This window comes from Hevea brasiliensis, chromosome 11 (genome assembly GCF_030052815.1).
Source record: "Hevea brasiliensis isolate MT/VB/25A 57/8 chromosome 11, ASM3005281v1, whole genome shotgun sequence".
In the NCBI taxonomy this organism is placed as follows: domain Eukaryota; kingdom Viridiplantae; phylum Streptophyta; class Magnoliopsida; order Malpighiales; family Euphorbiaceae; genus Hevea; species Hevea brasiliensis.
In genome coordinates, this window is record NC_079503.1 from 97,530,181 (window position 1) to 97,816,971 (window position 286,791).

Sequence of the window (286,791 nt, forward strand, 5' to 3'; positions counted from 1 at the left end):
GACAAAATTCTAACTTGAAGAATCAAATAAGTGAGGATATTTGGCTCACATTTCCGATTCTGCCTCCCATGTGGCCTCACTACTTGAGTGATTATGCCACAAGACTTTGACCAAAGCCACTTCCTTAGACCGGAGTTTCCTAATTTGTCGATCTAAAATCTTTACTGGTTTCTCCTCATATGACATATCATCCCTAAATTGCATGGTTTGAGGTTGTAAAACATGAGATGGATCTGGTACATACTTCCTAAGCATAGAAATATGGAAAACTGGATGTACATGTGCAAAATCAGGTGGAAGGGCTAAACGGTAAGCAACTGCTCCAATTCTCTCCAAATTTTCAAATGGACCAACAAAACGAGGGCTAAGCTTCCCTTTCTTCCCAAACCTCATGATTCCTTTCATAGGGGAAACTCTCAGAAATACATGATCACCAATCATAAATTCTACATCTTTACGCTTAGGGTCAGCATAACTTCTCTGTCGACTTTGAGCAGTCAAAAGTCGATCACGAATTAGTCGAACCTTCTCTGAAGTTAATTGTATCAACTCTGGTCTAGTAAGCCTTCTTTCTCCAACTTCATCCCAACAAACCGGTGACCTACACCTTCGACCATATAATGCCTCATATGGAGCCATCTCTATACTTGCCTGATAACTGTTATTATAAGCAAACTTCACTAAAGGCAAATGATGATCCCAACAGCCACCAAAATCCATAACACATGCACGAAGCATGTCCTCCAATGTCTGTATGGTCCTTTCTGACTGTCCATCAGTTTGAGGGTGAAAATCAGTACTAAAGTCTACTCGTGTTCCTAAAGCTTCTTGGAATTTCTTTCAAAATCAAGAAGTAAACTGATTACAAAGATCAGAGACAATGGACACTGGAAATCCATGAAGACTAACACTCTTTTTTATATACAACTGTGCAAGTTTAGCAAAGTCATATGTAGTCTTCACAGAAGGAAATGAGCAGATTTTGTCAATCATCCACTATCACCCGATTGCATTGTAACCACCTCGTGTACTAGGTAAACCCACAACAAAGTCCATGGCAATATGCTCCCATTTCCACTCGAATAGGCAATGGTGAAGTAACCTGGATGGTCTCTCGATGTTCTCGCTTAACCTCCGACAAGTCAAACATTTAGCAACAAAGTCCGCAATATCCTCTTCATGCCACCCCACCAATAATGCTCCCTTAAATCACGGTACATTACTGTGTAAGCAGAATGGTGTGCCTCCTCCATGATTTCTCTTCTCAACTCATCAACAATGGGGACACAAAGTCTAGTGCCATAACAAAGAACACCATCATCATTTAACATGAATCCTTGAGCTTGGTCTTGATGAATATTATCTATAATCTCACACACCGAGAATCCTCTTTGAGCAAAACCTTAATTCGATCAATCAAGATAGGCCTAACTCGAAAATGTGCTAAGAATGATCCAGCTATGATTTCAAACTCTACTCCCTGATATAGCAACTCATGTAATTCACCAATCAAAGGCCTCATTTTGGTAGATATATGGGCTAAACTACCAGAAGACTTCCTGCTTAGAGCATCAGCCACTACATTAGCTTTTCCAGGATGATACTGTATAGTGCAGTCATAATCCTTCAGCAATTCTACCCATCTCCTTTGCCTAAGATTAAGATCACGTTGGTCAAATATGTATTTGAGACTTTTGTGGTCAGTGAAGATTTCACAAGTCTCACCATACAGATAGTGCCTCCAGATTTTTAAAGCAAAAATTACTGCAGCCATTTCCAAATCATGAGTTGGATAATTCTGCTCGTGGCTTTTCAACTGACGAGAAGCATATGCAATAACCCGTCCATGTTGCATCAAAACACATCCTAAACCAATCCTAGAAGCATCACAATAAACTACATAACCCCCTGATCCAGATGGAAGGGCTAACACTGGTGCTGTAGTTAAACGAGTCTTAAGCTCCTGAAAACTTTTCTCACAAGCCTCAGACCACTGAAATTTCACATTCTTCTGTGTCAACTTAGTTAAAGGTGCTGCAATACGAGAGAAGTCTTGAACAAACTATCTATAATACCCTGCTAAACCCAAGAAACTACGAATCTCTGACACAATTGTGGGTCTAGGCCAATGAAGCACTGCCTCAACTTTCTTCTTATCAACGCACACCCCATCCTTAGATACTGTATGGCCTAGGAAAGCTACACTATCTAACCAAAACTCATATTTTGAGAACTTGGCATATAGCTTGTGTTCTCGTAAGGTCTGAAGGACAATTCTCAAATGCTGTTCATGCTCCTCCTTACTCTTTGAGTACACTAGAATGTCATCGATGAACACTATAACAAATTGATCTAAGAAAGGCTTGAAAACTCTATTCATGAGATCCATAAAAGCGGCCGGAGCATTGGTAAGACCAAAAGACATTATAAGAAATTCATAGTGTCCATACCTAGTCCTAAAGGCCGTCTTGAGTATGTCTTCTTTCTTGACCCTCAATTGATGATACCCAGATTGAAGATCAATCTTGGAAAAATACTTTGCACCTTGAAGTTGGTCAAACAGGTCATCTATGCATGGAAGAGGAAACTTATTACGCACAGTTACCTTATTCAATTGCCTATAATCAATGCACATTCTCAAAGACCCATCCTTCTTCCATACAAATAACACAGGAGCACCCCATGGAGAAACACTAGGGCGAATGAACCCCTTATCTAGTAGGTCCTGTAGTTGCTCCTTCAACTCCTTAAGTTCTGCGAGTGCCATACGATAAGGTGGCATAGATATGGGCCTGGCCTGTGAACTAAGTCTATACCAAACTCTACCTCTCGCTCCGGGGGTAAACCTGATAAATCTTCTGGAAACACATAAGGAAACTCCTTAACCACTGCAACATTTTCCAAACCTGCACCTTCTACCTGAACATCTCTAACATAAGCTAGATACCCTTTACACCTCTTTCGCAATAATCGTCTAGCACTCACTACAGAGATAAGATTACTAGAGGCCATACTGCGATCTCCCTGAAATTGAAATTCTGCCTCCCCAGGAATTTTAAAGAGTACAACTTTATTATGACAATCCAATGAAACATGATAAGTGGCTAACCAATCCATGCCTAAAATCACATCAAACTCAAACATATCCAAGGAAACAAGATTTGCAGCTAATTCCCTATCTCCAATGTGAACTATACATTCCCTATACACCATATCAGTGTCTATTGCATCCCCCATAGGTGTTGATACAGATAAACGATACTCTAAGAAAGTAGGTGGTGTACTAAATCTCATGGAAAAGTATGGAGAAACAAAGGAATGGCTGGAACCAGGATCAAACAGTACTCTAGCGTCAAATGAGCAAATAAAAAGTGTACCTGTCACTACTGCATTAGATGCCTGAGCATCCTGTTGAGTCAAAGCAAAAACTCTAGCTTGACCTTTACCACCAGATGTCTGTCCCTGAGTTTGAGCAAATCCTCTACCACCAGAACCTCTACCACCTTGTCCATGACCACCAAAACCCTGACTTCTACCACTATACTGTGAAACTGGTTGAACCTGAGAGGGAGCAGAATGTGTTGCTTGACCAGCACCCTGAGTTGTTTCACTAGTAAGACAATCCTGTCTACGATGTCCCAGCTGTCCACAACCAAAGCATGCTCCAGTGACCCAATGACAAGTGCCCTTATGTGGCTTACCACAATGCTGACAAGGAGTGGTAATAGGCTCAGTGCTAATTTGGCTATACCGTGCATTCCCTGTATGTGTCCTCTGCTCACGTCCCTGACCAACTCCAGATTGATGTGCCCTATTGCCAACTGTAAACTGAGAACCCTGCTTATTATCCTGATAAGAACCCTGATGACTCTGTCCTCTGTTAAATTGATTACCTTGACTATCTTTCTTAAATCGCTTGCGCTGCTCACGAGCCCAACGTTCATCATCATACATCTCCATCTGTTTAGCCCGATCAACCACCTCCTCATATTTAGGTAGTTGTAAAGGAGCTACACGATCAATTAGCCTATCTCGTAAGCCCCTTTCAAACCTGCAAGCCTTCTTCTCCTCATTTGGAATCAAGTGTTTACCAAAACGGGATAATTTGGTAAACTTCATCTCATACTCTGTAACTGTCATTTTACCTTGCTTCAAGGTTTCAAACTCCAAGGCCTTAGCCTCTTGAACACTAGGAGGGAGAAATCGCTCCAAGAGGAGAGAGTGAAACTCATGCCAGAGGATAGAACCTTCAGGTCGCCCATTCTTCTTAGAGATATACCACTCACGAGCAACTCCCTTAAGCTGATTTCCTGTTAACATCACCATCCTAGCACTACTGCAACCCATAGTGTCATAACATCTCTCCACGTCATCTAGAAAATCTAAGGGATCAGCTAATGCATCCTCTCCAGTGAACTCTTTTGGTTTTAGCTTGAGAAAATTTGTAGAGTCAAGGAATCGAGCCCTATCCTGAGCGGGTGCTGAAGTAGAGCCAACCACTAGTTGCTGTGGTTGAGTTGTAAGGTAATCAGTTATAGTATTAACAGCACGATTTACTGCATGTAATCCTGTTGCCAGATCTGCCACAGTAACTTGACTAGCCCTAGGTGCTTGAGCTGCGGCAGCTAATTGGAATGGTTGTGCCCCAATCTTAGCCATAGGCGTCTGTTCAGATTTCTGATTAATAGTTTGAGGTGGTACCTCCCCTGTTGGATCAAGGTTTGCACCATTAAGACCCTTGGCCTTAGTTCTCCTCTTACGTCTAATAGACCCAGGCACCTATTCATTTTAATAAACAAGCATTAAATTGAAAATGTGAGCCAAATTAAGACAGGTGAAAAAGTACGAAGGACGCAGATTCTGAAGCAATGATAAACTGAAAAGACGTTAAGGATCCTATGCTCCGCAAGTTTACTAGACCTCAACCGAGCTCTGATACCAACTTTGTCACGACCCAAAATTCTGAACCGTGACCGGCGCATAATTTAAGTATTCTTAAATCATGCAAGCCTTATCAAAGTATCTTGAATGAATATATTGTCACTTACTAATCCCAAAAAAATAGACAAAATCCAAATAAACAAAATGCTGAATAAACATCATAAATATCCCATAGGTAGACTGCGGAGTCTCTACAGATTTCAAATAAAAACTTAAACTGTTCAATAAACTAAACTAATTATTAGCCCGAGAAAACATGAATTCGGGCATACTATGAGAACAAATCAAAGTTGTCCCTCTCCAGAAAATGGACTGAATATTTGGATCAACTGTAGAATTCTACTGATCTGAAACAGATAACAAACAGAGAAAACGTGGTTTGAGCTAGATGCTCAGTGAATGATAATTATAGCACACAACGGAATAGGAACAGGCAGACGCTGGATTAATTTCACAATAAATTTTCTATTCAATAAAATTATGCTCATGCTGTCAAAATCATTAATAAAATAATTTCATAAAACATATATATAAAATAAATTCATTCAATAAAAATTTTATAGTACAAAGGCACTGTGGTGATAATACCCCACATCACCAAAGGCCAGATGGTAAGCGCGCTACCAGATATTAGATACCTTCCTCCTCCTTCACAGATATCAATGCATATGATACTAATGCAAGCCATAAACTGCAATGATGCATGACTCGATAATGCAACCTAATACCGTGATAGTCCACACGGGGCGGATAACAAATGAATCGGGCACGGTACCAATTCAAAACAGAAAATCAATTTGTACAAATCAATCAAAATCAATAAAAAATTTCAGATAGCAAATAATAACTGATAGTGCAACTCCAATAGTGTATTTCAATAGTTTCAGAGAGTCAATAAAATCAAATCAATCTCAAATCAATTCAATAAAATCAAATCAATCTCAAATCAATTCAATAAAATCAAATCAATCTCAAATCAATTCAGTAACACATCGGTAAATTTTATAGTCAAATATCAATCAATATAAATACATTAATGGCCTGTTCCCAGAATCCTAATGGGTCTAATGCAGAGATAGTTGACAAAATCAATTATTTAATCAAAATGAAATAAAATTCAATAATAATATAAAACTCTAGAAAATTACATATAAAATCATTGTTAAAATATTGATTTAAAATTTCATTTAATAACAAACTTAATGTTAATAAATTTTAAAAGGGATAAAAATGGTGCCATGTACTATAATTACCACTCACCTGGAACCTCCAAGACAATAGTTATTTTCAATGGAAGAGAGACAATTTTAACTAACTGATTAAATATTTGAATCTCCTACATACCCAAAATATAAAAAAAAAAATATTAAATAATAATAAAATAAAATAACTTTTATTATATATATATATATATATTTGCGGAATTACACGAGGTGCGGATTTGGATGAACAGTTATATATATATAAACGAGAACTGACGCATGCTCGTGGGACGAATTCGGTGGTGGATGAACAGGGGACGAAGGTTTAAATATATATATATATATATATATATATATATATATATATATATATATATATATATATATATATATATATATATATATAAATTGAAGGTTATTATTGAAGGAACGGAAGCGTGAAAAACACAAGTTTATACCATTGAATTCAAAAATTTTCACCTAGGGTCACATGCACCATGCAAGATTTATTTTTATCTATTTGATTTCAATGATAAACAACATATTAAAACTCTTTTAATATGTTTTTTGGATCTGTATTTGCCATTTAAGATTTTAAAATTAATCAGATTAATTTTAGAGCCTTAGATTAAATCAAGAACGATTACACTAACCTCTTGATGTGCTGCAGCGTGTCTGCGCCTTTGAGATTCGTCTTTAGGACACCAGATGTTGTCCCTCTAGCTTGTCCACACCAAGAACACCTATGGCAGCCCTTGAACAGCTTCTAAAGCCTTTTCTATTAATTAGAAATTCAAGTTCTGCCTTTTAAGCGATTAGAGATGTAAACAGGACACTAGAAACAATTTCTAGTGTTCTTAATTCAAGAGATTGATGGCTAATCTCTTTGAATTGATGAGAGATGAAGAGAAATAGCTGGAGAGGCTCAAAGTGGCGTGACAATTGAGAGGAGAGGCTGCTGGTTATGTTTTCTTTTCATAACCACACTTAAATAGCTAGGTTAACACATTAAACCCTAGCCACATGTCACCTTTTGATTAGCTCTAGGTTTAAGTGACCCAATCACATTGTGCCAAGTGTCAAACCTATATTTAATCTTGATTTTAATCATCTTACATGATTAAAAAACATTTGGCAAGCTTATGTGTTATGCCATGTGTCACCATCTCATGGTGCCACGTGTCACACTGTGAAATGACCAAAATGCCCCTGCGTCTTAATTTTGAGTTCTTAACCCAAAATAATTATTTTCTTCTTCTAATTAATTTATATCAAATATAAATTAATTAATTAATCTCTATTAATTAATTTCTCATCAATTAAATTCATATTTAAACACTTTAAATATAAATTTAATTTATACTACACATCCAATAATCTAGATTTTATTTCAAGTCATGCTAGGGACTTTGCAATTTAATTGCAAACCAAATCTATTTAATTAATCAATTAAACTCTTTAATTAATTAATTAAATCATATTTAAATAGGTGATAACTTGTGTATGTGTGTGACTTACTAGGCTCATCACTAATTGGCAATGAGACATGATATCAACTCTTAATATCATCAGAACTCTTTCTTACCATAAATGATTTCTCTAAATCATTTTATGAACCTCATTGACCATGGTTAACACCTAGCATAGCATGCCATGGCCACCCAATTAGTAATAAGATTTACCTTAAATGAACCTATAATCATATGTTACCATGCACTAGAATCTCTCTGCATAAAATCCCAACTCAAGCCGAGTCATGGTTTATGTCAAACTCCATTTGCTATGAATATTATGTTCTCTTTAATTCCAGTTCTTGATTAAAAGATTTTTCTCATCGTAAACTCTTTCTCAATAAATCTATCTGTCTGGCCAGAACTTGAAACATCAAGAACAATTAAATGAACATAGGATTTTATCTCTATTTACTTAGAGGAATGATTCCATCTTGATCAACACCTACCTCCATATATAACTAGCAGGAGCCAACACATGCCCATATACCCATACATAGTACAAGTATGAAAGCAGATCAAACTCAAACTACCTATATACAAGATAATTGTGCTATCTCGTGTCTAAAGATTATATGCAATCGATATGATTTATGACAAAACATTGACAAGAGTAAATTCCATGTGCTTGTCATAAGTGTCACTGGTTCGGCCTACTTATCATTTATAAGTGCCTATCATGTTTGTTATATGGCATGAGACTCACCATTCCATCTTATTTATATCTCATATAAATAACTTGGGAACAAACATGAATACAATCTTTCTGGATAAGTCATGTCCTTATTATGAAGTATCCTCGATTGTGAACCTATTTATGATACTTTGTGCTAGAAATATTGTCACTCATATTCTTAACAACTTAAGAATAATATTTCTAACAAAATATCAATGGACCTTTTCTATTACACATAAATATATTAAGTAAACGGAAACGTGGAAATGCCTATATTATTAAAAATATGTACAAAATACATACTAAATGATATGCTCTAGGGCATACTACTAACAATCTCCCACTAGCACTAGAGCCATTCATTACAATATCTTAGACCTATCTTCTCAAGATGTCGGTCTAACTGAGTCTGTGACATAGGCTTAGTGAATGGATCACCGGATTTTCACCGATGCTATTTTCTGCATGGCTACATCGCCGCCCAACTATTCCTCCGATAATGTGGTAGCGCCTTTCTATGTGTTTGGATTTCTGTGAGACCTTGGTTCCTTAGCTCAGATGATCGCTCCATTATTGTCACAAATGTAATGGAACCGACTCAATGGAAGGAACTACTGTAAGTTCTGTCACGAACTTCTTTATCCAAATGACTTCTTTTGCGAGATCGATGCAGAATATACTCACCTCGATGAGTGGAATCTGCAATGTGCTCGCTTGGAACTCTTCCAACCGATCGCACCTCCATTACAAATGAACACATATCCAGAGGTAGACTTTCTATCATCGATATCCGATTGGAAATCGAATCGATAACAATCCAATTGCAAGTCACCACCTCCAAAAAACAAGAATAAATCCTTAGTACTACTAAAGTACTTAAGGATATTCTTGATACTATCCAGATGTTCCAAACTCGATTGGATTGATACCGCTAGTCAAACTAACAAGATATGCGATATCCGCATAGTACACAACATTGCATACATTAAACTTCCAATAGCCGAAGCATATGGAATCCTGGCCATCTTATCTCTTTCTTCATGTGTCTTTGGAGACATCTCTTTAGAAAGGTGGATACCATGTCTCACTGGTAACAATCCTCTCTTGGAATCAAGCATGTTAAACCTCTTTAACACCTTTTCCAAGTATAGACTTTGGGATAAACCAATTATTCTTTTCGCTCTATCTCTATAGATGCGAATCCTAAGAATATAGGTTGCCTCCCCTAAGTCTTTCATGGAGAATGTATTTGACAACCATACCTTTATAGTCTTCAACATACCTTTGTCATTACCCATCAACAGTATGTCATCCACATATAAGACAAGGAAAGTGATAGCACTGTCACTAACCTTCTTATATACACATGGCTCATCCTCATTTTTGATAAAACCAAAGGATTTAATGGCTTCATCAAAACGGATGTTCCAACTCCTCGAAGCTTGTTTCAACCCATAAATGGATCGCTTTAGCTTGCATACCTTGGAACCATCTTGGAATTCAAATCCCCTAGGTTGTTCCATGAAAATGTTTTCTTCAATGTATCCATTGAGAAAAGTCTTTGACATCCATCCGCCAAATCTCATAATCATAGTATGCACTATTGCTAATAAAATCCTAATTAATTTAAGCATGGCAACAAAGTAGAAAGTCTCCTCATAGTCTATTCCTTGCCTTTGGCGAAACCCTTTCGCTACTAGCCTTGCCTTATAGGTCTCTACCTTTCCATCAGAACCAATTTTCTTCTTGAAAACCCATTTGTTCCCTATAGGTATAATACCTTCAGGTGGGTCAACAAGATCCCAAACTTGATTCTTATACATGGAATCAATCTCGGATTTCATAGCATCAATCCATTTTGAAGAGTCTATATCTGATATAGCTTCTTCATAGGTAAGTGGATCATCTCCATGATCTACTTCTTCATGAGTAGACAACTCTTGTTCTTCTTCATGAAGAAAACCATATCTCACTAGTGGGTGAGATACCCTGGTTGTTCTACGAGGAACAGCTGTAGATGTTTCATTAATGGGTATAGGTTGACTAGATGGATCTATATCCATCTGATCTGTTGGTTGGTCAGAATTCTCCAATTCTAACTCTATTTGCCTTCCTTTGCCTCCTTCTTGAACAAACTGTTGTTCAAGAAATGTGGCATCTCTACTTATTACAACCTTTTGTGAAGTAGGCAAATAAAAATAATATCCAAAACTATCTTTTGGATATCCAATAAATCAACCTTTTTCTGATCTGGTCTCCAATTTATCAGTGTTCAGCTTTTTGATATAAGCTGGACAACCCCAAATCTTAACATGCTTAAGACTTGGTTTTCTTCCATGCCATATCTCATAAGGTGTGGAAGAAACTGATTTTGATGGAATCCTATTCAGAATATATAAAGCTGATTCTAATGCAAATCCCCAAAAGAAGATTGGCATATCAGTATAGTTCATCATACTACGTACCATATCCAATAAGGTATGATTTCTCCTTTCAGATACACCATTCAGCTGTGGCGTTCCTGGAGGAGTCAGCTGAGAAACAATGCCATGCTCTCTCAAGTATTTATCAAATTCAGTACTCAAATATTCACCTCCACGATCTGATCGAAGAGCTTTAATACTTTTTCCTGTTTGATTTTCTACTTCAGATTTAAATTCCTTAAACTTTTCAAAGGATTCATGTTTGTATTTCATCAAATACAAATACCCAAACCTTGATTTATCATCAGTAAAGGTAATAAAATAATGAAAACCCCCTCTAGCCATTTCTTTAAACGGACCACATACATCACTATGTATTAGTTTCAAAATATTTTCAGCTCTTAGCCCTTGTCCAACAGAGGGTGATCTAGTCATTTTGCCTTGAAGGCAAGATTCACAAGTTGGAGTAGGCTTAGAGCCCAATGAGGATAGAATCCCCATTTTCTCCAATTTTGCAATCCTATCTTCTGCAACATGACATAACCTTAAGTGCCAAATATATTTTGAACTTGAGTTGGTTTTCACCATGGCATTGTATTCTTTTAGATCACTTGCATTCAATTTGTGTTTGTCATTATTATCCAAATAATAAAAACCATCATTCATATAACCCGAACCAACATATTTATTTCCAAAATAAATATTGCAAACATCATCTGTGAACTGAAATTCATAGCCATTTCTAGTCAAACTAGATATAGAAATGATGTTCTTAAAAGCATCAGGTACATATAAAATATTATCCAAACACAAAACATGTCCAAACATGTAAAAAGATTTAGATCCTATGGCTAAAGCTTCAACAGTTGAGCCATTGCCAATCCAGGACTCTAATATCTTGAGAACGCAAGTCGCCATCTTGTTGCTAGTTCCTGCATATCATTAGAAATGTGAGAACCAGCACCAGTATCTAAAACCCAAGCTGTAGATGAACTATGAGTATCATCAGAATCTAAATAACAAGATATGGACATACCTTCCGAAGGTGTATCCTTCTTGTCCTTCAGAGAAGCAAGATACTCTGCGCAGTTCCTTTTCCAAAGGCCCATCCTTTTGGCAAGTGGAAACACTTTCCTTTGCCTCCATCACCTTTAGTCTTCCTTTCTGCTTAGCTATTTTCTTGGAAGGACCAGAATCGAGGTTTCTTTTCTTATTGCCCTTCTTCTTGTTGGACTTTCCAAAGAAAAGAAGATGCAACCAAAGCTACCTCTTTTCCTTTATTGCACAGCATATTCTTTTGGGCAATAACCAAACATGTTGAGTAATTCAGCTAAGGTGCATTCTGTTTAGTCATATGGAAATTTGTCACAAAATTCCCAAAAGACTCAAGAAGGGACTGAAGGATCAAATCCGTTTGTAGTTGGAAATCCATGTTGAAGTCAAGATGTTCCAACTGCTCAATCAGCCGAATCATCTTGTGGACATGATCCCCAACATTCTGTCCCTCAGACATCCTCATACGGAATAACTGTCTAGATATCTCATACCTAGCATTCCTGCTGTGCTCACCATACAACTCTTGTAGGTGAAGGAGGATCTCACTCGCACTCTGCATGTTCTCATGTTGCTTCTGTAACTCATTACTCATAGAAGCAAGCATGTAACACTTAGCTCTCATATCATGCTCCTTCCACTTGTCCAAAGTTTCATGTTCCTCTTGTGTGGCCTCTGGAGGTAAGGGACCAGGAACATTTGAATCTAGAACATATCCTATATGTTCAAGGTTCAGGACAAGTTTCAAATTTCTTAGCCAATCAGACAGATTAGGTCCTGTCAACCTGTTGTGATCAAGTATGCTTGCAAGGATATTGGATGGTGGTGGTTGTTTTGTTCTCATTTTTATCAGAAAATTAACTGCAGAAAATAACCAGATTAATTAGTAAATGTATCATGTAATTAACCAAAATGATTATGGTCTTTTAATCAAATTGGTCCTCCCACTAACTTAGCGAATCCTACACTTCCAAAGTAGAAAACGGAAATCCTAGTTGGATGGATTTCTAGTGGGTGATTGAATTCTTATAATTCTATTGATCATCCTCAGGTACATCCATTATTGGAATTACAATAAACTATAAGTGAGCAACTCCTTGCTCATCACATCTCATGTGAGGTTCAATCCTTTACCTAGCCCCTAATGCTCAAAATCTCAGGTACATCCATTATTGACTTATCTTGCATTAGTTAAGTTGATCCCATTGAGCCAGTAATTATGCAAATAATTTTAATGTCCTCAGGTACATCCAATATTGGCCACCAAACCATTTACATATTTACAACATCTCATGCTTAACAATTATTCTTAAGAAAATCTCTTAAATTAATTGCATCTCATGCAACTATTTAAAATTTCTTAAAATAATTGCCCCAATGGAGGGCTTATGTTATAATTACTTTAATTATACCATTTCCAACTTAATCATTTGTTTGGAAGATTTTATAGCCATCCTAATTACTATTAAGGTCTCACTTTGCACATTATCCATTTGGCATGCAAATATCATATAATTGCATACATTCCCATACATCTCATGCATTGATGGATAAGCAGTAAATATGGTATGATCATGGACTTTCTAAGGGATTCAATTCTGAGCCACCAAGAATTGAATCAGGGCATTCCTAGGTGCATTTCATTCATTCATTTTACAAGAGTTGCTGAAGGAGTACATAATCAACACTTGATCTTGAATTCCTCCCACTGGTCCCACCAATGCTCTTGACCTCCTTGAACTTCTTGCAATCCAATATTACATAGTAATCCTTGGCATACCAAGGTGAATTTACAAGAACTTAAATAAATGAAATTACAATCCAAAAATTATTACAAACTTAATAATACATGCCCAAAAAAAAATTTAAAATAAATTAATTAATTTACAATCCCAAAGAAACATAAAAAAAAATAAATCCAATCACATTGGTCTTTATAGTCCATGATCATCCATCATGCATATCACTATTTAACAATTAAATAAAAAATACATACTTAAATTAAATTGAATATCTCATATTCAACTTAAAAATCCAGATTTGAATATGATTCAAATAAATTTAAAAATTCAGATTTGAATCTCATTCAAACAAATTTAAAAATTCAGATTTGAATCACATTCAAACAACTTCAAAAATTCAGATTTGAATCACATTCAAACATTTTTTAAAAAATCAGATTTGAATCACATTCAAACATTTTTTAAAAAATCAGATCTGAATTTTATTCAATCAATTTTAAAAAATCAGATTTAAATATGATTCAAACAACTTTAAAAATTCAGATTTGAATCACATTCAAACAACTTTTAAAATTCAGATTTGAATCACATTCAAACAATTTTTAAAATTCTGATTTGAATCATAATTTAATTGTGTGATTAAAACAACTAATTAAACACTTTAATTAGTCAAAGAATAGGCCTTAGATCATACAACAATTGCATAATTAAAAGCCAAACCTTGAACCACCCATGGAACCATTGTTGCCGCCACCAATGGTGGCTTCACCATGTGTGCCGCCACACCTCATGATCCAACCAGCAATGAATCTCTTGATCTCATGATCAATCACACAATTAAATTATATAATCAACAATCTAAATGGCAAATATAGTGGCTCTGATACCAATTGAAGGAACGGAAGAGTGAAAAACACAAGTTTATACCATTGAATTCAAAAATTTTCACCTAGGGTCACATGCACCATGCAAGATTTATTTTTATCTATTTGATTTCAATGATAAACAACATATTAAAACTCTTTTAATATGTTTTTTGGATCTGTATTTGCCATTTAAGATTTTAAAATTAATCAGATTAATTTTAGAGCCTTAGATTAAATCAAGAACGATTACACTAACCTCTTGATGTGCTGCAGCGTGTCTGCGCCTTTGAGATTCGTCTTTAGGACACCAGATGTTGTCCCTCTAGCTTGTCCACACACCAAGAACACCTATGGCAGCCCTTGAACAGCTTCTAAAGCCTTTTCTATTAATTAGAAATTCAAGTTCTGCCTTTTAAGCGATTAGAGATGTAAACAGGACACTAGAAACAATTTCTAGTGTTCTTAATTCAAGAGATTGATGGCTAATCTCTTTGAATTGATGAGAGATGAAGAGAAATAGCTGGAGAGGCTCAAAGTGGCGTGACAATTGAGAGGAGAGGCTGCTGGTTATGTTTTCTTTTCATAACCACACTTAAATAGCTAGGTTAAAACATTAAACCCTAGCCACATGTCACCTTTTGATTAGCTCTAGGTTTAAGTGACCCAATCACATTGTGCCAAGTGTCAAACCTATATTTAATCTTGATTTTAATCATCTTACATGATTAAAAAACATTTGGCAAGCTTATGTGTTATGCCATGTGTCACCATCTCATGGTGCCACGTGTCACACGTGAAATGACCAAAATGCCCTCGTCTTAATATTGAGTTCTTAACCCAAAATAATTATTTTCTTCTTCTAATTAATTTATATCAAATATAAATTAATTAATTAATCTCTATTAATTAATTTCTCATCAATTAAATTCATATTTAAACACTTTAAATATAAATTTAATTTATACTACACATCCAATAATCTAGATTTTGTTTCAAGTCATGCTAGGGACTTTGCAATTTAATTGCAAACCAAATCTATTTAATTAATCAATTAAACTCTTTAATTAATTAATTAAATCATATTTAAATAGGTGATAACTTGTGTATGTGTGTGACTTACTAGGCTCATCACTAATTGGCAATGAGACATGATATCAACTCTTAATATCATCAGAACTCTTTCTTACCATAAATGATTTCTCTAAATCATTTTATGAACCTCATTGACCATGGTTAACACCTAGCATAGCATGCCATGGCCACCCAATTAGTAATAAGATTTACCTTAAATGAACCTATAATCATATGTTACCATGCACTAGAATCTCTCTGTTACAAAATCCCAACTCAAGCTGGAGTCATGGTTTATGTCAAACTCCATTTGCTATGAATATTATGTTCTCTTTTAATTCCAGTTCTTGATTAAAAGATTTTTCTCATCAGAAACTCTTTTCTGAATAAATCTATCTGTCTCCTGCCAGAAGTTGAAACATCAAGAACAATTAAATGAACATAGGATTTTATCTCTATTTACTTAGAGGAACAGATTCCATCTTGATCAACACCTACCTCCATATATAACTAGCAGGAGACAACACATGCCCATATACCCATACATAGTACAAGTATGAAAGCAGTATCAAACTCAAACTACCTATATACAAGATAACTGTGCTATCTCAGGTCTAAAGATTATATGCACTGATATGATTTATGACAAAACATTGACAAGAGTAAATTCCATGTGCTTGTCATAAGTGTCACTGGTTCGGCCTACTTATCATTTATAAGTGCCTATCATGTTTGTTATATGGCATGAGACTCACCATTCCATCTTATTTATATCTCATATAAATAACTTGGGAACAAACATGAATACAATCTTTCTAGATAAGTCATGTCCTTATTATGAAGTATCCTCGATTGTGAACCTATTTATGATACTTTGTGCTAGAAATATTGTTACTCATATTCTTAACAACTTAAGAATAATATTTCTAACAAAATATCAATGGACCTTTTCTATTACACATAAATATATTATGTAAACGGAAAAGTGGAAATGCCTTTTATTATTAAAAATATGTACAAAATACATACTAAATGATATGCTCTAGGGCATACTACTAACAATTATTTCACAGTAATCATGATCAACCCAATTCAATACCAATGATCAAAGAAAAAAATAAATTTCTAGAGTAGTTGTAACAAATCGAAGAAAGAAAATAAAATCAAATTCACCCATTATTAAATAAGAAATGAGAATTTTTACCTTGAAAACAAAATTGAATGTGATGAATAGAGAAGTAAAAATTTAGGGATTCTCTGTTGAGAGTATTTGATAGAAAAAGGAGGTGACAAATAGGTTTTGAGAGCAAAGTTTAGCAGAAGAGATGATTAGGGTATATATATATTTCAAGAGTTCTATTAGGTATGAAATGGGTTAAGAGTTATTATTGAACTGGGTTGTTCAGATTATAGATATATATTTAATTTCAAATATATATATATATCTAAAAATAAATAAGCAGACCATCTAATAATATATATATATATATTTATAAATATATTAAATTATTGTTAGCTAATTAAAATAAAATAATAATAAATAATAAATGTATATGGGTTTTCACAACCAAACTTGAACAAGGTTGATTGAAACAAAGTGAGAACTCCTGGATTGTATACTCCTGGGTTGTATTTAGATCATCGGCTTTGATGGTTATCTGTGCTTTAGTTGATGATGTGTTGATTTTACAGTCTACAAGATAGGTTGATGACTTCCACTTTCTGAGCAAAGAAGAAAAACTTGAAATTGGGCGATTGACCACCTGATGCAAAAAATAAATAAGCAGACCATCTAATAAAATATATATATATATATATTTTTATAAATATATTAAATTATTGTTAGCTAATTAAAATAAAATAATTATAAATAATAAATATATATGGGTTTTCACAACCAAACTTGGACAAAGTTGATTGAAACAAAGTGAGAACTCCTGGGTTGTATACTCCTGGGTTGTATTTTGATCATCGGCTTTGATGGTTATCTGTGCTTTAGTTGATGATGTGTTGATTTTACAGTCTACAAGATAGGTTGATGACTTCTACTTTCTGAGCAAAGAAGAAAAACTTGAAATTGGGCGATTGACCACCTGATGCAAAAAATAATTAAGCAGACCATCTAATAAAATATATATATATTTTTATAAATATATTAAATTATTGTTAGCTAATTAAAATAAAATAATAATAAATAATAAATGTATATGGGTTTTCACAACGATAAGGTTGATTGAAACAAAGTGAGAACTCCAGGGTTGTATACTCCTGGGTTGTATTTTGATCATCGGCTTTGATGGTTATCTGTGCTTTAGTTGATGATGTGTTGATTTTACAGTCTACAACATAGGTTGATGACTTCCACTTTCTGAGCAAAGAAGAAAAACTTGAAATTGGGCGATTGACCACCTGATGCAAAAAATTGAATCGAATGGGATTGCATGTGACGGAGGAGGGCTTGAGGTATTGTTGATGCTGTAGCTCCTTGAGGATTTATGGAGAGAGAGAGAAATATATATGAATTTTTTTGCTCCTTATATGATTTGATAATGAGAGAGATTTTTTTTTTTTAATTTTAAGTGATGTGGCACTATTTAATAGTAAAAAAAGACAGTTGACATGCCACATGGAATGGAGTACATGCCCCCAAATTCAATTTGAAATTTGGATACAATTTCTTCAATTTATGAAGATTTGGTCAATTGAATCAAAATTGAAATCATTGGATTAAAATGCAGAATGTCCAAAAGGTTTAGATTTTTAATATGATTAGGCCTATATAATTCAGGTCTTAAACATCTTTCTAAGCCGGCCATAATCGAATGAAATTATGAGAAACATTGCTAGTTTTGGCTTCAAAGTGACTTTGATTTGAGCTTGCAAATGGGGTCATTGTGTGACGTTAACGAGTCAATTTTACGAGATACCAACCAAATCAATCTTTCTGTAAATGCAGTGCCAGTTCATGAGTGAATAGAACCCCAAATGATCCGAAAATGGACCTGTAACCACAGCTGGAACCACATTTTTAGGTATCATCTGTTGCGAGTGGAAGAAGCACTTGGCCACCCTCATACAAAGATATATGCTTTCTGTTAATTGTCACTGCAACTGAAAACAAAGTGAAACTGCTTACTATGATAAACTACATTAGTTGGCTGACATAATTGGACAGTGACCTCGTACCTAATCTAAGAACTGGCCTTCAAAACATCTTTTTCTTTTTACAATTAATCCATTAACCCACCATTGTTCTTGTTTTCTTGTTAATCATTTTCAATAGCAAGAATTGGGTTTATGTTGAATGAAGCACTTCTTCTTTTCTTTTTATTTTATTTTTTTCCCCTATAGACAATACTTAATAACTGGAATCTTTGAACTAATAAAGAAATTACATAAGGATATATATATAATATGATTCCATTGTTGAAAAAGATTTAATCTTTATGAATGATATGAATTCAGGTATTCCCCACAAGGCTTTCACATTATGGGGGTAATGTCAAGAATAGCAAAGTTAAGCTCTTTCTGTGAATAAGCACATGCATGGCATGGTAACTATGAAAGTGTAGTAAAAAGAACCCATTTGTGGCTTTGGGTGGTAGCTTCAATTTTCAAGGACATGCATATATAATATAAATGGGCCAATCTGAAAGCAACGATTCCAAACGGGAATCAATAGAAATGGAGAGTGTTTAACCTGTAGTGCACAAAAGATAGAAAGGATATCCAACCGCCAGTGCTGCCACCACTAATATTGTTCCAGAATTTGCATTGAAAGCCAGTATTGGTGGAGGACTCTACTCTTCGTCTTTTTCATAATCTGATTGTGACTCTCCTTGTAAGGCTCTCTAGGAAAGAGAAAATTCTGTTTCCACCCATGAATATTGAATAGTATTGCAATACAGAGATACTTACAAGTTAAGATATACATCATTAGAATTCTTCTTACAAGTTAATATTGAACCTAAGACACCGACACGACATAAAATGTACAGTGAGATTCAATAAAAAATTACCAATCTATCATCGGATTTAAAAAAAAAAAAATTGAAAAGAAGGGATTCAGAAAAATAGAGGTATTAATTGAGAATTATTATAGGAAAAGCTACAGCAATCAAACCATGTTGCCGAAAAGGTTAAAGGGCACCTGGAGTACAACCCAATAGAAATTGATAACTTCAATGCAAAAGCCAGTCTGCACATGTGTGACTTTTCATTTTTATAATCGTTCACATTGCACTGTATTTCAATTTTAATTTATTATAAATGTTCCTACCTTTAATCACTTCAAATTATTCGAAAATATCTTTTAAAAAATTCGAAATTGATAAATAGAATAATTTATTATTCGTTATTATATATTAACATTTTATCTTTATATTTTAAAGTATAAATTACTTAATTTTTTAATTTTGCTTCTGCTATACAGTTGTATCTTTTTATTTATTTTGTCCATAATATTTAAGGCTACATTTGTTTTTCTCTATTTATCTTTACTCTTTCCATCTATTTCCCTCCCTTATTTCTCTCTTTTTATTTTTTTTTCCCGTGTTGTTTCTACATTTTTTCCTTATTTCTCTATTCTTCTCTGTCTCCTCATCATTTATTTCTCCCCTTCTCTATCCCATTAAAGAGAGGCAAATATTAGAAATGACAATAAAAAGAATATCCACAAAAAATCACTATTTCTGAACTCGAAACCGATTAATATTCTCAAAATTTGAACCCATCTTGAATCTGATTAAAATTTATTCTTAACTGATCGAACTCATTACAAATCCGATTATTATTACTCAAAAAAACTTGAACTTATCCTAAACTCAATTATTATTGTCCGAAAAAACTCAAGCTTATTTAATTTTATATATTTTAATTAATATTCTAAAAAAAAATTATTTTGATTAATAATTTATATTTTAAAATTTTAATAATTTGATAAAATATTTAAATTTTATTTTATATAAAATAAAATATATAAAAATTTATAAATATTATTATAAAAAATATATATTTTATATTTAATTAAATATTTATATAAATGGATTTGGATAACTGTGGAAACCCATATATATTTATTATTTATTATTATTTTATTTTAATTAGCTAATAATAATTTAATATATTTATAAAAAATATATATATTTTATTAGATGGTCTGCTTATTTATTTTTAGATATATATATATATATATATATATATATATATATATATATATATATATATATATTATTTTTGAAATTAAATATATATCTGCAATCTGAACAACCCAGTTCAATAATAACTCTATTTCAATTATACACCTAATAGAATTCTTGAAATATATATATATACCCTAATCATCTCTTCTGCTAAATTTTGCTTTCAAAACCTGTTTGTCACCTCCTTTTTCTATCAAATACTCTCAATAGAGAATCCCTAAATTTTTACTTCTCTATGCATCACGTTCAATTCTATTTTCAAGGTAAAAATTCTCATTCTTTATTTAATAATGGGTGAATTTGATTTTATTTTCTTTTTTCGATTTGTAACAACTACTCTAAAATTTTTTTTTTTTTTCTTTGATCATTGGTATTGAATTGGGTTGATCATAATTACTGTAAGATAGTAACCTTCAATTTAGATTATATATATATATATATATATATATATATATATATATATATATATATATATATATATATAAATCTTTGTACTTCGTCCACGTCCGTATATATATGTTCGTCCCTTTATTCTCTGTTCGTCCACATTCTTCTACCCAATATATATATATATATATATATATATATATATATATATATATATATATATATATATATATATATATATCTATATATATATATATATATCTATATATATATATATTAAAATTATTTTATTTTATTATTATTTAATATTTTTATTTTATATTTTGAGTATGTAGGAGATTCAAATATTCATTCTGTCAGCTGAAATTGTCTCTCGTCCATTGAAAATAACTATTGTCTCGGAGATTCCAGGTGAGTGGTAATTATAGTACATGACACCGTTTTTGTCCATTTTAAAATTTCTTAGCATTAAGTTTGTTATTAAATGAAATTTTAAATCAATATTTTAACAATGATTTTATATGTGATTTTTTAGAGTTTTATTTTATTATTGAATTTTATCTCGATTTTGATTAAATAATTGATTTTGCCAACTATCTCTGCATTAGACCCATTAGAATTCCGGGAACAGGCCTTTAATGTATTTATATTGATTGATATTTGACTATAAAATTTACTGATGTGTTACTGAATTGATTTGAGATTGATTTGATTTTATTGATTTGATTTGAGATTGATTTGATTTTATTGAATTGATTTGAGAGTGATTTGATTTTATTGACTCTCTGAAACTATTGAAATACACCATTGGAATTGCACTATCAGTTATTATTTGCTATCTGAAATTTTTTTATTGATTTTGATTGATTTGTACAAATTGATTTTCTGTTTTGAATTGGTACTGCACCCGATTCACATTTACATTATCCGCCCCGCCGTGTGGACTATCACGGTATTAGGTTGCATTGTCGAGTCATGCATCATTGCGGTTTATGGTTTGCATTAGTATCATATGCATTGATATCGTGAAGGAGGAGGAAGGTATTCGATATCCGTAGCGCGCTTACCATCCGGCCTTTGGTGATGTGGGGTATCATCATCTGGTGCCTTCGTACCATAAAATTTTTATTGAATGAATTTCTTTTATATTTTTATTTTTATGAAGTTATTTTATTAATGATTTTTGATAGCATGAGCATGATTTTATTGAATAGAAAATTTATTGTGAAATAAATCAAGCGTCTGCACTGTTCTATTCCGTTGTGTGCTATAATTATCATTCATCGAGCATCTAGCTCAAACCACGTTTTCTGCATATCCTGCTTTATCATCGGTAGAATTTCGCAATGATCCAAATATTCAGTCCATTTTTTGGAGAGGGACAACTTTGATTTATTTTCATGGTATGCCCGAATTCATGTTTTTCGGGCTATTAATTAGTTTAGTTTATTGAGCAGTTTAAGTTTTTATTGAAATCAGAGAGACTCATGATTTACCTATGGGATATTTATGATGTTTATTCAGCATTTTGTTTATTTGAATTTTGTCTATTTTTGGGATTAGTAAGTGACAATATATTCATTCAAGATACTCTGATAAGGCTTGTATGATTTAAGAATAATTAAATTATGCGCCGATCACGATTCAGAATTTTGGGTCGTGACAATAACGAATATCTAATATGTAAAACCCAAACTTAGCTCGAACCCATCACGAATATTATTCTTCAAACTCAAACTCGTCTCAAACCCGATTATATATCATCCAAACCATTCCTATTAGGATTCAATCGGATCGGATATCCACAAAAATTAGATCCATTGCCATCTATTACAGAGATTGAGAGAGAGAGTAAAGAGAAATATAAATTAAAGAGAGAGAGACAGAGATGGAAAGAAGCTATAAATAACTACAATAACTATATTAAATACTAATTTATCTTAAATATTAACGGTCAAAATAGATGGTATTGTCCAAGTGTGTGACAAAAGCAAATTTAATTATGAACTAAAAGTTTATTTTTTAAAATATAAAGATCAAAGTGTTAATAATATTAACAATAATCTATTGTATTGTAAATTATTCATTTTAATTTGATTTGAGCTTATATAAATGATTGAGTTACTTTACATATCAAAATAACTAGTCAAATCAATGTTGCAACATAATCACTTATATTCATCCTTTAATTTTTGTTTATTCCCGATGTGGGACTTATATTTCCAACAATGATCTATTTACATTACTCATTTTTGTTGGGACAAACACTGAATAAAAATAAACCTACTATTAATTTTGAGGCATGAGAATACTTTCTTTAAAGTGATGTTTGCCTCATATTTTACTGCAAAGTTATGGCAAATCACTTCTAGTATACAACAAAATCAACCAAAACCTACAGTCAGCAATTCTTGAAGATTTTCTTATTGATATTTCTTGAAATAAAAAGATTGCAGAAATAAGAAAGAGAAGAAAAGAAAAATTATTTAATCCAAAGAACCTATATTATATATATATAAGATAGAAAATATAGCCGTTAGCATTGTGAACCAACACAACTAATCATAACTAATATGACTGTTGTGAACCAATACAACTGATCATAATTAATATGACTTTTAAAAGCTAATGGTAAAAACTTTTGTTTCATAATTATTTTCCTTATATGTGGATAAACAGAATAGAGTTCTATCAACTTGTATTACAATTTACTCTTATAATCCCCCACTTAGATCGTAATATAAGTTAGTAGTGCAAATATCAATAGCTTCATACTTTCAAGAAGGTGTTTTTCAACTTAAACCTCAAGTTAATGTAGAAAATTCTAAATTCTAAAAAATCACGAGTGACATCAATGTTTAAACTCATATTTGTATTTTAGAACTGGAATTACCCTACATATAAAAGTATAACATTTTCAAGAAATATCCATAAAAGACATTAGCACTATGATGGCCTTGTGCTACACCCTGTTTCATGAACATTTACAAAGTTAATCCTAAAATTTTGTTAGGAGCAGCACCACTCCTTATGTTCACATAGGTAAAGATTAAGTTAATATTAAACTTCACTAAGAGTAAATTACTCATCCTTTCTAAATGGATCCACTGAAAATATATATAGAAGTCTTAACCAAATTGTTTTCAGTGTTCAATTACTCAATAACTTATTGTTACCCATTAAACCTTTAGTTAATAGGTATACTAAATGAAGGTTGGGTTTGTGTTATTGGTAAATTTAAATGAATGGTTTTAAACTGTAATACCCCTCACCCGTCTACAGTATAGTCAAGCAAGGTATACTACATTTGGTGCCGGAGCACCCTATTCTATCTTATCGTGTACAATATTAATTTAATGTCTATTTAATTATATTATCTTACGTGTAGAAATTTTTTTTTAATCCCATTTCATTTTTATGGAGACCCTGACAGAGTCTCCTCTGTTTTATTAGTGCATGGCGGGTTTCCTTATTTACCTGGTAAAAAGAATTTATATCCATTCATCATATCATTTCTCATTGCTTACATCAATTTTCAAGAAATAAATTTCACTTCATTGATATAATATTTACATATAATAATGTACAAATTAAATACAATCTAAAATTTTAATTACATGTCACAAAACAATTTACAACATTTACTTATGTATAATAATTAAAATGCAACATTTAACATATATATATATATATATATATATATATATATATATATACACACATGAGCCCTACCAAAATGACTGATGAGGTGACCAACACTCTAGCAAATCTTATCACTCTCTATCTGTGCTCTACTACTACTGCTGGTGGTCTCCTGTACCTACACAAGGAAACAATCCATCGCACTAAGCATTTCTGCTTAGTGGTGCGATAATTGAAAAAAAAACTAATAATTGAAATAATTATTTCATATAAAATTTTACTAAATTTTTGAAGTAATTACATATTTATGAAACTTTGGGAGCAAACAATTTATCGGGATCTTTTTATTCATATATTACATATTCAGTCTTATTATACCCATATTGGTACTTTCTTCATGTATTTATTTAAATTTAAAGTGTATTACACATATCTGTGCCTAAGTAACCTATGACAGACTATAAAGACTGGATACACAGGAGTATACTAATTAAACATCCGTATGTCTAACATGTATACATCTATCATGTTAGGCACAAGGCCAGCGGGCAAGCATAAAGCCAGAAATTAAATCAGGCACAATGGCCAACGGGCAAGCATAAAACCAGTAGAACAACCATCTTAGACATATATTGTCTATTAATGATTATTCCTGTGGGCAGTACTGCAATCTGCAGTCCCTAATTGGTATACCAATCGATCCATGCTATATAAATAAGTCTAGGTATACTTTGGGCAAATTAATGTTATTAAGTATTTATAGTTTCATATTTTGTGCTAGTTGTATTTAATAACATTTTCATGTTACTTATGATGGGAACATAAGTCCCACATGCATATTCATGTCACCTTTATGTTTAACAATTCATTTTGATTAACTTCACATCATATAATAAGTCATTTTATAAACTTTTCTCAATGTCCAAATTTAATGTCTTAAGTTCACCTAATAAATTGGTCAAGGTACAGCCACTGTTTGGCCACACTTCCTTCATGGAAGTTATTCTTCTATATCTTGTCTTTGTTTTCCTTTTTGATTCATGTCATTTGAAGTTTTAGAACTCAAGTTGTGGTCAAATAACCACAACTGATTCATGGTCTCATTCTAGGTCCAGATCCAGGCAGATTCAGGAGTTTATCTTTATTTAATTAATTGGACATATTACAGCCACTTTTAAGTCTAATGTTCTTCATAGAAGTTATTACCCTATGTCTTATGATTACTTAGAATTTTGAATTACAATTTTTCATATCTTGTAGAATTAATTATAGAAAATTAACTGGCCTGGACTCAGGTATCCTACGTTTACGAGATTCTCGATTCAAGTCAGTGGTTTTGACGCCCATTTTAGTTTTCTTACACTCAAATTTTGAGAAAGGTTTCTAAATCAAAGTTGAAGCCCTATCTCTTAAGTTTCCATAATAGTTTAGCTCATCCCATTTGGGATTTCCTAGTGGGAGATATGTTATAAAAACTATTATGGGGTCAAGTGTTGGTTTAGTCAAATTCTAGGTTTTGATGTGCTTACTTGTTCTAGCAATTTGGCCTAGTTCCCTTGAGTTCTGAGTTCTGGTCAAAACATCAATATTGTAGATTTATATCTTATAGAAATTTTGGCATTGGTTTTATTGCATTTGAAAATTTGTGGACCAAGTTATGGCATTTTTGCCAAAATTGATCAGGTGAGCCTAAGTCCAGAAATTCTGGGAAGTTTGGTTCTGGACAGTTTTGTTAACCTAACTTGTGCTAGCAATTTAATTTGGTTAGAGGCATTTCTAGACTCTGTATTCTGCAAAAAAGTTGTAGTCCTTTGTCTAAGCTTTCCAATGGTATAAAATTCAAGTCATTTGGACCTGTTTAGAGAAAGTTATGGCCAAATGAATACTGTTCATTTGATCATTTTTCTGGGTTTAGGGTATGGTCAGCCGGATTGGAGCACTAGTTTGGTTAAGTTTTGAACAGAATTTGGGCATGGTTTCTATATGGAAAGTCGAGTGTTTTGGGTCTAGTTTCACCTCCAATTGGACTCATACCAATTAGAGCTACACAATTTCAATTATAAATCAAAAACCAAACTGGACTCATTGAGTCCCATAACTTGCACAAGAGAGCACTCTCAAATTTTCAATTTCCTCCAACTCCCTTCAATTGATATACATAGCACTTCTAACTATCATCAAACAATCTCAATTTTCCAATTTCAAACAATTTCACAAAAACCCTAATTTATGATCACCCTAAATCAAAATGTCAATCTCATACAAATTCTCATTCAATTTGATTTCTACCATATCCAACCTCATCAATAACACTAACAAACTAAATTATTTCATCAAAACTCATCAAATTTCTCTTATTCCTGTGGCTGCCGAAAATTCATGATGTTGATACATAGGTATTTTATTTCATTTTCCTTGCAATTTCTAACTCTAATTAAGTTCTTAACATAGAATAAAGAGAGAGAGAAGAGATACTAGCACTAACCTCTTTGGATTCAAACTTAAATTTTCCTCCACTTCTTGGCTGCCCCTATCTTTCTCAAGGTGTGGGATTAATTATTTGTGAAGGGACTTAGGATTTTGGGGTGAGAAAAAGGGAGAAATCAAGCTTGAAATCAAAAGAAAAATGGTGGAAGAAGTTGGCTCCCATGGTTCGGCCAAATGATCAAGGAAGAATAAGATAGTGGTTTTTAATTCATTTAGTCAAATTTGTCTCTATTTAAGCTCTTCCTTATCCCTTATAATTGGTTGTTAAATTCCCATTGGTCATAATGTATTAATGATGTCAATATGACATCATGCTTATGCAATTAATTTTTTTATTTCTTTTCTTTTCCCATTTCTAAGCATAATTTCATGATTTAATTTATTTTATGTATTTTAATCTCTCTTATTTTATTTGACATTTAGGTCAAAATTAACTCTGAGGTTGAAATGACCAAAATGCCCTTCACTAGGCTCATCGGGTTATTTTTTATCTATACCAATTAACTAATTTTCCTAAATTTTTCTTTAACATTTTTAATGTCATTTAATCTTCATAAATCCTCTAACTTAATCTCAAAAATTATTTCCTAGGGTTTCTCGTGGGTTTGGGGTCAGCAACTATCTTCACAGTCACTTCCCAGTACGGTTACTCATCGCCGTGACCTTGGCTTGTTTAATCGAGTTGTACTTCGCTTCTTTTACTTTTCTTTAATTTTACTTAGTTTGTATTCAGTCAATTTATGTTTCCTTACTCTAGTTTGAGTGTAGTTCGAGACATCTTGGCTGTCCAAACAGACGTTAGTCATCGGAACAGTAGAATGTACGAACTACCTAAAGTGAGGGCGTTACATAAACCCATTCCTAATGACATAGTTTTAATTTTGTCTCTTGAGAGAGCTTTAGTAAATGGATCAATCAAATTATTATAAGATCTTACATATATTATAGTAACTATGCCATTTGACAAAAGTTGTCTAATATACTCATGTCTTAAGCTAATGTGCATTGACTTTCTATTTTCAATCTTGCTTAAAGCTCGAGACATAGTAACTTCACTATGATAATGCAAAGAAATGGGTGGCATTGGTTGTGGCCACAATTTTTTATCTATCAACAAATTTTGCAACCACTTCGCTGCTTTGCCTACCGCAACTAAAGCAATAAACTCTTATTCCACTGTGGAATGAGTTATGCAGGTCTATTTCTTTGAAGCCCAAGAAACAGCCCCACTAACTAAAGTAAAAATCTAGCTAATTGTAGATTTGTTATCTCCTACACTATTAATCCAACTAGCATCTTTGTAGCCTTCTAAAACAATGAGAAAGTTACCATAATTCAAACTTAAATCTTTAGTTTTCTTTAGATATCTTAGAATTCTTCCAATTGCTTTCCAATGCTCAACTCCAAGATTGCTAGTATATCTCAAAAGTTTACACATAGCAAAGGAGATATTAGGTCTTGTACAATGCATGGCATACATTAAATAGACTATTGCATTTGTAAATTCTAATTGAGCTACAGATCTACTAGAATTTTCAATTATCTTAACTGAAATATCCAATGGAGTATTTGCTTCTTTAACTTTCAAATGATTGAACTTTCCTAAAACTTTCTCAATGTAATGAGATTAACAAAGAGCAAAATCTCCCACTATATTTCTTTACTTTAATACCTAAGATATTATCTACTTCATTCAAGTCTTTCATTTTGAATCTTAAAGACATGTACTTTTTATTATCAACCATTCCTTTCATATTAGAACTTATAATCAACATACTGTCTATGTATAAGCATATAATCACACCATAATCTTTTATGAATTTAGAATATATACATCTGTTTGCACTATTATGCACAAAACCATATTCTAAAATCACACAATCAAATTTTTCATGCCATTGCTTGAGAGCTTGTTTTAATCCATATAATGACTTAATGAGATTACATACTTTTGTCTCATTTCCTGGAAGAATAAATCTTTCAGGTTGTTCCATATATACTTCCTCATCCAAGTCTCTATTTCAAAAAGCTGTTTTAACACCCATTTGATGTACATACAAATTATAAATAGAAGCTAATGCAAGCAATAGTCTTATAGATGTTATTCTTGCCATAGGTGCATATATCAAAATAGTTTATGCCCTTTTTTTGCCTAAAGCCTTTAGCCACTAACCTTAGTTTAAAAGTTTGAATGGAGCCATTTGTATTTCTTTGTAAATACACGTTTACAACCAATCGGCTTAGATCCAAGAGGTAAGTCAATTAGGACCCAAGTATTATTAGATAGTAATGAGTCCATTTTATCATTTATTGCTTCCTTCCAAAATGCAACAGCTCTTGATGCCATGGCCTCATTATAGGTCTTCGGATCATTTCTATTGCCTTCAACTAGGAAAATAATAGCTTGAGAAGAAATAAATTTTGGACCCAAATTCTTTTCTTTTCTGACTCTTTGACTCCTAGATTCAAAAAAATGTTGAATTTCAACCATTTTATCGCCAGAAGACTTTTTAAAATTTTTATTTGACTATTGTGTTTGTATAGATCGAGAATTAGTTGAGTCTTTAATGAATTTACTTTTTAAAAATTCTACATCCCTTAACTTAACAATAACGTTAAAATCCAACTCTAACAACCTATATGCTTTAGAATTTTCTGCATAGCCTACAAACACACTTCTTAGAGTTCTTAGCCCCAACTTAGTTCTTTTTAGTTCTGGAATTCTATAGAATGCTAAATAGCCCCATACTCGAAGATAATTCAAATTAGGTTTCCTTCCTTTTCATATTTCATATGGAGAAACCTTATAATTTTTTTGGATGGAATTCTATTGTGCACATGGCATGCAGTAAGCAAAGCTTCACCCCAAAAATTTAGAGGTAAACTAGCATTAAGAAGCATTGCATTTACCATATCAATCAATGTTTTATTTTTCCTTTCTACTAATCCATTTTGTTGTGGGGTATATGGAGCACTTGATTGATGTATAATTCCTTGCTCTTCATAGTAAGAGGAGAATTCATTTGAAAAATACTCTCCACCTTTATCACTACGCAAGACTCTTATTTTCTCTTTTTTTTTTTTTTCAACTTCTATTTTGTACAATTTGAACATATTAAATACTTCATCCTTTGTTTTCATCAAATACACATAAGTATATCTTGATTGATCATCCACAAAAGTAATAAAATATTTGTTTCCACCTCTTGTTAAATTACCATCAAGTTCACATATATCAGAATGCACAGATCAAGCAATGAAGTATTTCTTTCAGCTTAGAGAAAGGTTTCTTAGTCATTTTTGCTTAAATGCAGATTGCATATTTCTCTTTATATTCATTGATATAACTTATTAATCCATCTTTGGCCATAAATTTTAATAATTTATATTCAACATGTGCTAAGCGATTATGCCATAAAGAAAAAGAACAATCAACAGTGTAAACAAAAACATGTGTATTATTATTATTATTATTATTATTATTATTATTATTATTATTATTATTATTATTATTATTATTATTATTATTATTATTATTATTACTTAACTTAAACATCCCATCACATGAATAATCCTACCAAACAAAAACTCCATTTTGAGTCAAGATTAATTTATCAGACTCAAAGACAGCCTTAATCCCTTTCTTACATAATAAATTTGCAGACACTAAATTTTTCCAAACATATGGAACATGTAACACATTAATAAGAAGAAGCTTCTTTCCAGAAGTTAAGAGCACTTCAACACTACCTTTTCTTAGCACTTTTGCAATATCATGATTGCCCATTAATACTTCATATCCATTTTTTACTTTTTTATATTCTTTAAAATAAGACTTGTTGTTACAAATATGAACAGTAGAACCAGAATCACACCACCAGTCATTCAATTTAGAAACGATAGCCATATGTAATTTTGTGACTATTCCAATATGCATTTCAGAAACCATGTCAACGATTTTTGCAAACTCCTTAACCATATTTGCATTATTTGCATTGCTGGTATAGGTAGCATTATCCTTTTTGGGCTTCTTTCTGAACCTGCAATCACATTTAAAGTACCCTTTCTTTCCACAATTATAATAAGTTTTGTCTTTCATTGATTTATTTAAGTTATTTAAGTCACTTGCTTCAAAACTCTTCCTCTTCTTTCCTTTATTGCCTTTCTGAGATTTATTATTTCCATCAATATAATTTGCCTTATTACCAAACTCAAAAGCATATTTCTTTTCACGAATACGTGATTCTTCTTCAATGCCCAAATGCTTCATGAGTTGGTCTAAAGTAAAACTCTCAGAAGTATATCACAATTTTTTTCTGTAGTCATTCCAACTAGGAGGAAGTTTAGCAATTATAGCACCAACTTGTAGTGGTTCAGAAACTTAACTAACTTGTAGTGGTTCAGAAACTTTTGCTTTCAAATCTTTAAGTTTTGAAACTAGGATTTGAAGTTCACGCACTTGATCTAAAATTGAATGACTTTCATCCATAACAAAATCAAAAAATTTAGAAATTAGGAATTTGTCAGCACCTTGTTTTTCCATATTGTACTTAGTCTCTAATGCAATACAAATCTCTTTTGGAGATGTCATAAAAGCAAATGGGTCATATGAATGATCTGTCATAAAATTGAGAAGATGGGCTTTGCACAAAAATTCATCATCCTCACATTTTTTTTCTTGCTTGTTTGGTTGCTTCAGTATTATCAGATGTTGGTGCAAGGAGTGGCATTAAGGAAGGATCAAATACATAACCAATCTTCGAAGTAGTAAGGATGAATAACATCTTATCTCTCAAACGGGTAAAATTAGTGCCATCAAATCTATTTAACTTCTGAAATTTTTAATTCATAATCTTGATTGCAAACTCTGAACTAGACTCCATTGCGAAAATCACTTTAAAATTATTGGGACAAACACTGAATAAAAATAAATCTACAGTTGATTTTGAGGCATGAGAACATTTTCTTAAAATGATGTTTGCCTCCTTATATTTTGCTACAGAGTTATGGAAAATCACTTTCAGAATAAAACAAAATCAACCAAAACCTACAGTCAGCAATTCCTAAAGGTTTTCTTATTGATATTTCTTAAAATAAAAAGATTGAAGAAATAAGAGAGAGAAGACAAAAAAAAAATTTTAATCTAGGAAACCTATATTCTATATATAATATAGGAAATATAGTCGTTAGCATTATGAATCAACACAATTAATTAAAACCAATATGACTGTTGTAAACTAACACAACTAATCATAATCAATATGACTATTGTGAATTAACACAACTAATCATAATTAAAATCAATATAACTCTTAAAAGTTAATGGTAAAAACAGTTGTTTCATAATTATTTTCCTTATATCTAAATAAATAGAATAGAATTCTATCAATTTGCATTACAATCTACTCTTATAGTTAATCTCTAAATAGTTGCTTTTCAGAAAGTAAATGTAACACCCCAAATTTTATTATTTATGAGTATTTTTGGTATTTTAATTTTATTTGAATTTTAGGAATTTTTTTGAGATTTTTCGGATTTTAAAAATCGGGTTCGATTTTCCGAAAATATAAACTTTGATGATTTTTAAAAATTAATTTAAAGACCACGTGGCAAAACTAAAAATATATTTGGAGTCTACGTATTTTTCTGAGTTTTCGAATTTTTGGAATTTTGGACCTCGTTTTGGTCCAGGCGAGTAAAAATTCAAAATTTTGTATTCGAATCGGCCGAATCGAACCGGACGGATCGGACCGGTCGAATCGAACCGGCTCCCTTTCCTTTTTCTTCTCCTTGCGTCGTCCCTCTCTTTTCTCTTTCTTTTCTCTCTCTCCTCCCTGCGCTGCCGCTCCTCCGGCCAAATCCACGATCCGCCACCGATTGGACCGGGTCTTGTGTCTAAAATCATCTACTCTGAGAGCTTTCCATAGACACCAAGAACGCCGAAATCCATCGAGCGGTTTGTTTGATTTTTGCTCGGGAAGATTTTAGCCCATTTCGACTTTTGGGCTAGATTTCTCAAAACCGTGAATCCCACGAGGAAACCGAGGCCACCAGACGCTCCATTCGTCGAGAGCTTCGCAACGACATAAATTTCGAATTTTTCGACACCGTTTTCGGTGGGTCCACGAACTTCGCAGTGTAATTTCGAGCATTAAATGAGCTTAGAAAATTCTGAAAAATTTATGTGCTAACCCCGTGTTATGGGCTTCGTGTAGGTATCCTCGATTCGCGAAATTCGGCGATTGACCAAGTGCAAATTTGGGCGAATGGACCGTGACCGAAAAGTCTCGAATTAGGCCGAGGTTTTGGCTAGCCCCATTGTCGACGTCCGAAGCGCGTCCCGAAGTCGGAATCGGCAAAGGTAAACCCAACCTAGTTTTTACGTAATTTTCTAGTGCTTAAATAGGATTAAAAATCCATAAAATATTCGTGGTAGCTTAGAAAATTACGATTCTTTTGCAATAGCTTAGTAATATTGCTAAGGACCATGAGGCAAAGTTTTATAATTTTTAGAGCTTGTTTGGGCGGTTTTGCAAAAATGATCAATAATAAGGACTAAATTGAAATTTTCGTATTGTGATGGATGATTGATTTGATGGGCCGGGAGGGCTGTGTGATATGATTGAACTGTTGATGTATGGATTGTGAGTATAGAAGTGCGTTTTTAGCCCTTTTGCAAGTTGGGTAGGTCCTAGGTATAGGGAGACTCTGGATTTTCTACGACTTAGGGCGTAATTGGTCTTTTCTTTATTTGTATTGAGTCGATTGTATTAAATAAATGTAATATGATTGTCGTGAGCCGGACCTTCTTCCTCCGCCCGGCCGCCACAAGAATTTGTCGTCAAGTCTGTGAGTAAAATATTAATTTTAATTATAATTTCGATATTATTATATGTTCAGATGCCCATGCATCACTTATATGCATATATTTATGTAGTTAAACTCTAGGCACGATTTATGTTGCATTCATAATCGTTGATGTACCATGGATGTTGTTGTGGTAATTTGGAGGCGGTGTGCGTGCGTTGGCGTGCGTGTGATGTGGTGTGGACTATGGATAGGGCGGGGTAGTCACGGCTTGAGTAATTCGGGACCGTTCCTTCGAGGGGTAGTCACGGCTTGAGTAATTATGGGACCCTCGATTTGGTTATTAAGTGGAAGTCCGAGCTTGAGTAATTCGGCACCGTGTTGGATTTAAGAGAGTGTATAGGGATCACTCCCATATGTTATGATTGATACTACAGGTGTGTGAGTGCTCCAAATTACCTTTTTGATGTTATGATGTGAAAATGTTGTGTATGTTGCATTTCACTCTACAAGTTGCATTAGTTTCAGATAGTTATAGAGATTATAGTTAAGATTGATATTTTACTCTCTGAGTCGAACGCTCACTCCTGTTCAAAAATTTTTACAGGCCACAGGAGGATATTTTGTTCTGGGTTAACCTGCCTTTTTACCTCGCAGGTTGTTTATCAATATTGTGTAATTTTAATTACTCCTAGAATTTCCGCATGTGTTAGCAGTAATTATTTGAAATTGGTCTGTAATATTATATTCATGTTGGACCTGTAAACTTAATATTTTAAGTCTGTTTGATGGATTGGATGAGGGAGCTGAGCTCCCATTTATTATTATGTTGATGAGTATGTGGAGGGTGAGCTGAGCTCCCCAATGGATTGTTTATTGTGTTTACAGGTCGGGTGAGTCGAAAACTCCCCGTTGGAAAGTCCATTTTATGGCCGGACTCTGTCCGTTTGTTTTCTTGATATTGGGCCCAAATGGGCCTTAGAGTTGGGTTAATGAATAGTTAAGGCTTACTACGGGCCTCGGGGGCTTTAGGCTGGCCCAGGTCCTAGTGCCGGTCCGGCCCATAAGTTGGGTCGTGACAGTAAAGTTTTAAAAAATAAGAGAATTTAACTAAACAAAGTCTTATTGTGCATATGATCAACTATCTCCTTCTGTGTCATCTTGTGATATGCAAATACTACCTTTAATTTGATCACTGGAAGTCAAATGCAGGAATGTGTTTTACACGCATTATAAAGATTTGAATTCATCATTTAAGAACAATTAATGGAACCCCAATCCAACATTTGATGGAGTGCAGGAATCCCATTTCATTGGCTGGCCCAACAACCCTAAACCCCTCACTTCCCGACACAGCATCCATCCTAAACGTTTATGATTCTTCCTCAATACAAGAAACCCATCTCCTTCACATTGTTTTCCCGTTTATTGAAAATATATATGATGGGTGTAAACCCCTCACTTCCCGACACAGCATCCATCCTAAACGTTTATGATTCTTCCTCAATACAAGAAACCCATCTCCTTCACATTGTTTTCCCGTTTATTGAAAATATATATGATGGGTGTCGCCAGGATAAATTTAATTTTTATTAAATTAAATATTTATATTAAAATTTAAATAAAATTAATTAAAATATATAAATTTTAATATAAATATTTAATTTAATAATTATTAAACTTACTCTTATATAAAAGTGATGCTTTATTATATGAACCCATATATAATATGTCAATTCTTTATGATGTATATAGCCAAGTACAATCATTGCCAGAACTTTGATTCAACGGATCTAATTAATTAGCATAATAAAGAATAGCCATCCAAAGGGTACTTATAAATATATAAGTACATATATTCCGATTATACAGTCTAATCAGTCACAAAATATATCTGTGCAAATTAAGATCAAACATGAAAATCTACGTTTTCTTATATTTACAACAATTTTTAATTTTAATTGAAATTTTTTTATTTTTTATATAGGTTTAATCTAAATTAAAATACAATTTTAAAAAATTAGAAAAAAATTAGTGATAATATTTGGAATACAAAAATTTTAAACAAGGAAAACACTATCTTCATGATTCCGTGAATATTAAATTATAAATAAAAATTAGTGATTAATTTGCGTCAATTTGCTAAGCTTTTATGTAAGAAAATGAACATAGGATGCTGATGGGGAATGTAGGGCCAGTAGAGTTGGGTCAGGGTCCACAACTGACGCAACTCTACAAGTAGAATCGGGCCCAACACAAGTCTGCTCCCTGCAAGAAATCTGGGACCCACTTCTGCGTTAGTTAAAAAAGGTGGAGTACTAGCCAACAAGGACAGCGTGGCAGGTACCCCACCTCCTTGGAGCAACGCGAATTTGGCATTACTGTTAAATTAATTATTGATAAAATTACTTTCTTAAATATTTTTATTAAAAAATAATTAAAAATTAAATTTAATAAATTTTAATTATAAAAATATAAAAATAATAAAATAAATTTTTTAAATTATTATTTTAATAATATTTAAAAAATAATTTTAACTTTTTAAAATCAATGCCACACAGGCTGATGTTCTTGGTTCCCATGGGCTTGGGCCTTCAATTTTTACGGTGAAATCAATGTTGATGAATGGAAGTTTTTTTTTTTTTAATTTTCTTTTTTTTTATATTTAAGAAAAGTTTTGTGGGACCCACTATACATGGACCCTACCATTTCCCACTCTCAACCGTACAATTGTGCCCATCATCTCCCGTCTCAGATCAAACGCTTGCTATAGCTTTTCAAAACCCCCTTACATTATTTGGTTAAAGCCGAGTAATAGAAGTGAATTGAAGAAATTTGATTATTTTAATAATAATAAATGGATTTGATTTAATTTCTATTAGCAACTTTAATATTTTTTATTTTCAATTCGATTAATTTTAATTTAATAATCAAATTAATTGAAATAATTAAATTTATATTAATTATATTTTTATTTATAATATATTATTTATAATTATCATTTTTATAATTTTATTAATAATATTTAATTTGTAATTATTCTTTTATTAATAATAAATCACGTTTATTATTTTTACAAGCAAAAAAATTAAAAATGTATTTTTATTAATATATTATTAATTAATTAATAATATAAAATTTATTATATTTTTTTGTTAATTGGTTAATAATAAAAAATCAACAAAATATTTTAGGTTTCGATTAGATTCAATTTTTTTTTAATTTTAATTTGATTTGGTTAATATAAATAGAATTTATTAAAATTTTAATTAATTTAAAATTTAATTTAATTTAATTCGATTCAATTAACTGAATACTCACTTTAATTTTACATCTCACGAGATTGATAATATACTAGTTAAATTGTAAAATAATATACAAATGATAATTTAATTTATATCTTCAATAAAAAAAATTAATTTTTGAAATGTATTTTTAGTTAATAATAAATTAAATAAGTCAATTTTAAATTGAAAAACTAAATTATATAAATATTAAATTTATATGAATTAATCTTTTTAAAAAATTTAAATTATCATAATTTTCAATCCACCAATAATAAATTTAAATAAAATAATTATTTTTATTAATTATATTTTATTAAAAATAAAAATTATATTTTATTTTTTTATCATATCTCAAATATTAAATTATGAGTCCTTATCATAAACAGTTTACACTTTACATCCTAAACCATCAATCGTGCAAATTTATTGTCACTCTCATTATTATTATTTTAATTTAATACATTTTAACAAGTCAATGGGTGCCCACGTGGCATGACTTTGACATGAGTTCATGGGACCCACTTGCATATAGTTTACGCGTGTTCGGTTGCAAATGAAAATGAAGAGAAAGAGAGCTTAGGAGAGTACCACGTGGAGGGCGGGTCCCTATCGAAACATTTGACGTGGTCAAATTTTCATGTCAAATCGAATTTAATAATTATTAAATTAAATATTTATATTAAAAAATATATAAAATTAATTAAAATATATATAAAAATATATATAAATTTAAATATAAATATAAATATTTATTTATTTATATTTAAATTTATATATTTTAAATCGGTAAGTGGTATAAACGCGCCTCCGAAAGCACGTGAAGCCTTTCAAATACGTGTCTTTTTAACAGTTCGGTGCTTATCTTGGCGTCACTAACTTACCATACATAAAAACCATTATTTGATAGCGAAGAAATGCAGACAAAATGAACCCCAAATTCACATGAAATGAAACTGAACATTTCTCTGCTTCTTCAGTGAAGTGCCCAATGCGATATATACATGTCTTCTCCTTCAAAGCCACCCTATGTTAGAGCCCAACCTAATGGACTCATAACTGTTATCTGCTCATTCTTTTCCAAGTGGGTTTGAGTTATCAGCTAAATTTGGCCGCTTTATGGCCAAAGGCAGGAGGCTAACAACGAGTCGCAGTGAAAGGCTACTGGGAAGCTTTGCTTACAGTAATGGCCAAGACACCGCCGTCAACGACTCGTCGGAGCTAGGCGAGGACGATGTATGGTCGATGGTTGATGATGCGGCTAATGGGAATGACCAGATTAGCAATAATTCTAAGGGAGAGTGGGTTTCGCGCGACGATGTTGAGAGTAATGGGAATATTTCTATGAGGAGCCGCCGTCGTATCCCCCGAGATGACCACCGCCACCACGTGGGGGGTTTGTCTTTGGCCTTCGAAAATTCTTCGGGCAAAGCGGCAGCGTCCAGAATCGTGCACCAGTTCCGTGGACATGAAAACGTGGCAGCAACATCTCCTCATCACATGGCCACGTCAGCTCCTGTGAACGTGCCGGACTGGAGCCAGATCCTTCGGGTCGACTCGGTTGAGTCATTGCCTGATTCGGATGACGGCTATGACGACCGTGATTCAGAGATAGTTCCCCCACACGAGTACCTAGCGCGTGAGTACGCTAGGAGCAGGAAAATGGGCTGCGCCTCTGTCTTTGAGGGCGTCGGAAGGACGCTTAAGGGCCGTGACATGAGGCGCGTGCGAGATGCAGTCTGGAGCCAAACAGGGTTCGACGGATAACCGTTCTACAACCCACACACAAGGAGACTGGTTCTATTTTATATATTTATTTTTGTCGGCAATGATTCGGAAGAGTTGACTCGGTATTGGACTGAGTCAACTCGGTAACGAGTGAGCTCAGGCACGATTCTGCTTGATGAGGTGCCACTATTTTTGTCCAAGATTGGAATTTAGGAGTTGGAATTCATGCCCAGTTTGTTAGTAGTAGTTTTTCAAAATATTTTACATATATATTCAAATTTTCAAGTCGAAATCTTTATGGTACATTTATTAATGGTGTTCAACGAAAAACAATCGAGACAATCTTTAGGTTATTACAATAATACTTTAGTCAGTCGCTAGTAATTTTTTTAGGTTTATTGGATGAATAAATCTAAATGTTTACTCTTTTAATTTTAAATAATTTAATTATAACTTTTAAAATTAAAATAATTTTATTTAAAATTTAAAAATTAATTTAAATATTTTAATTTTTTACATTTTATTTATTTTTTATTTAATTTTTATTCTTTCTCTCTCTTGTTCCTCTCCCAAAATAAAACCGTAAAAATAGAGAGAGAGAGAAAGCAAGGGAGGGGGAGGGAGAGGAGAGGAGAGAGAAAGAGAAGTAGAACTAAAGAGAGAGATAGCAAAAAGAGCGGAGAAGAAAAAAAAAAGATGAATTAAATAAAAAATTATTAAATGTTATGTAACATGACAATTTAGAAACAATAAATTAAAATCTCTAAATTGATTTTTAACTTTTAAATAAAAATTTTTTAATTTTAAAAATTATAATTAAATTATTTAAAATAAAAAAATTTTAAATATAATAATAACTAAGATATATATATATATATATATATATAAATAAATAAATAAGTGCATGGTTAGTACCAAATTGTTGGTTTCCAAGGAAGAGTGATCTCATTGCTAGTAGAATAAAAGTAATAATGGGAATGGTCTTGTTATATAAATATTCTGAAAGAATGAGTGGTTATAATGATAAAGATTTTTTTTTTTTTTTAATTAAGTTGGGAAATGGGGTTTTGAGGAATTAAGATGGAATAAAGGAAGGGGACAATCATATAAAGTAGAGAGGGGGATATCAGGGAAAAACAAGCAGCCTTTTAATGGAAGATGATAGATGGAGACACTGGCAGGTTGAGACCACAAGTTGGATAACAAATTTTAGAATAGAGTTATAGCTCCCCCTACCCTTTTTAATTTTTTTTAATTAAAAATTGTTTAAATATATTTTTAATAATAAAAATTAAATATTTATAGAATTCAATTAAATTTTTTTTTTATAAATAATCTATTCCATACAATTGGGGGCTGTAGAAGTAGAGGCAGTGTGATGAAGGCTGAAAGAAATATCAGACTTGTCTGTAGCCTTGTCACTGTGACTCACTTTTTTGAAGACAAGGACTCCACTATTTGGATTGTTGGGTTGACAACTCATAGGAGTTTACAGCCATTGGTTTCTTTTCTTTTTTAGTATATTTTGCTAAAATTTTTACAAAAATAAATTTAATTAATTTTTATATTAAATACTTTTATTATAATTGAATTGAAATCAGATCGATTAATCATAATTTCATTTGAATTTTGATTTAGACGATTTTGATTTCAATTTTACAAAATTACATAAAAGCAGTAAAATCATTCGATCTAAAGCACTCAGCTTTTACTAAATAATCTGCCAAGTAATTTGCTTCGCTCTTAATATTGGAGAAGGAGACATTAGGTAAAAGCAGCACAAAGATAATGAAGAGATTTCTTAATAAGCTCACAATTGTTCTTCACTTTTCATAATAATATGAGAGAATGCTTTTCTTAATAGTTGTTCTTCATTTTTAATAATCTTTCATTTAATTTAATTATATTTTAAATTAAAATTTTAGTAATAATAAACTGATTTAATGATAATCAAATCAAGATCTGGATAAAAAGATCAAGAGAATAATTTATTTAAGAAGATTAATTATAGGGGTTAAAAAAATAAAAGTTGAATAAGTAATAATGTGGTGGTTTTTTTTTTTTTTTTTGAATTTGTGAAGCAATGATTTTGGATTTTAATAAAGATTAGGAATGGTAACTTATCGAGTTTTTGCGAGTAATTGATCTAATCAAATCTTACACGATAATAAAATAATCAGTTTTACAACTGATTATTGCAACTGACTGAAATTGATTGTTATTAACAACTAATTTTACAATTGATTTATAATTTTATTTTTTAGTAAAATAATTAATTAAAAAAAATAACTATTGATTTAAAAATCAATTGTTAAATTGATTATTATTAGTAACTGATTTATATTTAGTTACTAATCAATATTAAAAAAACATTAAATATACTATTAGCAATCGATTAAGAAATCAGTTGCTAAAATTTATTACTAATAGCAACTAATTTTAAAATTGATTACTAGCAATAACCGATTTAGAGAATTGATTGCTAATTAAATAATTATTTTAATTGACTTTAGAGTTAGCAACCGATTTACAATCGGCTGCTAAAATCAGTTGTTTTTTGCAATAGATTCATTGTCGGTTGCTAATAGCAACTCATTTTAATAACCAATTGTAAATCAATTGCTAAATTTTTTTCCCTAAAAATTCTCGCTCAAATTTTTTTTTATTTTGCAATTGATTTTTCCCTTAAAAATTTCCTGTCCAATTTTTTTATTTTCTTTTTTTGATTTGCAGCTGAGTTTGCAATCAATTTTTTCTTTAAAAATTTCTGTCCAATTTTTTTTTTTTCATTTGCAACTAATTTGTGAATCGATTACTAATGGCAATCAATTTTTAAAAAATGATTAAAATTGGTTGCCAATAGCAATCGATTTTGCAACTAATTTTTTTTCTAAAAAATTATTGTACATTTTTTATTTTTTTATTTTTATTTACAACCAATTTACAAATCGGTTACTAATATGTCTACAACCGATTGAAACCAATTATTATTAATAACCGATTTTGTAACTAATTGTAAATCGGTTACAAAATTTTTTCCTCAAAAATTTCCACTCAATTTTTAAAAGAAATTAGCAACCGACAATCAGTTGCTAAAATCGGTTACTAATTCACTTATATAAACTATTACTCATTTTCTTTCTCAACTACTCTTTTTTTTTTACTACTCATTTTTTCTTTTTTTTCTCTCATTTTTTTCATCTTCTTTTTTATTCTCATCTTTTTTTATTTATTATCTTTTATTTTCTAACATATTTTTTTATCATTTTTTCTTTTTCATCTATTTTCTTCATCATCTTTTTATTTCTCATATTTTTTCTTCTTCATCTTATTTTTCTTTTTGACCTTTTTTACTTAATTTAATTTTCTTTTACATAAAATAAAAAGTTTTGTATAGATATATTTTTTGTTAATAGATTATTTGTAGTATTAATTTTTAGTAATTTTTTGTTATAATATATATATATATATGGTCATTTTTGTGGTAATTTGTCTTATAAATATATTTTAATATTTAATTTTTTTTAAATTAGCAACCGAAAATTAATCTCAAATAACAATCGATTTATAAAATAGTTATAAAATTACAAATAAAAGATACTAAATTTTTTGTAATTAATTATGTTAGCAATCGGTTTCGGTTGCTACTAGTAACTGATAATTTTTTACCCAAAGTATTATTTTTTAAAGTTTAATTAATTTAGCAACCAATTTGATTATCAGTTACTATTTATAACTAGGCTCATTGCAACCAACTAAATCGATTGCTAAATCGATTAGCAACTGATTTTAATGGATTAACAGCCGATTCAATCATTTGCTAATCTTACTTTTTTTTTAAGTGTTAATATAATAGATTTAGATAGTATATAATCAGATTTAAAATAATTTTCAAGAAGATTAATTATAGAGGTTAAAAAAACAAAAGTTTTAATTAGTAATAGTGCAGATTTTTTTTTTATTTTAATTTATGAACCTGTAATTTTGAATTTTAATAAAAATTAGGAATGGTAATAGATCGAGAAACGATCGATTAAAATTATTTTATATTTTAAATATATAGTTAATATACTAAAATTTATTTATTAAAGATTATGTTTATTAAATTACTATCAATATATTGATTTTTAACACTAACATTTGAGTTTACTTTTTTTTTTGGAATAATATGAATTTTTATATTTATTTAATAATTTTTATGAAATGATAATCAAAGAAAATATTCAATGAATAATGAGGTAATTGTATGCCATAATATTGTATTTTTTAGCATTAAAATTTATTTATGAAATAATAATAAAAAAGAAATATTCAATGAATTGAAATATTTAATAAATAAATACTAATTAAAGGTTTCTAAAAATATTTTTTTTATCAAAATTATTTTTATAAAATAATAATAAATGAGGAAGTCAAGAAGATTCAACGAATTCAAAAAAAATTAATAGATGACTATTTGAAAAGTATTTTTTTATTGATATTATTTTAATTTACATTTATTATTTTATAAGAAATACATTTAACAATATTTTTATTATTTAGCATTGTGCATTCTTTTTTTATAAATATTTGAGATTTGTATGTCACAATATTGTTTTTTTTTTTTAACATAAAAATACTACCAAATTTAAAAAATTCTATGTATTTATTAAAAAATAAGGTAAATAAATTAAAATTATACTTTTATAAATTACCAATTTATAATTTTTTTTACTAAAAAATTTATTAAACAATTTATCTATATAACTTTTATAATAATCTATGTATGGTGTGAAAATACGATTAATTAATTAAATAATGTACTGGTTGAATTTTAAGCGAATAATATTTTAACCCTTGCCCTTCACGTTCTTGTTGACAATTTTTTTTTTTTTTTCATAGGGTTGGGGTGGCCACTGGTTTGGGCTGCAATTTGCTTGTTTCGGCCTTTGGAATAAGAAAATGGCTGGGCCTATCATACGCTGACAAAATTGAGAAAGAAAAAGTGGAGGCTCTGTAATTTGGGAGACCTTTCTGCCACTCAAATGGCTTCAACTAGCATTAATAATGTCATCTTTGTTTCCTTCTGATTTAGCAAGAAGGATTTGTCTAAAGTCGCTATCTAAAACGATAGGCATTCTATCAAAAGGTTTGCTATCATCATTAAATAAATCTTTTCAAGTGATTTATCTAAGGCTTCAAAGCAAAATTTATAATTCCTAGGTGTCTCATTTGATAAAATAAGAGATGTTTTTTCAATCAATTTATTTAATTGGGTTCCTTTCTTGGTCTTACAAATTGAGTTTTGGTTTATCGATAAAGAAATCTTAAACCTTGAATATGCTGTTTTACCTCCAGGAAGCAATAAAGAGACTATTCCTGAAGAAGTAACAGCTAAAATAATTTTTTTATCTGACCTCACTTTTGATATAATTGTTCTCCATAAATAAGTTTTACTGGTTCATCCATGACCATACACAAAAAATAATCCTCCTCTTTTATTTTCTAATGTTGTGACAATTTTATCATATATATTTTTTTGTTCTATATTAAGATTTTGAAGTAATTGATTATGTTCAATCTTTAACTTAACAATATCATAATTCAATTCTTCTCTTAGTAGTCTATTATTTAATTCTTGAAGTAAAGATATAGAAAACAATAGAAGCTTAAAAGATGTTAATGATGTGAAACTTGTATTTAATATTTTTTAAAGCTCATAAAGAACATAATTTTGTAATTCATGTGCAGGAATTTGGAAATTAGAATTGTTATTTAGGTTTTTCAATCTAATCACTATATCATCAGACATGGAACACCAATGCTTTTCAAGGAGAGATTTGGGATTAGATACGTTACAAAATAGGAGAATTATTGTAAAAAGATATCTTAATTGAGAAGAAGTTGCCCATTCAGCTGCTTCTTTTAATCCTTCATCATATTCTCGATCATCTCCTAATAGTCCAAGTGCTTCACATGCTTCTTGAATATAATATATTATTTATTGTTCTTAAATCTTCATAACATGTGGCATCTTTAACATAGTTTAACAACATTCTTAGATAATATAACTCTTCAGCATTTGGGTGTATGTAATACATCCGACCTATGGTATTACCTCTAATTCTTGGAGTCCATTGCTTATCTCTATGATTCCAAGTCCATTTTCTTGGAAATTGACTATAGGTTAGATATCTAGCATGAGGGTAATTTCAATTTGTGTTTATCCATTCAGTTAGCATGGTTTTTTTGACGCCTGACTTATTAACAATAGAATGAAGAGATTGATTATGATCAAATATTATATTGTGCATCATTGGCAGATGAATTGACATTCTTAAAATTGCTGGATTTCTATGATGAAGAGGGCAAGCAAAAATTGGCTGAGCAGCTTCGTGTGGACAAATGTATCTATAATTTAGATAGGCCTTTATTTCATCTATGTGTCGATATGATGTTTGACCAGACTCATTAATTATGGTGTTTTATTCAATGACCATTTTAATTCTGTTCGGTCCTTTAGTTAAGTACTTAAACAAATATTTGATCAACATTGATTGGAAGCAAATTTCTATATTGATATGAGCTTGATATCTAACACACAAAGTTCTATTATATGGAATAACAAATCTATTATCTAACTTGATACCATCTCTTTGGACATAGTTGCCATTAACTCTTCTTTTATAGGAAATAAATCCATTATCCTTGTGTTAGGGTTTTTTTCATTTGTCATTGTTGAATAAGTTATATGATAAAAAATAATATTTGATTTATATGAAATGGTTCTTACCTGCGATGATGGGGCCAAAAATTGCTCTGGTTTTGATAAATTGTAACATATGGTTTAATTTCATTGCAAACATTCTAACAACCAAATCAGGTCTATCTTGAACTTTTTGAACACGAATGATATTTAAAGCTTTTGTAATTTCTGGCCATTTTGGATTACATGTAAATGTAACAAATAGATCTAGATTGCCATAATTTCTACAAATAACCATAGCATCTTAATAGTTTTTAAACGTGTACCTAGGACTGCCCATGTAATTAGAGGGAATAATAATTTTTTAACCTAATGTTTTTGCATCATTATCTCCTCTTACAATAGCATCTTGAATGCCTTTGTATATTTCAGATCGTAGGCTTTTTTTATTTTTCCTTATGAAATGGCTTTTTTGATTTTTCTTTATGAAATCTAATCTATCTTCTTCGATCGTAACATATCTATCAACCAAATATTGTTGAAATAATTTTTCACCTTTAAATATGGTATTTTCGCTTATAAGTCGTTCTTGCAACTGAAAACAGTAGAAACTTCTCATTAAAATTCTTTGTCTACGTGGTTTTTCTCCATAATAAGATTGATTCCAACTTATATCAATTGTAAAACCATCTTCTCCTGATGGAAACAATAAGGGTCATTGTAATGACATAAAAGATGGGTGTAATTTTGTGATCCTTTGTAATTGACCTGATTGAAATTCTACAATAATGTCTCCACTGTTTTGATCTTCACTAATTTCTCCAACAATTAGTGCTCCAATGTTATTAGAAGTTGGTTTTTCATATTAAGAAGAATCTTGTGTTCTACATACTAATAGTTTAAGGTTCAATGGTATTATGTCTTTACTTTTGAATTTATCTTTAACTGTTCTAAAAACCTTTACCAATTTATTACTCTCATCAAACATTTGAATCAATCTTCCAACAATATTAGGGTCCAAGTCAGAGTTAGTTTTTTTGCCTTGCAAAGCAATCATTCTATTTTGCACCTTATGTTCGGTGTCATATACATATAATTGTGCGAATCTTGGAATATCCCCTTTTGGAGGAATCAAGGAACCCATTAGGTGGTGAACTTGCCCACTTATTTTAAAAACGGGTGGTCCTCTAGAATTATTAAAATTTGTTTCGACTTTTGCACTAAATGATGTAAAAGCAAACATTGAATTATATGCTCTTATATTTTCTCTAAATTTTCTACTAATAGATCTTCCTTGATAATCTAAAAGTTCATCAAGATAATGTGGTGTCTCCCTAGGCAAGGTAATGATATTTTTCCATCTTGACAACATAAGGTATACTTTTGCTTAGATAATTTTTGAACACATTCCTCTTTCCAGTGTAAAGCACCACAATGTGTACAAATAGAGAACCTATCTCTAAAATAAATATATTCTTCGTTATTAGCTAGAACTCTAAAAGGATTTGATTCAATGGGCAAATTTGCACTTTGTGATTGAGAGATGCTTGAAGAAGCAGGCGATGGTTATTTTATAAGTTAGAGAAGGTTGCATATCTTTTAGACTTCCTTGAAGATACAGTATCATTAATAACTTTTTGTTTCATTAATGTAGTAACAGTAAAATATATTGTAGTTTCTTCCTTCCAGCTATTGTAGCTGTATTCCATATAAAATTATTAATTATTTATCACAATATTTAAAATAAATTAAAATATAAAAAAGAATAGGGGAAAGAAAATTGTGCATTAATGAGTAAATTATCACAATCATTGTCATTTTATAATTTTCCAAATTCAAAAGACACATAGACAATATAGAGAAAATTAGTATATTTATGTTGATGAAGTAGTACTTTTAACGAATATAAATTGGGATATTCAAAATTAAAAATGTTGCTAACCTGTTGTTGTGTTGCAGAAAGATTTATTGAATGTCTATAGACGAATAAACTATCTATACCAGAATCCTATATTAAATCACATAGAATTAAAAAAAATAATTGTTAATATATAATGAACTTATTTATCAAAATTTGGAGAAAATTTTGGTGTTGAAAAAAAAAATGAAAATACGAAGTTTACACAAATTAAATGCGTTATATACCTGAAAATTACAATATGCTTTGTCAGTGGATGTCAAGCTAGCATTTGAAACATAAAAATAACAAAAAGAAAAATTGGTTAGTTTAAAAAGTAAGATTAAAAGAAATCCTTGTGAACATAGAGAAAAATCAATATAATTTTTATAATTCCAAAAAAAAAAGGTTCATTTTTTTTATTAAGTAATTGCAAGCAAGATTATGAAATAATGTAAATTCACGATCCATATTATCCATAAAGCAACTATTATAGTTGACAATATGATATATATATAAATTTCCAGTGACAATATGCTTTGTCAGTGTATATCGAGCTAGCATTTGAAATATAAAAATAACAAAACGAAAAATTGGTTAGTTGAAAGTGTAAGATAAAAAACGATCCTTGTGAATATAAAGAAAAATCAATAAAATTTTTATAACTCCGAAAAGAAGGTTAATTTTTTTTAATTATATAATTGTATGCAAAATTGTGAAATAATGTAAAATCACTATCCATAGCATGTATAAATCAACAACTATATTTGATAATATGATATAAAAAAAAAAATACAGTTAACATACTTTATATATTTAGCTTGTAATCAAGCAAATATTATAGATAAGAAGCATTTATATTATTTATCTTAAAAAAATATGTTATTTAATAAAGTATTGAGAAAATAAAATATATATGTATATATATTTAAAAAATAATTTTAATAGATTGTTTAATAATTTTAGAAATCATTACTTAAAATATATTAAATATAATTTTAAATTAATTTTTTAATAATGTTTGGTTAATATTTAAAATTATTTTTTTGTTTAGGTGCATATAGTCTGCATTATTACCATTCTAATTTTAGCCAAATCCCTAAATTTACAAATACATCCTATGTTGATTGAGGAGCTTTCACCCTTAATATATTCTAGATGCAGCATGGGTATTTTAACATCATGTGTAGAATTATTGGCATGAAATTACTACTCAAGATCCCATGCCTATATGTAAAAGCTATAGGCGTATTTTTGGGGTTAGTTTATAAACACAGATAGGTGCATAGGAAATCTACCAATCTTAGGTTTCAAAATCACCTTGACATTAAAAATCAAATTGAAAAAGATATGAGCTTTTCATAAACCAATAAAACAACTTTAGAACAAATTCACTAAGTATTTTCTCCCTCCATTCAATCATTTTAAAAAATATTTGAAATTTATATTCTAATACTAAAGAATAAAAAATATCTCTCTAAAAAAATTCAAATGAGAGATAAATTAAAATATAAATAATGGACTATTAATTTACTTGATGATAAATAAATAAAGCTAAGAAAAAGAGTGAGAAAAAATACCTTGTTTTTTAGTGTTTCTTAGCAACTTATTCTCTCTCTTTTTTGTCCTAACACTTTTTTTTCCAATAAAGGTAGAAGAAAGAATGCTCCTTTTTCAATAATAATGAAGGAAGAAGAGTGTAGATGGGTTGGAGGAATAGTGTAGAAGGGTTGGCACAATAAAAGAAGAAATTTTATGAGAGAAAAAAAATAAATAGAAAGGATAAAATTAGTATTTTGTTGTTCCTTATGAACAGTGAAAATATTGTATGTTATAGTATAATATAATAATTCTGAGATTTTGGTATTTTTAGATTTTATTTGATAATATTAGCTATTTTAATAACTATTAATTATTTTAGTAACTATTAGCTATTTTACTAATTATTAGCTATTAATAATTAACTATCTATATAATGATTTAAAACTAAAGTATTTAGTAAAAATAATTATTGAATTAATTATTCAATATAAAAAATAGTGGTATATCTTATTTATTATAGTTAAAATAATATCCCAATCTCTAAAAATTAGCAAGGTAACTTTTTATAAATCATTTTCTCAACTTTTAAACACTAATATAATCATTATACTATCAAATAATATAAATAAAAGAAGTAATATTTTAACTAGATTTAAAATACTAAACGTTACACTAAAAGCTGTTGCCGAACAGTTCTTAATTCCCAACTGTCAAAAGGTGTTGGCAAGCAAAAATTGCAACAAAGAAAAAAAAATGATACATGTATGATAGATGAAAATTGACAGACTTCTACATTTTTATGAATTATAAGTATTAACTTGGTTTGTGATTGTGAAATGAGTTTTAAATGGATGATATTTAGTTAGTTGATTAATTTATTTTTATATTATGTAATATATAATTAATATCTAAAATTTATTTATTATCCTCTGTTATTTATTTATTCATTTAATTAAGTTTACACTTTTCATTGTTTTTAACATTTTAAGTTTTTTTTTTTTATCTTTTCTTTGTTTTTATAATACTATTCTTTTTTCATTTTACTAGAATGTAGTGGAAGTCAAGTCAACATAATTTTTTTTTGTTTGTAATTCTTTTTAAATAATTGACTTTAATTGAAATTTGAACAAGATAGCTTATAGTTTTAGAGGTGACTTCAATATCGCTAATATAAAGCTCATTAGTTGAATTCTTTTATATATAAGTTGCTTGAAACATATGCCTTATTTGGTTAACGGTAATTTGCTAGTAAAATTCCCTAAAAGTATAAAAATTAAGCATGTTTAGTTGTCATATCCAATTTTTCAAGAACTCATTTCCTTTATGCAGAGGAAGTAAGTTCCTTATCTCAAACTAAGTAACTCCAAGTTTCTTATCATAAATTATGTTTTTCTTACTTTAACCTTCCTCAAATATTATATTTTTATTTAGAGTAAAGATATTTATGTTGTTTCCGCTATTACTTCCTTCTACTAATACACTTTACTTAGAGAGAGATATTTTCTCTCTGGATTTTGTTTTTCTCTTTACGGTTTAGCCCTTGCAATTGCCGCCTTATTAGTTCTTTCCTACCCCTTCAGACAGGGGATGGCCTCTTTCCCCTGAATCGATCATGGGTTCTCTCCCCACTTGCGGTGTTAAGCTGTAAATACTAGATTTTGGTTTGTTTTAGCAGTTGCTTGTTGATGGTGGAGGGCTTGGTTAGTCTACTTGTCTATGTTTTGCTATGTTCTTGTTTGGGTGTGTTGTTACTTAGGTTGGTAGTCAAGCATCAGTGCGCCCCTTTAGTTTTCGATGGTGTGAGGTAGTATTTTTTTGGTAAGGATGGTATCGTAAGGTGTGTTTATTTTGCCAAGAGATTTGCCCCTCCTTTCTTTGTCGATTATATGGTACTCTGTCGTTTTTCGCTTTTCTCTTGATCTAGGGTTTTCTCAATCATCTGACACCTTGTACTTTTGGTGGCCAAACAAGTTTATAGGTCTCTTTTATTCTTCAATTGGCAAAGCCATGCATGGCATCAGTAGTGGGAGACTCTTTGTTTTTTAGCCTATTGGTTATGGAAGTCATCTCAGATGAACATTGAGTAGCTGGGTAGCAATGCAAAGAAGTAGCTTGTACTCTGTCGAGTTAAGGGTATACGAGCTGTAAACCTATTGCAGATTAGGATTCTTGTTCTTGTGTTGGGTTGACCTTTGGTGGGCTTTGTGTTCTGTATGTAATTTATTTAAAACTCTTCTAAATTTAGGGTCCCAACCTTACCTTTTTAAATCAATGTAATTATATTCCTGTTCTCTTGATCTAGGGTTTCTCAATCATCTGACACCTTGCACTTTTGGTGGCCACACTAGTTTGTAGGTCTCCTTTATTCTTCAATTGGCAAAGCCATGCATGGCATCATTAGTGGGAGACTCTTTGTTTTTTAGCCTATTGGTTATGGAAGTCATCTCAGATGAACACTGAGTAGCTGGGTAGCAATGCAGCTTGTATTTTGTCGAGTTAAGGGTATACGAGCTGTAAACCTGTTGCAGATTAGGATTCCTATTCTTGTGTTGGGCTAACCTTTGGTGGGCTTTGTGTTCCATATGTAATTTATTTAAAACTCTTCTAAATTTAGGGTCCCAACCTTACCTTTTCAAATCAATGTAATTATACTCTTGTTCTCTTGATCTAGGATTTTCTCAATCATCTGACACCTTGCACTTTTGGTGGCCACACTAGTTTATATGTCTCCTTTATTCTTCAATTGGCAAAGCCATGCATGGCATCAGTAGTGGAAGACTCTTTGTTTTTTAGCCTATTGGTTATGGAAGTCATCTCAGATGAATACTGAGTAGCTGGGTAGCAATGCAAAGAAGCAGCTTGTACTCTGTCAAGTTAAGGGTATACGAGTTGTACTCTATCGAGTCAAGGGTATACGAGCTGTAAACCTGTTGCAGATTAGGATTCCTGTTTTTGTGTTGGGCTGACCTTTGGTGGGCTTTGTGTTCCATATGTAATTTATTTAAAACTCTACTAAATTTAGAGTCGCAACCTTATCTTTTTAAATCAATGTAATTATATTTATCTATTAAAAAAAATTAATACACTTTACTTTATGAAAATTTAACATATCAACTAAACATATTTAAACCATATTCGTTTAGAAAAAACTTTTTGTAAGTTTACATTTTAGGAAGTACACTTCATTGAGAAATAGACTATTTTGAACTAAATGAGACCATATTGTGATAATTATTTAAGATAGGGTTTGGTTCACCATATAATCCACATATCACAAATGATTACGCCAAAATCACATGTGATTGTGATTACAGCATGTTAATGCACATATTAAGCCGCGAATATCTCTATTATGCAAGTGAAAGCAATGTCTTACCATGAACTTGTCCAGTTGAGACCTCTTTTCTAGTATTTTTTTTTTTTTTAATTTTTGAGATGGAATAATCAATCTTTTGTAATTAAACAATAATTTTTCAATGCCACATACACCTTTGCTCTGATTATTAACTTTTTTAATCATCAATTTTTAGTAGTATCATCAAACATGAATCACTAGTTTTTAAATTAAACTAACATTAATTAAAAGAAAAAAATGGCTGAAGTTCTTAATTAGTAGCAATTCTTTTTAAATAGGTAATTAAGAGAATACGTGTGATGATATAAATATGATAAGTGAATGATTAATTGTGTACGTTTTCTTGTACATTTAATTGTAACACAAGTGCTTATGTTCACATCTGTAATGAACGGGATTCAAGTCTTTTGATTGCGAAATTTTATCAAATCTCTGTCGTTCATACAGAATATATCTTCTCTTTCTCTCTCTCCCTCCTACCACTTTGTCTTTAAAAGAAATTCCCCTTTATCTCCTCAGTTAAGTGTCAATGTAGAAGAAAAAAATTTTATCAGTCTTTCCTCTGTCGTCTTCTCAATACATGAGTGGGTATTCTCTGCAAATTCAGCTCAAAAAGCCCAAAACTTGATCTGGGTTTCTCTGAATTGCCAAAACCAGAATCTGCCTCCTTTTTGTCCAAAGTTTCAGTCTTTATTTTTGTTCAACTCTTTCTTTGAATCACATATCCTGAGTGCAAGATGGGTTGTTGTAGCAGCAAGGAGAAGCCTTCAAAATCAGAGGCTAATAAAGGGTACAGGTCAGGAGGCACTGGTAATTTAAGGCAGAACCAACAACAACAATCTTATTATCAACAACCAGAATACCAGCAACAACAGGCCGTGCAGCACCCAAAAATGACCGTCCCTCAAACTCAAACACAAACCCCGCAAACAAGGCCCCAACAACCTCAGGCATCAACCCCCCCTCCAGTAAGAGCAGCACCTACGAACCTTACAGCAAGATCAGTTCAAACGCCACAGACCATTCTGGGCAAACCCTTGGAAGACATTAAGCAGTACTACAGTCTAGGGAAAGAACTGGGTAGAGGCCAATTTGGTGTTACTTATTTGTGCACAGAGAATTCCACTGGCCACATTTATGCCTGCAAATCCATACTGAAGAGAAAACTAATCAATAAGGGTGACAGAGAAGATATCAAGAGAGAGGTTCAGATTATGCAGCACTTGTCTGGGCAGCCAAATATTGTAGAGTTTAGGGGTTCCTATGAGGATAGGCAATCTGTTCATGTTGTGATGGAGCTTTGTGCTGGAGGGGAACTTTTTGATCGTATTATTGCTAAAGGGCATTATTCGGAGAGAGATGCCGCTAGGATTTGCAAGGATATTGTGAATGTGGTGCACGCTTGCCATTTTATGGGAGTGATGCACCGTGATCTCAAGCCGGAGAATTTCTTGCTGGCTAGCAAGGATGAGGGAGCAATGTTGAAGACCACTGATTTTGGACTGTCTGTGTTCATTGAGGAAGGTTAATTTCTTAATCCTCCCACTGTTCTTTATATCACGTATTAGTTAATATGATATAGATACTGCTGTTGCTGAAATGTTTGAGAATGGATTTGATGCCTGTGATATTGCATAGGCATTATGCTTTCTCAGTCTTTAGAATTTGGGCATTCTATTGCATAAACTTTATAGAATCATGCAAATTTAATTTTTGAATGGATTCAGAAGGTAGGAGAAACTGTTCAATTCAGCATGGAGTGATGAAATTGAACATTTTATTTTAGAATGAGTTACTGAACTAATGAGAACAGTGGTCATTTTAGCGTAATCAGGATTTATGAATTATGTACTTTATTTCTCTTGCTGATTTAAATTCTTGAATTGTAGACCCTTGTTCTGTTTGTTATAATTATGAAGTCATTCTACTTCGCACACAATTGGCTTGAGTGTAATTAATGACGTGACTCATTCTTGTGGGGCTAGTTACTGGAAATGGTCTTTCACAATCCCTTTGGACAGGCATGCTTCTTTTCTCAATTCTCAGAGAATTTTAATTCAGAGATGTGTGGCAAGCTGAGATCTGCAGAATTATTATCTTAGTGATTGGTTTTGCATTTGTTGCATTTCACTTTTGTGCCAGGACTTCATATTCTAAGAACTTTTAGACAATGGGAGTCTTAGTGAAACAGCAACAATTCTTTTATGTGATATTAGTCCACAGTCATATGCTAGACAAATACAGTATTGTAGACAAGTATATGGGTAAGTCAAACCAGGTAATATCATTAGCAGGGAAGAGTGTTAGCTATATGCTTTTGTGATATTACGAAAATATCCATATATGTATTTTCACATTGTAAAGTGCTTTGAAGGTGGTACTTGGTATCAAGATCAGGTAAGCTAGGAAATAAGAATAAGGTTACTATGAGCTTTGTTTGAGAAACTTGTATTTATCTTTTTTCTGTTCCTTGGATCAATCATACGTATATATACATATATATAAAAGGGAAAACTTGGGGGAATTTCACCTATAGAAGTAGAGCAGGATAGATGGATTTAGAGAAATGTGGTGAATTGTTTTTGCACAAATAATTGAAGTTGTGTAGATGCTACTTCTCTTAAACTCTCTTTAAGTTTATTATTTATGTAATGTAACCATATGTACTTGTGTTCAATGACCACCTCCAAAATATTTTGCAGGGAAAACATACCGTAATATAGTTGGTAGTGCTTATTATGTTGCTCCTGAAGTATTGAGGCGTAGTTATGGAAAGGAAATAGATATTTGGAGTGCAGGAGTTATTTTGTATATTCTACTCAGTGGTGTACCTCCATTTTGGGCTGGTAAAGGCAATTTTATTTATTTGTTTATTTTGCCAAATGTTCTTTATAATTTTAGAATTCTTGTTAACCACTTCTAAATGGAAATATTGATTAATGAGATCTTTTCAATTTGTATTGCAGAAACTGAAAAAGGAATATTTGATGCTATTCTAGAAGGATACATTGATTTTGAAAGTTCACCATGGCCATCAATATCTGACAGTGCCAAAGATCTGGTCAGGAGAATGCTGACTCAGGACCCAAAAAGGCGAATTACTTCAGCACAAGTTCTTGGTATAAAACTGCCTATACTTTCTTTTAGAAGTTGGTTAAAACTTGTATCCGAAACCTGGACATTTTATTTCCCTCTCATCATGAGATTTTTGTTCAATGCAATTTGTTGTATCTTCTCCTGGAGAAATTCTTCTAATTGATTTTATTAATATGAGCTGCTTGACATATATTTACATGTTATATATAGTTGTTGGTACTCTCTCTCTCTCTCTCTCTCTCTCTCTCTCTTCTGGGGTGAGTCCTATCCCTTTATTTGTTGACTGTTCTGGTATTACATCAGGCTTTCATGTTAGGCTTATGTGCTTCTGGCTAACGTATATTACTTTGTATCGCTAGACCATCCATGGATTAAAGATGGAGGTGCAGCATCAGACAAGCCAATAGATAGTGCAGTTCTCTCTAGAATGAAGCAATTCAGGGCAATGAATAAGCTCAAGAAGCTAGCATTAAAGGTAAAATTTTGAATTATTCAGGTGTCCCCTCTTCTTTTAGTAAAAGTTGCTATAAGTCACCCTTAAAAAACTGTGTGATGATCCTTATCCTGTGAATATTTGCTTTTGCAAACAAGACATATAGAGAGACATGGTTGGATGTCCTTTACTATCTATATTTTGTGGAACTAAATCCATCAAAAAGAGATTCTGTGGCTTATAGAACTTGATTTAGGAGGGTTTCATGTATGTTTGCCCATGTGAGTAGATGATTTATATTGCTAAGTTACAGTCTCTCATCATCATGTGATTAATGTTGGTGCATTTCAAATAGATTATGTGATCCCTGTGATGGTGACTGTCATGGTGAACTGAAAATTTCAGCTTCTTTCTGCTTCTGTTCTTTTCAAATTATTGTATTTCATTTTATATATTAAAGGCCAAACAAACCATTCTCAAAGATAAGGAGCTCATTTTATCACATGCATGGATCAGGGTTTTAAATAATGGCTGTTGCCATTATGTTATGACTAAGGAGAATCAGGGGTGTTGAAAATAAATAGAGGGTCTTTGGGGTTGAAATTGTGATAAAAGGAATATAGTGTTAGTCAGCTGGGAATTAGTTAGAGAGTGGCGGGAACAGTTACTGGAGAGATCTAAAGCTGCATAAATAACAACTATTGTAACTAGAGAAACTATTCCAAAAGATTATCAATGAAATTCTCATTCTTCTCTCTCTAACTTCTGTTCTTTGTCTTCTCTCTGTCTTTTCTCTGCTCCTTTCTCTTCTTTTCCTATTCTTTCTTCTATATTATCAGCTATACTGCATAGTAGGGTTCTGTTACATGATACATTAAACATCTGTTTTCTGGTTTAGCATAATTAATAATTTTACAGGCCATTTTGTGATAAATATTTGAGAATCACAAGTCAAATGGTCCATTAAGTCCATTGCACCTCATCGCACTTAGTTGCTATGGCTGTTAACCAGAAATCCTCCTTTTGTTTTGCAAGCTAAATTTTCAAAGTTCGATGATAATGCTGGCTGTGGTTTTTACACTTCGGTCATGACATCTTGGAACAGGCTCACAGCAAGCACAATCTCAGATGCTATTTAAAACCTTAATCTCGCTGCCTTGGAAATCTTGAGTGTATTCTGTTTCCTATTATGTTCAATAATTTTCTTCATACTGGTGTCTTGGTTGGAGCCTAAAATAAGAGTATTGCCTGTGTGCATTTTTTTTTTCCATTTTCTTTTATATCGTGAGTGATCCACTGATCCTTTGAATTCCCTAGGTTATTGCTGAAAATCTCTCTGAAGAAGAAATTAAAGGTCTTAAAGCAATGTTCACAAACATGGACACTGACAAGAGTGGCACAATCACCTATGAAGAGCTGAAGACAGGTTTAGCTCGACTTGGGTCAAGGCTCTCTGAAACTGAAGTTAAACAATTAATGGAAGCTGTAAGTAATAATGGGCCTAACTCAGCCTAATTATTCACATTGCATCTCACACTCAACTGACAGTTCTATTATTCATGTGCATGATGCATTTCAGGCCGATGTGGATGGAAATGGAACAATCGACTACATTGAGTTTATCTCTGCTACAATGCATAGATATCGACTGGAAAGAGATGAGCATCTATACAAAGCATTTCAGTACTTTGATAAGGATAGCAGTGGGTGAGTTCGCAGATTTCCTGTGTTTATAATAGCCATCTTTTCTGCAAATTATAGTGCTTGATTCCCTGTGTTTGATGAAGTTTTAATATATAAATGAGAGTGTATACTTTTTGTTTCTTTTTTCCTTTGTCCTTAAGGCAACTATCCACCTTACCAGTATTTTCCTAAAGAAACTTTAACCAATCTATCAATTATTGTGTTTATTTTTATTTCATACCTTTTGCACTGTAATCTGGAGGTAACATTTTGGGATGTTTCATGTGTGCTTTTCTTCATCATTCACTTGATGTATAGTAGGACTGGAATCAAGTTAGTTTAACTTAAATTCCTTAGAAGATAAAGAGTTCTGCAGCTTTTTACATTGTTTTTTAGGTGAATCAATTTGAGAAAACTTCATTCTCATAAAGTTCATTACAGGTATATAACAAGAGATGAATTAGAGTCTGCCATGATGGAGTATGGTATGGGAGATGAGGCCAGTATTAAGGAAATAATTTCTGAGGTGGATACAGATAATGTAAGTGACCAGTTATTTGAACTTTTGAAACTCCTTTGGTGACATTGTTCATGCTAATACCTTTCGGATGGATAGGATGGGAAAATCAACTATGAAGAATTCTGCACTATGATGAGAAGTGGAGTACAACAACCAGGAAAGCTTTTCTAGTTATAGGCATAAGACCGGAGTTGCTATTTAATGCGTTAGTAGAAGAACCAGAGCAAAGCTGCTAAGAGAGGTAAGAAGTATGACAGTCCAGATGCCACCATGTGAATTTGCAAGGGGCAGTTTGAGCACTAGTTGGACTGCTTGGACATGCATTATAGTGTTTGTGCATATCTATTTTCTTGTCTCTTCTATTTTCTAGGTTCTTGTTGTTTTCTCTTCCATTTTAACCTGATTCTTTACTTTGAATTTTAATCAAATAGTCTTTTAATTAAACCTGTGGTGGATGATGAATAAATTAGACTGCTAATTTTCTATGGAGGTATATTGCGACTGTTGCTTCCAATATTTCATTACACACCATCCTTCTTGTTCAATGAATTTTTTGTTGCATGAATATGAGAATGTGAGATGATTTCACTTCCCAAGCTGCAACTTTTGCTAATCTGATCCACTTATTCTAAGTAAGGGAGATATTCTATGCATAGCAAAGCTGACCTGTCGTTCACTGTGTAGAACCAATAATGCAGAGCAAGAACTTTAACATCAGGTTGGTTTTTCTGATTACTTTCCATCCAACTGAGGTAGAAGAAACTAACAATTCATTTAGCAACAATGTAAAAGAAACAATAGCCATTACAGCACCTTTTAACCATAGAAGCTGGAATGGTAGGCACTTTGCTTGGTAAGATCATATTTGACTTCAATTTGCTTGCTTGGTTCATTAAATAACAAAGTAAGCCTTGTGCTTATGCAAATGCATACCGTGATTAAACCAGAAAGCTAGGCTGCAGACATAACTTAATTGCAACTTATACAAAAAGCAAGAATGTAGATTGAATTTTAAGTTCTTGGCCTAACTGGACTGAGTGTGCGCATCTCTATTTCTATTATTTTTCCCCTCATCTCAAAGCAACAAATAACTGGTTCACCGTCATGTGAAGCCAATCAATGATATTGAATATTCAAACTCTTTATTTTATTTTTTCTTCTCTTTCTGATTTGGGGAGTAGACAACCCTTTTAAGCAAAATTTACTAGTAAAAAAAAAAAAAAAAGTGATCTAAAGCATTACCCATTAAATTTCATAAGAAAGTGAACTCATTACAGAACTTCTTTCCCCTCACCAGCACTTTTTCCAGGGAACCCAAAGATGACAAATTTAAGGCTGTTAATGAACTGGGCAGCTTTCATAAATCACAGGACTAATTTGCCCTTGCAATACAGATCGGTGTATGATTAATATGAGGGTTAACTTGTCAATCTGTGGACACAGACTAATATACTAAGAAGGGTTCTGCAATTTAAAATTAGAAGGAAGGCATCCAAGGTTTCAGCTTCATATTCCCCTGACACAAATTGCATTAGAGACAACCATTTGGGTTACCTTTCCACGTGAGGTTGGTTTTTGTACATTGCAATGCAACCCACTAGGCATTATACAATATGCACGTGTGCACACAATTTCTTTTTCTTTTACAATTTATGCCTGGGAAAAAGGGGTCATGGACTCGCTATTCAAGACATACAGACAGCAACTATCTATTAATTATCTTTTCATTTTCAGTAATCATAATCATCATAACCCCAAATGCCCATTTTCCACTAATGCTTTGATAATTGGAGCACTTCCCTTGATCATATAAGGCTCCATGCCGCCAAAAATTTTACTTCTCTACAGATGAGCAAATCCTCTTCTGCAGGGACATTCGTGTCATTCAACAACATGGGTGCCCTTTGAATTAGAATTTTATGGTCCTGGATTCATTTTACCTTCTCATATCAGTACCAAATCACAGCTGTGGAAGCCATACCTGTTGGATAAAGAATTAGGTGAAGCCAAATAGTCCAAGGTAAGGAAGAGACACCAAATTCGACTTGAAGACACTGATTCAGACAATGGCTCCAAGATTACCATACAGAGATATTTCTTTTTGTTGATTATATATGTTTTGTACAGCCAGGAAAAATGCCTACTTTGTGACAGCACAAAGACCCTCCAGCCTGTACAATTTAAATACAGCTTTTGACATTGTAGTATAGAGTTTCAGGGAAATTCTGCACCAATTTAGTTGCTCACATTCAAATTGTAACGTCTCGCCAGCCTGCATTTGACCTCAAGATTTTGTTCCCTGAATCTCGCTATCATTAAATCTGAAAGTGCGTTCGTTATACAGTTAGATAAGTCATATTCTTATATATATATTCACTTTTTTTTTTCTCCTTTTTCAACGTGAGACAATTTATTTCTGTTTCTTTTGCTTAAAAGCCTACCAATGAAGCTCTATTTTTATGCTTGCTTTTATCGACTCTCAGGATGTTATGAAAATACCTAGTTCTTCATATAAAGTGTGATTGATCATCAAACTTAATTTTTAAGCGACTAATTACCCAATTGATTATTTTAAACATCTAATCTCTAACGTTAATTACTAGCCTGGTTATGGAAAGAACATCAGTGTAAAATAAAAATAAAAGCATTAACATTCTCCCACTGTAAATTGTTTGTCTCATTAGGAAGCAAGTAACTTGATTGTATTATAAGAAAGTTAAATTATGAAAAATCTAGTTGTATTGACATATTTTAATTACTATCTAATAGTATAAGCAGTGCCTAGGATGCTCCTTTAGCTTGCTTAAAAATGTGGTATGTATGGTCACACCATTTATATAACAAGACAGTTCTAATTGTTTATATATCATCATTGCAAGCTGTTCCCAATTAAATAAGAGATAGTTAAGACACCATTAACAATGCACCATCTCAAGCAGAGCAAGTGTGCTTAGTACACTACAGCTTCTTGATCTAGGAGATTTAGATTACCCTTTTTAAGAATTACAGGCCCTATTAATCTTTCTCTTTATGACTTTGTTTTGTTGGATCAAATTTAAAACAAAGAACTGATGAATTATTCTGAATATTTAAGAATATTTTTTTTTATCTAGATTTAATTCACTAAAATACAAATATGTAATATTATCTTGGATTTAAGATAGATCGGATCTAGGTAAAAATTTCTTTCTTTACTTAGACTTTATTTATTATGAAGTCAAGATAAGAGATACGGTGGACGAGTATAGGCAAGAATTTCCTGCCAAGAAGAGAGAGAGAGAGACGCACGTGGGACTGCATGCCTCACTCCTCGCCGCTCTCTTTTGCTTTTACAGAAATGAAACAGAAAATCAAAACCCAAAAGACTCCTTATTCTCTTCTTGATGTCTCAAGAACTTTCTCTCTTATTTATATCTACTGCTTGCTTTGATGGTTTGACTTGCACTTAATCTATACTGCTTTCTTTTCTTCTTTTTAACTCATTCATACTCTTTTTGACATGGATAATCTGAAAATCTTTAGCCTACTTTTAGCTTTGAAACACCAGCCTTACTTAGATAGGTTTTGTTTTGAGAGAGTACGGCAATACTAAAACAACCATCATGCAGTTTTTATTTCAAATGTTCATTTGATATTTTGATCTTGGAAACATTGCTTTTAAGGTTTTGGTTTGTGGGTATCAACCATATTCTTTGATCGTTGGTTCTCATCTATTTGACATCGGAACTTTTGTGTGTTAATCAATGGTGGAACTCCAATCCTGTGCTAGTTTGGTCAATGCCTCTGCTTTGTGTTCTATAGAGCAAGAAGTGAAAGGTGAGGCAACTGTGAATATCATTGCAGAGATATCAGCAGAGTTGCAAAGGGAAAGAGAGAAGAATGCAGAGCTTATGGAGAGAATATCTGTACTTGAGTCTCAAATACAAGAAAGAGATAAAGAATCCTTTATCGCTCATGGTCAAGTATGATCTCGCCCATTTCATATTCGTGTTTTTGCCTCTAGTTTCTTGACTTCCTTTTGAACTATATATGGTACTGTACACATTTTGATCCCAATAATGTTGTTTTATTTATAGCATATCAAAAAATAATTCTCGGCTATTTTCTGGTTTTTCCTGATCGTGCCATTTTTATTTTATTCCTATTCTTTTTTTTTTTTTTGTCCTTACTATCTGCTTACTCTACCTGTAATAATAGATGTCTTTGATCAATGAGCCAATGGTTTCACAAAGAACTTTGCTACTGAGCTATGATACCATCAGAACTTCTGCAAATCTTTATTTGCACATCAAAATGTATGAGCTTTAGCCCTTAATAGGACCTGTACACTTATGAAAATTGAGTCAACCAGTGTTTTTCTTTAGGCTAATCTTTGATATCATTTCTGGACCTTTCAATTTTTGGGCACTTTCAGATATTGTTGATCTGTTGGAGAGATTGTTTTTGTTGACATGGAAGTGAACTCAAGTATATCTTTCTTAAATTGGCAAAACTAGAGGCTTCAACTTATCCAGATTCCTTGCTTTTCCAATTCACACTAATCATAATATCCATTATTATGTTCTCTCTCAGGGCAGTTGTCTCAATGCAGCAGAAAGAAGCCTCAAGAAGTTTAAAAGACAAAAAATAGGAGCAATTGACAATGAAAGTGGAGAAAGAAATGCTTCCAATGGTGAAACAGTATCACAGATAAAGAATGACATTAAATGCAATCCACCAAAAGATGCAAATGTGGAAGACCGATTGGTTAATTGGATGAGTATGGATGAGACTCAATTTTTGCTTATTGATAAACTGAAAGATGATGATTTAGCTGCAGATTGTGATGATACGGATGATAGTGAAGAAGAAGATGACTGTGAAGAAGTTGATACCCTCATTGACCACAAAAATGGAGCTACTTGTGAGATTTCTAATCAAACAGATGCACTTCAGCATCAAAATGGTGTTGACGAGAGAGTAAACCTACCATGTCCAGGAAGTTTCCTTGGTGGACAGTGTGAGACGACATTTCCACCAGTAAACCAAGAAAAGAATGCAGATAGGAAGAAGTATTCCACACTGCCTGATTCTGAACGAGTTAACAAGAAGAGGGATATCCAAAAGCAAGATGAGAAAGGAACTGGAAAAACTGGAGTTCACGAGACACTGGCAGATGATCCTGTTTCTAAGCAGGAGGCTTGTAATAATGGCCGTGGAAACATGTCATCTATCAGAAAGCCTCCAAAGGTGGCCTTCTGTCCAAAGGAAGTAAAAAGGATGCTAGAGTCGGAAGTCCTTTTACTGAAAAATGCGCAGTCTCACACCATAAGGAAGATCATAGTTTTTGCATCGCTTGGTATAAGGCATGGCTGTGATGATATGTATGAATTAGACTTCAATCATTTCAGCATTCTGAGAAAAGGGGAACCTTATGTGTCTCCAAAAGATCCAGGGGTAAGCAATTTACTTCATATGTATCATAACAATAACAAGAGTGCTTATTGTGTCAGATACCACAGCTGGAATCACTGTTCTCATTTTGGTTTGATCCCATTGTTAGTAGCAATCTTTGTTGATCTGATGTGAACAATAGACTACATTGTTACTAGCAACCTTTGTTTTCCATGCAGTTTGGGTCACCTTATTTACTTTTATCATTAGCTTTTAATGGAATGAATGAACTGTGCTAGATTTTCTTGTTGATAGGAATCTGCATTTTTTAGGTATTGTTGCATTTGAATTGTATTGTTTGCTTATGGGGGATTTAGCTGCTCTACTGAATTTGATATATGAACAGTTCTGTGTTCCTTGATTATTGAGAGCATTATATTTGATCCATGATTAGAAATGAGCATCAAAAGCATTGTAGGCTACGAAATATGATCTTGCTTCTACTTTTCATGTAAATAAATAAACAAGTAAGGCCACTAAAATAATTGATCAACAGGAGCATGTAATCTATGAGAATCCAGGCATCCGGAGGAAAATATTTTTTCCAAATCGGCAGAACCCAACATTATGTCCTGTTCAGATACTTGAAGAAGAGAAGACTATGCGTCCATCTGATCCTAGCTGCCCATCGTATTTATTTCTGTGCATTAAGTATGGCGGAAGAACTAGAAATCTTCCCCAAAATGAGTAAGTACAGATACTGTGGTTTTGCTCAGTTCCTGTTGCGTTATATCCATGTCCATCTTATTGTTCGCATTCTTACTGTGTCTTTTCCACCTGCATAAAAAATTTATTGTCCAGATTGCATCCGTGTTATTTTTTTTTCTTTTTTGGATAAGCAAGTTTATAACCAAAAAAAAAAAAAAAAACAGGGGGACTAGACCTGCAACAATCCCAGATATCAAGATACAGCAGGCATGAATATTTTGGCATCACCATCCATTTGCCTTTTCCAGTGTTTATTAGCTCTATGAATATGTTGGCATCTTTATTATGTTAAAATGTTGTGATTTGTTTTTGAAACCATGACCTTTCGAGTGAAGTTCGATGCTTGTTTCTTACTTGAACTGTTTGAGAATTCCCTCCCATGACCAGATCCAAGAGTATTCATGTTATCAATTTTTCCAGATATGTCAGGCAGCGCATGGGAAGAAACAAACTAAAATCTTTTGGGCCAGTTATATGCCGAATGGCAATGCTAGTCCATATCCGCAGTGGAAGCTTCTTTTTTAAGGCCTTGGGAATTACATTTCTGTTCATGGCTGGTTTTCCTGATGACCTGGTCAAAAGGGAAACCAAATACCGGAACTTAGATTTGCTGCAAAAGTATTACAGGTAAATGATGCTTAAAGAATTTATGATACTTACTTTTATAGAATTCAGGAATAGAGTACTGCACATTCGATTTCTCAGTTTATCATTCTGGAATCATTGTCACTGTACAAACTGCGAAGGGTATTTGATATATCCTTATTTTCTTTATTTTTTAGTTTTCCATAACACAAGGTTATAACAATCTTAATTGGTTAATATGTTAAACAAGAATTTAACCCTGCTGGGAAAAATTATCAGTTCAATGCTAAAAAATCATGGCACACCTTTTCTTCTAGAATGGAGAGTATCTGTTGTTCATTTTCAGCTTCTGTTTTGAAGCATTACAATAGCAGAATTGTAATATCATCTTCAGTTTTGCATCATTGGATCAAATGGTAGTGTTCAATTCAAAAAAATACAATCTTGTTTGATCAGAGGAAGAGGTTCATCTGTTAATGATGTCGAAGAGTAATCTTTCAATGTCTTGTTTTTCTTATGTTCTCCACTCATTACAGCAGACTCACAAATTTCCTGCTGCAGGACAGATGAAGATGCTGAAGGGGAGGAATTGTTTCTCGCACATCCAATGAATTGTGATACTGTAAGACCACAACTTCAGAATTGTAAATCCAGTGCTTTTCGTTTGTAATTTGATTATCATTATTTGTGTGCTGTTGATCTTGTCTAAAACGTTGAAAGATTTTGGTTTTGCCACTTTCTTGCTCTTTCAGCAGGCCAGTCCAGGTTCTCATAAGTCAACTGGGAAGTCAATTTCCACAAAATTGAAGGGCAAGAAACAAGCAAAATCCATAAGTAAGCCTCTGAATTTGCCAAGATCCTCAGTTCATCAGTCTGTACCGTCAAGCTCTGCACCACCCACCCAGTTTGGGCTTATGGGCTATACTAAAATTCAAACTCAGGCAATAGCATCATTCCAATCCATACCATCTCAAACTCCACCAGATATCTTAAATGTCTCTAACCAAGTGATGAACAGTTCTGGTACCAATATCTCTTACAACAATCAAACCCCATATCATATGTTCCCACCACAACCAGCAAATGCTTTCTTGCCTATGGTGTATTGGTCTGCACCAAATGCATTTCCTCCTACTCCTTATGCCTCTACATATGGTTACCAAGCTTTTCCATCCACTACAAACTACATGTCCTTACATCCTCAGCCTTATTACAGCAATCCCTCCTGCAGTCCTTCAATTCCTAAAATGGCAGAAAGAAATTGGAAGAATGATGCTGCCTTGGTGGAAGCTGATAGCGACTCTGATAGTAATTCTAGCAGTACAGAGCCAAAACAGGCATTGGCAGGCTGCAAATAATGGAGCAGAAGCTATATATGTCTTTGATGTAAATTATCTCTATTGGAAATAATCCTAGCAGAAGAAGGTGCAGTGTGTTGCAGTTTTAGGCCTCTCCTCCATTGCTGGTATTCCATGCAACTTTGAGTCTATTTATTTATATAGTGAATATATTTTTCTGTTCTTATTTGCCTCTTTGGCCATTAATTTCATCTCTGAGCTATGCATACAAAATGAATCTGTTATGAAAATTAGATGGTCGTATTTTCGTTAATCATTTACTTGATAATAATAATAATAATAAAGAGTAATCAAGAACCCAATTATGAAAGGTCTTACCAATAATTTTTTGATGGTCAGATCCCTCTCAACCCATTTCTTGGTCCTTGTATCCACAGTATGAAATTTGAGAGTTACAGTTCAATAAACACTTGTATTGGAATCATATGACTCTGGAACATAAGAGCCTGCCTCCTAACATAGGATATAGCTTTGGTGGTAATAAAGATTCATTTTGGAAAGTTCAGTAATAAATCAAATTTCAGACTTACAGGATGTCTTTAGCAAATTGTATCCCAAAATCAATGAATGGTCATGTTCCAACACTCCTATTCGTTTGTCACTCGATTAGCTCAGCAGATGGGTCTGACTCATTGAGACTTAGCCCACCATATTTATAGGTCTCAAATCTATAGTCATTGGGTCTCACAGACCGGATGCCGTGTTGAAATCGAGGACCAACAAGTGTGGATCAATAAACCGGCAGACCTCTATACTAAACTGGGTTAGTTTGGTTTGCCAACATTATATCTGTGAGGCACACACCTCTTTCTTGCGTTGAATGTAGACCCAGTCAGGGGTCAATTATCAGACCAGATCGATTCAAATTTCAAAACTAAAATCAGATCAATATAAATCAAAATCTGATCAAAATTAATATTGAACCATTCAGAATAGACCGGTTTGATTTAGATTCAAAATGGAATTTTCTTTTAAAAAATAAAAAATGAACTTTGAAAAAAAAAAAATCAACGATTAGATTTGATCAAAATCAAAACCAAATTGAAATCGGACTAGAATCAAAATCGAACCATGAAAACCCTGAGAGCTGATTCCAGTCCCCTTAAACCTTGAATTTGAACTGCCAATCGCCCTTGACCACCTCTAATTGAGAGTTTTTGTCTCAACCATATTATTAATCAGTTTGATTTAGTCGGCCACAATATGATTTGGGCTCTAAGTCAGAGTAGAATCAACTTGATTAAATTCGAAATCACTTGGATCCCTTCTCCTTAACTCCTTTCCCTTAATCTTGAATTGGCAATTCGTCTTGACAGTTCAATCTAGCTCAAACTGTGAATTAAAAAAATAATTTCTATAAATTAATTCCCCTCGATCCGGTTCAAATTCGATTGAATTACAAACCAAAACCAGCTCAAGCTTGCCTTATAATTCGATTGAATTATAGTAGATGTACTTGCATTGTTAAGGGAATCTTATCCTTTCTTTTCCTATGCCTTTCTTTATTCTTATTAGTTCTTCCTTTTGTCATTTTCTTTTCTACTTTTATTTATCATGTCCACTTTGATAGTGAATTTCTAACTGCTGAATTAAATTAATAATTCTGATCAAAATCAATGAAAGATTCTAATCCAGCTTCTGAAAAATTCAGATACAAGTTTAAGCGATTACAAATCTGCTTGATTTGGTACTGTTCAACTGAAAATCCAAAAGAAAAGTATCATGAAAAGAAGTACTTATCCTCATTATGGTCCATGCATCATACACTATCCATCCATACAGATACATACATCCATGCCCATGCCCATCAACAACACTAATATCTACAGGAAGAGAAGCAAACCTAGCTAGGCTAACAGTTCAAAGTAATCAGCATGGTCTCCACTCACTAGCTAGCACTAGCAAGTGCCAAACCCATCTAGAAAAGCCATCTTATTCTTCAATTCTTACTCTTCTTCCTCATAAATAAAGAAGAAAAGTTGAGCTAGAAAAGTAACTAAATCTTCTAGTGGAGCTTGTTAGCGACATTGCACTGCTTTCTGATCTCACCTTTGGTTCCAGTGAGTGGGTTGTTCTCAGACAGAATGGTGATAGCCCTAGCAAATTCCTTAAAGAAGTAGTCCTGGCTCTTGGCCATTTTCTTCACGTAAGGCTTTGTCCTCTTGTCTGTGGCTAGCTGGTGATCCACTATCAATAAGCCTTTGTTATCCAATATATTTCTGTAGTAGTTGTTGTCTAGTATCATGGGTGTGCCACGGTCATTTCTCACGTATTGCACGGCCTTAGGGTCTGGGATGGAGTCTGGGCACTTGTGGAGCATGTGCTCAACATGGTCAGGGTTTAGTACAGGATCAACCTCGGGGTAGAGACGGTGCACCAGCTTCACACAGTGTGTTCTGCCCACACTGTGAGCTCCTGTGTTGAAAGAAAAAAGAAAAACAGAGAGTTAATGCTTAATTAAGCCACTTGGATTGATGTCTATTTGCATGTGAGATACGTGGCATGTACCTAGTAAGGCAACCCCGCCAGGGGTGTCAATGCCTATGGCAGCAAACCTCTCAAGAACAACAGTGATGCTCTCATTATGGTCTGGGAGGTACTGTTCGATCACATCTGCTCTGCTCTTCCTGCCATCTCTTCTTCCAGTTTTAAGAGGGATGTGAGGGCCTCCTAGCTGAAAAACAACGAAGTTTTAGCTCACATTAAAGCCTTAAAAGTTCCATTGTCATCAATTATACTAAATAATATAGTTTCAGCAGTAACTTTCCAGTCTTGAAATTCTTCAATTTTAAGCTAAAACAGCCCAAAACACTAATTTTAATGAGGTTTAAATAACATGTAAAGAGAGAGCACAGATTTAGAAACCAAAAAGAAAAAGAAACACTATGACTCTGTACCAAGAAACTACATCAGAGAACTAACAGAAGCAAAGACAAGGCTAAAAGGCCAGGGAAATACCGCAACAATGCCATCTCTAGCAGACAGCACAAGGATGTCTGCACAGGAAACAACTCCAGGACATTCCCTCTCTACAGCTTCTTTGATCGTGTCAAGGTACCTAAAGTTCCTTAGGCCAAAGCTTCTGTCTGTCTCCTTCTCAGACAAGGTCCTTCTGGTTGAGTCCAGCAGCAGTGAAGCATCGCATGACTAAACGACCCAAAAAAAAAAAAAAAAGAGAGAAGAACATATATATCATGAACTAAAAAGACTTGAAGGGAAAGAGAAGAAAAAGTGACGAGAATTTACCTGAACAGCACAGTCATGAAAGATGTTTCTGAGCCATGAAAATGCAGTGTTCTTGTGTCTCTTGTACAGAAGCTTAACTTGTTCCCTGATAATGTCTTCAGCTTGAGGGCATGTGTCCCTGTAAAAATTCATAATAAGACCTGGATCTTCCTCATCTTCTGCAAAAGCTGGCCTGAGAGACACAGCTAAGAAGGATAATAAAGCAAAGAAGAAAAGAGCTTTGGCACCCATTCCCTTTGTTTCTCTCTCTTTCCACTCTAGACACTCACAAAAGGCCACCGACCTTGCTTTGAAGCTCTCTTGGTTGCTTCTTTAAATAATGAAAGGGACAATAATTTATCAAAAAAATGAAAGCCAACTCGTGATAAATTTTGTTGCATTTAATGAAAGTTTTTTTTTTAATTGATAATAAGATTTTTCTCGTTTAAATTTAATTTATTATAACTTTTATAGTGATTAAATTTAAGTAAAATTTTTTTTATAAATCTAAATAATTTGTGATATTATTTTTCTTTCAATTTTTTTTTTAAATTATTGTATTTGAATTTTGCTGTTTAAGATAATAATTAAATAAAAACATTGTTATAAAAATATAGATAAAAAATAAAATTAAAAAAATGCTTCTCAATTTTTTAGATATAACAAATAATTTTAAATAAAAAAAGATAAAAATAAATAAAGTAATTTATTTTGCTGAGTTGATTTGTTTCATTTTTCTTATCTTTATTATTATTTTATTACATGTATTTTGCATTTATCTTCTATTTTCATTTATCACGTATTTTTTATTTTTATCTAATACAATTTTAAATATTTTTTAGAACAATAAATATACTTTCATAATTAAAATAAGCAAATAAATATATTTATTTTTTATTCAAAGAATATGAAATATGAGTAAAAATGCATTTTATCGAAGCAATTTTAGATTATCTTTGGGTTTGGCTAATGTTAAATAAAAAAATTAAAAAAAATTAAAAAAAAAACTTCATAATCTGAGAGCACGTTCGCAACATAGCTAGATACTTTCTTTAATTTTTTGTACATATGATATAAATATATAAATTTTATTTATTTTATATATGAATTTCGTCACCAAATTTAAAAAAAAAAATCTTTTTTAATCTCTACTATTTATAATTAAAATTTGATATTTTGATTAAAACTATAATTTTATGATCGTTAAAACATTAAAAAAAAATTACTATTAACCCTTTAAATTTTTTATATTATAAAATAAGCATTCAATATATATATATATATATATATATCAATTAAAGTATAATTAATGTATTTGCATTGTTGTGCCTGGGCTGTGAAGGCTCTCATCTGGGATGTGAAAGTCTAATTAATATACTTAAAATCTGATATTCCCATAAATCTCAAATTATTTTTCAACCAAATTATTTTTACGAAAAACAAGATTAATGGTCTGTAGTCAATGAAAACGTGCACAAGCTAAACTTCCTGGATTTAATTAGTAACAAATTATTTATAACATTTTGTGAAATTGAGATCTCGAGCTAAGCATATGCTATTGATTTCATCATTTACACAATATATAATGTTCAGTCAATGTACATAAATTAATAATTTAATCAAACAGAAAGATGGTCCAATGAAATTCTTACAAATTATGCTTGTTGTTCCACTCTCAATTATTTTTATCCAAATTCTAATGTTAATTTTAATTAATTATATAAGATTATTAATTAATGGATTGATATAAATAGTAAAAAAAATTTTATTTTTTAAATAAGATTAAGTGTTCGATCGTTGTCAATAAGGAATCTAATAGCTTTCTTGTCTATTGATTTTCTCATCTTCTGCTAAGCAAAAATTACTAAAATTGCATCAATCATTTCCTTTAGCTTTCAAGTAGGGTAGCCCTTCAAGCTGGATGGATTATTTAACAATGTCATTGATTGCTCATTCAAACTTCAAAAGAAAGTTGAAAAATAATCTAAACATGGATTCATAGAGCCACCATTAATTCACCAATTATACAAGGGCATTTCTGACTTTATGGCCTTTATTTGCTTAAGCTGCTCACTGAGAAGATATGCATATAACCATTCTTTTTTTTTAATATTTATAGTTAGAGTATTCTCAAGTCAGTTTAGGCCTGCAAAAGTTAAGGTCTTATTTCATTGGGGTAAATTGACTAAGAAACTTTAAGTTCCTAATAAGTGTGAAAATTTATTTTGTTTAGTTAACATTTTATCTCAACTTCTTAGAAAGTCAAGGAAAAGGAAGCAATTTTCTTCGCTTTCTAAAAAATAAGGGTAAGTTACTTCCTGGGAAGTGATAAATTACTTCCTGGTAAAGTTAACTTTCCAATAAATAGAGAATTTGAACCAAACAAGACATAAGGATCTATTTGATAATATTAATTATTTTAGTAATTATTAACTATTAAATATTATTTATTAATAGTTAATTTTTTATATATTGATTTAAAATATAAGTATTCAATAAAATAATTATTGAATTAGCTGTTAAATGTAAAAATAAAAAAAATAATATTATTTTTTTTATCATTATCAAAATACTAACACTGTTACACATTTCTGAGGATTTAATCCAAAATCATTTAAAGTGAAAAAAGAGAATTCACATAGCCGATTCTAAATTTTTGAAATAAAGACTTAGTTGAATTGACTTGAGTTGAGTCAAAATATTTACACTGAAGTAAATACTAATATAAAAATATATATCACTGAATGATATAAATAAGAGAGATAGTATTTTAACTAAATATTACTTTAAAAAGCTATTTCCAAATAGAGTTTAAGCCACTAGTCAAGAGATTTTGTGGGAATACTTTGTTATACTGGCCTCATATATTTGAAATAAATAATTCTTGAATATTTTGAGTAAAATTTGCATATATGATATGTGTGCACCAGCATGTATGGGATATTTCTTATATCACTGCTGGCGATGAAAGCTCCTCCTCCGTGGTCCCAGTCTAAAGAAAGCCAGAGGACAAAATATAAAAGATGATGAAATGAAAAGAAAGGTATTGTCTATTCCTTGTGAGGAAATAATAGAATTTAATTTGAAATCAAAGATTGGCTAAGTTGGGAAGCAACTTCAGTGGCTTGGCTACGCTCAAGAATCAAGGTAAGCTGTTTCTTTGAATTTGTAAGCTGTGCCAAGGAAGATAATCCTTCTCCGTGATAAATTGTGCATCCGACTGAAGCCATGATCACTCTGTAGAAATCTCTAAAGGCAATATTTAAGTGTTTTCCATGAAATATGTGACTTCAGAAGGAGGTAAAAATTGAAGGAAACAACATGTATAAAGCCAAGCTAAATGGCTTAGCTTAAACATCCTGGCCAAAATAGCCACCGACACTTCAATTTATATGGTAGCATCCAAGAGTTGAGTAATGACAAGTTACGTGCTTCCCCATGACACGACCTTTTCCCTTGGCTCTTCCCAAGGCCACATGTGAACCAACAATGGTCCATCACCATCTTTGAGGTGAAATGAATTAAATTTACTGTTGAACAGTAGAAAAAACCCTTTGTTCTTTATTCAAAATTCTTAAAGAGGCCCTTGTTTCCTTTAGTTTCTTGAATATTTTAATTCTGGTGTGTATAAATGGCCAGCACTTTCCTAAAGATCCCCAAAATGTGATGGGCACACTGCATATTATATTTACCAAGTTTTATAATTTTTTTTAAAAGATTAATTTAGACTCAATCTATATCAAATCATTCAATTTCACTTCGATTTTAATTTAGTTCAAGAGAAAATGATCCGATCCATACGGTTTTGATTCTATTTCAATCTTGGATTAGATCAAACCAATTTCAATCGAATCCAAACTCGACCATGACGAGTTCTGTCACCCATAGAATTCCTGCGCTGTGGCCACGAAGAATTCATAGGATATGGACCACCGACATTTGCAAGTGCTACAGCTTTTGAATGCAAACCACCAACAGGACATGGAGAATGTTCATCAACTTCTGAACAGAGACAAGCCATTTTTTCAAACTTGGAGACGTTCCAAATGATCGATGATGGAGATTGGAGATACAGCAATCTAATTCTAGGGGCACGAAATATGCCAATGATTGCTCATGCTACAAGGCCATCTATAGGCTCTATGTAGCTTTTTAGGCTATGCACTTATCTATCGCTAGGATTTTCCATAGGAATTAATATCCCTACAGTTTGTTATTTCATCACTTTATGCACCTAAAACTCCTAAATAGTAAAGAATGGCAACCATTCAGAACTATTGGTTCTTATAACAGCACCATGATTGCATAGCTTTCTGCGCTAGTGCTGGGTGAGGTGTTTTGACTACTTCTCAAATAAAGGGAAGCACCTAGGTTCTGGATTCGTCTTCACCTGGCCATCACACACATCATTTAAGAAATGTAGGTAATAATGACTGCTGCACCAAGGTTTAGGCCTGTAAACTTTAAAGATAAATTGTAAGCAACACTCAATGATGCACTAAAAATAAAGTGTGTACCGTAGAAATATAGAGACAATCAACATATTCAATTTGTGTTTCGTCAATGCTTATAACTTCACTCACAAATCATAAAATGTAGAACATCTGGTTTGAAACAATTCTGCTTCTGTAGCATTTTGTTTGTCAAATCATTCTCCATCATTTCTCCCATTGAAACTGAGGGCTTTACACGCAGCCTTTTGTAATGAAATTATCAGTAGTTGTATTAGCATGGAGCCTGATATGTGACTTACATAAAGCCCGCCATACCCTTCACATTTTTGCTTGTAGTAGCTTAATTTGTTACCTAGGAGAAAGAGAACATCTAGTGCTATCTTTGAATTTGTCTGCACCTCACATCTGCAACAAGGTGGCGTATGTGTGGAGCATACCATTTTACCCTCTCCACATGCTCAATTGATACCTCCCAACACAGACCTGCAAACAAATGCAACCTCAGGAAAGTAAGCTTAGATAGATATTCTTTAGTGTTACCGGATCTCAAGCGAACTAGAAGAATGCCTGCCCATGTATTGCCCTGCAAGTCAAGTAGATCATACCTTCGGATCTAGCAATTTCATCCATTGATCTCAAAACATGTTCAGTCCATGAGCTCTCCTCTGAGTCCTTCACATTTCCATGCACATGAAGCATGCCACCCTCAATCCTGGAGTAGCACTACCATTAAAACAGCACAACAAAAACACAGTAATAGAGAGAGAGAAGGAGAGAGAGAGAGAGATAGATGGAAGGCCATACTTTTCAACATGCTTGAGAAGCATAATGAGTTTGATTCATTGTGTTTTAGTTTTTCATTTTCTAGAGATGATATGTAGCATCAACGATTTAAGAATGTTAAAGAACTTGTACAAGGTATAATATAAGTGTAAGAAAGGAATGTGATATCCTTTACTAAACTCCACCTCAACTATTCACATTGAACAGAATTGATGTACTTCTGAAACGCATTTTTTATGTTGCAGCAATTAGCAGTAACGAAGTTTTAAGGAAGAGAACAACATGCAAAAGCCAAAGACCTCAATCTTGAAAGATGTTAAGAGTTGCAGAAAATTTCCAAATCAACCTCAAGCTGTCAGTCCTTGGCTCAAAACTTTGCAGGATTCATCATCTCTTCATTTCCATTGCAGTGATTGATGCAAAAGAATGGCAAAAAGTAACAGATAAATCCTCGATACTTTGCACACCTCATGTGTTATGAATAATTTTCAGGCCCATCCGAGGGCACTGAGTTTCCTTTCTGTTTGAAGATTTCCACTTCCAAGTGACAATTGATGAGCTCCAACAATCCAAGACTGCTATCTATATAATGTATATATAATGCAAAGTTTTAGAATAAATTACCTTAATGCTCTAACAGCAGTTACCCAACTGCCCTCACTTGATGGAAGAAGACCAAGACAAACTCGATTAGCAACTCCCTGCAATAAAGCAATCCAGCTAAATCAGTTACAGCATGATGTTATTGTGATTATCATGAGCCTTATCATCATAATGACGTTAAAAGCCAAACAACACAATAATCAGCATATGAAACTGCAAAAGCCAGATTCCCTGTAAAATTGGATCCACCCTTTAACACATAAATCACAAGAGCATCAGGTCACAAACTACGAAGGACCAAGTCAACTAGCCATAGAAGCAGCAGCCAAATTTATGAACTTTGCATTTGGAAAACAGTTATCTTAAAATGACTAATTCCCCCCAGCTCCATCACATAACACACCCTCCCACAAAAAAGAAAAGCGTGCAGAATATTTCATGCCGTGTATATCATGAAGCCAGAAGCTTTTCTAAATATGCTTTGTGTACATGGGCAACTGAAGACATTTGCATGTAATATTAAGGATGAAACCAATGTAAACATACTCTAGGGGCTATCATCCGATTATCTCCTTCAAGTACAACACATCGATCTGACACAGAATTTGCTTCAAGATTGCGTTTGAGCGCCTCAACAGCATGGGGATTCCATTCACAAGCATAAACCAGCTTTGCTCCAGCCCTAATTGACCGATCATTGTAATTCAAATAAAACACAAAAAGAATCAAATTAATACTGAGAGCTAGCAGATATCTGGAATTTAATTAACAATGAGAATTAGGGGTGGTCTTTAGGCCCTGAACAAGACCGGGACTGGCCCGGGTTGACAGTTCCGGTCCTGAACCGGGGCTTGAACTAGCTATATGGGGGCTGGTACGAAAACTGTCTTAAACCAGACCGGAACAAGCTAGGTCCAGTCTGGTTCTGGTTCAACCTCTCCCCATGCACTGAACAGCCAGTTCTAGCCTGGAACCAGCCCAGCCAGACTGGTGGCCAGGCCTAATCAGAATGATCAAACAATGAATTCACTGGTAGGAAGTGCAACATCTCATGGAAACCTCGATTCGTAGGTTGAACTTAGGAGGTGAAGCCTATGAATATTATCTTCCCAAACTTATACGTCTTTAGAAAACATCAAAAAGCATAAATAGCATAAAAGATAAAACAATTAAACTAGAAATGATCATATTCTTCTTCAGAGATAAATGGTCCTAACATGATTGAACATTTAGACATGAAGGATGAAGCCAACACAATAACAACTGAAATATACCTAACGAGGAATGGCAACACAAAATATCCAATTCCAGCAAATAAATCCACTATAGCCTCATCCTGACAGTCCAAATGTGCCATGCGAAGCTTCTCAGAAAGATTACCCCAGGAAAACATGCACTTGGTAGCATCAAAAGAATAGAGAATTCCATTCTCTTTGTGATCAACCCAGCCGTTATCTCCCACCAGAATCTCCAAAGTACTGTCCCTTGTTCCAGTTGGTGCAACTCGGCCCTGAAATAGCACCAAATTCTCGAAATAAATGTGTGAATAAACAAAAATTATTGAGCTTTTGTGAGCAAAACAAACTTTTTCACAAGTGAAATTCGGGATAACTTTGCATAAATTACAAAGCTCTAAACATTTCATTTAATTATTTATTATATAAGACTAGTGACCTACTAGAGTTAGTTTAACACAATGGAAATAAGATGATTAAGAACTGTAATCTATTCAAATAGACACAACCATAAGTTCCCCCCTTGTAAAGAAAAATATCAATGGAGAATTATGCATAAACCAGCGGCTATATGTAATGCATTAGCTTAAACTGGATAACAGATACAACAAAGTAAAGGTTGTGACTTGTGAGGAGGGGGCAATATATAAGGGGAACTAAAATAAAGAGAGTAGCTTGTATAATCACTACAGATACAACAGAAACAATAAGGTAAAGGTTGTGAAGAGGGAGCAATAGGTGAGGGAGAAAAAAAAAACAGACAGAATAGACCGTATAATGATTATGCATATAGATCCTTTCAGCACAGAGGCAGATCCTTAAACTAAATAATTTCTTAAACACTATGGATCAAGTACATGGATGCTGGAATTTCCGAACTTCATGTACAAAATTTTACAATAATGCTAACTTGCTGATATGGCACTTTCTTTCATTACTCACTTGATGGAAATCAACAAGAACAACAAGATCCTAGGAATGTTCGTGAGATGATTCAAGATGCAACTGCACAAGAAGCTCCAATCACAAGGACTAGAGTTAAGAAGATGCAAGAGTTGATTGAGGAAGTAGTTGTACAAGAAGCTAAATATAGATATACAACCAATAAATTGGGGATACAAGAAGATGGGAAGTGGCTTAATTTGATCCAAGTTTGCGTGGGCGATGATCAAGAAATATTTGGACAGAATTGATGGATAGTTATGCAAATTTAGTGTCTTTTTTTTATCTAGGACAAATCTGAATAGTTTTATTTAATTATTTTTGGTCAGATATATGTTTTGGGCCTTATTTATGTGTTTTTGGGCCTTAAGTAAGAGTGCAGCCCACTCCAGGTTTTTTTATTAGTTTTTGGGTTTTATTTTATTTTTTTAAGTTTAGGAAATTAGGGTTTCAGCCGCATATATCTGACCAAAGGCTAACTTAATACTTTTTGAGGGAAACATTACTTTTGATTAAATTAATACAAAAGAGAGATTTTTCCTAAGTTCTTTCTTGAACTAAACTAAATTCTTCAAGAGTGATTAATCTTGTAGGATTTAACAATCTTGATATTCTTGGTTCTTGTTTGATTATAAACTTTGGGTCAAGAATCCTTAATTCTAACTTTGAATTATCTTGGTTTTCAATTCTATATAATTGATAGGTCAAGGTATTCTTTGGTGTCCAAAACTTGATTTTGGCTTTCTTAGGATTATAAACCAAACCTGGTCGTGGGTTTCAAGGCATCGTTCTTGAGGTTCGCATCAATTTGGTATTAGAGCTTTGGCTCCAAATCAGGTTCTATCTATCCTTTTATGTTTTCTTTTTGTTATTTGTTCATCGTACTATTTCGTTTTGTAACTTGTTCATCAATTTCCTTGTTTCTTTATGTCTTGTGTTTTCTTCAGTAATTCTTAATCTAAATTTTTTTTCCTTCCTTTCATTTTTGTGTCTCTTGTTTAAAAAAAAAAACTGCAGATTTTTTTTTGCAGAATTTCAGATTTGCCATTTGAGTATTAAAAAAAAGAAAAGTAATTGCAGATTTTTTTCTGCAAAAATTTCAGTTCTGCCAATAAAAAAAACTGCGATTTTTCTGCAGAATTTCAGCTCTGCTGCCAAAAAAAAAAACTGCAGAATTTTTTTCTGCAGAATTTCAGATCTGCCACTCAAAAAAAAAAATGAATTGCAGCAGTTAAAAAAAAACTGCAGATTTTTTTTCTGTAAAAATTAAAATCTGCACAGCAGCTTTAAAAAAAAAAAACAGAACCACAGAATTTTTTTTCTGCAGAATTTCAGGTCTGCTAAAAGCCGAAAAAAATAATAATAATAAAAAAAAAGGAGGCAGATTTGGTGTGGCACAATTAGGGTTCACTACGCACCCTAAATTATTAAATTTTTACCTAGGCTTTTGCTTCTTTACCGTTTCGTTTGTTTCAATTTCTAATAATTTGGTATCTTATTCCGTTTCTTTGAATTCTAGAATCCTTTATCATTCTATCTTTGTATTCGTCTTTCTGTTGCTTGTTTTTATTTCGTGTCTTGAATCTTATTTTGAATTTCAATTTTGTCGAATATTACAAGTTGGTTACTTTGAGTGAGTTTGGTTAGTTCCTTAAAGAGCTAAAAGAAAAAATTAAATAGTGAAAAAAGGCAAGAGTGTGCAAGCACAGAACAGGGTAAAAGCCTAAATTGTGTGAAATACCAGTTGAGTGACATTGATTGAGTGTAAACACGTGAGGGAGCGTTGTGAGGATATTTGCTAACATTCTTTTGCAGGTTTTCCAATTATGTCACACAAAAGTAGTGAAGAAGAGAAATCAGATCAATTCTTCATAATGCAAGCTATTCAACAACAGTATGAGCAACTGACTTTGATGCTTAGAGACATGAGGAATCAAATGGAAAGGCAAGAGGCTAGACTAAATAGGCAAGAAGCTACTATAGGTAACTTGCAGAGGGAAAGGCCGAATGCTAGGAGGCAAGCTAGACACAAAAACAATAAGCCTCCCCCTGAAGAGTTTGAAGATGAGCAGGATGAGGAAGATGAGAATAATGATGATCAGACTTCAATCATAAATGAGGACAGATTTTATCAGAGGAGAGAAAGGCATGAAAGAAGGCCGAGGAGAGATGACAGGGGCAGAGATGGTGTTGATCGAAACATTGAGAGCATCAAAATGAAAATTCCATCTTTCCAAGGGAAGAATGATCCAGATGTTTACCTTGAGTGGGAACGCAAAGTTGAGCTAGTCTTTGACTGTCACAACTATTCAGAAGAGAAAAAGGTAAAACTTGCTGCTGTTGAATTTACTGACTATGCTCTTGTATGGTGGGATCAAATGATTTTAATCAGGAGAAGAAACAGAGAGAGGCCTATTGATACCTGGGATGAGATGAAAGCTATCATAAGAAGAAGATCTGTCCCTAACCATTATTACAGAGAATTGTATCAGAGGCTGCAGAGACTCACACAAGGGACAAAGAGTGTGGAAGAATACCATAAGCAGATGGAGATAGCTATGATTCAGGCAAATGTTGAGGAGGACAGAGAAGCCACAATGGCTCAATTCTTAGGTGGTTTGAATAAGGAAATAGCTGATTTAGTTGAGTTGCAGCATTATGTGGAGCTAGAGGACATGGTGCATATGGCCATGAAAATTGAAAAGCAGCTTAAGAGGAAAGGGATGCCGAGGTATGGGAGTAGCACAAGTTCAGTTCCTAAGAGCTCATGGAAACCGAATTGGCCTAATAAGGAAGATAAGGCTGTTTCTAAGCCTAAGCATAAAAAAAGTAAGAGTAAGCCTCATGGGTATAACAAAGATAAATATATGAACTCTTCCCAATCTCAAAGAAATAGAGATATAAAGTGTTTTAGATGTTTGGGGACAGGTCATATTGCTTCACAATGCCCCAATAAAAGGGCAATGATCTTAAGGGATAATGGGGATATAGAGACTGAAAGTGATGAAGATAGCGATTCTATGTCTCCATTAGAAGATGCTACTGATGTGTAGTATGCTGTAGAGGGTAATGCATTAGTCACTAGGAGAGCATTGAATATGCAAGTGAAGGGAGAGGTTGGTGAAGAGGAGCAAAGGGAAAATATATTCCATACTAGATGCCTCATTCAGGATAAAGCATGTAGTATGATAATAGATGGAGGTAGTTGTACCAATGTAGCTAGTACACTATTGGTTGAGAAATTGAAATTGCTAACTTTGAAACATCCTAGGCCATACAAGTTACAATGGTTGAATGAATATGGAGAAGTTAAGGTGACTAAGCAAACACTAGTTGCTTTTTCCATTGGTAGCTATCATGATGAGGTTATATGTGATGTTGTGCCTATGCATGCTGGTCATCTGTTGCTTGGTAGACCATGGCAGTTTGATAGGTGAGTGGTACATGATGGTTACAGAAATCAGTATTCTTTTGAAAAGGATGGCCGAAAGATAGCATTAGCTCCATTAACTCCTAGACAAGTATATGAGGATCAAGTGAAGTTGAGGAGATCAATTGCGAAGGAAAACACTAATGAGGCTGAGAGTAAAAGTGTAGAAAAAGGAGAGGCCGAGAGTTCTAATGAGGAGGAGAGTGATTGAGGGTAAAAATAAAGAGAAAAATAAAGAGAGGAGTGAAAAGTCATTGAGTGAGACTGGAAAAAAAGTGAATCCAGTGCAAAAGGAGAACAAAGAGAGAAAAATGAGCTTATTTGCAAAAGAAAGAGATGTTAAGGGTGCATTTTTTGCTAGAAAGCCAATGATTGTACTTATGTACAAAGAGGCTTATATGAATCTTGCTGACCTTAACAGTTCTTTGCCTAGTTCTGCTGTTTCTCTTTTACAGGAGTTTGAAGATGTCTTTCCTGAGGATATGCCTAATGAGTTGCCACCTATTAAAGGGATCGAACATCAGATTGATTTTGTTCCTGGAGCAGTAATTCCTAATCGACCAGCTTACAGAAGTAATCCCAAGGAGATAAAGGAACTTCAGAGGCAAATTGAGGAGTTATTGGCAAAAGGGTATGTGAGAGAGCATGAGTCCATGTGCAGTTCCAGTGCTATTGGTGCCTAAGAAGGATGATTCTCGGAGGATGTGTTGACTGTCGAGCTGTCAACAAGATTACAGTAAAGTATAGATATCCCATTCCTAGGCTAGATGACATGTTAGATGAATTGCAAGGTGCTTGTATCTTTTCGAAAATTAATTTGAAAAGTGGATACCACCAAATTAGGATGAAAGTAGGAGATGAGTGAAAAACTGCTTTCAAAACAAAATATGATTCATATGAGTAGTTAGTTATGCCTTTTGGATTAACTAATGCACCTAGTACATTCATGAGATTAATGAACCATGTTTTGCGTGTATTCATTGGTAAGTTTGTAGTGGTATACTTTGATGATATATTAGTGTACAGTAAAAACATGGAAGAACATATGCGTCATTTGAAGTGTGTTTGAAGTGCTTAGAAAAGAGAAATTGTATGCTAATCTTAAAAAGTGTACTTTTTGCATAAAAAGAGTTGTGTTTTTGGGTTATGTGATTAGTGCCAAAGATATCGAGGTGGATGAAGAGAAGGTGAAAACTATCCGTGACTTGCCGATTCCTACATCTGTTACTGAGGTGCGTAGTTTTCATGGTTTAGCTAGTTTTTATAGAAAGTTTGTTAAGGATTTCAGTACTTTAGCTGCACCGTTGACGGAGATTGTTAAAAAGAATGTTAGCTTTACATGGGGTGAGGAACAAAATCGTGCTTTTAACTTAATTAAAGATAAGTTACGTTCTACCCCATTACTGAGTCTTCCTGATTTCACTAAAACATTTGAAATAGAATGTGATGCTTTTGGGATTGGTATAGGTGCTGTTTTGATGCAGGAGAGACGTCCCATTGCATATTTTAGTGAAAAGCTGAATGGTGCAACATTGAACTACTCAACATATGACAAAGAGCTTTATGCCTTAGTGCGAGCATTGAAGACATGGCATCATTACTTGTGGCCAAAGGAGTTCGTGATTCATTCTGACATGAGTCATTGAAACACTTGAAGGGGCAAAACAAGCTCAACCGTAGGCATGCCAAGTGGGTGGAATTTATTGAGAATTTTCCTTATGTTATCCAGTATAAGCAAGGTAAGGAAAATATAGTTGCTGATGCATTGTCACAGAAGTATGCTCTTATCTCTACTCTTAACGCTAAATTGTTAGGTTTTGAGTATGTGAGAGACTTGTATGCTAAGGATTCCTATTTTACCGTTATTTATGATGCATGTGAGAAAATTGCCTTTCAAAAGTTTTATAGGCATGATGGATTTTTATTTCGTGAGAATAAATTATGTGTGCCTAATTGCTCTATGAGGGAGTTACTTGTGCGTGAGTCACATGGTGGTGGTCTCATGGGATATTTTGGGGTTAGTAAGACTTTGGATACATTGAGGGAACACTTCTTTTGGCCTCATATGAAGAGAGATGTAGAGAGAGTCTGTTCTAAGTGTATCACATGTAAGAAAGCGAAGTCCAAGGTCTTACCTCAAGGCTTATATACACCTTTGCCTGTACCTAGTAAACCATGGGTTGATTTGTCTATGAACTTTATTTTAGGGTTGCCTAGGTCTAGGGAAGGTAAAGATTCTATATTTGTGGTAGTGGACAAATTTTTCAAGATGGCACATTTTATTCCTTGCCATAAAACTGATGATGCCACAAATATTGCTGATTTATTCTTTAGAGAAGTTGTTAGGTTGCATGGCATCCCTAGGAGCATTGTAAGTGATAGAGATGTTAAGTTCCTAAGCTACTTTTGGAAAGTATTGTGGGGTAAGTTGGGTACTAAACTGCTATTTTCTACTACATGTCACCCACAGACTAATGGACAAACTGAAGTAGTTAATAGAACTTTAACAACTCTTTTGCGTGCTGTTGTTAAAAAGAATTTAAAATCATGGGAATGATGTATACCATTTGTTGAATTTGCATATAACCGAAGTGTGCATTCTTCTACTGATTTTTCACCTTTTGAGATTGTTTATGGTTTTAATCCTTTAACTCCATTAGATTTGATTCCTTTGCCTGTGCATGAGATTTCAAATTTAGATGGAAAGAAGAAGGCTGAATTGGTTAAAAGGATCCATGAATAAGCTAAACAGCACATCGAGAAGAAGAATGAGAGATATGCAGTTCAAGCTAATATAAGGAAGAAAGCGAGTTACTTTCCAACCAGGAGATTGGGTTTGGGTGCACATAAGGAAGGAAAGATTTTCAATTCAAAGGAAGTCTAAGCTTCATCCTAGAGGAGATGGTCCATTTCAAGTGGTGGCCAAGATTAATGACAATGCTTATAAGTTGAATCTCCCTGGTGAATACAATGTGAGTGCTACTTTTAATGTTGCTGATCTTTCCCCTTTTGATGTAGGTGAAGATTCGAGGACGAATCCTTTTGAAGACGGAGGGGATGATGGAAATCAACAAGAACAACAAGATCCTAGGAATGTTCGTGAGATGATTCAAGATGCAATTGCACAAGAAGCTCCAATCACAAGGACTAGAGTTAAGAAGATGCAAGAGTTGATTGAGGAAGTAGTTGCACAAGAAGTTAAATATAGATATACAACCAATAAATTGGGGTTACAAGAAGATGGGAACTGGCTTAATTTGATCCAAGTTTGCGTGCGCGATGATCAAGAAATATTTGGACAGAATTGATGGATAGTTATGCAAATTTAGTATCTTTTTTTATCTAGGACAAATCTGAATAGTTTTATTTGATTATTTTTTGTCAGACATATGTTTTGGGTCTTATTTATGTGTTTTTGGGCCTAAAGTAGGAGTGCAGCCCACTCCAGGTTTTTTTATTAGTTTTAGGGTTTTATTTTATTTTTTTAAGTTTAGGAAATTAGGGTTTCAGCCACATATATAAGGCTAACTTAATACTTTTTTAGGGAAACATTACTTTTGATTAAATTAATACAAAAGAGGGATTTCCCTAAGTTCTTTCTTGAACTAAACTAAATTCTTCAAGAGTGATTAATCTTGTAGGATTTAACAATCTTGATATTCTTGGTTCTTGTTTGATTATGAACTTTGGGTCAAGAATCCTTAATTCTAACTTTGAATTATCTTGGTTTTCAATTCTATATAATTGATAGGTCAAGGTATTCTTTGGTGTCTGAACTTGATTTTGGCTTTCTTGGGATTATAAACCAAACCTGTTCGTGGGTTTCAAGGCATCGTTATTGAGGTTTGCATCATCACTTGAATACAATCTAGGACAAGCCTATCCTAAACAAAAATTATCCAATAACTGCAATAAGAGGACCATTTATAGTTATCAATGTTGAGATCATACTTCTACAAGAAGCATTACAAAATAATTAAATAATAGATAAACAACAGAAATAGCAGTTCCAGTTTAGATAAAATTCATGAATATAACTTACTTTGCGAGCCAGACGCTGACAATTAAGTGATCTGGCAATGGTAGGCCAGAGCTCCTCCCCTATTAAGTCCCATGATGGGTCCTTGAAGGATGTTATAGGAAGCACAAAAATATCTCCCACTTGCTCCCATCTGACAGTAGACATAAGCTCCATTTAATCATGCCACATAATGTGTTAAAATTCATAAAATGAACTACAAAATTAGATCTAAAAGTTTAAGGAGCTCCCATATGGAGTAGCTCATTTTGGCTAAAACCATCCTGAGGCACCTCTAGGCCTCTACTTGTCAAGTTTTGTTCATTAAGCCCCCATTTTTTCCCCTCAAAAGTTTTAAAGTATTAATGGAGGGAGCTCAATGCGATACAATAATAGAAATAACTAACCCACAGGGGCTTAATAGAAATACAGGGGCTCAATGTAATACAATAGAAATGCAGGGGCTTAATAGACAAAACTTGACAAGTAGAGCGGCCCCCTGATGGTTTTAGCTGCTTATTTCCAAGTGAAGATTATATTTGTAAATTTGAATAAAAAAATTTTAGCTCACTATAACGCACCAAAGCAGCAAACTTTGAAATAACTAACCTAGTGGGTAGCTGCTCTAATAGTTCTGATGATATGCCCTTACATTTGATCAAGGAAGCTACAGCTTCTTTCATTATCTGCAAGGGAGATTTCACAGTTCTTCTGACTTCAGCAACCTCATCTGCCAACACAGTAGCACCACATTCCTTAAGGAGAAACATGGCTGTTGAGCAAGAAACCTCATTTAATAAAAACCCTTCCTCAGTAATATTGTTCTGCCCTTCAACTACATCTCCATATTGATGCTGAATTTTAGAGAACACGGCATAGAATTTTTCAGTGATAGGGAAACAAATGGCCAACTCATCCTTCTCTGAACGAACCTTCCTTGTAAGATCTAACCATCCAAATTTCTTCAACATGTCCTTCCCTAATTTTGCACATTTCTTTTCAAGCTTTAGCACCCAACATGAAGCAACCGATGGACATTGCTTGGCCTCAAAATCAAACCTACAACTGTATGTTGAATTTTCTGCATTTCCAACTTGAGAGCCCTGGTTAATATTTTTCTCTCCTCTTAGCCCATCACATAGTTCACTAACATGTTTTTCTCCTATTTCTAGAGATACAAATTTGTCTTCAAAAGACACCAATGGAAGCAAGCTGATTTTTAATGGTTCACTGAACTTTGTTCCAAATGCATAGCAGGCTGCCCCACCACCAATCACAACGAGATCATTACCCACAATATTGGTTGTACTGCGCACAAGCAATTCTTTGCCAATATAATCAAGACTCACATGCTTCCATTTATGAATTCGAAGATCTAGTAATGCCAACTCTTTGGAATGTTGTCTGATAGGACAACCCCCAATAACTCCAAGAAAATTATTGTAAGCAAACAATGAATGGGAGAATCTTGGATGAGGGCTTCCTCCAGATGTCTTTTCTTTCTTCCAAATATGTGTTTGAACATCAAAACTATATAAATCTCCCAAAGCCTTTTCTCCATTGTACCCTCCAAACATGAATAATGTAGACCCATATGCCACCATTGAGTGAGAATGACGGGCACATGGCTGTTCCCCACCAACTAAAACCTCTTCCCACTGCAAATTTCCAGTGTTGAGGACATGCATGGATGAAAATATTGTATCATTGTTAAGTCCACCAAATACATATATGTTTGTGCCAACAACTGCTGCAGCATGCCGGTGCCTATGTAATACACAAGACAGTCAAACTAAATTGCTTTCTTGGGAGAAACACTTCACACTAGGATCTCAAGGAACCATAACAGAGGATTTTAGAAATGATTATTGATTAAGGCAGGTGAAAAAATAATTAACATAAAATGAAATATCATTCTTTTTCCCATTGAGGTTTGATATACCCTTCAAGTCTTTCATTTTTTATTTTTCATAAAACTTGCAATTTTGATATTTATCATAAAAATGCAAAACAAAGAGATTAAAAGTTGAATTTACAATAAATATACAGATATTCTTAAGTAATTACCTAGGAGGGAAAACACTGCCAGTACATTCAGATAACCTCCATTCATTACTAGCAGTATTAAGAATCCATACATCATCCAAAATGTTCAAGGGATCAGACCTGCCTCCAATGACAAATAAAAAGTCACCAACCAAAGAAGCCGTGTGACTCAATCGCGGAGATGGTGCGCCCACAGCATCAATTGCCTTTAATGTTCCATTTAATGGATCAAGCAGCAAAGTATCATTTCTTCGTGCATGTCTTCCCATGCCTCCAAAACCACCAAATACAAGAATACCCTTGCTATTTTTGTGATCCAATGTACAAGCAGAATGACCCCAAAGGAACAGTTTCTCCAAAGGTTCACCAACAATTACTATTTTAACAATAGATAAACCGCAATCAGAAACTCCTCCTGTCCTGCCAATGATTCAAAGACTAAAACTTGTGTCACATCAAAAGGAAAGGTTTCCTGCAATCAAACATATATTAGTTTGTAGCAGGCACTTTCAGACTAACCACCCATACACAGTATGGTAAAACAAACATTTCTAGACATTCCCAAGCAGTATTAAGATCATAAACACTCTCTCCATCATCACAAAAAAATAGCCCCACTATTTTCACATATTTTAAGAAAATATAGTTAAAAAAATAAATTTTGTTTAATATTTTCCTAACATAACCTCTACTTATGTTGCACCATGAAAACTAAATTATTCTTGGAACTAATGAGAAAATGGCCTATAATTTGGCCTATAAACTAAAAAATAAACTACCACCTCAAAAGAGAAAATGGCCATAATTTGGGACAGGTGAAAAAGTAAATTGAGTCCACATTTATGAGATGGAGGGAGTAGATCTTATCATTATGATGTGTTAGTTGATGCCCTGAATTAAGAGTTGCAACCAATGTTAAGTCAACCTTATTCACAGACAGCATTTTACAAAAGCTGATTGCATTTTCTTATACCCTGAACAAAATTAATCTTAATGTCTAAGTGCGAATTTGCTTCAGCAACATCAAGTCTCGTTCACATAGGAACACACACAAGGCATCTCAAATTTCACCTTACAGCATAATCCCTACCACTTTTAATCTCTTAATTTGGTAGTGTTTCAAAAGAACTCGTAGTCTTCAAGACAAAAAGGATCAAAACTACATACCCAAATGAGATTACTATGGCCCAAATTACACAAAAGAGGCTAGATGGTCAGGGTTACTTTGGTGTGTTCGGCATCTTAACCAAACTCAGTGCAAGCAATGCAACAGCTTAAATAATTATGTATACATGATCAACACACATTGATGTAGAAACTGCATAATCAATTAAATTACCAATATGGGTATCCTCATTTGCACTCTCCAAGTTATCACTATCAGCAGCCCCATCATGTATATCATTAAAAGTATGAACACCATTCTCGGAAACCGCGGAACCCACGAACCCATTTGCCGTCAAAGCTCTCAGAAAAACATGGGTTCTCTTTCCGTTAGCTTCCATTTTCTCATTAGCTACCTCCACAAGAAACCTCACATATTCGGGCGATACCAGAAGCTTATCAGTGTCACCCAGCGGCACCTCCATTCTTATCGAACATCGAATACCAACAATCACTCTCTTATTATTAGCACTAGTAATCCCAGATTCCCTGAACCCGGAAGATATCGCCAAGGAAACTAAAAACTGGGCAGCTTCAACATCTCTACACTCAACAGCAACAATCAAGGGCTCAAACCGGAAAACCAGCTCGGATGATTGAGTAGGTAACTTGGACGGAAAAAGAAGGGAGAGGACGGAATCGGGATTTGCCGGGTCGTGGGAAATAAAGAGCCAGGAGCCACCGCGTGCCTTCTTCTTACTGGGAGGGGTTGGTGTAAGCTGGGTGGGTTTGGGTTGGCCGAGGATGGAGATGCGGCCGGAGCAAGAACTGGTGGTGAAATAAGAAGGGTGTGAATTGAGAGAGTTAAGGAGTGGGATTATGGGTGCGTCTAAGGTCCCTTTGGGCGATTTGTCAGCTTCCGATGATCCCAGTGATGAAAGCATCGCCGCTTTTCTCTTCTGGAACTCCATGCCTCTCTCTCCCTCTCTGTGCTGCTGTGTACACAGTAAAAACCCTGAGCAAGGCAAAGAGAGACCAGAGGGGTTTTGCACCCCGAAAGAAAGAAATGGGCTTTTTAATCATATTTTAATTCTAAAATAATAATAAAAAAGTTTTTTCATAATATTTAAAATAATAATTTTTTTAAAAAAATTCAATGCCAATAAAGTCTAGGTTTTGAGGGATAAATATAACATTTCATCGCTTAATTATATAAGTAATTTTATAAAAATTATTAAATTTTAATTTTTTTATAAAATTTACTTAACTTTAATTTTATAAAAATTAACAATTAACTTATCAACCATTTATAAATAAAATTATCTTATTTTGTTATTTAAAAAAATAAAACACATAAAATATATTCAATTATACTCTTACTATTAAATTAAAATTTAATGAGTTTTATGAAATATTGTCCAAGTAACATGTGTGTGTGTGATACATAAGTATATGCATAATTACCTTTTGGTCATAATTGCCTAGAAATGTAAATGTGTATAGTAAGTCTTCTCTGTACCGTATATGTACATTTCTTATAATTAATTCTAAAAAAAATATAAATTTTAATAATTTTTATAAAATTACTCATAAAATTAAATGATTATGTGTGATAATTATCTAATTTTGTGAAATTTTACTTTATTTTTTTTCTTTTTTATTGTTACTTTGTTATAAGCAAATTATAATTTATTTTTTAAAAATAAATATTTTTAGATTTTTTTAAAATATATATAATTTATGATTTTAGTGTCACACCTTACCTCTCTGTAAAGTATAATATGATCCCGTAATATACTTAATGAATTACCGACTTCATATACTGATAACCCATTAAATATACTATAAGGGATTTTAAAACAATTTTACTTCTTTTTTATGGTGGCGAGCACTTTTAACAGGTATTAAAAACTTTTAATTAACGTTTAAAGGCTAGGTAAAATTTTTGACAAATTTTATTTTTTAGCAAATTTTGTAGAAATTTCGATAGAGTGCCGGCTGTAATTAAGAAAAACTAAAAGTTTTGACCTGCAGAAAAACACTTACAAATAATGCACTTCACTAATTTCAACCACTAAATAACTCAAACTAACACAACTCAACTCAATCTCCACAATTCAAAACAAAATTGTCATCTCAAATATTTTAAATTAATTTATACACATTGCATTCAAAATAAATAATTTACATTCACAATTTAATTTACAGATATAAAAATCTAAAAGACAATATTACAATTTACTGTACAACTGCTCAATTTTACATTAATACATATGACATTAAACTATTTACATCAAAATAAACTATAAGGGTATCAATAAATACCTGTACAAAAATATCTAAACTGTGCTCCTCTATTACCGTAGCAGCATACTCTGCTGCTATGCCCTTTTCCCTATATGCGACAACAAAATAAAACTATCACTGAGTAAATTTTACTCAGTAGTGCACAATAAAAATTTAAGATGCGGTGTATAAAACATTTATTGACAAATCACAATTCAAATAATTCACAATTTCTTTTCACAATTTTCAAAGCTCATAGAACACAAATTTGGTCAAACAATTTAATAAACACAATTTTGCCAATCAATAATATCACTTAGGTCATGACACAAAATTTTCAAACTTTGCTGTGTTGTACACCATGACAATACAAATTCACCCCATTAATCGAAATCAATAAGGGAGGTGGCTAGCTAGCTAATGAGTACTCATTCAAACTCACCTCAGATTGGCAAGCCAGAGATGGAGGAAAATGATCAAATATCAAACCCAACCCCACAAGTAGAGGAGAAACATAGTAAGGAACTATCATGCCAAGTGTGAATCAAAAATAATTTCAAATTATAACATTTAAATATTTCATACAAACAACAAATCACATTTTATCTCAAAATTTCCATTTACAAAGTAGGCAACACAATAATTTCCAAATAAAATTCTCAAAGCCAAAACAATTAAAAACTATTCATATTACATACTAAATCAAATTTCAATAAGAAATACTTAAATAAGTTTATTGTGCACAAATCTCGTAATTAGTCTTTCTTTATTTCACTCCTGTCGATTTCTTTTCTCGGAAGGCCCTTTTTTCCACTGAAGCACACAATTAAGATGTTTCAATATTTATCCAAATTATGTTTAACCATAATTTTAACAATTGAAATTTGCATTTAAACTTTACTTATATAATCCCATAAATTGAGTTCTTTGTGTTCTTGATTATGGTGGTTACTATTTATTTGACCATTGAGTCAAAATGTTGACTTTTTCATACTAAATAGGTATACCAATTCTCATTATACCCACATACCACATTTTGAGTGCCTAATTTGTTGGTTTTGGTTGTCATTTCAATTTCTAAGTCTCCTAAGAGAAAATTCAATTTTTCAATTTTGGTGCCCTATTTTGCACTGTTCTATTGGTCTAGTTACTATGAAAATTTGACTAAGTGTTCTCCATAAAAGTTGTTCCTTATTGTCTTAACTTTAATTCCCCTTTTGAATCACTTCATTTGGAGTTTTTTAGCCCAAGATATAGGCATTTTACTAAGGCTGGCCGGATTTGTTTTAACCCAAAATTCTGAGGGCATTTTCAGGTTCTGACAGTTTTGGGCAACTAATTTTGGGTGGCAAAATGACTTGGTTATGGGTAGAATTTGGGTTTGTGTTCTTCATGAAAGTTGTAGTGTTATGTCATAGCTTTCCAATGCCACAAAAATTAGGTCATTTGGACATGTCTAGACCAAGTTATGGCAAATGTATTTGGTCATTTTTGTACAGTGGTAGTGCATAATATCCGGATTTAACCTAATTGTTCACTATATAAATGTTATTTTCTGGGCATGGTCTCTGAATGAAAATTATGTCTTTATGTGTCTAATTTCATTCCCAATTGGCCTCACACCAATTGGGTTAGCAGAATTTCAGTTTTGGTCCCTGAAAGGGACCTAGGTCAGGCTGTCCAGAATTGGACCCCTACCTATCTGAATTTGATTTTACTTTCACTCATTCCAACACATCACAATTAGTCCCAATTGACTATTTCTAACCTCAATTAAGGTCATTTGCATCAATTGACCATTTCCTATAATTTTTCTCCTAATTTAAGAGGCTCAAGAACCCTAATTTTGTAACTCTTTCAATTAGTGCAATTAAAGTGTCTAAACATGATTTACATGCTTAATTAAGCTTAATTGCATCTTTAATGGCACCCAAATAAGTCAAGCACTACTCCCCTTAATGTTGATCGAAGTCCCCCAATTACTCCAAATAAATTTATTTTGTTTCCATTTTCCATAATTTCTAAGTTATTTAAACTATAAACACATGAATTTAACTAAAAATTAAAAGTTTAATTCACTAACCTAACTTTGAAGTTCCAATTCTTCAATTCACTCCCTTTCTTCCTTTCTTTTCTTCTTCAAGCTTCTTTTCAACATTCAAACATAAGATTTAACTAAAGAAATTAGGGTAATTATAGTGGAATTTAGGGTTTAGAAAGCTTGCAAATAAGCTTTCATGGTGGAAAATTAGAGAGAGGGACATGAGAGAGAGTGGCGGCGGCAAGGAATGAAGATGAAGACCCCAAATTAATTTCTTTTATTTGTTATTTTGTATATTTATCTCTAATATTGACTTGGTCAAATTAGTAAATAAAAAGGAAAATTAATTATGAGGTCATTTAGGTGATGTCATACCCTACTCCTCCGTAAGGCATAACATGATCCCGTAGTACACCTAATGAATTACCGTACTTCGCCTACCGGTAACCCATTAAATATTGTACAAGGAATTTTAAAACAATTTTCGTTCATTTTAAACTTGTGGGTAAATTTTTTTCACAAATATTAAAACTTTTAATTGACATTAAGTCACAAATCAAATTTTTGGATATTTAAAACTACCGTAATTTTTACAAAAATTCCAGCAGAGTACCGACTGTATTTTGAGAAAACAGTTCTTCAAAACCTGAAAAGAAACACACTTCCAATATTTTTACTCAACCATAACTCCAATACAAATCAATTTCGTCTCAATTCCATACAAGAACTCAGTTTGCAATCAAACGCAATTTATTTAAACCAATACTGAAACTTCTCATTTCAGTCTCACAATGTTAAATGTAAAAGAAATAATTGATCATTCACAAAATACAAAAATTTAATTATTTACATTGATTACAAAACTTAGAAATAAATTTGAATATTACAATAATTTGCATTTTAATTACATACCCAAAATAACATTACAAAAGTTTTTGTACAACTGCTCAAATAAATTACATACATATAATTACATGCATACATCAAAATCTAATGTACAAGGGTATACCTCTAATATACCTGAAACTAATCCCAATGAGTCTTCAAGGAGCAACTATCGGAAATCTCACTTGGCTGCTCTATCTTTACTTTCACCTGTGACAGCATACAAAGCTATCGCTAAGTAGTGAACTCAGTGGTGCACAACCATAATTTAAAACATAATATACAATATCTTACCAAAATTTTAGTAAAGAATTTGGAAATATTGAAATTCAATCAAAATTTCAAAAATCAAAATATTCGTTGCCAATAAAATAAATCATTTGTTAAAATGGTTGTGCTTTAGAATTTCAATTTATCAAATTATAACTGAACATTTAAAGTAATTTCAGTAAATTTATGGAAACAAATCTTAATGCCAATAAAATCAATTATGTATAAATCCCATTTGAAATCACGATTCTTACTATTCAAAAATCATTCTTTATCTCACTAACTATGCAAGACTAATCCGTAAGGGCCATCTTCGGGGCGATTCTAACTCCCTATGATCGGGGAGGTCGAATCGGGATTCTATACACAATAATGAAACTTCCGAAAGGGCCACCGAAAAACTTAGATATAACCTCTAATAAGAGGAGAATTTAAGCCTGTGCATATACCATGGTATTCAAAATAAAGCTAACTCCATTGTCTCCTTAACAAATGAAAGAGATGGGTAATAACCTAGTCAAGCATCTATAATGAGATATAAAACAATATCATAAATCTCTTTGTCCTTTTTGAAAGCATAAATCATAACACAATTCAATTCAATATCAATTTCAATATCCAATAATTTTTATGCTCATCACAATTCAAAACAAATTTTATCCATTTCTCATGTTAAGTATAAATCAATTTTCAAATCAAATTTTCCATGTAAACGTATTTCAATCAAAAATTTTTTCCGAAGCCAGTTTCATTCAATTCATAACAAAATAAAATCATAATTAATTCCATTTTTCAAAACTAAACTCATTCGTACCATAACACATTTCAATAATCATTAAAATAAATTCAATAATTGGTAAACATAATACATAAAGAAACTAAAATCATTTAATCAAATAAAATATGCAAAACATGAATAATTTAAAACGAGTTATGCACAAACATCTTTTGTCAACTCAATTTACTCAAACTTTCGTTTCTCCTTCGAAGCTCTCATTCCAACAGAAGCACATAAATTTAAAGTGCTTCAGTATCCATTTCTAATATTTAAATTCCAACAATTTCTTTGAAGACTTATCCTACCTATTATGATTTATAATTTCGAGTCCTTTGCATTTTTGTGTATCGTGGTACTATTCATGGTACTGTTCAAGTTAAAATATTGACTTTTCCATACTTAATAGGTTTATTAATTCTAATTGCACTCATATACCAGATTTTGAGTCATGTTTTTGTTGGCATTGATTGCCAAATTCAATTCAAAGTCTATTAGGGTTAAATCTCAAAATTTTAGTTTTTGGTTACTTGTTTATACTGTTCCATTGGTCTGTCTACAGTAGAATTTTGGCCAACTTTCCTTCATCAAAGTTGTTCCTTAATGTCTCTTCTTAAATTTCATTTTTGAATCACTCCATTTGGAGTTTTGTAGCTCAAGTTATGGCCATTTTCCTAAGGCTGGCCGGATTTGTATCTACCCAGAATTCTGGGCAGGTTTTTGGTTCTGGCAGTTTTAGGCAACCAAATTTGGGTGACAAAATGACTTGGTTATAAGCAGAATTTGGGTTAGTGTTCATCATGAAAGTTATAGTACTATGTCATAGCTTTCTGATGGTTCAAAAATCAGGTCATTTGCACCTGCTTAGACCAAGTTATGGCCAAATAAATAAATACTGTTCATTTCGTTATTTTTGTACAGTGGCAGTGTGCCAATTCCAGATTTGACCTAATTATTCACTAACTTATAGTCACTTTCTGGGCATAGTTTCTACATGAAAATTGTGTCATTATGTGTCTATTTTCATTCCCAAGTAGCCTTACAGCATTGGATTGATAAAATTTTAGTTTTGGTCCCTGAAAAGGACCTAGGTCAAACTGCCAGATTGGGACCCCTAACCAATCCGAATTGCATTTCATTTCTACTCATTCAAACACATCCCAAATGACTCCAAATGACCATTTCAAACCTCAATTAGGTTCCATTACATCAATTACTAATTTTCTCTAAATTTTTTCCCAAACCCTAAGTGCCAAGAACCCTAATTATGTAATTCATGCAACTAATGAGATTAAAGTGCATGATCTTAATCTACATACCTAATTCAACTTCCCTATCACTTTAATTTTATCAAACTCAAGCAATTTCTACCTCCTTATAGGCTGGCCGAAATTCACTACTAGTCCCCCATAATAGTTTTGTTTACATTTTCCATAATTTATAAGTCTATTCAACTAAATAAACATAAATTTAACTAAAGATCATAAGTTTAAGTGACTAACCTTACTTTGGATTTCAATTCTTCAATTTCTTCACTTTCTTCCTTTCCTTTCTTCTTCAAGCTTCTTTTCAAGTTCCCAAAGTAAGGAAATTCAAGAATTTAGGAGAATTTATGGGGAATTTTTAGGGTTTGTGAAGCTTGAAATTAAGCTTCAATAGAGGTTTTGGAAGAGAGATGGGAGAGAGAGGAAGTGGACGGCAACTATGGTAAGGAAGACAACAAGTTTTTCTTTTTAATTTTATGTATTTATTTGCTTTTTGACTTAATCAAAAATTAGAGAAATTATATTCCATTTTTGACATGATGGGTGATGTCACCAAGGTGATGTCATAAATATTTTTCTTTTCTTTTTCCTTTTTCCTTTTTCCTTTATCTTTTCATAGTTCTTTAATTTAATTCTATATTTTGAAATTTTCATTTATCCGATTTTATTGGGCAGTTAGGTCAAGAGTCACCTCTAGGGGTGAATTGACCAATTTGCCCCTCGCCTGTTTGATCCGGTTTGCAAATAACTCAGTGTTTCTTCCGGAACCTTAACCTAATTATTTGATCTGGTTCTATACCTTTTTCTGTGATTTTCATATTTCCCCTAATTTCGCAATTTTTCTTAGGACTGCGGTGTCACAATGCTCCATACAAATTTAGGGTTTTGACTGATCTCGCAGTCACTTCCCAGTGCGGTCACCCATCGCTGTGACCCCCGACTCATTTAACCTTTTATGTTCTATTTTTCTTATCTGTATTTAACCTTCAGATAATCACTACTAATTTTCATTCAGGGCTTTTCTAGATGTCTTAAGCATAGTTCTAATCATCTTAATTGTCCAGACCGACACCGGTCAACAGAACAGTGATTTGCATAGGACTATGCCTGTAGGGGTGTTACAGGTGATGTCACCATCATGTAATAATCCTTTTTCTTTTCTTTTTTCTTTTCCTTTAATTTTTTCATTATTCTCTAATTTAATTCTATATTCCGAAATTTTCAATTCTCCGATTTTATTGGACAGTTAGGTCAGGGGTCACCTCTAGGGGTGAATTGACCAATTTGCTCCTCACCGGTTTGATTCGGCAAATAATTCGATATTTCTTCTGGAGTCCTGACTTAATTATTTGACCTACTTATCAGCTCTTTTCTGTGATTTTCTCTTTTCCACTAGATTCGCAATAGTCCTTAGGACCGCGGTGTCACAATTTCTCGCTTAAAATTAGGGTTAGGACTGACCTCACAGTCATTTCCTGGGAAGGTCACCCATCGTTGTGACTATCGGCTCATTTAACTTTTTATACTTTATTTTTCTTGTTTATACTTAACTATCTAGTAATCATTATTTATTTTCATTCAAAGCTTTTCTAGGTGTTTTAAACATAGTGCTAATCCTCTTAATTATCCGGATCGACATCGATCATCGGAACAGTACAATAGATCAGGCTATGCATATAGGGGTGTTACATTTAGTTTTCATTAAATTATAATAGAACTTATATAATACAATTTTTTTTATAAATGTGTACAAAAGTTTTATTTTCATATGTAATTTCATTTTTTTCTTAAGAAATGCCTTAAAATTTAATTTTATGAGTTGCTTAATTTTAATAAAATTTTATATCTATTTATTAAAATTTTCTTATAAAATATGTCAATAGGTCACATCCATGAGTGTCATTCTCTTAATTACCAGATTTTAATTGCCCATATGCAACGGATTTCCATCCTTATCTTATCAATTATCACCTACCGATTTCAATACTAATCAAAAAGATCACCATCACTCCATCCCTCCTTACATAAAAACTTTTAGTATTTATTTCATATTATTATTGTTTGAATTGATATTAAGAAAAAATAATATTTAAATTTAATATATTTTCATTATAATAATTTTAAAATAACAAAATAAAATTTTAAAATATTTTTTTAAGTGCATTTAAGAGAACATTTTCTCAAGAAAGTAGTTTAAATTAATTTTTAATATCTTTTAATCAATATATTTAAAGAGCTATTTTCTCCTACTAACAGTTAGATGGATTTTTCTTACTTAAATTTTATATATAATGAATTTAAGATATAAAATATATAATAAAATCCACTTATTAAATAGATAAATCCTGCATATTTATACACTTTATGTTCATGATAAACCCGATATAAATAAAAATTTAGTAATATTGGATATGGGTTGACCTTTATCAGACCCACAAATCATCAAGCATCTAAAAATATTTTTTTCCATGGATTGCTTGCAAGGTTTAGAAATTTAAATGAACAAGACAATGCAAGACAAAAGTTTCAAAACAACTAGCAAAATTGTGAATGAGTTCAAGAAATCAAGGTAAAAATGTACAAATATACTCCAAAATAAAGAAACTTGAATTTATCATCTTCAACAGCAATCCATTACTAAGTTTCAGAAAGCTTCAAGAACATGAAAATGTGAAATGTTACACCACCACACCATCTTAAACAGTTTCAGAAAAATAAAAACCAAAACCCATTTATCAAACTTTCTGCAACATCAGGTTCAAGGTTATTGAAATTCATCTTTCACTTGAAGAGCTGTATTTTGAAGTCCAGTACTTCTCTATCTCTTCTGCTGTTCTTCCTGGTATTCTCCCAGCAATTAGTGACCACCTAGAAGAAAAGTTAATATTATACTTAAGAGGAGATTAACACAGTAATCTTAATTAACCAATTAAAATAGATAGACAAACAGACAGACCAAACCTTTCTCCAACCAATCTAAACATTCTAGCTATAAGACTCTCCTCGTCCTCAGAGAAATCTGGTCTAGAATCTTGACTTTTTACATCTGCTGATGATGAAACGAAAACAACCCAATTCTGATATTAATAAAATAAAAAGAAACAGAACAGAAAAGGAGAATATTAGAACTAGCTAATACTGTCACCTTTAGAATCATCACTAGTAGTATCATTTGAAGTGTGATCTAGTGAGTCTCCCATTTCATTCCTTCAAGAAAGACTGCCGTTTGTTTTGGATCAGGTCAGGAAGGTCTATGCAGTAGATGAGTATTTAATAAGGTGTGGATATGATGGGTATGTGATATTGATTAATCTGGTGGTTGAGAAATTTAGACTGGTAGTTCTTAACTTGGATGAGTGGTTGAGGAGCCATATATAGTTTGTTGAGTTGGCCTTTTGTAAGCAAAATAGAGACCATTATCCCAATTACTAATGGACTTCTGCCAAGCTGGTCTTTTTCAATCTTTTGTACTACATAAACATACACTACTGTTTTAACTCATTTACATTTCTTCTTCTCTTCTTCCCTTCCTTATCCACAAATAGACCAAACGACCAATGACTCAGCAAGTAACCATTTAATCTGTTGATAAAATGGATATTATTTAATTTTATAGAAAAAAAAATATTTTATGAGAAGAGAATTGCTCAGGTCATATACGTAAGTAATTTTTTTTTAATATTTAATCAATGTGAAACTTAACACACCTCCTCACATTTGAGATTATGTATTTAGAGTGAAAAATTTGCAAGATTGGAATGGATCGGAACACCTTGTTGGAGGAGAATAGTTCAAGTCATATATAAATCTTTTTTTCTCAATAACTAGTTGATATTATTAGGAATATATATCCGATATCGGATATGAATATAAACAAAAGGTGAATATAAATAATTGGATTATAATATTATTTTAATTAATTATTTTAATATATAAAATAATCTAATCAGTCTTAAAAAATAGAGCTTGAAGTTTGCAACACTTACATTCAACTTTGTCCTTTTATACTTGACACACCCCATCACACCAAAAAGTAGACATATGGAGCATAAAGCTTATAGCTCTTAGCCTTTTTCCAACTAACTTTGTCATTGCATGCTCATCACACCCCATTTGTCCTTACAACTTTATCCTTCATTATATACCCTATCTAATGGATAACATTAAGCTCTTACATCATGATATACTTGCCACGGATCATTTCTAGGGAAATTCTTATCTACGCCCACCGACAAAGCTAGGGCCTAGGGTTGCCATAGCCTCTCTAACTTGGTGAAAATTTTTTTTTCTATCCATGTATTTTTACGAAAAAAAAATCTAAATATATATAAATATATATTAAATTTTAGTTTCCCCTCTAATTAGAGTCTATTTAATATTGAGGTTGAAGCTTTTTTTTTTAATATATTTTTAAATTCTGTAAAATGTTTAGATGTTATGAAATTCTTGTAATTAAAATAGTTAAATTTAATATAAAAACAATTTTAAAAATCTCTAATTAATATATTTGAAGTAAATTTTTTTATAATAATTGATAAAATAACAACGTCAAACAGCATATTAATATTCCAAGGAAAATAATTCTTTAATTTCTTGGCGGTTATTGAATTTAAATTGATACAAACATTTTCACTGGGTAAAACATGCATTTGAATTTACTATTATTATTATTATTATTATTATTATTATTATTATTATTATTATTATTATTATGGTCTAATTCCAATTAGTCAAGTAGCCATTCCAAATTTTTAGAGACTTAATTTACAAAAGCTTTCCTACAGGATCTGAATGAGTAGATACTCACAAAAATATCATATTAGCTTGAACTCGAATTCAATTTATATTTATATTATTTAAATTTATTTTAAATCTTATTAAAATTTTTCATCAACTATTTAAATTTATCTCAAATTTGATTATTATTACTTGAATAATATCTGAATCTGTTTAATTTTATATTTTTAATTAATAATTTATATAAAAAATATTTTTAATTATTAATAATAATATTATTATGGTCTATTTCCGATTAGTCAAGTAGAGATTCTCAATTTTTAGAGACTTAATTTACAAAAGCTTTCCTACAAATCTGAATGAATAGAAAATCCACGAAAATATCATATTAGCTTGAACTTAAACTCAATTAATATTCATATTATTTGATTTTATTCTAAATCTTATTAAAATTTATCATCAATTATTTAAATTTATTCAAAATTTAATTATTATTACTAGGATAATATTTAAATCTGTTTAATTTTATATATTTTAATTAATAATTTATATAAAAATATTTTTAATTAATAATTTATATTTCAAAAATTTGATAACTCTATAAAATATTTAAATTCTATTTATTTAAAATAATATATATATATATATAAATTGTTATAAAAAATATATTTTATATTTAATTATTATTTATATAAACAAATTAAGTAATTAATACTCAATATATAAAATTCAAACTCGACTCAAATTTACCATATGTATTATTTTTTATATTTAAATTTATTTTAAACTCAATTATATACTATTCAGATACATCATGTTAGAATTCAACCGATTGATTGAGTACTCGTAAATATCCCATCCATTGCCATTTTTATGACAAATGAAACATTAACACTTGATTTATGATAATTGCGCGGTTGAATAAGTTAATTACATGGTTAAGTTGTCTAATATTCTTCTTAATAATTTGTGCGGACGAAACAGTGTTCCTTTCTTTTCCCACTACATTGCAAATTGACAAAATAGACAATATAGACAATATTCAATTATTGATACAATATAGTATAGGTAAGTAAAAATTTCCTAAGATTTTTTTAATAATTTAATTCATTTTTATTTTAAAATATAAATATGTGAGTTTAAATTACGGAATAAATTAAAATTTGACTCAAAATTATTAACCTTTAATTTAATTGAAATTTTATAAATTTTTTAAACAAATCATTTGTAAGAATAAAATTTAAATTTATTTTTTAAATTAAAAAAATTAAATTCTTTTATTATAAGTATAAAAATTGATGAAAAAAATTAATTGATTTTAAAATTTTAATTTCTAAACAGAAAATAAAATTCAGTTCAAAAATTATGGACTGAAATTATTTGAATTTTTTTAAATTTTTCAGCCTGCATGGTTTAACAAATTTAAGTTCAATTAATTAATTCTAAAAAAAAAATAAAGATTTAATTAAGCTAAATTAAAGCAAATCATAGAGAATTGATTCCTTGAGGTTTAGGGGGAAAGTCCGAATGATCTTCTTGTATAGTCGAATCTTTGTACAATTAACAAATTAAAATTTGAATTTTGATAATATTTCTAGAAAAAGGTTTTTCAGGTTTTTCCCTTTTGAAATCTTTTACCCTTCATTTATTTTAAATTTTAAGAAATTCAATTTTTTAAATTTATTTTATTTTATTTTTTAAATTAATAAAATGAATCTCTATTTATTTGGTAAAAAATAATTTATAAATAAAAAATATTTTTTATCAAAATTATTTTCTGTAATATTTTTTTATTATTTAGTTATATGATTAAATTAATGTTATGTATTTATGTGATATATATATGTTTTCATATTTTAATAAGATTGATAAAATTTTTATTTATTTTTTATTTAATTAAATTTTTTTTTTTATATTTTTTAAGTACCCAAATACTAAAAAATACAAAAATAAATCATACGAAAAGCTTTAAGCTAAATCCAATATTTTAATTTTTAACTAATTAATTATTAAGTTTAAAATTAAAGTAAAAAGATAAATTAAATATAAAATGAGTTAAAAATTTAAAATTAAACTCACATCCAATCAAATTAATCAAGTCAAATTAAATGTCACGACCCAAATTATGGGCTAGACTGGCACTAGGACCTACGTCAGCATAAAACTCCCGAGGCCATTGTAAATCTTATTATTATCGAATCCATGACCAGGGCCAAGAACTGAGGCCCATCTTGCAAATAAAATAAAATATTATATTTTCACTCAGGTCAATCAAACCTGATAACCATCAAAAACTCAAGTTAGGGGAACCTAGCTCAACCATGATACTACCATTGACAAATTATTTAAATATCATAAAATTTTCATTTATTAATACAAAAAACTCAAATATATATATATATATATAAAGCAGACAGATTTTGTCACGACCCAACCTATGGGCCTAACCGGCACTAGAACCTAGGCCAGCCTAAAGCCCCCGAGACCCGTAATAAGCCTAACTATTTCTCAACCTAACTCTAAGGCCCATTTGGGCCCAGTTTTAAGAATTCAACCGGACAGAGCCCAGCCATAAAATGGACTATTTAACAGGGAGTTTTTGACTTGCCCGACCTGTAAACACAATATATAATAAATTGGGAAGCTCAGCTCACCCTCCACATAATCAAAATGTCATAACTCAAATGGGAGCTCAGCTCCCTCATCCAATCCCATCATGCATACAGTTAATAATTTTACAGGTCCAACATAACTTTTATTATACAGGCCCAAAATAAAAATAAGTGCTTCTAACACATGCGGAGTCTAAAATTTAACTCAATTGTACAAAATACATTAAATACTATTAATGGACCTGCGAAGAAGAAGAGCAGGTTAGTCACAACAAGTAATCCTCCTGTAGCCTGAAAAAATAGATGAACAGGAGTGAGCATTCGACTCAGAGAGGAAAATATCAATTTTAACCATAATCTCTATAGCTATCTAAAGCTAATGCACCATGTGGAGTGAAATGCAACATCGTCATAATTTTCATATCATAACAGCAAAAAGGCAATTTGGAGCACTCACACACCCAACACTGTCAAGCAATACATATATGAAAGCTAATCCCCTATACAGCCCTCTTAATCCAACCTCTACCAGTGAGTGTCTCTCAAGCCAGACTTTCGCTTAATGAACCAAGTGCGGGGTCTCAGCGAGTGTCTCTCAAGCCGTGTCTATCCCGACTTATCCATAAAGGACCAGGTCCCAGCGAGTGTCTCTCAAGCCGTGTCTACCCGTCCTGTCCATACCCGATACCATACCACACGCACACCAACACACACACACTGCTCCAAATTACTACAAATAACATCCATAACACTTCATCAATTTAAAATGCAATATAAATCATGCCTAATATTTAACTACATAGATATATATTTATAAGTGATGCATGGGCATGTTTAAACATATAATAATATCGAAATTACAATTAAAATTAATATTTTACTCACAGACTTAACCGAAGTCACTGCGGCGGCTGGGAGGAGGAGAAAGGCTGTCCCGGCTTACTTGACAATTTTATTACAATTATTTAATACATTTTACTCAATACAAACTAAAAAATACCAAAGATGTCCTAAGTCGTGCTGAAAATCCGGCAGAATCTCCCCTATACCTAGGACCTACCCAACCTGCAAAAGGGCTTAAAATGCACTTCTATATCCACAAATCATACATATACAACTCAATCACATCACATAGCCCCTCCTGGGCCCATTCAAACTGTCAACAATCACAATGTGAAAAATTATAGTTTAATCCTTATAATTAACCCTTTTTGCAAAAATTACCCAAATGAATTCTAAAAATTCTAAAATTTTGCTTGCGATCCTTAGCATTATTATTAAGCTAATGCAAAAGGAATTATAATTTTCTAAGCTACCACGAATATTTTATAGATTTTTAATCAAATTCAAGCGCTAGATAATTAAGAAAAAGTAAGGTTCGCGGTTACCTATGCCGATTCCGACCCTGGGAACACGTTCGAGACGTCTGACAATGGTGGGGTAGCCAAAATCTCGACTCAATTCCGAGGCTTTTTCAGTAGCCTGTCTGCCCGGCCCGAAATTTACAGACTTGGGCAACCGTTGAATTTCTGCGAATTGAAGGTACTTACACGAAGCCCACAACACGGGGGTTAGTACATAATTTTTACGAAATTTTCTAATCTCATTTAGTGCTTGGAAAAACACTATGAAATTTAGCGGAACTCACCGAAAAACGGTGTCGAAAAATTTTGAAATTGGTATTGCCGCGAAGCTCTCGACGAGTGGAGCACTCTAGTACTCTCAGTTTCTCGTGGGGTTCACGGTTTGCGAGAAATTTAGCCCAAAAGTCAAAATAGGTGAAAAATTCCCGGACAAAAATTTGGTAAACCACTCCATGGATTTTGGTGTTCTTGGTGTCTATGGAAAACTCTTGAGGTGTAGAAGTATTTTGGAATAAGACCCGGTCCGATTGGTGGCCGGATTGGCTGAAATCGGCCCGGAAAGGTGAAACGGCACGCATGCACTGGGTGGGCTTCGCGTGACGTTTCCAGTGGCAGGGGAGAGGCGGGGGAGGTGCGCCGGAGTGTGGGGGAGGGCTGGGTGGCGGCTGGCCGGCGAGGGGCGGAGGGAGGAGAGAGAGAGAGAGAGAGAGAGAGAGAGAGGACGTCGTGGACTCGTGAAGAGGAAAGAAAAAGAGGAAGAAGGCCGGTCCGATTCGATCGGTCTGATCCGATCCCGTTCGATTCGGCCGATCAGATTCATGATACAAAAATTTGAATTTTTACTCTATCTTGGGACCGAAAACGAGGCCCAAAAATTTCGAAAAAATTTTAAGAAACTCAGAAAAATTCATAGAGTCCAAATATATTTTTAGTTTTGCCTCGTGGTCTTTAAATTAATTTTTAAAAATCATCAAAGTTTTATGTTTTCGAAAAATCGAACCCAATTTTTAAAATCTGAAAATTTTCAAATAATTTTTCAAAATTTAAATAAAACAAAATATAAATAATTACCCATAAAATAATAAATTTAAAAATTAGAGGTGTTACAGGTTTTCCTCCAGTGCTGTCACATAGGATTCTAAAATAATTATATTTATACCACGTGGCACTATCTAAAGTAGTCAAATTTTCTCCTGTGCTAAGTGGCAATGCCAAATGACAATATTAAATTCATCTCAATTTGGTCAATTTCAATCATAGCACAAAATCCCCAATTCATAATCACAAACCCTAATTTCATTCATCCAATTTGTGCAAACTCCATTCATTCAACTTCTAAAGCATATCAACTTATCAAACATCACCATTAAACCAATTTCCATTAATTAAAAACCCCAAACCCTAAGAGATTTCATGGCTGCCGAAAATTAGGTTTCTCCTAGGTTTAGAATTTTCTTTTGGTTTCATGTCAATTCAACTTATTTTAGCATGCTTTTCATGCTTAGTAAATAAAGAAAGTATAGTTTAGTGCACTAACCTCTTTGGAGCTCAACTTGACCTTGCCTAAATTTAATTTTTCCTTCACTTCTTGGCTGCCACCATCTCCCTCAAGGTGTGAGATTAATTTTTTGTAAAGGGACTTAAGGTTTTGGAGTGAGAAAAAAGGAGGAAATCAAGCTAAGAAAAGCAAAAATGGTGGAAGTTCCCTATGAGTATGGTTCGGCCAAGAGAGAACCATGGGAAGAAGATGATAAGCTATTGTGTATTTAATGGAATTTGTCCCTTTTATACTTAGTTGTTTAATTGTAGTTGGTCAAAAATATTAATAAGGTTATTTTGACATCATGCTTATGTCATAATTAACATTATGTTTTTATTTCCTTCTTTTCTTTTTTTCCCTTTTCTATTACACCAATTCATGATTTTAATTTATTTTATATATTTTAATCTCTCTCATTTTAATTGACATTTAGGTCAAAATTTCACTCTCAGGGTGAAATGACCAAAATGCCATTTATTAAGCTCATCGGGTTATTTTTTATCTGTATCGATTAATAAATTTTCTTAAATTTTCTTTGACATTTTTAACGTCATTTTATCCTTAGTAAACATTTAATTAAATCTCAAAAATTATTTTTTGGGGTTCCTCGTGGTCTGGGGTAGACAACTATATTCACAGTCGCTTCCCCTATGGTCACCCATCGTTGTGACCCCGGCTCGTTTAACCGAGTTGCACTTTGCTTGTTTTATTTTTCCTTGATTTTTTTTTAGTTTTATTCAGTCAATTATGTTTCCTCACTCTAGTTTGAGACATCCTGGCTGTCCGAACAGACGTTAGTCTTCGAAACAGTAAAATGTACGGACTACCTAAAGTGAGGGTGTTACACTTCAATTTAATTAAATATAGAAAAAACTCTTTATTTTATATATGTAGAGAGGTTATATTTAATAATTATATTAATTAGCGTAATTAATTATTACCATTACTATTACCATTAATTATTTTTACTATTACCATTATTATCATAATTTTTATGATTAATTAATTAAAAATATTAGATATTTTTTAATAATTTTATAAATTTCTCATTTAATGATTATTAAATTTTTAATTATTTTATTTAATTATAAAAATTTAAGAATTATATATATCTTAAAATTAATAAAATAATTTAGAATTATGTTATGACAATAATCACATAGAGTTAAATACTTTACTTTCTTTCTCTCTCTCGTTTATATATTTAATAATTTTTAATTTACTTTAATGTTATTTTATTTTTATTTATCTTATTTTAGTATTCATTTAATAAAGATATATTTTTAATTATATATTGAATGCTACGTAAAATGAATTGTGGAAAAATGAATGAAATAAAAATTTATTTTTCATAGTCATAGTAAATAATAAATTTATATTAATATTCAATTTTGATTATTTTTTTATATTTTTTATAGTATATTAATAAATAATTAATATTATTAATTTAGTTAATATTAATCATGTTATGTTATATTATTTTATTATTATTTAGAAAAATTAATTAATGATACAATTTTTATAAATTATAATTAAGTTATTAATTTCCTAATTATGTATATGTAAGTTACAAATTATATAATTATTACATTTTAATATTATAATAAGTAGTTATTATTATTATTATTATTGTTGTTGTTGTTATTATTATTACAAATGTCTAGAAAAGCTTAATTTAATTAGAGATAGGAAAAACTAAGAGTTAATCATATTAATTTATTAATTATTCTCAATGAACACACATATGCTAATTTATGTATATTCTATGTTCGTTTTTCTGATGAAGAGATTGTTCAGATTTTATAGAACAAATTCAAGAAGAGATAGCAAGTAGTAATTTTTAATTAAATTTATTGATAACAATTTTTCTATATTTCTTAAACAGTTGTAATATATAATTATTATATAATTTTATTTTTAAATACGATTCTTAATTATTTTGATCTTTCAAATTTAAATAATAGAAAAAGTATTGATTACTAAATATAATTGTCATTCATTATAAGTTTTCTACTTTTTAATTTAAAAAGTCAATAACAATTACTTTAAAGCAAAGTGAAATATTTGTTAACACATTTACTGCAATTAAATTTAGTATTTAATTTCTAATAATTTGACAACTCAAGCCATTTAATTTTAAAATTCAACTAATATTATAATGATTATCCAATTATTACTACAACTAAAAGTTTAATTTCCTTTAAAATATCTGCTCTAAATTAGAATCAAATATATTTGAATTTTTATGAGAAATTAATGATTAATTTTTTTTTAAACATATCGAATTATTAAAGGTAATACATATCCATTAATTTTTAATTTTTTAAAAGAGAAAAGTCAACATTAAGTATTTTCTGTATTTTTTAAATAGATGTAATATAATTATTAAATATAATTATCACATGTTATTATATTCCTAATTTTTAATTTAAAAAGTCAATTGCAGTAAAATCATGACTCATATTTACTTTGAAGAAAAATTAATTTTTAAAAGTTTTTTCTCTTCCTTTTATGCATTTAATAAATTTAATTTACTTTAATTTTATTTTATTTTTATTATTTTAAAATGATTTTATTATTATATATAAATAATAATTTATGGCCATTAAAAAAAACTTATGGCTATGAAGTTCATTGATTTGAGAGCAATTGTTAACTTATTTGATTAAAATTTATTGTTAACATTTTAAAATTTTAAATAGTAATATTAAAATCTTTTTAATTAATATATATATATATATATATATATATATATATATATATATATATATATATATATATATTACCATGCATAGCACGAGTATTCCACTAGTTTACACAGTACCTGACAAGATTATTACTACTATTAATATATGAGGAGTTTTATATTACAATTTTGAAAAATAATAATACAAATAAATAACTGCTAATAAAGCTGCGAGAAGTGAAGTATGTTATTTTGAAAAAGAACTCTTATTGTAGTCTGGAAAAATAGGGTGAACAGGAGTGAGCATTTGACTCAAAGAGTAAGATATTGATTTTAAGTACAATTTCTATAACTATCTAGCACTAATGCATCCCTAAGGATGAAATGCAACATGTTCACACAATTCAAACAAGTCAAATCATAATCACGTTAAAGGCAATATGGAGCACTCACATACCCGTGTTTCAAATTCATACTCACACACACACATATATATATCGGAGTTGATCCCCTGCGCAACTCTTTTAATTCCAACATCTGCCAGCGAGATTAACTCAATGTCGGACTTTCTCTTAATATCCAAATATGGGGGGCCAGCGAGATCAACTCGAGCCGTGCCTATCCCGACTTATCTATAATAAAGATCGGGTCCCAGCGAATCAAACTTTAGCCGTGTTTACCCGTCCTATCCATATCCCTATACACACCACACACACCAAACTCACGCACACAGCTCCAAATTGCTATAAACCAACATATACAGCAAGTCATCAATTACATATGTAACACAGGGCTTGCCTAATAATTAACTATGTACATATATTTATAAGTGATGCATGAGCATGCCTTGAATATATAATAATATTGAAATTATAAATAAAATCAATATCTACTCACTGATTGACCAGGAGCTATTACGGTAGCTGAGTGGAGAAGGATCGCTGACTCTAATCACCTAAACAAATTATATTATAATTTAATCAATACTAATTCAAAATAAGACTCTAAAGAGGCAAAAATAGCCTAATTTATGTCAAAAATCTGATAAAATTTTTTCTATACCTAGGACTTACTCAACTTGCAAGATAGTTCAAATAACACTTCTAAATCACAATTCTCACAACCATATCCCATCAACATCTTATGGTCCCCTTCCTGGGCCCTCCAAACTAGACAATTCTCACAAAATTAAAAAATTATGTTTTTGTCCCTAAAACTAACATTCTATAAAAATTACTCAAACAAGCTCTAAAAGTTCTAAAATTTTGCCCCGCAGTCCTTAACAAGGTATAAAACTATGGCAATAAGAATTATAATTTTCTAGTTATCCATGAATATTTTATGAATTTTCATTCTAAACCTGACTATAATATTGACTATGTTCTGAGACAGGTCGCCGAGCAGTTGGATCTGGCTAAAAACTCGATCTCGGCGCTAGTGAGCTATCATTGATCCAATCGCACCTAAATGAAGCAAAAAAATTGTCAATAATTATCATAAAATTATTCTTAATTTTTGGTAATCGAAAAAGTCCGAAATCTAACAAAGTGATCTAGACCGTCCGATGATCACCTTTTTCAAACGTTGTCCGATCGGAGCAAGGCCGGTCTCATCTCGAAGGTTTCGTCGTCCTGTGTCCAACGGTGGTCTTGAATTGCTGATTCGATGGTCAGATCCCCAAAAATCTCACCAGAAAGCTGCAAAATTTCGAATTTCTCTCCCTTCGTCGATGCCGGAAATGGCCACCAAATCTAGCGAGGCTGGTCTCATTTGAAAGAGCTCTCTACTAGGAGTCCATAGCCGCTAAAATCACTACGACCGGACGTCGGAATCGTTGGATATGAGCATTCAAAATTGGAGACCCATTTTACTCTCTTTCTCTCTCTCTCTCTCTCTGCCGCCTGTCACCATGTATTACCGTCGGGGCGAGCTGGGCTCCCCTAACTTGAGTTTTTGATAGTTATCGGATTGGATTGATCCGAGTAAAAATGTAATATTTTATTTTATTTGCAAGATGGGCCTCAGCTCTTGGCCCTGGTCATGGATTTGGTAATAGTAAAGCTTATTATAAGTCTCGGGGGCTTTATGCTGACCCAGTTCCTAGTGCTGGTCCGACTCATAATTTGGGTTGTGACATTTTCATTTATTTTAATTTTTTAGTTTAATGTAGTCTGATTTGCTACAATTTTAATTAATTAATTTATTTTTTAATTTTTCAAATGAACAAAATCAAAATAATGTATGCTCACATTACATCTAGATATTATAACGGCTTGAGTTTTTACAGGTACTAACTGAATCCTAATATGATTAATTTGAATAATTTATAATTAGATTTAAGACGGGTTCAATCCGTTACCTGAATCCATTTATATAAATGCTCAATTAAATATAAAAAAAAATATTTTTTATAATAATATTTATAATTATTTTATTTTATTTTAAATAAAATAGATTTTAAATATTTTATGAAATTATTAAATTTTAAAAATGTAAATTATTAACAAAAAATAAAATTTTACGTAAATTATTAATTAAAATATATAAAATTAAATGAATTTGAATATTATTCAAGTAATAATAATAAGGTTTGGGATAGATTTGTGTAGTTAATAATAAATTTGAATTGAGTTTAAAATATGAAAATATTAACTAGATTTGAATTTAAATAGAGTGATTTTTACAAGTACTTTATCCGTTATCATTACCTAAATTTATTTCAAATTTAATTATTATTATTCAAAAAATACATGAATCTATTTAATTTTATATATTTTAATTAATAATTTATATAAAAATTTATTTTTTATTAAGAATCTATATTTTAAAATTTAATAATTTTATAAAATATATAAATTTTATTTTATTTAAAATAAAAATATAAAATTTATAAATATTATTATAAAAAATATATATTTTATATTTAATTAAATATTTATCAAAAATTCAAACTCAGTCCGATGCGTAATGTGTATTATTTTTACAAATTTAAATTCATTGCAAAGTAGATTGTATTTTATCTAAACTCATTTTATTTTATTAGAGTTACATCACATCAACCCACAAAATCCGACCCATTGCCGGCCCAATTGCTATCCCTTTCTCGCACCCGCTTCGTTTTCTCTCCACGGCATCGTTCCTTCTTCCATAAAACGGCTTCTCGTTTTAAATCCCCGTGGAACGGCGAGGTTTCCACCCTCTGTTAGTATAAACTCAGGCTCAGCAGTCCGCCAGCACAAGCAACTGGTTCCTCGTAGCAATATCCAACAATTTCAATCTCTTCTCCAATTCAAAGGTTCTTCATCTTTATTATTTACTGTTTGATTCGGCGTCTCACATGTTGTGAAAATTGTTCCCGATGTGCATTTTCATTGTTTATGAGTTTCCAATTCAGCTTTCCTGCCTCTCCAGGGTTCTTGGTGTTCGTTACACCAAATGCAATTGATATTTCAACGATGTTTTGTTTAGCTTTAAGTTTCTGTTAACTTGTGTTATTTGGATTTGCTTATTAGGGTTGATTGGATTGTATTGGATGTTTTTGTTTCAAAATGTCTTCATGTATCAATGGGCAAACGAGTGATCAACAAAATGGCTCCATGGATATCGACGAGAGTGGTTCAAAGCCTCAGGAAGCGGATGAAAATGAGAATGAGGATGAAGACGAGGAGGAAGACGTAGATTTCAACCCCTTTTTGAAGGGAACACCTTCGCCAGAAGCTTCTTCGAGTTTGAGCTCTGAAGTCGAAGGTTTGGAGGGTAATTCTTCTAAACCAACTATTGGTGAAGTGCGAAATTATGCTGTTGGAGATTCTGAGCATGGAGAGGAGGTTGTGATGCAAAGTGCGTTTTCTCCTGAGAGTGAAAAACAACTCCAAAGACCCCTTAATAGAAAATCTAAGAAGAGGAAATGTGATTCCATCTCTCAACCGGAAAATGAAAGTGTTCGAGAGAAGGAGAATACCTTAAGTATACCTGCAATGAGTTTGGATGGCGAGGATGCTATTTGGAAGCGCACTAGGGCTCGCTATTCCCTTGCAAGTTTTACGCTCGATGAACTTGAGACTTTCCTTCAAGAAACTGATGATGAGGATGACCTTCAGAATGTTGATGATGAAGAAGAATACAGGAAATTTCTTGCAGCTGTTTTACAGGGTGGAGATGGTGATGGTCAAGCGACTCAAGATAATGGAAATGTTGATGATGAAGATGAGGATAATGATGCAGATTTTGAGATAGAACTTGAAGAGTTGCTTGAGAGTGATGTTGATGACAGTAAAAGGTATAAGGATAGAAAAGTGGAGCATGAGAGAGGTGGTCGACGTCCAGAGACCAGGCAGAATAGACGCCAAAAGGCCTCTGCTCTGTACAAAAAGAAGCTTTTAGAACAGACAAAGAGGCCTTTGCGCCCCCTGTTGCCAATTTTGCCAAATGGAGCAATTTCTTCGTTCTCTACTGCTGATGGGAAGAGTTTGATGCCTGAGGCTGCCCCAAGCTATCTGTCTTCTCCAGCGGAAGATGGCTTCATAAATGGATTCACCCCACAGCAAATAGGCCAGTTGCATTGTTTGATACATGAACATGTGCAGCTTCTTATTCAAGTGTTTTCCCTTAGCATTCTTGATCCTTCCCGGCAACAGATTGCCTCCCAGGTTCAGGGATTAATTTTTGAGATGCTTCATAAACGTGATGAAGTAATAGCCTGCGGAAGTGTGCCATATCCTTGTATTTGCTTTCGCCCTCCCTATATGTGCCCGTCAGTGACAGATGAACCCTCCAACGATAACCCAGCGCAATGCACTGAATCCTCTTCTACTCCAAACGAACAGATGTTAGTTTCTCAAAACATTTCCATGGCCAAGGGAAGAAATAATCCTGTTTTCAATGGTCAGAATAGTTCCCCACAAACTGCTGGCTTGTTCTGGGCACCATTCATGGGTGATCCAATAATATCCATTCTAGATGTAGCTCCGCTTAATTTGGTTGGAAGGTATATGGATGATGTTTTTAATGGTATGTCATTTAAAAGCAACAAGGCAATTTTGCATTTTCTTTTTATATGCTCTTTCAGCAGCTTAAAATTTAAATTCTTGACATTGATTAGTATTTATTTTCACAGCTGTCCAGGAATATCGGCAGCGTCATTTGGATTCTAGTTGTGATACATGGAATGAGAGGGAACCACTCTTTCAGCTTCCTGGTTCTCCATTCTTAACTGACGCAAATGGTGAAGTTTCAAAAGCAAAGGTGCTTACTGCTGCTAGTACAGTGCCATCTACACCTCGTCTACAACCACCTAAGAAGACATTGGCTGCTTCCATTGTTGAGAATGCCAAAAAGCAATCAGTTGCTTTAGTCCCAAAAGATATTAGCAAGTTAGCACAGAGGTTTTTTCCTCTGTTCAATCCAGCACTATTTCCGCATAAGCCACCTCCTGCAGCTGTTGCAAATCGAGTCCTTTTTACCGATTCAGAGGATGAGTGAGTGCATGATTTCTCATTTTCTATTTCATATACTCATATAATGCTTTCATTGAACTGATGGTTGCAATTGACTTATTTTTATGCTTGATTATTTTTCTGCTTTGAGGTGTGTCACCTTAGATAATTTTGGTCATATTTTGTGGGGAAACATCATGAAGTTTGCATAAACAAATTATCGACAGTCATTGCATTCTGGCTTTGATGGGTAAATAAAATCATAGATTTTTCTAGCATTTAAGTTAACCTATAAGATTTTGAAGAAAATTAAAAAAAAAATGCATTTACAGAAGAGCAGAGAGCAGCACTCAGTCTCCTTCTTCTTTGTTCATTGGGGGCCTCATGCTATGTTTTTGTATAGTGTCAATTACTAGTGTTCTTTAATCATAATTAATAAGATTTGACTGTCAAGGTTTTGCAGTTTTTAATAGGGGTTTTTAATGCAGATTGTTAGCTTTGGGAATGATGGAATATAATACAGATTGGAAGGCAATTCAACAGCGTTTTCTTCCTTGCAAATCTAAGCACCAGGTAGTTTATATTGTAGAGTCTGTATTGCAAACACACTGGCTTCTGGTAATCTTTTTATGAATTAAAATGTAAGCCTATTTGTGCATATGTGTTGATTAATCTCTCTCTCTCTCTCTCTCTCTCTCTCCTTTTTTTTTTTTAATTTTTATGGCGATGAATATAGAGAGCATATATTTTGGCCTTTAATAGGTAAGTTAGTGAAGTCATTTTTATCCTAAAACCTTTATTCTATGCACTTTTATTCACTTCAGAGTCAGGTACTTCGGCACACTGTCTAATGTAATTATAAGAAGTCTTGGCCTTGGGTCTACAATGAAAAGGTTGTAAGTTCCAATATTTATGTGTCAAATATATGCTTCATTTTCTACCATGCATATAATAAGTCTGCGTGATTACTACACTTTTTAAATGTGTCTTTGTGATCGAGAAATGTGTTTTTGGTAGTTCTTAGTTTCTAAAGTTAGAAGATACTGTTGCATGTAATGTTTTATTATATCAGCAGCATTGTGGCACTCAAGCATTATCTACTACTTGCATTACAGATTTTTGTTAGGCAGAAAAATCGTTGCTCATCAAAAGCACCAGAAAATCCAATAAAGGTATGCACAAAATCTCAGGCCTTATTTGCCTTTATATATTTGCTAGTCGGAAGTATGCATTCATCCTACTTTTTATTTTCATTATCTTGCACCTTTCAGCTGTGGTTTGTGCAGCTTCCTCCTCCTTCTCCTTCCCTCCATCTTTCTCTCCATACCATGATGGAAATAATTTACCATACCTGAGAGCAATATCTTGTGTACTTTATCTACTTAACTGCCCTAACTACACATGTAATCTTTTTGGATGGTTCCATGAAGACGTTACGTAATTAGTTTGGGATGTGTTCTCATTACTTGTAATTAGTGAAAATCTACTCCAACTTCTTGCTAATTTATACAGGCAGTTCGGAGGATGAAAACTTCTCCATTGACTGCAGAGGAGATAGAATGCATTCATGAGGTAATATCATGCAAGCCCTTTCTCAATTCTGCCCCCCCTGCCCTCAAGCTTTTCCGCAGAATTTGTTTTCTGATTTTTAACACCTCATTCCAGGGACTCAGGGTTTTTAAACATGATTGGATGTCAGTTTGGAGATTCATTGTCCCACATAGGGATCCATCCTTACTAGCCCGACAGTGGCGGATTGCCCTTGGAACTCAGAGATCATATAAATTAGATGCTGCAAAAAAGGAAAAACGACGGATATATGAATCAAATAGAAGAAAGTGCAAAACTGCAGATTTGGCAAACTGGCAACGGATATCTGACAAAGAGGTTTGTTATCATCCAGAATTTCACATCTTACCATGTTATGCAATAGTAGTATCAAGTATGTTACCTTGTCTTAATGAGTTTTTGGTGGATTAAACCTTATTTTGACTGACTAATGGCTAGTTGCACACATGCTCTTATATCCTTTTGCATTAAGATGTATGGGTTTGGGTTGTGAATAAGCTGGACCATGCCTGGCTGGCTTGGCTTGGGTTTGATTCTAGCTCATCACATTCTATGCTTCAAAGTGCAATAGCATTATGTAATAGAACAAGAAAATTGATCATTTAGCATGGGACATTGAGATATTTTTAATAAAGATTGTTACAAAATCTGGCACAAGTTAAAAATTGACTAATAAATTATGTGGTGTATCCTTTTTATTTTTTTCTCCATGTGTGCATGCATATATGCCATATAATGTGCTTCTTCCAAGTTGAGCTTCATGTTTCAACAAGTAAAAAGACGTTCACACTAGCTTGCTCTATATCGGTATGATTTAAGTTAGCTTGTACTTGTTACTGGTTGATTGAGGGTTTGTCTTTAGATGGTTATTTAACTTCATTTAGTTCTTTATTTGACTGCAGGACAATCATGTTGACAGCACAGGTGGAGAAAATAATAGTGGAGATGATTATGTAGATCATGCAAGTGACGCTTATGTTCATCAGGCATTTTTAGCAGATTGGAGACCAGATGCATCATGCCATTCCTGCTTAAACCTTAGGGACAAAAACCTTCCTAGTGGTGCATTGCTAAGAGAGGGTAGTCACATTAGGGAGCAATCCCAGATTGATAATATGCATGGCTTTCCATATGCTCGTTATTATCAATATCCTCATAATATGTCACACTTTACTCATGTTAGACATTGTCCTCCTAATTCTGTGCAACTGAACCACCAAGTTTCTGACACAGCACCAAATGCTGCTAAGTCTCAAATTTATTTGTGGCCATATCGGACTCGTATAACTGATGGTGCACACTTAGTGAAATTGGCTCCAGACTTGCCCCCTGTAAATCTTCCACCAACTGTTCGTGTAATTTCTCAAGCAGCTTTCAAAAGCAACCAGTGCGGAGTGCCTATAAAGGTATCTGCCTCAGGAGGTAGTAATAGTGATGCTGGAAAAGAAAATATAGTTCCTCAGCTTCCACATGTTGCAAATTTGAGAACCACCAGTTTGGCAAAAGCTAAAAGGGATAAAAGCAATCAAGTGACAGATGATGTCACAAATTCATGCCCAGAAGAGCTAACAAGTTCACATCGTGAAGAATCTTCAGTTCTCCATGATACATGTGGTGCTGAAGAGAGGGGTGCTGATTCAGATCTTCAGATGCATCCGTTACTGTTCCAAGCTCCTGAAGATGGACGTCTATCATATTTTCCACCGAGTTGTAGAACTGGTACTTCTAGTTCTTTTACATTCTTTTCAGCAAATCAGCCTCAGTTGAATCTGAGTCTCGTTCATGGTCCACACCAAGCAAATCACATTGCTGGTTGTTTCAATAAATCTTCAAAGACAAAGGAATCTGCTTCAGCATCATGTGGGATTGACTTCCATCCTCTTTTGCAAAGAACTGATGATGAAAATAGTGACGTTGCCACAGCATGCTCCAATACTCACCAATTTGTTTGCTTGGGAGGCAAATCTGCTCAATTTCAAAATACTTTAGATGCTGTTCAGACTACATCACTGGTCAATAGTAGTCCATCTGCTACTGGCTCAAAAGCCTCTGTTCCGAATGAGAAAGCTAATGAACTGGACTTGGAAATCCATCTAAGTTCTACGACCAGAAAAGAGAAAACTAAGGAAAGTAGAGATTTTGGTGCAAATAATGAACCAAAGTCAACAATAAGTGCACCAAATGCTGGAAATACAATTGAAAAGCACAAAACTAACAATTCATGTCACCAACAAAACGGTGCTAGTGCTGATGCGTCAATTGTCCCAAGCAATAATGACAGCGGCTGCAACATGGATGACCTAGGGGACCAGTCTCACCCAGAGATTGTGATGGAACAGGAAGAGTTGAGTGACTCTGATGAAGAAATTGAAGAACATGTAGAGTTCGAACGTGAGGAGATGGCTGATTCTGACGGGGAGGAGGGTTTGGGCTGTGAACTAGTTGCAGAGGTGCACTATAAGGTGACTTTACTCTCTGTTTTATTAGTGTTTGGCTACTTTTGAATCCTGAGAGACACAGGATATTCAGCTGAGTGCTTGAACTCCTCATGACTTAATGGAATTGCTATCATATGATAATTATGTCCTAATCAAACTGACAGTTTAATTTGTTGATGCATCAAGTGATTCGCTATTTTACAGAGCTGTTCTATGTGTAATTCACTGCACATCACATGATGGAACTTTATTTTTTAACTACTGGGGCTTGGCGTACTCATTATACCACTATCTTTCTACAGCTATTATTTGATTTTTGTTTAGTCTTGCTGCTTTTGCATTGTGGGAGACATTGCTATGTTTCCTTGTTTTCTGATGTTGTTTGTGTAGATGTCTGGGGTTTGGTGAAGTAACATGGTTCACTTCCTTTCTCGTCCCCTCACAAATGCTTCTAACATGTTCTATTGGAAACTGATTACTTTTCTCAAAATGCATTTTTTTACTTTCATCATGTTATTTGACATCCTATTCGATCATGTTGTAAATAGGACCTTCCAAGTTTGGCAACAGAAAAAATTGCAACTGATGCAGATTGTGGTGATAAACAATGTGAATGGAGTAGTCCTGTTCATCCTCAGAGCAATACTTCTATCCCTGGGAAAGGCAGTCCTTTCTTAGAGTTGGGTCTGACAAGCCTGGGGAAGGATGCTGCTAGCAGCTCTTGGTTAACTCTAGAATCATGTGCGACTGTTGATCCTCCAAGCAGAAAGGATAAGCATGAAGAGTGTGCAATGAGTGTTTGTCCTATTGCCAAAAACTTAGCTTCATGTCGTCCCAATAGATCTTGCAGGAAGACAACACCAAGCATGAAAACAGTTGCAACAGAGAAGGAAGTTACGGACATGGCACAACAACTCAGCCTTGGTCCTCTCGCTGTTTCCTCATTGAAGAAACCCAGGAAACGATCTTGTCGAACAAATACAAGTTTGAGCACAGGAATGACAACTGAAAATCCCAGATACGATCAAGAGAAGCTGGGTTGACTTTGCTTTGTCACTAACTCTTTTACCATGAAGCTTTTCTGATTTGTATGCCCACTGGAGATATGCTATGAATAGGAGGGGGTAGCTTTTTGTGTTAATTATTTGTGAATTAAAATTAGTAAATTTTATCATTTATTCTAGGGTTATGTACATGTGATATTTTGCTTGTAGATAGATTCTGTTAACACTCCCAATTTGCGTAAAACGGGTTGTTGTGGAGGATTTTAAATTGAAACATAATGTAGTCTAAAGAGATCAATGAAAAAGGGATTACCAATATCCTTCACAAGGGTAATATATTTCGGGCCAGTATGTTAGCCTGGTTCCTGATGCCATTACATTTTGCTACTTCGATTGACTGGCAATGCAAGGAGGGCAACATTGAAACAGTGGTTCAGGTCGTTGGATCTTGCAGGACTTCTGAAAGATATGTCGCAGAGGATGGGTTTATTTGATGTCATAACTTGTAACACCTTGATGGCAAACTGAACTGCATGCTACATGTCAGGTACGTTTGAAACATCTCTAATGATGTTGAAATTGATTTCCCTTGTGATCGTGTGGTCCTGAAATTTCTGCTGGCTTATCATTATTATTATTAAAATTTTGTTGGGGGTACTATCAGAATCTTCATAGGTGTGAAAATGATTTTATTTATTTTTCATGCAGCTCATTCCAAATTACAAATGAGATAATTTTTAACTTGCACTGCAAATGCAACTCAAATCGATTTTGATTTGAGTCCATAATTTAATTTGAATCAGATTGAAATTAATTAAAATCGATTTTGATTTGATTTCGAATTAAAACTAAATTTTTCCTTTTAGAAGAATGAAAAGAGTTTTCAACCATTAAGTTTGATCAAAATCGAATTGAATTGAGAACGGATTAAAATCAAAACACAAAAAAACATTGCGATTTGATCATAGTCTCTTAAGCCATTGAATCAAAATTGTTAATTCTGACCCAGAACCTACCCAGACCGAACCGGCTGCGATGTCTACCTCCTTGAAAGCATCTTAGTCTCAAAGCCGCATATACTTCTCAGCCTGTAGTGTGGAACCTATCAAGTGATCACAAATGCAGTATTCCACTGAGATCTTGCCACATCAGCTTAGACATGTACAATAATGTTACAGCAAATGAATCAAATGCTTGTCCAAAGCAATCTCCAACGGTCAAAATCCTTATCCCAAAGCCTCATCCTCTCCCTTCCCTTCCCTCCACTCATTTCCTCTAAACCATAAACCATAAACATGAAAAAGATAAGACACTCGCGTAAACCATTCTGACAGACTAAAAACCACAAGCCAGAACTCCCTCCTCTTCTCTTTTGATCTCTGGCTAGAGCTACAGAACGTTCACTACCAACATGTCTTGCTCAAATCTGACAATGTTGGTGTCCTCAAAACCATCTCTTTCTGACACCTCTTCACTATCTTTTCGCTCTTCTCTCAACCCTTTTCAGCTTCCTACTCACAGTTCATCCAGCAGCAACCCTTCAAGATCCTCTTCTGTGACCCCAATTCATTGTGGTCTCCGTGAGCTTCGAAGTCGTATAAATTCAGTGAAGAACACACAGAAGATCACCGAGGCCATGAAGCTTGTTGCTGCTGCAAAGGTGAGGAGAGCACAAGAAGCTGTTGTCAATGGTAGGCCTTTCTCTGAAACTCTTGTAGAAGTTCTTTACAACATTAATGAACAGCTCCAAACTGAGGACATAGATGTGCCTCTCACCAAAATTAGGCCGGTCAAGAAAGTTGCTCTGGTTGTTGTTACTGGTGATAGAGGTCTTTGTGGACCTTTCAACAATAATATTATCAAAAAAGCAGAAGCAAGAATTGCAGAATTGCAGGGTCTTGGACTTGATTATACTGTCGTTAGCGTTGGAAAGAAGGGCAACTCTTATTTTGTAAGGCGGCCTTATATTCCAGTTGATAGGTTTCTCGAGGGTACCACTCTCCCTACAGCTAAAGAGGCTCAAGCAATTGCAGATGATGTATTTTCACTCTTTGTTAGCGAAGAGGTTGATAAGGTGGAGCTTTTATACACGAAATTTGTGTCACTGGTCAAGTCTGATCCTGTCATACACACATTGCTTCCACTCTCACCAAAGGGAGAGATTTGTGACATTAATGGGAACTGTGTGGATGCTGCTGAGGATGAACTCTTCAGGTTGACAACAAAAGAAGGGAAGTTAACTGTAGAGAGAGATGTTTTTAGGACTCAAACAGTAGATTTCTCACCCATTTTGCAGTTTGAGCAGGACCCAGTTCAGATTCTTGATGCCTTGTTACCTCTATATTTGAATAGTCAGATTTTGAAGGCATTGCAGGAATCACTGGCCAGTGAGCTTGCTTCTAGGATGAGCGCTATGAGCAATGCAACTGATAATGCAGTAGAATTGAAGAAGACCCTTTCCATCGTTTACAATAGGGAGCGCCAGGCAAAGATTACCGGAGAAATACTGGAGATTGTTGCAGGTGCCAATGCATTAACCTAGAAATCTGTGGTTGCACTTACACAATTCTGATTCTCTCAGGGTAATTTCATGGGTTTCCTCTTATTCATTTAAATATGCTTATTTTAAAAACAGTTATGAGATAGGACATTTTTTTTTTCTTCCATTGTAATTCTCAAATTGCTTATAAAACTCTATGAACACTGAGAACTGCAATGTATTTTGGAACAAGGGAGCATTCTGCTTATCTTTGTACCCCAGCCTTTTTTCCCTGATATAATACTACAGTATGTCTGATATGTTAGTGATCTTTGTCAACTACTTGTATAAACTCTCATCCCCTGCTTCAAATCATGAAATTACTCATGCATCATCCTTTGTGAATTCACTAAACACTATCTTAAAAACTATTGTCGAACAAGGCCTTAGTCCTTGGTGAACTGGTGAGAAGCAGCATTTGCGAACAGAAAAAGGACAATGGCAGAAGGGAAGTTGAAGCTAATGAAGTGGAGAAGAGAGAAGCTGAAATGCTTGCCCTGAACTCTGCAAAGACATCAATTCAGTACAAGTGCAAAATGGTATAAAAGGATTGAAAACTAATCAATTTACACCAAGTGAATTTGCTCTCTCCTGTTTTGTGTTAATGATTTTACTATTGCTAATGTTGAATTGATCCATTCACCATTCCTGGCCTTATGGCTAATTCAGATGAGTCTCAAGATTATAGTTTGCTCCCTGTCCCTGACACCAGGCACACTAATTTGAATTGCTTTTATCAAATTGTGTTATAACATAGCATACATACCATACAAAAAATTATTATGATAAAAAAATAATTTGCTTAAAAACTCTTTAAATTCTGTCTATTCAAACTTCCATAATCTAAATATATAATTTTTATATTGATTAATATCAATTTAATTTTGATTTATTTTCATTTGAATCTTAAAATAAAAATGATTATATCAGTTAGGGCAATGCCAAACAGTCACTACATCAATTAGGGCAGCATCCAAAACAACAGCACTTAGAATAACTGTTGAATATATCTATAACTAATTTATATAATTTTGTCACTAATAATTTTTAATAATAATAAATTTATCACTAATATTTTTAATAATGATATATTAATCCATTCGAATTCAATGCTAGCGACACTTTATTTATATGTAAATATATAAATAATTTTAATTTCTAAATATTATTGTAATTGATATAAATTAAAATTTTAATATTATTTTAATAATAATAATGATCTTACTTATACCAAAATTTCTATAATAATTTCTAATTTAGTGATTTTATAATCTTAATCTCATAAATATAATTAAGAAAAATTCTAATTTAATTAGTTAAATTGGCTTACTATATAAAATTGATTTTTTATTTAAATTTAAATTCTATTTTTATTAATAATTTTTTATGCACTAAATTTTTATTAATTTTAATATTTATAATCTATTTATCAATCTGTGAACGGGAAATTTATGAATGAAATCGGCGTACAAAAATATGAAAATCAATGAAAATTACAAAAATATGAAATTTGGTGACGTCAGCGTCAACGTGGCAAATATCTGTGACGTGTCACTTTCTAACTTATCTAAGCCCACCATGGGATGGGATGCTAACCTTTAAAAAATTTTAAAATACTAAATTATTTTAAAAATATGTTTTTAAAAATTTAAAAAATTTTAGGCCGCTTATCCTTTGTTCAACTAATGTCCAGTTATCCAGCGAATGTTCACAGGAAAGTAGGAATCAACGGTCAGCATGATACGCAACTTGTTAATCCAGTAGGCTGCTTAGTAGATTATAATTATTGACGCTCATGGCTGAGATTCTAGGCCATTTTGTCGTTATATCAGTCAGTTTTCTTTTCTTTTAATTTATCTAAACGTTCACAGTTCCAGAGAGATCGATTCTTCCATTAATGGGGTAGGAACTAGTAACTGAAGCTCGTCTTTGAAGTGAATTCTTGTTCTTAGCGACAAACATTCCCTTTTGTTTTGTATACTGCGTTAGTCTACTATCAGTCATGGAAGTGGGTTTGCAGGTGCACAGACCACTCAGTTGCAGAGCTGTCTTTCACGAGAGAACCCTCTTCAAGATCAAGCCTTTTCTTGGGTCTTTCCCTCATGTTAAAACTTCCCATTTTTCAAGTGTAAGTACTTGTATTTAGGGTGATTTGTTGGCTTTGTTTACTGCTCTTGCTTAGATGAGTTGTTTCTCACACAAAATTTCTTTTGTTTTCTTTCTTTTTTAAATATTTATTTTCCAATGATGTTAGTTAAAGATTTCTGCTTTTGGAGTTGCTGTATTTGTTTGTTGATGGTTTATGTATGCCTTCTTTGTTGCTGATCGAGTTTCATGTTGTCCCTTCTCATTGGCTTTTGTTGTGTGGTGACGACGACACCAGCTAGGCCTTAATCCCAAACTAGTTGGGTCGGCTATATGTATTCTTTTTCGCTGTTCAGCTCTAAATTAGACTAAGACTAAGGATCCATGTCATGAGAATGGTTTACGCTGCCCGATCAGCTCTGATTTGTTGTGTGGTGACAATGGTTTTAATTTTGAATCAACGACTTATGAAAGCAGATGAATTGAATTAAATTGGATTGAATCTACTCTGTCACATAATAAATTAAATGATTCTAAATATTTGATTTCATGTGTTTCCTTTCAGCTTGCTTCATGCGACAAGAAGTACCCTGCACGTGGGGTTTCATTTTACGTTGTTGCTAGTGCGGGTTAGCTTTGTATTTTTATCTTTTAACGAATTTTTTGAACAAAGTAATATGTTTCTATTACAATGTTATTTCCGTTTGATCGTCTCAATATATTTTTGAATTTCGCCTGTATTTATGTGCAGACTTTTCTGAGAGGAGACAGAGAAAAACTTCAACTGCAAACTCTAAAGGACTTACTCCTAAAGGTTTCACAAGAACAAGCACCCAGAAGAGAGATTCAGAGAACAATGAAGATAAGGAGGGTTCAGTTACTCTAACATCTAGTGAGATTGTGGATCACAACAAGAAAGCAATTGAACTTAAAGCTGATGTAGATGAAGAAAAGGCAATTGAACTTATTAAGGATAAGAAATTTAACAAAGATAAGAAAGCAGAAGAAGCATTATCAATTAGCAAAACGGTGTCTGTTGCCAAAAGCAATCAAGGTATGGAAAATGGACGTGCTGGTAGTGTAGAGGATAAGACTGTGCCAGTTGATGAAATTATTATAGAGGAAAAGCAGTTTGGCAACTTAAAGAGTGATAGCACTGTAAAAGAAGAAAGTACTGGGACTGATGAAAAAACAACTGAAGATGAAGAATCTTCTCTAAAATTAAGGTTGAAAATGGAAGAAAACTTTCGGAAACAAGAAATTGAGGGGCTTGCTGAGGATAATTTCTCAAGGGGTAACAAATTGTTTGTTTATCCCCAGTTGGTGAAACCTGATCAAGATATAGAAGTATACCTTAATAGGAGTCTATCCACTCTGAATAATGAGCCAGATGTTTTCATTATGGGAGCCTTCAATGACTGGAGATGGAAATCTTTTACCGTAAGGTTGAACAAGACTCATTTGAAAGGGGATTGGTGGTCTTGCCAGGTTCATGTTCCGAAAGAAGCGTACAAGATGGATTTTGTTTTCTTTAATGGGAAAAATGCATATGACAATAATGACAGAAAGGATTTTTGCATACCTGTAGAAGGTGGAATGGATGCATATGCATTTGATGATTTCTTGCTTGAGGAAAAACGTAGGGAGCAAGAGAAACTTGCAAGGGAGCAAGCTGAGAGGGAAAGACAAGCAGAAGAACAGAGGCAAAGAGAAGAAGAGAAGGCTGCAAGCGAAGCTGATAAAGCCCAGGCAAAGGTGGAAACTGAAAAGAGGCGAGAAATATTGCACCATTTGATGAAAAATGTTGCAAGATCTGTTGATAATGTTTGGTATATTGAGCCTAGTGAGTTTAGCGGTGATGACTTGGTCCGGCTATATTATAACAAAAGCTCAGGTCCTCTCGCTCATGCTAATGACCTTTGGATTCATGGGGGATATAATAATTGGAATGATGGATTGGTCATTGCGGAAAAGCTTGCTAAATCGGAGAGAAAGGATGGTGACTGGTGGTATGGTAATGGTATGTATGAATGTATATATTCTTTATTCTAGTAGCAGCATATACTTTAAGATTCTTTCAATGAAATTAAAATAACTATTTGAAGTGCATATGAAGGTGCAAATAAACTTGACATACTTAAATTCGATATCTCCTTATTTCCAACAACAACTAAAAGAATTATTTTGTCACTGAACTTTTTTCTTGATTTCTGTTGGATTCAAGTTTTTCTTGATGAATGTGACCAGGTACTGGTAGTTGGCAACTGAAGCTTGACACACAAAAGAATCTCTCTCAAATACTCTCCTCTTCTGAGTCAATATATTTTAGTTTTCAGTCAACTCTTTTTGCCTGCAACATCTAGGCTAGCACCTAATGAATGCTATATGATTTTATTGACTCTATTTAAATCTATTGTTTGGTTTTGACATTACTTGTATAATATCATTTTTTTTCGTCTGCAACCATATTCTTCTGCAGTTGTTGTACCGGATCGAGCCCTTGTTTTGGATTGGGTCTTTGCTGATGGTCCACCTCAGAGTGCAATTGTATATGATAACAATCATTACCAAGATTTCCATGCAATTGTCCCAAAGTCCATTCCTGAAGAATTGTTTTGGGTTGAGGAAGAACACCAGATATATAGGAAACTGCAGGAGGAGAGGCGGTTAAGAGAGGAGGCTATGCGTGCCAAGGTCAGTTTGGTTGCGTTCAAGGGGACTAGATTAAAATCTAGAATATTAAGAACAATTCAGATCGAAAGTATCCTGCTTATTACCTGTAAAGCATTGTTGTTGGCCTTTTTCTACCTCTGTAAAAAACAGAGTACAGAACTTTGGGGTTGGCTTGTAACATGGAATGCCCTTGCTATCTGTTGGGTTCTGTTGAATGAATCTTCACTTTATGACCAGTAGGAGTTTTGGACTTTTTTAACAGTTAAAGATGGGTGCCTGTCGTTTGCTGCTTTCATATTGAACTGCTATGAGCTAAATTTTCTGAAAATTTTATCTCATTGTTCAATGTAATGCTTTATTTCCAAGTAAGTTGAGTCTATTTTCCTTGTTCTTCTCTTTTTACAGGAGGAAAGAACAGCACGTATGAAAGCTGAAAGAAAGGAAAGAACTTTGGAAAGGTTTCTGCTGTCTCAAAAGCACATAGTCTATACTGACCCTCTTGGTGTTCAGGCTGGAAGCGCTGTGAAAGTTTTTTATAATCCTGCTAACACAGTTCTGAATGGTAAATCTGAAGTTTGGATCAGATGTTCATTTAACCGTTGGACACACCGCAAAGGCCCATTGCCGCCTCAGAAGATGTTGGCAGCAGATAATGGTTCTCATGTCAAAGCCACTGGTAAGTTTCAATTCTAGTTGTATTTTTTTACCTTAGTGCATTTATAGCACAGTAATATCTTTATTGTGAATGGTATTGTCTGTCTATATATGTAATTATAACCTGTTGAATATTGTGGTCTCTCTCTCTCTCTCTCTAAAGGGGTACTCTATTCAGGTTTAACTTCTATAATAGAGATTTATGTAACGGTCGGGCTTCAACTACTAGAGGAATTGTCCGCTTGGTCATAAGCCTCACGGTTTTGTCGCATAGGTGGAATAGAGAACTTCACAGGAGGTCACCCATCCTAGGATTTCTCTCAAACGAGCACGCTTAACCCTGGAGTTTTTCCAACTCTCCAGGCCATTCCACCAAAAGGCGCCTCTAGTGATTAGTTCTCCCATTTTATATATCATTACTTTTTGAATCCAAGACCATCTCCGTGTTTTGCCAATGTGGGATTTGCCTAAGGGACCGTTTTCTCTCCTTTTCGGGACTCAGCGTCCTCGCTGAGGTTTGCCTAACCATCGCCCAATAGGACATGCGAGCGGCTCTGATACCAATTGTAACCACTAAAGGAATTGTCCGCTTTGGCCATAAGCCTTACGGTTTTGTCCCATAGGTGGAATGGAGTTGTTGGAATGCCCTAAAGAGTTAGAAGAACTCCAGCGTTAAGCGTGCTTACTTGAGAGAAATTATAGGATGGGTGACATCCTGGGAAGTTTTTCATTCCACCTATGGGACAAAACCGTGAGGCTTATGGTCAAAGTGGACAATTCCTCTAGTGGTTGGAGCCCGACCGTTACAATTGGTATCAGAGTCGCTCGCTTGTCCTCATGGGCGATGGTGAGGCAAACCTCAGCGAGCGAGGATGCTGAGTCCCGAAAGGGGGGGAGAAAGGTCCCTTAGGCAAATCCCACATCGGCAAAGCACGGAGATGATCTTGAGTTCAAAAAGTAATGATATATAAAATAGGGGAACTAATCACTAGAGGCGCCTTTTGGTGGAATGGCCTAGAGAGTTGGAAGAACTCTAGGGTTAACATGCTCACTTAAGAGAAATCGTAGGATGGGTGACCTCCTGGGAAGTTCTTCATTCCACCTATGAGACAAAACTGTGAGGCTTATGGCCAAAGCGGACAATTACTCTAGTGGTTGGAGCCTGACCGTTACAATCTATGATCTTATGTTTCTGATTTATGAGCACTTCAAAAGTTAGTTGGGTTGTTAATGTCCTAAAGTGTATTTTTTTTCTTGTTATGGACACAAAGTATTATTGTATGGTTCATAGATTACATTATTTGAATTTTATTGCATTGATAACCAACATGCAGATGAGATATCCTTTGTCCACCTGCTGTTTTATGCTTTTAGTTCATTGCATCTTAGGAAGGTCAATCAATCATCTGTTTGTGAGTTTAAAAAATCTTTCATTTTATGTATTTTTCCCAGTCAAGGTTCCATTAGATGCATACATGATGGATTTTGTATTCTCGGAGAGAGAAGACGGTGGAATTTTTGACAATAGAGATGGCATGGATTACCACGTACCTGTATTTGGAGGAATTGTGAAGGAGCCACCAATGCACATTGTGCATGTTGCTGTTGAAATGGCCCCAATTGCGAAGGTACTTTTAAGTCATTAAGTTATTTAATAAATTTGCAGAATGTCTGTTAACCTTATCCAGAGTTTGCTTACCTGGATGGTAAATTCATCTGATTGTATGCATACCCCAGCAAGAGAGAGGTACCACTTGTATACATGATTAGGCGCCAGGTATGCTGTCTTTGGTCCTGATATCATTTGTTCATCTTAAAATTTAAAAGGTTGAGAATATTTTTAAAGCATTTAACATAATTTGTGTTTACTAGATTAATTGTTACTGTCTAGTCTTAGTCAATCTTACCAACATAATCTTTGTTTTTTAGCTTGTCTACGTTATTTAATGTCTGTTGCAGGTTGGAGGACTTGGAGATGTTGTGACTAGTCTCTCCCGTGCTGTACAAGATTTAAATCACAGTGTGGACGTCATTCTTCCAAAGTATGACTGTTTGAACCTTAGCCATGTAAGCTTCATTGCTGCTACTTTACTGTAGATTTTTAACTCTCTCTCTCTTTCTCTCATATATTCTTTTCTGTTTGTAGTGCAGATTTTGTCTCAATGACTAAATTGTATGTTTATGTGATTTACATTACTGAAGAAATTGTAAGACCTATATTTGACAATTAAAATTTCTCTCTTGAGTGCTAATTTCATGGAGATTATTAATTTATGAATTGTTTGTTCAGTAATTAGTCAAAAACAGCAGTATATGATAATTCCTAATCCCATGCAAGACAAAGTTTTCTTGCACTTTCTGCATGTGCATATGCCAAAGTATGTCAGTTTCTAGCTTGGTGATTACTTTTTTCTAATCTGTCACTTGTTCTGTAATAACCAATGTTTATGCAATTGAATAGGTACATAGGACTACTATTGATTGTAGTATATGGTTTTGAAAAATGAAATAGATTTACTGAGTAATTCACCTCAATGCTTTCTCTATTTATGTGACCTGAATTATTAATGAATTGTAATTCATCAAATGTGCATGTCCTGAAATAGGTAAAGGACTTTCATTATCAGAAAAGCTATTCCTGGGGTGGAACGGAAATAAAAGTGTGGTTTGGAAAGGTGGAAGGCCTTTCTGTCTACTTTTTGGAGCCTCTGAATGGGTAATTCTATGCTTTGCTACACCCTTAAATTTCTTTGCACACATGATTAATTCAGTCAAAAGTACTATTCATTTATAGGTCACATGATACACATTTCATATTTTTTTCCATGTTCCTGAATTTCAGACTGGATTGATTGGTTGAACATATATCGTATTTGTTCTCTTTCCACTTGAGCATGTGTGTGCACGTGATGCATGCTTGCATGTGTGTGCCTTATTAATAGTGAAGACTTGGTGCATAAATTGATTCAGTTCAGGTTGGGAACTATTTCAAATTTTCTAATATTCCTAACTAATTTTCCAGTTAGTTTGAGTGCTAATAATTTTCTAGAAGGAAGCTTGATATAATTATAATTATTGTAAGACTTTTATTCAACTATTTGAAGATAAGTGATAGTTTCTTCAAGCATTATATGGTCCAAATAAATGCCTTCCTCCATTGGTTATCCTTCGTGCAGTTGATGGCTAAATTTAATGAATTGAAGTTTGAAAGTATATATTATCCATTTTCTAAAAGGATCAATAAATGCCTTTATCCTGTTCTTGTGATTTTAGCAATTTGGAGAAAATAAATATACATATCTAGTTATCCCTCTTGATTGTTTATCACGCACCTTTCCTCAAATTTCAAACATTTCACTTAAACAAAATGTCTGATAACATGTCATTATAACTTTTCCATTGCAGGATGTTTTCGACTGGTTGCATATATGGCTGCCGGAATGACGGGGAGAGGTTCGGTTTCTTTTGTCATGCAGCTCTTGAGTTTTTACTACAAAATGGATTCCATCCTGTAAGTTCCATGACTTAGTACTTTACCCTTATTTTGGTGAAATGGTTGTCTATTTTTTTCAAGATTATCTCTGGTATGAGTGTTAAAACATAGTTGATAATGCTAACAAATATTTATCATCAGTTGTTTCAACAATAAACATTGATATAACATATGTAATGAATTTTTGAAGCCATCTATTGGTTATGAGCCTTATTTACCTTTAGTTTCTCAATCTTGATACTACTTTTATATTGAAATAGTTGCATTAACAATGACAGCTTGCCCATCTATGCTTGTTGACACCATATACAAATAACTGCCTGCATGCTTATGCCAATATATGGTAGATTCATATTCACGTATATGAGGAAGACAATAAATTACATGCAAAAATTTGCTTTCAGAAAGTTATTTTGTGTGTGCAAATGTCAAAACCTACTTTTCCTGCTGTTCGGTTATGTTGGTATTACTGCAGCCTGTTAATATATCATATTAAATCTACCATTTCCCCCCTTGTGCATAGATGCTAATTTCTGTAATTCTGTCAATGGGAGTTTCTGTCCAATCATTTCTTTCTAAAAATCTTTATTGATAGGTGCTTTATACTTGCAGGATATTATCCATTGTCATGATTGGTCTAGTGCTCCAGTTGCATGGTTGTTTAAGGACCATTATATGCACTATGGCCTTAGTAAAGCTCGGGTTGTCTTCACAATTCACAACCTTGAATTTGGGGCAGGCAACATTGGGAAAGCTATGACATATTCTGACAAGTCTACAACTGTGAGTGTTTACAATTTTCTTTGTTTTGTTACTTGATTTTACAACTGCCTTATTCATGCTCTGACAGTTTGCTTTTCTGGGATATCCTTAGTCAAAAAAATTCCATGGACATGTATTCCTTTATATCCAAATTGCACCTGATCCTATCTACCATTTTTTGTTTATTAGATTTATGTATGAATTCATTATTCTTTTTCCCTTTTCTTTTTCTGGTTTTCAATATCCATTGAAACAAAAGAACATTTTTAATTATTGTGTTGAGATACCTCTGCAATTGCATTACTCATTTCACAAGCAAATATCTTGAGATGATTAAATAGAACTGCTATTAAGTAAGAATAGCATTAAGTTTGGTGGTAAGTGAATGAGAATAGTGACTTAGGCTCCTTTTGCTTCGCAAAAAATAACTTGTATATGGAAGATGTTTTTCATGAAAAATGTTTTCTAAAAAATATTTTCTATGAAAATATTTTCTGTTGTTTGGTTGCAATGTTAAACTAATGGTATGTGTTTATTTCATGTATGTATGAGTGTTTTCACATTTTAATAAGATTATTAAGGTGTAGAAAATGGAAAATAACTTTCTCTTCTTAAAAGAGGAAGTCATTTTTCTTAAAAAAGACTTAGTTTTCCCTTAAACAAGAAAATATTTTCTGTGAAATAAACGAAGCTGCAGGTTATTTTTATTCATTTCTCATTATTTTCATTGGATTAGAGCATCTTTCTTTTGAAATCTTTAATCGCATTTGACTTCCATCTTCCATTGTATGAACATCTTCAAAGAAAGGATTAGACATCTGCAGCAGCAAAAGAAATGCTAGCATGTTTTTTTTATGATATTATGACAGTTTTATTCATATACTGCAGTAGTATCCGAGTTATTTGTTGTTATGCAGGTGTCCCCCACATATTCAAAGGAGGTTGCTGGAAATCCTCCAATTGCTCCTTATCTCTACAAATTCCATGGAATACTGAATGGAATTGATCCAGACATATGGGATCCTTATAATGACAAGTTCATTCCTGTAAGTGGATGACAATTTTGTTATTGAATTGCTTTGACAAGTGGTCCTTGAATATAAGGCCTTTAGTTATAGCTCTTCCCTGTTATGTATCCATGAATTAGCATTTCAATTTTTACAATGCTTAAAAAGCCAAATGGAAGAATGGTCTGCCAACCGTATGATCATGTATGTCACAGATATCTTCATTAATTTTTTTTCCCTGATTGCAGTGAGAGCTTAAAACGTTATCATGTTGAGGATTTGAGTAGGGGGACTGTCTTTGATTCTGACTTTCAACAGTTTGATGTTACTTAATGCATATGCAAATTTGCTTGAGTTTTACCCTTTTTAGGGTGAAATTTCTATGCTTAGCTTGGCTTTCTTTATGATTGCTTTTCAAGTTGTACATAGTCATTTTGGAACCAAATTCATTTTTTGTCGTGTTTTTTACTATGTATTTAGCCATACTGAATATTTTCTTTGAAGATTCTGGTTACTTTGCCAGTTTAGTTGTGTTAATACATGTGTTATTACAGGTTTCCTACACATCTGAGAATGTTGTTGAAGGCAAAAGAGCAGCCAAGGAGGCGTTGCAGCAAAGGCTTGGTTTAAAGAAAGCTGATCTCCCTTTAGTAGGGATTATCACTCGCCTAACACATCAGAAAGGAATCCATCTCATAAAGCATGCAATTTGGCAAACCTTAGATCGCAATGGACAGGTTAGCATTCTCTTCTACTTTCAGGTTCTGCTGCTTGTGCACTGTTTATCAACTTGCACAACAGTGTAGATTGAATTTCCATACTTGTCTTCAGATCCTCTGAAAGCAAAGCTAGCAGCAGATATTGTGGTTCCATTCAGGGATTGAGTACATCAAGACAATAACATATTCCCAAAATATTGGCCTAGAATTGGAATGCAAGTGTGGGGGGAAAGCCATTAAATGAAAATTAGATTTTACTCTAGAAGCTTTGGAGGAAAGTTGTTCAGATTTCCCAGAATATTGCTTAGAGCTTAACCCACTTAGTGGGTAGTGGTTAAAAATTAGGCCAATATCCTATTGGGAAGAGCAGACTCATTCATTGTCCTAACTGATTATAGGCCAGTATCTTTGCTTGAGTAATCACTACTTCTGATTTCTAAGAATAAGGTGGTACCTTAATCTAGGCCTTTTACTCAGCACTTATATCTTGAAAGGATTAAATTGATGTATCCTAACAGCTGAATATTCCAGCTGGAGGACTCTTTGTCGGCCCATCCTATGTGCATTTTTTTTTTTTCACTTTTTCTGCTCATATGCATCAGAAATGATATCATGATGGCTGAGTTGCATGCGCATGTAAAAACAACCAAGTCCATCCTTGCATGATATTGTTGGATCCATATGATTAAGCAAGTAACATGTTAGCTTTCTTGTGCCTGATGGAATCTGTGTCGACAGGTTGTATTGCTTGGTTCAGCTCCAGATCCTCGTATCCAGAATGATTTTGTGAATTTGGCCAATCAATTGCATTCTTCTCATAATGACCGTGCTCGCCTTTGTTTGAATTATGATGAGCCACTATCACACTTGGTATATTCTCTGTGAATTTTAAATAATCAAGTTTTGCTTGGATGCACATTTATATTTGACATTTACAATTTGGCCCTAACTTCTTCCTTCTCTTCCTCTCTCTCGTCTTTGTTTAGATATATGCAGGTGCTGATTTCATTGTAGTCCCATCAATTTTTGAGCCATGTGGACTGACCCAACTTACAGCTATGAGATACGGTTCGATACCAGTTGTTCGAAAAACTGGAGGTGTGTCATCCCTAGCTGCTTAGATATTTTGACAATTTAATTGTTCATTAAATTTCTGTAGTCCTAATTATTACCATTCACTCCTTAGTTAAGCAACAGACCTAGATTTTATTTTTTCTTATTCAACTACTCACATGATATCCCTATATTACAAGTACCAACTGATAATATTTGTGAGATCCCATAACTTTTCCTTCATTCCAAATCTGTGGTAAGCAAGAACCTAAGAGCTACAATTTATTTGACCACTAATTTTGATGTTTTTTCTATAGGACTTTATGACACTGTGTTTGATGTTGACCATGATAAAGAGAGAGCACAAGCCCAAGGTCTTGAACCAAATGGATTTAATTTTGATGGAGCTGATGCTACTGGCATTGATTATGCACTAAATAGGTGAGCAGTACTGGTTTTAATTATTGGAGTGGGAGAATATGTATCTGCTTTCTTAATTAGCGGTTTCCAATTTGCCCCATCATTAGTCTTTAATAGAGAGAGAGAGAAAGAGAGAAAAAAAAAAACCATTAGTTCCCCACTTCAACTAGAGTTTGAATGTGAGCTATTGAGAAAGAGAACCTACAGTATACAATCAACTGAGTCAAAAAAATTTAGTGTTTTTTTGACAATTTTATACTTGTAGACACCCTCTGCCCTGGCTCTCTTTCTCTTATGCATGCAGGAGGGAGAGTACATGCATATTTATGGTTTGTGTTTTTTATAGGGTAATATCTATTTTCTAATGAAAATTTCAGGGCAATTTCTGCTTGGTATGAGGTTCGAGAGTGGTTTAACCCGTTATGTAAAACTGTGATGGAGCAAGACTGGTCTTGGAATAAGCCTGCTCTTGATTACATGGAGCTTTACCATGCTGCACGCAAGTGAAAAGAACAGGTCCTGGGAGTGTGATATGCAGCTCAATTCCACACACCATATTCTATACAGGTTCAGCGCATTGATTACTTGCACATAAATAGTCCACTCAAAATAAAGCAAGGTAATCTGGTGATGCCAGTTTTAAAGCTTGAAATGGCTCATCCATATTTGTGTTTTAGTGCAGGAAATGTACATCACAGAAAATTTTGAATTGGTTACTGTACGAGGTTGATGTGATTTTTATACCGGTCCCAGTTGTAAATAAGTGTGAATTGGTTAGTCACACTAGCATTGGACAAATGGGATAGTTTTTCAAGGCTGAAATGAGGGATTGGTACCTGTTTAGCAATAATGCAGCTGTCCAATCAATCTCATTGGTTGTGGCTTGCTAAATGAGGGATTGCTTGCCCTTTAACAAATGGGCAACTGGGTTCAAACTCATAGCATGAGACGACTCTTCATTATAAGGTAATTGGCAAATCAGCTAGTAGCAGAAAGGCCTTTGTACTTATTTTCACTTGAAAATGCCTTGTAATATGTATCACGTGGCAAAGTAGATGGTGGAGTTCATGCTTCCACTTGCAATTAGTTTTGTAATTGTGGATGACATGGACAATTAGTGGTGACTTTGTACTGCAAAATGTCCCTGATTGGCAACCACGTCTTGCCTTATCAGCCACCAAAGTTGCCTTGCTCATCTCTTGTTGGCCTTGAAGTGACCAAGACTTTTCTGGAAATGATAGTTTTGGTGACCAATTTCTGCGTGGTAATTGACAAGGGACAAGATTTTGAGATGCAAATTTGGTGGTGATTTCTTTTCTCTGGCATTTTTAGACCCCACTAATCACCCAACATGGGAAACAAGAAATGAAAAAAGAGTTAAAGGTGTGCTTTCCTTATCAAAAATTAAAATCAAGTGGATCATCCCTTCTTGGATGGTAGAAATTGTTTCTCCTATCTAATGATTAAAATGGGTTTTGATTAGTTGATTTTCATTTTGTCCATTGATGTCCTAGCAGGATTTCCATATAAATAGCCAATGCTAATGAATTCTATAATGCAAAAACTGTTATGCCCTTGTATGTGACTTCAAATTCCAAAACCATTAAGACAAACTAATCAAAAACTTCCAAGTGTCTTTTAGCAATTAAATAGCTAACCATTATAAATCATAGGTAGGTTAATTAGAGTAGGCTTCTTATCCATCAGATTATGGAATGATTTTCTTTCTGTAATAAAAAAATTAAATAATTTATCCACTTGTTGATCCTTGACAATTAAATAAACACAATTGAAATGGATCAGCATCTTTATATAATGCAATTTAATGATTATATTAACTATTATGAACAGTCACTTATGTAAATTTAGCAGCAGCATGTTTCATGAAAATATAAAACATTTGTTTTATTATTTTAATATTTTTATAACTAAAATAACTTAAATTTATTTTTAAATTAATTTTTTAATACTCACTAATAAATATAATTGAATTATAAAATTTTAATAAATAAAAAATAATAAGGGTTCAAAAATAATTCTAGTTTATTATAAAAGTTCAAAATATAAAAAATTATTATTTAATCTCTTTATATTAATAACATTAATTAGTTAATTCTTTATTTTTAAAAATAAATTTAATTAGTTTTTATATTTTTATTTTATCCACTTAAATAGTTTAAAGTTTAAAAAATATATTATATAATTATATTTTTTAAATTATAGAGACCAAATAAAATTTAAATTATCATTAAAATGATTAAAGGAATTAAAAAATAAATAAAATAAAAATATAAAAATTAATTAATATATTTTTTAAATAATTAATTTCATTAAAAAAAAATAAACAGTAATTTTTCCCGAAAATATTTTAGCTTTTTCAAAGTAGGCAAGGGGACCCTGAATCGTGAAACCTCTAATTGGTTAAGAGTTAGGAAGGGATTGTATCTTTCTGTGTGGTGACGCCAATAAAGATTGAAGCATTGACCCACACGCTCCTCTTTAGGTCATTGTCCAACAGATCCCCCTGATTTGAGCTGAGAAGACCTCTCACTTACCCACCCCTTCCATTTATAATTGCCTCCATAAACCTAAACAATAAAAACAAACAATAAAAACTCTCTCTCTCTCTCTCTCTCTCTCTCTCCTGGGGTGTGATCCCCAAAACCCAGGAAAGCATTGAAGAATGGTAGTAATAGGAGTTGAGTCGCAGTTATAAGAAACCCACAACCTCACCACCACGTATCTCAATACACAGCAAAAAGCCACTTTACATTAATTTTATAGTTCTTTCTCATAGTCCTAGGCACCCATATTCTTTTAAAAAAGCTTCAGACTTCAGTCACCTCCTTTTCATCTGGCTGCCTAATGAGATATGAGTTGAATTGAGTGAGCCATTACAGGATAAGGTTACTGAAATCTGTGACTGTGAGGCTGAGGCTGGAGCCTGGTCTATCCAATCACTTTTTACCACCTTTCTCAACCAGAAATTAACCAGATGTACCTATACTCTTATATTTATACCCATATGCATAATAATGTTATATGCTACATGCATAAAATCCCATTTGAAGAAACCTTTTGATCGGCACCGAGTGGTTTTTTCTATAGGTGGTAAATATGCTCTGATATGACTTGTGTTTCTGGGTTTGCTAAATGCCTCTCATTTTGCCTCCCAAAACCCAGCTTGTTTCTGTGGGCATCTGGATTTTTGTACTAGAGCCACCTATACTATGACCATTTCCAGGTAAGAGGATAAAAAGGCAGACTGGGGCAACTGAGATTCTAATCAAAACCCATTCTCATTTCTTTCTGGCTTCTATTTTTCCATTTCAGGATTTGGTTTGATTAGGCCATTAAAGTTAAGAACCCCATTTTTTCTTGTCTTTTTCTCCTCGGTTGTAAGTTGTTGCAGTGTACCATTTTAAGGCCCTTGAAATCTGTGACCTTCTTTGGAGGTATTCTGGGGGCCCTTCACACTTCATAGGCACACCTCTACTCTTGTCTTGGTTAAGTTTTTAGGTTAAGCAAACCCATTAAAGATAAGGTCTGCTTCTTTTGGAGTGTATTGAAACAAAGCCAAGGTAGATTCCTGATATTATTCGATTACACCGTTCTCCTCTTTCTGATTCCCAATACCACAAAAATCATTTTTATCTCATTGCTAGCGCAAAAGAGATAAAGGGGTTGTTAAAAAAAAAAATAACTTTAAGAAAAAAGAGCCTCCTTCCTTTCACTTACCCATCTATTTATTTTCTAAGGAGTAATCTGTCGTTGCTCAAATCCTCTCTCTCTCTCTCTCTCTTCTGCCTCTTTGCTCATATATTGATTTTTTCCCCATTTGTATTTTGGCAACAGTAATGGCAGATTGGCACGGTATCATGTGCAAGGGTAGTGCGGGTGGTTGTAGCAGGACATCAATAAGAGATGAAGATTTTGAAGAAGAAGATGTGTGGTCAGTTGTCAAGGAGACGAAAGATTTAAGTCCCAAGATGAGGAAATCGAAGGATTACTACTGCTCTACTTCTTCTTCTTCTTCTTCTTCTTCTTCTTCTGCATGGCACCTCCATAATGCTCCAAGAATGATCCCAAGAGCCAATCTTGCTAACCAACCATTAGCAGCAACCCCCCATGAAGCCAAGGTAGTTCAACAATCATCAGCTCCTGTGAACATCCTTGATTGGTCAAAGATTTATGGGAAAAATACAAGAATTGGCTTATCTGCTGATGATGATATTGTTTATGATAAGGGGTATTATAATGATGATGTTAATGACAATGATGATGGTGAAGGAGATGAAATGGTCCCTCCACATGAGTGGATAGCTAAGAAGCTTGCAAGGAGTCCAATTTCTTCTTTCTCTGTGTGCGAAGGGATTGGAAGGACACTCAAAGGGAGAGATCTTACCAAAGTGAGAAATGCTATTTTGACAAAAATAGGTTTCCTTGAGTAATGCAATCTCTTAATCACCATTTCAAAACCTAGTTAACATCATCATGATCACCATTTCCTACCACAGTATCTGCATCATCATTTTATCATTTCCTGATAAGGGTCCCATGTAATCTTTTATTTGTTGTTATTAATTATTGTTGCTAATATCATATGCTACGTATTGTACTAGGGTGAATAGAAGTTAGAGCTGCCCTTTTTGTTGTGGGTTTTTTGGAAGAGAAAAGAGAGGGCAAAAAACTTTGGCAGCCCCCGAGATTTTGTCTTGTAGCCTGGTGGAATGTGTTTTGGGTAATTGTAGTGCACCTGTAACAGGATGTGTGAAAATGGATTAGTTAATTTTCATATCTTCCTATCTGCATCTGCCTTTGGCTGCTTTTTCTTTTTATTATTTATTAATTTTATTAGTTTTTAATTTCAATTGTTTATATATGTTTATCTTCTGCACTCTCTCTTTACTGCCTTTTTCTGACTTCATTTGTAACCTCAATTCATTTTAGTGTTTTTATTTTTTTTTTGCATGTTTATGTACTAGTGAAATTTTATGATGACTATTTAATTGCTTGGAATGTTAAGTATTTCATCATGAAATTTGCCCTAATCTCTTCTTCCAAGTTCCAAGTATTTGACACAATCTTGGTATTTATTGAAGCTAACAATTATAAATGTCCAGCCAATCCCACATCTTATACCACTTATAAAATCAGATCATGAGGATATTGAAATCAGTTAATGGTTCCAAACCAAGTGAAGGAATCTGTTGTTTCTAGTAAAAACCATTTGGTTCATACAAGGCCTTCATGAAAATTAAGCAAGCAGAAATGGGGTAAGGTATTGCACGCCAAATGGGTAAGCTTCCATCAGCTTTTATTCCTTAAGCATGTGAGTGCTAGTCTTACAGATTCTTGAAAGCTATAAAGAATTCATGACCTTGCAAGCACTGAATTAAGAAAAATGAAAATTATATCCATCATCAAACTACTTAGCAAACAGAACAATGGCCACCCACTATTGTATAAAGTACAAGAAAAAAAAAATCGTTCTGCTCCTTGTCCTTGGACAGATTCTTGGTTCTATATATATTGGTATCTATATCTACAAAACTTAAAATTCAAAGATCACACAGCTCCACCAGATGGTTGGGTTTATCCCTTTTGCCAACAAGAATAACAATTGATGATTTTCTTTGCAAAAATTCCCTACTTCTTTCACTTCCCACCTCTAACTTCAACATGTTGAGAGCATCAAAGGACCACTTATAATAGCTCCTTTTTTCGTTTCCTATCAACTCAGAGAAAGAAAGTGTATTATAAGTGATGAGTGGTTTTTCCATTAGGATTGGTGGTCACTCCAATCCTTAATTCATTATTCCTTTGGACTTTTTGCTTGGAAAGCTCCATGCATATACTTGGACATTTTTATTATCTTCTACACATATTGGCAAAGGGTGGTGCACCACCATACTCTAGCCAGTGTTAAAAGTGGATTCATCATTTGTCGTTTGCTGTTAGTTCATTAAAAAGAAAAGAAAACTCTGAATTGGAATCTTTTGTCCTAATGGATATTCGATTTGCTTATGAATAGATTCATGTACAATATATAGCTTTTGTTACTCCTACCTTTGTGCTTAGAGGAATTCAGCCATTTTTAAAGCTTCATCAAGATTTCACTTTTGCAGCTAACCATGCACTTGAGAATCCTTTTTACTTCTTTTGCTATTGGGGTGGTAGCTAGGCAAACAAAAGGCGTCAACTCATCTATACTAATCCACTCTAATCAATCAATTCTGGTTGTACCTAAATTTGTTCCAATTTGAGGTCAATATCATGCTGTCCACGTCATGGGTTGGTCAGCCGACATTGAGGATATCCTCAACCCAAACCCACCTTTGAATATGGACTCCACCATAATAGTTGAAGCTGATTTAGCTTGGTTTTTCCTTGTTTATATTCCCTTTAAAGGCTAAATATTTAAAGCCATTTTTAAATTTTAAGAGTTATAATAAAATTATTTTTAAACTTAAAAATATAATATAAAATTTTTTGAATATTAAAATTTTACATAATAAAATCTTTCTAATATTCGATAGCTATTTATACAATTATCTCTATTCTATATAATAGTCACAAAATTAGCTATAATTTTCATCACATAGTATCTATAAAAGATACTAAATGTATAACAATTTAAAAAAATATATATAACAGTAATCATTTACATTATCACCATTTTAAATTATACATGTTAACGCATTACTTATAAATCTGAGGGATAAATGAATTTTATTGTGTAAAATTTTAAAATTTAAGGTGTTTTATATTATATTTTTAAGTTAAAAAATGACTCTATTACAATTCTTAAAATTTAAGAATGACTATTAAAATTTATCCTCTCTTTCATTTTTTTTTTTCTGAGCTAAGTGTGACTTCAACACTTTCAAAGCCAAAAACCATGGTACATATAAGGACTCATTAAAAATGAACAATTTCCTACCAAAGTTAAATGACTAGACATAAACTGAACTATGATGATGAAGCTAAAACGAGGATGAATTAAATTTCTTTACTGTTACAAATTGAATAAAATTGAATGGGTTTCAGTTTCTGATTTTCTATGATTTTTCATTTTTCCTTTTAAACCCGGCACAAACTCAAACATCTTGCTTCGTTTTCTTAGGTTACCAATCCTGGCCCAGATCCAGCAACTCTCCAAGAAAGGTAGAACCTAGAAACCCACTTAAGTGTGTATTGAACTGCAGTGAACCCAAAGTCCCAAACAATTTCACCTGCTCCACCACCAGCCATCCATGAAACTGTCAACTTATTTTTTTTGAACCGAAACTGTTAATGTTATTAGTTCAACTCCTAAACATAAAACTGATACATTTATGGTGGGTATTGAGAAACATTTGCCTGTAAGGACGGTTAAGTAATTTTGGGCGTATTAAGATTGGCAGTTGGTTGGTGGGTCTTTTCACTATGCGCCTCGCTCTCTCTCTCTCTCTCTCTCTCTCTCTCTTACCCTTGCGGAGGGAGAGAGCGTGTGTATGTGTCTCAAACAGACACTGTATAATTGTTTTCTGGTCTAAACATTCTGGTTCTGGATTTGTCTGATTAGTTTCTTTCTTGTTAATTATTTTTTATTGTTTTTGTACTTTAAATTGTTAGTGAAAGCTAAGTGAATAAAAAGGAGAAAAAATGTCTCTGAAGAGTAGAGTCGGAGGAGAGATTGCTGGAAGGAATGTGATGCCAAGAAAATGGACTCTTTTCCTTTGCCTTGGCAGCTTTTTTGCTGGAATGTTCTTCACTAACAGGTATTTTCATTATTGGGTTTCTACTGCTTTATTTAAATTTGCAAACTTTTTAGTTACTTTAATGGTTGCATTGACTATATGATGCATTTAAGTCAACTGGGTATCAATAAATTATTACGAATGGATGCATTTCAATGAGATATTTTTGGTTCTGTGTTTTAGCTGGTTCTTGATGGGTGTGCCTGTGAGTTAGATCAATGGCATGTGTTATTGAAGTTGGCCTCAAGGATTTCTTCAAATTTTAACCTTAATTCTATAGTGGGTCTGTTCGATCCCAAATGCCATGAACAAACATAACTTGAATGTTGTAGAACAAATTGTTTGTTTTCCACTTAGATCTTGAATTGGGACATTTTGGAGTTAAATGACAGCCATTTCAGTCACTACTGTGTTTCCACCGACACTATCCAAACTTTTGGGTGAAAAGCTATTAGCATATTCTATGCTGTGCAATCCGCGACTTAGGCTGGAGAATTCAAAATGTTGCCTTTTTGCTGGAAATAAAGACTCTTTTTTTACCATTAATTTGATTTTTTTTTCCCTTAATTTTGGTTGCCAAGGAATTTGTGGATGGGGGAAGGAAATAATTTCTAAAAAATTCAAAACTTTACCTACACAATCATCTAATGTTATAGGGCTGGTTTAATCCTGCATTTGCTTGTTTGTTACTTTCAGTCTCTTAATTCTATACCATCATTGTTTGTATCAACTGTTAGCAAGTTTTGTTTATTATTTTATCAGAATTTATTTATTTTCTGACATTTTCTTTACTACTTTTTTTTACAAGCTTGGAATTCTTAAATGAATGACAAAGCTATTATTTTTAATGTGACATGTCATTGATCAAGAAATATTTTATCAGGATGTGGACAGTGCCAGAACGATTGAATTTAGAAACTGGGGATTGCAATCTGAAGCAGGTAAGTGTGTATCTGCTTGCTATTTAAGTCTCACTTGACAATATACAAATGGATTAACATTGTGTTTTGCTTGTTTGAACAAGTGCCTTTGTAGTTAATTTTGACAACCATGACAATTCAGCAGCCAATTAATAAAATCATAGAATTATGAAATCTGGTTTTCTTTGGCTATGGGTAGTTTTTTCAAGGCATGCAGTTTTGATTTCACAACATTGATATTTGTTATTGTTTCACAATCCCATGATTTTCCTCTTGATGTGGTAGTCATATTTGTCTTAGAAAAGGTTGCACTTTTTAGTCTGTTAGCTTCTTTGAGTTGTTTTCCCTTCTAAAATCTGCCTTAACTACCTTACTGATCATAAGTTTAAGCTTTGTTTTTTTATTACTTTCCTCCTATTGAAGCATTAATTACAACCTTTTGCTCCATTATTTGCCCTTATCAGAAGGTTGGAACTCTTAAATACAGCAATCTAAAGCAAATTTCAAAAACTGAGTATGCAATCCAGTAAGCTCTGCTAATGCATTGTGCTAAATTTCACATATATGAGGTCCTACTGATCTAAACAGGGACCTTATTTTTTGTGTATGGAATGCAGGACACTGGATAATGAAATTTCAACTTTAGAGAAGCAATTGGCAGCTGCTAAGGCAGAGCATCAATCTTTGTCAAATGACACCCCATCTGTAAACTCAAAAAGAAAATACTTTATGATTATAGGAATCAATACAGCTTTTAGCAGTCGGAAGCGAAGAGATTCAGTTCGTGCAACTTGGATGCCACAAGGTGAGAAAAGAAAGAAATTGGAGGAGAAGGGAATAATCATTCGCTTTGTCATAGGTCACAGGTGATACTTTATCTCTCTCTTGCATGGCTGATGTTGTGGGGCGCTTATCTGACATTCTTAAGAATCATCTGATATTGTCGGTGCTTTGTTCTCCGTTGGCTATACATGCTTTCTTTGGCTTTATTACTGAATGATATTACACGTACGATAATTTCGTAGTTAATACTTAGTAGGTATGAAAACTGATGCAATGATGAATTCGGGTTAACTAGTAGAAAGATTACACAAATAGTGCTACTTTAAGGATGAAATTTACTGATTGTATAATGCCTTGTCCAAATGTGGTTCTAATCTAAATATGTTGTGCATAGCAGAAGCATACAAACTATAAAGAAATAAAGCAAACATACAAAAAACTAATATTTACGTGGTTCGTAGGGCTACATCCACAGGCGTGCAATCTTTCACTAACAATAAGCTTAAAATTATACTACCCATAAACCCAAACATCCAAGAAAACCCACATTGCATAGCTGCTCATAATAAATACATTAGTTAGTCCTTTCAGTCTCCTTTAGACATAACCCAATCAGTGTTATCAGGGCGAAAGGCGACACTAAGGCGACAAGGGACCTTATGGCCTTAGGTGAGAGACGAGAGGAGAGGCAAGGCGAGGCATTTTTGAATCAAGGCGCCATAGTTGTTTAAATTATAATACAAATGTGTACTTATAACATAAAAATTCATACTTTTAACTAATTTGATATGTAAAAAAATTGCATATTGAAAAGAAAAAAAAAGAGCATATTATTTTCATTATGTCTATATGTAAGATACCATATTAGACTTGATAAAGTCTGTAATGAGAGTATTAGAGAAAAGGTAGGAGTAGTGCCAATTGAGGATAAATTGAGAGAAGAGAGATTGAGGTGGTTTGGTCATGTGAAGCGTAGACATACGAAGGCTTTAGTTAGACAAGTAGAACACATCAGGTTAGAGGATAGAAAGAAAAGAAGGGGTAGGCCTAAACTGACTTGGAGGAGAGTAGTACAACATGACCTAGAAGCATTACACATTTTCGAGGATTTAACCCAAAATCGTTTAGAGTGGAGAAATAGAATCTATATAGCTGATCCCAAATTTTTGGGATAAAGGTTTAGTTGAGTTGAGTTGAGTTGAGTATGTTTATATGTAAGATAAAAGAAATTGAAAATTGTGTGTACCTGTATTTCCAGCTTAAATAAAAGATAAAAGTGAGGCTGTAAAATTAAAACTCATGGCATAAGTAATAATACAAATAATAATGAGAGAAGTTAATATATATAAAAAAAAAAGAAATTGTGCATACTTGCATTTTCAACTTAAGTATAAGATAAAAGTTGAGACTATAAAATTGAAATTCATAGCATAAGTAACAATACTAATAATAATAATAATAATAAAAGTTATTAAATCATTAAATAGAACATGCAAATTCTAGAAGTTTAAACTTTAATAAATATAAATAAGTCATAAGTCATAACAATCCAAATACAACAAGTACATAAAAAAAATTGTAACTAAAACTACTCATCATCGAGATTTCCAAATTCATCTTCAATTTCAACAGCCTCTATCACAAATTCTTCCTCCTCTTCATCACCATCAACTTGCAAAGAGGATGCACCTCTCATTGAACGAGACCCTCGAAATGATGGAGTTTTAACTAGTGTTGATCTTGCAACCGATCTCGATTCATAACGAGATTCAGAAACTCCAACCGCCCTACCAACATCACCCCAAGTCAACACATTATTCATGAAAGCAAGAGTATTATCATCATCATTCCAATCTCCCTTTTCTAATTCACCAAGCAACCACTCTTTACTTTCATTAATATTTGCTAAATCAATTGACATGGTGATATCCCCAAAGGTATAATGGCATAGCAACGCTATATTGTACTTCACATAAATCAGTTTGTCCAAGAGTTCTTAGAATAGCCGATTTCTTTTTTTACTATGAAGTTGCCATTAATTTTATGGTAACAAATAAGTTAAAACGAAAAGGTTCAAAATAAAATAATAAAGAGTATTATATTTATTTACTTTTTTTTTTTACTTACGTGCTCAAATACACTCCAATTTCTCTCACAGTCACTTGCACTACATGTGAGACTCAGAACCTTTATAGCAAAGTTTTATAGGTTTGGAGTTGAAGAATCATATGTTTTTCACCAAGTAGCTATTAAAATATAGAATCAATTATTGTCAAACTCAAATTCATAATATAATTTAATAACTTGAAGATTTGGTTATTCTTCCTCTAATAGCAGAAGGATAACTAAAGGTCCATGTAGCTGCCTTGTGCTTCTCAATTTCATCAATAATCATATCAACTTTTATTGAATCTTGTTCCATTTTATGAATGCACAAAAGCAAGCTTAAATTCTGTTATGAAAAGTCAATCACTATATTATTTCTCTGTATATTCTGTATTCTGTATTTCTATGTAGGATTTCTTATTTAGGATTTCTTCCTAATTAGTAGAACACAATTATAGGAATCAATTGTATATATATGCCCATGTACAGATTAATTGAAATCAACGAGAATCATCTCTTTCTACATGGTATCAGAGCAGGTCATCAATCTAGGGTGACTATTTGTTCTCACTACCCAGCTCAGGAGAGACCTTGGCCGCCGATCGGCCGTTTCAACCCCGATCAACATCGCCGGCGTCGTCTCAACCCCCTCATTCCACCACTGTGTGCTGTTGCCTGATGCAGTACACCATTAAAGGACTTCTGAGGTTTGGCTCTCAGATCCTATTTCGGTATTTGCTTGATTTGTGATTTTGGATTATTTTGCTGCTATAAGCACTTTGGATTAGCGTTTCGGTTAGTTTTCTTTGTCTCAACAAATGGCAGACAATAAGAATGTTATTTCTGATGTGATTCCGGTGATGACTAAAATCACGGAACACAAACTTAATGGTTCGAATTACCTGGAGTGGAGTAAGACTGTTAGGGTCTATTTGCGTAGCATTGATAAGGATGATCACCTTACTAAAGATCCACCCACTGATGATACACGACAAACTTAGCTAAGGGAGGATGCTCAGTTGTTTTTGCAGCTTTGGAACTCGATTCATAGTGAGGTAATTAGTTTAATTAATCACTGTGAATTTGTTAAGGAATTGATGGATTATTTAGATTTTCTGTATTCTGGTAAAGGGAATATCTCCCGTATTTATGATGTTTGTAAGGCATTCTACCGTGCTGAGAAAGATGATAAGTCTCTCACGGCTTATTTTATGGATTTTAAACGGGTATATGAGGAACTTAATGTATTGTTGCCTTTTAATCCTGATGTGAAAGTTCAAAAGCCCAACGGAGCAATCGTCGTTATTAGTTTTCTTGCAAGCCTTCCTTGAGTATGAGATCGCTAAATCTCGATTCTCTCGATTCGAGATTTCCTCTTTGCATGAAACGTTCACACGGGTCCTTCGTACAGAGAGTACTCAATCTTCACAGCCTGCCAGTAGTGCTCTTATTAGCCGTAATCCAAATGGACAACAGGATAATAGAAGAGGAAGTAGAGGAGGAATTACAGGCAACAGAAGTAATCAGCGTAATTGAGAGGCTAGTTCTAATCAGGACTCAAGATGAGTCATTTGTTATTATTGCCACGAGCCTGGCCATACAAAATATAATTGTCCGCAACTTCAGAAGAAAAATCAGCGATCACAGATGGCAAATATGGCAGCAGATAATTCTACAGTATCTTCCTCTGAGAAAACTATTTTGGTATCTGCAGATGATTTTGCACAATTTTCCCAAAGATCGTGCATCTCTAAAGCCTACCGGTTCCTCACATCGCGATCACGAGTCGTAAATCCACTACATGCCTTGTGTCTTCCTCATCCAAATGGGTTATTGATTCTGGTGCGACAGATCACATGACAGGTAATTCTAGTCTTCTATTTGCTTTTCAGTCTAATCTCACTTCCAACACTGTTACTTTAGCTGATGGTTCTACTTCTTGTGTCATGGGTTCTGGAACTGCGAACCCGACTTCGTCAATTTCTTTTTCTTCTGTTTTGTGTCTACCAAAATTCTCTTTTAATCTACTTTCTGTTAGTAAACTTACTCGTACCTTAAATTGTTCTGTTTCCTTTTTCCGACCGGTGTTTGTTTGAGGATCTTACGACGGCGCATTATTGGTAGAGGACGCGAGTCAGGTGGTCTCTACATTCTGGAAAATTATGTACCACGGTCGCTTGTTTGCTCCAGTACCTTAACACCTCTTGAAGCTCATTGTAGATTGGGTCATCCTTCTTTGTCTACCATGAAGAAGCTGTGTCCTGAATTTCAGTCTTTATCAGTACTAGAATGTGAGTCGTGTCAGTTTGCAAAACATCATCGTTTGCCTTCTGTGTCTAGAGTCAATAAACGGGCTTCATCCCCTTTTGAGTTAGTTCATTCTGATGTTTGGGATCCTTGTTCACATTACTTCTAAACTGGATTTCGTTATTTTGTTACTTTTGTTGATGATTACTCTCGTGTTACCCGTTATATTTAATGAAGAATCGTTACGAGTTGTTTTCTATCTTTTGTGCCTTTTGTAATGAAATCAAAACTCAATTTAATATTTACATGCATATTAAGAAGTGACAATGCCAAAGAATACTTTTCAGCACAATTTCAGTCTTATATGACACAAAATGGTATTCTTCACCAGTCTTCCTGTGTGGATACCCCATCCCAAAATGGTGTGGCCGAAAGAAAAAATCGGCACCTTCTTAAGGTAACTCGTGCTCTTCTTTTTTAGATGAAAGTACCTAAACACTTTTGGGCGGATGCAATTTCTACGGCATATTTTTTTATCAACCGTATGCCGTCTTCTGTCCTTAATGGGGATATTCCTTATACTGTTTTGTTTCCTACAAAATCTTTGTTCCCTATTGAACCCCGTATTTTTGGTTGTACATGTATTGTGCGTGATGTTCGTCCACAGGTTACTAAATTGGATCCAAAATCTTTCAAATGTGTCTTCCTTGGGTACTCCCGGCTCCAAAAAGGGTACCGTTGTTTCTCTCCTACTCTTAATCGTTATCTTGTTTCTGCAGATGTCACATTTTTTTAGTCCACTCCATTTTTTCCTCCATCATCTGTGTATGAGAGTCAGGGGAAGGAGGATGATCTCTTAATATATACTGTCCAACCAATGTCTAGTCCTCTCCCACAGCCTGTTCCTTCTGTCTCTAGACCTACTCGACCTCCCGTTGTTCATGTTTATTCCAGGAGATTGGAGATTCCTGACTCAGATCCTCCACCAGCTACTTCGTTGGGAGATCATGTACCTCATACTGATCATAATTCTGACCTAGACTTACCCATTGCTCTTCGTAAAGGTAAACGTTCATGTACTTACCCTATCTCTTCTTTTGTTTCTTATAATCAATTGTCTTCTTGTTCTCGATGTTTTGTTATTTCTTTAGACTCTGTTCCTATCCCTAATACTGTTGGTGAGGCACTGTCTCATCCGGGCGGGTGGGATGCTATGAAAGAGGAAATTGAGGCTTTAGATGCTAATGGTACATGGGAACTATTGCCTTTGCCCACTGGTAAGAAAGCTATTGGTTGCAAATGGGTATTTACAGTAAAGATAAATCCTGATGGTTCTGTGGCTAGGTTAAAAGCACGCCTTGTAGCAAAAGGATATGCTCAGACATATGGGGTTGATTACTCTGATACTTTTTCTCCTGTAGCTAAACTTACTTCTATTCGCATATTTATCTCTTTAGCAGCTACATATGATTGGCCCCTGCATCAATTGGATATCAAGAATGATTTCCTTCATGGTGATCTTCAGGAGGAGGTGTATATGGAGCAACCACCTGGGTTTGTTGCTCAGAGGGAGTTGGGTAAAGTTTGTAGGCTTCGGAAGTCTCTTTATGGCTTGAAACAAAGTCCTAGGGCATGGTTTGGGAGATTCAGTGAAGCAGTACAGGAATTTGGTATGCAAAAGAGTAAGTGTGATCACTCAGTATTTTATAGGCAATCTGAGGCTGGTCTAATTCTCTTGGTAGTCTATGTGGATGACATTGTCATCACTGGGAGTGACTCTGCAGGTATTTCATCTCTTAAAACCTTCCTCCAAACTCGTTTGGACCAAAGACTTGGGATTGTTAAAGTATTTCTTGGGTATCGAAGTTATGAGAAGTAAGAAAGGTATTTTCTTGTCTCAAAGAAAATATGTCCTCGATCTATTGACAGAGACAGGAAAATTAGGTGCTAAGCCTTGTAGCGCACCAATGACTCCAACTTTACAACTGTTAGCTGGGGATAGTGAGTTGTTTGAAGATCCAGAGAGATACAGGAGATTGGTAGGAAAATTGAACTACCTTACAGTCACTCGTCCTGACATTGCTTATACCGTTAGTGTGGTAAGTCAGTTTATGTCTTCCCCAACTGTTGCTCATTGGAAAGCCTTGGGACAAATCTTGTGTTATCTGAAGGCGCTCCAGAAGAGGTTTGCTATATGGTAATCATGGGCATTTGAATATTGAATGTTTTTGGATGCCGACTGGCTGGATCTAAGGTTGTGAAGGTCAACTCTTTGGATATTGCGTTTTTATTGGAGGAAATTTAGTGGCTTGGAGAAGCAAGAAGCAGAGTGTAGTTTCTCGATCTAGTGCTGAATCCGAATACAGAGCCATGGCACAATCAGTATGTGAGGTAATGTGGATACTTCAATTACTAGATGAGACAGGTTTTAAGACCTCCCTGCCTGCGAAATTGTGGTGTGATAATCAAGCTGCTCTTCATATTGCTTCTAATCCGGTGTTTCATGAGCGGACCAAACATATTGAGATTGATTGTCATTTTATTCGTGAAAAGATTCAACAACAGATCATCTCAATAGGACACATCAAAACTGGAGAGCAGTTAGGAGATATTTTCACAAAAGCTCTAAATGGAGCTAGGATTGACTACATTTGTAACAAGTTGGGCATGATTAATATCTATGCTCCAACTTGAGGGGGAGTGTTATGGAAAGTCAATCACTATATTATTTCTCTGTATATTCTGTATTCTGTATTTCTATTTAGGATTTCTTATTTAGGATTTCTTCCTAATTAGTAGAACACAATTATAGGAATCAATTGTATATATATACCCATGTACAGATTAATTGAAATCAACGAGAATCATCTCTTTCTACAAATTCACTTCTTCATCATGCTTAATTCTCATCTTGCTTGGATAAAAAAATTTAGCATTCAATAAGTATCCGGCAGCACGCAAAGGACGATGCAATTGAATTGACCATCTTGCATCAATAATCTCAAAAATATTATTGTATTTCTCTTCATTGCCATTGAGTGAGTTGGCAATGGTTTCTTTAAACCTATCCATAGCTTTATAAATATATCCCGTAGCTGGTTTTTTTTCATTATCAATGAGTCAAAGCACATGAACAAGAGGACCAGAAACCTTAAGAGCATATACAACATGATTCCAGAAGACAGGACTCAAAACTATTCATTAACACTTTTTGGCTTTTACCCCTTTAGCGCATTTACTAGTTGTCCAGTTCTTTGAAGTAAACATTTCTCTAATGTTGGACTTCTGCAGATGAATCATTCCCAATGTAATGAAAGTAGTAGCAAATCTAGTTTGCCCTGGCCTTAGCAATTCTACTCCTTTAGTAAAATTTCGCAACATATTCAGAATTCTTGAAGAGCAGTATATGAAACCAGTATGCTCAATAGCTTTGCAAAATGTTTCTTTGAAAACCCTTATCTTAAAAATGTCTTCCAACATCAAAACTATACAATGGGTTGCACATAGAGTCCAGTGTAGATGGGGAAAATTTGCTTTCAATATTCTCCTTGTTATAAACAAATAGATACTTCATTTCATTAATAATAAAAATAAATAAACAAATAGATTTTTTTAATAGATAATATTAAATAAAAACTTTATTTGCTGCGACATTATTTGATGCATTTTTTCAGAATCAATTTCCATCAATTCTTTCTCAATCAAACTAATCAACAACGCTGTTGTCTTTGATTCATCACTAGCATCAATTGATTTAATAAACACACTTTCTTTTGAGCTATTAACTAATAAATTAATCAAGGTTCTTCCTTTTCTATCAATCTATCCATCACACAACAATGAACATCCATAATTTGCCCATTCTTCTTTATGAGATTGAAGAAGTTCATTTGTGGTCTACACTTCCTTGTTAAGTAACCTAACTCTAACCTCATGATAAATCGGAGGTTTTATTTCCCTTCCATAATTTTCTATAGCTTGAATCATTTTCTCAAAACTATCATAATTCACAGCATTAAAAGTTATTCCTACATCATACATTCATCGTGCTGTGGCAACACAAGCACGCTCCCTTAACTCCTTCTTAGCTGGACTATTTTCATTAATAGTAGTTTTCCTTACATTTTTTCCCATAACAGCCGGTTTGGGGGAAAAATAAGCGTCAATAGGCCCTCTATTGCTTTGTGGTTGTGGAACTTTTGCTCTTTTTGAAGCACTAGTACCACTATCATGAATTATTCCCCTTTATTTTCCACTACTAATTTCTTGCACCACGTCATCCTCTTCCTCATTTTCATTAATTCCTAGTGTTTCAACATCCTCAAATTCAGGCAGTCTTTCCATATTCATGACTGATTTTTGCTCTCTTTTTTTACTAATAAAGTCCTACATTTGACTCCTCACATCTTGTGGACATTTTGGACACCGACCCACTTTTTTATAACCTCCAGCAAAGTGTTGCTTGATTCTATTAACTCCCCCTTTATAAACTTCTATACAGCAAATGCATTGAAGATCATGCGTATTATTTTCATTAACTTGAATCACATGTGCCCATCATGGGTCCATTCTTTTGCTGCTAGTAGATTCAGTTGTATTACACTTATCACCCATCTATGATCTTAAAAAAAAATAAAAGAAAATGAAAAGTAACATAATTAAAAGGCACAAAAAAACACTATACAGGTTATGCTATCTCAATTCAATACTAACAACAAAAGCAACAAAAATAAGAAAATAAGAAATTAAAGCAACAACTATCAATTCAAGCAACCAAGAAATTAAAGTATTAAACATTTGATTTTTTCAATAATTTGCATAATTATAAATCATGCTATATTGATATATTTAAAAAATATTTATAATACTAACAATAATGCAACATAGAGAAGAAAATTATAAATTAATTAATTAAAGCAATAATTCTTCATACTTCTCTAAACTCCCAATTCAAGCAAATAAGAAATTAAAATATTAAACATTTGATTTTTTTTCAATAATTTGTATAATTATATATCATGCTATATTGGTATATTTAAAAAGCATTTATAATACTAACAATAATGCAACATAGAGAAGAAAATTATAAATTAATTAATTAAAGCAATAATTATCAACACTTCCCAAACTCCCAATTCAAGCAAATAAGAAATTAAAATATTATGCATTTGATTTTTTCAATAATTTGCATAATTATACATCATGCTATATTGGTATATTTTAAAAGAATTTATAATACTAACAATAATGTAACATAGAGAAGAAAATTACAAATTAATCAATTAAAGCAATAATTCTCAATACTTTCCCAAACTATCAATTCAAGCAAATAAGAAATTAGAATAGTAAACATTTGATTTTTTCAATAATTTGCATAATAAGAAATTATAATTTACACATCAAGAGCATTAATACTTATTTAATAAAAATATATCACATAATCACAATCACAATACCCATTTAATTAGCATATCACATGATACCCATTTAATAATAAAATCGCATCACATTAAATTTTTAATAAATTAAAAAAAATTGCTGGAACGTGGAATAGGTCGAGCAACATGTCGGCATTAGATGAGAGCAGAGCAAAAAAAAGAAGGAAAAAAATAAAAAGAAAAAAGAAATTGATCGCAGTAGTGAGAGGAGAAGAGAATGTGAGAGTGAGAGGAGGAGCAGATGAGAGTGAGAGGAGGAGCGGATGAGATTGAGGGGAAAGAATGTGAAGATGAGAGAGAGAGAGAGAGAGAGAGAGAGAGAGAGAGACGACATACCTGGTTGGTTACTGGTTTTGTTCTGGCTTGGTCTTGGTGGCACGCTCTATTCTTGGCTTCTTCAAATCACTGGGTAGGTGAAGGTAAGTCATAATCGATTTTTAGGGTTCCTCTTTTTTTTTTTTTTTTTTTGCCTGTTAAGAAAAAAAAATACAAAACTTCCCGTTACTTTCACAAGGCGGCGCCTCGTGGCCTCGTTGACTGTCGCCTCTTAGGTCCGGGGTTGCCACCTTGTTTGAGTTGCCTCGCTGTTATGTTCACGAATCAGGAATCGAGTCACGGGACGATGAACTACGAAGTCTTTTCCAAAACTTGTAGCCTTCCCTTTGCGGTGATTTCTCCCTCTTGATGGACCTATGATGATAGAAAAGAAAAACAGGACTCGTTGGAGAGAGCCCAAAACCTCAAGACTCATTAAGAGAGAGTCTCAAACCTCACAGAACAATTGAGATAATTTTTTTTGCTTTCTTTATTACATAATAATCAGCCTGTTATATAGGATTTACATGGCATAAAGAAATTCCATAAATAAGTTTCTGTTAAATAGGAAATAAAATCATCCTAATATAAAGGAAATTACTAATATCAAGGAAATTAGTTACTAAAGCTAATCCCCTAATTTATGCATAGAAAAATAACAACTGAAATAAAGATACTGGATCCCAAGAATTCTGCTGCAATCAAATTTCCTTGGTGCTGCTGGTTCCATGCCCACGTCTGCAGTAGTGTTGTCCCACAAAGGCGTCCACAACATCACTCCCCCCTTGAGAAGGGAGCTTGTCCTCAAGCTCGAAGTTTGGATAAGTATGGCGGAAGTGATCAAGGTCTTCCCAAGTTGCTTCTGAAGTTGGTAAATGTGCCCATTGCACTAGTATCTCCCAAGTGCCTCTGTTCAATCTAGTGCGAAGGATAGAAGCTGGAGTGGGTACCACCCGGCCTTCGACCACAGGAGGAAGGAGCGGAACCTGAACTGGAGGGTCACCTTTAAATGGTTTGAGGAGAGAAACATGGAAGACATCATGAATCCGGCTTGAAGGAGGAAGCTCTAACTGATATGCAACTTTACCGATGCTTCGTAAAATCTTGTAGGGACCATAAAACTTGGGTGAGAGCTTATGATAAGGGGTGTTGGTAAGGGAAAGACGTCTATAGGGAAGAAGACGTAACCAAACCAAATCAGCAGCTGCAAACTGAACATCACGATGACCTTATCATAATATGTTTTCATGCATTGCTGAGCCTGCTGAAGACGTTGACGAATGTCTACAAGAATAGAATCTCGATCTAATAGGGCTTTGTCCACTGCATCTACACGAGAAGAGCCCGAATCATAAGTCAACAATTTTGGTGGTTCTCGCCCATACACCACTTGGAAAGGAGTAGTGTGTAAAGCTGAATGAAAGGAAGTGTTGTAACAGTATTCGGCCCAAGGAAGCCAATCAACCAAATTGGTTGGTTTGTCACCCACAAAACACTGGAGATACATTTCTATAGTGCGATTAACAACTTCTGTTTGCCCATCCGTTTGAGGATGATAGGCAGAAGAGAAATTCAGCTTGGTTCCACTCAATCGAAACAATTCGCACAAAAAATTACTGGTAAACACAGCATCACGGTCGCTAACAATGGACTCGGGTAATCCATGTAAGCGAAAAACATGTGAGAAGAAAGCATGGGCTATGGTTACAGAATTATAGGGATGCGAAAGTGGTATGAAATGGGCAAATTTAGAAAAGCGATCAACTACAACGAACAAAATAGACTTGCCTTTCGCCTTGGGTAAAACCTCCACAAAATCCATCGATATATCTGACCATATCTGAGATGGAAGGGCTAAGGGCTGTAACAACCCAGCCGGATGCAAATTGGATGACTTCTGTTGTTGACAAATTGTGCAAAGATTCAACAAAGTCTCGAATAGCAGATTTCATGCCACGCCAATAAAATTCACTGCAAATGCGATGCAGCGTTTTCTAGATGCCTTCATGGGTACTATTATGTATTTCTACAATTATAGTAGGAATTAGTAGAGAAGTTGATGGAAGGAAAACCCGCTGATTGTAATGAATGAGACCATTGGATACCGACCATTCTGAACCGAGCTCGCCATCTTCAACTTGGCGCCATAACTGACTAAGAGAGTCGGTGTTGTTAATCTCAGCTCGGATAGCTTCCAACAATGACATTATTGGTTGCGAAATAGCCATTAAAGTGCATTGTTCTTCATCTCGCTGAGATAGTGCATCAGCCATGAAATTTTGTTGCCCAGCTTTATACTCGACTCGAAAATCAAAACCAAGTAATTTGCTGAGCTAGTGCTGCTGTGGCGAGGTAGTAAGCCATTGCTCAAGCAAATATTTCAAACTATAATAATCAGTTCGGATAAGAAACTGCCTTGCCCACAAATAAGGGCGCCAATGAACCACTGCTTTGGCCAAACCAATTAATTCTTGCTCATATGCAGCCAGTTTATGGTGTCGGTCAGCCAATTTGAGACTGAAAAAAGCAATGGGGTGGCTGCTCTATTGAAGAACTGCACCGATTCCTACACCCGAGGCATCACATTCGATTATAAACTCATCATCAAAATTAGGGAGTTGAAGAACAGGGGCTTGCGACAATGTAGTTTTAAGTGCATCAAAGGAAGTGGCAGCCTCAGCAATCCAGTGAAAGCTATTCTTTTTTAACAAACTCGTCAATGGGTTAGCGAGCTGTCCATAATTACAAATAAATTTTCGGTAATATCCTGCTAGCCCAAGAAACCCTCGCAGTGCCTTAATAGAAGTAGGTGGTGGCCAGTGTAGGATGGCTGAAATCTTGGAAGTGTCAACTGCAACACCAGCGACACTAATGACATGACAAAGATAGGCCACTTGCTCTTCACCAAAGGAAAATTTGGATCTTTTAAGGAATAATTGGTGAGAGTGAAGTAACTGAAACACTATACGGACATGTTGCAAATGGTCTTCCTACGTTTTGCTGTAAATCAAAATATCATCAAAGAAAACCAGAACGAACTTGCATAAGTAAGGCTGAAATACCTCATTCATTAATGCCTGGAAGGTGGATGGAGCATTGGTGAGGCCGAACGGCATAACCAGAAATTCGAAGTGCCCATGATGAGTGCGAAAGGTTGTTTTCTCTACATCTTCAGCCGCCATACGAACCTAGAAATATCCCGATTTCAAATCTAATTTTTTGAAGTACCGAGCACCATGGAGTTCATCCAATAACTCATCCACTACTGGAATCAGAAACTTATCTTTAATTGTTTTAGTATTAAGCTCCCGGTAGTCGACACAGAAACGCCATGTGCTCTCCCGTTTTTTAACAAGCAAAACTGGTGATGAGTAAGGGGAATGACTAGGGCGGATGATTCCTTGGCTAAGCATTTCCTCACACTGCTTCTCAATTTCTTCTTTCTGAAAATGAGGATATCTATAAGGCCGGACTACCACAGGTGCTAAACCCGGAAATAAGAATATACGGTGGTCACATGAACGAATGGGAGGCAGCCCCTTGGGTTCTTGAAACAAATCAGCAAATTGTTCAAGAATTCCCTCCAATCCTTCTGCTTGCTGTTCATTCAGAAGTTGTAGTCTTGGTTTATGTTTAGGTTGGAGCCCCTGCAAGGTGACCTGTCTATTTCCCAATTCGAAACATATAGTGAGAGTTGAAAAATTCCACCAGATAGGGCCCAATGTCATCAGCCATCGTACACCTAAAACCACATCAAATCCATCTAGTGGGATAACATATAATTCGACAGGGAAGTGTTCACCTGATACTTGAATAGTCTCTTTGCACGTACCCATACTAGGAATCTTTTCTCCATTTGCCATTGCCACTTGTAAAGCACTTTGAGAATCCTGGGTTGCTCCCAATTTTTGTGCCGCAATTTTGCTGATGAAGTTATGGGTGCTACCTGAATCGATTAATACTGTGACTAAACAACCTCTGATATTGGCTATTAATTGCATAGTCCGAGAATGTTGGAGGCCGGTGATGGCATGCAGGGAGATGGCTGGTTCTGCAACTGCGACATTCTCACTTTCTTATGTCTCAGTTATAACTCCCTCTTCCAATTCAAGTCAAAACAACTTTTTGCATTGATGGCCGAATGTGTATGGCTCATCACAATTATAACAAAGTCCCTTTGCCCTCCGATCAGCCATTTCGGTTCTGGATAGCCTTTTGACGAAGGGTGTGGTTACACTTTCCCCCCTAGAAGCTGGTGCGTTATTCCCTCCTGAATCTGTTGGTTTTGTTACAGATTGAGTTGGTGCAGTAATTTTGGAATTATTTCAGAAGTTGCGCCGGCTGTTGTTCACACTTGCTAGTTCCTGCTTCTTCTCAAAGGCCCTCGCCAAGTTCATTGCAGTTCCCAAATTGGGCAGATTTTGCATCTCCACATCCAAATGAATCGCCTCAAATAATCCTGCAGTAAAAAAATTGACCTTTTGATCTGTACGAATTGAATCAGCACGAGCTAGCAAGCTCTGAAACTGTTTCTGGTATTCCTCCACTGTCCCTGTTTGCTTCAAGTTGATCAGTTCCCCGAGAGGATTACCTCTCAGTAATGGCCTGAACCTTAGATTGCAGTATTCTTTAAAAGAATGCCAAACCAGGTCTGCTTCCTCCTGTTCCAACTTGTAAAACCATAATTGTGCCTCCCCAGTCATATGAAAAGTTGCGAGACTGACCTTTTCTGTTTCTGGCGTCTTCTGATTAAGAAAAAATTGCTCATAATGATGGAGCCAGATGAGGGGATCATAAGAACCATCATATGTTGGAAATTCTAGCTTGGCATACCTCGGTACCATGCCTCCAGTCTGTCGCAGCTCTAGTCTTTCTTCTGGCCCTGTAGCAGTATTTAGACGTGAAGAGTTGCCACTGATTCCAGTGTCCGTTCCCCTTCCATTGGTCCCGCCCATGACAGATATGAATTCTCTCAGTTGCCGAGTTAGATCTTGAACCTGCTCTTCCACCTGGGCAACTCTTGCTACATTCTGTTCTGACGTCTCACGGATAAGAGCTCGCAGTTCATTGGAATCCCCCATGTCAGGCTCTGATACCAATTTGTTATGTTCACGAATCAGGGATCAAGTCACGGGACGATGAACTACGAAGTCTTCTCCAAAACTTGTAGCCTTCCCTTTGCGGCAATTTCTCCCTCTTGATGGACCTATGATGACAGAAAAGAAAAACAGAACTCGTCGAAGAGAGCCCAAGACCTCAAGACTCGTTAAGAGAGAGTCTCAAACCTCGCAGAACAATTGAGATAATTTTTTTTGCTTTCTTTATTTCATAATGCTCAGCCTGTTATATAGGCTTTAGATGGCATAATGAAATTCCATAAATAAGTTTCTGTTAAATAGGAAATAAAATCATCCTAATATAAAGGAAATTACTAATATCAAGGAAATTAGTTACTAAAGCTAATCCCCTAATTTATGCATAGAAAAATAACAACTGAAATAAAGATACTGGATCCCAAGAATTCTGCTGCAATCAAATTTCCTTGGTGCTGCTGGTTCCATGCCCACGTTTGCAGTAGTGCTGTCCCACAAAGGCGTCCAAAACACTCGCCTTGGCTTGAGGAGTCGCAGCAGCCTCACCTCACCTCGCCTCGCCTCTCGACTCGCTTGCCACCTCTACTCGACTTTTACAACACTGAACTCGATATATTTACTATTTTGACTATCACACCACAAAGGGTGTCTTTAACTACACGGATAAGAGCTCTCTCACTAATGGACAAGAATTCTTTGCTCTTGAATTCTATGTTTTTTCTCTACCTTAAGCCAAAGCCTCTCTCTACTATAATGGGTAAGAGCCCCTCATCAATGGGCAAAACCAAATCTTCAGCAATTGGCAAAATCCTTTTGTACAATGAGCGATAGCTCCACTCCATGGGCTGGAAGCCACTCTCCATGGGTAAAGCCATCCACCATGGGCAAAGCCACTCTCCGGGCCAAGCCACTCTCTATGGACAAAGCCAAATAACTTTTTTATCATTCTCCTATTTATAGTGTTAATTTCTTCAATCCTAATTTAAGTAGGAATCCCACACAATTTAGGAATAACACTAAAATAAGAGTTCTAATATAGGAAATATTCCTCCTTTCACTCAAATTAGGAAAAGGTCTTCCAAATCAATTAAGATTTTGGATCATAAATCTAAGAAAATATTTGATTGGTCAATCAATAATTATAATAATGTCTATCAGATGAGTGCTTTGTTATTAGAAAAGAGAGAGAGAGAGAAAAGTGAACACAAAAATTTTACGTGGTTCGGCAAGTGTGCTTACATCCACAGACAATCACTTAACTTTTTTCAGTGCTGAAAGTAAAATAGTACAGCCTTATTTATAAACCTAATCCTTGTGTAACCATATTTTTAATACATATAGGATTTATATAATCACCCCCAATAATAAAAAATGCCAAAGACTATCAGCACTATACCATACAAATATGAGCCATAACTCAACATGCTTTGGCCTACCTTAAACATGTCATGTTTTAGAGTAAGTAGCATGCCATAATCCTATTCCCAACCCACATATTATAGCAATTTGTTAGCCCCATGGCTCAAGAGATTTTGATTTTGATAATAACAAAACCTAATGGAATTAAATCTAACAAATGTGCAAAGATCTATTAGAGACAAGTTTCAAATTGTTCTTGATGTGCAAAGTGACCAACGACTTTGGTGGATCAAGTTGACATGGATTAAAGTGTCCTCAGAAGATTGGAAGGACTTGAAGATGTTTGGAAAATGATGACGTCTCAAGTTGGTTTCTTAAGTTTTAAGCTCATAGGATTAATGCAAAAAGGTAGGGAGAAATTGCTATTAAATATCATCATTTAATTCATATTTTTTTTCCCAAGAGTTTAGAAGTGTTTTAGGTCATGATTGTAATATTTTAGAAGGCCAAAATGAATTTTATAAGGTTTTTCAAAAATTCATACCTTTGCAGCCAGAAGCAAAAATAACAAGCTAATTCTAAAATTAGCATGCTAATTTAGCTTCGGGCTTCAGGTGCACTTTTGCACTAATAGTCATAAGCAAAATTAGCATGCTAATTTTAGTTCTGTACAAAATTGAATCAGGCAGAATCAAAAGTAACAAATTAATTTTACAAACTTGATGGCTTGCCAATTTTCGAGAGAAACACAAAAAGTAATGGCTAGTTATCCATCAAATCATGACCGTTTGATATGCTTTTACTTCTAAAGGCTATATTTTAAATCATCGTATATAAATCATTATTTGACCCAATTTTAGATCATGAAAGCCGTCAAAAAACTACTCAACCTAAAAGTTTAATTTTATAAGTGAAATTTCTAAGAATAGTTTTATATCTCTAATATGTCACCGCAAATAAATGCCCATTGGGCTTGAAATGTGAACAGGCATAAGCCTATTTACTTTGCACTGAAATATTTAATTAATTAATGGGAGTGACCAAGATTCAAACTCTGGACCTTTATTCTGAGAAGTTCTGATACCATGTCAAGAAACTACTCAATCTAAAAGTTTAAATATGTAGGTGAGAATCTTAAGAATAACCCTAGAATTGATCTTTATTGGAAATCTTTTATCTCTTCTTTAATAGAAATTCCATATTGTTTTTATGAGTTGAGACACCCAAGAAAAAAAAAAAGAACTATATATTTATCTTGTAAGTTATAATGTTTGTTGACAAACAACAAGATTGAAGCTTGTGGACAAGGGTTTGGGGAAACACTTGTATTTGGTTCTCAAGCACCAAGAGAAGCTTAGGAGATCTAATTTTTGTAAAAGGCTTTAGCACCTGCCTGTGAAAAGAGTTGCTTAGTAGAGAGGAATTCCCAAAGTGTATCTTTGAGGAGTGGATGTAGATTTTGTGTGCCAATTGCCGAACCACTGTAAATTGTTGCATTTGATTTTCTCTTTAAATTCCTGCACTTCACCTTAATTGAATGTAGATTGTTTGCTAAGAACTTTGCTTGCTGATTTGCTTGATTGATTTCGTGGTTTAATATGTTTATTTGATGTGTAAATTGAGTTCAAACACTACCTTTTGAGCTATGAGCATATGCCCTTAGTTATAACTTGTTTTCTGGTCTCAAAACAAAGAACATTTCACAAAATTGATACTATGTTTTATTCTTGTCTATGTTTATTTTTCGCATATAATCACTACTTAAACACACATATAGAAGTTATTAGCTAAGATTTTTCAGTAGGCAACAAGCAAGAGTGGACAAATCTAAAACTGTTTGGTTCACCTCTTCTCTTGAACACCTAAAAAGGGTCAAGAAAATTTATGTTCCAAATAATATTCCTTGACTTAGAAGAGGATTAAACTTAGGAATTATATTCATTGCATAATTGGAAAGTTTAGAATTCTATTATTAGGTTTATTATTATTATTTCTAGTTTGTTTTATTTAGGTTTCTTAATTAGTATTTTTTATTAGGGTTTCTTGTTGAGGATTCCTAATCCTAATAGTAATAAGACTAGTTATTTTACTATAAATACATGTGTTATCTGGGGATTTTAATAGATTTGATTATTATGACTAGTTATTCTTGTCCTACATCAACATGTTTAATTAGGTACCCATTATTGGTTTATAACACTGCATCACATCTTAGTCATGTATGCAGTTAATATATAGACATTGTATTAAGTAATTTAACATTTTTTGTACAACATAGATAGAATGCTAGAGAACAGACTTTATTGCAAATTGTTTAACCTGTCTTTTCAGATACAAACTAAAACCACATACAAGTAAAGAAAATCTATGGCCTGTATGATCAAACTTAAAATGAAAAAACAATATCAAAGGCATTATGTTGGGGTATAGGATCATGTCAAATTTCTATGAGCTTCTGTGGAGTCTACATCGATTCAGTCCTCTCTCTAACTAGCTATGTGAAATCTTATAGTGGGTTTGATGCCAACGTTGTCATGTACTTATACTTGCTATTTGTAGATTATATGGCTGTAGAGTGTGTTATAAAGATTGAATATTAATTAATAAGTCTTTTATCTGTAGTTCAACAGCTGGTGGCATTCTTGACAAAGCTATTGAAGCAGAGGAAATGGCACATGGAGATTTCTTGAGACTGGTGATGTTCTTATCTGCTACTTTGTCATTATATTTAATTAGCAGCACAGCACTCCCATTTATCTTCACATTTTGAATGGTTTGAAAATAGGTTGAAAGAAATATTAAATAATTACACAATTATTTTTTATTCTGTCTAATCAGGAACATGTTGAGGGTTACCTGGAATTATCAGCTAAGACGAAGGCCTTTTTTACTACTGCTATTGATTTATGGGATGCAGAGTTTTATGTCAAAGTTGACGATGATGTTCATTTGAATTTAGGTAAAAATGAATTTTCAAACTTCTATCTGTGCTGAAGGAGATATATCATTATTCACTGAATAATTGTGTTGTAAATTTTGAAAGTAATATGTAATTTCACCTCATAAATCTAACTTGATTCATTTGGTAACCATAAGGGTGCCGTTTCAGGTAGTCTTTCTCAAATAATTATATTTGGATATCATTTGCTTTGTTTAATGAGGTAGCATGAAGTTGGCAATGAGTACGCAAATTACGATGTTTAACAATCCATTAATTGCTTTTGTTTACATTGATTAGAAGAATGAACACGGTAATAATCACTGTTAGAGGTCATTGATGAATTTGATGGGTCATTGTAATTGTACAATTATCAATCTAACATTTGGTTACTTCTGCACGTAATCTTAGCACAATTTGTAATTGAATATTCTTTTCATACCTCGTGTTCCAACTTGACTGAGATGCTCTGTACAAACATTTGATGACCAGATTAGTATTTTAAAATGTGTCTTATGTGTAATATTTAACATGTCTCACTGGGTGTATCTGCTGGAAATTTACCACAGCAACGCTTGGGATGGCTCTAGCTGGGCACCGTATGAAACCACGGGTTTATATAGGCTGCATGAAGTCAGGCCCCGTGATTGCTAGAAAGTAAGGCGAGTTATTATGCTTTTTTAGTATGCTTAATCAGTAGGATACATTTTTTTATTTTAACTTTTTCATGAAATAGAGGAGTGAGATATCATGAACCAGAGTATTGGAAATTTGGAGAGGTAGGAAACAAGTATTTCCGTCATGCTACAGGACAACTATATGCCATATCAAAGGATTTGGCAACCTACATATCAATAAACCAGTAAGTTCCCGGTTATCTAAATTCTTTGAGTGGTTTCAAGTCTCTTATGATTGATTGAATGAGTTTATTAAATTGCAAAAAATGCACTTTGATTTTCATGGTAATTTTTCCTTCTCATCATCTCAGGCATGTGCTGCACAAATATGCAAATGAAGATGTTTCACTGGGATCTTGGTTTATTGGTTTAGATGTGGAGCATGTGGATGATAGGAGACTATGTTGTGGTACACCACCAGGTAAATTTGAAATAATGGCAGTGCACAGACACACACACACACATAAAAATGTAATTTTATCCATAATTTATGTGTAAAAGATTTTTATTTTAAATATTAATTTACTCAACATAGGCAATAAATGAAACGGTCGATGTCTAGATTTGAAGTACCAGTCACTCATCAGAGGGTTTATGTAAATAAGTTAGCTACAATATAAAGGCAACCACCACAGTCAGTGGGGATTTAAAATGAAGTTGGGGAGTGTCAAATGCCTGACTTAGCCCATACAAGAATGATTGGAGGAGCATATGACTTGTGGAGGGTGGTAATAGTTAGAACCTGAAGGATGATCATGAAACATTCCCGACTGACTAGCTCACCTGAAACATCAGAAAAGAAAGGATATACACACAACAACAGCTAAAGGTTAGGTGAAACTGCATATTTTTGTCTGATTTACTTAAGTTATTAGATTCCAACTTTCAACCAAAAAGTTTGAGCCACCAAACTATAATACCTTTCCAGGAGGAGCAAGAGTTTAGTCAGCAGGAATGTGATGGCAATAAAACAAAAAACTCATGTGCTGTATCCCTTTCTTCTCTCACCCGCCCACTGCTCCATGATTCTTTCTTACCATAGGAGAGTCATATGCGAATACTGAATTCTTAAAGAATTCTTGCTGTGATTTCAACTGCAGATTGTGAGTGGAAGGCTCAGCTAGGAAACATCTGCGCTGCTTCATTTGATTGGAGATGTAGTGGGATTTGCAAGTCTGTTGAGAGGATCATGGAAGTTCACAAGCGCTGTGGTGAAGATGAGAATGCTTTGTGGAGTGCAAGGTTCTGACAGATATCAGCAACTGTTCTTCCAAACTCAGGAAGGATGAGTTGAGAAAGTTGCCACATAACTGTACTTCTGTCATCTATGCCTACATTGGGAGAGAGAGTGTATGTAATACTAAATTATAGAATCATATAGAGGAAAAAAAGAAGAAGAAGAAGAGAGCCTCAATTTTGGCTGTGGATACCAACCCCAGATTCATTTGTGTAAGAAGGAACGAAAAGAGGCTAGCCATAACGATCATTCTTTGAATGGTTGGGGGGCCAAATTGTTGGTCCTCTGCCTTGGCCAGTGAGAAGAATAATAAGCTGTAAATCTTTATAGGCGGCTTTTTTTCTGCCAGTTGCTTCATAAATGATTATAGTATGCAAAAATCTTTCATCTATTCTTTTTTAATCATGATTGCCTTCACTTTTTATTGGATTCTTCTTTTTTATGCTTGTTTTTTAAGTATATAGAATGGTTTTAGTGAAAACAAGTAAAAGGCACAATGCTTTCAGTGTTCAACCATATAATGGAGCTCCCATTTTGACCCTAATGGCCTAATCATATAAGCAGAGCAGACTAGAGATTGCCATGAAAAGAAAAAGGGAAAAAGGAAAAACACGTTCAAATCTCACATTCTGTTTCAATAGGTACAAGTCATAATATTTATACTGGTCTAAATTCTTCTGCTATCAACACATTTTACAAAATATTTCATTCCAATCACATCATAAATTTTTTAAATTAAATCATAATTTAAATTTAATAAAAAAATATTTAAAATACAAGACATATCATAACAACAAGAATGGAAAAACAATGCCACCACCACCAGCAGACAACCCAAAAGTTGAATACCAACGCCTTTTCCTTCTCTCATCTTTTAAAATCTTTGCTGTGACCTTTCAAGCTCAATTGGGCTTCTTTGACTTCAAATTCATTACGGTGGTTTCCTTGTTCATATTTGCATGAAAATTTTAGAATTACTGCTATGTTAAAACTCATTGATTATAATAGTTTTCTCTTTCAATCCAATTAATGTATATCAAGTAATAAATTTAATCGTTTTCTATTGATAAATTTATTTCTACTAATTACAAAAGTAAATATCATATATATATGACCTCTGCCATGGCAGGGGTTTGGTGTTGAAACTTTTCATATAATTCTTAAAAGAGCTTTAATAATGGAACGGAGAAGAAGATCGAGTCTGATTACCTACTCGTTTTGCCTGTCAACAAAGTGGTCGACCTTTATGCAGAAGGAACAATCAATTGCAGAGAATTATTAATGTCTGCTCTCAATCTCCAACCACCACCAGAAAAGTCCCTTTACACTAATGGGTTTTTTTTTTTTTTTTTCTTTTTAAATTTTGAAACCCAGGAAAATATAAGTTCAATATTATCATAAAAATTAACTGAAAAAAGATTAGATTTTGATTTTCTAACTCTTAATTAACCGAGGAAAACGTGCATGCAACGCAAGATATTAATCAACTCTCCTCCATGGCTCCATAAAAGAAACTAAATAATAAATGTTCTTATTTATGAATCAAAGCTGCACTGTTTTCAGATATCTAATCAGTAATCAAACTAGAAAAGCAAGCACGATTATCTTTGCATTAATCCAAAATCACCAACCCAGTAATCTGTTGTTGTGTGCTAGCTAGAAAATATACACAAGAAAAGACAAGGAAAGGCACCTCAAAAAAGAGAAACCAGCGGGACTATACCTTGAAAAAGATAGAAAAAATCAATATGCATAGTTAGAAGCAGAGTCATGTGATCTTGGCATGGTGACACGTGAACTTAGCATGGCTTAATCGAACAATGAAGAGATTTACATACAGTAATACGTGATATTGGCACGGCTCAATCAAACAACAAAGCTCTATCCATAGAGCAGTGCTTTCTGATTGAACCGCACCAACATCTCGTTTTCTTCTTCTTTTTTTCTTTTTATTATGACCGATACATGCAAAAATCCCTGTAAGTCAAAGAACATGAAATCGGCAATGAAAAAGAGATAGCTATAGCATAAAAGAATCCAGAAAGAGAAGCGAAGGAGGCAGAGAGAAGATGGGAATAAGAGATGTTATGTGAGTGAGATCACCATTATTTAATGGGAGTGTGAGTGTGAGGTGGGGTAGAGAGAGATGGGGGAAGGTGAGAGGAGGATGGGATGTTCAACCTAGAAGAAGTCATAGCATTGAATTTGTTACCAACCCAACAACAAAAAAGAGGTCGGTATATTAAATTTAAAGCTTTAGAGACAATAGAAAAAGCTCACTGGTTAGATCCCTGGAGCTTTCAATTAGTGTATTTATGAGGTTGAAGATGGAAGGGCATTTGAATTTGAAAAAAGAAAAAGCAAAGCAAAGGAATTAAGTCTTCTTGGTGGGCACAAGTAATCTCTAGCTAGGCTATAGCTGATTCTGGCTGATATTCTAAGAAACAACTTTGGTGGCAAAGTTTATTCAACTACCAAAATAATGCAATGTTTGCTAACTGTTGTGGAATTGACACTTATTGCATTTCATGGAACCATATAATAAATGTATTCATACTATCTTCATACTTTATATTGCTCTCTACTTTATTTATTTGATCTCAAATATCAAGAATTTAATTCTCAAATAGCTGTTATGGAATCATTTACAACCCACAGAAGAAAAAAAAAAAAAAAAGAATGTTTTTGGTGTTCAAAGGCTAGAGATTTTGGTTTTTAAGCGTGTTAGTGGTACCAGTAATATTTTGGTGAGGAACATTCAAACGATTTTGGCAAGCTATTAAATGAAAAGTACAGTGTATTACCAGTAATGATTGTTATTACGAACAATTAATATTCCTTCACTTATCATTTTTATAAATGGTGCCAACTGATGAATATCAAATTTTCATATATGAAAGGCTGGTAATAAGAGGGAGTTATATAGATATAACCTTGTGGTAACACTCTAATGCTTAAGTTAATATTGAGCTTAATAAAGATAAGAAGAATGAAGAAGAAGAAGAGGTAAACATATAAAAAAGATAGAAGAAGTTAGTAGAATGATGCCATAAGAAGTATCTGCCTAGCAAAATGTCATTTATATAATAGGTGGAAGTGATTCTCACTCGTTAAGTCATCATGATAAGTTACTCGTGATTTATAGTAGTACTAAATGTTGTCAAGCGATAAGCATAGTCATGTGTTAGAAGGAATAATAGTTGGTGGACCTCTGTATCTATTAAGTATTGAATACGAGTAGTGTTATTTATTATCAGCACGATGAGCATAGTCAGATAGAGTCCCTTTTTATTGAATGTGTTAGAAGGAATAATGATTAGTGAGCCTCCTGTCTCTCTGTTAAGTAGTGAATACAAGCTTTTCTCATCTAGATCGGGCGATGTCAAGTTGATTTGGTGGAGTCGGATGTCCTCCACTTGACTTGGCCTATTTGATTGTGTCTACTTAACTTTGTTACCTTGATTATAAATCATTCAACCTGATTTCTTTCTATTATTTCACATTTCTCATTATTCTTTTGGTCAATTATTTCTTTGACTATTCTAAATGACTGATTTTGACTTATCAATCTTCATATGTCACTTTCTTACTATTATTTTATTCAACAGAAATATAATAGACGGGATAATAATTGATAAGCTGCGCAGTAAACAATAATCATTCTTTTTTATCAGTATAACATGAATAATCATAGAAAAAATGGATGGGAACTCAAACTCGAGATCTTCCCTATCCTTTTATTATTGATTGTGTAATTTTATTCTTGATCGCTACCAAATAAGCCCACATGAATGTCGTTGAAAAAAAAAAGCCTAATTAAATGCCATGTTTCCTTTTCACCCTTCCTTTGCAAAAATAAAAATAGAAAATCTGCCCCACTTTAATTATCAATGGTTTTTTTCACGTGATCACCCTGCTCAAATGCAATTCTTTCTACTCGATCAAACCCTAAATTCATCATTTGATCTCTCATTCTATTATGTGACTCCATCCCCTAACGGACGCTCACTTTCTATAATCAAATTGGGTAAATAATGGACCAAGGTGGGCTAGCAAATACAAGACAGCCCACCTCAGCCCAATGCTTAGACACAGGGATCCAAATGCCCAAAACAATAAAGGATAATGCGACGCCGTTTGGGGGAAGGCAATGTCTCCTCGTAACGCGTTGCTGACTCGGAGACACAGCTTTAACTTGAAACGGAGGCAATCCAACCCATTCCAATCTCCGAAAGTGAGTTACTTGAGAATTTAAACCCTAATAAGTTTCATCTCTATTAAATTGAAGATAATATTTTTCTTTTGGAATGCCCAATAATTCTCTCTGATATTGAAAATTTGGGTCCTTCTTTTCATAACTTTCGATTGGATCAATCAATCGGTTCTCTTTGGAACCCTAATTTTCCCCATCCATTTCTCTCGTTTCGTGTTGGGTATGCTATAAAGTTTCAGACTTTATACACTTTTTGCTTGTCTTTGTTGTTTTCCGGTATGTTTTTGCCATTTTTTTCCCCGTTTGGTCGAGGGGATCTCTGAATTTGTGGGGTTGTGATGTTTCCATGTTTGAAATTCGCAGAGAACTGTAATTGAAGGTCGGCTGTGTCCATGGCTAAAAGCTCATTCAAGATGGAACATCCATTGGGTTCGTTTCTTTTTTTTTCTCTTTCATCATCTTCGTTTTTATGCCTACTGTCGGATTTCCTGTTTTTATGTCTAGTTAGGAACTGGGGATCGAGTATATGGCCCAAAGATGTCTATGGTATGCATAACTATAACTCGATGAGAATTGTTGCAATGTCAAAAAAATAGAAAAGGGAAATGAAGCTGAAATTTTGGATGGCTTACATTGGTGATCGAATTTTTAGTTCTATTTATGTGATAGAGTTCTCATTTTTTTTTTTTCCAATTATAATCTTGTTGTTGATTGAAGATTTCTTTTCTGGGCTCCCGTATTTCTTGTTCAATACAACATGAAGTCATGAATAGAATAAAATCACAAATTGGAGCTGATATAATGATGGTTCTTTTATAATATAAAAAACAGAATATTTGCCTTGTTTTTCTGAACAAGTGTCTGCAACTGTTTTTTTCAATTTGTGTTTAACTCCATGTATGAGTTATCACTTATAACTTTTCTGAGACGTCCTCCAAATGTTCAAGACAACTATCACGATTATTTTATTCATTTTCTACTTCTTGTCTAATTTCATGTTTTCCTATTCAGAGAGGAGGCAAGCAGAAGCTGCTCGCATCAGGGAGAAGTATCATGACAGAATACCTGTAAGATTCTGTTTCTAAATTTCTGTCAATCTAGATTCTGTCTCTTCCATTCAATTTATACAATATGCTTATCTTCTGACTGAGCATGTGATGCAGGTAATTGTGGAGAAGGCTGAAAGGAGTGATGTTCCTGATATTGATAAGAAGAAGTTAGTAGCATTCTCGCATTGTACTCTCCTCCAGTTTCACATTTGCTTGCACATTTGTGTTCTACATGAAGTTGTTACTTTTCTGAAAATCCTTGTTATATATCCTGCAGTGATAAGATCCTCTTTAGTTGTATATTCATTCAATTTTCAATACTACAATTATTTCTAGGTAGCTGGCTTTTTTTAGTTTTGGGAAGCATATGGCATTGCCTACTTTCATGTGCTTGAGGTTGTACTTTGACGCTATTTGAATGCTTTTGGTTAGTTAAGGTGAGTCTGTGGCAGCAGTGGTAATTTTATGTGGTGAGAATTTTGCTGCCAGTTGGTCCACAACTGAAGTGGTGGACTTTGAACTGGTATTTGGGTATGATTCTATGGTAATATAGGACATGGGATCATAGAGATTTGCATTGAACTTTTTATGTTTTTTTTGTCATAATGGTAATATTTATTAACATAATATAACATTTGTTGATGAACATGAATAATGTTCAGATCATTCATGCAAAGCTTATCATGGTTTCACCTGGAAATCTGTATATATGAAGTTCTTATATGGTTATAAATCACATCTGGCACATGTTCTGTGTGAGGTATCTGTTTCTATTGTATGCAAGTTAAAACTTATTTGTACATAAGAAAAATAGAATTTCAAGCCTGTGGAGGTATGCTAAGTGCTTTTTCATTTGTCGTTTCAAAGATATGATTTGGGCTTTCACACTTGCATTGCATGCTAGATATAAAGCCTAAAATATTGGATGTAACTATGAAGTTTCTTTACTCACATTTTATTTTACATTATAGAGTTCGTTGAATGGCGTTGCCAACTCAATTTGATGTGAATTCTACTGCATACTAGCTTTGCTTTAATTTTCCTTTTTGTTGTGAATACAGGTATCTTGTGCCAGCTGATTTGACTGTGGGGCAGTTTGTCTATGTTGTCCGGAAAAGGATTAATCTCAGTGCTGAAAAGGCTATATTTGTGTTTGTGAATAATACTTTACCTCAAACTGGTGAGTAACATTGACTAATAAATCCTTAGCCATGAAAATCTATTAGTAATATTCTTGTGTTTGATAATATTCTCCTGTTGTTGCAGCTGCATTGATGTCCGCAATCTATGAGGATAGCAAGGATGAAGATGGTTTTCTTTACATGACCTACAGTGGGGAGAACACGTTTGGATCCCACCAAGAGCAGCAGAATTTATCTCTGTAAATGAAACAGGACGATGTAAATTCTCAGCTGTCTATTAAGATTTAAGGCTCTAACTGGCTTATATAATCTGGTCGCTTATTTTGGATTTATGCCATTAAGGGTACTGGAAGAAGTTTGACTCGGAACTGAATGGAATCATTTAAATTCTGATATGGTTTCCAATTACCTTATTTTCTTTCATTTGCAAATAATTTGCTGTCTTATTTCAAGATTATTTATATTTGTTTTGTCTAAAGATAATAAACTTAAAATTTTTTGCTACAATGATTAAAAGTTAAGAAATAAAGTCTTAAACGACTTGATGAACTTGTCTTGTTTAGATAGAATCGATGCTTCTGTGCATGGAAAGATAGTTGACCCGATGTTGTTTGATTTGAGATTGGCCTACCGTTTTAGGTGTCAATTAGTTTAGCTTTTTATGACAGCCCTCATGGAGGAGATATTCAATTAAGCTAGACAAAAGAAGGAAAAGAGCACTAATGGTCCAAATAAAATACGATGCAACACTTAAAACTTGATTAACAGGCCAAAACTGTCCCAAGAAAAGGATAGTGATGTCAAGAACTGCAACAAGTTTTATTGTGTGATCATTTAGGAGAGCCCTTTTTCTGGCATTTATTTTTGACCCATTTGAAGCTGGTAGACGCTCCAGTCTTGATCCTCTGAGCTCCCACCATTGCAGCTGCTTTGGCTTTATTCAATCCTGATTTGCCATCTGACTTCTTATTATTGCTGGTGTCTTTCTTATTGGTAGTGTCCTCTTCTGCCATGGCACCAATACCCCCTGCACCCCACTGATCTGCCCAGCTTGGTGGCTCGCTTTCCATTGATTCTTGCTTTTGTTCAATATAACCCCAAAAATCCAGGAAGAACAAATTATCAGGAACCCATTACAATTGTGCAGCAAATTAACTTGTGGAACCAAAGAATGTATGGAAAATTTGGAAGAAGCAAGTCCTTAGCACTAGTTTCAGCAATCTTATTGTATGCCATGAAAAGATGAAAAATTTTCGTTATTATTTGTGTATAAGAAAGAGAGCAAATAATAAAATCTAGATCTATAGCAGTGCAAAGATAAAGAAGTCAAACAAAGCAAGAAAAAGATCCAAGCAACATACTCAAACATAATCAAAGAGCAGATCAAGAAAGAGAATACCTGGTGATAATAGGGCAACAGAGGCTTAGATTGAGAAACTGAGAATAGAGGAGTTGATAGAAATGATTAAGTGCTTAAGGACCAATAACTATAAGCCGAAAAAAAAAAGAAAAGAGCCACCTGTAGATGGGCTGTCTTTACTCAATCATATACTTTTTTAAAAGGAGACTTGCCAACTCACTTGTTTCTCCCTTGTTAAGCAATCCAAGTTTGGAATCTCCCCTTTTTAATTCTCTTCCTAGTTATGTTCACCCCTTTCTTTTCCATTTGTATAATATCTTAGTTCATGATCTAGGATTCAAACCCATTTGTTTTATGTCTTTTTCTTTACCTTCCATAACTAGGAAGAATTGAACAAGATTTTTGAATATTCCAAGGACTTATACTTGTTGTATCTGTAAAAGTATATTAAATGAATTTTAATGAATACATATTTATAATTAAAAAAAAAAAAAACATTTGATAAAATAATTCTTAAATTCATCTTAATAATCCATCACCCACAACAGACCATAGATTTCCTTTGACTGGTAATAACTGATAAGGCATCTGTGGGTTTTTTATTTTGTTCCTTTGACATATATATATATATATATATATATATATATCTTAGGATTAGGTAACAAGCATTGTAATGTATTAGATACTCAATTTGCTACCACCTGTTCCTCACTAATCACCAACAACTATGGATAAACACTAATTTTGAGATTGTTTGGTTGAGAGAGAACTAATCCACCAGCTATGATATGCAATGGGTTGCCCCCTGTTTAGAGGCAACAAATATATTAAAACTTCCTACTATATAATTATAAAAATAAACAATAATATTTTGTTAGCTTGGTAACTGCAGCTATAATTAATGATTTCTACATTCAATTACTTTCCCCTAATGTAACAATTTTTTTTTTATCTGATAATTTTGAAAACGATTTCAATACTAATAAACTTTGATATTATTAAATTAAAACTCATTAGTAATATAATTAAGATGACCATTCTTTCATAGTTCGAGGACTCAAATCAAATCTTATAATTTGAGAGCAGTTTAAATTTAAGTTAAGACAATTTAAGGATTCAAATAAATATTTTATTTTTTTCCTTTTTTTTAAAAATCATGTTTTGAATCATATCAAACTAAAATGTAGATCGATTTGCTAATTTTGATTTGGATTCAGTGACTAAATTTAAAAAAAAAAAACGTTTTATTATTTTAATATTTTTATAATTAAAATTTATTAAATTTAATTTCAAACTATTTTTAATATTCTATAATTAATATATTTAAAAAAGCGTTATTCTCAACGACAAATACCAACAAAATGTACAAGGTTATATCCACAGTTTACGAGCAAATGAATCAAGCTCTCTTTCTCTCTCAGTAAATAATTCAAAAGAGCAGCAGAAAATAAATTATATTAGCATATAGAAGAGAGACTCAAATTATCGCAGAGGATATGATTGCACGTTAGCGTCAGCTGAACTTCCACTACCAATATATAGCAAAAAGTCCATCGAAGTGGGGCTGAAGTTCAGACCCTTATCAATGCCATTAATGAAGTACATTTTCATTCCTTTGTGTCACTACTACCTGCCTGTTCCTTTCTTCATGCATCTTACCTTTGCTAGAAAACTAGAAAAATCATTTCAGTTTCCTCAAATGTGCATACCTTTAAAACAAGAAAGCTACAAGAACCAAGGTGAAGGGAAGGATGGTGACAGAATAAAGAGAGGAGTAGTGATGGAATTAATCTGAAATGCACTGAAATTTGAAAGACAACTGAAATTCACAAAATGTTAAAATACAACGAAATCCAATTTTGCTGTTTTTCTTAGACAAATGAAAAATAAAATACTAGTGTAACAAACAGCAGAGAAGAGGAGAACAGGCAACTCAATAACAAGGAATGGTATAACCAAGGATATATGGGTATTGGCGCCTTAGTTTGAATTAAGAACATCTGGGTATGGCCAAATGAAGCTGCTAGTAGAAGCATTATATTATCTGATTACTTAGAGAAGCATATATTAAAAATCAACAAAATTGTGTGCAACAAATTGGTAAGTCAACCCAGTCACCTTCTAATCATAATGTTGCCAGAATCTCATAGACCAATCCATGATTTGAATAAGCACTAAGCCAGATGGTATATCTACATTCTACCACTATACTTTTGCAAGCCCAAAACACGTGGAGTAATACAAAGTGATCCATGACCAACCAAGGTTATCATTTTCCTTCTTTCTTTCTTTCCCTTACTTGAATTTCGTTTCCTCCCTTTAGTTTTTCACCATCTTCCTGAATACGATCAATTACTTAGATTTCCTTACTGACTTAGATTTCTTCATTTTGCTCGACTTATCATCAGCATTCGTCCACGTATATCCACTAGGTATAGCAAATGGATCCGCTTCTTGGTGCCCCATTGAAGGAGGAGGACAACGCTGATGCTGCTTGCTAGCTGAATGGCTGTTGTTTCGCCTCAGCCACCCTGTTGAGATCGATGACGAGGTGGACGGCAGCAATGAATAATGGGTATCTGATTTCTGATCATCCTCTGATGATGATGCTACTCTTCCTCCGTGAACAAAATGTCTAGGACTTGAAAGTGGTGTGTAGAATTGTTCAGTTGGTTGTAGCTCAACAAACTTTGTGAATGTTATCACCACTCTCACTGTAGGGACCACCGGAATTGCCACCTGCCCCACCAAAGCAAGCCAAACAAACAACCAATCATCAACGTTAATCACACAGTTTACGACCAAGTCAATTCAACAAAGAAAACACATTGATTATTTTCTACTTTCTACTTTCTGCAGAAAAAACAGGATTCAGAGGGGTACTAAAGCAACCAGAGTGTGGCCCAAACCATGCTAACCTCGGAAGGTTTGGGTCCCACAGGATTAAAGAGACCGACCACAAACAGCGGTCCCCACAAAAGCTTCTTCTCCACTAATCCCAATCGTCGGAGACACCGCATTGTTTTGTTCGTTGCTTGTATAAACTATCAAAAGACGTAAAAGCAAAGGGTCCCACTCCCAATTACGATACTGTGGGCCCGGAAAATAATTGCATAATTTTCAATGATACAATTACCTTAACCGGATTTGACCAAAAAAAAATTACCTTAACCGGAAACGTCCCCGCCGGGAATTTGGTGGTCAGCAACTCCCGCATCCTCCTCACGGCCTTCACTTTGTTGGCCAAAATATCAAGTAATGGCAGTAACTCCTCTGTCTTTAAGGGAAAATGTTCCGTTAACCAAACTGACGGTCTCAGACTCCTCACGTATTCCTTCTCTTTCGTCTGCGGCGCCGGCGCTATCGTAACTGCCGATCTTCTTTGTGGCGCTATCATTGCCGACGATGACGACGGGATTATGTCCACACTTTTCCTCCCCACCGTCACCCACTCTCTCTCCTCTCTCACAAAACTACTGTGCCTCCTCCTATCATTGTTAAACCCAAAATTAGGATTCTCCGCGACTAAAAATCCGTCGTCATCTTCGTCGAGCTCTAAAGGTAAGACTTGCTCGCTCCCAGCGACTTCGTTTTCGCTATGAGCAACTTTGCGCGACCGGAAACTGAAAACCACATTGTGCACTTCATAGACTTTAGCCTTCCATTCTCCTACGGATTCTGTCTTCTCTTGTCTTCTCCAGTTTGTCCTGCCAACCAGTTCAGCCTTTGTGACGTCCATTCCAGGCCGATAAACGCTGGTCTGGGAGCAGAATCCCGCAATGTCAGACTCACTCATCGGAGCTCCCGCATTTTCAAACGCGTCGAAGATTTTGCGATCGTCACGGTTCAGCACAAGCAAAGAACCTGAAGGAATGTTGTGGATTTGGTCACCATCACCGAGAAAGAGGAAGCTCTGGTCTGCGCGCTGGATCTTCAAGCCGTCAAAGCCGGCTAGCGAAGTATCCGCTCGGAGATTTCCATCTCGCTTCCAGATCTTGTAGGTGTCGGAAGGAGCAATTTTTCCGACGAAAGGAATGACAGAGCTCTCAAAGTGGAAGGAAATTTCCATGTAAAAATCCCGCATTCTGCGAAGCACAGCAATGACACGCGGCAGGCGTCGGCGCCACTTAGCCCAAGCAGAGCGATGGTGGAGACGAAGTAAAATGGATGCAATTTCAGAGTTCCGGCGACACAAAGCCTCCTGAAGAGGATTCCAACCAGCAGAGTTTTGAAGCGAAACATCAGCGCCAGCAGCAGCAAGAGTACGGGCAGCAAAGGAGTCATTTAACCTAACAGAAAGATGAAGAGGTGTCTCACGGAAGGGAACATCGCGGCGGTCGAGAACAGCAGAGATCTGATCAGCAAGTCGCTCCTGGATGATAGAATCAGCGTCGGTGTGGATTTGAGAAGGATCAGCGAGGCGAGGGAGAGCAGAAACGAGTCTAGAAAGAGTAGTGTGATCACCTAAAGCGACGGCGTAGTGAACGGGGCTGTGAGCATAGTCTTGGGGTTTGATGGAGGACAACGGAGGAGACATGGTTTTGGCGAAGAGAGAGGGAAATGCAATGCAAGGAGAGATATGCGGCGTTAATTGAAAGTGAAGTGAAACTCAAGGCTGAAGGGATACACAACACATACACGCAATGTCAATGAAATGCAGTGCTGGGAATCCGTAGATTTCTTCTTTTTTTTCTGTCAGTCAGTCCTACTCTTTCTATTTTTTTATCCATGCTTTTTTTTTCCCATCCCAAATTGAAAAGATAAATTATTATATTTTCAAAAATATATAATTTTATTTATATATTTTATTTTTATCAAATTATTTAATTTCCCTATAAATTTTTTCATTAATTAATAATAAATAAATTATTATTTAACTAAATAATTTAATAAAAATAAGATATAAAAGTTAAATAATATATTTTTAAAATATAATAATTAATTAATTTTTTTAAAATATAAAAACTAAGTAATAACTTTTTTTTTTCAATTCAAACTTTATTTTATCTAATCCGAAATTTAAGTGAGACTGAAATTCACTTTTGAATTAGATAATTAAATTGATTTTATTCAATTTAAATTATTAATTTAAAAAAAATAAAAGTAAATGGTACATTCAATAAAATTAAATCCAACTTGAAAATTGATTTGACAAGGAGACCGAGTTGATAAGTTATTGGCTCAATCAATTACTTGATAAGCTTCTCTTCGAGTAAGGAGAGCTCAAATCAATTTGTAATCTTGTATTTATTTTTTTGTAAAAAAAAAAAAAAAAAGTAAAAATTGATGATTTTACCTGAAATTGAATAAAGATCAATTCACTGGTCAGGCCTAACAATGATTGGATGTAATTGATTAAAAAGGGCAAAAAAAAAATAAAAGAAGGTGAGAAAATTGACCAAAAGAAGACAAAGGTAAGGTGGAGTTTAATAAAAAAGATTGGTGGGACAAGAGAAGAGATGAGAGGGTTCAAAATTAAAAAAAAAAAAGGAGACTAAGAACAGGGGAATGTGTCTGCATTAAGCCGGACCATATCGCAACGGACTTCTCTCCTCACTCTGTTCCTGTTATTTGTTTTCTTTCTTCCTCTTCTCTTCTCTGTTTCTGGTTAACATGCTTTTTCTTCATTTGTTAGTATTGACTTCATGTGTAGAACTTTTTCATAATTTATTTTATATATAGATTAATAATTATTTAAATGAAAATGAATGTGAGTCGATATTGGTCTAATATTGAGTTAGAATCAACGATTTTAATTTATCTTTCATATTAAATTTGAAGTTTCAATTTCAAATCATTCTGATTCGATTATAATTTACTTTGAAAATAATTCCAATTTAATCCTGAATGTCACTTAGCATATCACATTTTGCGTTTTTAGAGTATCACTTTTTTTTTTCTTTTAAAATTTTTTAGTTTGAACTTAATACACGGAGTAAATTAATAACACTGATTTGGTCTAATTTAAGGTTCAAAAAATCATTAAATAAGGACCAACCCTATACTACCAAGAATTTGATTTGATTGGATCTTAAAATCATTGACTAGTTTTGATTTTGGTTGTAATTTTGATTAATTTAATTTCAAACTCAAACTTGATCATACCCATCTTTACTTTTAATCATAGAGTTGAATGAACGAGTGAGGTCTTCTTGATTATATTGCATGGAAGATAAGGCAATTTAGCTCTTGGATACAACCATGTATCCTTTAACTTTATATGATTTTGCATGACTGCACCACGCAGTTATATGCTATTAAATTTTAATTTTTTTTTCTTATTATTACAATAAATAATTCGGATTAACTAATTATAAGTGACTCGATCCATATTTCCAACATGTTTCATCGTTTCGCAATTCATTACATTGACATGAAGATGATTAAATTTGTATGCTGGACATAGATTATAAATGAAGTTTGATGATTGAAGGGGCTCAGCCTTATCTAATAATTGCTAAGTATGACCCTTTAGCACTTTAGGGTCACTCCATACTTAGATGATGTCTTTATAAAGCACAACCAAGCAAGTGCCTACCTGGGCCACAATCACAACCCATAGATCCTTCTAAGAACTTAAAGAGAAAGCTAAGCCTTGTACAGTAGTATAACTGCAGGCTTTTGTGGACTAAAAGCACCAGCATTAAAAGGAGATCACAAACCATGCTTCATTTTATCGCCCATGCTTAATAATAATATCATTAAGAAATTGATGCAATTTTCAATCATGTTCTACACCATTAATACTTTAATGTTATAAAGTAAGACCTTATTTGATTCAAAATACTTTATTTTTTAAGAATTTATGTCATATATGATATGACATAATTAAATTTATAATGTAATTACGATTACATTGTATAGTTAATTATTTTATTTGATAATATTAAAAAAATTGACGTAATGAAATGATAATTATATAATGAAATCAATTATATTTAAGTAACGTAATAATTATTACATATAAAAATGAATATAGTCATAAAAATTTTTATTTATTTATTGTCAATACTACCATCAACATCACTACCCAACCACCACTATTATTACCACCACTGCGCTTACCATGCCACCATTATCACCATCACAACCATTCTATTATCACCATTGCTATTACCAGAATTGCTATTACCATCACCATTTGATTATTATTATCACTTAGCTTTTGCCACTTCTACCACCACTTGACTAATATCACCACCGCTACCTCACCTTACTACCTTACTGCCACCACTACCACTAGTTGACCACTGTTATCATCATTTAGCTTCTGACACTTCTACTACTATTTGACCAATACCACTACCACTATCTCACCTTGCCACAACCATTACCATATAATCATTGTTGTTACCACCACCACTACCATCTACAAATTAATGCAACTATTACCACTTATCATTAACACTATAAATAAATTAAATATTAAAATAAAAATTATCATTACGTTACACTAATTGTTGCGGTCTACGGAAATTTCTTGTAGATATGGACCCGCTAACAGAAAATAAATATGTCAAAAGTCCACCGAGTGTGAACTCAGTGAGAACCTTCCAACGCTTAAGTTATAATTAGTATGAGAGAATAGTGTATTAGATTGATTAGGGAGAAATAACATATCTCCATAGATGATTTAATCTTTTTATATAGTATATAGATAATAGTTGGTTATGATAAGTCAACTAGTAATTATATATATATATATATATATATATATATATATATATATATATATATATATATATATATATTATTAGCTAACATAATTATAGGATTATATTTCTATTTATAGTGTATAATTATAAATATTGTTATATTTGGCAATCCCACCAAAATTACTTATCTTTAATCAAAATTCTTTTCTTTTATTTAGTGGGTCTTATAGTGGTTAAACTAATTGAACAAATCTCGTGGTTGAACCATTAAATATGATTAGGCTTATGAGCTATCCTAAAATCTGAGTTATTGGATTAATTATACATATTTTGGGGAGCTATATCACTAATTATATTTTTATTCTGCAACCAAATATAGGAATATAGAAATTTAATGATAATTATATTGCGTTACATTATAATTTTAATTATATTACATAATTGAATACATTGCATTACATTAGATTCAACCAAACGTAATATTTTACTTCTTGAAAAGTATAATATAAATGTGTTTGGTTTAAAATTAACTTCTTAAAAAGTAGTTTGCTTTATATTGTAAAAAGACAATAATACTATAAAATAATTTAAAGTATAATAAATTAAAAGATAAATAAGTAAATTTATTACAGTTAATTAGAAAAATGCAACTTACTAAATCCCACCTAGGTAAATTATTTACCTTGCACAAGTGAAGTAGAATGCTCTACTTATCAAGAAATTTGTTTGATAATGCAAACCAAATAACACTTTGTTTGCATTTAAAAAATTTCACGTTCTTAGTGTATTTATCCTCAACCAAACAAGGCAAAGAAAAGAGTGGGTCTTTATAACAAGTCTAGCCCATATTTTTTAGTTAACTTTGTGAAGAACATAAGGGTGCAGGCCCATTTACGACCAATTGAAAGGTCCTTGTAGGCAATGGCCTTTGTGTAAAAATCTAATCCCAAGACCCAAAAGGGAAAATTGGGAAAGGTGAGAAGAGGGGCAATTTCTGAAGCTAAGATGGATATGGCAGTGGCCAGTGGATGACCAGCCATGGGAAAATAGTAAGAGGATGTTTCATTTCTTAATTTTTGTTAATTTATTTAGAGTAGTTGCTTGTTAGGACATGCATTGCATATATTTGTTCTTTGTTAAGCCACCAATGAAATCAAGTTGAAAACATTATAAATCTACCCTTCAAAGACTTCTTTAAATTAAGATTGATAGAGACCTCCGTTTGCCTTTCTACAAAATATAAACCATTCAAGAAAAGCCATCAAATCATCATATCTTCCATATTTAACTAATAAATTTCAATTGTATCAATAAATAGTCAATTATTCAAATCAATTCCAATCAATTTAGGTGCAGCCATCATCTGCCAATCAATTCCACATCAACTTGAAATCTTGGCTACTTTATTATCAAATAGAACTTTAGGTGCAGATATCCTTCAATACCCAAAAGGGAAAAAGAGAAATTGATTCAAGATTTTGCTAAATTCCCTTCCTTTTTTTATCATAATAAATGCCATTGTAATTACTGATTAGTGGCCAGAAGGTCAATCTAATTAACAAAACCCTAAAGACATGTAAAAGAATGTAATAATTAATAAATTAACAGAGGCTTTTACTTCAATTACCCTAAAAACATTTAAATACCCATCTCCACAAGCAAAATTTGGTTAGGTGTAGCATATCAAATGACACTATAGGGAAAAATAATGTTAGTTAAGGGTAAATCAACTACTTAAGAGAGGGTTAAAAAAAAAAACTAGGGAAAGAGATGCTGTGATAAGGACATCAAATATCACACGCACATATATATATATATATATATATCTTGAAGCTTGACATTTCCACCATCTAGAAGGGAAGGGGAACACAAGGACATGGTCAATCATTTTCTTTTTATGACATGTGTATGTCAGGATCATTTAAAATTCAACTTAATTATGAGATTACGATTCCATGGTGAAAAGGCAAGTTCTCAACATATAATTAGATTTTATCTCCAACTTTTCATACGAAGCAAAATATTTTTGAGTCATAGCAATAAACAGATAGCATGAGATCATGAGGGAAACCTAGACCCTAGTTTATGACAAGAATTATAGAGGAGAAAGTGTATTTGAGATTGATGTTTGAAGGTGAAACAACTTATCCATCAGCTATAATGAAGCTGTTTTGTTGCTGCCCTTAAATAAGACTTGTTGAGCTGTAATAGCCCACAAGCAATGATCTTGACAATTACAGCCATGCCAGAGGACTGCAGGTAACAGAAAACTTCTGGATCCACATTACTAAACTAACTGAACACAGTCTACGAATTTCTGGTCAAATTTGATACCTACCCATATCAAGTCCCAAGCTTGAGATGGGGTGTGAGGCGCCAAGCCGCCAACAGATATAGAACACAGATAATTATAAAAACAAATATAAATAAAATAGCCCCATCAGGTTGCTTAAACAAAGGGGAAGGTAAACGAACAGGAAACTCGATTCTCATACCGCTTCTCTTTCTAGCCTCGCCGTCCTTTGCCTCTATCAAAGTCTCTTTCTTTCTATCTAGAAAGTCTTCAAACGTGTACCCAAAATTCTTTTCACCTACCCCTCTGTCTCCTTTTCAATATCCAGTTTTTTGTGTTAAAATGGCCAAAGGGAAATCACTTTACTTCATTGCAGTCCGTAAGTCCGCAGAATTTTAGGATTTGTATGTATTTTGCTGGGTCCATGGTTCCATGAATCCATGCCCCCACAACCATTCTCGTCGACCTTCTTGACAATGTCGTATGGGGTTTCACCAAAACACACCTCCAACAACCACATCACCAACAACCCTTCTATTTCTTTCTCGTGATTTCTTCCGCTGCTCTGTTGTTTTCTTGTATGCATTTACATTGTGAAAGTTGAGATTTTTTATTGTCTCTCATGGCTTTGAGGGCCGCTGGAACCATCTGGATTAACCCAATAAGACCTCTTTCGAATGTGGGCGGGTCGGATTTGGTGTATAGGCGTTGTGAGTTTGGCTATGGTTTGAGGTGCAATTGGGATTTTGATAGGTTCCCTGAGCGGGAACGTTGTCGTTTGGCTGTTTTGGCTCAGAGAGTTATCACTCCTGTTAAAGATGATGAGAAGCCCTTCACTCCTGAGGTGGAGCCTTCTGGGGCAATTGATAAGGTTCAGGACACCGAGTCCAGAGTCTTTCACAAGGATTTGAACCTTCTACCTAGTGAGTCTGTTCAATTATAGTTTTTCGGATTAAGCTCTTGTTCATTTTTATTTGATGGTTATATGGTGAATTATTGTATAATATTTAATTTTTTTTTCTCTTTTTTGTTTCGAAATTCAGCCTTATTTAACATAAAATGGAACTGGAGTTTTTTCATTACACATGTGAGTGAGGGGCAGTCGAACTTCCCAGGTTCAACATTCATGCAATTAGCACTAGGCTATGCCCACCATTGCAAAATATAGAACTAGAGTTGAATGATGAATTTACCTCCAAATTGAACTCCAAAACATATCAATTGCTGCAAAGTGAATAGTGTGTTTCTAATGGTCTTAGCAGGTAGCTATTGTCATGATTTTGAATATAAACCATTGCATTTGGGAGAACATTTCATTGAAAATTGGAAATGCCACATGAGATTCTGATCCTTTTGGATGTTTATCACTTGCATGCATAGGTTAATTGTTGGGTTCTGCATGTATTTGAGTAAAGTTACTGCGTTGTCTTGTAAATGGACTAAGGATCAATCTCTTTGTATGGGTGATTAATTTGTCTTTTCGATAATTAATGACAACTGAATAATTTTATCTCATGGGATCTTTTTGGTTGGTTATCTGGAATTATTATTTTCATTGGAAGGCTGCATAAGATTTCATGGGTAGTTGTAAGCTTTGGATCGTTCTTGCTGTTAATTGGAGAAATTATATTTGAACTTGAAATAAGTGTAAATGATCTACTTTGCATTTTGTTGTGATTGCAGAACCATTATCAGCAACAGATCTTTCTGCATCTCGCAATGACAGCATAAAAGTACGGGTTGCTTATCAGGTAAGCATTTAAATATTCTTCATGACCCACTGTTCATTTTCTTTTCCCGGTATTCTTATGTTGGCTTTGGTGCCCATTCTAGGGAATATCAGGAGCATATAGTGAGGCTGCTGCACTAAAAGCATACCCCAAGTGTGAAACTGTCCCATGTGAACATTTTGAAGCTGCATTCAAGGTTCATTTAAACATTAAGTATAATTAATTTCTGTTTTGAACTGATTACTATATAATTCTCACATTTGTTATCTTGTGCTTCACTGAACAGGCTGTTGAACTCTGGTTAGTGGATAAAGCAGTCCTCCCCATTGAGAATTCAGTTGGTGGCAGCATCCACCGCAATTATGACTTACTCCTTCGCCATAGGCTGCATATAGTAGGAGAGGTGCAAATGGCAGTCAACCATTGTCTGTTGGGATTGCCTGGTGTACGAAAGGAGGAGTTGAAACGTGTTTTGAGCCACCCCCAGGTTTGTCCTTTTCATTTTGTTGCATGCCATTCTGTTTGTTGTTTGTTTTTTAAGACACCTGGCAATATACAACCTATGTTTCCCCTATTCGATGCAACTATTATCAATCTGTGGTCAATTCGTTTAAGCAAACTAATTTATGACAAAAACTTCCGAACTGATTTCAATAAGGTAATTTTTAGCTGCTTTACACAATCGCTATTAACTGGCAGTGATCTAGCCAAAGGGAGATCTAATGACAGTCTGAACTCTATGTGTTTCTGAGAAGTGTTTAATGAAAAGGTGCGTAGCGCCACAAGAAGGAAAGCAGCTGATTATAAAAGAAGCCCAAAACGATGTGCAGAGGTCTTTAGTAAAACGGTGTCTTTAGTAAAACGGTGCGAATTGGACAAAGGGAAAGAAAAGAGAAAGTCTCTGTGTCACAAAGAGCAAACGGATGGTTTAACTGCAGTCGGTTAGATTAGTTCTCCAGCAGGCAAAGAAATTACATCTGCCAGCATTTCTGTTTATTTGTTTTGTAAATATTCTAGATTAGTCCAGTAGTTTCCAGAAGCTTCATTGATCTTCTTTGTAGCTCATCCTTCTTGTATATATAAGTGTATTCAGCTATCAATGAGATCATGCCCTTCTACTCTCTTTTTGAAGTCTATTATAATTTTCTCAGTTTCATATAAAGTGATCACCTTAAACACTTGAATTGACTCTTTGGCATTATAGTTTAAAGGACTTATTGCATTGTTGTACTGGCTTAATACCTGAAAGTTGATAGTAAAAGATTATTATAAAGTTTTAGTAATCGCTTTTACCTTGGAGTTGATAATTTTGGTCTGAAATATTTCATGCTGTACTAAAAATATTTGGACTTGCAGGCCCTTTCCCACTGTGAGATGGCATTGACCAAGTTAGGTGTTGTAAAAGTTACCACTGATGATACAGCTGGTGCTGCTCAGGTATTCTTCAAAATTATCTGAATTCCCTTTTGTGCCAACCCTGAATCATATTACAAACAGTTTGTATGCTATATGATAAAAAAAACTGCAACAGATGGTAGCTACCTGTGGCATCAGAGAAACGGGCGCCATTGCAAGTGCTCGAGCAGCGGAAATCTATGGTCTTGACATTCTTGCTGAAAAATTCCAGGTAATGCTATGACTTCATTTTTTTTCTATGATTTTATTTATGTAAATTTTTTCAAGAGAAATGATGTCCCGTTGAATAAAACATGATTGAGATCAGTTTCAGATACTTGAATAACACCACAGAACGTTGTGTTTTAATAAGTTAAAAACTCTTGATTATGAAAATGGTTGATCTTTTTTTTTAATGGTCCACCTGCCAGTAATGAAATTGTTTCGCTGGTTTTACAACCCCGTAAGTGCACGGATCACTAACAAGTATTAAAGTGATGAGTAGAGTATCGTTCCCACAAGGAATTTGATTAGTAAGTACCAATCTACACAGTAATTTTGACTGTCTAGGCTATCGAATACTTAGGGAATGAAGTTTGTTAACCTTAAACACTAGAATGGTAAACTTAAAACGAAATGATTTATTTGAAACAATTCTGGAATTAAGATTTCTCACTTGAATCTTACTAGAGATGTTATCTCGTTTATTTACTGAATTGAGGATCATTTTCCTTGATGGAAATCAGTCCTAAGTCATCCTAAATCCTCTCTCAAGGCAGCTAGGGTGTATTCTAATTAACTCAAACTCAACTTTCGTGGTGATCAAATTAATTAAAATCCTTTAAGATCTTTGACCAATTTTGAAGTTCCACAAAGGTATTAGCCTATGTCTAGGTCAGAATTCCTAGATTCAAGATCTTGATTTTCTAATATTAATCTTCACTTTTCAGTCCTTCAATTAACATCTACAATCATGATTAAGTGGATACCAGCACATAGCATGCATTAAGATCACAAGAAATTAAATCAATGAACGAATCTCAAATCGAATAAATAATTAGTGTTCATCCATAATAATAATTACAAGCATTATTCTCCCAAATCCAGAATAAGAAAACTACTTACTCATGGTGAGTTCAGCAAACATCATGATAAAAGGTAAAAACAGTAAAAAGAAAATCATGTAGAAGAAATAAAACAATAAAAATCTGTCTAGGGAGATAATGAAGGAACCGAAGAGAGTTTGCAGCTTTGATCTTGTGGAGCTTCAGCTGGAAAGCTCCTTTTGGTACTGACGTTTCTTTCATCGAGACGGCTGGAGAGAGTGCAGAATGTGGATTTCTCTCCTTCAAAACTCCTCAAAAGTGTTGTCAAAAGATAAAAGGGAGCATTCTTTTTTCTGATGTTTTCTCTTCTATTTATAATGGTTGCTCTAGGGTTAGGTCATTTTGAGTCCAAAAGGCTTTAAGAGTCTCATTTGAATCAGAAAACAAGAGAGGAAATTCGAGTTATAAAACTGGCTGCCGCATAGTACATGGCCCGTGTGTCACTACACGGCTTAGGGCCGTGTAACTTGCTAGAGTGGAACTGCGGAGTCTTGCATTGGCACAGAGAGTTACACGGGTTTGCGCCAACTATACGGGCCTGGTTACACGGGCCGTGTACTTTTGTTCCCATAAGGTTCTTCAAGCTTGTACCTGGCAGACTTACACGGGTCCCTGCGGATTACACGGGTCTAATTACACGACCCGTGTACTTTTGTTTCTTCATTGACTATCTGGCTTTCTTCTGGCAGAACGTTACACGGCTCTGGGGCTTGGCTTACATGACGCGTGTACTTTGTGTCAGCAGCAATACTCAGTCTCTTGACCTCTCCAAGCCTCCTTTTGCACTCCTATACTGTGGGGCTTCACCCAAAATCTGAAATGATGCAGAAAACATAGAATTAAGGGCTTGACAATAGAAATTACAAAAACTAATGAAATCAATTACTATGCATGAAAATACTTGCCTAAATGCTATGAGATAGTATACAAATGTGCTTAAAAACATCTATACAATTCAAGTGTATCAGAAATCACATTAATTTCTTTTTTTTTTCTTCTGAAATTTAGTTGTTTGAGGGCTTAATCATAAGTATCATTCATCCAAAATATAATCCTGGCAAAGGTGCAGAAAGGAGTGACTTACAGTCTTATACAGTTTTCTTCTAGTAGATGTATTTCCAATATTTCATTAACTGATTAAATTGAAACTGGAAAATTCTTTTCTTAAGGAAAGTGATATAATAGAAGTTTTTTCCTTCTCAATGATATAAATTAGTATCGTTGCTGGATCTACTCTTTGCATGAGGCAGAAACACTGTTCTCCTTCCTTCCACAGTTTCACATCTTGTGGTACCTTTCTGTTACATAGATAATTAGACTTATTTGGAAAAACTTTGAGTTTGAAAAGACAACCTCGGTGTGCTCTCTGTAGATATTTAGACACATATTTCTGAAAGCGAAATAAAATGGTGTTATAAAGCAGCTGTTACCCCTGGCCCTACTGTGAAGGCCTCAAGACTAGTTCTTGAAAATGCACCTTGAGATTTGATGCATGTGGTTTTCATATCGAATTCTAAAGAAATAAGTTGGATAAAGAAGATATGTTGCTAATCATGATGCATTTGACTTGGGATCAAGTCTTAGAGTTCAACTTGGTTGTACTTATATGAGTTCTTCATTATGTACAAGCTTTGCATTTAATGCTAATAACTCTATTGTCTTCATTCTTGAATTTGAAAAGTTATGTTTTGTAATATTTTACAATATTCAACCATTTTTTTCACCATTTGTGCTGATCAGGACAATGACGATAATGTTACCCGCTTTTTGATACTTGGAAGAGAACCTATAATTCCTGGAACTGACAGACCCTATAAGGTATTATTGTTGGTTATCCAGCCTTGTAAACTCTTTTTCCTTTTCCTTGAAATATTAAGAGAAGCTATTTCATTCATCATTTGTACCTAGTCATAAAATTTTCCCTTTCCAGACGAGCATTGTTTTCACCCTTGAAGAAGGTCCCGGTGTTCTGTTCAAAGCACTGGCAGTGTTTGCTTTGAGGGGCATTAATTTGTCAAAGGTGACCTTTTAACTAAGAGCTTGTTTTTGTTGTTTGACCTTTGTATCCAAAGGCTCTCATTAGCCTCTTTTTCTTTTATTAAATTTCAGATAGAGAGCCGCCCACAAAGAAATCGTCCTTTAAGGGTGGTTGATGATTCTAACAAGGGAAGTGCCAAGTAAGTGATAAAATTTTGGGTAAAGATTTGCAAGGTTGGATGTGAACTATCCTACCTTTTGCGGGTATACACTGGTAGACTATTTGGATGCAAGTCTAGGTGAATAGATAGGAAAGAATCAACCAACTGGAATTGAAAAGCAAATTAAACATTGCCTTAGCCAGGAAGAAAAGATCAAATGTAAGTAATGATAGCAACACTCAGAAGCATGTAACAACTATATTTTTGATGTGCCTACTAAAATTTGTAAGTTGTAAAAGAGCATTTTGCACAACAAAAATTAGCATCAATAGGATAATAATGTTTTTTTTTTCCATCACAAAGAAAAAAAAAGGTAATTGGCACCTTGTTCTTTTATTAACCGTGTTGAATTGTATTGGAATTTCTGTGAAATAATGATGCACTTCTGAAAGTAATGTTCAATGATTTGATGCTATTGATGAAGAACAAACTCATTCCATTTCATAAAACACAATTGTATGTGGTGCATTGTTCAGAAAACATATTGTTCGCTTCAGAGTTTACTAAAAGACAAGTTCTCTTTCACAATTTGGTGCTTAAAAAGATACTAATTATCCTTTTACTGCTGCATCTTACGCTTTCATGTATGTCAATTGCAAACTATGGGCCTCCACTCAACAAACCTGAAATATAACTATTTAGCTAAGTTTTTGCTTTTGCATTCCTGGGAAACTGAAATGGTAGAGAGTATCAAATTCAAATTTTTTTTCTTTCACAACAACTTTTTGTCCATATTACTGTTTATGCAACCCTGTGTGTGTGTAAATGTGTATATAAGTTATATTTGAGATTTTGGAGTATGGTAAATTTATTTGTCTTTGCTATACCAGTGATGTATTTCCTGTGGCAGGTACTTTGACTACCTTTTCTACATCGACTTTGAAGCTTCTATGGCAGAACCTCGTGCTCAACATGCTTTAGGACATCTGCAGGTTAGTCTTTCTAATCTTTTATTTATTAAAGAAAACACATCCCTGCTATATTTTAACAAAGAAAACTCATAAAGCTACTTTTTCTTGCTAATATTTACTATATATAATTCTGATTTTTTGTATTTACAGTCTGATATTTTCCATGAGGTTTATTGTCTTCTCCCAATTCACAGACTGCTAATTTCTGTGCAAGCATTCTGATGGTTTTTATTTTGATTATTTGTGACAAGAAATAAGTGTCAGCTTTTATAAATAAGTCCTGGTTTAGTTAAGTTATTGCATAAGAGCAGCATTTACTTCTCCAGTTATTGTTTGTATCCTAATTGCAATCTAGTCATTTCTATAACAGTCAAATTGGCTGTTTTGTTTCCTTGTTGGGGAAGCGTGGACGGAACCTATCTCTTGATCTTAATATGAGACATGCAAATGTGAATTGAATTGCATTATGTTCTTGATCTGGAATTCGGACAGTAATAATTATAGCTGGAAGTTACCTGTGTCTTGCTGTTTTTTCTTTCTGTCTGCATATTATGTGTTTGTGGACGTCCTAGTAAACTCTGTTGTCCCTATTAAGTTATACACTTTCTGCTGGTCTTGTATACTATTTGTTTGGAACACTGTAACAAATCTTAGCTGCCACAAGTTTAAAGCACTAATTTTCCTTCTCACACTAAGGAACAGAACCACAAGAACTGTTTGTGAATGAGAAATGTGTAGGATTTTTTATTTTTTTTTCTTTTGATTTTGCAGGAAATTGCAAGATTTCTTCGTGTTCTTGGTTGCTATCCAATAGATATGACTCTTTAATTAGATGTCTGTCTTGGCATTTATAAAAACCTGATCCAAGTGAATCAGGAATTGGAAAAGAAATTACTGCAATGTGGTCAAGGCATGTTGATGGGATGACAATGGCAGCGGCAACTTTGCCTGCTCCCTTCAACACGATCTTTTACTCAACATTTCAGATTTCTTTTTCACAATTCTTTTCATTCCTTTAATAGGTATATTAGAACATTATGTTTCTGTAGGTGTAACAATTTGAGGCAAGTTTATACTGACATAGATTGTGGGGGCATTCCTCCTGTTTTCTGAAATAAAATTAGTGCATGAAATTTGTTTTCTCTTTTTTTTTGTCGTATGATAGATGATTTCATTAATAAAATCAGGCCTTGCAGGCCCCTTACAACAGAGCCTCATGGCTGAGAGAAACACATATTAGTAGCTTAAATTGAGATGCTATAACCTAAATAAAAAACGAGAAAAACTCTCTAAAAGCTAATGAAAGAAAAAGAATATTTAATATCTATACAACTCAACTCAACTCAACTAAGTCTCTATTTCAAAAATTTGGAGTTAGTTATATGGATTATCTTTCTCCATTCTAAATGATTTTGGGTTAAATTCTTGAAAATGTGTAATGCTTATAGGTCATGTTGTACTACTCTCCTTCAAGTCAGTTTAGGTCTACCCATTTTTTTCTTTCTATTTTTATCCTAACATGCTTTACTTGTCTAACTGGAGCCTCCATATGTCTACGCTTCACATGATCAAATCACCTCAATCTCTTTTTTTTCGACTTATCCTCAATTGGCACTACTTCAATTATTTCTCTAATACTCTCATTACGGACTTTCTCTAGTCTAATATGGCCACTCATCTCCGCAACTCTTATCTTAGACACATACGACTCCTTCAGTGCTCAATACTCACTATCATAAAACATAGCCGATCGTATGGCTATACGGTAAAATTTTCCACTCCTGTGGCATGTATCCACTTCAATCATCCGGCTTTAATCCTGTGACTAACATGCTCCTCAGTCCCTCAAGTGGATGAGAGATTTAATCTCTATCTGCCATGAAAATTGTTTTCTCACCCCCTTATATAATTATTATATGTAACTCAATTTAGTCACAATTAACACCTTTGTTTGTTCGGTGGATGATCATTATATTGCAAATTTACTAGTTTGGTCTATAAGAACCCAATGTACTTGATTATTGCTTTATGTACTATTTAACAATACATAGCCCCTTTCTTTTTCTTCTCTCCATCTAAAGAAGCTCGGTAAATGAAAACATTGATTTCAAATAAAACTACCTTACTAAGAAAAAAGCAACATGGACAAGTAAAAATGAATAGCCAAACAAAGCCTTAATATGCTACCACCAATTTATATAAACATGTTCTCCGCAGGTTCACTTGGTTCCATCACAAAACCCAAAGCCAGGATTACTAGCTGCTTTAGATACAAATAACACCAACTTGTTTCATACAAGTAGTGCACCTACAGCCCGCTTAAATTAAGCAGAATCTCCCTTCTGCAGTTCCTTGAGAAAGTCTTCATTGTCAACCAGGACCTACGGAAATGATCCAGAAGAACAAAACGTAAGCTCATCAACAAAGGCTACATAAAAGGAAATTAACATGCACTGCATTGTATGCCTATGCTCAAACCATAGAACAAATATGGATTTCACTTGCACAGATGTCCGAAAGCTTCCATGTGATTTTAGTAATTATTAAATCTTCTAGTTTTCAATATTTCACAAAAATGCAATTTTATTTTTCACCCGAGTACAAGCTCTCTTTCAAAGATATTTTTTCCCCCCAAAGCACAATCAATATATCATTTTAATAACAAAACTTGGATGAGTCTAGTTATTAATTCAACAGACAAAATTTAATAGGCCACAATCTGTAGGATGGATCACACTAAAAAGATGCTGGATTTTTTTTTTTTTTTGGACACTTACAGATTGTGTACCTATTATGCATACGCACTCGTCTCAATTTCAATTTCTCATTAATTAGTTTTAGCTCATAAGTTGAATGCATGCAAGAAATTACACACCCACCCCTTCCCATTTTAATATTTATTTCAATAGACAATTACAATAGCATATAATACAGCATAGAACTATGGGCATATGATTTAACTTGACAAAGGTAAAATCCCTGACCCTGAACAAATGCAACCATACTCAGAACCTATGAGCTACCAGAGGAAACTTACCGTTTTCCAGCCATCTGGGTCTAGAAAAGAAGTAATTTTAGTGTTAATTCCAGGAAGTGGTCCAGGTTGTCGAGTTATTTTCCCACCAAGCTCTTGGGTAACCAAGTTGACAACCTCAGCACTTTTGTAGACATCATCAGTACCAATTGCAACCTGTGGAAAGTACAACATTGTTGAGGGGAAAAACAAAGCAAAAAAGATTTTCAATACAAGAAAATTTCACAAGTGCTCCAATAGAGGAGAAGAGAGGCTTTTAACTAACCTGCGCATATGCATTTCCCTTGGAATATTCAGTCACACCATAATTGTAAGTCAACTCAAGAACAGTTGTCTCATATTCATCTGCATAGCCCATCATCGCCAAGGTATACTACAAAATGCAGCCAACAAAATGAGACAACTCAAAAAGCTTTTTCTGCATCTCAATAACCTCATGCAAATAGATACATTAAGTTACTAAAGATCAAATCAAATCATAGTATCACTTACCTTGTACTGGGGATTATCAACCTTCCTTAAAAACTTCATGCCTAAGGCCTGCAGAAGAAAGACCATTAAGAGCTGCATGAAACCTGTTATTGGTTAATTTCTACAATTCCTTTGCTGCCTTAAAAATTTTTGGAACCCAGTGTATCCATGCACAATGTGATTTCGTAATGACTGGACTAGCTATGAAGTCGAGTTATTTCCTGATATTAAAGAATTATCAGAAATCACAATCAATCTTAATGCTTTCAAAGTTCCATATACTAACCAAAATCCAGTGTTATGCTCAAGTACAAAACTATCAACATCCTCTCCCACCCAACCTTCCAACCAAAAAAAGAAGGCAAGCTATGGCATGAACTAAATCCGCAATATGGATACTAGGAAATTTGTAAAGATTGAAAGAAAGTCAGTCTTTTTGGTAAATCTCTTCTCATATGACTTTGCATTTATATTATATATAAGCTTGAAAGACACTCAAGTGGCAATGAGTTCTCTTTGAATCAGATCATCATAAAATGTTCAAAAAATTTGAAGCTACCTTTTCATAGAACTGGATAGAACGATCCAGATCACCAACACGAAGCATTACTTGGCACAGGGGCTCAGGAGTTGGTCCTCTTTGAATGAGTTCAAAAATATAACCATCTGGATCCTTTGCAAAGGCAATAACAGTAGTCCCACCTTTGACTGGACCAGGCTCCCTAGAGATAATGCCACCCTTGGCACGGATGTCTTCAACCAACTTGTATACCTGCAACTCAAAAGGATGCATAATTCATGGTCCCAACCAAGGACAAACCTCAACTGTCAAAACTCTTAAAAACTAATGATTCTTACATCCTGAGTCGCAATTGCAAAATGCCCAAAACCATCTCCAATATCATATGAAGTCACTCCATAATCTGCAAATCAGAACCAAGTAAATTCTCAGATGCTACAGAGGTAAAGAAACTAAAATTTTGTTCAAGCCTTTTGTTTTAAATGGCCGAGATAATTTACCTACCTATCCCCAAGGACACCAACCTCTTTACAACTTAAAACGATGCCCTAATGCAAAAACTGCTCATAGGTATGCCTTAAAAATGAAATTCTTCACTATAAAAATGAAATTCTTGACTACCATATCAGTATCAACAACTCATTGGCTAGAGAAACACCTACTCTTTTCAACGACTTAATGAGATTCTCTGTGCCTTACCCATTTCTTTTTACACATATTGCATTACCTTGAAAAGATCTGCTTTTTATTTCTAATTAAGGGTACAGCAACTCACTAGCTTCTATATTGGTCTTAAAGAACAAGACAATGCAGAACAATAAAGGCAATAAAGTAATGGCTGATTTTGAGCTCTGCTCCAAGAAAATAACTTTAAGAACTGAACATTTATCAAACAAACTGTTTGGACACGTAAAATCAAAATAGCCCATCATTAAGATAATGTCAGATGAACAGATTATTTTAAGACAGCAAATGATTAGACAAACAATACGCCATCATTTAACAAATTACACTCAGAAAAACCCTCAACCATTCACAAGAATAATATATATATATGTGTGTGTGTGTGTGTCTGTGTGTGTGTAAACACGTAACCCAAAACAAAGTATAAAGGTGAGAGCATCATACTGTAAGTCAGCTCCACAACAAAATTAGTCTCTTCAGAGCCAAACCCAAGAAATGCATTAGAGTACTTTTCCTCTGGAACATCTCTTTTCCTCAACAACTTCATCCCAAAGCATTCAGTATAAAATCTACCAAATTAAACATTATAAGACTTTTTCCCTTTAAAAAAATGTACAGATATAACAGTTGCGAAAGAGCTTTTCTTTCCAAAAGAATCATACTTTATGGTGCGATCCAGATCGCCAACACGATACACGACATGAAGGAATCGGCGCTTATCCTTCTTTGGCCATTCCAATAGCTCAGCATTTGGAGCAACCTCAGCCATTGTCAAGCACTAATCACAGCACTTTCAGTAGTTTCAAATTTACAGATAAAATTTCAGCAGATCCTTAAATTTCTAAGTTCGAATCGAGCGATTCTACCAATTTCGATTGAGATCTAAACACAAAAAACTTGAGAGGGAAAGCAAACTTACCAGAGAGAGTAAAGCCCAAAGAGGAGAACAGACAATGTTTTCTCCAGAATGCCGGATATCCAGTCTGATTCATTATTCATTATTATCTGATGTGGTTGAGATATTCTAGCACCACTGCCTGTTACGTTACGAAGTGAAAATCAATTATACTAGTACGGACAAAAGCGAGAAACGTGGGTGTACATAAACAGGCCACGTCATTTTTTGCAAATTTATAATATAACCAGAATATTTGTATAACTCATGCGATTATAAAATTAATTAATAATCTGGCGGGAAAATTTAAATAATAATTACTTAATTATTTTTTTAAGTGATAAGAAAAAATAAAAAATACATTGTAATTTCACAATTTGACATATGAGATATTATGATAATTTTTATTATTATAAAAATAAAAATTAATATATTTTATATATATCATAACTTAATTGACAAAATAATTTTATAAGAAAATTATGCAATGAAATTTTATAACGAAGATATATATATAATATGAATAAATAAATTTAATTTTTAAATTTTACTAATTAAGTTTATAAATAAATTATGTTAATTTATATTATTAATAAATAAATAAAACTATTTTATAAAATCTTCAAAATAAATGAAATATTATAAAAAAATTATAATATTTAAATTTAAATTTATTAAAAATGTATAAAAAAAAAATGCTTTACTTCAATTAAAGGATGAAAAGAATCTAGATTTTACTTTATTTTCTAATCAATTAAATACTAAATTTTAACTTCAATGTCTTTTTAAAAAATTTTTAAAATGTCATTAAAAAATATTTCTAATGTCAATTGAAAAGTGATCCGATGAAAACTTTCAACGCTCAAGTTAAATAATTTTAAAGTTATAGAGCCCATTTTATTGTATGTAATTTTAAAGTTAACATATATTTAGAAATATTATTTACGAAATACTCGCAAGCAAATTCAGACTTAGATTAATAAGCAAAATGAAATAATTAACCGAATTATTTTAGAGAAAAAAATTTAATTTGATTATTTATTTAATTTAATTTAGAGGATATTTAATTTAATTTATAAAAATCAATTTATAAGTACCGAGTGTTTATAAGTTAATTTAAACTTATAAATATTTAATATTTTAAGCAGTTAGGTATTTAGTTAAAATATTTATAAGTGACTGATAAATAATTTATTTATTTAGTAAAAATAACTTATAAATATATTTATTATTAAAATAATTAAAAAAATATTAAATGAGATTTATTATGAAATTTTAAAAATTAAATGAAAATAATATATTAAATTAGCTTATAAGTATATAACTTATAAGTATCAAAATGAAAAATTGAACTCACTCAACTTATTTTTTTTAGCTTATAAGTTGAACTTATAAACTAAAAAGTTGTTATAAACAAACAAATCAGTTTGGCTTATAAATTAATTTGAATAGTTTATAAGTTAAGATAAATAACCCCTTAATTAAATTTAAAACTTAAAATTTATTTAATTTAATTTTTTAAAAAATTAGTAAAATTCAAATCTAGCCAATTTTATTAACAAGAAGGCATGACATGCTCGTCGTTAAGACCATCTTTATTGACTCTCTAATCAGGATGACAACAGGGTAAAATACATGTAAAAATTACTTTACTTGAATTCAAATCTAATTAATATTTTTAAAATTTGAACTCGTCGTAAACCTGATTAAAATTTATTTTCAACTATCTAAACCCGTCCCAAACTTGGTTATTACAAAAAAAAAAAATCTGAACCCATTTAATCATGTATATTTTAATTAATAATTTACATAAAAAACTATTTTGATTAATAATTTATATTTTAAAATTTTAATTATCTCAAAAAATATTTAAATTTTATTTTTATAAAAAATAAAATATATAAAAATTTATAAATATTTTATAAAAATAAATATTTTATATTTAATTAAGTATTTATATAAATAAATTTATATAATTGTAACACCCCAAAATTTTAAATTTTATTATTTTATGAGTATTATTGATATTTTAATTTTATTAAATTTTAAGAAATTATTTGAGATTTTTCAGATTTTAAAAATCGAGTTCGATTTTCCGAAAATATAAACTTTGATGATTTTTAAAAATTTATTTAAAGACCACGTGGCAAAACTAAAAATATATTTGGAGTCTACGAATTTTTTTGAATTTTCTGGAATTTTTTCGGAATTTTTGGACCTCATTTTTAGTCCCGAGGCAGAGTAAAAAATTCAAAATTTTGTATTCCGAATCGAACCGGCCGAATCGAACCGGACCGGATCAGACAGGTCGAATCGGACCGACTCCCTCTCCTTTTTCTTTTTCTCCTGCGCGCGTCTCCTCCTCCTTCTCTCTTTCTCCCGTTTTCTCTCTCCTCCCACCCGACTCAGGCGCGCCCCATCCCTTCTCCACGCCACCGCCCCAAACGGCGGAAACGCGCGCCCTCCTTGCGCGCGATCGTTCGTCTTTCACGGCCAAAATTCGGCCGATCCGGCCACCAATCGGACCGGGCCTTGTGTTTAAACTCATCTACTCATCGAGAGCTTTCCATAAATACCAAGAACACCGAAATCCATCTAGCGGTTTGTCCAATTTTTGCCCGGGAAGTTTTAGCCCATTTTGACTTTCGGGCTAGATTTCTCGCAAACCGTGAATTCCACGAGAAAATCGAGAGTACCAGAGTGCTCCACTCGTCGAGAACTTCGCGGGAATATAAATTTCAAAATTTTCCGACACCGTTTTTCGGTGGGTCCCACGGAACTTCGCAATGTCTTTCCGAGCATTAAATGAGCTTAGAAAATTCTGAAAAATTTATATATTAACCCCCGTGTTGTGGGCTTCCTCAATTCGCGGAAATTCGACAGTTGTCCGGATCTGTGAATTTCCGGCCAGACAGACCCGTTACCGAAAAAATCTCCGAATTGGACCAAGGTTTTGGCTACCCCCCATTGTCAGACGTCCCGAGCGCGTCCCCGGAGTCGGAATCGGCAAATGTAAACCCGAACCTTGCTTTTTTTGTAATTTTTTAGTGCTTAAATAGGATTAAAAATCTATAAAATATTCGTGGTAGCCCAGAAAATTATGATTCTTTTTGCAATAGCCTAGTAATATTACTAAGGACCGCGGGGCAAAGTTTTAGAATTTCTAGAGCTTGTTTGGGTAGTTTTTGCAAAAATGATCAATTATAAGGACTAAATTGAAATTTTACATATTGTGATTAATGACTTATTTGATGGGCCCAGGAGGGGCTGTGTGATGTGATTGAATTGTGGATATATGAGTTTCGAATATAGAAGTGTGTTTTGAGCCCTTTTGCAGGTTGGGTAGGTCCTAGGTATAGGGGAGACTCTGCCGGATTTTCGGCGCGACTTAGGACGTATTTGGTCTTTTCTTGATTTGTATTGAGTCAATTATATTAAATAATTGTAATGTAATTGTCAGGTGAGCCGGGACAGCCTTCTTCCTCCGCCCAGCCGCCACAGTGACCGTTGTCAAGTCTGTGAGTAAAATATTAATTTTAATTGTAATTTCGATATTATTATATGTTTAAGCATGCCCATGCATCACTTATATGCATATATCTATGTAGATAAATCATAGGCACGATTTATGTTGCATTCATAACTGTGAAAGTGCCATGTATGTTGTTGTAGTAATTTGGAGAAGTGTGCGTGCGTGTGATGTGGTGTGGACTATGGATAGGACGGGTAGTCACGGCTTGAGTTCTTCGCTGGGACCCGATCCTTCGGGGGTAGTCACAGCTTGAGTTCTTCACTGGGACCCCGATTTGGTTTATTAAGCGAAAGTCCGGCTTGAGTTATTCGCTGGCACCAGGTTGGATTTAAGAGAGGCAGATAGGGATCACCATATATTATGATTGATATTATTGGGTGTGTGAGTGCTCCAAATTACCTTTTCTTTGTTATGATGTGAATTTATTCGTCTTGCATTTCACTCCACAGGGTGCATTAGTTTTAGATAGTTATAGAGATTATGGTTAAAATTTATATTTTACTCTCTGAGTCGAACGCTCACTCCTGTTCAATATTTTTCTAGGCCACAGGATGATATTTTTGAGGTTAACCTGCTTTCTCCCTCGCAGGTCATTTATTCATGTTGGTGTAATTCTATAAATTTCTAGAATTTCTTCATTTTTTAGAAATGTTTATTTGATTTGGGTCTGTAATATAAATTGTTATTTTGGACCTGTAAACTTAATATTTCATGCATGTTTGATGGGCTGGATGAGGCAGCTGAGCTCCCATATATTTTTATGATGATATGGGTATGTGGAGGGTGGTGAATTTCCAATTGATTATTTATTGTGTTTTTCTTACGGGTGAGACAAAAACTCTGGTTGAAATTTTATGGTGATTTATGAAAATAAAATAGATTTATTGAAATTAGGGCCCAAATGGGCTTTAGGTTGAAAATGAATAGTGTTAGTCCATTTAGTTGAGTCGTGACAAATAATAAATTACTTAATATATAAAATTCAAATCTAACTCAAACTTATTATAAATATTATTATTTCAATATAAATTTATTTTAAATTTAATTATATATTATTTAAATTTATTATATTAAGATTCAATGAAGTTGCCATCAAAATTCAACTCATTGTTATCTTTAGCCGCCTGATATGGCACAAGAAGGCAACGCCTAGTCATCGAGCGTTGACACCGATGCATTGACGCAGCCCCTTGCATCAACATAGCCCTTAACCTGCATGCATCACTGGCTCCGTGCTTGCCTGCCACTGATATCATCCGCCTAAAAAACTCTCTTTCTTGTTGTATAATATTTCATTTAAATTAAAAAAAATAATTATAAAAAATAAAATATAAAAATTAAATTAAAATATTTTAAAATATAATAATTAAAATATTAAATGTGGTAAAATTAATTGACTCACTAATAAATTACCAACTTTGGAGGTTTAAGCATGGGTCAAGCCTTTGAGCCCAACAGGTTTCAGATCAGATTGCATCCGCTACTAGTTGTTATTATTTTAATTTAAAATATTTAATTTTAATAAAAATATATAATTTAAAATATTATTATATTTATTTTTATTATAAAAATAAAAATTATAATAAAATGTAAATTAATTAAATAAATTTCGTCTTTTTGGAGTAAAAAGGAGGGACATATTTTCTAATTCACGTAATCTGGCATATTAAAGTCAGCAGTGATTACTTACCCATTTAATTAAAACTCAATAATTGAAATTGCAACTTGCCGCCATTGTGTGTATTGTTCAATCGTCCCATTCATTTATTCTATGATTTTTTTCAAAACAGAATCAATCTATTATTGGGTCTCTCAGTTTCCACAACCGTAGGTAGTAGGTGTGTGAAGTTTATATAAATTAACATGTCTCAATAAAATTTTATCAAAAATTGTATCTTATCACTGAGCTATGTGTGTCTACTTTTAAAAGAGAAAAATTCAAAGTGTTTAAAAAGATGAGTCGGTGTGTGCATGCATTACCCCCACACATGAGTTGCATACATGTAGTCCCCTCGTAAAGTGTTAGTCATTCGAGATTCCTACATTAGTTGTGGATAGCGCGTGTATGTGATTTATATGAATTAACATGTCTTGATAAAATTTTACAAAAATATATATCTTGTCACTAAACTGTATGTGTGCATCTGTCTACATTTGAAAGAAAAAAAATCTATTATTGCATTAATCTATCGTGTGCCTTTGACTCCTTCTAACTCCAAAGGGCTGCGATTCCCTAATTTTTTTTAATATTTTTCTAATCTATTGATTACGTCTAATCTTATTCATGTCGAGAAAACTCATTATAGAGATAAAGTGATTTAAATAAATTTTTTATTCACAAAAATTAAATACTCAATCTCAATTAATTGATAAGAGTCTTTTACTATTCGTATTAATCCAATTGGTAGTATAATATAAATTATTAATATATTAAGATATATGTATAATTAATTAAAATATATATAAAGACCCTACGAATCTAAATGTAAATATTTAATTTAATAATTATTAAACTGATTATTATATAAACTTAAATTTATAGTAGTCATACTATTTTTTTTTCTTTATTTTATTTACTTCCTCTGTCTCATAATAAAGAAAATATTGTTAATATAATTAAAGCAATAAATTATGTATAGATATTCCTATTTATATTATTTCAAAAAAATTAAATTAAATACTTATAATGCTAAATTATTTGAATGTAAATTAAATAGTGGCATATTAATAAGTTAATAAATAAATTACTATTTTAAAATGAGAGTATTTATTTTTTTTAATCTCTATTTACTCACCATTTCTAAAATTATAAATATTAATAACTTTTATATTAATGTTTCTCTCAAAATGAGTATGTAACTATGTAGAGTAAATTTTGCTAAGAAAAATCCTTAAAATTGAATTTTCAAGCTTTTAAAAATAATTAATTTTTTAATCTCAATTACAAGAGAACACAACTCCATTAATGTTGTGTCTAGGAAAGAACATATTCTCATGACATTATTTTTAATATTTTATTTAAAATTTTATAAATTCTCCTAGTATTACGTAAATGGTGACCTCACTTTTCTCTTGTGCCGTCCATTGTAATAATCAAAAGGTTATTGGAAGGAACCTTTATAATTATAAAAATTTGAGTGATGGTGGACTCTTGGATTTGATATGTTTTTCTTCTTCCTCTGGGCTATGGTGGTCCTCCTGGACTCATTGGCCGCCTGCACACAAACGAAGCGGCTTCAATTTTTTATTACATTTTCCAGCAGCTAAACCTACAGCATTATTCAGTTTAAATTGAGTAAATTAAATTTAATTATTTTAATTTAGTAATTTTATTTTATTTTTAAGATAATTTAATTTAATTTGATTTAATTTTATATTATAAAAATTTTAATTATTTCGATTCGATTTAATTTTATAGAGAAAAAATAGATTAAACTGAACCAAACATAATAGTTTTATTGATTTTTGAATTGATTAATTTTTATGAAAAATTTATAAATTATATGTAATTTTTTATATATAAATTATTTAATTTTATTGATTAATGATCATTATGTTCAAATCAAGATTAAAATCAAATCAAATAACTTGAAAATCTATTTCAATTCAATTTTTTATCTATTTTGATTTTATTTAGTTTATAAAATATGTAATTCAATTTTCATAATTTGAATCGAATACTCTTCCCTATCTACATTGGCAATACCGAAAGGACCCAATAAAGGGACCAATCATAATCATATATTAGTAAAGTTAAAAATAGGAAAACTAACTAAAATAAAGAAAGAATTGATTTCATGATGATACAATTTTATTTTGTTTTGTACTTGATTCCACGTAAATCACATATGTAGCTGTGGTTACTGGATAAATTGAAAGGAGATGAGGTCCAAAATAGTGGAGCTATTAGAACCATCACTTGTATATCCATTTCCCGGCCTGATTTACCCAAATGGCTGCCATCATACGAACACTCTTTTTCATTCCATTTCCTGCCTGACATGCACAACTGGCTGTTACCATTCCATCTGTAACACCCCTGATTTTTTTATATATTATTATTGGGCTTCGTGTAGGTATCCTCAATTCGCGGAAATTCGACAGTTGTCCGGATCTGTGAATTTCCGCATGCACACTACCTACGGAAAAGTCTCCGAATTGGATCGAGGTTTTGGCTACCCCACCATTGTCAGGCATCCCGAGCGCATTCCCGAAGTCGGAATCGGCAGAGGTAAACCCAAACCTTGCTTTTTCGTAATTTTCTAGTGCTTAAATAGGATTGAAAATCCATAAAATATTCGTGGTAGCTTGGAAAATTACGATTCTTTTTGCAATAGCTTAGTAATATTTCTAAGGACAGCGGGGCAGAGTTTTATAATTTTTAGAGCTTATTTGAGCAGTTTTTGCAAAAATGATTAATTATAAGGACTAAATTGAAATTTTACATATTGTGATGAATGATTGATTTGATGGGCCCAGGAGGGGCTGTGTGATGTGATTGAGTTGTATATATATGGATTGTGGATATAGAAGTGTGTTTTGAGCCCTTTTGCAGGTTGGGTAGGTCCTAGGTATAGGGGAGACTCTGCCGGATTTTCGGCACGACTTAGGACGTATTGGGTCTTTTCTTGATTTGTATTGAGTCATTTGTATTAAATAATTGTAATATAATTGTCAGGTGAGCCGGGACAGCCTTCTTCCTCCGCCCAGCCGCCACAGTAATTTGTCGTCAAGTTTGTGAGTAGAATATTAATTTTAATTATAATTTCGATATTATTATATGTTCAGCATGCCCATGCATCACTTATATGCATATATTTATGTAGTTAAATTCTAGGCACGATATATGTTGCATTCATAACTGTTGATGTGCCATGGATGTTGTTGTGGTAATTTGGAGCAGTGTGCGTGCGTTGGCGTGCGTGTGATGTGGTGTGGACTATGGATAGGACGGGGTAGTCACGGCTTGAGTAATTCGCGGGGACCCGTTCCTTCGAGGGGTAGTCACGCTTGAGTAATTCAGGGACCTCGATTTGGTTATTAAGTGGAAGTCCGAGCTTGAGTAATTCGGGCACGTGTTGGATTTAAGAGAGTCAGATAGGGATCACCCCATATGTTATGATTGATACTACAGGTGTGTGAGTGCTCCAAATTACCTATCCGATGCTATGATGTGAAAATGTTGTTTATGTTGCATTTCACTCTACAGGTGCATTAGTTCGAGATAGTTATAGAGATTATAGTTAAGATTGATATTTTACTCTCGAAGTCGAACGCCACTCCTGTTCAAAAATTTTTACAGCCACAGGAGGATATTTTGTTCAGGTTAACTCGCTTTTTACCTCGCAGGTTGTTTATCAATATTGTGTAATTTTAATTACTCCTAGAATTTCCGCATGTGTTAGCAGTAATTATTTGAAATTGGTCTGTAATATTATATTCATGTTGGACCTGTAAACTTAATATTTTAAGTCTGTTTGATGGATTGGATGAGGGAGCTGAGCTCCCATTTATTATTATGTTGATGAGTATGTGGAGGGTGAGCTGAGCTCCCCAATGGATTGTTTATTGTGTTTACAGGTCGGGTGAGTCGAAAACTCCCCGTTGGAAAGTCCATTTTATGGCCGGACTCTGTCCGGGAGGATATTTTGTTCTGGGTTAACCTGCTTTTCTACTTCACAGGTTGTTTATCAATATTTGTGTAATTTTAATTACTCCTAGAATTTCCGCATGTGTTAGAAGTATTTATTGATTATGGTCTGTAATATTATTATCATGTTGGACCTGTAAATGTATAATGATATGCATGTTTGATGGATTGGATGAGGGAGCTGAGCTCCCATTTATTATTATGAGGATATGAGTATGTGGAGGGTGAGCTGAGCTCCCCAATTGAGTATTTATTGTGTTTACAGGTCGGGTGAGTCGAAAACTCCCCGTTGGAAAGTCCATTTTATGGCCGGACTCTGTCCGTTTGTTTGATATCGGGCCCAAATGGGCCTTATAGTTGGTTAATGAATAGTTAAAAGCTTACTACGGCCGGGGCTTTAGACCTGTGTCCCAGTCTACGGCCCATAGGTTGGGTCGTGACACCATCACTCTTTTTCATTTCAATATCTCTGTCAGTGGACCAGTTTACAACCCCTCCATTTTTGGCAACTATTCCTTTGCATATATATATATATATATTTAAAATTTATATTTTTTTAAATATAATTTGGTTAAAATAAAAAATTCTTGGGGGAATCTGCTCCATCTCACTCCACCTCCTGGTGAGGAAGCCTCAGTTCCAACTCTAATATCCCATCCTGTAGGTAAAGATCAGGGAAGCAATCCCATCCCTCGTTCGCTTCATGGACATTTCTATTTTAGAGATGGCTTTAACTATCCAATAAGATTCCTTTTTTTTTTTTATATATATATAATTGAAGTATTTTTAAATTAATATATATATATATATATTAGAATTGAAAATTTTATTATATTTAATTTTAAATAAAATTAAAATTTAAGATTTTATAATTTTAAAAATGATTAGAATAATTATTAAATTAATTAAATTATCCTTTAAATTTAATTGACGAGTCAAAACACCAGATCAACGGCGAAATTGACGAGGACGGGAAATAGGGAGGCTCTGAGCTTCCTCTCTCTCACCCCGTCCCTTTTTACTCACAGCACCTGACGACAGCAATGAGCCCAGGAAAATAGGTCCACCCAATAACCAATGACCACGTCATCAGATTGCGGGACCCACACTTAATTGCAAATGCGTCTAGGTTCAATGAATCTGGTAGGGCGTTTTTCATTCGGTTCTTATTTAACTGCCTTCGCTCTCTTTTTCTCTCGCCGGACTTGCATGATTCAAGAGCAACACACGACAGAGAGAAAGGGAAATCAAATTTCATTTCTAGTTATACACAGAAATCAAATTCTACACAGAAATCAAATTCTCAATATTCTTTAATGGCTTTCAGCGTAGTTTATTCTTCTTCTTCTTCTGCAACTGCAATCTCTGCTACCCGTTATTCGCGCTCCTCTGAGCTCAAAGGTAAAATTTTCTCGCGGTTTTGATGTTGAATTTGGAGTTTTTTTTTTTAAGCATTTTGTTAACGATGGGTTTTGTGGATTTTGGTTTTCAGCTCCTCAAATTGGTTCTTTGCGTTTGTTGGATCGCCCGGCGACCGTGAACCTCTCTCAACGGCGGTTCGCGGTGAAGTCCAAACGGAATGACTCCATCGTCCCTCTCGCGGCAACTATCGTTGAGCCTGGTAAGTTTTATTTGTTTAATTAAAAATCATCGTTTCATTTAAACGCGTTTAATTCGGTGTTTTACTTTAAAAAAAGGAGATTTATCTGAGTGTTTAATTTTGTGTTGGAACTTGCAGAGGTGGTGGAGAAAATAGAGGTGGAGGACTATGAGCAGTTGGCCAAGGATCTTGAGAACTCTTCTCCTTTGGAGATTATGGACAAGGCGCTTGATGAGTTTGGCAATGATATTGCTATTGCATTCAGGTAAATTATATGGCTATAATTCAATTTAAATTGTAGAATTCTTTAATTTGTTAGTACCAGCAGTTTTTAGAATATACCATTATTCTGATCAGTATTCCTAGCATGTGGTGGATCCATCGATATTTTCACATTACCTAAGAGTGGAACTAAGGAACTTTAAATGATAATCTCAAATTTGACATTAGATTGTAAAGATTTTTCTTTTTCTAAATTGGATTGCTTTGTTTAGCAAAATTGGTGGAGATTACTCTTATTGTTGGAGGTTAGTGGAGACAAGTTGTTTATTATCTCGTGTGAATGAGACATAGGCATATAGCACACCTTGGTAATTGGTATGGCACAATTAAGTGAATGTACAAGCAATTACTTACCTAGCAGACAAGTAGAAGGTATCATGTGAAGATAAGTTGGACTTGTGTATAAGTTGAGATATATTCTATAATATGAGAGAGTACTGAAATTAAATGGCTCGAGCACATGTTCTGGAATTGCATTCTTACATGTTATCCATTGACATATGTTTGTTAGAGGGCAATTCATTCATTAATAATGTTCCTTATAGTAACAAGTATCCGTTTTTTGCAGTGGTGCTGAAGATGTTGCATTAATTGAGTACGCCAAGCTAACCGGTAGACCCTTTAGGGTGTTCAGTCTGGACACTGGGAGGTTGAACCCAGAAACATATAGGTTCTTTGATGCTGTTGAGAAGCATTACGACATCCATATTGAATACATGTTTCCTGATGCTGTTGAAGTTCAAGCATTGGTAAGGAGCAAGGGCCTGTTCTCTTTCTATGAGGATGGGCACCAAGAGTGCTGCCGTGTGAGAAAGGTGAGACCCTTGAGGAGAGCTCTCAAGGGGCTAAGTGCTTGGATCACTGGCCAAAGAAAAGATCAGTCCCCTGGCACAAGGTCTGAAATTCCTGTTGTTCAGGTGGACCCAGTTTTTGAGGGAATGGATGGTGGGGTTGGCAGTCTGATCAAGTGGAATCCTTTGGCAAATGTTGACGGGGTAAATGTATGGAACTTCCTTCGAGCAATGAATGTGCCTGTAAACTCATTGCATTCACAGGGGTACGTCTCAATTGGCTGTGAGCCTTGCACAAGACCCGTTCTTCCTGGCCAACACGAGAGAGAAGGGAGATGGTGGTGGGAGGATGCTAAGGCTAAGGAATGCGGGCTTCACAAAGGAAATCTGAAACAGGATGGAGCCCTACTTAATGGCAATGGAAATGGGGCTGCTGGTGTTGCTGATATTTTCAACTCACAGAATTTGGTCAATTTGAGCAGGACTGGAATAGAGAATTTATTAAGATTGGAGAACAGAAAGGAACCATGGATTGTTGTTCTTTATGCTCCATGGTGCCAATTTTGCCAGGGCATGGAACAATCGTATCTTGAATTGGCTGATAAGTTGGCCGGAAGTGGAGTGAAGGTGGGGAAGTTCAGGGCAGATGGTGATCAGAAAGAATTTGCCAAGCAAGAATTACAGCTGGGAAGCTTTCCTACAATACTTCTCTTTCCCAAACACTCCTCTAGGCCGATTAAGTATCCCTCAGAGAAGAGGGATGTAGATTCCTTGATGACTTTTGTCAGTGCTCTCCGCTGATGTAAATCAAAGGGCATTTGATAGACGGGTGGTTGAATCATTTGTGCACGCAAGTCCAAGGTTGCCTCTGATTCTGGCAAATTAATTATATCAAAGACACAATTGGAATAATGGAGGAGGCAGCGAACCTCAATCTCAAGCATAACTTAATTGTTTGCTTGTCCAGTGCTAGCAGCCTTTTGGATTGTATTCTACCTCAAGTCTGTTTTGTATAGCGTTGGTGTATGCTCTTCCTCTCCCTTTTCCTCGCTTTTCCCTTGAAGTTGTGTAAGAGTCTGTTTTAGGTTGAGTTTTGACTCTTGGTCATTAGAGATTGTTTGCTAAATATTCATATGTGTATTTAGAATGGGAAGTAGTCTTTATTTTAGGTGCATTGTAATCTAAAATTGCAGTCCAGGGTTAGATGGATTTTGCAATTAGGTTAAAATTTGTCAACTGTTCGATGTTGCGAGTAAGTTAAAATTTTTGTCAATAGGACCACTGCAGCTCAGAAGAAAACTTGATGGGTCTAATTATTGATGCAGCGTCGCAACTTGCAAGTTGAATTTAGAAGCTTATTGGCAGTGTTCTCCATCACTTTACGTGGGACCCGTGGCAACTTGCGGTAGGAATCTGAAAGGCTGAAACTTATGGTTTTGGTTTAAGGTTAGACTAATTTTAGGTCTGATTTGAATTTGGTTTGATTTGAATTTTAATAAATTTAATAGTGAAAATTTTAATATTTTTTTTACTTTGCATTTAGGAGGAGTTTGTGATCCAATCTCTGTCTCTTTTAAAAATAACAAGCCTTGTAATTGGCTGCCTATTCAATTTTTTTTTTTTTTTTTTTTGTGGCCTGACCAAAACTTGGCTTTTAACCAGCTGATCATCTGTAGCGTTTCTTAAATTGCATTGCATATTCCAATTGGCCAAATAGTTTAAAAAAATCGATTTTTCGAGTTTTTAATATAATATTTTATTTTAATTTTAAAATTAATTAATAATTAAAGTAAAGTTGAAGTGTTTATGTCGTAATTGAATAGAACGAGATTAGATTAAAAAATATGGGCAAACATTGATTTTTTTGCTTCGAATATTACTTATTGACTTGAAATATTAGAAAAGGCAAGAGATTTATAATTTATAAAAATTTAACTAAATTTTTACATAATTATATTTAATTTTTTTTATTTTTTTTAAATAAATTTTTTTAAATTAAAAATTTAATTCTTTTATTTTTAAAAAAATACCAGATAAATTGAATTATTATGAACTTCTAATTTTCAAACAAGAGGCCTATGATTCTAACACGATCAATTAACTGTAATGCTTCAAGCTATGTTAAAAAAGTAAGTTGAACACTACAATTTTATGAAACTTTCAAACTCTAATTTTTAAATATTTCATAAATTTATCGTAAAAAATAGAATATTATGATATTTATATTAGTTTATATCACTATTATCTTCTGTTACCACTATTAAATTTAATTTTTTATTGCAATGCAATCGAGTCACAGTATAAAATTTTCGAGTTGAATTACTATTTAAATTTATAAATACATATCCAAAATTTAAAATACAAAAATAGTTTCAGGGAAGAAAAAGCAAAATGAGTTCTCATAGGATTCCAATTACAAATTTTATGGGAATCTCATGTTTTTCTTTTTAATAAGGTGAAAAGCATCTTTCTCCAGTACTTGAACGTTTGTTTGCCAACGAGCAGTTCATGTTTTATTCTGCGAATGTGCATACTTTGCTTTGCAATTGTGGCTTTTTAAACTACTTTACATAGACATACACAACATTTTAAATTAATTTGGAAAAACATTAACTTAAACATTTAAAGTAAGACCTTTCGGAATCAAAGAGATCAAACCATCCCTTTTTTTTTTCATTTCTCTTTTGATAGACATGAACTTTCTGAGCAGTAATCATCATCATTATTTATTATGCAGCCACTAATTATTATCATCATAAAAGCCTAATGGAAAGAAATATAAGAATATGAAATGAGCACATGGATGGTCAGCTAAAGGATCTTTGATGGGTTTTTGCTTCAGTTGGGGCAATGATAGTTGACAAAGATTGTCAAATTCTCATAAGGGTTAAAAGCAGGAAGACCCACATTTGTTTTCTTTTGTGCCCGTGAACAACTATACTGCTACACTGTCTCTTTTGTTTGATACGCTGCTGCAACAGTGTCTGTGCTCAGTGCTTTTGAGCCTTCTTTTGGCTGTCTGCAATTGCTACAGGCTCTGTTGATTCCCATCCAAACAGGGTCTTAAAAAAACTTATTTCGCTAATCAAAACGAAAGAGTAAAATCCCAAAAAACTTCTGTTACTGTCCTTAAGGACTTCACATTGTCAATTTGACTTGAGAAGGTTGTCATTATTGCTATTAGTATTCCCTTCCTGATCGAATTGATTCACTTCTCCGTCTCCTTCTCATTTCTCCTTTTGGAATGATGATGCCACGAGTAATTGAGAATGCAATCATTCTTGAACAAGAGGAGTTCGTCTTGTTTGAGAATGAGCTTGCATTGTTTCAATGCAGATTATACAGGTAAATGGGAAGACTTAGAATATGAGACTTTCTCACTTCTTATATTTATTAATAATGTAAACTCGACAAAAGCGCGTCAACATAATTCTAGTCTTGTTTTTCAGAAAAAAAAAATCTAATCTTGTTTTTCTTATATTTTAAAGTCGAGAAATCAGAATTATAAATAAATATTTAAGTAATTTTGTAACCAAATAGTCTAAACTGAAAAACCAATTGAATTGCAGAGCTAACGTCTCTCTGTACAAATGCCAGGCTGTGACTGAAGTCTTGAAGAACCATCTTATAAGGTCGACAAGGAGCCAGGCAATCTTGTGAAGTTACCATAAACACAGAAGCCTCACAGAACACAAACATAAGAGCTTTTCTGGTCCACAAGGTCACTTTCGATAATTTACATCTCCACCGGCAGAAACATCATCATCAAAGGCAAACGTCTTTAGAAAGTATGAGCAACAGTTCACACGCTTAACAACTACTTTGTATTAATGGCTTCTTTCTTTTCCGCACCGTGGGTCTATTGAGTCAACAAGCAAAACCCAAATCAAACCCACCAACAATTCAATTCAAGAAATTTTTTTTTTCTTTTTTTAAAATAATTCCAGAAGATAATGCAAGAATCTGTGGATGAACCACTACCAGACGATGAAGAAATAAAGCTCAAGCTTCTCTTCAATAATGGCAAACTATAAGTTCAGTGTCTTCGTCATAGCCATTATCTTTGTCTTCTTCTCTGCCATTTTCAGATATTCACAAGGTATGCTACTTTTTGAACTCTTTAGCCATTATATCAAGAAACCAACAGCGACCCTTTTCTCATTTTGATGTATTCTTTAACAAATTTGCAGCTAAATCACTTCCACTAGCAGCGGCGCAAATCAAGCTGCAAAAGCAAGTCCAAAATGGCGAGCCATTTGTGGGTTTTAACATAGGCACAGACGTTTCCAATATCTTGTCAGCGACAGACCTTGTTTCGTTTCTGCAAATTCAAAAGATCACCCAAGTCCGCCTATACGATGCGGACCCTGACATCCTCAAAGCCTTGGCTAAAACTAAGATCCGAGTTATCATTAGCGTCCCCAATAACCAGATTCTTGCGATTGGATCCTCCAATACCACAGCAGCCTCCTGGATTGATCGCAATGTTGTTGCATACTATCCTGAAACTCTAATCACTGCAATTGCTGTTGGTGACGAGTTGTTGACAACTGTTCCCTCTTCAGCTCCTCTGCTTATGCCTGCTATAGAGTCACTTTATAGTGCTTTAGTTGCTGCAAATTTGCATACCCAGATCAAGATTTCAACTCCACATGCAGCTTCCGTAATTCTTGATCCATTTCCACCATCTCAGTCTTTCTTTAACCAGAGTTGGAGCTCAGTTATGCTTCCTTTGCTTCAATTTTTGTCAAAAACCGGGTCTCCATTGATGATGAATCTTTACCCTTACTATGTGTTTATGCAAAACAAAGGAGTGGTGCCCCTTGATAATTCTTTGTTTAAGCCCTTGACACCATCTAAAGAAATGGTTGATCCTAATACTTTGTTGCATTACACTAATGTGCTTGATGCTATGATTGATGCTGCATATTTCTCTATGAAGAATTTGAATATTACTGATGTTGTGGTTCTTGTCACTGAGACTGGCTGGCCTTCAAAGGGTGATTCAAAAGAGCCTTATGCTACTATTGACAATGCAGACACATATAATTCTAATCTGATTAAGCATGTTCTTGATCGTAGTGGGACTCCTTTTCATCCAGAAGTCACTTCCAGTGTGTATATATATGAATTATTCAACGAGGACTTGAGGTCTCCACCAGTATCAGAAGCAAATTGGGGATTGTTCTATGGGAATTCGACACCAGTTTATTTGCTTCATGTTTATGGAAGTGGGACTTTTTTGGCTAATGATACAACAAACCAAACGTATTGTATTGCAATGGATGGTGTTGATTCAAGGATATTGCAGGCAGCATTAGATTGGGCATGTGGACCAGGAACGGCTAATTGCAGTGAGATACAGCCAGGGGAGGATTGTTACCAACCCAACAATGTGAAGAACCACGCTTCTTATGCATTTGATAGCTACTACCAGAAGGAAGGGAAGGCCCCTGGATCTTGTGATTTCAAGGGTGTGGCCATGATCACTACTACTGACCCAAGTAAGATTTTTCGTTCTTTTGCCTTCTTCTTTTTAGTATTGCTAGTTCAGATAGTTTGCTCTCTCTCTCTCTCTCTCTCTGTTTTTTTTTTTTTTGCTGCTCGTCTATTTAAGTTCTTTGAGGCTCTTAAACAGTTAAAAGATGCCCTGAGAGTGATAAGGTTAAAAGTTTGAAGTTCAAATTGCCTAATCCTACACTCCTGAAGGAAATAGTGGCACCCTCCAATTATCCTTGGGGAATACTTATAAGGACTGAGATGACTTCCATAGTGGATGGTGTGCGATTCCTACCTGACATAGGCACATGGCTTATTGAGTGATTGGAGTGAAGTAATAAAATTATGATTTCAATTTGAAGCCTGGTTCAAGTGGAGGCCCATTGAGCCAGGATGGTGCCATTAACTCACGTTCAAATTCAAGTATGAGATTGCCTTAGAAAATGACTCATGTTCCATAAATTCTTGCAGGATTACCCTGTATGCACCAAAAGTTACTTAAACATAATAGGGTCCTTCTGTATTTTTCCTCTTGCTGCTAACAAGTACAAAGTTATATTTTTAATCTGATGCACATTTTTTGTAATATTTGCAGGTCATGGTAGCTGTATATTTCCCGGAAGGTAAGAGAGTCTGCTTTTTCTTTTGGTAGTCTAATAGTTTGGCCAATCTATCTACCTGAACTGGCTGTTCTGGTCCAAGATTCCAAGGGATCGGAACCGGCGCTTAAGAGTTACCTCTGGTTCAATTCCGATTTTGATTTGATTCCAATTTTGATAAAATCTAATGGTTGAATTATTTATTTTTTAACATTGTAGTTTGATCAGATCAAACCAACCGCTAACATTCCCATTCAACATGAATTTTAATCAATTCAATTTTAATTGATTTCGATATGTTTTCATTCGGTTCAGATTCCGAACCAGCCCGCTGCCGGATCTAAATGTATCAAGCATCAAATTTCTTTTCTCTTCTCTCTTGGGTTCTTCGCATTCCCTCTTCTTTGCATGGTTGTCAAAAGATAGAAACTGCAAAAGCATTACTTAACTAAAGCAACTTGCAATTTGTTTACTTTTTTACTAACAAATGTCTCATTTTATTGGTGCAGCAAGAAAATAAGCAATAAAACGAGGACAGTGGCGAACTCAACCGGAACCAACAGTGCAGCACATAGTTTAAGGTTCATCAGCTTCAAAATTAGCAGTAGAATAGACAAGGGTTTAAGTGCTTTCTTGGCTGTTATTTTCTCTATTTTGTTACACATTCCTTTTGTAACTTGTTGTTGAGGTGCGAAAATAAAACAATTTTTTTGAATTATATCATTGTTGTTGTTATTATTATCAAGTATGCAGGTCACTGATGATTAACTGTGCTGCGCTAAGTTCTGCTTACTTCTTTAAACTCTCAATTTGATACTGAGGTAGTAGCAATTTTTTGGTTGGCTCTTGTTTGTGCGCTAACATTGCTTTCATTGTTGCTAGAGCTACTGTCAAGAAAAGTAATTTTGATACTCAGACAGGAGTTGAAAGGAAGCCCCCACCCTAATTATGGGCAGGATTAAGTGGGCAGCTTTAAAAGATTATTCTTTTAAAAAAAAGGAGACAGCTTTTTCATTTCAAGTATCATTCTGTTGGGATTCTCTAATATGAATAATTTGATCAATAAAAAAAAAGAGTAATATTCTCATGTAAGATGCTTGTTTTCCATAGTGAAAATGATTTTAAAAATGATTTTTCTTATTTAAATTCAGTTTATAATGAATTTAGGACAAAAAAAATATATAATAAAATTTATTTATTAAATAAAAATTTTATCACTTTACGAGTGAAATATTTAAAAATTTTAAAGAAATATACAAAAATTATGTATAAAATTTTCTAAAATTTGACATAAGAATTATAATTTTCACATAATAATATTTGGATATTATATTTTTCAATTGGAGTTATGGCAATAATCATTATTGAAGAATAATATTTATTATTTATAGATCGATTTTATATTATCCTTCAATTCAAATTAGTAAAAATAATGTCTCCTTATATAATATGGATTCTCAACATTCATGATTTAAATGTGAACAAGTTAAATTACTTATCTATCAATTTATTAGTGAACTAACTTTTCAAAAATTATCAAAGATATTTCACTATAAATATTTTTATTATTGCTTCGACTTATATCCCAAAAAATAGATTCTATTCTAATAGTTTCAAATAAATTAAATATATGCATTAAGATATAAAGATTTCTTATTTCACAATAAAAAAAAATATTGTTTTACTCTTTCATATATTAAAAATTTTCATTTACTATTAGAATATTTTATAAAATGATACTAATATCTCTAATTTTTTATTATTTAAATAATAAATTTTATAAAGGAGATAAAATATTAATTTCATTTTATTTTAATTTTTTAATTATTTTTCAATATTTAATTTTTTATTTTAATTATCAAATTTTAAAAAATATATACTAATTAAATTATTCCAACTCAGAGGGGAGAGCCCACGTGTGATTCCCATATGGGCCAAGTTGGACCCTTCAAAAACGGCGACAAGTTTGAAGTTCGAAGTGGAAACTTGAAAGCGGTCTCGTGAGGAATGGAAGTATTGTTACGCAAAGCAACCTTATTTCCACTCGCATTCCCATATCTTCGCTTCAATCGTCTTGCCCTTTCAGAGCTCATGTCTTGGACCTGCAAGAGATGTACTTTCATCAACTCCCCATCTTCAAAACCCACTTGTCAAATGTGCCTATCACCTGCTTCTCCTCCTTCTTCTTCCTCTTCTTCACCAGCTTCTCGTCAAGACACCCCAAAATGGTCTTGCAAAGCGTGCACTTTCTTGAACCCATACAAGAACATCACCTGTGAAATCTGTGGCACTAGGGCTTCTCTTTCTTCCCATTCGAGTTTAGAGGTTTTTAATGAGGTTGATCTCGATGAGGACTTGGATTCTTCTATTGGTTCTGTCTTCTTGCCCTTGAGGACTTGCAAGAGGAAGATTAGGGACTCAGTCGATGCTGATATGGATTGTACTGAATCGGGAAGCTTTCGTGGAGTTAGGGCCTCCAATAGGGCAGTTGATGCGAAGGGTTAGTAGCCCCTTTTAAAAAAAAAAATTAAAATTTTTTTTAAAGGTTATTTATTTACGTATCGAATGGTGCTAATTTATGCAGATGGGGGTGCTAGGGATTGTGTTAAATTGGGTGGATTTCAAGGGTTTGGGGCATCAAACAAATCGGTGACTGTTGCAAAGGGTGAGTTAGAATTTGGAGATTTTCAATTTCCTGATGCCTCGTGTGTTTCATGCAATGGCAGATGAGATCATGAGATCACATGACAAAACATTTTCAATGACAAAATTACAAATGACTGTGTCCCAAATGAAACCTTTTTAGTGCAATTCATTTATTAATGGCAAAGCTTGTTTTAAATGTGTTTTCCCTCTATTTTCTCTATCATTTATAAGTGGTTGGAAATCAAATGTTTCTGATGGATGACACAGTTATTTATTCAGAAAAAAAAAGGGGTTTATGTTTTGTTGAACACTATGGCTGCTTCACCATTCATTACATTTTGGCAGAGGACACCAGTTCATCTGCCACTTTGAGTTCATTCAAGATTTTGAGCTACAATGTTTGGTTTCGAGAGGAACTGGAGTTGAATAAGAGGATGAAAGCTATTGGTGACCTTATTCAACTGCATTCACCAGATGTGATATGTTTTCAGGTTTTTTTTTTGCTTTGGGTATTCCTGTAAATAAAGCACTGGATTCAGCCTATCATTGATTTCTGTCTTGCTTACAGCCACCTTGTTTTGTAGGAGGTTACTCCAAATATATATGACATATTTAGGCAGTCCAGCTGGTGGAAAGCATATCGGTGCTCTGTTGCAAATGAGGTGGCGTATTTAAGACCATACTTTTGCATGCTGGTAAGCTTTTCCATCCACCACTGTAAACACGCATGCTTTGTCTATTAATCATCATGATACAATGTTGTCAGGTCAGCAAGATTTATTAAAAAGTCTCTTGCACAGTATATCTATCAAAAATGTAAAATGTTTATCTCCATTTCAATTCAGCATTTCAGCTAGAAGCTTATGAACTGTTTCTCCTTGTCAGCAATTGCATTTGAAGCTTGTAATCGAACTTTAGTTGTAACAGTGTGAGAACCATTATACTAGCTTGAAAGTGATGTGTTAAGTCTACTCCCGCTTGCATGCCTTGGGATTTCTGATATATCACTTTTCTTTTTCTTTTTGTTTTTTGGATTGGAACCCCCATCCCAAAAGCATTAGTTAATGTCAATCATACATTGATCTGCTGGCCATTGAAGGTGCTTTACAATGTCAGTAGCTATTTGTCAGGCTTTATAGTGATATACTGATCCAGGCATCCAGCTCATATAAATAATGTCAGCATTCATTTTACTATGGTTGATATATTTTTGTGCAGTTAAGCAAACTTCCAGTAAAATCCTTCAGCTCAAGGCCTTTTAACAATTCTGTAATGGGGAGAGAGCTTTGCATTGTTGAGCTTGAAGTTCAGCCTAACAAGCATTTGGTGGTTGCCACAAGCCATCTTGAAAGTCCCTGCCCTGCGCCTCCAACATGGGATCAGATGTTCAGCAAAGAACGTGTAGATCAGGCTAAGGAGGCCATCAACCTTCTCATGAAGAATGCAAATGTGATCTTTGGTGGGGACATGAACTGGGATGACAAATTAGATGGTCATTTTCCTTTACCTGATGGATGGATTGATGCATGGGCTGAGTTAAGACCAGGGGAAAATGGCTGGACATATGATACCAAGTCCAATCAAATGTTGTCAGGGAACCGAACATTGCAAAAGCGACTTGATCGATTTATATGCAATCTGCATGATTTCAGAATAAGTAGAATTGACATGATTGGCATGGAAGCAATACCAGGTTTGTCACATATCAAGGAGAAGAAAGTGAGGAAAGAGGTCAAGATGCTGGAGCTCCCTGTTTTTCCAAGTGATCATTATGGCTTGCTTCTAACAATTTCTGGCCAGTAGTGTTGACAATGGTTCAAGCAGATGGTTGGGAAAAGATCAAACTCAATTCCTTGCATTTTGTACAGAACAAATGAAATGATGTGAAGGCTTGAGAGCATTTTGGGAAGCATGTAGCTACCAGTTTTGTGTTACCCTCCTTGGATGGAGATGATATAACATCTTTAGTTTCTTGAATCAACTTTCTCTCTTGTCATCCTTAACATCAATGTGCAGAATATCCAAAATTTTTGTCATTGCTCAGGGGTTCTGTTAATCGATAGTAGTTTCTACTTAATGAATTGAAGTGAAATTGGCAGTTTGTTAGATTGCCAATTACTGAGAGGAATTGTTGACTTAATGACCAGCTGTGATTCGTTTCCTTTAGGCATTTCTTGTCTAAATTGTGCTCTGTTTGCATGCATCATACACGAACACAGGATCGCACAAACAAGAGCACATAGGGTGTCTCCTGCTGGAAATAATTGATTAGTAGATATAATTTGAAATAGGGGAAAAATTTGAATTGAACTATTTCACTGGCTTTATGATGTAAATATCATAAATTGTTTCTTTATAGAGAAATTACAATGTTCTCTTCACAAAAAAATTTGGTGCGGCCATGATTGTACATTTTGTGTAAAGCTGGCAAATGCTAACTCAAGCAAGAACCTTCTCAACTTCTGCCATGGAAGAAACAACTAAGCAATTTCTTTTGCAGTCATGAATATAATCTAAGTTATATAAGTTTTGCATCCAGGTCAAATGCTTCTTCTGACCGACAAGGGTTTCCAGGAGGTGCTGGAGCCTCTAGCCTTACGTAATCATAGAGAATTCCACAAAGTGCATCTCCACCCCTAGCCTGTGCAAGAAACATGGAGTTGTCTCCCGTTACCAACAATGAAGAGGAAACGTCAATGCTGAATAGCTGATACAACCCATGAATTCCATGTCGACAAACTGTATTGTCTGTTCCCAAATTCATCACTTGGAAGACCATGTGTTCTACATCCATACCATTCATATAGACCTGCAAGAAGTGTAACTGGGTAAACAAGATACTTGTAAATTTATGAACGAAGAAAGCAAGATATATATTATAGGCTTTAAGCAGTACTGTAGGAATATTATGCATTCTTCACCTTAAGATCAGAACGGGTTGCTGATGCAATGGCCAATCTCATTTTGTAATTTCCACTGTTTACTGAATCAAGATTAAATTTGATTGTCCAAGTTGATGGAACATATTTATTATCTGCCCATCTTCTGTCAAGGTTTAGAACCATTAGAAAGTGCACTTTACTATGGAACAGATGTTCAAGAAAAGCATATTTTTGAAATTTAAATGAAGAATGACTACAATTATTCTTGTATCTATGATGCAACTGTGAGATGGACAAAATCAGCAGAATGAAAAAGAACACATATATTTCTTTGTAAGCCAGTAGTACTCAGAAAGAGACCCAGCTTGTGTTGCATTGATCAAAACCTGTCTACGTGAGCAAAGAACCATTCTGTTTTTGGATCGCTCATGCCTATTGTGAAGGTTTGATCTGATTCAGGATGCATATCTGTGTATCTGTCCCACAAGCCGTATTGCCTGAACCTGTTTTATGGAATAAAAGAATCGTAAGAGCTTAAGATTGAAGGTCAGCTTAGCATCAATCGTTGCACAAAGTAACACTTAGTAGCAGACATTGATACAAGTGTAACATATCATAGACCATGGAATTGCTTGAACTAGAGTGAAACTATAATGACAAGCTGGATGGAAAAATTGAATGCTTGATCTTCTCTAGCAGCCTAACTTTATTATATTGAGGTAATTAAGTTGCTTACTTCTCAGGGCTCTTGATAAATAGTTTGTTGACAAATGCAGGATTCGCATCAGGAACATAGTCGCCAACTGCTGTACGATCGGGGAAGCCAATCTCCCATACGGTTGGACCATCTCTGAGGGGAACATATGTCAAATTTCCCAGTTGTGTTTCTGACCCTGAGTAATTTCAGTGTTCACTATGTGAGAATGTTTCTTCACATGATTTTCTTTCTGCTTATGGTTCTATTATGGATGATATGAACCAACCTGCAGAGATGGTAACTAGTGCATTGTCAAGATAATCACCAATGAAACCTGGAACCCAGCCATGGAGTCCATAGACCCCGGGGATAACATTCTTGATGGTAAAGTTTCCATTTGAATCTGTTTGCACCCAGAATTGATAATCCTACAAATGAACTTTGAATGTTCAGATTCAAGCCTGAATAAAGTGCTAGAAACAATTATATAATAATGCAAGTTAAAAGTAATTATGGTTTACCTTGCTTTCTGTTTGCCAGGCTCCTGCAGTTCGTGCTGCTGATAGACCAACATGTGCATGTTTAGCAGGAATCGGAGACCCAGAAATAAACCTGCGGTTGAATTTTCATAATGTCCATAAACAGCAATTAATCATAGGACTGGTAAACAGGAGTTCAATGGTTTGATTGAATTTGAATAGGTACTCATAAGGATGAAATCAATTCATTAATTCTGAATACAAATGCATACAACCCTATTATGAGTCTACTGCATTGGGAATTGAATTATTTACCTGTCTTGGACAAACAGTCTTCCAGTAGCAGAACCACGATCTTTAGCAGTAAGATAATAAGTAGACGAGACAAATTCATAAGGCCACGCTGCCTCTTCAAGTAGCCTCTGCCATGAGTCAAGAATGAAAATAAATTCCATAAGCAAGAGGTGATAATGAAATTTGCTACAAAATGGCAAGAATCCCACAACATTCATCATAGTAGTATCATAGTTCTTGATTCTGAATTCAATTGTTAATTAAGGATGCATAAACATCATATCATATGAATGTCATTAGAAACAAATATGAAGTTTTGAACCTGCTTTTTAGCATCCTTCCACAAATTATATGCATTTGATACATTTGTTGTTGAATTGAGGTAGACAAAGAAGGGGCCAAATGTCTTCCTCCATGCTTCTCCCTCTTGAAAATGAGCTAATATGTCATCCCCAATATAGTGAGTTCCATGAAACATCTGTTGCACCAAAGATTTTTTTTCTTCATTTAGAATGTTGAAAGTTCTTTTCTTGCTTATTTAGCTTCAGGAGAAACTATCAATCAGCTGGTTCTATCCCACAAGTTTCATAACGTTGTTTGATGAAGTTGTTCTACTGATATCCAAAATATGTCTAATGATGATAGTTTCATAACATTGTTTGATGAAGTTATTCTACGGATATCCAAAATATGTCTAATGATGATTTCAGATGGAAGAACTTACAGCCAGGCAATCTGGTCCCGTATGGGCTGTGAGATTTTGCTTGGTAGGACCTCCATTTCGAAACTCATGACTTGGAAAGATTATCCAGAACCCAACAATGGGATCAGAACTTATCCATCCATGAACTCCACCGTCTTTATTGTCCATTGAATACTGGTACTTATCATCAACCTGGAGTTAATCACACATGAGAGTCAATTTTTTGGCTATTTCATGGACGGTTGAAAATGAACATATTAATTATCTGCATGTGAAGAAGCAAGAATTTCATATGATACTTGCCTCTCCCCTGAGATCAGGATTGATGGGATTTGCCAACAGAACTGACTCTGGCACAATCAGCTGTTTGCCTCTACCTGGAAGTAGATCCTCTGGCATTGGCATTATCCTTTGCTTCTCATCAGAGATAGCCATGTAGTGGAACCTAATCCAATTCCATAGAACAAAATTAACCCAAATGTTTCAGAATTTTTATGCTAAACCCAAGTAAGACTGACATTAAGTTAATAAATAGCTTAAAGGATATAATTTACTTTTCTCTTCGCAACTTAAAGACCATCCTTGTCTGAGCAAGGTCAAAAGCAGGACATCCAGCAGGACGCTCATATATTGCATAGCAGTAGAATCCTGAAACACCACTCTTCAATATGTACCTGAAGAAACAGAAAAGCACATCAAACCTCATTAAATTTGAAGTTAAACATGAAAGAAAATAAGAAAGATTATGCGAATTCATGACCTTATGTCAACAGTAAGTGGTAGCTTGGTGCCTCGAATTGAAGGATTATAACTACTCTTAAATGAGACCTCCAAACAGTCATTTGTCCTTTCAATGACCCTGTAAACAGCCCCATTTAGTCTGCATCAGGAAGAGCAACAAGGATTGAGTTTAGAGCAAGTATAATTCATTTCTTTTCTGATCAAAATGCAAGAGGTCTATATTTTCTCCAACACCAAGGGATATGAGCATACAGTTGATATCTATCCTGACCCCCGGGCAAGCTCCAATTGATGTCCCAATATCTACAGAAGGAATTCACAGAAGAAGAGAGTTAAAATTCAATGAAGTGTAGTGAGAAAGTGATTAGACATATCTTGAAGATTACCCTCTACTAGATTCACTTGATTTGAGGTCTAAAAGGTTGTCCAATCCTCCATACTTGATACCAGTTAAGTAGCCTTGAGGCTTCAGAATTGTGAGCCTCACCAAACCGTTGTCCAATAAGACCTAAGCCATATTAATAATGCATTATATATAAGGATGAAAGTAGAGAAAGAAGGAGAGAGTGGTGGGTGTGGACTCACATATGGACCCTGGGTGATCAAGCTCAGTTTCTTGTTTGCCATAAGAGTGCAGAATCTATTTCTTTCTCCAGTGTAAGAGATTGGCTATTGAAGAAATGTTATTAGTTAAAAAGGAGTAATCAAAGTCGTTGAATACTATGGGAATTAGTTTATACCCAAGAATCAAAAGATTATATTACTGTATAACCTTGTCTTATTGTATTATCTTTGTATGTGGGTTCATTTCATCTAACATAGAGCCAAGAACTTCTGGTTAACTTCAGCAATGTAATTGAACGAAGTTTTCTAAGTATACATATGGATGAAGACAGTCAACTCACAACCATAAAAAGAAAAGCTTTTGTTTTTGGAAACTGGAACAATGGCCTAATCACTCAAATCTGAAAGCAAGAAATTCCCTTTACTTGAGAAAATATTATCAGAATAACCAAAATGAAAATATTTTTGAAAATATAATGCGGTGAGCGTGGATCGAACACGCGACCTTCAGATCTTCAGTCTGACGCTCTCCCAACTGAGCTATCCCCGCCACCTGCTCAAAGTCGTGAAAATAAAATATGGATCCGTTACGAAATCCATGAAAATCTGTTATTTCTCCGTAGAAAATTTATAAATAAAGCTAATAATATAGTGCACGTTGCAGGTTTACAGATGCACGTGAACAAATAATGGAATTATTGGGTACTTTTCATATTCACTTCCTAAATCCATCACATCACATGCATTTGTTTTAGGATAATTTATAATTTAATTTGGTAAAATTATATCAAATATTTTAAAATTTATGTAAAATTAATTTTTAAAATATAACTTTTGTTATTATTAAAAATCATAGAGTTAAAATTACAATAATTTAATATTAATTGGATTAATAATATAAAATTTATTTGTGTAAATTTTATTTATAAAATTAAGAGTTTAAAATTTTAAATTATTATTATTGAGAAATTTTTACTTGAATATTGAGAGTCAAAAATTATACATTTAAAATAAAAAAATTATAATAATTTAATTTTATAATTTTAATATTTATCATAATTTAATTTCCATATATGAAATAGAAATTTTTTTTTATGAATAAAAAAAAAAAAATTAAACTTTAACTTTAACGCAAATTTTCTTTTCATTACCGGAACAATAACCGATCATCAACCGAGACTTCAAGTTGACGGTTCCTGATTTGACTGAACCGGTAAATATTCCACTAGTTCTACACGTGATCAAGCCCAAGTGACAGCGAGTACGTACGCCATCTTTCCTGCTTTGTTACATTTCAAAACAGAGCTTTGCTCTCTAACCAAAATAGAAGAAACAAAGATTAATTCACACATCAATTGAGAGATTTCAGAGATAAATTAGAGTTTATGGAAGAGTGACAACCAGAGATGGAGGCCCATTTCCTCTCTTTATAATGCACCCTTCAAGTCTTTGTTTTTTGGCAGATCCAAAATCTCTTTATTTGCATTGAGGAACAGAGGGTTGAGCCTGTCAAGAAATGAGAGGTTGCAGGGCTTTTTCTTTCCTTGTCTTCTGTTTATTTCTTTTTCATGGCGTTAATGGGGAGAACCCTTATAGGTTCTTGACGTGGAAAGTCACTTATGGTGACATCTATCCTCTTGGAGTTAAGCAACAGGTATTACATTCACGCGATGTTTTCTTGGTTTTGTTTTATGCTGTTCTTGGAAGCACTCATATTTCGAGTGGTTTTACTGGCATTTCAGTTTAGGAAGTGATGTTTTCTTTTTTTCTTTCTTTTCCTTTCCTGATGGATTGACTTTGCAGGGAATCTTGATTAATGGGCAGTTTCCAGGGCCACAAATCGATGTTATTACAAATGATAACCTCATTATCAACGTTTTCAATTACCTGAGAGAGCCATTCCTCATCTCTTGGTAACAGTAACTAAACATTGCCCCTTTATTTTCGCCCATTCTCTTTCCCCTTTATATATATAGTTTGCTGCTTCAGTTTGATTGTATAGAAAATGGAAGCAATCTACTGAAGTAAGGATTTTTTTTTTTTACGGTCTTGGATGCGTCATTATTATGCCACATTCATGTTTTGCTTTTTTTTTTTCTCAAATTCTTATGTGGTTCTTCTTTTCTTTCTTTATTTCTTTCTTTTTTTTCCCCTCGCAACCAAGCAATCTGTATCTGTTACTCTTTGCATGGATCTTCCTGCTATGGAACAAACAAACTACAGGAAAAGTTTTTGGGTTTGAATTCACTGTACCAGATCTGCCGTTAAAAGCTCTCAATTAGCAGAAATATGGGAATACTATTTTCCTTTTACCTTAAATTCACTATCTAGTATCTACTACTACTAACAAAACGCTCTTGAACATTTGATCTATCAATCACCATCAAGATCTGTATTTGGAGGGTTATTTTTGTCAATTGCATTTTGAGAATATCCCTTTTCTTCCTTACCCTTGAGGCCTTGATACTGCAAATTTTTGCGTTCAAGGGAGGGCGAGGGAAAGTTGGGTTTTAGCTCTAAACAAGTGATTTTAAGTATTGAATTCCACTTGAACTCTTGATAAGAGGAGAAAAACATATAGGGATTCATACAGTTCATTGTTTAATCCAGCCATTGAAATGAGGTGTGCTTTCCAAGAAATCATAGAAAATGTGGGAAGGCAGGAAAACAGTGGCCTTTTCAGCCACTTTTGTTGGTCCTTTCTCTTTTTTAAACTGACATTTTGCAGACAGTCACTTTAAGAATCTGACTTTATTAGAATGGTGTTTTCATGGTTAAATCTCAGTGTGATTAACTAATATTTGCCATAGAACTCATTGATTGGTCAACATTGTAATAGGTTATTAAAATATTCAAATTCTGCAACTAGCAACATGTAATTAATTTCTTACCCACATGTTATATCTCTGGATCTTGAGACCTCCATTTTTATATTGGGCATAATATTGTGTCTTGGTGGTTCTCGTATTGTTTAGTCAGACTTAAATGTTTGTCTTATTTATAATTTAATAAAAGTCTGGTTTTCAATCTTGGTTGTGCTTATGGCTGCATTATTGAAGCCAATTATATTTGTGTAGCTTATAGTTCCATGAAGACATGGAGGTCTAAATGCTCACTCATCTAATATCAGATTAACCAAATGACTATCATATCAGACTTTTAAATCACCGAAACCTTTTTCAACTGATTTTTAATATCATATTAAACAATAGAACATAATTTATTTTTTTGTAAAATATTTTTCACAGAAATTATTTTATGTAAAACAAACGTCCTTAATCTTTATTTTTAATGGGCAGGCATCCTTTAACCTAAATATCAGCACAATCTTTGGATTTTTAGATCTCCTTCCATGATAGTTTTGTCATTACTTTCCAATCAGAAAGTGGACTTCTCCCCTTTATTTAGAGGTTTAATTTCCAATCAAGCACATTGCACAATGACAAAGTGTATTTACCTTTGAGCTTAATCTCTATGATAAAGTAGAGCAATAAGTCGAGGATATTTGATGTTTAATTACAGTATTTGACTCTTGGGTATTATGTGTTACAACTTGCAACAGGAATGGCATACAACAGAGGAGGAACTCATGGCAGGATGGAGTGTATGGCACCAACTGTCCAATCCCACCAGGGAAAAACTTCACTTACATCCTCCAAGTGAAGGACCAGATTGGTAGCTTTTTTTATTTCCCATCACTTGGAATGCACAAGGCTGCCGGAGGGTTTGGTGGCATCAGAGTTTGGAGCCGCCCTCAGATTCCTGTGCCTTTCCCTCCTCCTTCAGGGGATTTTACTGTACTAGCTGGAGACTGGTACAAGAGAGATCACTATGTGAGCACCTTCATATGATTATCCCATTCATATTGCCGTTTAAATATCTTATTCTATCATCTTTATTTTTTTTTTCTGTCTAGGCTTTTTTTAATATTTCTATTTTCTAAGTATAATTTTTCTTCTTTTTATAGCAATTGAGAAGAATATTGGATGCTGGTCATGATCTTCCATTCCCTGATGGGCTTCTCATCAATGGTCGTGGATGGAATGGATACAGATTCACAGTTGATCCAGGTGTCTGTTAATGAATACCATACATCTTTCCCACTTGAAGTACTTTTAATTTTTCAATTTGTAGCTGTTGTCCTTCTTATGCTTCTTGCGTTGTGAATGTTGAATATTTAACCAAACTTTATGAAAATTTCATTCTTGATGACTAGAGTTTACCTTGCAGCAGGAAGTTTCTGTCATGCATCGATTGCACTGTTTCCAAGTATTTAATTTCTACTTGTTGAGCATTTACAGCTCATTATATTGAATACCTGTTTGCAGGTAAGACTTACAGGTTCAGGATATCAAACGTGGGCCTTGCAACATCTATTAACTTCAGGATTCAAGGGCATAAGATGAAACTGGTGGAGGTAGAAGGATCCCATACGCTACAAAATACCTATTCTGCCCTTGACATCCATCTTGGGCAGTCCTATTCTGTCTTGGTCACAGCTGATCAGCCAGCCCAAGACTACTACATTGTCGTTTCCACACGCTTCACTGCTCGTGTACTCACAACAACTGCCGTTCTTCACTATAGCAATTCATATAAAGGAGTTTGGGGTCCAATCCCAGGTGGTCCTACTACTCAGATTGATTGGTCCCTGAACCAGGCCAGATCTATACGGTACAATGCAATCACTTTCAGTTTATAACTTCATGCCTTCTTTTTGGTTTCTTGCTAAATGCTAATGGACGATCTTTTTCTATTAGTGAACTCACAATTCTCACTTACAGGGCTAAAATCCTGGCTTATCTCACGTGTTGTATAATGTTCTTTTAAACCAGTTGGAATCTGACTGCAAGTGGGCCTAGGCCGAATCCCCAAGGGTCTTACCACTATGGAATGATTAAGACAAGCCGCACAATCACTCTTGCAAACTCTGCTCCTATTATTAATCGCAAGCAGAGGTTTGCTGTCAACAGTGTCTCATTTGTTCCTCCAGATACTCCCTTAAAACTTGCAGACTACTTCAAGATTCCTGGAGTTTTCTACCTGGGAAGTATCCCTAGCTACCCTACCTGGGGAAATGACTACCTCCAGACCTCGGTAATGTCTTCTAATTTCAGGGAATTCATTGAGATTGTTTTCCAAAATTGGGAGGACACTGTTCAGTCATGGCACATAGATGGCCATTCCTTCTTTGTTGTGGGGTAAGCTTATCTGTCCTAATTCTCAAAATTAGTTGCATTATATTTTCTGTATTGCAAAGATATTGACCAATGATGATATGAGCAGAATGGATGGAGGACAATGGACGCCTGCAAGCAGGGCAACATATAACTTGAGAGATGCAGTTGCTCGTTGCACAACTCAGGTATGATGAATATGGTGTAATCTAAGGAAGCAATATGAAGTTTAAGATACCTTAATAGTTAGTTTAACTGTTTGATTGAAAATAGGTATATCCCAAGTCTTGGACTGCCATTTACATGGCTTTAGACAATGTGGGAATGTGGAACATTCGTTCTGAGAACTGGGCTAGGCAATATTTGGGGCAGCAGTTCTATCTCAGGGTTTACACCTCTTCAAATTCATGGAGAGACGAGTTACCCATCCCAAGGAATGCTCTTCTTTGCGGCCAGGCAAGAGGTCGTCACACGAGGCCTTTTTGAATTGGATTAGAATTTAGATTATAGTTCTTGTCACGATAGGGTGACATGGTTCTTGAGGCAAAAGGACTATATATTCATTCCTCCCGGGAAATTGTTAATGCAGGAGCTCAACTTGAGCTTTGAGTCTTCATTCTTGCCTGTATGACGTTGTGATCTATGTTTCTAAGCCTATTCTTGTAAACCCATTATGAAGAAGCTGTTCTGTAGTCTCTGAATACTTTCTTGACTCCAATATAGCAATATAATTATGACTTGTGAGTTGTGACAGTCAAAGCAAAGCATGTTAAAGCAAGATGTCAATGGACGAATAAATATGCAGTCAACTGATTAGTAAAGGTTTAGTGCATATGATTAGGGGCAAGTGAAGACTTGATTAAGGAAAGCATGTCAAATCCTAGTCAACAATTACGTCTTCCAAATCTTGAACCGTAATTATGATTTCTTTGATTTGGGTATGATACAGACAGGGGCTGTCCAGTCCATGGCCACATACCCTCTTGTCACCTAGCCCACATGCCAACACATTTACGTAATTCAGCCATTCGTACATATTTACGTAATTCATTTTTTTTATAAGCGAGGAAGAGTAGCTAATAAAGTTATAAAATAATAAAGGGAAGTGGGGGTTTCATATTTGGAGAGAAGGGCAGATGGGTTCTTGATATATGTTTCCTTGAGGTCATGCAAACGCATAGGTCATGTGCCCATATTCCTTTCTTTTGGCTACGTTTGATTTATTAGGCGGTTGGCCAAGTTTGCTATTTTGACAAGCAGTATTAAATATTTGGAAAGTTCAAAGCGCTTTGAGAATTTTTTTTTTTTTTTTTATAAACCTTATGACAGAACACTATACACCACATTTTATTCAAAATTAAAAATACATTTAACTCAAAATAAAAATTATATGATAATAAATTTATAGATTATTCTTTCTACTTATACGTTTCTCACTCACTCATTTAAGAATAAATTAAAAAAATAAAATATCTTGAATTTTAAATCCACAGGATCACTTTAATTCTGGAAAAAAAAATCGTATAAATAATTTTAATGATGTATTACTATATTTAGACATAGAGAACCAATGATACGTTACAATATTTAGACTAAAGTGTTTTATAAATTTCTTTTTTACTTAAAAAAATTTTAAAAATATAAACATTAATTTTTCAATTTAATTAAATAATAAACAAATCTTTTAAATTATTAAAATATTTTATTAAATTTTTTATTTTATTAGACGAATAGAAAATATTAATTAATAACGACCTAACATTTAGATATAGATGTCAATGACAAAGGCAACATTTAGACTTAAATGTTTTATCTACATCACTCATAATTTGATTATTTAAAAAAAAAATTATTATTTAAAAATAAATTTAAAACTAATATTTAATTAATTTAGTTGAATCAATAAAAAATTCTTTTAAATTATTATAATATGATCTTATTAAATTTTTTTATTGATTAAATAAAAAAATTATTTTTTTCAAAATTTTGTTATGTGTGAGAATTTATTAAGGATATATCCATTTAAATTACTATAAATTAAAAATTTTAATTTTTGTAAGAGAGTAATGACCCCTTTTAGCCCTCGGCAGCATCTTATTTATCATTTAGTTTTTTTTAATTTTTTATTATTAAAAGGAAAATTTAAAATATAAAGAGATAATTTTTTTCAATTTAATTAAGTAAAAAATAAATTTTTAAATTATTAGAATAAAAATTTATAATTTTTTTTATTTAACTAAGTCAATAAAATAAATTCAACATTTTTAAATTTTTGTTAAGAGTTATTGAAGGCTAAATATGATAGTTTATTAAATACATATTCATACTAAAATTATCCCAAATCTAAAATTAATATGTTCACTAATCATGAACCCAAATCTGAAATTCCGTGTCCGAAAGTTCCTTTTTCTAATCGAAACTCCAAGGGACTAAACTGACTTTAAATAGGGAGTTGAGAAAAAGCTGCACATAAGGACAATTTTTTGCAACAAAGTCTTTCTAGTATTTATTCTCTTTTGTATCAGCAAAGACCAACTTATTCTTGTTCTTGCACATTCTCTCTCTTTCAAGACATCATGAAGAAACTGGTATTAGATGCTGAAACCTCTCCTAAAGCCTATCCTTCCTCTTCTCTTGACAATTCTCATATCAGAGCTTCTAGGAGCCGATCATCTGATAATCTTCCTGCTATAAGCTTGAAATCCCCCTTGGTTAGGCCTTATGTTCGATCAAAAATGCCTCGCCTTCGATGGACTCCTGATCTTCACCACTGTTTTGTACATGCAGTCGAAAGGCTTGGTGGAGAAGACCGTAAGCTTTGTTTATACGCATAAGTTCCTCTTCCTAATTATTATTTTTTCAAAAAAATTATAACTTAGAAATGGTGTATAGATAGTCTATCGCATAAATGATTTCCCTAAAATTATTTTTATCCATTGAATGATAAGATCAGTTTTAGATAACCCATGTTTTAATTAATTTGTGGGATTTGAATTGCAGGTGCTACTCCAAAGATGGTTTTGCAGATAATGAATGTGAAGGGGCTTACCATATCTCACGTAAAGAGCCATCTTCAGGTTCTGATTCAGTCTTTGATAAGACCTAAAAACGTTTACTTACTGTGGGTGTATGAGAGAGGTTTTGTAACGTTTTGGTATGGTATGGACAGATGTACAGAAGCATGAAGCATGAGCAGATGATACAAGGTATGCTACATTAATTCATCCTTATCAACTATTAATGAATACTTCACTAATAAGGAAATGTGGACAAAAAGAAATTAAATAAATAATTGAAGTATGAATATATATGCAATTTCCTGAGTTAGGAATATACATTCATTTCCCATTATTGGCTAGTGAATAGAAAGCTTCCCATGATATACATGGTTCAGTAATGGAATTTGCATTTGCTTTTTCAGCCTTTCACTGCCATATAAGGTTCAATGTGAAGATGATATGAAAGGAATTAACCCCATAGATGCATACATGCATACATACATACATATTTCCCTTGCACCACTAATGTTTAATATACTTCTTTCTCCACAGAAATTTGAGTATGTATGTGGAATTTTCCTTGTGGACTTTATGTATGTGTATGACAAGAAATTGGACTAATTGATTTGCGGGATATAATCATATCCATTTTGTGTCCTTTTCTGATCCTCATCATCTGTGTAGTTTTATGTATGTTTGAATTTTTCTTTGTGCAGAAGCGGCTTTGGCAGCAAAGAAGAACCATAAGGCTCCTGGGATTCACCATTCAGCCTATTTCTCACACCTGGACTCTATGAGTTGCCATCAGAATCATCATCAGTTGGAAGACAAGGGATTCAATAACAATTTACTACTCTATCAAGCAGGCCATGGAGCTCATAACCCCAGTTACAAGCTTGCTCTTAATAATACTAGCATCACAACACAAAGGTTCTCCAATTCAAAGATATTTTGTGTAGTATATTTGTCTTCATTTTGGTAAAATCGTAGATATTGTCATCTTTATTTTGGGACTATATAAGAATTAACCGAAAATGGCATCTTCAGTATATATTTTCATAACCATGTACAGTGTATATTTTTGCAGGAAAGAAAAGCAAGAGATGTGGATTGGAATGAGTTTGCTAACTGAGTCATTTTCACATGAAGAAGTAACAAGCAAGGAATGGGAGAAGAAGCCTGATCCTTATATCATATTCAGTGATCTACTCAAAAGCTTCACTGCTCAAGTAATTACTCCTATTTCTCTTCTCTCATGATTATTATTAGCTACTATGTTTGTGTGTGTGTATATATATAATAACTTGAAGATTTATGTCTCCATGCATTTGATCTCTCAGAGGACTAATGAGCAAGATAAGAATCAGCAGAGTTTAGAAGATTTAACTCAGATTGCACTGAGAATAGAAGGGGACAAAATGACTTCATTACAAAACTCCAAAGCTTCAGAGTCAGTGTTGAAGCTGAGGAAAGCTGAGAATTTATGTGTGGATGATGTTTGTCTTGACCTTACTCTAGGTTAGAAAATGATGCTCATGATGAAGGAGACAGTTTGGACTTTCATCATCAGCTTCATTTGCTATGTTGCCATGGTTTTCGTACAAAAGATCCCACCTGGAATGAAGCAATCAAAGCACAGCCATAGCTAGCCTGCCAGAGTACTGCTTCTGCTACCAAATGGGACGTAGGGCATCTCTGAAATAGAGCAGCAAATGAAGCTTAATTACTGCGTTAGTAGGTAATTAAGCCGAGCTTATTTCCAATTAAGAATAATCAATAGAATATTCCTAGGTTGGCCCAATGAGAACAGAAAACTTCCAACAGTTATACATTTACAGTTCATATATACCTCTAACATATATGTGTGCTTAATTTATAGCTTAATTATTAAGTTTTTATAATTGAAAATTTGCATATAATTTTAATTTTTAATCGTTAACCCTTAATTAACATATAAGAAATTCTTATCTGTATTTATTTATCATGAATTCAAAATATAAATATAAAAATTCATATATTTAATTAGTAAATTTGACCATAGCACACCATACATTTTATATTTTACGTTCATAATAGGCATAGCCGAATTTTAATCAGAAAATTTTTTAACATAATTATGTCATCATATGTATGGAGAATGCATATATAGAAAGAAATAATAGATTAGTTGTTCATCCTTAAAGAGGAAAATAAGCTATGATTAATTCAATGATAATCTCTATAGAATTATGAGGTTATGCATTAAAATTCCAATTTGATCCCAATTAATTAAAAATAAATGAAATAACTATGAAGGACCAAAGTAATTTCTGATGGGATTCTTCAATACCTAATCCTACAGCGAGAAAATTAAGGTATAAAGAGAAGAGTAAATGTTTTATTTCCATTTTCTTATATATTTTATAAATTTAGTAAGGATATTATATTTCATTATTGTTATTTTTGGTATTATCTGCAATATTAATTTTATTAATTAATGTATGATAATCACATCAATTATTTTAAGGATGGTAGTAGGGCAGATTTTGGTAACCCGCCCGCACTCTAATAAAATGGATTTGTGTAATTTTTAAATGAGTTTAGACGGATTCGAATTTAAAAATTTATACCCTCATTACTCTTGGTATGATTCAAGTTCAATAACTTAGATATTCGCTATTCGAACTCGTTTAGCTAATAGGGTATGAGTTCCCATGAATACTTTAATCTGTTAAACTGAATTTTTTTAAATTTATATTATAATATCTTAATTTATTTAAAATTTATGATTAAATTTTTAATTTGTTATTATTTAGTATATTGTTGAATATAATTTATGATTTTTTCTTTTATCATGATTATAATGAACTTAAATTTTAATTTATGTAATATACTTGTTTAAATTAGATAAATTTTGATAAATTTAGTATAATTTGTTTTTATGGTTAATTTATTTATAGATTTTTTTATGGTTTATTTAATAAAATTTACATGCGAAATGAAACTGTAGTATTTATTATTATTTAATTATTTTTAAATATAATTTTTTTGTCATGATTTTCCTTTTAATATTTTGGATTCGTGTTTAGGTTTTGATATCTGACTCGTACATCTCTTACACACTATAAATTCCTGGTAAAAAACTCATATATAATTTAAGGACTAATATATGTATTCCAACGAACCCACAGAAATTCAATCGGAGCTGAAGATAGAATAGCAAATAAAGCAAAACCAGTTAGCTAGGTTTAGTCAATTCGACAAAGGGTAATCACCTAGATGTCTCTTTTTCAGTAGTGGCAGGTGGGTGTATTAATTTTCCAATGGATTTAGATGACAGGATGAGTAAAATTTATCACCTTCTCAACTGTCACCTTTGATTTTCAATTTTCAAAGATAAAATTGTGTTATATAGTCCTGTTCTTGATGCTAGTTTTGTCATTATAAGGTATTAATATCGGTGGATACATTCTCTTGATTGATAATGGCTCCTGCTAGGCTTTTCCTGGTGTTTATTCTTGGTGTGTGCTCGTTTTTCACACTGATGATTGGAGGCTAAGGGTGCAACTGGCAAGAAGAAGACATTCTTCTTCAAGTTTCCTGGTTGTAGTGGTACCGGTAGTACCTTGAATTGTGGCGGTGGAGGAGCAGGGCTTTGGTGCTGTGGGTGGACAAAATTTGTGGCGGGGAGGGTGGTGTGGGCGTGGGGTGGGTGTGTTCTACCTTTTGGGGTGGAGTTGGAGGCTTGGTGGCAACAGGAAGTAGTGGCGGCGGTGACAATCTCTAATAAAAGAGATGGAAATGAACCAAATTCATTGAGATTGGCTCAATAAAAGCTTGAAATTGATTTCTAGTCTCATTTAATAAATGAGTCAAACTCAAAATTTACAATATTCAAACTTGTTAAGGCTTAATTACGAGCACGGTTTATATGTTCATGAGCCTGCTCTTAAAATAAGTTCATAAACAGACTTATTTATAAAAATATTTATATTAGTCATTGAATTTCATTATATTATAAATATTTATTATTTTATTCATAAAAATTCTAAAAATAATATAATATTTCAGATTATGGTATAATTAATATATAAAATGTATTTATAAAATATAATTATTTATAATTTAAGTTTAATTTTTTATGAAAATTAAGTTTTTTATATGATAATTAATTAAAATTTCGTAGTTTAAACTTTATAATCCTAAATCTAAAATTCGTTAGAATTGTAAATAAATCAAATTACTCACGAGCTATTTGAAATTCGATTTGCTTGGCTTAGTTTAACTTGTGTTGAGCTAGTTTTAGTTTAACTTGTGTAGAACTAGTGTTCTAAACAAATATTCAGCTTGAATTTGAAAAAATTTTGATGAATTAAGTTTGGACTTTTCAAGACTACTCATTCGTTTACACCTTTATTTTTGATGGACTGGGTGAAAGGTTCTGTCTCTAGAGATGATTTTGGGTCTGGCAGTGATAGTGGATGCCTCAATAGGAGCAATGCGAGTGAAGGCTGAGGCAAGAGAAATAGTAGCAGCTCAATCTATTTAGATTTTATTAAATTTAAATTAAATAAAATCTGAATTATATTTAATTAATTTATCAAATTCGCTAAAATTAATTTAGTTCGGAAGTTTAACTTAGTTCAAGACTTCTCTCATCATTTTATGCTAATTATTTAGCGTGAACTTCAAGTCTTGAATTGTTTCCAATAATATATGGATGGAAAATAAAATTGTTCTTTTTAATTTTTCATTTTTTTTGACATTTTAATTAATATAATGAAAATTGTTTAATGAATGAACCAACTTAATTAGAGACTACACTATTCTCATATAAATTAGGAAATTACCAATCAAAATTTTCTCAATATTCTTTAATTTTATTATGTAGTCTATAATTATTTCAAAATAAATTTACTCTTTGCCGTCAAATATATTAAAAATAGAAGCATTCAAATATTCATATTATTGAGGGATTATATTTAATTCATATGTATATGTTTTTCCATATATATATATATAATTTAAGTTAAATTAGAATTACGTATCTACAATTAATTAGGATAAAATTTAGCTTAAGAATAAATAAAATAAAAAATTTAATAGAATTTCAATTATAAAGTTTGATTGTAACACCCTAGCAAATCCCACATCGGCAAAACACGGGAGAGATGCTGGGTTTATAAGTTGGTAGTTCGTAACCCCTAGTGACGCGTTTTAAAACCGTGAGGGCTTCAGTCCAGAGCGGCCGTTACATTTGTGGTATTAGAGCTGCTCCGCGTTCAACCTTGAGCGATGGTGGGGCAAACCTCAGCAAGGACGGGAGAAATGCTGGGTTTATAAGTTGGTGGTTCGTAACTCCTAGTGACGCGTTTTAAAATCGTGAGGGCCTAGGCCCAGAGCGGACAATATCACTAGTGGGCCGAGCCATGACATTGATAATTAAAGTCTCAAAAGGACTAGATTTTAATAGTATATGTATGAGTAGTTAGTTGACCATTATATTGTAGGGAGCTTACAAAGTGAAGAGGTGCTTTGAATTTCATGAATTTTTTTGGTTTGAGTGATTTTAAGAGTGAAAAAAATAATTAGTTATTATAATTATTTTTTCTCTTATTGGTGAATTTATTGGTGGAGTAAACTTATATCAAACCACGTTAAATTTTTGTGTTCTTTAATTTGTGTAGGTGAAATTTTCATGACAAGTAGTATTAAAGCTGTGGTTTGAGATGTCAGAGATGGCGAGTGTAAAAATTAAGATGGAGCTGTTTGATGAGAAAACAATTTAAATATGTAACAAAGCATTGTGAATGATGTCCTTGTATAATAAGGATTAATTAAAATATTGAACAAGAAAAGAACCGGCAACCATGAAAAATGATGATGGATAGGAGTTTCAATAAAAAATAGTAAGTGCAATTCGATAGACATTAACCCCTAATGTGAAGTACAATATCTTGAAAGAGACTTCACCGGTTGTTCTATGGAAAAAATTGGAGAGCTTGTACATGTCAAAATCACTCACAAATCGTTTGTGTTTAAATAAGGAGTTATACCAACTTAGAATGAAAGAAAGTACTAATATAAAAGATTATTTTAATGCTTTTAATAAATTAATTACCTATGTCTGGTGTGAAGGTAAATGATGAAAATAAAACTTTGTAAAATTAAATCTTGGTCTTTTCAATTGAATTAATTGTTGAGTAAGGCAAAAACTAAGTATGATTTCTTAACTTTATGAATTGCAAACAATTTTAAAACTTAAACAATAGCAAATTTGGATTGGGTGATCAACCAATTCGCAAACTTAAAGAATAAAAAATTTTAAAATTAAGTATGTTTTAAAAATTAGTAATCAATTTGTAAATCAGTTGTAAATAGAAAAAAAATAAAATAAAAAATTGAACAAAAATTTTTGAAGAAAAAAAAATCAATTGCTAATAGTGATTAATTTTAATAGGTTGCTATTAGCAACCAATTCGTAAATCGGTTGTAAATAAAAAAAAGAAAATAAAAAATTGAGTGAAAATTTTTAGGGGAAAAAATCGATTGCGAAATTAAATTGGTTACTAACAGTAACAATTTTACAAATCGATTGCAAATAAAAAAAAAATTGAAAAAAAAAATTAGTAACCAATTTACAATTGGTTGTAAAAATTGGTTGCTATTAGCAATCAATAAGGAATCAACTATAAATAACAATCGATTTTAGTAATTTATTACAAATCGGTTGCTAATTTTTGCAACCAATTACAAATCAATTGCTAACTCTAGAGCTAATTAAAATAATTTTTTAATTTAAAAACCGATATCCTAAATCGATTGTTGTTAGTAACCAATTATAAAATCAGTTGTTATTAGTAACAAATTTTAGTAACCGATTTTAAAATAGGTAGCTAATCTTATATTTAAGGTTTTTCTAATATCGATTAACAATCAATTATAAATCGATTGTTATTTGCAATTGATTTTCGATTAACAATCAATTATAAATCAATTGCTATTAGTAATCGATTTTAGTAACAAATTATTAATCAATTGCTAATAACAACCGATTTAGCAATCGATTCTTAAATCGATTGCTAAATATTTTAAAATTAATTATTTTATTAAAAAATAACCAAAATCATAAATTGATTATAAAATTGCAATCGATTTCATTCAGTTGCAATAATCGATTGTAAAACTGATTATTTTTTATAGTGTTAATTTTAAAAATATATCTTTTACAATGATTTAATATATTCAAAATAAATAATTTTATACTCCTTTCTAATAAAATTAAATCTTGATCTTACCCATTGAATTAATTCTATTGAGTAAGGTGAAAACTAAATATGATTTCTCAATTCATTTCCCCCCTTTTTGAATTGCGAATAATTTTAAAACTTAAAGAACGGGGAATTTGGTTTGGGTGATCAACTTGAACATGTGAATATATTCCAAAACCTTCAACTTGTTGTATAAATAGTAGATAATAAAATAATGGGTGTACCATAATATATTGTATACATAACATTGTATAAGTGTATGATGGCCAGCAGGTAAACTGGCTGAATCCCAACATCCATCCATCCATATGTCACACGTATATTAATCTGACATTTGTCATTCCATTATCTTCAAAACCATAACATATCTTCAACTTTTGCTTTTTTTAAATTATTATCACTTTTGGCTTATAGAAAAAGGGAATTGAAAAAAGCAGTTGCTCCTAACATGGATATATGATTGCCAGATACATACCAGTTCTTGTGCCCTTGTGACCCACAATTTAAGAAATTAAATCAATTGGTACTGCAAGCCCAATTGAGTATTGCTTGTTTAGTTAGGAAGAAGACATGGAAGATCTAGAAGAGATGAAGCCATGTTTATGACTGGACTCCACTTTGGAATTTCAAATGCTACATCTATACAAGGAGCTGCTAAAGTGGGAGTAGTTAGCTTTCATATATATACCCTCTTCTAATTTGTATAGTATTCAGTATATTATTATTATTATTATTATAATTATAATAATAGCCTTACCATATGGCATCTTGGCCTGCCGGAAACAAATGATGCAGGTGTCAGCGATGGAGATTTCGTTTGAAGCTGGAAATTGTCATCAGAAATAGAGAAAAATCTTCCTAAAGATTATGATTGGACCCAAAATGGGGAAGATGGTCCATGAATCCAACCGTGCTAATTGTTTAAGGCCAATCATTGTATGTTGGAGATGTTGCTGGCCCAGTTGCCTCTACTTTTCTAGGCTTACACTTAGAAGAATCCAATATCCACTTAGCCACTACACCAACTATAACAACCAAATAAGCACACTTATATCATGCGCAACATTGGTCAGATGGCATCCACATGGATTTTTCATCCTACTTGGACATTAATTGGTGGCCCTAAAGCTAACAAGGTCTCAAATTGAACTAGTTAACTTTCAGAAAAGTGAAATGCCAGATAGGATTTGAAGAACGACACATGGGTTTTTCAATTTTCATATACTATATTGATATTGAAAGAATATATAGCAGTAGAGTCTAAAATATATACTTCAAGAAGATGCAGTATTACCTACTACTCCACTATCGATCTGTCTATATCATAATACATATTGATCATCTTCACAAAATCATATATTTATATGTATTTAATTTCTAGGTAATTATTTAGATTTTGCTAAAAATATAGTTTTCAAATTGAAATAGAAATTATATATATAGGCTTACACGCCTCACCTTGTTTGAGTTTTGTAATATTTTTTTTTCGTCGGCTATAGTTGACCATACAAGCACTACCTGGATCATAATGCGCCCGCCACCTTTGAGAAAAAAGCAAGTGAAGGAAAAAGAGTTGAAAAAAGTGAAGTATAATATTGATATGATTAATATATAATTATATCTATGGTAGCATGGATCGATCAGCTACTTCTATAAATAAGAGACGGTAGGGAAGAGGGGGGCAAGCAAATGGGCTTGGCTTCATGAAACTTGTTTCTTCTAGAATGTCTACTAAATTATTGTGCATGATTTTTCTTGTTTTTAGCATTTATAGTGCTTTAAGTGGTTTTGGTCATGGAGGGGACGTTGAAGATGAGAGCAGCTATGGGGGTCCAAGTGGATGGAACTCTGATCATGATTATAATAATGATTATTGCTATCGGAATTGGCGGAGTTGCAGAAGCTTCTTTGGAAAAGTTGGCGGAGGTTTTGGTAACCAAGGTGAAAGAGGTGGGATTGACAGTGCAGGAGGAAGCAGTGCGGGAGGAAGCAGTGAAGGTAGAAGGCAAGCAGCTGGAGGAGGAGGAGGTGGTGGTGGAGAAGGTGGAGGTGGTGGAGAAGCAGGTGCTGGATCTGGGCGTGGTGAAGGCTATGGAGCTGGTGTAGGACGTAATGGTGGTGGCGGGGGTGGTGGAGAAGGTGGTGGCGGTGGAGGAGGGATTAGTGGAGGTTCTGGTCATGGTAGTGGACATGGTGGTGGGGGAGGTATTGGAGGGGGAGATAATGCTGGTAATGGTGGTGGTGGAGGAGGAGGTGGAGAAGGTGGTGGAGGTGGCAATGCAAGTTTCGGTGAAGGGTTTGGTCATGGCAGCGGTTTTGGTGCTGGGATTGATGTAGGTGGTGCTGGAGGGGGTGGCGGTGGTGGAGGCGGCGAAGGGGGAGGTAGTGGAAGAGCTTCAAATGGAGGGTATGGTCATGGTAGTGGTTTCGGCGCAGGTGGTGGTATAGGTGATAATAAGGGTGGAGGAGGAGGAGGTGGAGGTGGAGGTGGAGATGGAGGTGGTTTCAGTGAAGGGTATGGCCATGGTAGTGGTTATGGAGCTGGTGGCGGTTTAGGTGGAGTTGGTGGTGGTATTGGAGGCGGAGGAGGAGGAGGAGGAGGAGGTGGGGGAGGTGGTGGTTCTGTTGGAGGGTCAGGTCATGGTAGAGGTTATGGTGGAGGTTTTGGCACAAGCGGTTTCGTCTCAGGAGGAGGTGGTGGAGGTGGTGGAGGCAATGGTGAAGGATATGGACATGGTGAAGGAGGAGGTTTTGGAGCAGGTGGTGGTGACAATGGCGCAGGTGGAGGTATAAGCGGTGGAAGAGGTCACAATGGCATTGGCATGGGATTTGGGATGGGCATTGGGTTTGGTTTTGGTATAGGAAATGACGATGGTGACCATCCTTGACGCTTAAATAAACTCCAGAACATCAACACACATTATTTTTCAGAGATATGCACTTTTAATTTCTTTTTTAAAATAAAAATAATATATCATTACCCGTCCATTAATCTTCTTTATTTTCATTTTTTTTTACTGCCACCATTTTAATTTCACTAAATAATAAAAAAATTAAATTTTCATAAGTTTTTTCAATTTTAATAAAATCTTTTAATTTTATTAATTTAGTCTAACTTTCATATTGGTCTCAATTTTAGCAATTAATTTAATTAAATAATTTAATTAATAAAAATTATTTAAATATTTACTAATATTATTAATGTTAATTATATTTTTATTTTATTATCATTAAATAAATCAAATAAAATCAAAATACTTACTATTTAAGAAGTTATAATTAGATTTATTTTTGTTACATTATTTATTAATATTTTATACTTAAATATTTGAATCTTTTCATTCTTTATATCTTAAATTCAAAATAAAATGGCAAGAAAGACATAAATTAAAAATGTAATAAAAAAAATTAAAATTAAGATAATAATATTAGATATATTATTTAATTATTATACCTTTTATCAATAGGAGTTTTGTTAAAATTAATATGTAACACCCATTTTAAATTTTATTATTTTATGAGCATTTTTGGTATTTTACTTTTATTTAAATTTTAGGAATTTTTTTGAGATTTTTCGGACTTTAAAAATCGGGTTCGATTTTCCGAAAATATAAACTTTGATGATTTTTAAAAATTAATTTAAAGACCACGTGGTAAAACTAAAAATATATTTGGAATCTACGTATTTTTCTGAGTTTTCTGAAATTTTTTCGAAATTTTTGGACCTCATTTTCGGTCCCTAGGCAGAGTAAAAATTCAAAATTTTGTATCCTGAATCGGACCGGCCGAATCGAACCGGACCGGATCGGACCGATCGAATCGGACCGGCCTTTTCCTTTTCTTCTTTCTTCCTCCCGCGCGCGTCGACCTATCTCCCTTCTCTCTCTCTTTTCTCTCTCCTCCCTCCTCCCCTTGCCGCGCCGCCGCCTCCCCTGCCTTCCCACCTCGCCGGCGCCCCACCTTGGCCCTCCCCCACGGCCGGCTGCCGCCTGGAACGCCGGAAAACGTCGCCCGAAGTTTAACGACGCGTGCGCGCGGCTGTTGATCTTCCCGGCCAAAATCCGGCCGATCCGGCCACCAATCGGACCGGGTCTTGTGTCTACTCGTCGAGAGCTTTCCATAGACACTAAGAACACCGAAATCCATCGAGCGGTTTGTCCGATTTTTGCCCGGGAAGTTTTAGCCCATTTTGACTTTCGGGCTAGATTTCTCACAAACCGTGAATCCCACGAGAAAACTGAGAGTACCAAAGCACTCCACTCGTCGAGTGCTTCGCGGCGACATAAATTTCAAATTTTTCCGACACCGTTTTTTGATGGGTCCCACGGAACTTCGCAGTGTCTTTTCGAGCATTAAATGAGCTTAGAAAATTCTAAAAAATTTATGTACTAACCCCCGTGTTGTGGGCTTCGTGTAGGTATCCTCAATTCGCGGAAATTCGACAGTTGACCTGATCTGTGAATTTCCGGCCAGACAGACCTGTTACCGGAAAAGTCTCCAAATTGGACCGAAGTTTTGGCTACCCCCCCATTGTCAGACGTCCCGAGCGCGTCCCCGAAGTCAGAATCGGCAAAGGTAAACCTGAACCTTGTTTTTACGTAATTTTCTAGTGCTTAAATTGGATTAAAAATCCATAAAATATTCGTGGTAGCTTAGAAAATTATGATTCTTTTTGCAATAGCTTAGTAATATTGCTAAGGACCGCGGGGCAAAGTTTTAGAATTTTTAGAGCTGATTTGGGTGATTTTTGCAAAAATGGTCAATTATAAGGACTAAATTGAAATTTTACATATTGTGATGGATGATTGATTTGATGGGCCCAGGAGGAGCTGTGTGATGTGATTGAGTTGTGGACATATGGATTGTGAATATAGAAGTGTGTTTTGAGCCCTTTTGCAGGTTGGGTAGGTCCTAGGTATAGGGGAGACTCTGCCGGATTTTCAGCACGACTTAGGACGTATTTGGTCTTTTCTTTGTTTGTATTGAGTCAAATTTATTAAATGATGGTAATAAAAATTGTCAGGTGAGCCGGGACAGCCTTCTTCCTCCGCCTAGCCGCCTCAGTGACCACCGTCAAGTCTGTGAGTAAAATATTAATTTTAATTGTAATTTCGATATTATTATATGTTCAAGCATGCCCATGCATCACTTATATGCGTATATCTATGTAGATAAATTCTAGGCACGATTTATGTTGCATTCATAACTGTGAAAGTGCCATGGATGTTGTTGTGGTAATTTGGAGCAGTGTGCGTGCGTTGGCGTGCGTGTGATGTGGTGTGGACTATAGATAGGACGGGTAGACACGGCTTGAGATCTTCGCTGGGACCCGGTCCTTCGGGGTAGACACGGCTTGAGTTCTTCGCTGGGACCCCGATGAAGGAGCGAAAGCGTGAAAAACACAAGATTATACCATTGAATTCAAAATTTTTCACCTAGGGTCACAAGCACCATGCAAGATTTATTTTTATCTATTTGATTTCAATGATAAACAACATATTAAAACTCTTTTAATATGTTTTTGGATCTGTATTTGCCATTTAAGATTTTAAAATTAATCAGATTAATTTTAGAACCCTAGATTAAATCAAGAACGATTACACTAACCTCTTGATGTCTTTGCAGCGTGTCTCGCCTTTGAGATTCGTCTTGAGGACACGGATGTTGTCCCTCTAGCTTGTCCACACCAAGAACACCTATGGCAGCCCTTGAACAGCTTCTAAAGCCTTTTCTATTAATTAGAAATTCAAGTTCTGCCTTTTAAGAGATTAGAGATGCAAACAGGACACTAGAAACAATTTCTAGTGTTCTTAATTCAAGAGATTGATGGCTAATCTCTTTGAATTGATGAGAGATGAAGAGAAATAGCTGGAGAGGCTCAAAGTGGCGTGACATATGAGAGGAGAGGCTGCTGGTTATGTTTTCTTTTCATAACCCCACTTAAATAGCTAGGTTAACACATTAAACCCTAGCCACATGTCACCTTTTGATTAGCTCTAGGTTTAAGTGACCCAATCACATTGTGCCAAGTGTCAAACCTATATTTAATCTTGATTTTAATCATCTTACATGATTAAAAATATTTGGCAAGCTTATGTGTTATGCCATGTGTCACCATCTCATGGTGCCACGTGTCACACCGCAAAATGACCAAAATGCCCTCGTGTCTTAATTTTGAGTTCTTAACCCAAAATAATTATTTTCTTCTTCTAATTAATTTATATCAAATATAAATTAATTAATTAATCTCTATTAATTAATTTCTCATCAATTAAATTCATATTTAAACACTTTAAATATAAATTTAATTTATACTACACATCCAATAATCTAGATTTGGTTTCAAGTCATGCTAGGGACTTTGCAATTTTATTGCAAACCAAATCTATTTAATTAATCAATTAAACTCTTTAATTAATTAATTAAATCATATTTAAATAGGTGATAACTTGTGTATGTGTGTGACTTACTAGGCTCATCACTAATTGGCAATGAGACATGATATCAACTCTTAATATCATCGAACTCTTTCTTACCATAAATGATTTCTCTAAATCATTTTATGAACCTCATAGACCATGGTTAACACCTAGCATAGCATGCCATGGCCACCCAATTAGTAATAAGATTTACCTTAAATGAACCTATAATCATATGTTACCATGCACTAGAATCTCTCTCTGTTACAAAATCCCAACTCAATTTGAGTCATGGTTTATGTCAAACTCCATTTGCTATGAATATTATGTTCTCTTTTAATTCCAGTTCTTGATTAAAAGATTTTCTCATCGTAAACTCTTTTACGAATAAATCTATCTGTCTGGCCAGAACTTGAAACATCAAGAACAATTAAATGAACATAGGATTTTAACTCTATTTACTTAGAGGCAGATTCCTTCTTGATCAACACCTACCTCCATATATAACTAGCAGGAGCCAACACATGCCCATATACCCATACATAGTACAAGTATGAAAGCGAGATCAAACTCAAACTACCTATATACAAGATAATCGTGCTATCTCGTGTCTAAAGATTATATGCATCGATATGATTTATGACAAAACATTGACAAGAGTAAACTCCATGTGCTTGTCATAAGTGTCACTAGTTCGGCCTACTTATCATTTATAAGTGCCTATCATGTTTGTTATATGGCATGAGACTCACCATTCCATCTTATTTATATCTCATATAAATAACTTGGAAACAAACATGAATACAATCTTTCTGGATAAGTCATGTCCTTATTATGAAGTATCCTCGATTGTGAACCTATTTATGATACTTTGTGCTAGAAATATTGTCACTCATATTCTTAACAACTTAAGAATAATATTTCTAACAAAATATCAATGGACCTTTTCTATTACACATAAATATATTATGTAAACGGAAAAGTGGAAATGCCTTTTATTAATAAAATATATACAAGATACATACTAAATGATATGCTCTAGGGCATACTACTAACAATCTCCCACTAGCACTAGAGCCATTCATTACAATACCTTAGACCCATCTTCTCAAGATGTCAGTCTAATCGAGCTTGTGACAAAGGCTTAGTGAATGAATCACCGGATTTTCAGCTGATGCTATTTTCTGCATGGCTTTATTGCCTTGCCCAACTATATCTCTGATAATGTGGTAGTGCCTTTCTATGTGTTTGGATTTTGGTTGAGACCTTAGTTCCTTAGCCTATATGACTGCTCCATTATTGTCACGGTGTAGTGGAACCTGCGACTCAATGGAAGGAACTACCGTAAGTTACGTAACGAACTTCTTTATCCAAACGACTTCCTTTGCGAGATCCGATGCGAGAATATACTCACTCTGTAGTGGAATCTGCAATGCGTGCTCTGCTTGGAACTCTTCCAACCGATCGCACCTCCATTACAAATGAACACATATCCAGAGGTAGACTTTCTATCATCGATATCGATTGGAAATCGTAATCGAGATAACCATCCAATTGCAAGTCTCCACCTCCATAAATCAAGAATAAATCCTTAGTTCTTCTCAAGTACTTAAGGATATTCTTGACAGCTATCCAGTGTTCCAAACCTGGATTGGATTGATACCTGCTAGTCAAACTAACAGCATATGCGATATCCGGCCTAGTACACAACATTGCATACATTAAACTTCCAATAGCCGAAGCATATGGAATCCTGGCCATCTTATCTCTTTCTTCAGGTGTCTTTGGAGACATCTCTTTAGAAAGGTGGATACCATGTCTCACTGGTAACAATCCTCTCTTGGAATCAAGCATGTTAAACCTCTTTAACACCTTTTCCAAGTATAGACTTTGGGATAAACCAATTATTCTTTTCGCTCTATCTCTATAGATGCGAATCCCAAGAATATAGGTTGCTTCCCCTAAGTCTTTCATGGAGAATGTATTTGACAACCATACCTTTATAGTCGTCAACATACCTGTATCATTACCCATCAACAGTATGTCATCCACATATAAGACAAGGAAAATGATAGCACTGTCACTAACCTTCTTATATACACATGGCTCATCCTCATTTTTGATAAAACTAAAGGATTTAATGGCTTCATCAAAACGGATGTTCCAACTCCTCGAAGCTTGTTTCAACCCATAAATGGATCGCTTTAGCTTGCATACCTTGGAACCATCTTGGGATTCAAATCCCCTAGGTTGTTCCATGAAAATGTTTTCTTCAATGTATCCATTAAGAAAAGCTGTTTTGACATCCATCTGCCAAATCTCATAATCATAGTATGCACTATTGCTAATAAAATCCTAATTGATTTAAGCATGGCAACAAAGTAGAAAGTCTCCTCATAGTCTATTCCTTGCCTTTGGCGAAACCCTTTCGCTACTAGCCTTGCCTTATAGGTCTCTACCTTTCCATCATAACCAATTTTCTTCTTGAAAACCCATTTGTTCCCTATAGGTACAATACCTTGGTGGGTCAACAAGATCACAAACTTGAGTGTTATACATGGAATCAATCTCGGATTTCATAGCATCAATCCATTTTGAAGAGTCTATATCTGATATAGCTTCTTCATAGGTAAGTGGATCATCTCCATGATCTACTTCTTCATGAGTAGACAACTCTTGTTCTTCTTTATGAAGAAAACCATATCTCACCGGTGGGTGAGATACCTCGTTGTTCTACGAGGAACAGTGTAGATGTTTCATCAATGGGTATAGGTTGACTAGATGGATCTATATCCATCCGATGCATTGGTTGGTCATAATTCTCCAATTCTAACTCTATTTGCCTTCCTTTGCCTCCTTCTTGAACAAACTGTTGTTCAAGAAATGTGACATCTCTACTTATCACAACCTTTTGTGAAGTAGGCAAATAAAAATAATATCCAAAACTATCTTTTGGATATCCAACAAATCGACCTTTTACGATCGGTCTCCAATTTATCAGTGTTCAGCTTTTTGATATAAGCTGGACAACCCCAAATCTTAACATGCTTAAGACTTGGTTTTCTTCAATGCCATATCTCATAAGGTGTGGAAGAAACTGATTTTGATGGAATCCTATTCGAATATACAAAGTCGATTCTAATGCAAATCCCCAAAAGGAGATTGGCATATCAAGATAGCTCATCATACTACGTACCATATCCAATAGGGTACGATTTCTCCTTCGGATACACCATTCGGTTGTGGCGTTCTGGAGGAGTCCGCTGAGAAACAATGCCATACTCTCTCAAGTATTCATCAAATTCAGTACTCAAATATTCACCTCCACGATCTGATCGCAGAGCGTTAATATTTTTGCCTGTTTGATTTACTACTTGATTTAAATTCCTTAAACTTTTCAAAGGATTCATGTTTGTATTTCATCAAATACAAATACCCAAACCTTGATTTATCATCAAGAAAGGTAATAAAATAATGAAAGCCCTCTAGCCATTTCTTTAAATGGACCACATACATCACTATGTATTAGCTCCAAAATATTTTCAGCTCTTAGCCCTTGTCCAACAAAGGGTGATCTAGTCATTTTGCCTCAAGGCAAGATTCACAAGTTGGAGTAGGCTCGAGCCCAATGAGGATAGAATCCCCATTTTCTCCAATTTTGCAATCCTATCTTCTGCAACATGACCTAACCTTAAGTGCCAAGTATATTTTGAACTTGAGTTGGTTTTCACCATGGCATGGCTTTCAGATAGACTGCTACACTCTGGCCAGGGGAAACACTTTCTTACGGGCAATGGAAACACGTTCCTGTTGGCAGTGGAAACACTTTCCTTTTGGCAGTGGAGACACTTTCCTTTGCCTTTATCAGCTTTGGTCTTCCTTTTACATTTAGCTATTTTCTTGGAAGGACCAGAATCGAGGTTTCTTTTTCTTATTGCCCTTCTTCTTGTTGGACTTTCCAAGTAAGAAGATGCAACAAAGCTACCTCTTTCCCTTTATTGCCCGGCATATTCTTATGGGCAATAACAAGCATGTTTAGTAATTCAGCTAAGCTGCATTCTTGATAATTCATATGGAAAATTGTAACAAAATTCCCAAAGGCGAGGAAGGGATCAAGGATCAAATCCGTCTGTAGTTGGAAATCCATGTTGAAGTCAAGATGTTCCAACCGCTCAATCACCGAATCATCTTGTGGACATGATCCCCAACATTCATCCCTTAGACATCCTCATACGGAATAGCTGTCTAGATATCTCATACCTAGCATTCCTGTTGTGCTCACCATATAACTCTTGTAGGTGAAGGAGGATCTCACTCGCACTCTGCATGTTCTCATGTTGCTTCTGTAACTCATTACTCATGGAAGCAAGCATGTAACACTTAGCTCTCATATCATGCTCCTTCCACTTGTCCAAAGTTTCATGTTCCTCTTGTGTGGCCTCTGGAGGTAAGGGACCAGGAACATTTGAATCTAGAACATATCCTATATGTTCAAGGTTCAGGACAAGTTACAAATTTCTTAGCCAATCAGACAGATTAGGTCCTGTCAACCTGTTGTGATCAAGTATGCTTGCAAGGATATTGGATGGTGGTGGTTGTTTTGTGCTCATTATTATCAGAAAATTAATTGCAGAAAATAACCAGATTAATTAGTAAATGTATCATGTAATTAACCAAAATGATTATGGTCTTTTAATCAAATTGGTCCTCCCACTAACTTAGCGAATCCTACACTTCCAAAGTAGAAAACGGAAATCCTAGTTGGATGGATTTCTAGTGGGTGATTGAATTCTTATAATTCTATTGATCATCCTCAGGTACATCCATTATTGGAATTACAATAAACTATAAGTGAGCAACTCCTTGCCCATCACATCTCATGTGAGGTTCAATCCTTTTACTAGCCCCTAATGCTCAAAATCTCAGGTACATCCAATATTGACTTATCTTGCATTAGTTAAGTTGATCCCATTGAGCCAGTAATTATGCAAATAATTTTAATGTCCTCAGGTACATCCAATATTGGCCACCAAACCATTTACATATTTACAACATCTCATGCTTAACAATTATTCTTAAGAAAATCTCTTAAATTAATTGCATCTCATGCAACTATTTAAAATTTCTTAAAATAATTGCCCCAATGGAGGGCTTATGTTATAATTACTTTAATTATAGCATTTCCAACTTAATCATTTGTTTGGAAGATTTTATAGCCATCCTAATTACTATTAAGGTCTCACTTTGCACATTATCCATTTAGCATGCATATATCATATAATTGCATACATTCCCATACATCTCATGCATTCATGGATAAGCAGTAAATATGGTATGATCATGGACTTTCTAAGGGATTCAATTCTGAGCCACCAAGAATTGAATCAGGGCATTCCTAGGTGCATTTCATTCATTCATTTTACAAGAGTTGCTGAAGGAGTACATAATCAACACTTGATTTTGAATTCCTCCCACTGGTCCCACCAATGCTCTTGACCTCCTTGAGCTTCTTGCAATCCAATATTACATAGTAATCCTTGGCATACCAAGGCGAATTTACAAGAACTTAAATAAATGAAATTACAACCCAAAAATATTACAAACTTAATAATACATGCCCAAAATAAATTAAAATAAATTAATTTACAATCTCAAAGAAACATAAAAGAAATAAATCCAATCACATTGGTCTTTTATAGTCCATGATCATCCATCATGCATATCACTATTTAACAATTAAATAAAACATACATTCTTAAATTAAATTGAATATCTCATATTCAACTTAAAATTCCAGATTTGAATATGATTCAAATAAATTTAAAAATTCAGATTTGAATCTCATTTAAACAAATTTAAAAATTCAGATTTAAATCACATTCAAACAACTTCAAAAATTCAGATTTGAATCTCATTCAAACATTTTTTAGAAAATCAGATTTGAATCACATTCAAATATTTTTTAAAAAATCAGATCTGAATTTTATTGAATCAATTTTAAAAAATCAGATTTAAATATGATTCAAACAACTTTAAAAATTCAGATTTGAATCTCATTCAAACAACTTTTAAAATTCAGATTTGAATCACATTCAAACAATTTTTAAAATTCTGATTTGAATCATAATTTAATTGTGTGATTAAAACAACTAATTAAACACTTTAATTAGTCAAAGAATAGGCCTTAGATCATACAACAATTGCAGAATTAAAAGCCAAACCTTGAATCACCCATGGAACCATTGTTGCCGCCACCAATGGTGGCTTCTCCATGTGTGACGCCACATCTCATGATCCAACCAGCAATGAATCTCTTGATCTCATGATCAAACACACAATTAAATTATATAATCAACAATCTAAATGGCAAATATAGTGGCTCTGATACCAATTGAAGGAGCGGAAGCGTGAAAAACACAAGATTATACCATTGAATTCAAAATTTTTCACCTAGGGTCACAAGCACCATGCAAGATTTATTTTTATCTATTTGATTTCAATGATAAACAACATATTAAAACTCTTTTAATATGTTTTTGGATCTGTATTTGCCATTTAAGATTTTAAAATTAATCAGATTAATTTTAGAACCCTAGATTAAATCAAGAACGATTACACTAACCTCTTGATGTGCCTTTGTGTCTGCGCCTTTGAGATTCGTCTTCAGGACACCAGATGTTGTCCCTCTAGCTTGTCCACACCAAGAACACCTATGGCAGCCCTTGAACAGCTTCTAAAGCCTTTTCTATTAATTAGAAATTCAAGTTCTGCCTTTTAAGAGATTAGAGATGCAAAGCAGACACTAGAAACAATGTCTAGTGTTCTTAATTCAAGAGATTGATGGCTAATCTCTTTGAATTGATGAGAGATGAAGAGAAATAGCTGGAGAGGCTCAAAGTGGCGTGACATATGAGAGGAGAGGCTGCTGGTTATGTTTTCTTTTCATAACCCCACTTAAATAGCTAGGTTAACACATTAAACCCTAGCCACATGTCACCTTTTGATTAGCTCTAGGTTTAAGTGACCCAATCACATTGTGCCAAGTGTCAAACCTATATTTAATCTTGATTTTAATCATCTTACATGATTAAAAATATTTGGCAAGCTTATGTGTTATGCCATGTGTCACCATCTCATGGTGCCACGTGTCACACCGCAAAATGACCAAAATGCCCTCGTGTCTTAATTTTGAGTTCTTAACCCAAAATAATTATTTTCTTCTTCTAATTAATTTATATCAAATATAAATTAATTAATTAATCTCTATTAATTAATTTCTCATCAATTAAATTCATATTTAAACACTTTAAATATAAATTTAATTTATACTACACATCCAATAATCTAGATTTGGTTTCAAGTCATGCTAGGGACTTTGCAATTTTATTGCAAACCAAATCTATTTAATTAATCAATTAAACTCTTTAATTAATTAATTAAATCATATTTAAATAGGTGATAACTTGTGTATGTGTGTGACTTACTAGGCTCATCACTACTTGGCAATGAGACATGATATCAACTCTTAATATCATCGAACTCTTTCTTACCATAAATGATTTCTCTAAATCATTTTATGAACCTCATAGACCATGGTTAACACCTAGCATAGCATGCCATGGCCACCCAATTAGTAATAAGATTTACCTTAAATGAACCTATAATCATATGTTACCATGCACTAGAATCTCTCTCATTACAAAATCCCAACTCAAAGTTGAGTCATGGTTTATGTCAAACTCCATTTGCTATGAATATTATGTTCTCTTTTAATTCCAGTTCTTGATTAAAAGATTTTTCTCATCGAAACTCTTTTACGAATAAATCTATCTGTCTGGCCAGAACTTGAAACATCAAGAACAATTAAATGAACATAGGATTTTAACTCTATTTACTTAGAGAACAGATTCCTTCTTGATCAACACCTACCTCCATATATAACTAGCAGAGCCAACACATGCCCATATACCCATACATAGTACAAGTATGAAAGCAGATCAAACTCAAACTACCTATATACAAGATAATCGTGCTATCTCGTGTCTAAAGATTATATGCATCGATATGATTTATGACAAAACATTGACAAGAGTAAACTCCATGTGCTTGTCATAAGTGTCACCGTTCGACCTACTTATCATTTATAAGTGCCTATCATGTTTGTTATATGGCATGAGACTCACCATTCCATCTTATTTATATCTCATATAAATAACTTGGGAACAAACATGAATACAATCTTTCTGGATAAGTCATGTCCTTATTATGAAGTATCCTCGATTGTGAACCTATTTATGATACTTTGTGCTAGAAATATTGTCACTCATATTCTTAACAACTTAAGAATAATATTTCTAACAAAATATCAATGGACCTTTTCTATTACACATAAATATATTATGTAAACGGAAAAGTGGAAATGCCTTTTATTAATAAAATATATACAAGATACATACTAAATGATATGCTCTAGGGCATACTACTAACACCCGATTTGGTTATTAAGTGGAAGTCCGAGCTGAGTTCTTCGCTGGCACCAGGTTGGATTTAAGAGAGCTGTATAGGGGATCAGCTCTCATATATTATGATTGATGTTACAGGGTGCGTGAGTGCTCCAAATTACCTTTTTGCTATTATGATGTGAAAATATTGTTGCTGTTGCATTTCACTTCACATGTTGCATTAGTTCTAGATAGTTATAGAGATTATGGTTAAAATTGATATTTTACTCTCTGAGTCGAACGCTCACTCCTGTTCAATATTTTTCCAGGCCACAAGAGTATATTTTTGAGGTTAACCTGCTTTTCTCCCTCGCAGGTCATTTATTTATGTTTGTGTAATTCTATAAACTCCTAGAATTTCCACATGTGTTAGAAAGTTTATTTAATTTGGGTCTGTAAACTAAATTATTATTGTGGACCTGTAAAATTATTATATGCATGTTTGATGGATTGGATGAGGGAGCTGAGCTCCCATTTATCTTTATGATGATATGAGTATGTGGAGGGTGAGCTGAGCTCCCCAATGGATTGTTTAATGTGTTTACAGGTCGGGTGAGTCAAAAACTCCCCGTTGGTAGGTCCATTTTATGGCCGGACTCTGTCCGGTTGGTTTCTTGAAATTGGGCCCAAATGGGTCCTAGAGTTGGGTAAATGAATAGTTAAGGCTTACTACGGGCCTCGGGGGCTTTAGGCTGGCCCAGGTCCTAGTGCCGGTCCAGCCCATAGGTTGGGTCGTGACATAATAAAAATAAAAAATTATTGAATAAATTAATAATTTTAAATAGATTAATTAAAAATGACAGTATATAAATAAAAACACTAAATAATTTATCAATCTATGAATTTAATTATTTTTAATTAAATTTATTTTTAAAATTGAAAATACTATAAAAAGTTTATGATTAAATTAATAAAATTATAAAATTTGATCAAAAGAAAAGTTTAAATAATTTTTTTTATTTAACATTTTAATTTTAAAAGGGTTTCCTTTAATCCTTCTCTTCTACTTATTACCAAAATATTAATATAAATACTCTCCATACAAGAAAAAAAAAAGAATTTAAGTCTCCAGATACTATTATTTACTCTATTATTTATTATTAATTATAAAAATATATTTTGTTGTTTAAATAATATTCAAATCCAAAGAATTTCCTATAGTGTACTCCTTTCGAGATTTCTAACTCTAACATTGACATGAGTGAAAGTGCTATTTATAATAGAATTCGGTACATGAAATTTATATATTTATATTTTAAATTTATAATGAGTCAAATATAATAAAATTTAATATTTTAATCTATTAAATTTCAATTAAATAATTTTAAATATAATTATTATCTATGACAAATTTAAGGTATTGGTAGGGACAATCACCCCTCAAAATTTTAAAATTTAATTGAAAATAGGTTGAATATGAATATATTTTTAATAAACTTTCATATCTAACCCTAAAAAATTTATAGTATATATTTAAAATATTTATATTCATTTATTGACCTAATTAAATAAAATTTTAATCAATTTATATTTTAAAAATTGAAAATTTATTTTTTCTTGGCCTAATTAAAATAAGAAATTAATAATTTATATTTTTTTAAAAATTCTTTTATGTAATAAAAAATAAAATTTAAAAACTCTCAAATTGTGAGTCAAACTAGCCTATTAGATTCAATTGCCAGACAATTTGCATTTGTCATTGGTCCGCTCTAAGTATAAATCCTGCGTCCGTCATTGATTATTATGTATATCTTTATTCATTTTTTTTCTGTTTTTAAAGATTTTTTCATGGTAATTAATAAAATAATTAAATACCTAAATTATAATAAAATTATTCATAATTTGATTAAATTATCCTTTAAAAAGTGACATATAAAAGTAAACAAAAGGATTAATCAATAGTATAGAGTAGTTTGAATTTTAATTTTAATTGGTAAATTAGTATCTTGTATTTCTATAAAGGGATTTTTTTAATTGGTGAATTTTTATAAATTTTTTGTTATTATTATTATTATTTAAGAAAATAATTTTATAACAATGATTTTTTTTATAAGAATGATTTTTTTTTTCATAAAGATAATGAATTTCTATTTTTAAAATGTTATATTGATTTATGCAATATTAGGGTGGAAATTAAAATTTTTATAAATTATTTAAGAATTATTTATGAGAAATTATTTATATTTTAAATTAAATAAAATTGAGAGTTAAAGTAGAAGAATATTAAAATTAAATAAAAGAATTTTTTTTTATTAATTTAAAATGAATAGTGTTAGAATTATGTTAGAATATAATTGATGTAAATTGAAATATAAAGAAAGATTTATTTAATTTATTCTAAATGAAATTATTTTATAAATTATAGTTTAGACAAATTAATAATTTAATAATTATTAGAAATTCAAATATGATATTATTTAATTTAAAATAAATGTTGGTATTTTATTTATAATTTTACTGAATTAAAATTTTTTAGGAATGTTAGATTTAAAATTTATATCAAATTGGAATTAAAATTGAAATTAAATCGAAATGATCTCAAATCCGACCGAACTCAACAACCACAATCATAAAAATAAGAACGAAAACCACTTTAAAACAACTAAAATGGGTGCCAAACTGTAATTGAACCGAAATCAATTTGAACCGTCTGCATCAGACCAATTTCAGTCCAAACCTCCGAAGGTCGATAAACCCGTTCTAACCCTTGCCGGGTCTACTTAAACCCTAGCTTCTCAATTTCTCCTCTCTAAAATCTCTCTTCCGAGTTTACTGGCTCCACTCACCAGTATCCAATATGGCGGACACTGTGCAATACCGGCTAGAACGCATGGTCGACGAGCTCGACGACTTAGAGAAGCGAGGACTGTTCACGCGTCGCGAGATAGCTGAGATCGTGAAGCAGAGGCGAAAGTTCGAATATAGATTGAAGAGACCGAGTCCACTTAAGCAGGACTACTTGGCCTACATAGAGTACGAGATTCAGCTCGACTCTCTTCGCCGCCTTCGAAAGAAATCTGTGTCGCGTGAGCTTAAAAAGAAGGGAAATAAGAAAATAAAGATGTCGGTGTCTGATTTTGCTGGCGTTTCGAGAATCGTCGACATTTATAGGCTTGCTGTAATGAGATATAAGGGAGATATTGGGCTGTGGTTTCGATATTTGGAGTTTTGTAGGGAGCGAAGGAATGGCAGAATGAAAAAGGTATACTTTTGTTTTACCCTGTTTGATTTCTGAGAAAGTATGTGTATTTAATGTTTTTCTTTTTGGTGTTTGGTTGTTGAGAAAGCGGGAGAAATTAATGGATAAGAAAAGAAAAGTTTTTGATTTGGAAGAAATCATATTATTTGTAGATTGTATTTAGCTTTAATAATGCATGGACTATTCCAGTTGTTAGATCAGTTTTGTATTAAAATTAATTGGCTATTAACTTGTATTGTTTGGAATGAAACTGTGTGTTTATCTCGTCAGTGTTTTCTGATGTTGTTTTCCTATGTAAACTACCTATAGAATATAGCCTAAAACTTCTGCTGATTATGTTAAGGGCCTCAATTGAACATCCAGAAATCCATGTTGTGTACTTGTGTTGCCAGCTTCTAAATCAATGTTCTTTTATGCACTGTCTTCGTAGTTTCTGGAAGCTGATTTTTGTTTCAGAGATGCTGTGGACATAGAATTTATTTGACCTTCTTGCTACTTCTACCGTCCAACTATATGGGCATTTATGACTTATAAGTTGATTTAGTTTTTTCCACTTTCTTCATGAAATTCATGTTATAAAGTGTTCTGATCGTTATGGGAGTTTTTTTAATTATTTTTTTAAAGTTTTTCATTTAAATTAAATCCTTTTTCTTTTGTCCTTCATTTTTTAGGTCCTGGCTCAATTAATTAGGTTTCATCCAAAGGTCCCAGGAGTTTGGATTTATGCTGCAGCGTGGGAATTTGACCATAACCTAAATGTTGCAGCTGCTCGTGCCCTCATGCAGAGTGGTTTGAGAGTGTGCCCAACTTCAGAAGACCTTTGGGTAGAGTATCTTCGGATGGAGCTCACATACCTTAACAAGTTAAAGGCTCGGAAGGTTGCCCTTGGAGAGGACAAGGGAACTCTGGTCCGTGATCATAGGGATGCTGATGAGCAACAGTGGAGAGAAGAAAATGATGGTGTGTTTATGTCACTGGATGAAGAAAAAGGAAATAGTAATGGATCAAATGTTAATATTGACGAGTCAGAGAAGAAAGTGGATTTGTTTGGAGAACAAGGTTTGAGCATTCTTCAGACTATCTATGGTGGGGCAATTGAAGCTCTTCCTTATAGTTTTGGCCTGAGAAAGCGGTTATTTGAGATATTGGAAGCAATAGAGTTGGCAGATTCAGAAGAAATGCGCAAGAAGATCCTAAGTGATATGAGGAAAAACTTCTCTGAAGATCCGGAATATTGGGATTGGCTTGCTAGGCTTGAAATGACTAATTTTAGAACTATGCAGGAGAATATTGAAGGTATCATGTCGACACAACTGCAAAAAGCAGTTCAGGTACACAATTGCAACTTAAGATTTCCTGATTAGTGCTTTTTTCTTTCGCTCAGTTTTCTTATTTATGGTTTCGGACAAGAATCTTATTGCAATGTGTATTTTTTTTTTTTTTGTGCCTTGAAGTTGAAATATAGGTATGCACATGATCTGAATGCTTTTCTTGCTCATTAGGAGCTAATGGTCACCCTTGATTCTCTGTAACGTGTAGGTTTATGAGGAGGCTTTGCAGTTTGTGCCTTCATCCATTATGTTTAAGCTATATATAAAGTTCTTTGCGGATGTTGCTTCCCCTAGAAAAGAAGAAGACCAACTCTTGGGATTATCCAATCATAAAGAAAAAGACCAACTCTCGGGATTATCCAATCATACTGAGGATTATATCTCTCGTATCTTGAGGGTATATGAGAAAGCTGAGACATTGGGATGCATTACTGAGGAACTTGCTTGTGAATATGTCTCATTTTACTTGCAACTAGGGAGACTAGATGAAGGAAAGAAGCTAGCAGAAAAACTATGTGGTGGAATACTTTCAGATTCAGTAAAATTATGGCTATTAAGGGCCTCTTTAGAAATTAGATATTTTACAAATAATACTCCTGGACCAACTAAGGATGATCTACAATCCATCTTTGAACTCCTTAGAAGTGTGTTGAGAAAAGTGTCAGTAACAGAAGCTGAGGACTTATGGGTACTGGTATGTTTCTATACTCCTGTAATTTTACCATTTCTACTGGCAAAGTTATAGATTGTGTGACTAATTAATCTGCTTTCATTTTTACCTGCCCTTACTGCTGCTATTTCTTTTGCCCATCAGAGATATCTGTTAAAACATGCATCATTTTCTCTATTAGTATTTGCTTAGTTACAATACAAGATCGAAGAGGCTTGTAACCCTTCAAATAAATAGCAAAGGTTATTTTTGGGTGAAATTGAAGTCGTCTTTTAAATTTTGAGGCTTTTTATTTTTTATATTTATTTTCCTGCAATTGTAATGTTGTCTCTTCTCTTCATCCGGTGCCTGATGGATTGAAATGTGCTGTAGATCCTGAGTCAATATTATTATGAATATGATTAAGCATTTATTCTTTTTGTAGAGACCATTTATGGCTTGATTAATCTACATTGCCTCTTAATTGCATGAGATTATTTTCAATGTCAAGGAATTCTAGAAACAACTGAAAGTTTGAAGTTTCATGCCAAGCTTTAACATAAATCTGGTACTGCAGGCACTCAAGTTTTTTGCAATGGAAAAACATTATTTTGACAAGCTGGTTGAGATGGCGTTCACTGTTGTAGCTAAACATGGTGGCAGTGATAATGGATTCTCCCTCCCATGTGCTCTTGTAAATTTTATTCTTCAGAAGGATGGAATTCAACATGCAAGAGAGACTTATAAGCGGTATGTTAGCAAATTATTAAAGAAAATTCTTTGTATAGAGCCTGCTCAAGGTCTTTGTTAACTGCACAATGGTTCGTGATACACTTTAAGTAGCATTTCAAGTTACTTGGGTAAAATTATCCATTTGAGGTTTTGTTTGTTGCACTATATGTGAAAACATCAAATATTTTAAATCTGTAATGAACAAGTTGTTTTTTTCCACCACTAACTGGAAGCATCTTAACCATCTCTGTTTCAATTGCAGGTTTCTTGCCTTGCCACATCCAGGTCTTGCTTTATACGAAAATTGCATCGACTTGGAAGAGAACCTTGCATCCATTGGTAATAAAAATTGTCTTGGAAATGTCCGAAAAATATATGAATCTGCACTTGCAACTCACGTCCAAAATTTGAGATTGTGGCGAGGTTACTATGCCATGGAGGTTAAGGTGATTTCTACTTTTATTTACTTTCTTTAAGGTATACATGTGTATTTCTTTTCACTGTCCATACCACCCTTCTCCCAAACAAAAGGCACTCATATATTATGACATACTTCATGAGCTTCTCCAGAAAGTGGACTGACCATTCCAAGGAATTCATCCTGTCCTAATATGTGCTTTAGACCCAATCATGGTTTGATTTGGAATTAAAATCGAACAATTCTATGATACATATCAACATTTGATGCATTATTTTCAAACCTACATGTCATTCGATTGAGTGAGTATACTCACAAATGTCAACATGCTACTTTTACAGCTGGGAACATCAGAAACAGCTAATGCTGTCTATTGGCGTGCAAAGAAGACACTTAAAAACTTTGCTGAATTTGCTGCTGCTCCAGTTTTGTCATAATACACAAACTGCGTTCAATTTTGGCCTTGATACAAATATCTTGAATTATTTTTTCAACTGCAGTGGAAACACATAAGATCAGAGATGGCAATGATAGTTTGTTTCGAATTCGGCAAATGCATTTCTACATTTTCTGGGTTTGGTGAATGTCAAAAAGTTTTGATGCCAAAGTGATTCTCAGAATGCGAGCGGTGGACTGGGGGTTATTGCAAGACCCAATTCATATTAGGCAGGCCAGTAATTGGTAGATTAAGATAAATTTTAGTTTGATTTTAATTTCGAATTAAATCAATTTGGTTCCGGCCAGAGCTGACCGTGGCCATGCCAATGCTAAAATAGTTGGAACAGAATATGATGTAATCACCGATCAGATCACCCTCATGACATAAGCTCATCGGAATTTTTCTGAAGTGGGGGGTAAAATCTTGCACGACTCGTATACGTATATAATTTATATTTGAGGTCTCCACGCTACATCTTCCAAATTTAGTCAGTTGAAAAATCTCATTTTTAAATGATCCTTATTGCGCAGTTGGAAATCAGCTCTGCCTGGAACGTGTTAAAGAAATAAATATTATTATCGTGATATGAGATTTCTTTTAAAATAATCATAAATGAGGTTCTTACAGAGAAAAGATGGAGGTTTCTTTGAAAGTAATCGAGTTTAACAAAAAACAAGTGATAGCAGGAACTGATTAGAAAAGCAAAGAGCTGAAGCACCAAAGATGGGTATGGATGGCTTGTAATATTTTGTTGGTACAAATGGCATTTTTGTGACAACTCCATCATAGGCCTTCCCTCGTACCGCTAGCTTAACTTTAGTGCCTGCCTTGTGGGATCCTGATTTCACATACCCCATGGCAATGTTCTTCTTCAGGCATGGACTAAATCCTCCACTGGTGATTTCTCCAGTGTTTGTTCGTTTTTCATCCTGAATCTCACTGTGCGATCTAGGAGGTGGACCAGAAGAGGTAAATCCTGCACGCCTGATTTTTAGACCCTCTGCAAGTTGCTTAAGTATTATCTCAGCACCCAGAAAGCCACCTTCGGCTTTTCGTCTTTTACCTATGGCCCAAGTCAATCATGCTTCTACTGGTGTTATGTGTTGTTCCATGTCATTGCCATATAAACACAGCCCAGCTTCAAGTCGAAGGCTGTCTCGTGCTCCTAACCCTGTCAGCCTTACTTTTCCTTCAGATTTTTCTAAGATTGCTTTTGCTAGATCCACAGCATTCTCTGAAGGAACTGAGATTTCAAATCCATCTTCACCAGTGTACCTGAAAAAAATCAGCAAAGAGACAAATAATCCATTTTTCACTGGCCAGAATGTATGCAAAATCATTAAAAGAAATGGAGGAGAGCTGGAAAGGAAGGGAAAACTGAGTAAACAGTAAGTTAAACATAAAAGCTGTGGATGATATTCAGGAGCTCAGGAACATGCATCCACCAGAGAACTATTCTTGATAAATATAAACATATGGTCTTAGCTGTATGTTGCAGAAATCAAGTTAAAGCCTCTTGCACACTGCCATGTGAGATAGATTTGCTAATTAAGGACATCCAGAAAAGGGGTGATATATGAGGAAGAGACTAAAATATCATTCCCTGTCCAAGTGAGAAAGCAGTGCGATCCGTTAATTTCTAGCATACGGAACTCCCCAAAGTATATCTTGCTCAAATCCTCTATTGTCAGATGTTGAAGAACTGGAGCAGCAAGAGGACCCTGCACCACAAGAATAAGGCTAACTTTTTATAAATGCCACTAATAAGAGATACTTGAATAATTAAAAAAACAAGCCCTAATTTTCTATCTCCTTGCAGTTTGAACACCATTTTATTCTGATAATCATAGCAGTTTCGATTGAAACTTTTAATGGCCAACTACAGTGAACATTGTATCTCACAATCATTCTCTCAGAAAAGTTTGTGTACTAAAAGAAGATGTGAAAGAAGAAAAGAAACAGAGAAAAGCAGGCATGGAAGGAAATGACAAAATCAATACAGTCAAAATCAAATCTTGAACTTGCGCATACACGTAGAAAATGTCCAAGAAAAAACCTGAAAGAACTCGGTGAATATAAGTATTCACCTGAAAAGCAAGAGAGATCTTTCATCATGGATGTGCCATGAGACATTACCACCTTTTGCCTTGAATGCCTTCATATGCTCCTCAATGTGAGCCAGATCCTTATCCCTACACCCTGCATTCACAAGTAAGTACATGCGATCATTCGTCACCTTGGTGATCACTGAATCATCAATTGCTCCTCCTTTCTCATTTGTGAAGACAGTTAGGGTCGCAGTTCCTGCTGCAAGCCCAGCAACATCAGCAATAACAAGCTTCTCAAGAAAAGGAACACAGTCCTTTCCTATGAGGCTCAGCCCGCACATGTGGGAGACATCAAAGAGGCCACCATGTTCTCTACAATTTATAGTAGAATCCATGATCGAGTCCTTATACTGAATGGGAATACTCCATCCAGCAAATGGCACCATCTTCCCACCATAAGCAATGTGGAAGTCATAAAGAACAGTCTTTTTAAGATCAGCTTCTAAGCCAAAGTACCACGAGTGACAGCCTTCTTATCAGCCTGAGCAAGACGGCGGGTGATTGATTGACCAAGTTGCCACAGACCTCCTCTCATTTTCTAAGATGAATACGTCTGTTCAAAACAATGTCTGAAAATCCGTTAGATGCAGCTAGCATTCGCAAGAATCAGCAGGTGAAAAATGCAGAATAGCAGTTGGATTTTGATCATTAAGTATTGATGATATAGACAAGCCATGAAGAGAGAAATGAAAAGGAAAAAGGGTTACAAACATGTTAAATGTGTGTGAAAAAGATAAGAGTACATAGAAATAGTAGAAAATTGCAGGCTTAATACATGCCAATGGCTTTATCCATAGCAAAGGTAGCAAATTTATTACTAGCAACAAGCAAAAACGTTCATGGAAGTGAATCATGCCACTCCATAGTACAACAGAGAGCAGACCATTTGATGGCAAAAATATTGGTACTCTAGCAAGCAATCAATCATCTTTCTGATAGAAAAATTATCACTAATTATTTAAAACGACCTGAATAACATTCTTTGCACTGTAAAATGATAAGTCATGGCGCATCCCGGCATCTTAACAGAAATCAACAAATTATAACATCTCTTTGACAAACTGCTAACTAATACAATCTCAAAAATCAGCATCGACCTGATCACTGAGGACATAACAATTTCAAAACGTAAAAATGTCATTGAACAATTCATAAAAAAATAAGGGTATTGGCCAAGGACAAATAGAGTGTTCATCTAGATCTCATTTCCCAGCTCTGCAATCAGCATCCAATCAGACAATCACAAAATCTTATTGCAAATGAAAGACTACAATTTTGAAGACAAGTCGTGTAGCAATGAAGCCATGAACAAAGAAAGGACAACAAAGAGAGAGAGAGAGAGAGAGAGAGAGAGAGAGAGAGAGAGAGAGAGAGAGGCTTACAGGGGGTGGAGGTGGTGTCGTTCAAAAGAAAGCAAATCTGAGTAGAGCCTTACAGAGCATCCCATTATCCCAGCTCTGGCGTAGATAAAGGATTAAGAAATAGAAAGACCCAGTTTTTATATGTGCAGGCCATAAATATTTTATTCTTTTTAATTGAGAGGGATGTTTGTTTTGGTGGGTAATGAGTGGGTGGAGGAGGGTTTATAACAGCCACTGCCCGCCAAAACTCCAACGGCAGTGAGTGGTGTTAGGATTTGGTGCTTTTAAGCAACCCAATCTCTTTCCTGTATTTTTATTGTGCAGGTTTTACTCATATGTACCATGTTTCGTCACTACTTCTACAATCTGACGGACGGCAGTCACGACAAACAATCTCGGTTGCCGTGGATCCTATCCAAGGTTTTGGTAGGTCCTGAACTCACTGGATGTACCAATATGATTAGCTATTCCAATTAATTTTCATACTTAAATTCAAGAATCATACGGTACCGCTTCAGATGCTAAAGCGACACCTTTGGTTGGAGCCCGGCAATCATCGAGAGAGCGAACCAGGTGGTCACGCAAAATCCGAAAATGACCACGCTTTCACCCCATATAGCGATTCTCATTATAGCCAGAAAATTTCTTTGGAATCCTTTCATTCCAATCTCTGGTACCCATTTGCAAAAAATTCGTGGCCTGGAGGTAACGGTAAGATTCTTTTGCTTCTACTCATCTCTTTCATTCTCTTCCTCGTTGCTAAGTCTCTCCTCCCATCCCATCCAGGCTCTAATGACTTCGTCTAAATCCAAATGAGGTAAATCCTTTTTTTATTCTATCAAGTATCTTACTTTGTTTCAGTTAATGATTTGATTAGATTGAGAAATTTGTGGGTTTTTATTTATTTATTTATTTTTTTATTGATTGGCTTTATGTTCATAATCAATATCTGTTTAGTTGCTCAGAAACTTAAGACGGGGGAAAAAAGAGAAGGAAAACTATGTTCTACTGAATTTAATTTTTTTACTCTGTCCATGCGAATCATATGACAAATTTAGGCTCCATCTCCTAATAATTCTACATGGGGCAACTGATTTTATTTTTCTTGCTTTAAGAAATCAATGAGAAGTAAATTATAATGTTAAGATTTACTATACCAATCAGAAACTGTCATTTGGTTATTTACTTAGTTAGCAATCAAGATTATGCATTCCTACTAGCAGCTGTGTAAGTGTGGATAGGATGCAAAGCGTGGACAGCAAATAGAATGTTAATAGCAACATCTCTCTCTCTCTCTCTCATCTTCTTCCTCTTGGGTTCTCCCTTTTTTATAGGAAGGATGTAAAACACATAACAATGACTGTGTTTGTGTAATGGATCTAGTGGTGTTTTGGAATTGGATTCTACAACTATGTTTCTTTGCATAATGTGGTGTTTGTATTCCATTTTTGCCAAGGTAATGATAGCATGGTTCAACCATGGTAATGGTCTATCTCTCTGGAGGCATTAGCCAGTGCCACAACTATCCAGGCATTAACAAACTCCATGATGCTCCTCCATGCAAGAGTACCCGTGCCAATTCCTTGACTACTACCGTAGTCTCCCCTAGCCTTTTATGCGTTCCATGTAATCACGTAGTTCAGAATTCTGCTCTTTCTTGGAGTGGACGTGGCCTGCTTAGGACCCATCCTGTACCACAACGTGTGGCTTCAAACAGATGGCTGGTGAGCAGAGGAGGGTCAGGGCTTCTTTTCATTTTGGGTTGATTGAACAACTTAAGGCCTAATTTTCAACGATTACAGTGTCGATAACATGATTCTGTTTCACCTGATGATGAGTACCGTTCATCTCGGAATATAGCAGTCAGTTTGTTTAGGCGATACAGGAATGTCATTGAGCGTGAAGGAGGTGACAACCTAAAAGTATATTCAGCAATTTGCTCATGCCTGTCAAAGTGTGACACTTATTTGATGCCATTTCCAAGTAACATGTTTGACTGATGTATTTTAGGAGCTCATCAATGCTGGGGTGAATGCATATGCTCTTGGCTGCACTGATGAAGGATTGTGGAAGGAACTCAATGCAATGAAAGAATCTGGTGTTGAAATTGAAGCACTGCAGAATTATGGAGGAAGCACCAGTGTCAAATCTAAGATTTTTGCGAAGGAGGTTAGTCAGTCCTACATAGTTTGATGCATTACGTCACATATGCTTCAATAAGAAGGGACAAATTGGTACATTAAAGGCCTTAAAATAAGTTAATGCTCCTCAAGTTCAATATGGTTATCCTTAACCTGTAGTCAACCTTTATGTATCATCAGTCATCTCAGTCCAAATGCTTCAGCCTTAGTTTGAATCTGAAAGATCTATAAAGGGAAGGAAATGCTGATAAATTTTTATCAAGTATTATTGTATTTTCTTTCTTTTTCAGATCTAAAATGAATTTCAAGAGAATAATCCTATAAGGTTTTTCTTTGCCTGCATCTCTTTTGTAATTTTCTCAACTTTCTGTATCCCTTTTTTATATTTCATCACTAAAGACTTATTTATGGCTATTAAGCAAGTAATATCTATCATGATTATAAGTTATTAGCTCATTATGAAAACTGATGACAGTCTAAGATGCAGAACTGTGTGGTATCTATCCCGTGGTGCAGGTTGATGAATGTATTCTGTGGTTGAGCATCATATTCTTCACAATCTTGTGTACACCACAACCAACTATAGTCAGATGGTCATCTACACCTCCAGTAGCAGATGAAGTACTGCTTCAGTGGAAATGTTTTTGTGCTCTAATTGCAAATGCATACTATATGAGGGGAATGGCGTGGTGAGGCCCTTTTCATTTCATTGTGGCTGTTTTTCCAGTTGTTGGTAGAAGACTATTTGATATCAAGCATAGATGCAGTTTATAAAAAGTTAGGTTGTTGAGCAAGTCACTAATGTCATCATGAATACAAAATGTTAAACTAATGCTTCTTTTAGAGAATACAATGTAGAAGTACCTACTAATTAGTCTAGTATCAGTATTGCTCAATGGCATCTAGAATTGTTTCCTAATGGAATTGCAATGTTAAATCATTAATGCTGTTGATGATTTAATATTGACTAATATTGTGTGCTGAGCCTTTCTCTTTGTTTTGATTGCCAAAGGCTTCCTGTGAAGACTCTTCAGCTAGAGTAAATGGCAGTTGTCGGACGTGCTGAGGAGCCATCAATTGTTGCCAGCCGAATGCGATTAGTGTTTAGCACCCTTGAGGTTAGAAAATTCTTGTCACTATAATGATTAGAAATTCATAAAAAACAAGTTTGATTAACAAAGACATCTATGCTGAACTCAAAGACCCCCATGTTTTTTCGACTTTGGGTAAAAGAGCATTGTCTCTTTTAGTGATATATTTTATTTTAGTGATAGTCCATGTATGCATATATATATCAAGAGTTGTATGCTGGTGGTTGTACATGACATAATCACATTTCTCTAATCACATTTCTCTCTGCTGTTGCTGCTCCTGTAAAAATTACAATATTAATGTCATTTTGATTGTCCATATGCTTGTACAGGTAGTAAGTCCACAGTGGCCTAGAGTCTAGTCTCATTCTTTAACTAGCATAATGCCCATGGATAATTTATAATTTATATTTTTTAATTTAAATTTTAATTATTTTTTAAATAAGATAAATTATTATTATTAAATTAATTCTAAATTAAAATTTATCTCTTATTTAATTTAATTTGAATAAATTTTTATCTATTATAATAATAAATTTTTAATTAATTTATAGTGTAATTAATTAAAATACTTATTTAATTTTTTTTATACATATATTAATAGTGATTTCTATAATTATTTCGTTTAAAATATAACAAAAATACTTTATTCAAAAAATAATTTAAATATTATAAAATTTTTATATTGTATTTCATAATTTATATAAACTGATGTTTATTTTTTATAAATTACAAAAAATACCTTAGATTAATGAGAAAATAATATTATTTTAAAAATATATAAATATAATATTTTTTATTAATATAATAAAAAATATTAAATTATTAATAATGAATTGAATTATTTAATTTTAATAATAATAAAAATATATAACATTATTATTAATTAAAAATAACATTCTATTATATTATTTTTTAAAAAATATTATATCTAAGTGTAAATTTTTTTTATTAATATGATATATTTTTTATAAAATAATTCTTTGACAAAAATATTATCACTTCATATAAATTTATGATAATAAAATAAATACATTTTATAAAAATTAAAATTTTAAAATATTATCATTTTCTATTAATATAATAAATATTAAAAATACATACTATTTTTTAAAAGACAGATTTTATAATTTTAATACGATAATTTTTTTTTAATCATCTTTATTTGTAACTAAATTTTGATGCAATCATATTTGTAATTTATCTTTAAAATTCTACTTCTATATAAAAATATAGTTTGATAGATAATTTATGCATAAAAATATAGATATTTAATTAAAATTCAAAAATAATTCTATTAAAAATTAATAATAAAAAATATGGATAATCAAAATATTAGTTATAATTGCATTAGATATATAATTATAATACAATAAAATATTCAAAATTTTAAGAAATGTTAAATAAGAAATTTATAAAAAAATTAATAATTAAATACATATTAATTAAATATATTTAAATAAATAAATTTTGAGAATGATAAGTAATAACTTTTGAAAGAAATAATAAAAAAATAGCGCAATTCGAAAAAGAATTGAGAGTGTTTAGGTGAAATGAAAATATTTGATAAAAGGAAAATATTTGATGTGTATCACATGTCTTATATGATATATTATATATAGATAAATAAATAAAAATTATTAAATAAGAAATTAATTTATAATTAAATATTATTTAATTAAAAAAAGATAGCAAAAGTTTTCAAATTTAATTTTTATAATAATAAAATATTTCTTATTTACTTGGCCGTTTCAATTGAATAGCCATAAGTTGACTATAATAATAATAATAATAATAATAATAATAATAATAATAATAATAATAATAATTAATTTTAGAAAAGTGAAATAAAAAGAATATTAAATTATTAACATAAAAAATAATACATACTAATAATAAATAAGTCATATTTTATTTTTATAACTTTTTATATAGATTACACTTTTTATATCTCAAATTTTTTAACAAAAATTTCACAATAAAAATAATAGAAAATATAACAATGCAACAAAAGTGTTTATTAAAGATATGAAATAATTTAAAATTAATTAAATTATATGATAGTTGATTATGAGATAATAAATTAATAACCAATTTTTTTTAATCTAATGACCATCAATGACATTTTTATTATTATTATTATTATTATTATTATTATTATTATTATTATTATTATTATTATTATTATTGAGGATTACATGTGGTAAATGATATTTTTACATAAAAAAATTTATAAAAAATAATATAAATAATTTTTAAATATTACATTTAATCATGAAAAATTTTTATTTTTAAAAATCAAAATTTAAAGAAAAAGATAATTTAAATTATAAATGTTAAGATAGTATTGTAAATACTAACGATAACTAAAAGATAAATAAAAAATTAAATAATTATTAGCATAAAGATATTATTTATGATTGATTATGAGATCATAAATTAATTGTCAATTTTCTTTAAATTAATGGCTATCAATAATCTTATTATTATTATTATTATGGAGGGTAACATGTAGTAAATAATATTTTTACATAAATGAATTTATAAAAAAATAATTTAAATAATTTTTAAATATTGTATTTAATAATAAAGGTCTTAATTTTAAAAAATCAAATTTAAAAAATAATAATTTAAATATAAATGTTAAGGTAAAAATAATAATTAAAAGAGAAATAAAAAAATTAAATAATAATTAATATTTACAAAATAATATAAATAATTTTTAAATATTATATTTAACTACAAAAAGTTTTAATTTTTTTAAAAAATAAATTTTGAAAGAAATAATTATTAAAATAATAATTGTTAAGATAGTATTGTAAATAATAATAATAATAATAATAATAATAATAATAATTAAAAGAAAAATTAGAAAATTAAATAATAATTAGTATAAAAGAGAATATTTATAGAATGTGACACGTAGTAATCTTTTCAAGAAAAGTGTTATATAACACCCCTAATTTTTAAATTTATTATTTTTGGGTAAATATTGATATTTTAATTTTATTTAAATTTTAGGAAATTATTTGAAATTTTTCGAATTTTCGAAATCGGATTTGATTTTCCGAAAATATAAACTTTGATGATTTTTAAAAATTAATTTAAAGATCACGTGGCAAAACTAAAAATATATTTGGAGTCTACAAATTTTTCTGAGTTTTCTGAAATTTTTTTCGAAATTTTTGAACCTTGTTTTCGGTCCCAAGGCAGAGTAAAAATTCAAAATTTTGTATCCTGAATCGAACCGGCCAAATTGAACGGAACCTGATCGGACCGATCGAATCGGGCCGGCTCCTTTTTTTTCTTCTTCTTCTCCTCTCCCGCGCGCGTTCTCCTTCCTCTCTCTCTCTCTCTCTCCCGTTTTCTCTCTCCTCCCACCCCAGCCCGCCGGCCAGCCGCCTCCCTCGCCACCCCAGGCCGCCGGCGCACCTCCCCAACCGCCCCAGCTCGTCGGTTGCCGCCTGGAGCGCCGGCAAGCGTCGCACAAAGCGACGCGATGCGACGCGCCCGCGCGACCCTTCGCCTTCCCAGCCGAAATCCGGCCGATCCGGCCACCAATCGGATCGAGTCTTATGTCTAAATCCATCTACTCGTTGAGAGCTTTCCATAGACACCAAGAACACCGAAATTCATCGAGTGGTTTGTCCAATTTTTGCCCGGGAAGTTTTAGCCCATTTTAAATTTTGGGCTAGATTTCTCGCAAACCGTGAACCCCACGAGAAAACCGAGAGTACTAGAGCACTCCACTCGTCGAGAGCTTCGCGACAATATAAATTTCAAAATTTTCCGACACCGTTTTTCGGTGGGTCCCACGGAACTTCGCAGTGTTTTCCGAGCATTTAATGAGCTTAGAAAATTCCATAAAATTTATGTACTAACCCCCGTGTTGTGAGCTTCGTGTAGGTATCTTCAATTCGCGGAAATTCGACAGTTGTCCTGGTCTGTGAATTTCCAGCTAGACAGATCGGCCACCGAAAAGGTCTCCGAATTGGATCGAGATTTTGGCTACCCCACCATTGTCTGATGTCTCGAGCGCGTCCCCTATGTCGGAATCGGCATAGGTAAACCCGAACTTTACTTTTTCGTAATTTTCTAGTGCTTGAATGGGATTAAAAATCCGTAAAATATTCGTGGTAGCTCAGAAAATTATGATTCTTTTTTTCAATAGCCTAATAATATTGCTAAGGACCGCGAGGCAAAGTTTTAGAATTTTTAGAGCTTATTTGGGCAGTTTTTGCAAAAATGATCAATTATAAGGACTAAACTGTAAATTTACATATTGTGATCTATGACTGTTTGGATGGGCCCAGGAGGGGCTGTGTGATATGATTGAGTTGTGGGTGTATGGTTGGTGAATATAGAAGTGCATTTTGAGCCTTTTTGCAGGTTGGGTAGGTCCTAGATATAGAGGAGACTCTGCCGGATTTTCGGCACGACTTAGGACGTATTTGGTCTTTTCTTAAGTTTGTATTGAGTCAAATTTATTAAATAATTGTAATAAAATTGTCAGGTGAGCCAGATGACCTTCTTTCACCGCCACAAGAATCACTGTCAAGTCTGTGAGTAAAATATTAATTTTAATTGTAATTTCGATATTATTATATGTTCAAGCATGCCCATGCATCACTTATATGTATATATTTATGTAGTTAAACTCTAGGCACGATTTATGTTGCATTCATAACTGTTTAAGTGCCATGGATGTTATTGTGGTAATTTGGAGCAGTGTGCGTGCGTTGGCGTGCGTGTGATGTGGTGTTGGCTATGGATAGGACGGGTAGACACGGCTTGAGATCTTCGCTGGGACCCGGTCCTTCGGGGTAGACATGGCTTGAGTTCTTCGCTGGGACCCCGATTTGGTTATTAAGTAGAAGTCCGAGCTGAGTTCTTCGCTGGCACATATTGGATTTAAGAGAGCTGTATAGGGGATCAGCTCCCATATATTATGATTGCTATTACTGGGTGTGTGAGTGCTCCAAATTACCTTTTTGCTGTTATGATGTGAAAATATTGCTGATGTCGCATGCCCATGCATCACTTATATGTATATATTTATGTAGTTAAACTCTAGGCACGGTTTATGTTGCATTCATAACTGTTTAAGTGCCATGGATGTTATTGTGGTAATTTCGAGCAGTGTGCGTGCGTTGGCGTGCGTGTGATGTGGTGTTGGCTATGGATAGGACGGGTAGACACGGCTTGAGATCTTCGCTGGGACCCGGTCCTTCGGGGTAGACACGGCTTGAGTTCTTCGCTGGGACCCCGATTTGGTTATTAAGTAGAAGTCCGAGCTGAGTTCTTCGCTGGCACATATTGGATTTAAGAGAGTCAGATAGGATCAGCTCCCATATATTATGATTGCTATTACTGGGTGTGTGAGTGCTCCAAATTACCTTTTTGCTGTTATGATGTGAAAATATTGCTGATGTCGCATTTCACTTTACCGGGTGCATTAGCTTTAGATAGTTATAGAGATTATGGTTAAAATTGATATTTTACTCTCTGAGTCGAACACTCACTCCTGTTCATTATTTTTCAGGCCACAGGAGGATTTTATTGTGGTTAACCTGCTTTTCTCCTTCACAGGTTGTTTATTAATATTTATGTAATTTTATTAACTCCTAGAATTTTCGCATGTGTTAGAAGTATTTATCTGATTTGGGTCTGTAATATAAATTGTCAATTTGGACCTGTAAACTTATTATTTTATGCATGTTTGATGGATTGGATGAGGGAGCTGAGCTCTCATTTATATTTTATGACATTTGAGTATATGAAGGGTGAGCTGAGCTCCCCAATTGATTATTTATTGTGTTTACAGGTTAGGTGAGTCAAAAACTCCCTATTGAAAGGTCCATTTTATAGTCGGATTCTGTCCGGTTGATTTCTTGAAATTGGGCCAAAATGGGCCTTAGAGTTGGGTTAAGGAATAGTTATGCTTACTACGGGCCTCGGGGGCTTTAGGCTGGCCCAGGTCCTAGTGCCGGTCCGGCCCACAGGTTGGGTCGTGACAAATGTGGTATCAGAGATTAGGCTCCAGATTCATAGGGAATAATTGTCAAAAGTGTTGGGAAGAGTCTACTAGGAGTCACATGAGGAAAAATAGGGTCCACATTCGTCTTGCATTGTCATCCTTGCTTTTAGTTTCTGCTTCATATAATTATGTATAAATATGAGTCTACAGAGCTGTGTAACATGCTGTTTTGAATTTTGTGGGCTAATGTCAGAATTTCGTGAAAATGCATAGAAGGTGAGAGCCGCCACTACACTGTAACTGCATGTGCCTGACGAGGTGTCAGCACAGGATGAGGCGTCTGCCCCGAGGAGGCGGGGTAGGAGGCCTAGAGCTACTCAAGTAGAAGAGCAGCTGTCGCCAGTTCAGGATCAGTCTTTTATGGCACAGGGTCCCATGGACCCCATGGCAGCTACTCTATCTGGGTTGCAGAGAACCATCGATATGATGGCACAGTATATGGTCCACCCTCCACAGCAGCAGCAGTCCACAGCACCAAGAGGAGAACCTTACAAACAGATAATCAATTTTAAGAAGTTGGTGCCTGGTACTTATGATGTGTCAGACGATGCATATCAGTTTTTGGATTCTCGCATGTGCAGAAACAGAGTTGCGATTGATCGATATAAGACTTATAGAGTGTATGCAGCATGTCATGGGGCCTATGCCTAGACAATGGATGAATGACTACATATTACCTCGGATGGAAGGTTTGTCGTGGACTTAGTTTGTGAAACTGTTCATTAATCAGTTTGTGCCAGAAAGCTTCAGAGATCAAAAGCAGTGGGCCTTTGAGGCCTTAAGACAGAATGACAGGTCTGTAGATAAATATGCTACAGAATTTCTGGAATTGAGCAGATATGCCCCTACAGTAGTAGCTACAGAAACTATGAAGGTGAAGAGGTTCCTAAAGGGGCTTGACAGGAGGAATGCAAACCTGGCCATGATGTCTGATCAGTCTTTTGATGTGGTGGTTGATCGAGCCAGACAGATTGAGATTAGCTATGCTGTGGATGACAGCGGAAGGGCAGAGAAAAACAGAGCAGAGGGTTCTTTAGGTGTTCCCCACATGGGTACTACGGATAGTGGTGGCCAAACTAATTACAGAGGAAGAAGCATAAATAAGAGGAGTGGTTTTAGACACAAATCCCGAGGGTTCGCACTGGTATGGATCCAAAGAAGGGTCACTGGGTACAACAGCCTGGTCCAGTTCAGATCCTCCTTGGCACCTTGTACACAGTGTGGAAGAGGACATTCAGGACCTTGTATGAGGGGGTCAGGAGTATGTTTCAAGTGTGGCCAACCAGGTCACTTTGCTAGGGACTGCCCCGTGTTCCGAGCCACGGATGGGGTCACGAGGTTACATTGCGAATGTTCCTCATCGATTGTATCCGGTGCTTCCAAAGATGGCAGCGATCAATTCAGTGGCCAACAGGGCCGAGGACAGGGGGGACGTGGATTTGAAGGCAGATCAGAAGGTAGAAGTCAGTATCAGGGTTCTGCCACCCAGGGTAGGGGTCAAGCTCGAGTTTTCACCCTGACCCATCAGGATGCTCAGGCTTCTAATGCAGTTGTAGCAGGTATTCTCCTAGTCTGTTCCTATGAGGCTCGTGTTTTGATAGATCTGGGTGCTACGCACTCATTTGTCTCCCCTGTGTTTGCCATGAGGTTGGGTAGAAACCCTACAACTTTAGAATGCCCTTTGTCTGTAGCTACCTCGCTTAGTGACAACATAGATGTAGATATGGTTTTTCCGGGTAGCCCAGTAGTAGTGGATGGAAAGATCCTCCCAACAGACTTGGTTCCTCTACCAGTAATGGATTTTGATATAATTTTGGGGATGGATTGGTTGGCAACTCATTATGCCACTTTAGACTGCAGGAACAAAAATGTGTATTTCCACATACCTGGTGTAGAAGAGTTTAGCTTTGATGGTGACAGGAGTGTGGCTCCATATAACTTAGTGTCAGCAATTAGTGCTAGAAAAATATTGAGGCGTGGAAGTCAAGGGTATTTGGCATTGGTGAGAGATACTTCTGTAGAAGGTGTCAAGATGGAAAATGTTTTTGTTGTCAGAGAATTCATGGATGTCTTTCCTGAGGAGCTTCCAGGATTGCCACCAGGAAGGGAAATAGAGTTTTGCATTGATGTTGTGCCGGGTACGAACTCCATATCAATGTCGCCTTACAGGATGGCACCAGCAGAATTGAAAGAGTAAAAGGAGCAACTATAGGAGCTTTTGGACAAGGGTTTCATACGTCCGAGCACTTCACCCTGGGGCGCTCCTGTTCTATTTGTGAGAAAGAAAGATGGGTCATTGAGATTGTGTATTGACTATAGACAGCTGAATAAGGTGACTGTGAAGAATAAGTATGCACTTCCTCGGATCGATGACCTGTTTGATCAGCTCTAAGGGGCTAGATTCTTTTCCAAGATAGACCTACGATCAGACTATCATCAGTTGAGAATCAGGAATGAGGACGTGTCCAAAATAGCATTCAGGACAAGATATGGTCATTATGAGTTCTTGGTGATGTCTTTTGGACTCACTAATGCACCAGCAACCTTCATGGACCTGATGAACTGGGTATTCAAGCCATTTTTGGACCGTTTTGTCATCGTATTCATAAATGACATTTTGGTATATTCTCGGACCGAGGAAGAACACGTATGGCACTTGAGGATGGTGTTGCAGACTTTGAGGGAGCACCAGCTATACATCAAATTTTCAAAATGTGAATTTTGGCTAGAAAGCATCTCATTCTTGGGACACATGGTTTCTAGTGAAGGTATTCAAGTGGATCCCAAGAAAATTGAAGCTGTAACTGATTGGCTTAGGCCTACAACAGTCACTGAGGTGCGAAATTTTCTGGGTCTAGCTGGCTACTATAAGCGTTTTGTGCATGATTTTTTCAGGATAGCGGCTCCCCTAACTAAGTTAACTCAGAAGAATGTTCCATTCATTTGGACAGATGACTGTGAGGAGAGTTTCCAGAAGCTTAAGGAGTGTCTAACCACCGCCTCTGTGTTGACACTACCGATGAGTGGTGAAGGATATACCGTGTATTGTGACGCCTCCAGAGTTGGCTTAGGGTGTGTTTTGATGCAGAATGGAAAGGTAGTGGCTTATGCTTCAAGACAACTAAAGAGGCATGAGCAGAACTACCCCACCCATAATTTGGAAATAGCGGCTGTAGTCTTTGCACTAAAAATCTAGAGACACTACCTATATGGTGAAGTGTGCGAGATATACACCGACCACAAGAGTTTGAAGTACATCTTCCAACAGAAGGATTTAAACTTGAGACAGAGAAGATGGATGGAGCTTCTGAAGGACTGTGATTGCACCATCCAGTACCACCCTGGGAAGGCCAATGTAGTAGCAGATGCTTTGAGCAGAAAATCTTCTGGCAGTTTGGCGCACATTTCAGCAGAGAAGAGACCGTTGATTTAGGAAGTACATGAGTTGATGGATCAAGGTTTAATCCTAGATCTTTCAGATGAGAGGGTCTTGTTGGCTCATTTTTTAGTGAGGCCAGACTTGCGAGATAGAGTTAGAATTTCTCAGCACAGAGACCAACAATTGATGAAGATCATAGAAAGAGTACAGTAAGGTGAAGGTAGAGAGTTTGGATTTGCCAATGATGGCGCCCTTTTGCAAGGTTCTAGGATATATGTGCCCGATGTGGACAATCTCAGAAATGAAATTATGCGAGAGGCACACTATACACTGTACAGTGTCCACCCAGGCTCCACCAAGATGTACCATGATGTGAAAGATAGCTATTGGTGGAATGGCATGAAGAGAGACATAGCAGACTTCGTGTCCAAGTGCTTGACTTGTCAGAAGGTGAAGTTTGAACACCAGAGACCGTCAGAGAAGCTGTAAGGACTCCCTATCCTAGAATGGAAGTGGAAAATGATTACTATAGATTTTATGACTGGGTTGCCTTGTAGCACGCGAGGATATGATTCGATATGAGTAATTGTAGATCGCCTGACTAAATCAGCTCACTTCTTGCTTGTGAAGACTACATATTCTGTGGCAAAGTATGCCCGACTCTACATTACAGAAATAGTCAGATTACATGGAGTTCCTGCTTCCATAATATCTGACAGAGGGCCCCAGTTCACTTCTCAGTTTTGGAGAAAGTTGCAGGAGGCACTTGGCACACAGTTGAACTTTAGTACTACTTTCCACCTCGCATGCAGACGGACAAATTGAAGGACAATCCAAACACTGGAAGACATACTTCGCATGAGTGTTTTGGATTTTGGAGGTCAATGGAATGATCAGCTAGCTTTGGTGGAGTTTTCCTACAACAACAGTTACCATTCCAGCATTGGGATGGCATCCTATGAGGCACTATATGGAAGAAAGTGTCGGTCTCCTCTGTGTTGGACGGAAATGGGAGAAGCGAAGGTGCATGATGTAGACCTAGTGCAGTATACTTCAGAGATAGTTCGTTTAATCAGGGAACGATTGAAAACAGCTTTCAGTAGGCAGAAGAGTTATGCAGACCCCAGACGGAGGGATGTGGAGTTTGCAGTAGGCGACTATGTATTCCTAAAGGTTTCTCCAATGAAGGGAGTCATGAGATTTGGAAAGAAGGGCAAGTTGGCACCTCGGTATATTGGACCTTTTGAGGTTACTGATAAAGTTGGAGCAGTTGCCTACCGATTGGAGCTACCACCTAACCTTTCTCACGTTCATCCCGTATTTCACATCTCCATGCTCAGGAAATACATTCCTGGTCCTTCTCATGTACTACAGCCAGATGTAATAGAGCTAAAAGAGAACTTGACATTTTAGGAGCAACCTGTAGCCATAGTGGACTACCAAGTGAGACAGCTAAGATCAAAACAGATCCCTATGGTTAAGGTTTTGTGGAGGAGCCAGTCAGTGGAAGAGTGCACCTGGGAGTCAGAACGGGACATGCGTAGCAAGTACCCTTATCTATTCAATCTGTAATCCTGTACTTTATTCTGCCTTGTGTAAAATTCAAGGACAAATTTTCTGTAAGGGGGAAGAATGTAACACCCCTAATTTTTAAATTTATTATTTTTGGGTAAATATTGATATTTTAATTTTATTTAAATTTTAGGAAATTATTTGAAATTTTTCGGATTTTTGAAATCGAGTTTGATTTTTTGAAAATATAAACTTTGATAATTTTTAAAAATTAATTTAAAGACCACGTGACAAAACTAAAAATATATTTGGAGTCTACAAATTTTTCTGAGTTTTCTGAAATTTTTTTCAAAATTTTTGGACCTCGTTTTCGGTCCCAAGGCAGAGTAAAAATTCAAAATTTTGTATCCTGAATCGAATTGGCCGAATCGAACTGGACCGGATCGGACCGGCCGAATCGGGCTGGCTCTTTTTTTTTTCTTCTTCTTCTTCTTCTCTCCCGCGCGCGTTCTCCTTCGTCTCTCTCTCTCTCTCTCTCTCCCGTTTTCTCTCTCCTCCCACCCCAGCCGGCCACCGCCTCGCACTCTCCCAGCCACGCGCACCTCCCTAGCCGCCCCAACTCGCCGGTCGTCGCCTGAAGCGCCGGCAAGCATCGCAAGAAACGACGCGACGCGCGCCCGCGACCCTTCGCCTTTCCGGCCGAAATCCGGCCGATCTGGCCACCAATCGGATCGGGTCTTGTGTCTAAATCCATCTACTCGTCAAGAGCTTTCCATAGACACCAAGAACACTGAGCGGTTTGTCCAATTTTTGCCCAGGAAGTTTTAGCCCATTTTAATTTTTGGGCTAGATTTCTCGCAAACCGTGAACCCCACGAGAAAACCGAGAATACCAGAGTACTCCACTCGTCAAGAGCTTCGCGGTAATATAAATTTTGAAATTTTTCGACACCGTTTTTCGGTGGGTCCCACGGAACTTCGCAGTGGTTTTTCGAGCATTTAATGAGCTTAGAAAATTCCGTAAAATTTATGTACTAACCCCCGTGTTGTGGGCTTCGTGTAGGTATCTTCAATTCACGGAAATTCAACAGTTGTCCGGGTCTGTGAATTTCCAGCCAGATAGATCGGCCACCGAAAAAGTCTCCGAATTGGATCGAGATTTTGGCTACCTCACCATTGTCAGATGTCTCGAGCGCGTCCCCTAAGTCGGAATCTGCATAGGTAAACCCGAACTTTACTTTTTCGTAATTTTCTAGTGCTTGAATGGGATTAAAAATCCGTAAAATATTTGTGGTAGCTCAGAAAATTATGATTCTTTTTTTCAATAGCCTAATAATATTGCTAAGGACTGCGAGGCAAAGTTTTAGAATTTTTAGAGCTTATTTGGGCAGTTTTTGCAAAAATGATCAATTATAAGGACTAAACTGTAAATTTACATATTGTGATCTATGACTGTTTGGATGGGCCCAGGAGGGGCTGTGTGATATGATTGAGTTGTGGGTGTATGGTTGGTGAATATAGAAGTGCGTTTTGAGCCCTTTTGCAGGTTGGGTAGGTCATAGGTATAGGGGAGACTCTGCCGGATTTTCGACACGACTTAGGACGTATTTGGTCTTTTCTTAAGTTTGTATTGAGTCCAATTTACTAAATAATTGTAATAAAATTATCAGGTGAGCCGGGACAGCCTTCTTCCTTTGCCCAGCCGCCACAGTGACCGCTGTCAAGTCTGTGAGTAAAATATTTTATTTTAATTGTAATTTCGATATTATTATATGTTCAAGCATGCCCATGCATCACTTATATGTATATATTTATGTAGTTAAACTCTAGGCACGATTTATGTTGCATTCATAACTGTTTAAGTGCCATGGATGTTGTTGTGGTAATTTGGAGCAGTGTGCGTGCGTTGGCGTGCGTGTGATGTGGTGTTGGCTATGGATAGGACGGGTAGACACGGCTTGAGATCTTCGCTGGGATCCGGCCCTTCGGGGTAGACCCGGCTTGAGTTCTTCGCTGGGACCCCGATTTGGTTATTAAGTGGAAGTCCGAGCTGAATTCTTCGCTGGCACAGGTTGGATTTAAGAGAGCTGTATAGGGGATCAGCTCCCATATATTATGATTGCTATTACTGGGTGTGTGAGTACTCCAAATTACCTTTTTGCTGTTATGATGTGAAAATATTGCTGATGTCGCATTTCACTTTACTGGGTGCATTAGCTTTAGATAGTTATAGAGATTATGGTTAAAATTGATATTTTACTCTCTAAGTCGAACACTCACTCCTGTTCATTATTTTTCAGGCCACAGGAGGATTTTATTGTGGTTAACCTGCTTTTCTCCTTCGCAGGTTGTTTATTAATATTTATGTAATTTTATTAACTCCTAGAATTTCCGTATGTGTTAGAAGTATTTATCTGATTTGGGTCTGTAATATAAATTATCAATTTGGACCTGTAAACTTATCATTTTATGCATGTTTGATGGATTGGATGAGGGAGCTGAGCTCCCATTTATATTTTATGACATTTGAGTATGTGAAGGGTGAGCTGAGCTCCCCAATTGATTATTTATTGTGTTTACAGGTCGGGTGAGTCAAAAACTTCCCATTGAAAGGTCCATTTTATGGTCGGATTCTGTCCGGTTGATTTCTTGAAATTGGGCCCAAATGGGCCTTAGAGTTGGGTTAAGAAATAGTTAGGCTTACTACGGGCCTCGGGGGCTTTATGCTGGCCCAGGTCCTAGTGCCGGCCCGACCCACAGGTTGGGTCGTGACATGTTACGTGTCATTTCCTTGAAAATACCTCCTTTATATATATATATATATATCGAATATAAAATTAAAATTAAATGTTAAAATTATGAAAAATTAATATTCTATAAATAGTATATGAAATTTAATAAATATCAATAAATTCAATTCAGCTATTTTTTTTTAAATTGCTAATAATAAAACTGACATATATGAAAGGGAAAAAATTGTTAGCAATAAATTTAATTTAATATTGTTATAACAGTTTTACAATCTTATGTGATAGCATAAGAGAAAATTTGACTGTTTTAAATATTATCATGTGGTATAAATATAATAGTTTTAGAATTTTATGTGACAGTACTAAAAAAAAAGTCTGTCTGCTTTATATACATAAATTGATAGATATCCAAAAAGTCAGTTTTCCTAGGATCTCATTGGGCTTATTGTTCTATGAGCATATTTATTTAGGAAGTCATTTGTGATCTTTAAAGCCAACATGTCCATGTGTATTGAAGTACCTTAATAGTGATATAAAGTAAGAAAGATGTAGCTTGATATCTGCTAGCATAATTTACCTATAAATAAAATAGCAGAAAACATATGTGCCCTTCATAGCAACAGCCTTGGGTGCATTTCTACAAACATCTTATAATCATTGTTGATAATATTATCAGTGCTGTCTCAATCAATTAATAAGCTTTCCCAGTGTCAATTGTGGAAGATCATAAAATATAAAAAATTTATTTGTCACTCATATTCCATCTTGAAATGGTGGTTGTGGGTCGACTCATAGTTTTGGACAATTACCCACTGAAACGCATAGTCAGGACTTTTGGGTTGATGGGCCTTGTATATATAAACCCAATAATAGGACCAATTCCATCCCAGAGTTTGAACTTTGAACTCTTCGTCTGAGAGAGAGTCAATATTTTCAAATAAGAGAAATGCAGCCGCCCAATCCAGACTTGTATTTCTTGGAATGAAAATTGAAATCTCAAGCTGCTATTTCATCCAGTCTTCCTCATTCATGTACTTGCATCACCAAACCATAGCAACTGGAAAATCCCACAGCTTGTGTTATGGGCACCCAATGCATATATGTATTCAATTTTCATTACAATTACGAAGCTAAGAATAGAAGGAATATGAAGAATTAGAATTAATAAACTTGTATATTGATTTTAATTACATTTTATCGCTCACATGATATACAAAAAGAATTTGTCAAGAAAAAAGAATGAACCAATGCGGATTATGGGCAAAAAATCAATTCTAATAATCAGAAAAGCTTGCTAGCAAATTCATCTATGGTGGTTCCTTCTATTCTAGAATAAGTGGATTTTTGGGCAAGATCTCTAAGCTCTGACATGCTTCTTCCCAACTGTAATGCCACCTTCAATTCAAACATTTCTCCATCTTCTCTTCTATCAATATCTGTTTCTTCTAGTGAAGACTCAATTGATTCCTCTACAAGTGAGAAGAATCCAGCGCAGTTTCTATACATTTCAACTACCATACCAACCTGCCCAGAATGCTCAAACGTATTAACTGTGGTAGCTAATGCACCTGCAGCCACCGCAACTATTGCTGCCCAAGAGCCGTTACCTACAAATGCAGACCCAGCAGCTGCAATACCTGTGAGCAATGGACCTGAAATGGCTAAAATCTTGTTTATCTTCAATGCCAAATTTCCTAGCCTCATATAATCTTCCGTATCTTTTCTTTTTATCACTTCAATAATCTCTCTCATCTCCACCTCTAGCTCCTCACTCCATCCATTCTTTCCAGGTCTTTTGCTTTTTCTTTGGAAGTCTTGAGATTTGGGCCACCAAAAAGTAGGCTCAAATTTTGCAGGGAACTTCTCTATCATTTTCGCCAGCAAAGGAAGTGGGTAAGCTTTGTCAAGAGCCAATGCCTTGTCCATCGCATCTTTCACGTCCAATTCAGTAGGATCATAAAGAGCAAGTGTAGTTTGTATTTGGCTATAAAGCTGCCTAAATAATTTTGTAGCATTACGTTGCTCTTCCGCAAGCTGTGAGGGCTGGATCTTGTTCATTATAAATGACATCCCCATAGCTGCAGTAAACAAGAATGTTGACGATAGCTTCAATGCCAAAAGAGGAGCTCCGGCCCCACCAGTTGCCGCAACACCAGCCATGGTTGTAGCTGTGAGAGTGATCATGTTAATGGAATTCAAAAGAAGTTTGTTCCAATTGTCACGTTGCTCGCCCACATTCTTGTGCATCTCCACTCTATCAGCAACAGCCTCTAAGATTGCATAAAGCTTGGCTGTTGCTTTAGATGTTGAAGAATTGGCAAAAGGTTCTTCATCTATTCTGGGAAGGGTCACAATTTTTTCTATTTGTTTCGTGTTTGTGAGCCCATTTCTTAAAAGCAGATCCTCAACCAAGTTTGCAGATGGTGTTTTTGGAACTGGGAAACGGATTCTTAGAAGCTTAGGGACAGAAATTGCAGCATTTATTCTTTTTGATGAAGATGATGCCCTTGAGGAGGAGGAGAGGAGATTTGAAGCTTGCAAAGAAGCCATATGATGAATATGGGGTTTAAATTCTTTAGTTATCTCTCTGGTTTCTTTCTTTGATGTTCTGGTAGGTGATGAATCTGATGGTGGATGAAAATGGAGAGACGCCAGAGAAGCTATTTATATTATGGGATAGTAACCAACATAACTGAAGAGAAACGGTCACGGGCGTTGGATATATGGACTGCGCGATTGAGTTGACTAGACTCATTCTTCCTTCATAATTTTCAAGTTCAAAATCGTATATTCTCCCAGGAGAGCTTGGGCTTGCGAGCCATGGATGACATGGTAAAACTTATTAATTGTACGCAGCTACTTTCTACCTATAACTATTTGGTTAAATTATTATAAGGTCCTTAAACTTTGCCAAAATTTATTAGTTGGTCTCTAAAATTCTTAGGGACAATTAAAATATCCATGTTAATTCAAAATATGATAATTAGTCTTTTTGTTACCCTTTTGTGAGAGGCAGGACAAAAATGTCTAAAATGTCCCTGAATACTATCTAAAATTTCATTTATCAATTAAAATACCAAAATCACTATTTGATTCTCTCTCAAGAGTCTCTCTCTCTCTCCCTCTTTGTCATTTTCTACCATAAACAAGTACAGTCCTATTTCGGTATTGCTAGTTGATTTTTCTTTCAAAAGTGTTTTAAAATAGTATTGTAGTAATTTTTTTTTTCAGAATTCACACTATTAAGTCCCTTACATTTTAATAATGTCTCTATTTGGTCCTTTACATTTTATAAAAATATAACTATTTAATCCCCACATTTTGATAAATATACATTGTTTCAACCTTATCATTATCAATAAAAAAAAAAAGCAAAGCATACGTTCCCAATATGAAAATAAACAATATCTTCAAGACTCCCAAGAGCAAATCAACCTATGATCTTCTTTTAGCTTCATAACCTCATCTTTCACCTCATTTTTCAGTTTCATAAACTCTTTCTTGACCACATTTTCCAACTTCATATAACCTCTTCCTTTAGCTCATTCACTAATTGATACTTAACAATATGCCATATTGAATAGTTTCGACTTTGTTCAGTTGAAGTGGAAGTTGATGATGGCAGCCTAACACACCATCCCTAAAATGGTCGACATACATTGTCTATGCAATAGTGATATGGGCAATTAGGTTTTTTGGCAGATTGGGAAATTCTCACCTCACATCTCTTCTCACATCTGCAATTCACAGCCATGGACCTCGCATCCCATCCACTCACAATGCTAGTGTCACTTGAACCAGACATTGTGATGGAAACAAATGAAGAAACGACGTTGGGGAACAAGGAAAGGTGGACGTTGCAAATATGAAAGACAAATAGCATATAGCCTGAACAAATGGGCAAAGGAGGAAGGAATATATAGTCGGGGTGTTTTAAGGGCTATTAGGGAATAGAAACAGAAGGACTATATTTATCCTATTTTAAATTAATAGGAATATTTTAATTGTTTTTAAGAATTTTAAAAATCAACTAATAAATTTTAAAGAGCTTATAATAATATACCCAAAATATTAAAATAACTTCTACTTGTGATGATATCACTGCCTTTGACTTTAGAGAAACTATATATATATATATATATATATATATATATATATATATATATATATATATATATATAAACCCTTCAAAGTTACATGTCCTTTCCCACTTCGTAGTTCTTTCCCTTCCAATATAAATGGAGGTGCTCTCACAGCAGCCCTACGGATTAAACTGTAGCAAATTCCAGTATAGACCCATATAAATTCTTGATAATTATTCGCCACTATCTATTAATTACAGGGATAGAGCCACACTTGGGCCAGAAGGCCATTGGCTCCCTAAAATTTTAAAAAATTATTGGAGGTATATTGGTAATTTGATACTTATAAGTATAAAATATTTTTAAAAAATAATAATTTAGAAAAAAAATTAAAAACAGTTATCTATTAATTGCATGCATATTGTGTCCCTCCTTAGTTGTTTACCAAAAAATTTTAGATTTTTTATTTGTAATATTAATATCATATTTAAATCATGTTCTACTTTGCAAATTGTATTAAGATTTATATTTCCTGTTTAATCATGATTACATATTATGAGTTAGAGATAACACATGGAAAACAATTATCAATAGAACCTCAAGAAACGATCTCTTTTGAGGATGAATAATAAACAGATTCTTGAGTATTGAATACATTTCCCTCTGTATACAAAAAGAATTTTTTCACAAAAAAGAATGAACTAACGGGATTAGAAATATGGACAAAAAAAAATTATAAATATCAAAAGATTTTGCTAGCGAATTCATCTACTTCGACTCCATCTATACGAGAAGATGAAGATTTTTGGGCAAGATCTCTAAGCCCTGATAAGCTTCTTCCAAGCTGTAAAGCCATCTTCATTTCAAACATTTGTCCATCTTCTCTTCTGTCAAAATCTGTTTCTTCTAATGAAGACTCGATTGATTCCTCCATAAGTGACAAGAATCCAGCGCAGTTTCTATACATTTCAACCACCATACCAACCTGGCCAGCATGCTCAAACGTATTAACTGTGGTAGCTAATGCACCTGCAGCCACTGCAACTATTGCCGCCCAAGAACCGTTACCCACAAATGCAGACCCAGCAGCTGCAATGCCTGTGAGCAATGGACCTGAGATGGCTAAAATCTTGTTTATCTTCAATACCAAATTTCCTAGCCTCATATAATCTTCCGTATCTTTTCCTTTTATCACTTCAATAACCTCCCTCATCTCCATTTCCAGCTCCTCACTCCACCTATTCTTTCCAGCTCTTTTGCTTTTTCTTTGGAAGTCATGAGGTTTGGGCCACCAAAGTGCAGGCTCAAATTTTGCAGGAAACTTCTCAATCATTTTCCCAAGCAAAGGAAGTGGGTAAGCTTTGTCAAGAGCCAATACCTTGTCCATTGCATTCCTCACGTCCAACTCAGTAGGATCATGAAGAGCAAGGATAGTTTGTATTTGTCTCTGAAGCTGCCTAAACAATTTCGTAGCATTACGTTGCTCTTCTGCAAGCTGTGAGGGCTGTATTTTGTTCATTATAAATAACATCCCTGTAGCTGCAGTAAACAAGAGTGTTGACGATAGCTTCAAAGCCAAAAGATTAGCTCCTGCCCCACCAGTTGCTGCAATACCAGCCATGGTTGTAGCTGTGAGAGTGATCATGTTAATGGAATTCAAAAGAAGTTTGTTCCAATTGTCACGTTGCTCACCCACATTCTGATGCATCTCCACTCTATCAGCTACAGCCTCTAAGATCGCATAAAGCTTGGCTGTTGCTTTAGATGTTGAGGAATTGACAGAAGGTTCCTTATCTATTCTGGGAAGGGTCACAGTACTTTTCTCTATAGCGATTGTGTTTGTGTACCCATTTCTTAAAATCAGATCCTCTACCAAGTTTTTTGATGGTGTTTTTGGAACTGGGAAACGGATTCTTGGAAGCTTAGGGACAGAAATTGCAGCATTTATTCTTTTTGATGAAGATGATGCCCTTGAGGAGGAGGAGGAGAGGAGATTTGAAGCTTGCAAAGAAGCCATGCATACGATGGATATGGAGCGTAAATTCTTTAGTTATCTCCCTGGTTTCTTTCTTTGATGTTCTGGTTAGGTGATGAACTGATGATGGATGAAAATGGAGAGACCCCAAGAACCTATTTATAATATGAGGTAGTATATCGAACATAACTGAAGAGAAACGGTCATGGTTGGAAATATGGACTGCCCGATTGAGTTGACTGGACTCATTCCTTCATAATTTTCCAGTTCAAAATTATATATTCTCCCAAGAAAGCTAAGGCTT

General features: G+C 33.9%; 27 protein-coding genes, 2 long non-coding RNA genes and 1 other non-coding gene across 54 annotated transcripts; 19 read left to right on the top strand and 11 right to left on the bottom strand.

The window, feature by feature from the left end:
* Positions 1–38,187: 38,187 nt before the first annotated feature.
* Positions 38,188–39,313, top strand: LOC131170717 (protein S40-5-like). Its single transcript, XM_058130452.1, has one exon. It carries the CDS (start codon positions 38,413–38,415, stop codon positions 39,058–39,060), a length of 648 nt encoding a protein of 215 aa, XP_057986435.1. The 5' UTR covers positions 38,188–38,412; the 3' UTR covers positions 39,061–39,313.
* Positions 39,314–52,939: 13,626 nt separating this feature from the next.
* On the top strand, positions 52,940–58,725 carry LOC110632237 (calcium-dependent protein kinase 2). The gene is made up of 8 exons (XM_058130454.1): positions 52,940–54,024; positions 55,203–55,346; positions 55,467–55,619; positions 55,956–56,071; positions 57,347–57,514; positions 57,609–57,736; positions 58,154–58,253; positions 58,329–58,725. The coding sequence occupies exons 1-8, from the start codon at positions 53,238–53,240 to the stop codon at positions 58,401–58,403; spliced, it is 1,671 nt and encodes a 556-aa protein (XP_057986437.1). The 5' UTR covers positions 52,940–53,237; the 3' UTR covers positions 58,404–58,725.
* Positions 58,726–61,478: 2,753 nt separating this feature from the next.
* Positions 61,479–66,488, top strand: LOC110632235 (uncharacterized). The gene is made up of 6 exons (XM_021780380.2): positions 61,479–62,194; positions 62,805–63,668; positions 64,162–64,352; positions 64,794–65,000; positions 65,520–65,580; positions 65,711–66,488. The coding sequence occupies exons 1-6, from the start codon at positions 61,976–61,978 to the stop codon at positions 66,314–66,316; spliced, it is 2,148 nt and encodes a 715-aa protein (XP_021636072.2). The 5' UTR covers positions 61,479–61,975; the 3' UTR covers positions 66,317–66,488.
* Positions 66,489–68,034: 1,546 nt separating this feature from the next.
* LOC110632243 (peroxidase 42) lies at positions 68,035–69,895 on the bottom strand. Its single transcript, XM_021780391.2, has 4 exons — positions 69,563–69,895; positions 69,275–69,463; positions 68,825–68,990; positions 68,035–68,731 (listed from the first exon to the last, which is right to left on the bottom strand). The coding sequence occupies exons 1-4, from the start codon at positions 69,791–69,793 to the stop codon at positions 68,322–68,324; spliced, it is 996 nt and encodes a 331-aa protein (XP_021636083.2). The 5' UTR covers positions 69,794–69,895; the 3' UTR covers positions 68,035–68,321.
* A 4,120-nt stretch (positions 69,896–74,015) lies between these two features.
* LOC110632238 (tRNA wybutosine-synthesizing protein 2/3/4) lies at positions 74,016–89,229 on the bottom strand. Of its 2 annotated transcripts, none has more exons than XR_009141480.1 (9): positions 88,392–89,229; positions 87,074–87,467; positions 85,616–86,773; positions 85,031–85,160; positions 76,656–76,891; positions 75,928–76,063; positions 75,403–75,479; positions 74,601–74,718; positions 74,016–74,478 (listed from the first exon to the last, which is right to left on the bottom strand). XR_009141480.1 is itself a non-coding variant. In XM_021780385.2 (9 exons), exons 1-9 carry the CDS (start codon positions 89,125–89,127, stop codon positions 74,372–74,374), a joined length of 3,081 nt encoding a protein of 1,026 aa, XP_021636077.2. In that variant the 5' UTR covers positions 89,128–89,228; the 3' UTR covers positions 74,016–74,371. The 2 variants fall into 2 exon arrangements, 1 of the variants encoding a protein (XP_021636077.2); XM_021780385.2 differs by having other exon boundaries at positions 74,601–74,707; positions 88,392–89,228.
* Positions 89,230–98,264: 9,035 nt separating this feature from the next.
* LOC110632234 (transcription factor CPC) lies at positions 98,265–99,186 on the bottom strand. Of its 2 annotated transcripts, none has more exons than XM_021780379.2 (3): positions 98,824–99,186; positions 98,640–98,724; positions 98,265–98,546 (listed from the first exon to the last, which is right to left on the bottom strand). In XM_021780379.2, the coding sequence occupies exons 1-3, from the start codon at positions 98,876–98,878 to the stop codon at positions 98,453–98,455; spliced, it is 234 nt and encodes a 77-aa protein (XP_021636071.2). In that variant the 5' UTR covers positions 98,879–99,186; the 3' UTR covers positions 98,265–98,452. The 2 variants fall into 2 exon arrangements, with proteins under 2 accessions (XP_021636071.2, XP_021636070.2); XM_021780378.2 differs by having other exon boundaries at positions 98,640–98,727; positions 98,824–99,079.
* Positions 99,187–111,701: 12,515 nt separating this feature from the next.
* On the top strand, positions 111,702–119,381 carry LOC110639487 (uncharacterized). Its single transcript, XM_021790469.2, has 9 exons — positions 111,702–111,912; positions 112,130–113,627; positions 113,734–114,094; positions 114,541–114,625; positions 115,168–115,224; positions 115,565–115,624; positions 115,718–115,939; positions 116,524–118,083; positions 118,608–119,381. The coding sequence occupies exons 2-9, from the start codon at positions 112,166–112,168 to the stop codon at positions 119,100–119,102; spliced, it is 4,302 nt and encodes a 1,433-aa protein (XP_021646161.2). The 5' UTR covers positions 111,702–111,912; positions 112,130–112,165; the 3' UTR covers positions 119,103–119,381.
* Positions 119,382–120,309: 928 nt separating this feature from the next.
* LOC110639474 (ATP synthase gamma chain, chloroplastic) lies at positions 120,310–121,867 on the top strand. The gene has a single exon (XM_058130455.1). The coding sequence runs from the start codon at positions 120,475–120,477 to the stop codon at positions 121,603–121,605; it is 1,131 nt and encodes a 376-aa protein (XP_057986438.1). The 5' UTR covers positions 120,310–120,474; the 3' UTR covers positions 121,606–121,867.
* Positions 121,868–123,319: 1,452 nt separating this feature from the next.
* Positions 123,320–135,318, top strand: LOC110639448 (soluble starch synthase 3, chloroplastic/amyloplastic). Of its 3 annotated transcripts, none has more exons than XM_058130456.1 (16): positions 123,320–123,730; positions 124,253–124,316; positions 124,439–125,707; positions 126,167–126,381; positions 126,766–127,036; positions 128,467–128,642; positions 128,974–129,081; positions 129,621–129,730; positions 130,420–130,525; positions 131,120–131,290; positions 132,187–132,315; positions 132,831–133,013; positions 133,734–133,865; positions 133,982–134,093; positions 134,366–134,489; positions 134,846–135,318. In XM_058130456.1, the coding sequence occupies exons 1-16, from the start codon at positions 123,605–123,607 to the stop codon at positions 134,973–134,975; spliced, it is 3,426 nt and encodes a 1,141-aa protein (XP_057986439.1). In that variant the 5' UTR covers positions 123,320–123,604; the 3' UTR covers positions 134,976–135,318. The 3 variants fall into 3 exon arrangements, with proteins under 3 accessions (XP_057986439.1, XP_057986440.1, XP_057986441.1); XM_058130457.1 differs by having other exon boundaries at positions 123,383–123,730; positions 124,253–124,310; XM_058130458.1 differs by lacking the exon at positions 124,253–124,316 and having other exon boundaries at positions 123,593–123,730.
* A 1,659-nt stretch (positions 135,319–136,977) lies between these two features.
* LOC110639451 (protein S40-5) lies at positions 136,978–139,265 on the top strand. Of its 2 annotated transcripts, none has more exons than XM_021790398.2 (2): positions 136,978–137,712; positions 138,324–139,265. In XM_021790398.2, the coding sequence occupies exon 2, from the start codon at positions 138,326–138,328 to the stop codon at positions 138,917–138,919; it is 594 nt and encodes a 197-aa protein (XP_021646090.2). In that variant the 5' UTR covers positions 136,978–137,712; positions 138,324–138,325; the 3' UTR covers positions 138,920–139,265. The 2 variants fall into 2 exon arrangements, with proteins under 2 accessions (XP_021646090.2, XP_021646089.2); XM_021790397.2 differs by having other exon boundaries at positions 136,979–138,049.
* Positions 139,266–141,645: 2,380 nt separating this feature from the next.
* Positions 141,646–165,752, top strand: LOC110639466 (probable beta-1,3-galactosyltransferase 2). Of its 6 annotated transcripts, none has more exons than XR_009141482.1 (11): positions 141,646–142,231; positions 143,094–143,151; positions 143,595–143,656; positions 143,748–143,996; positions 163,094–163,166; positions 163,310–163,430; positions 163,979–164,066; positions 164,146–164,271; positions 164,398–164,507; positions 164,622–164,915; positions 165,187–165,327. XR_009141482.1 is itself a non-coding variant. In XM_021790436.2 (10 exons), exons 1-10 carry the CDS (start codon positions 142,116–142,118, stop codon positions 165,333–165,335), a joined length of 1,137 nt encoding a protein of 378 aa, XP_021646128.2. In that variant the 5' UTR covers positions 141,652–142,115; the 3' UTR covers positions 165,336–165,752. The 6 variants fall into 6 exon arrangements, 4 of the variants coding, with proteins under 4 accessions (XP_021646128.2, XP_021646127.2, XP_021646126.2 ...); XR_009141481.1 differs by lacking the exon at positions 165,187–165,327 and adding an exon at positions 165,015–165,180; XM_021790436.2 differs by lacking the exon at positions 164,622–164,915 and having other exon boundaries at positions 141,652–142,231; positions 143,598–143,644; positions 165,187–165,752.
* A 3,691-nt stretch (positions 165,753–169,443) lies between these two features.
* LOC110639459 (autophagy-related protein 8C-like) lies at positions 169,444–172,135 on the top strand. 6 transcript variants are annotated; one of them, XM_058130462.1, is made up of 6 exons: positions 169,444–169,557; positions 169,900–170,082; positions 170,548–170,603; positions 170,700–170,752; positions 171,647–171,765; positions 171,852–172,135. In XM_058130462.1, the coding sequence occupies exons 2-6, from the start codon at positions 169,929–169,931 to the stop codon at positions 171,968–171,970; spliced, it is 501 nt and encodes a 166-aa protein (XP_057986445.1). In that variant the 5' UTR covers positions 169,444–169,557; positions 169,900–169,928; the 3' UTR covers positions 171,971–172,135. The 6 variants fall into 6 exon arrangements, with proteins under 6 accessions (XP_057986445.1, XP_021646112.1, XP_021646111.1 ...); XM_021790420.2 differs by having other exon boundaries at positions 169,460–169,557; positions 169,900–169,965; XM_021790419.2 differs by having other exon boundaries at positions 169,486–169,812; positions 169,900–169,965.
* A 315-nt stretch (positions 172,136–172,450) lies between these two features.
* Positions 172,451–173,434, bottom strand: LOC110639460 (uncharacterized). Its single transcript, XR_002491921.2, has 2 exons — positions 173,127–173,434; positions 172,451–172,948 (listed from the first exon to the last, which is right to left on the bottom strand). It is a non-coding gene; the product is annotated as an uncharacterized LOC110639460 (long non-coding RNA).
* Positions 173,435–175,184: 1,750 nt separating this feature from the next.
* LOC110639457 (uncharacterized) lies at positions 175,185–177,755 on the bottom strand. Its single transcript, XM_058130459.1, has 2 exons — positions 176,254–177,755; positions 175,185–175,826 (listed from the first exon to the last, which is right to left on the bottom strand). The coding sequence occupies exons 1-2, from the start codon at positions 177,622–177,624 to the stop codon at positions 175,440–175,442; spliced, it is 1,758 nt and encodes a 585-aa protein (XP_057986442.1). The 5' UTR covers positions 177,625–177,755; the 3' UTR covers positions 175,185–175,439.
* Positions 177,756–182,761: 5,006 nt separating this feature from the next.
* Positions 182,762–191,519, top strand: LOC110639478 (arogenate dehydratase/prephenate dehydratase 1, chloroplastic). Its single transcript, XM_021790461.2, has 11 exons — positions 182,762–183,958; positions 184,719–184,786; positions 184,869–184,961; positions 185,052–185,252; positions 186,122–186,202; positions 186,297–186,392; positions 189,007–189,084; positions 189,197–189,286; positions 189,376–189,443; positions 190,315–190,396; positions 191,147–191,519. The coding sequence occupies exons 1-11, from the start codon at positions 183,658–183,660 to the stop codon at positions 191,201–191,203; spliced, it is 1,215 nt and encodes a 404-aa protein (XP_021646153.1). The 5' UTR covers positions 182,762–183,657; the 3' UTR covers positions 191,204–191,519.
* A 1,006-nt stretch (positions 191,520–192,525) lies between these two features.
* On the bottom strand, positions 192,526–196,124 carry LOC110639470 (lactoylglutathione lyase GLX1). Of its 2 annotated transcripts, none has more exons than XM_021790444.2 (9): positions 196,004–196,124; positions 195,747–195,862; positions 195,529–195,653; positions 194,739–194,803; positions 194,440–194,652; positions 193,902–193,949; positions 193,675–193,782; positions 193,413–193,565; positions 192,526–192,756 (listed from the first exon to the last, which is right to left on the bottom strand). In XM_021790444.2, the coding sequence occupies exons 2-9, from the start codon at positions 195,851–195,853 to the stop codon at positions 192,700–192,702; spliced, it is 876 nt and encodes a 291-aa protein (XP_021646136.1). In that variant the 5' UTR covers positions 195,854–195,862; positions 196,004–196,124; the 3' UTR covers positions 192,526–192,699. The 2 variants fall into 2 exon arrangements, with proteins under 2 accessions (XP_021646136.1, XP_021646134.1); XM_021790442.2 differs by having other exon boundaries at positions 195,747–195,874; positions 196,004–196,121.
* Positions 196,125–206,364: 10,240 nt separating this feature from the next.
* Positions 206,365–209,356, top strand: LOC110639463 (5'-adenylylsulfate reductase 1, chloroplastic). The gene is made up of 4 exons (XM_021790427.2): positions 206,365–206,562; positions 206,654–206,782; positions 206,900–207,026; positions 207,612–209,356. Exons 1-4 carry the CDS (start codon positions 206,478–206,480, stop codon positions 208,633–208,635), a joined length of 1,365 nt encoding a protein of 454 aa, XP_021646119.2. The 5' UTR covers positions 206,365–206,477; the 3' UTR covers positions 208,636–209,356.
* A 2,027-nt stretch (positions 209,357–211,383) lies between these two features.
* LOC110639454 (glucan endo-1,3-beta-glucosidase 1) lies at positions 211,384–214,650 on the top strand. Its single transcript, XM_021790402.2, has 4 exons — positions 211,384–211,933; positions 212,025–213,338; positions 213,929–213,956; positions 214,442–214,650. The coding sequence occupies exons 1-4, from the start codon at positions 211,855–211,857 to the stop codon at positions 214,617–214,619; spliced, it is 1,599 nt and encodes a 532-aa protein (XP_021646094.2). The 5' UTR covers positions 211,384–211,854; the 3' UTR covers positions 214,620–214,650.
* Positions 214,651–215,915: 1,265 nt separating this feature from the next.
* On the top strand, positions 215,916–218,761 carry LOC110639455 (uncharacterized). Its single transcript, XM_021790405.2, has 5 exons — positions 215,916–216,432; positions 216,517–216,597; positions 216,924–217,069; positions 217,163–217,273; positions 217,797–218,761. The coding sequence occupies exons 1-5, from the start codon at positions 215,940–215,942 to the stop codon at positions 218,379–218,381; spliced, it is 1,416 nt and encodes a 471-aa protein (XP_021646097.2). The 5' UTR covers positions 215,916–215,939; the 3' UTR covers positions 218,382–218,761.
* A 136-nt stretch (positions 218,762–218,897) lies between these two features.
* LOC110639456 (probable rhamnogalacturonate lyase B) lies at positions 218,898–223,177 on the bottom strand. 2 transcript variants are annotated; one of them, XM_058130463.1, is made up of 15 exons: positions 222,960–223,177; positions 222,761–222,882; positions 222,627–222,677; positions 222,394–222,513; positions 222,188–222,307; positions 221,937–222,078; positions 221,655–221,825; positions 221,253–221,408; positions 220,952–221,058; positions 220,679–220,769; positions 220,444–220,585; positions 220,197–220,353; positions 219,847–219,963; positions 219,500–219,623; positions 218,898–219,402 (listed from the first exon to the last, which is right to left on the bottom strand). In XM_058130463.1, the coding sequence occupies exons 1-15, from the start codon at positions 222,999–223,001 to the stop codon at positions 219,097–219,099; spliced, it is 1,968 nt and encodes a 655-aa protein (XP_057986446.1). In that variant the 5' UTR covers positions 223,002–223,177; the 3' UTR covers positions 218,898–219,096. The 2 variants fall into 2 exon arrangements, with proteins under 2 accessions (XP_057986446.1, XP_021646098.2); XM_021790406.2 differs by having other exon boundaries at positions 218,898–219,387; positions 222,960–223,176.
* Positions 223,178–223,415: 238 nt separating this feature from the next.
* Positions 223,416–223,488, bottom strand: TRNAF-GAA (transfer RNA phenylalanine (anticodon GAA)). Its single transcript has one exon. It is a non-coding gene; the product is annotated as a tRNA-Phe (tRNA).
* Positions 223,489–224,218: 730 nt separating this feature from the next.
* Positions 224,219–228,854, top strand: LOC110639453 (L-ascorbate oxidase homolog). The gene is made up of 8 exons (XM_021790401.2): positions 224,219–224,592; positions 224,742–224,851; positions 226,501–226,771; positions 226,906–227,008; positions 227,267–227,612; positions 227,774–228,139; positions 228,225–228,303; positions 228,389–228,854. Exons 1-8 carry the CDS (start codon positions 224,455–224,457, stop codon positions 228,599–228,601), a joined length of 1,626 nt encoding a protein of 541 aa, XP_021646093.2. The 5' UTR covers positions 224,219–224,454; the 3' UTR covers positions 228,602–228,854.
* Positions 228,855–230,662: 1,808 nt separating this feature from the next.
* On the top strand, positions 230,663–232,960 carry LOC110639490 (two-component response regulator ORR22-like). Of its 4 annotated transcripts, none has more exons than XM_058129502.1 (6): positions 230,663–230,926; positions 231,116–231,192; positions 231,285–231,321; positions 231,831–232,044; positions 232,187–232,343; positions 232,425–232,960. In XM_058129502.1, the coding sequence occupies exons 1-6, from the start codon at positions 230,692–230,694 to the stop codon at positions 232,635–232,637; spliced, it is 933 nt and encodes a 310-aa protein (XP_057985485.1). In that variant the 5' UTR covers positions 230,663–230,691; the 3' UTR covers positions 232,638–232,960. The 4 variants fall into 4 exon arrangements, with proteins under 4 accessions (XP_057985485.1, XP_057985487.1, XP_057985486.1 ...); XM_058129504.1 differs by having other exon boundaries at positions 232,455–232,960; XM_058129503.1 differs by having other exon boundaries at positions 232,202–232,343.
* A 6,932-nt stretch (positions 232,961–239,892) lies between these two features.
* LOC110639484 (glycine-rich cell wall structural protein 1-like) lies at positions 239,893–241,252 on the top strand. Its single transcript, XM_058129426.1, has 2 exons — positions 239,893–239,951; positions 240,130–241,252. The coding sequence occupies exons 1-2, from the start codon at positions 239,893–239,895 to the stop codon at positions 241,250–241,252; spliced, it is 1,182 nt and encodes a 393-aa protein (XP_057985409.1).
* A 14,746-nt stretch (positions 241,253–255,998) lies between these two features.
* Positions 255,999–260,517, top strand: LOC110633343 (uncharacterized). Its single transcript, XM_021781903.2, has 6 exons — positions 255,999–256,486; positions 257,155–257,814; positions 258,023–258,508; positions 259,041–259,213; positions 259,458–259,641; positions 259,955–260,517. The coding sequence occupies exons 1-6, from the start codon at positions 256,082–256,084 to the stop codon at positions 260,048–260,050; spliced, it is 2,004 nt and encodes a 667-aa protein (XP_021637595.2). The 5' UTR covers positions 255,999–256,081; the 3' UTR covers positions 260,051–260,517.
* A 90-nt stretch (positions 260,518–260,607) lies between these two features.
* LOC110633344 (aminomethyltransferase, mitochondrial) lies at positions 260,608–262,711 on the bottom strand. Its single transcript, XM_058130469.1, is given in 4 exon segments — positions 260,608–261,328; positions 261,656–261,792; positions 262,140–262,617; positions 262,620–262,711. Coding segments are annotated over 4 exon segments (1,305 nt in total). The 5' UTR covers positions 262,696–262,711; the 3' UTR covers positions 260,608–260,714.
* A 999-nt stretch (positions 262,712–263,710) lies between these two features.
* Positions 263,711–267,033, top strand: LOC110633345 (uncharacterized). 5 transcript variants are annotated; one of them, XM_058130464.1, is made up of 5 exons: positions 263,711–263,947; positions 264,040–264,232; positions 265,532–265,690; positions 266,179–266,351; positions 266,675–267,033. In XM_058130464.1, exons 2-5 carry the CDS (start codon positions 264,116–264,118, stop codon positions 266,703–266,705), a joined length of 480 nt encoding a protein of 159 aa, XP_057986447.1. In that variant the 5' UTR covers positions 263,711–263,947; positions 264,040–264,115; the 3' UTR covers positions 266,706–267,033. The 5 variants fall into 5 exon arrangements, with proteins under 5 accessions (XP_057986447.1, XP_057986449.1, XP_057986448.1 ...); XM_058130466.1 differs by having other exon boundaries at positions 263,711–263,941; XM_058130468.1 differs by lacking the exons at positions 263,711–263,947; positions 264,040–264,232 and adding exons at positions 265,025–265,245; positions 265,324–265,429.
* Positions 267,034–278,283: 11,250 nt separating this feature from the next.
* Positions 278,284–280,246, top strand: LOC131170476 (uncharacterized). Its single transcript, XR_009141207.1, has 2 exons — positions 278,284–279,408; positions 279,981–280,246. It is a non-coding gene; the product is annotated as an uncharacterized LOC131170476 (long non-coding RNA).
* A 1,332-nt stretch (positions 280,247–281,578) lies between these two features.
* LOC131170477 (probable F-box protein At4g22030) lies at positions 281,579–283,261 on the bottom strand. The gene has a single exon (XM_058129506.1). It carries the CDS (start codon positions 282,978–282,980, stop codon positions 281,712–281,714), a length of 1,269 nt encoding a protein of 422 aa, XP_057985489.1. The 5' UTR covers positions 282,981–283,261; the 3' UTR covers positions 281,579–281,711.
* A 1,844-nt stretch (positions 283,262–285,105) lies between these two features.
* LOC131170478 (probable F-box protein At4g22030) lies at positions 285,106–286,630 on the bottom strand. Its single transcript, XM_058129507.1, has one exon. The coding sequence runs from the start codon at positions 286,527–286,529 to the stop codon at positions 285,255–285,257; it is 1,275 nt and encodes a 424-aa protein (XP_057985490.1). The 5' UTR covers positions 286,530–286,630; the 3' UTR covers positions 285,106–285,254.
* Positions 286,631–286,791: the final 161 nt, after the last annotated feature.

Bases quoted from the DNA above. Each gene is read 5' to 3' on its own strand.
- LOC110639454 (XM_021790402.2), top strand. From the start codon at position 211,855: ATGGCAAACTATAAGTTCAGTGTCTTCGTCATAGCCATTATCTTTGTC. The intron at 213,339-213,928 runs GTAAGATTTTTC...TAATATTTGCAG, and splicing joins GATCACTACTACTGACCCAA to GTCATGGTAGCTGTATATTT. The intron at 213,957-214,441 runs GTAAGAGAGTCT...TTATTGGTGCAG, and splicing joins AGCTGTATATTTCCCGGAAG to CAAGAAAATAAGCAATAAAA.
- LOC110639490 (XM_058129502.1), top strand. From the start codon at position 230,692: ATGAAGAAACTGGTATTAGATGCTGAAACCTCTCCTAAAGCCTATCCT. The intron at 230,927-231,115 runs GTAAGCTTTGTT...TTTGAATTGCAG, and splicing joins AAGGCTTGGTGGAGAAGACC to GTGCTACTCCAAAGATGGTT. The intron at 232,344-232,424 runs GTAATTACTCCT...AATAACTTGAAG, and splicing joins TCAAAAGCTTCACTGCTCAA to ATTTATGTCTCCATGCATTT.
- LOC110639459 (XM_058130462.1), top strand. From the start codon at position 169,929: ATGGCTAAAAGCTCATTCAAGATGGAACATCCATTGGGTTCGTTTCTT. The intron at 170,083-170,547 runs GTATGCATAACT...TTTCCTATTCAG, and splicing joins ATGGCCCAAAGATGTCTATG to AGAGGAGGCAAGCAGAAGCT. The intron at 170,604-170,699 runs GTAAGATTCTGT...CATGTGATGCAG, and splicing joins AGTATCATGACAGAATACCT to GTAATTGTGGAGAAGGCTGA.
- LOC110632237 (XM_058130454.1), top strand. From the start codon at position 53,238: ATGGGTTGTTGTAGCAGCAAGGAGAAGCCTTCAAAATCAGAGGCTAAT. The intron at 55,620-55,955 runs GTATAAAACTGC...TTGTATCGCTAG, and splicing joins TACTTCAGCACAAGTTCTTG to ACCATCCATGGATTAAAGAT. The intron at 56,072-57,346 runs GTAAAATTTTGA...TGAATTCCCTAG, and splicing joins TCAAGAAGCTAGCATTAAAG to GTTATTGCTGAAAATCTCTC.
- LOC110639484 (XM_058129426.1), top strand. From the start codon at position 239,893: ATGCGCCCGCCACCTTTGAGAAAAAAGCAAGTGAAGGAAAAAGAGTTG. The intron at 239,952-240,129 runs GTATAATATTGA...TCTTGTTTTTAG, and splicing joins AAAGAGTTGAAAAAAGTGAA to CATTTATAGTGCTTTAAGTG.
- LOC110632235 (XM_021780380.2), top strand. From the start codon at position 61,976: ATGGTGGAACTCCAATCCTGTGCTAGTTTGGTCAATGCCTCTGCTTTG. The intron at 62,195-62,804 runs GTATGATCTCGC...GTTCTCTCTCAG, and splicing joins CCTTTATCGCTCATGGTCAA to GGCAGTTGTCTCAATGCAGC. The intron at 64,353-64,793 runs GTAAGTACAGAT...CAATTTTTCCAG, and splicing joins AGAAATCTTCCCCAAAATGA to ATATGTCAGGCAGCGCATGG.
- LOC110632238 (XM_021780385.2), bottom strand. From the start codon at position 89,127: ATGGAGTTCCAGAAGAGAAAAGCGGCGATGCTTTCATCACTGGGATCA. The intron at 87,468-88,391 runs GTAATTTAATTG...TTGGCAGGACAG, and splicing joins AAATGAGGATACCCATATTG to GAGGAGTTTCTGATTGCGGT. The intron at 76,892-85,030 runs GTAAGTTATATT...GTGCTATTTCAG, and splicing joins GTCAGCGTCTGGCTCGCAAA to GGCCGAGTTGCACCAACTGG.
- LOC110632234 (XM_021780378.2), bottom strand. From the start codon at position 98,878: ATGGGAGACTCACTAGATCACACTTCAAATGATACTACTAGTGATGAT. The intron at 98,728-98,823 runs GTGACAGTATTA...TTTCATCATCAG, and splicing joins TACTAGTGATGATTCTAAAG to CAGATGTAAAAAGTCAAGAT. The intron at 98,547-98,639 runs GTTTGGTCTGTC...CTTTTCTTCTAG, and splicing joins TTTAGATTGGTTGGAGAAAG to GTGGTCACTAATTGCTGGGA.
- LOC110639487 (XM_021790469.2), top strand. From the start codon at position 112,166: ATGTCTTCATGTATCAATGGGCAAACGAGTGATCAACAAAATGGCTCC. The intron at 113,628-113,733 runs GTATGTCATTTA...TTATTTTCACAG, and splicing joins TATGGATGATGTTTTTAATG to CTGTCCAGGAATATCGGCAG. The intron at 114,095-114,540 runs GTGAGTGCATGA...TTTTTAATGCAG, and splicing joins TTTACCGATTCAGAGGATGA to ATTGTTAGCTTTGGGAATGA.
- LOC110639463 (XM_021790427.2), top strand. From the start codon at position 206,478: ATGGCTTTCAGCGTAGTTTATTCTTCTTCTTCTTCTGCAACTGCAATC. The intron at 206,563-206,653 runs GTAAAATTTTCT...TTTGGTTTTCAG, and splicing joins GCGCTCCTCTGAGCTCAAAG to CTCCTCAAATTGGTTCTTTG. The intron at 207,027-207,611 runs GTAAATTATATG...CGTTTTTTGCAG, and splicing joins GATATTGCTATTGCATTCAG to TGGTGCTGAAGATGTTGCAT.
- LOC131170477 (XM_058129506.1), bottom strand. From the start codon at position 282,980: ATGGCTTCTTTGCAAGCTTCAAATCTCCTCTCCTCCTCCTCAAGGGCA.
- LOC110639456 (XM_058130463.1), bottom strand. From the start codon at position 223,001: ATGGCAAACAAGAAACTGAGCTTGATCACCCAGGGTCCATAT. The intron at 222,308-222,393 runs GTCATGAATTCG...CTGTTTCTTCAG, and splicing joins CCACTTACTGTTGACATAAG to GTACATATTGAAGAGTGGTG. The intron at 221,826-221,936 runs GCAAGTATCATA...GATTAACTCCAG, and splicing joins ATCCTGATCTCAGGGGAGAG to GTTGATGATAAGTACCAGTA.
- LOC110633343 (XM_021781903.2), top strand. From the start codon at position 256,082: ATGGCGGACACTGTGCAATACCGGCTAGAACGCATGGTCGACGAGCTC. The intron at 259,214-259,457 runs GTATGTTAGCAA...TTTCAATTGCAG, and splicing joins GCAAGAGAGACTTATAAGCG to GTTTCTTGCCTTGCCACATC. The intron at 259,642-259,954 runs GTGATTTCTACT...CTACTTTTACAG, and splicing joins ACTATGCCATGGAGGTTAAG to CTGGGAACATCAGAAACAGC.
- LOC131170717 (XM_058130452.1), top strand. From the start codon at position 38,413: ATGGCCAAAGGCAGGAGGCTAACAACGAGTCGCAGTGAAAGGCTACTG.
- LOC110639453 (XM_021790401.2), top strand. From the start codon at position 224,455: ATGAGAGGTTGCAGGGCTTTTTCTTTCCTTGTCTTCTGTTTATTTCTT. The intron at 227,613-227,773 runs GTACAATGCAAT...CTTTTAAACCAG, and splicing joins AACCAGGCCAGATCTATACG to TTGGAATCTGACTGCAAGTG. The intron at 228,304-228,388 runs GTATGATGAATA...GATTGAAAATAG, and splicing joins TTGCTCGTTGCACAACTCAG to GTATATCCCAAGTCTTGGAC.
- LOC110639474 (XM_058130455.1), top strand. From the start codon at position 120,475: ATGTCTTGCTCAAATCTGACAATGTTGGTGTCCTCAAAACCATCTCTT.
- LOC110639466 (XM_021790433.2), top strand. From the start codon at position 142,116: ATGTCTCTGAAGAGTAGAGTCGGAGGAGAGATTGCTGGAAGGAATGTG. The intron at 143,152-143,594 runs GTAAGTGTGTAT...TGCCCTTATCAG, and splicing joins GGGATTGCAATCTGAAGCAG to AAGGTTGGAACTCTTAAATA. The intron at 164,272-164,397 runs GTAAGTTCCCGG...TCATCATCTCAG, and splicing joins ACCTACATATCAATAAACCA to GCATGTGCTGCACAAATATG.
- LOC110639451 (XM_021790398.2), top strand. From the start codon at position 138,326: ATGGCAGATTGGCACGGTATCATGTGCAAGGGTAGTGCGGGTGGTTGT.
- LOC110639457 (XM_058130459.1), bottom strand. From the start codon at position 177,624: ATGTCTCCTCCGTTGTCCTCCATCAAACCCCAAGACTATGCTCACAGC. The intron at 175,827-176,253 runs GTAATTTTTTTT...TTGGTGGGGCAG, and splicing joins CGGGGACGTTTCCGGTTAAG to GTGGCAATTCCGGTGGTCCC.
- LOC110632243 (XM_021780391.2), bottom strand. From the start codon at position 69,793: ATGGGTGCCAAAGCTCTTTTCTTCTTTGCTTTATTATCCTTCTTAGCT. The intron at 69,464-69,562 runs GTAAATTCTCGT...TGGGTCGTTTAG, and splicing joins TTCATGACTGTGCTGTTCAG to TCATGCGATGCTTCACTGCT. The intron at 68,732-68,824 runs GTACATGCCACG...CTTTCAACACAG, and splicing joins TGGCGGGGTTGCCTTACTAG to GAGCTCACAGTGTGGGCAGA.
- LOC110639448 (XM_058130456.1), top strand. From the start codon at position 123,605: ATGGAAGTGGGTTTGCAGGTGCACAGACCACTCAGTTGCAGAGCTGTC. The intron at 129,082-129,620 runs GTAAGCTTCATT...GTCCTGAAATAG, and splicing joins ACTGTTTGAACCTTAGCCAT to GTAAAGGACTTTCATTATCA. The intron at 130,526-131,119 runs GTAAGTTCCATG...TTATACTTGCAG, and splicing joins TACAAAATGGATTCCATCCT to GATATTATCCATTGTCATGA.
- LOC110633345 (XM_058130465.1), top strand. From the start codon at position 264,116: ATGACCACGCTTTCACCCCATATAGCGATTCTCATTATAGCCAGAAAA. The intron at 265,691-266,178 runs GTTAGTCAGTCC...CCCGTGGTGCAG, and splicing joins CTAAGATTTTTGCGAAGGAG to GTTGATGAATGTATTCTGTG. The intron at 266,352-266,674 runs GTGAGGCCCTTT...TGATTGCCAAAG, and splicing joins TATATGAGGGGAATGGCGTG to GCTTCCTGTGAAGACTCTTC.
- LOC131170478 (XM_058129507.1), bottom strand. From the start codon at position 286,529: ATGGCTTCTTTGCAAGCTTCAAATCTCCTCTCCTCCTCCTCCTCAAGG.
- LOC110639455 (XM_021790405.2), top strand. From the start codon at position 215,940: ATGGAAGTATTGTTACGCAAAGCAACCTTATTTCCACTCGCATTCCCA. The intron at 216,598-216,923 runs GTGAGTTAGAAT...ACATTTTGGCAG, and splicing joins ATCGGTGACTGTTGCAAAGG to AGGACACCAGTTCATCTGCC. The intron at 217,274-217,796 runs GTAAGCTTTTCC...ATTTTTGTGCAG, and splicing joins GACCATACTTTTGCATGCTG to TTAAGCAAACTTCCAGTAAA.
- LOC110639470 (XM_021790444.2), bottom strand. From the start codon at position 195,853: ATGGCTGAGGTTGCTCCAAATGCTGAGCTATTGGAATGGCCAAAGAAG. The intron at 194,804-195,528 runs GTATGATGCTCT...TCTGATTTGCAG, and splicing joins TGTTGTGGAGCTGACTTACA to ATTATGGAGTGACTTCATAT. The intron at 192,757-193,412 runs GTAAGTTTCCTC...TCATTTCCGTAG, and splicing joins ACCCAGATGGCTGGAAAACG to GTCCTGGTTGACAATGAAGA.
- LOC110639478 (XM_021790461.2), top strand. From the start codon at position 183,658: ATGGCTTTGAGGGCCGCTGGAACCATCTGGATTAACCCAATAAGACCT. The intron at 186,203-186,296 runs GTATTCTTCAAA...AAACTGCAACAG, and splicing joins ATACAGCTGGTGCTGCTCAG to ATGGTAGCTACCTGTGGCAT. The intron at 190,397-191,146 runs GTTAGTCTTTCT...TTGATTTTGCAG, and splicing joins ATGCTTTAGGACATCTGCAG to GAAATTGCAAGATTTCTTCG.